The sequence below is a fragment of the Bos mutus genome, chromosome 3 (assembly GCF_027580195.1).
Source record: "Bos mutus isolate GX-2022 chromosome 3, NWIPB_WYAK_1.1, whole genome shotgun sequence".
Classification (NCBI taxonomy): Eukaryota; Metazoa; Chordata; class Mammalia; order Artiodactyla; family Bovidae; genus Bos; species Bos mutus.
Genome location: NC_091619.1, coordinates 100142903 through 100384801, shown reverse-complemented (window position 1 = coordinate 100384801; position 241899 = coordinate 100142903). Strand labels below are relative to the sequence as shown.

Sequence of the window (241899 nt, the reverse complement as noted above, 5' to 3'; positions counted from 1 at the left end):
TTCCATCTTGAGAGAGATTGTCTAGTCTAGTAGTTAAGCACACAGATTATGGGACCAGAATGACTGGGTTTGAATCCTGAGCTTTACCACTTACTATCTATATGACTTCTACCAGGTAACTTAACCTCTCTGTGCCTCAGTTATTTCATCTACAAAATGTGAACGATAGTGATATTAAACACCTCTTTCATAGGATTTTTGTGAAGCTTAACTGAGATAACGCCTGTAATATATTTAGAAGAGCTCTTGGCACACAGTGAGTGACAGACAATCAATGCTCTTCACCAAATATTGCTGGCCTTCTGCCTTCTGGGCGCAGGGTAGGATTTTATTTCCTGGCTCTCTTACCATTGGGTGTGGCCAATGAGTTTGAGCAGAAAGGTTATGTGTCCCTTCATGCCTTAAGCATTTAATCACTACTTTGAGACTCCTCAGATTCTCTTTCCCTCTGACATGGAAACCATCAATGTTCAAGATGGCGTTTGTCTTAGTACCATAACAGAATACCATAGACTGGGAGGCTTATAAACATAAATATATTTCTCATAGCTCTGGAGACTGGGAAGTAAAAAATCAAGGTGCTGAAAGTTTCTGTGAGACCCCACTTCCTGGTTCACAGCAGGGGATGTAACACTGAGTCCTCATAAGGCAGAAGGGGCAATAGAGCTCTCTGGGTTCTTTTTGTAAGGGCATTGATCTCATTCATGGGGCTTTCCAGGTGGCACTAGTGGTAAAGAACCTGTCTGCCAATGCAGGAGACGTAAGAGATGCTGGGTTGGGAAGATCCCCTGGAGGAGGGCATGGCAACCCACTCCAGTATTCTTCCCTGGAGAATTGCATGGACAAAGGAACCTAGAGGGCTACAGTCCATAGGTCGCAAAGAGTTGGACATGGCTGAAGTGACTTTGCATCCATGCACAATCTCATTCATGAGGACTCCACCCTCATGACCTGATCCCTTTTCAAAGGCTGAACTTCCTAATACAATCACATTAGGTGGCAGGATCTTAATATATGCATTTGGGGAATTATGGACTTAAACATTCAGTCCCTAACAGTGCTTGTTCTATTATCCTAAATTCCCCAGTAGCTATAAGTGAGAGCTCTATGCCAACCCATAAAGGATATGTAGCATGGGCAAGAAATTAGCCTTCTTTGTGTTAAGCCACTGAACTTTGTGTACCCTACCCCAATCGATACACCAAACATGTGCTATTGTTATTATTATTAGCACAGGAGGGAATTCCCTGGTGGTCCAGTGGTTAGGACTCTACTGGAGAGGGCATGGATTTGACCCCTGGTCAGGAAATTAAGATTCCAGGTGGTGCAGTCAAAAAAAAAAAAAAAATGCAGAGGAAAGTGAATGCATATTCCAGGGTCTCAGAATATGGCCAAAGCAAACTTCTTCTCTTCCCAAGTACACATATTTGTATTGAAGTCTTGAGTTTTTCTTTGACAATTCCTGCAAAAATGTTCCCTCCGTTCCATACGTGACTGTGTTATCTTGTCATTAAACTGTTTCACATTAGCTACCACCAGAGAGAAAAGTTTCTAATCTGTCTCAGTGGCTACTGGATACAATTTGATTGCATTATACCTATGGATTTCAGAAAACTGGGATAAATTGAAGAGACTTGACACCATATATACTCAACCTCCAGGTCATTTCTCTTCTTGGTCTTTATATCAGAACAGTTTGAAACCCCAACTCACATAAATAAAAGTACAAAATAGAAACTTGTTTTTAAACTGTTATATTAGAATAGTCACTGTGGTAAAATGCCCAGAATACTACCAAAGAAAAAAATGGTATGGTGAATATTTTGGGACTGTTGTTATTGGAAACTATCGTTAGTGTATCTTCTTGCTAAGAGATCAAATCTCCTGAGTCATATAGTGAAATAAAGCAGCTTCTAATCCCCTGGTCAGACACTTTACCTATTCAAGGTAATACTCAATAAAATGACTTTAGTCAAGAAAACTGAGATAACCAACCAGGACCCACTGTATAGCACAGGGAACTCTACTCAGTACTCTGTAATAACCTATATGGTAAAAGAATCTGAAAGAGGATAGAAATATGTATATGTAAAACTAAATCACTTTGCTATACACCTGAACTGACACAACAGTATAAATCAATTATACTCCATTTTAAAATGGTGGTTTAGTCTCTAAGTCGTGTCTGACACTTGCGGCCCCATGGACTGTAGTCTGCCAGGCTCCTCTGTCCATGGGATTCTCCAGGCAAGAATACTGGAGTCGGTTGCCATTTCCTTCAAACCCAGGTCTCTACATTGCAGGCAGATTCTTTACCAACTGAGCTACAAGGGAAGCCCTCCAATATAAAATAAAAATTGAAAATAAAGCTGGCTAATTAGGTTTTCCATTTTATTACCAGCTCTTACTCTTTGTCACATGTAAATGAACTTTTTTAGTATCTCAAGTGAACTCATAATCTAGTCAATATCTCTCTTCAGTCAACTCTCAATTTTTTTCTCAGTATAGAGAACTTGTGATTATTTAAAAGCTTCCACTGCCTTGCAAACATATGTCTGCTCTGGAGGCCAACTCTCTGAGCTCTGAGGCTGAGCTATGTGCCCCTCTTCTGTTGCTCCAGTTCCCATTTGTCTATTTCCACAGCCTGAGACTCTAGGAAGAGCCTCAATTTTCTGTTGTTGATGGAGTGCTCTGTGAGAAAGCCATGTCTCTGTCAGCAGCACTATTTCTTGCTGTTCACAGCAATTTTGGGGATTCCAGGTGATCAGTTGTAGTCCCCTCAAGGACAGAGAGATGGCTCCTCTCCAACTCCATCACACGCTGTCATCTGGGCCCAAATACCTGGTGCGTAGTCCTACAAGGTCTTGCTTAAAGGCCGCTTAGCTGGTGTTTGAACCTCTCTCTCTCACCTAGGGGCTCAGGCCCATTGTCCAGAGACTCAAGGAGTCTGAGGGGCACAGACTTCAATGCCGCATCAACCCACCATTTTTCTCAAGACAACTTGAGCTTCTGACCTCTACTAAACATCTCGACCTCTCTTTTCTCTCTTGGTGATGGTGGTGGTTTAGTTGCTAAGTCGTGTCCAACACTTGTGACCCCATGGACTATAGGGCTCCTCTATCCATGGGATTTCCCTGGCAAGAATACTGGAAAGGGTTGCCATTTCCTTCTCCAGGGGATATTCCCAACTCAGGGATCAAACTCGCATCTCTTGCGTCTCCTGTATTGACAGGCGGATTCTTTACTGAGCCACAAGGGAAGCCTCTTCTCTTTCTTAGTTTCAAAATAAAACTTCCCATGACTATCATCAACCACGACTAATCTGGGAGAGGAGGCAGAGCCCTCTGTACCAGCAGTATCTGAATCCCTGCCTAATTCACCATCACAGCCTTCTTGCTATGTTGCTCACAGGTGCATAATGGTGACCAGACATCACATGTGAGCAGTTGGATTGTAGCTATGGAATGATGCCGGAGAGTGGGCACCGATATTCCTATTTCTTGCATTTTCAGGGCCTAGGAGGAATTGAGCAAGTATGCCTAACCTTGCTTGGCCTACTCTGGGGACCCTGTTGTATAATAACAGAAATTTAACCCTCATCAAATAGCAGGACACTGGGGGAAAGAGAGGATCCTAAGTTTCCAAAAAGGAAAAACAAGTCACATAAAAAGAATGCAAGAATCAGAACGGCACAGAGTTCTCAAGAACAGCTCTGGAGGCCTGGGGACAATGGAAATTGCCTCCAAAACCCCGAAGGAAAAAGAATTGCCAGCTCAGAATTCTATACTAGCAAAACTATTGCTCTAGAGGCAGCACCGAGTAAAGACTTTCAGATACACTAAATTTAAAACTTTTGCTTCCTATGCTGGCTATGCTCCATTGCCTCCTCCTGCCCCCATCCACTCTCACCCTTCACCCTGCGTTGTGCCCCAAGAGGCTCTGTGCCTGGTATCAGCTCCTCCGCACACTGACTTCTGGTTGGATTCAGCCAACTGGAGGCATGAGTGGAACATCAGAGGGCAGGAGCAAGTAGAAGCTGAGTCATTCAGGGAATTCCCTGGTGGGCCAGTGGTTCAGACCCCACATTGTCAACGCCGGGTGCATGGGTTAGATCCCTGGTCAGCAAACTAAGATCCCACATGACATTGCAACACGACCAGAAAATTGGAAAAAGAAGAAGATGATGAGTTATTTATTTTCTCTGCTCCCTCCCTGCTGACAGAACTACCACATTTCTAAGTGACAGCCAGAGTCCCTCTGAGATAGCCCTCTCCTGTGGCTGTGGGTCTCACCATGTTCTAGGAACACCCACTTCTCTTGCCCCTTCCAGCTTTAAGGGTAAGAGCTTCCGGTTGTTGCTAACCCCAGGGTACATCATGCCTCTTGATTTTTTCTTTTAACCCTGCCCACATTTTGTAAAACGATTCCTTCTTTAAATTCTCTTCAATTGCCCTCTTTGTGTTGGCCATATGCTTCCTGTTGGAACCCTAACTAATTCATCTCCCAGAATGCTTACTGACGCATACTTTGTCCAAAATGACAGAGTTAATCAAGAAAAATGAAAACACCAAGTCCAAAAAAGAGAAAATTTAGGAGGATGAGGACAGAGGCTATTCCCAGGGTGATGGTGAAGGGAAATTCCAATGTGACAGTGATACAACAGAATGGCTACCCTAGATTGCAGCACTGAATGGCCAGGGCCAAGAAAAATGAAATTCATAGATTAGCTGAAGTGTTGGAACCAAGAGGAAATTCTCTCTGTCAGAGGATAAGGGTATGAATTTATTATAGATTCACAGAGAATTAAACAAATAAAAATGGAGCAATTATTGACTCCAGAGGGGAAAAATTAGCCAGAAAAGTGTAATCAATGAATACAAGACTCAACTGTCAATAATATTTAGTCATAATATGAGAAAGATTGAGTATTAATTGAACAAAATATTGTTATTTAACTACACTGGGAAAATGTTGGACAGGAAGTATGTGGCGTGGAGTAGGGAAGGATATAAAGAAAGAAATCTAAGTGCTCATCTTCCACAGCAGGACATGAATAAACAAAGCCCAGACAGTATATAATGGTAGTATAAGCATGTCATTTAGGTAAACTTGTAAATTCCAGAAGAAACAAGAAGAATTGAAAATGGTTGCCTCAGAGGAGTAGGGACAGGATGGGTAGGCGTGGAGCAGGGCATTCTCCTTTGTCATTATAAGCTTCATATAATCAGATTTTTAAAATTTTATACATGTTTTATTTTGATAAGAACATTTTTAGTTAACATAATATTTTTTAAAACCCACAGTCTTTCTACGATCAATACCCATGAACCCTGAGAGATGTTTCAAAACATTTCCTGTTGAAGCGGTTTTTACTCCATGCTAAATTAGCCTCAGATAAGCATCTGCCTGGATTTTTCTCTCCATCTGCCCTCCGCACAGAGTTCCGCTCTCTGTAAATTCAGAATACTTTTGAATGTGAGTCACAAGAAATCCAAATAACCATGGCTTAAACAAATAGTGGTTTATTTTCTCACAGAACAAGAAATCCAGAGGCAGAGCAATTATTTACATTGATTCAGCTGCCTGACAAGGCCATCAGCACCCACACTCTATCATTCTGCTTTGCCCTCATCAGGCTATTGAATTTTCACCTTCATGTTCAGTGGTTCTCAAGGGTGGTCCCCAGCTCAGTAGCATCAGCATCACGTGAAAACTTACTTACTAACAATGCAAATTCCCAGGCTCATTCCAGACCTAGAAATAGGTCTGGGAGAGGTTCCAGCAGTCTGTGTTTTAAGAAGTCCTCTGGGACTTCCCTGGTGGTCCAGTGGTTAAGAATCCGCCTGCCAATGCAAGGGACACAGGTTCAATCCCTGGTCCAGGAAGAGTCTACATGCCCCGGGGAAACTGAGCCTGTAAACCACAGCTACTAGACCTGTGCTATAGCACCTGTGAGCCACAACTACTCACGCCCATGGGCTCTAGAGCCTGTGCTCCACAACAAGAGGTCACTGCAGTGAGAAGCCGGTGCACCTCAGGTAAAGATTAGCCCCTGGCCACCACAACTAGAGAAAGCCCACGTGCAGCAACAGAGACGCAGCACAACCAAAAATTAATTAATTTAAAATTAAAACAAAAGAAGCCCTCTGGGTGATTCTGGTGCACACTCAAGTTTGAGAACTACTGCTCATGTTCATCACCTCATGGTCACAAAACGGTTGTCACAGCTTCAAACATCACATTATCTTTGAAGATGGAAAGAGGGGGAAAGAATGCTTTAAATTCCTTTTATCAGGAAAGCAAAAAATTTCCCAGAACTTTCCAGCATACTTTCCCTAAGACTCCTTAGCCAGAATCAGGCTACATGACTCAACCCCTAACTACAAAGATGACGTGGAAGGCATGTATAGCTTTCTAGGCCCTAGACTTGAAGGCAGCAGTAGAGAAGAGGGCTGGGAATGGCTGCGTTCAGTAAGCAGACAGCATCTGCCACAGGGTTTATGATGCTCAGGGCCATAGACAGCATCATTCCTGACCCCATCATGGAAAAGCAGCAGATCTTGTCACTCTTCTGCAAAAATAGCTTTGTGTGTGCGTGCTCACTCTTTCACGTCCCACTCTTTGCAGTCCCCTGGACTGTTGCCCACCAGGCTCCTCAGCCCATGGAATTTTCAAGGCAGGAATACTGGAGTGGGGTGCCTTTTCCTTCTCCAGGGGATCTTCCCCATCCAGAGATGGAACCCGCATCTCTTGCATCTCCTACATTGGCAGGAGAATTGTTTACCACTAGCGCCACCTAAGTCCTCAAAATAGCCTTAGAACTTGGCAAATTCTTCAGATAGGAAAATCTACAAGACATAGAAATTGAATTCTTATTAATATTATCTGTTTCTTATGGCATGGTGTTTCTTACCATACTTCATTATGCAGAAAGAATCCCTGCCCAGGGGAAAGAGGGGACAGAAAATCCTGTCCTGCCACACTGGCTGAAAGAAACACTGTTTTACATGTTAACATGGAGATTTGACATAGTGACTGCTTTGATACCGTTGATCAAACAGCCCATCAAGATGCCCTGTTTTGGTACACCTAACATACAAAAAGGAGTGCTTAACTCTATCTTAATAGAGTTAGTTTCTAGGCAATCAAGCAGGACAGTCGAGGCAGAAAAAAAACAACAACAACTGAGTATTCCTGAAAGAGCAGGGGTGGGAAAGGAGAACAGTGAATTGTTAGAAAGGGTCCAGGTGATGAGCATTACGAGAAGCTGGAGAAAGAGCAAAGGGCCATATTATAAAGGGCCTTGTGTGCTTTGCTGAGGAGGTTGAGTGCCGAGGTCCAGCCCCGGCTGATCCAGGGTATTTGAAGGGGAGACAGCGTCGGCGACCTATTCAAATGGTAATTAGAGATATAAAAAGTAGTAGAATGAGGATAGCTCAGTAGGAAAATTCAGTGGAGAAAAGAGGCTGAGTAGCTTGGTTTACGCGGAAAATCAATATAACCCGTGACACCAGGTTAGCTCTGACCATGGAGGCCGCAGGCGCCCTCTCGAATAGCGGAAGGTGCCCCACCTTAGACACCTTCTAGAGTGGGTCTTAGAAGCCCAGGCAAATAAATGGTCGCAGAGGATATCCGCGCTCCAGATGGAGACTTCAGCCAGAATGTGAAAAGAATGACATGGGGAGACCAAGCTCTGGTGAGCAAGGCCCGTAGCTTTATTTTCAACAGGGACTTTTATACCCTAAGTTACACATAGAGGATAATAGGGGATGCAAAGTCAGCAGTTTTTGATCCTTATCAAAAACCAGGGTTTCTTTCCTGCAAATTTATCGTATACAAATGGTTTAGGTGATTTACATCATCTTCTGACCAGAAGGCCTATTAACATTTTATGACTCTTGACAAGGACTTATCAACAAAGACTTATTTTCTCTAAGAGTAATTATTTTAAGGTTTGGCGCCATCTTCCGAAGATAAAATTGCATTCCTATAGGGTGGATGTGTAATGGGTTTACAACAAAGGAAAGAATTTATTACCTTAAGGGTCTAAAGTTACTAACACCAAGGCCACTACTTATTTTTTCTAGATACCAACTATATTAATTAATACACATTCAAGGATACAATTCAGGGGATGTGAAAACTTGGCAACAAGCTAGTTTATTCTGACAGTTTCTAACTCTCTGAGAGGTTCTAAGCTATTTGAATATCTTAAGCTTCCTGTGCCTCTCGAGGCTGGGAGACTGTAAACAATCGTATGCATAGCTGTAGGAGTCCGGGTAAACTTGTCAGGCGAATTAGAGAGCTATCTGAGGGGTTTGGATTTAAACACTCCTAATTGCCCAGGAACTTTATTAATTGGAGCTGTAAGTTAACTCTTTGACAGAGAGAGCGAGATGGTGGTGGGGGACAGCCCCCAGTAAAGTCAGAGGTGAGAGCACAAAGCAATAAAGTAGGCAGACTCTGATTTTTTGGGGGTAGATGCTCGAGAACATCTGGGGGGACTCCTGAGGATCGATCCCGCCTTTGCGTATGACGAGCCTCCTTCCTCATGACCTTTGTCACGAATGGAATGTCTCTCGCCGGCTCCCGGCAGCTGAGCTCTACACTGTTTCTGATATCATTAAAGCTTGGAGGATGTCTTAACCTGGGCCCGCAGATGGACTTTGCTGCTGCTGCTGCTAAGTCGCTTCAGTCGTGTCTGACTCTGTGCGACCCCACAGACGGCAGCCCACCAGGCTCCCCCGTCCCTGGGATTCTCCAGGCAAGAACACTGGAGTGGGTTGCCATTTCCTCCTCCAATGCATGAAGGTGAGAAGTGAAAGTGAAGTCGCTAAGTCGTGTCCGACTCTTAGCGACCCCATGAACTGCAGCCCACCAGGCTCCTCCGTCCATGGGATTTTTCAGGCAAGAGTAGACTTTAAACCTTGTCAATCCTCTGAAATTAGAACACGGACTTCATGGCTGTGCAGATGTGTTACCTTTTCTGAGGAGTGGGCCCTAAATTTTGCTAAGATATATACAACCCAAATGAGGTTAAGAATCACTTCTTTGAGGAGTCAAAGAATTAGTCATTAGACTTTGTATTTATCACCAGAATAAATTCAGACTCCAACCAGATTCTAGGTCCAGGTTAACTAGAGAAGGACAGAGCTCAGACTAGCACCAGAGTTCCATTTTCCTGTCCAGAGTCCTTTCCTGTGAAATCTCTGAAGTGGGCACTCTCCAACAGATGCCCAGAGAGGTGGGTATTCCTCCAGTGTGTGAGAAACACCTGCTAGGCCCTACAGTTCCTCTTCTTTCCACAAACCTCTCAGTCCTGGCCTCTATCGCCTCTTTCACATGATGAGAAAGGAGGAGATGGAACATCTACAATGTAAGAACCACTGCTATCCATCAAGGCTGGGACACTCCAGAATGGCACACTTTGCACCAAGAAGTCACCAGAAAAATGGAACAGGAGTGAATGTTTCCAAGGCAAGTGGAATAAGTGCAAAAGAACTTGTCACCTGTGACTTGTCTCTATGATTCCCCATAAAGAGTAGGATTAACTGGGGACTTCTGTGGTGGTGCAGTGTGCTGAGACTCCACACTCCTAATGCATGTGGTGCCGGGTTCCATCCCTGGTCAGGGAACTAAGATTCCCACATGCTACAATGAAGATTGAAGGTCCTGTGTGCGCAACTAAGACCTGGTGTGGCCAAATAAATATCTGAAGACACAAGGGAGGGAAGAGATTTCACTGATCCTACTCTTAAAAATATATATATATATATTACTATATAATATATATTATGTTTATATTAATTTATATTTATAAATATTTATATATATATATATATATATTTTTTTTTTTTTAAGAGTAGGATCAGTGAGATCTTCCCTCCCTTGTGTCTTCAGAAGTCTTTTAACTCTGGCAGCTTACAACCACTACTTATGATGAATGAACCAGCATCAGTTCAGTTCAGTCACTCAGTCATGTCCGACTCTTTGCAATCCCATGAACCACAGCACACGGTTCATCACCAACTGCTGGAGTCTACCCAAACCCATGTCCATTGAGTCGTTGATGCCATCCAACATCTCATCCTCTGTCATCCCCTCCTCCTCCTGCCCTCAATCTTTCCCAGCATCAAGGTCTTTTCAAATGAGTCAGCTCTTCGCATCAGGTGACCAAAGTATTGAAGCTTCAGCTTTAGCATCAGTCCTTCCAATGAATATTCAGGACTGATTCCTTTAGGTTGGACTGGTTGGATTTCCTTGCAGTCCAAGGGACTCTCAAGAGTCTTCTCCAACACCACAGTTCAAAAGCATCAATTCTTCAGCGCTCAGCTTTCTTTATAGTTCAACTCTCACATCCATACATGACCACTGGAAAAACCATAGCCTTGACTAGACGGACCTTTGTTGGCAAAGTAATGTCTCTGCTTTTCAGTATATTGAAAAGGTTGGTCATAGCTTTCCTTCCGAGGAGTAAGCATCTTTCAATTTCATGGCTGCAATCACCATCTGCAGTGATTTTAGAGCCCAGAAAAATAAAGTCAGCCACTGTTTCCCCATCTATTTGCCATGAAGTGATGGGACCAGATGCCATGATCTTAGTTTTCCGAATGTTGAGCTTCAAGCCAACTTTTTCACTTTCCTCTTTCATTTTCATCAAGAGGATCTTTAGTTCTTCTTCACTTTCTGCCGTAAGGGTGATGTCATCTGCATGTCTGACGTTATTGATATTTTTCCTGGCAATCTTGATTCCAGCTTGTGCTTCCTCCAGCCCACTGTTTCTCATGATGTACTCTTCATATAAGTTAAATAAGCGGGGTGACAATATACAGCCTTGACATACTCCTTTTCCTATTTGGAACCGGTCTGTTGTCCATGTCCAGTTCTAACTGTTGCTTCCTGACCTGCATACAGGTTTCTCAAGAGGCAGATCAGGTGGTCTGGTATTCCCATCTCTTTCAGAATTTTCCACAGTTTATTGTGATCCACACAGTCAAAGGCTTTGGCATAGTTAAGCAGAAATAGATGTTTTTCTGGAACTCTCTTGCTTTTTCCATGATCCAGCAGATGTTGGCAATTTGATCTCTGGTTCCTCTGCCTTTTCTAAAACCAGCTTGAACATCTGGAAGTTCACGGTTCATGTATTGCTGAAGCCTGGCTTGGAGAATTTTGAGCATTACTTTACTAGAGTGTGAGGTGAGTGCAATTGTGTGGTAGTTTGAGCATTCTTTGGCATTGCCTTTCTTTGGGATTGGAATCAAAACTGACCTTTTCCAGTCCTGTGGCCACTGCTGAGTTTTCCAAATTTGCTGGCATCTTGAGTGCAGCACTTTCACAGCATCATCTTTTAGGATTTGAAATAGCTCAACTGGAATTCCATCACCTCCACTAGCTTTGTTCATAGTGATGCTTCCTAAGGCCCATTTGACTTCACATTCCAGGATGTCTGACGCTAGGTGAGTGATCACACCATCGTGACTATCTGGGTCGTGAAGATCTTTTTTGTATGTATGAACCAGCATAGTAGGACAGAATATTATTACTTATTTTTCTTAACTCAGAGAAATTACTTTTTAAAAAATGTTTTAGAAGATTATACAGAAACGTTCTTCACAGAACTAAGCTGTTTGACAATGGTGTTCTTTTGGTTCTTTTCAATCAATTCCTGAGTTTAAGACAGCTTTTAGGTTCTCAGCCCTTCAAGTACCACATCCTTAAATTATTCATCCAGTAAACTCAACAGACCTCCAGGTAACTGTCAGCACCCTTGAGCTGGGTGGGAATTTCCCTTGATCTAGCAAGATGGGGCCCTATTACCAAGTATATTACACAGCCAGTGCCTAAACAGGAAGTAGCCCAGATTTGCAAATTGCCACACAAGTTCAGTTTTGCGCCAGTAAAACAATCTTCGCCTTGGTTTTGTCTCTTACCAGTAAACAGATGTATCACCCTTTGTTGAGCTTTGGTCTGCTCTTGAAGTACTCACTGACACCTGACTTCTTGAGACAGGAATCTCATGAACAGACACCTGCTCCCCCTTACTGGTGGGGAATTTACCCACACTTCCTCTGAGAAGACCTGTAGGAGTACTGTCCACCCCTCAAACCTGGACTCTCTGGAAAGGTTGGAGAAAATCCTTGCTGTCTATCTGACTCACCAGCCCTCTGCTATTTCCAACAAGTGCCTGTGAGATGCCATACTGGGAAAGGTGCTCCTGTGAGTGACCTTAGAAAGGATGGAAAATGGGTGTTTGAATTGCAGAGAAAATAACACTGTACGTGTTGTCATGAGGATGAGAAATAATGAAGAGCTTTCCACTTACTCTCTGCGTGACTGCAGGCAACCTACTTAACTTCTGTGTGCCTTGGCATCCTCATCTTTAATATGGGATTAAAGGATGATTCTGGGAGTTTCCAAATTAGAGATACCAAGGGAACATTTCATGCAAAGATGGGCTCAATAAAGGACAGAAATGGTATGGACCTAACAGAAGCAGAAGATATTAAGAAGAGGTGGCAAGAATACACAGAAGAACTGTACAAACAAGATCTTCACAACCCAGATAATCACGATGGTGTGATCACTCACCTAGCATCAGACATCCTGGAATGTGAAGTCAAGTGGGCCTTAGGAAGCATCACTATGAACAAAGCTAGTGGAGGTGATGGAATTCCAGTTGAGCTATTTCAAATCCTGAAAGATGATGCTGTGAAAGTGCTGCACTCAATATGTCAGCACATTTGGAAAACTCAGCAGTGGCCACAGGACTAGAAAAGGTCAGTTTTCATTCCAATCCCAAAGAAAGGCAATGCCAAAAAATGCTCAAACTACCACAAAATTGCACTCATCTCACACACTAGCAAAGTAATCCTCAAAATTTTCCAAGGCTTCAACAGTCTTCAGCAATATGTGAACCATGAAATTCCAGATGTTCAAGCTGGTTTTAGGAAAGGCAGAGGAACCAGAGATCAAATTGCCAACATCTGCTGGATCATGGAAAAAGCAAGAGAGTTCCAGAAAAACATCTATTTTTGCTTTATTAACTACGCCAAAGCCTTTGACTGTGTGGATCACAATAAACTGTGGAAAATTCTGAAAGAGATTGGAATACCAGACAACCTGACCTGCCTCTTGAGAAACCTGTATGCAGGTCAGGAAGCAACAGTTAGAACTGGACATGGAACAACAGACTGGTTCCAAATAGGAAAAGGAGTATGTCAAGGCTGTATATTGTCACCCTGCTTATTTAACTTATATGCAGAGGACATTATGAGAAATGCTGGGCTGGATGAAGCACAAGCTGGAATCAAGATTGCTGTGAGAAATATCAATAACCTCAGATATGCAGATGACACCACCCTTATGGCAGAAAGTGAAGAAGAACTAAATATCCTCCTGATGAAAATGAAAGAGGAAAGTGAAAAAGTTGGCTTAAAGCTCAACATTCAGAAAACTAAGATCATGGCATCTGGTCCCATCACTTCATGGGAATAGATGGGGAAACAAGGGGCTCCAAAATCACTGTGGACAGTGACTGTAGCTGTGGAATTAAAAAACACTTGCTCCTTGGAAGAGGAGCAATGACAAACTTAGACAGCATATTAAAAAGCAGAGACATTACTTTGTCTACAAAGATCCATATATTCAAAGTTATGGTTTTTCCAGTAATCATGTACAGATGTGAGAACTGGACTATAAAATAGTCTGACTACCAAAGAATTGATGCCTTCAAACTGTGGTGCTGGAGAAGATTCTTGAGAGTCACTTGGACAGCAAGGAGATCAAACTAGTCAATCCTAAAGGAAATCAGTCCTGACTATTCACTGGAAGGACTGATGCTGAAGCTGAAGCTCCAATACTTTGGCCGCCTGATGCCAAGGGCGAACTCATTGGAAAACACCCTGATGCTGGGAAAGACTGAAAGCAGGAGGAGAAGGGGATGGCAGAGGATGAGATGGTTGGATGGCATCAATGGGACATGAGTTTGAGCAAACTCCAGGATACTGTGAAGGAGAGGGGAGCCTGGCGTGCTGCCATCCATGGGGTTGCAAAGAGTTGGACATGTCTGAGTGACTGAACAACACGGTATTCCACTGTATATATGTACCACACCTACTTCATCCATTCATCTGTTAGCGGACATTTAGGTTGCTTCCATGTCTTGGTTATTGTAAACAGTGCTGCTATGAACGTTGAGGTGTATGTATCTTTTTTGAATTAAAGTTTACGAGAGCTGATTGCTAAGCCTAGTGTTGCCATTTATGGTACAATTCTGGATAACTCATTGGAACTCTGGAGGAATTGAAAGTATTAGGTCTGTAACTTCCTGGGTACAATTCTGAGTAAAACATTCATATTCATAAACATAGAGTGAAAATGTCAACTTCATCAAAACTGTGTCATTGAAATGTCTGGCACAACCTCCCTACTAATAAAAAGAAAAGCAATTACTTGGCTAGTGCGTGTTTTTCCTATCACAGTAGCAAACACATGAAAGATAGATAAGGTCTGGTGTTGGTGAGGGTGTAGAAAAATGTCCAGGTTCACAAACCATGGTGGGAGCATAAAAGGGGCTACAGGCTTTTTGGAAAGTGGTTCGATACCTTTTTTGGAGTGATATTTAAATGCACATACTACTAAACAAGGGAGTCCTCCTCTGGTGATGGATCCTACAGAAATAATAGCAAAAACACATTAAGAAGCACAGTCAGTGGGATCCACTGCAGTATTGTTTGGTAATCCTAACACCCAAGCAGCCCAGTCTTTACATGGAGTCACATTCAAAGATGCTCAGCAATCATGGGTGGACCTAAAGATCATCATACGTATGAAGTCAGACAAAGACAAATATTATATGATATCACTTATAGGCAGACTCTAAATATGATGCAAATGAATCTATATACAAAATAGAAACAGACTCACAGACAGAGAAAACAAATTTATGGTTACTAAAGGGAAAGGGGAGTGGGGGACAAATTAGGACTATGGGATTAACAGATGCACACTACTATATATAAAATAGATAAACAAGGATTTACTGTATAGCACTATATCCAATATCTTGTAACAAACTCTAATGGAAAAGAATCTAGGAAAAAGAATACAGATATATACCTATTAATACTCGTGTATAACAGAATCACTTTGCCGTGCACCTGAAGCTAACACAATATTGTAAATCAACTATATTTCAGAAAAAATGTTCAGCGGTCAAAATCAAGTGCCAGTTCATGAAAAGACGTTCAACATCACTAGTTATGCAAATCAAAACTACAATGAGATCTCATCCATTGTACCAGCCAAAATGGCTATTATCAAACAATCCATGAACAATAAATGCTGGAGAGGGTGTGGAGAGAAGGGAACCCTCCTACACTGTTGGTGGGAATGTAGATTGTGCAGCCACTATGCAGAACAGTATGGAAGTTCCTAAAAAAACTAAAAACAGAGCTACCATATGACCCTGCAATCCCACTCCTGGGCATATATCCAGAGAAAAACATGATCTGAAAAGATACATGCACCTCAGTGTTCATCGCAACACTGTTTACAACAGCCAAGATCTGGAAGTAACCTAACCTAAATGTCCATCAACAGAGGAATGGATAAAGAAGATTTGGTACTTAGATACAATGGAACATTACTCAGCTGTTGAAGAAAATGAAATAATGCCATTTGCAGCCATGGATAGACCTAGAGATTGTCATACTGAGTAAAGTAAATCATACAGAGAAGGAGGAATATCATATGACATTTCTTATATGTGGAATCTGAAAAGAAACGATACAAACGAACCTACTTTTAAAACAGAAACAGGCTCACAGACTTAGAAAACAAACTTATGGTTGCCAGGGAGAAGAATGGGGGTAAGGGATAATTAGGAGTTTGGGATGAACATGTACATGCTGCTATATTTAAAATGGATAACTGACTAGGTCCTACTCCATAGCACATGGAACTCTGCTCAATGTTACGTGGCAGCCTGAGTGGGAGGGGAGATTGGGGGACAATGCAGACATGCATATGCACACCAGGTACTTCGCTGTACACCAGAAACTACCACAACATTGTTAAACGACTATACCCCAATACAAAATAAAAAGGGTTTGTAATTAAAAAAATAAAAATAATCAAGTGCCAGTAGAAAGAAATTCCAATGCTTTATTTCCCAAAGGGCGTTGAAGGGAAGCCGCAGCCACACTTCACCCCCTATTCTCCAGGCCTCTCCCTGGCCAAACCTCCAGAGGCTCGAGGCTTCAATCTTTTCCTCTGGCCTCTTCCGCTTCCTCTCGCTACCTGTACCTGGTTTGGAATAAAGAACCTGGAAAGGACAGAAATTTGTGTAGAAGGCAAGATAGAGGCAGGGTAAGAGGAGAAGCTGAGCAAAAACAGATTTGAATTTGATTGGGGATGGATTGTTCCTAAGGTTCAGATTGGAGAACATTGGTAACTGCAAAAACCAATAATTGGAAGCCACAACAAAGTCCTTCGTTTGTGGGATATGGTTTTAACACTACGTGATTGTATACAATAGATGCAGGCATTAAAAAAAGAGTATGTACTGATCAATGAAATCCATGATATGTTGAAGAAAAGCAGATTACATGTGTGTGTGTGTGTGTCTGTGTGGGTAGAGAGACAGAGCTTGAGAAATAAAGCATTTTTAAGAGGTGGGAATCTGGATGTTACTTATTATTTTGTTTTTCACACACAAAAAATTAAAACAAATAAATGTGAACCTTTAGAGTTGAGAAGTCTCCTTTCCATCAGCAGAAAGGAAACTCCTTGAATATCCCAGGGTGTGACAGTTGGGGCTGGAAGCGTTGCCTTCTGAGCTGGGAATCAGCAGCACAATCATTAAAGAGGCAAGAGTCTGGCCACCCAACACTCCCACTTCTGCCTCTGTCATTCAAAGCTCGCATCACTCCCACAAGCACGATGACTGCCTTGGACACCTCTGCCAAAATCCTCCAGCATACCCTGCAGTGAGAGTTCACAGAACAGAATGTGTGAGCTGGAAGGAATCGTGTCCATTACTTCTCAAAGCAAACTCAGGAAGAGCCTACTTCATAGTGGACCCTGGCAGGACCACACATAGATAGGACACAGCAGCTGGGCAGGCACAGTCCCTGGCCTCACAGACTTACAATCTAGCGGGAGGGACTGAAAAGTCCACGGGTCACACCCTGCCTTGGGGAAAGTGGAGGGTGTTGCAGGGGGACAACTAACCCAGGGAAGGTCCAGAAGAGGATGATGCTCGACTAGACCTGCTACTGAACTCGATGAACAGTGACCTTGGTCATGGAACTCTACAGCTGCAGCAGTTCAGTGTAGCTGTATAGTAGGGTGCTTGAGGCTGGACAGACGGGGAAGGTGAGAGTGTCCAGTAGACAGGGATGAACAGATCACAAAAGTTGCTTTATAACAGCTACAGTAGGAATCTGATCGGTAACCCGAAGTCTGTGCTCAGTCACTCATTCGTGTCTGACTCCTTGTGACCCTCTGGACAATAGCCTGCCAGGCTCCTCTGTCCATGAGATTCTCCAGCCAAGAATACTGGAGTGAGTTGCCACTGCCTCCTCCAGAGCATCTTCCTGATCCACGGATCGAACCCACGTCTCCTGCCTTGCAGGCAGGTTCTTTACCACTAGCACCACTTGGGAAGTCCATCCCAAGGTCTACAGGGAGCCACTTAGGAGGTTTTTTTCTATTGTTGGTTTTGGGTTTTTTAACTGAGGTATAATTGACATATAACATATTAGTTTCAGGTGTACAGCATATTTTGATATTTATATATATCATGGAATGATCACCGAAATAAGTCTACTTAGCATCCATCACCACACATAGTTTCAATTTTGTGTGTGTGTGATAAACAACATGTAAGATTTAGTCTCTTAGCAACTTTCACTTGTGTAATACAGTATTATTAACTATCGCCATCATGCTGGGCACTACGTTTCCAAGGATTACTTATTTTACAACTGGAAGTTTATACCTTTGACCCCCTTCGCCTATTTCACCCACCCCACCATCACCAGTCCCTGCCTCTGGCCACCACCAATCTGTTGTCTGTATCCATGAAGTTTTTTGTTTTTCTTTTTTTGGTTCCACATATAAGTGAGATCATATGGTTGTTTTCTTTCTCAGTCTGGCTTCTTTCACTCAGCATCATGCCCCCAAGGCAAAACTCATTTTAAGAATTTTAAGCAGGAGACTAACATGATTGAATTTGTTTGGGGAGGCCATGCTGGCGAAAATTTGCATGGGTATGGTGGTAGACAGAATAATGACCTCCCAAAGATGTTTACATCCTAATCTCTGGAATTTATGAATATGTTACATTCTGTGACCAAAGGGATTTTGCAGGCATGATTAAATTAATGCTCCTGAGATGAGGAGACGATCCTAGATTAAGCAGATGAGTTCAGTTTAATCACAAACATTCTTAAAAGTGAAAGTGTGGGGTGAGGAACAGAAGAGAGAGGCAGAGGAGCTTTTGCTATGGAAGAATGGTAAGAAAGATGTTACACCACTGACTGTGAGAAATGGAAGGGAGAGACTGTGAGCCAAGGAATGTGGAAGCCCTTAGACGGTAGAAAAAGGAGACTTCTCTGGCAGTCCAGTGGTTAAGATTCTGCACCCAATGCAGGGAGCACAGGTTTGATCCCTGGTCAGGGAACTAGGATCTCACATGCCACATGGTGTGGCCAAAATTAAAAAAAGAGAGGGAGAGAAAAAGAAGGCAGAAAAGGAAAGGAAATAGACTCTCCACTAGGGTCTCCAGAAAGGAAAGCAGCTGTGCTCACCTCTTGATCTTAGCCCAGCGTTGGACTTCTGACCCAGAGAATTTTGACATAACAAACTTCTGCTGTTCTCGGTCACTAAGTTTGTGGTAATGTTTTACAACAGCCATAAGAACTAATAACATCTGCTCTAGCAGATGCCTAAACAAGTTGAAGTGACTTTGGAGTTGGACAGTGGGAAGAGGCAAGAAAAACTCAGGGATATGAACCAAAACACCCCGGATCACCTTGGACAGACCTTAAGAGAAATATGAGTGGACTGCCGGCGGGGACTCAGAAAAAAGCACGGCCAAGAAAACAACACAACTTGAAGAATACCTGAAGCACATGAATAAACCTGTAGCAGTATGGGTCCTAGAGACGCTGCCTGTGAGAGCTCCGCTCGGAGGAGACGAGGGACGTGTCATTGGAAACTGGAGGAAAGGGCGATACTCAGAAACTCCCCACCCCCGCCCAAATTAGAACTGTGTGCCCTGCAGTTCTGTGGAAAGCAGAACTTAATCAACAGTGAACTCAGATATTTAGCTGAGGAGATTTCCAAGCAAAGAGTTGAAGGGTGTGGCCTGGTTTCTTGTTACTTTTGGTAAAATGAGAGGGAAAACAGATAAACTGAGGGAAGAACCCACCAACAAATTAGAACCAGGACTTGATTTGGGGAGTTCTCAGCCTAAGGCAATGGCAACCCACTCTAGTACTGTTGCCTAGAAAATCCTGTGGACGGAGGAGCCTGGTAGGCTGCAGTCCATGGGGTCGCTAAGAGTCAGACACGACTGAGCGACTTCACTTTCGCTTTTCACTTCCCTGCATTGGAGAAGGAAATGGCAACCCACTCCAGTGTTCTTGCCTGGAGAATCCCAGGGACGGGGGAGCCTGGTGGGCTGCCATCTATGGGGTCGCACAGAGTCGGACACGACTGAAGCGACTTAGCAGCAGCAGCAGCAGCAGCAGCCTATCTAAATTGCATATGATATTAACATGAAAAGATTCACTGCCAGGAAAGCTCCTGGAGGGGAAAAGCTGAATATGTGTTCGACAATCTTTATTAATTTCTCTGAAAGATCAAAAGACTGGAGTATTCAGTCCCACAAGGTTTTTTGGAGAGATGAAGTATGTAACCCACAGATTCCCCTCAAGTATCTCAACAGAAGCCAAAAATAGAAATGAAATTATCTAGAGAAGATCTATGGATCTTCTTGTCTAATGGAGGGCATTCTTGGGACATACATGAGAGACCTACAAAGTTCTTGAGAACTTTACACCAGGAGAAACAGTGGAACTTGGGCTGAAAGGGACAGAGAGAATGAAATAAAAGACTACACAACTCCCAAAATTCTAGACAAGAAACAGGCTGATAAAACTAGCCTTGAGGGACTTCCCTGGTGGTCCACTGGATAAGAATCTATCTGCCAATACAAGGTACCTGGCTTCAATCTCTGGTCTGGGAAGATTTCGCATGCTGTGGAGCAGCTAAGGCCATGTGCCACAACCACTGAACCTTGGTGCTGCAACTACTGGAGCCCGTGCACCTCGAGGCTGTGCTCCGCAAGAGACACAACCGCAATCAGAAGCCTATGCACCCCAATGAAGAGTAGTCTCTGCTCACTGCAACTCGAGAAAGCCTACACACAGCAACCAAACATAATAAATAAATAAATATTCAGTTCAGTTCAGTTGCTCGGTCGTGTCCGACTCTGAGACCCCATTGGCTGCCGCACGCCAAGCTTCCCTGTCCATCACCAACTCCCAGAGCTTACTCAAACTCATGTCCATCGAGTTGGTGATGCCATCCAACCATCTCATACTCTGTTGTCCCCTTCTCCTCCCGCCTTCAGTCTTTCCCAGCATCAGGATCTTTTCAACCGAGTCAGCTCTTTGCATCAGGTGGCCAAAGTATTGGAGTTTCAGCTTCAGCATCAGTCATTCCAGTGAATATTCAGGACTGATTTTCTTTAGGATGGACTGGTTGGATCTCCTTGCAGTCCAAGGGACTCTCAAGAGTCTCCTCCAACACCACAGTTCAAAAGCATCAATTCTTCAGCGCTCAGCTTTGTTCATGATCCAACTCTCACATCCATACATGACTACTGGAAAAGCCATAGCTTTGACTAGACGGACCTTTGTTGGCAAAGTAATGTCTCTGCTTTTTAATATGCTGTCTAGCTTTTTAATATGCTGTCTAGCTTTAATATGCTGGTCATAGCTTTTCTTCCAAGGAGCAAGCGCCTTTTAATTTCATGGCTGCAGTCACCATCTGCAGAGATTTTGGAGCCAAAAAAAGATAAAATATCTCACTGTTTCCATTGTTTCCCCATCTATTTGCTGTGAAGTGATGGGACCGGATGCCATGATCTTAATTTTCTGAATGCTGAGTTTTAAGCCTATTTTTTCACTCTCCTCTTTCACTTTCATCAAGACGCTCTTTAGTTCTTCTTTGCTTTCTGTCATAATGGTGGTGTCATCTGTGTATCTGAGGTTATTGATATTTCTCCCAGCAATCTTGATTCCAGCTTGTGCTTCATCCAACCCAGCATTTTGCATGATGTACTCTGCATATAAGTTAAATAAGCAGGGTGACCATATACAGCCTTATCATACTCCTTTCTTGACAAAACGTGGTCCACTGGAGAAGGGAATGGCAAACCACTTCAGCATTCTTGCCTTGAGAACCCCATGAACAGAATGAAAATACAAAAATAAATATTAAAATGTATCTATGTATAATAAAATCTTTAAAAAAATCTAGCCTGAAAAGTGAAAGTGAAAGTGAAGTCGTGTCCAACTCTTTGCGACCCCATGGACTGTAGCCTACCAGGCTCCTCTGTCCATGGGATTTTCAAGGGAAGAGTACTGAAGTGGGTTGCCATTTCCTTCTCCAAGGGATCTTCCAACCCAGGGATCAAACCCGGGTCTCCTGAGTTGTAGGCAGATGCTTTTACTATCTGAGCCACCAGGGAAATCTGAAACAGGTGCTATCTTTAAAGAAAAGGAAAAATGGCTCAGAAGGCAAAGCTGTAGGCCCAGAGGGCTGAACCTTGAGCTTCAGAGTATTATTCCTAAGCCTTGAAATCTAATGGAGTTTGGGAGTTTGTTCAACTTAATTTTGAAATTGCTTGGGACTGGCGATTACTTTATCTTTTCTTTTTCTCTCTTTTTGCATGCAAATGTCTATAACTGTGCCTTATGCCAGCACCACCATTCTATTTTGGGAGCAGAAAACTTGTTTTCTAGTTTCACAAGTCCACAGATGGAGAGAAACTTCGCCTCAGGATAGATTATACTGAGTGTCATCCAATTTCTAACACAGATAATTTCAATGATGAGATTTGGGACTTTTGAGCTTGAGAGATTTGGATGAAATTTTTGGACTTTGAGTTGATAATGTGAAAGGCTGAGACTTTGAGGGAACTTTGAATAGGTGAATGTATTTTTCATGTAGGACAGACACAAATGTTTCGAGAGCAGAGAGAAGACTATGGTAGGTAGAATAATAGCCCTCCAGAGATGTCCATTGGAAGGACTGATGTTGAAGCTGAAACTCCAATACTTTGGCCACCTGATGCGAAGAGCTGACTCATTTGAAAAGACCCTGATGCTGGGAAAGGTTGAGGGCAGGAGGAGAAGGGGACGACAGAGGATGAGATGGTTGCATGGCATCAACGACTCAATGGACATGGGTTTGGGTAGACTCCGGGAGTTGGTGATGGACAGGGAGGCCTGGCGTGCTGCATTTCATGGGGTCGCAAAAAGTCAGACATGACTGAGCGACTGAACTGAACTGAAAGATGTCCACATCCTAATCCCCAGAGTCTGTGTATCTGTTAAACTACATGGCAAGAGAGTCTTTGTAGATAGCATGAAGTTAAGGATCTTGAGATGGAGAGATTACCCTAGATTACACCAGTGGGTCCAATGCAATCACAAGAAAATGTGATTTTTTTAAAGAAAAAAAAGTGGAAGAAGAAAACAGAAGAGAGAAATCTATGAAAGAATGGTCTGAGAGATGTAATTCTTCTGGTCTTGAAGATGGAGGAAAGGGGTTATGAACCAAAGAATCGGGAAAGCCTCAAGAAGGTGCCCTGGACCTCCCAGAAGAGAACACAGGAAACAAACAAGGGGCCAAACCTAGGCAAAGAGTCCAATTCAGACAAATTCAAACAAAAAACTCAAATTCAAGCAAAAGAGAATGGAGTCCAGGGTTGCAGCGGGGATGGACTGGTAAACATGTAGTCCATGGGGTCGCAAAGAGTCGGACACGACTGAGCGACTTTCACTTCACTTCATAGCTCAGGGAAATCCAGCACTGTGGTTTACCAGCGTCATACCAGAACTGAGAAGGACTCAGATGGAAAAAAATACGGGGAGAAATGGAACCAGAACCAGGATCTGGCAGGTCACAGGAATTTGGAGGAGCTTCGTTGACGCTTGAGAAGGAAGTATGACAGTTGGCATTTTCTGTCCAGGTTTATATGAGGACTGCCGGAGTTCAGGGGAGCAAACCTGCTTAAGACGGAGGCTCAGCTTAGAACACGCAGCTGATTCCAGGAAGGGCTTCCAGCTCCCCCCACTTTGCTATGGCTAAGAGACCTGTGCCTCCCACCCTCACCCCACTCCAGCGGGGAAGAGGGATCATGTCATCTACCTGGTGTTCTGAACGTTCATCCTGTTCCCTGCCTTTGCTTACAAAGTTCCTTCTACCTAAAATAACTATCCAAAGCTTGCTGGGCACTATGCTAAGCACTTTATGGCCATCAAGAGGCATGAGTGTTCGCTCCATTTACAAATGAGGAAACAGGCTCAAAGAGGTGACATGACTTGCCCGAGGTCACACAGTTTGTGGTAGAATCACGACCCAAGTCTAGCTGAATACAAATTCTAAGTCGCAGTTCCCCAGAAGTCGTGGTCTTTTCGCTCACTGAGTTCCCACCGTGTTTTATCTTCTCTCTCCTTTCCATCTCTCTAAGATTCTTCTGCCTGAGAAAAGGGGGCTTTCCATTCACCTTGATTTCAGCATGGTGTGATGCGGCCAATAACCACTAGGTGGCGGCAGAGTACCAGAAGCCTGATTCCGGCAGGCCAGGAGCGCTGAAGAAGTGATGCTTCTCTTGACAGTTCTTGGACTGCAAGGAGATCAAACCAGTCAACCCTAAAGGAAATCAATCCTGAATATTCATTGGAAGGACTGATGCTGAGGCTGAAGCTCCAATACTTTGGCCACCTGATGCGAAGAGCTGACTCAGGAAAATACCCTGATGCTGGGAAAGATTGAGGGCGAGAGGAGAAAGGGATGACAGAGGATGAGATGGTTGGATGGCATCACTGAGTGAATGGACATGAGTTTGAGCAAGCTTCGGGAGATGGTGAAGGACAGGGAAGCCTGGCCTGCTCCAGTCCATGGGGTCGCAAAGAGTCAGACAAGACTGAGCGACTGAACAACAGCAAAGGAGTTGGGCTCTCCCAGGGAGGGAGGAATGGGTGGGGAAGGGAGCCTGCCTTTTCTTCCTGACTTCCTTCCCATAAAAATGCAGAGAAAGGATCAGGAGATTGGAAGTTTAGAGATAAGAGGCCTGAGGATTGTAAACTTGAGTGCTCCAGGCCTTAAGTCAAAAAGAAGACTTAAGAATTTGCCTGTAAGGAGAGCTGTGCTCACACTCAGTTGCTCAGTCATGTCCGACTCTTTGGGACCCCCAAGGACTGTAGCCCGCCAGGCTCCTCTGTCCGTGGGATTCTCCAGACAAGAACACTGGAGTGGGTTGCCATTCCCTTCTCCCGGGGATCTCCCCAACCCAGGAATTGAACCCACGTCTCTTGCGTCTCCTGCGTTGGCAGGCGGGTTCTTTACCACCAGCGCCACAAGGACCAGGAGCATCAGTGGACGCAATGGCGGGCTTGTGGCAGGGACGGATTTCATTCCACACCTCGCTCTGTCGTCCACTTTTGTGCGGAGCTCAAATTGCACAGCCATACTCTGTGATCTCAGTGGAAAAGGGAGAAAATGCACATTCCTGGTACCTACCATAAGGCAGAAACTGTGGAAACCCGGCTGAGCATTCTTGGGCAAATCATTTCTCCAAGCCTCAGTCTTCTTTTCATGAAATGGGAGTAATCAAGGGACCTATCTCATTGAGGGGTTCTGAGACTTAATCAAATGCACATAACACAGGAGTGCAATGTCTGTCTGATAGCAAGTGCTTTGTATATTCTTATAAATACATAATTATATTATTACAATACAAATATATCATGATGAATGCTTTTCTTAGTAGTCATTTCTAGCTACCATTTTTATGATTTTTGTCATTTAATTAATTCTTCACGCTTCAGGCCCAACACATAGTAAGTAGGTCCTTGGGAAATATTAGTGAAATGAACATTTTTTAAAACAATGTTCATATTCTCTGGGCTAATCCAGGTTGTAGAGGCTTAGTTTCTGGGGGTGGAGTCTTTAAGGACCAGCTAAAGATAAGCACATCCTCTGTAGTGTACAGAACAGTGTCTGTGTACAGAGACAACATTTTGTTTCTCCTCCAAGTTTCCCTCACACAGTAGGCTTCCTTTTTATCTGAACTCCCAGCCCCAGGTGTGAGCTCTGTGAAGTGTCTACCTTGTTCAAAGTTATACCTGCTGCTGCTAAGTCGCTTCAGTCGTGTCCGACTCTGTGCGACCCCAGAGATGGCAGCCCATCAGGCTCCCCCAATCCCTGGGATTCTCCAGGCAAGAACACTGGAGCGGGTTGCCATTTCCTTCTCCAATGCAGCAAAGTGAAAAGTGAAAGTGAAGTCGCTCAGTCGTGCCCGACCCTCAGCAACCCCATGGACTACAGCCTTCCAGGCTCCTCTGTCCATGGGATTTTCCAGGCAAGAGTACTGGAGTAGGGTGCCATTGCCTTGTCTGAAAGTTATACCTACCCAGTATAAAGCAGGTGTTCACTAAATAGTTGTTAAATTCCTAAACTGGGCTGAGTTCCAGTTCTGGTAACAGTGGATGTCAAAATATTTAACATAAAAACTGAACTATGGAACAGGAAAGTGACCAGAAGCAGGCATAAACTGAAGGAAGAGTTCAGCATTTAAAACAAGGGAGGGACTTCCGGGTGGTACAGTGGATAAGAGTCTGCCTGCCAATGCAGGGGACGTGGGTTCGAGCCCTGGTTCAGGAAGATCCTACTTGCTGAGGAGTAACTAAGCCTGCAAATCTCAACTACTGAACCCACATGTCTCAACTACTGAAGCTCGCGCACCTGGAGCCTGCGCTTCACAGGAGAGACCACTGCAGTGAGAAGCCATGCGCCGCAGCTACAGAGTACTTCCTGCTCTTGGCGACTAGAGAAAGCCCAGGAGCAGCAATGAAGACCCAACACAAGCAAAAGTAAAACAAATAAATAAATTTTAAAATAAAGGAGCTACACTGAATGTGGATTTTCTGCTGAGGATATTCCCCAATCTTCACAGCACAGGGAAGCTAAAACTCAGGCAGAAATCCAGAACCCTATTGTTTGATAAATCAGAGGGCAAGGTTCAGGATTATCACAGTGTCTAAAATTGAGGGGAAAGCTCCAGAAACGAAAGAGCCAAAAGGAGAGACGGCCAAAACTCTATGCATAAGCTGCCCTCTAATCCTTTGCTGTTGCTCAGTCTGTCAGTCTTGTCCGACTCTTTCCAACCCCATGGACCGCAGCACACCAGGTCTCCATGTCTTTCACCATCTCCCAGAGCTCGCGCAAACTCATGTCCATTAAGTTGATGAGGCCATCCAACCATCTCATCCTCTGTCATCCCCTTCTCCTTCTGCCCTCAATCTTTCCCAGCATCAGGGTCTTTTCCAATGAGTTGGCTCATCACATCATGTGGCCAAAGTATTGGAGCTTCAGCTTCAGCATCAGTCCTTCCAATGAATATTCAGGGTTGATTTCCTTTAGGATTGACTGGTTTGATCTCCTTGCAGTCCAAGGAACTCTCAAGAGTCTTCTCCAACACCACAGTTCAAAAGCATCAATTCTTTGGCGTTCAGCATTAAGATCAAACTCTCATATCCGTACGTGACTACTAGAAAAACCATAGCTTTGACTATACAGACTTTTGTCAGCAAAGTGATGTCTCTGTTTTTTAATATACTGTGTAGGTTTATCATAGCTTTTCTTCCAAGGAGCAAGCATCTTTTAATTTCATGGCTGCAGTCACCATCTGCAGTGATTTTAGAGCCCAAGAAAATAAAAGTGTCACTGTTTTCATTGTTTCTCCATCTACTTTCCATGAAGTGATTAGAACCAGATGCCATGATCTTAGCCTTTTGAATGTTGAGTTCTAATCCTTGGCTAACCTTGAACAGCACATGCATGAACAAGACTACAAGTACCCCACAGGGAAGTCAGTAATGAAGGATGAGAGAACTGAGCAAAGATTTTAGCTACTTCCCACTGTAAGAAGACAGTTTGGAGTTAAATTATTCCAGGTTGGAAATTCTCAGTAAATAGCCAGGACATTCTATTAAGGTCTCAAAAGGACCACACCTTAGGAAAAAGCTATATATCCTATAACTAAGAGTTAGACCCTAGAACCAGGACCAAAAGCAAAAGTAGACTTATTTTAACAAAGAGTAAAACTAAAAATCCACAAATTAAAGATGATCCTCCAGTAATTTAATTGTTGGCTTAAGAATATTTGACATTCTTTGGAGGAATGTTATGAAATTCAGAGTCTCTATAACACATCACTCATGTTCACTATATGTACATATACAACAGAATCAAGAAATGTGACTCATAGTCAAATAGAAAAATAAATCAATAGGAACAGAGCCATAGGCAACTCATATACTGGAATTAGCAGCCAAGGACTTTAAAATAACCATGAAAAATATGTTTAAGAGTCCACAAGAAAGGATGATTACTTACATTAGGTTAAAAAATGAGGAAGCTCAGGGGAGACTTGGAAACAATAAAAAAGAATGACGTGGAAAGCCTAGAAATGAAAAATATAACATCTAAAATTTAAAAATGTATTGGCTATATTAATAGCAGATTTGACACAAAGAAATAATCCATAACTATAAGACACAATAACAGGAATCAAGCAACCTGAATCACAAAGGAAAATAAAAGATTGCGGAAAAGTAATCACAAACTTCGTGACCTATGGGACACTATTAAAAGCTCTAATATGTGTATAATTGGAGTTTCAGAAAGATTAGAGACAGATGTGGCTCAGACCATGAACTCCTTATTGCCAAATTCAGACTTAAATTGAAGAAAGTAGGGAAAACCACTAGACCCTTCAGGTATGACCTAAATCAAGTCCCTTATGATTATACAGTGGAAGTGAGAAATAGATTTAAGGGACTAGATCTGATAGATAGAGTGCCTGATGAACTACGGAATGAGGTTCGTGACATTGTACAGGAGACAGGGATCAAGACCATTCCCACAGAAAAGAAATGCAAAAAAGCAAAATAGCTGTCTGGGGAGGCTTTACAAATAGCTGTGAAAAGAAGAGAAGCGAAAAGCAAAGGAGAAAAGGAAAGGTATAAACATCTGAATGCAGAGTTCCAAAGAATAGCAAGAAGAGATAAGAAAGCCTTCTTCAGCGATCAATGCAAAGAAATAGAGGGAAACAACAGAATGGGAAAGACTAGAGATCTCTTCAAGAAAGTCAGAGATACCAAAGGAACATTTCATGCAAAGATGAGCTCGATAAAGGACAAAAATGGTATGGACCTAAAAGAAGCAGAAGATATTAAGAAGAGATGGCAAGAATACACAGAAGAACTGTACAAAAAAGATCTTCACGACTCAGATAATCACGATGGTGTGATCACTGACCTAGAGCCAGACATCCTGGAATGTGAAGTCAAGTGGGCCTTAGAAAGCATCACTATGAACAAAGCTAGTGGAGGTGATGGAATTCCAGTTAAGCTATTCCAAATCCTGAAAGATGATGCTGTGAAAGTGCTGCACTCAAGATGCCAGCAAATTTGGAAAACTCAGCAGTGGCCACAGGACTGGAAAAGGTCGGTTTTCATTCCAATCCCAAAGAAAGGCAATGCCAAAGAATGCTCAAACTACCACACAATTGCACTCATCTCACACGCTAGTAAAGTAATGCTCAAAATTCTCCAAGCCAGGCTTCAGCAATATGTGAACCGTGAACTTCCTGATGTTCAAGCTGGTTTTAGAAAAGGCAGAGGAACCAGAGATCAAATTGCCAACATCCGCTGGATCATCAAAAAAGCAAGAGAGTTCCAAAAAAACATCTATTTCTGCTTTATTGACTATGCCAAAGCCTTTGACTGTGTGGATCACAATAAACTGTGGAAAATTCTGAAAGAGATGGGAATACCAGACCACCTGATCTGCCTCTTGAGAAATCTGTATGCAGGTCAGGAAGCAACAGTTAGAACTGGACATGGAACAACAGACTGATTCCAAATAGGAAAAGGAGTTCGTCAAGGCTGTATATTGTCACCCTGTTTATTTAACTTCTATGCAGAGTACATCATGAGAAACGCTGGACTGGAAGAAACACAAGCTGGAATCAAGATTGCCAGGAGAAATATCAATAACCTCAGATATGCAGATGATACCACCATTATGGCAGAAAGTGAAGAGGAACTAAAAAGCCTCTTGATGAAAGTGAAAGTGGAGAGTGAAAAAGTTGGCTTAAAGCTCAATATTCAGAAAACGAAGATCATGGCATCCAGTCCCATCACTTCATGGGAAATAGATGGGGAAACAGTAGAAACAGTGTCAGACTTTATTTTTCTGGGCTCCAAAATCACTGCAGATGGTGACTGCAGCCATGAAATTAAAAGACGCTTACTCCTTGGAAGGAAAGTTATGACCAACCTAGATAGCATATTCAAAAGCAGAGATATTACTTTGCCAACAAAGGTCCGTCTAGTCAAGGCTATGGTTTTTCCAGTGGTCATGTATGGATGTGAGAGTTGAACTATAAAGAAAGCTGAGTGCTGAAGAATTGATGCTTTTGAACTGTGGTGCTGGAGAAGACTCTTGAGAGTCCCTTGGACTGCAAGGAGATCCAACTGGTCCATTCTGAAGGAGATCAGCCCTGGGATTTCTTTGGAAGGAATGATGCTAAAGCTGAAACTCCAGTACTTTGGCCACCTCATGTGAAGAGTTGACTCATTGGAAAAGACTCTGATGCTGGGAGGGATTGGGGGCAGGAGGAGAAGGGGACGCCAGAGGATGAGATGGCTGGATGGCATCACTGACTCGATGGACGTGAGTCTGAGTGAACTCCGGGAGTTGGTGATGGACAGGGAGGCCTGGCGTGCTGCGATTCATGGGGTCGCAAAGAGTCGGACACGACTGAGTGACTGATCTGATCTGATCTGAATGACTAATGATGTTGTGTCCAGGCTTTGTGAATCCATTGGGAGAGATGAGGGTGAAAGGGTGTGATGTCAACATTTCCTTCTGGTCTACTATCTGGCTTCTTGGGCCCCCATTTCCAGGTTATTCTTGAAGAGAATAAAGGTAATGTCTATGGCAGGTGGAAAGACAAGAGCAGACATTTGAGTTTCTTTTTTTGGCATTTTGAAATGATCTTAAGCTTCTTTAATAATGTGGTGAATCACATTAATAGGTTTTCTAATTTTAAACCCAGTATAAAATCAACTTGGTCATGATGTTTCCTTTAATAGATTGCTATACTCAATGTGCTAATATTTTAAATAGGATTTTCCCATCTGTGTTCATAGGACAGATCGGCCTCCAATATTCCTTTCTGTTATGCTCCATCACTGCTTTGGATATCAGGGTTTTATTAGCCACATAAAATGAGCTTGAGAGTGTTACTTATTTTTCCATTCTCTAAAAAGCTTGTAGAAGATTCGAATTAGATAATCCTTTGAAGTGTTTGTCAGAGCTTGTTTTATTGACTTGTAAGAATCTTTTGTATGTTATTCAGATTAAGTCTTTGATAATGTACATGATGAATATTTCCTTTTTTGTTTTTAATTTTATCTAAACATGTTTAATATAAAGACATTTTAAAAGTGTTACGAAGTCAAATTAAGACATCTTTTCATGGTTTTGTTTATTGCTCAGAAAAGTTTTCCTTACTATAAAACTGACTTTTTTTTCTGACTATCCAATTACTTCAAAAATTTTTGACTAATCTACCCTTTCCTCTGTGACCTTAAATTTAACATTTATCATAAACTAAATATATATGTCTTTATCATAGATTAAATGTGATTTCCCTGGTGATTCAGTGGTAAAGAATCCACCTGCCAATGCAGGAGGCACGGATTTGCACCCTGATCTGGGAAGACGCCACATGCCACAGAGCAACTAAGCCTGGAAACCACAGCTACTGAGGCCATGTGCTGCCGCTCCCGAGGCCTGCGCGCTGTAGAGCCTGTGCTCTGCAACAGGAGGAGCCACAGCAATGAGAAGCCCCTGCACCACAACGAAGAGAAGCTGCAGCTCGCTGCAACTGGAGAAGAGCCCACACAGCCAAAAATAAGTGAATAAAATTAGTGTTTAAAAACTGCATTCCAATTTTGATTGGGTTTGTGTGGAATTCATACACTAAGCTGACATCTTTGCAATGTTGAGTCTTCCTATTCAGGAATGTCAATATACGACTCTCCATTTATTCCCTGCTCCTTAATAGCTATATGAGACTGGCCGGAACCTCTGGTTCATGACTTGTGTCTAAGATTTCTCTTGATCAGCTCCTACTTGGAGCTTAGCCTTCCGCTGAATTGGTTCATTTTATAAGCCCAAGTATGGTAGATTGCATTTTCCAAAAATAGCTGCACCAATATATGTTCCATCTCCCATGCTGTTTTTTGTTTTGTTGGTTTTTTTGCTTAAACAACAGAAGTTTATTTTCTCACAGTTCTGGAGGTTGGTAATTCAAGGTCAAGGTGCTGGCAGGATTGGTTTCTCTTGAGACCTCTCCCTTCTCGTGTTGCAATGGCTGCCTCGTCACTGTGTCTTCACGTGGTCTTTTGCGCATGTGCATTCCTCATGTCTCTGCTTCTTCCTGCTGGTCTTGGAGGGTCTCCTGGGGAGGCTGCGGCTCTCTCTTGAGACATAAAAGCTGGTGGCAAGCATACCCAGGAGTACTCACCATAAGATCTTGCTTGGGCCCCCATGCTCTTGAAATGTGTCAGTGACACTCCATCAAGTGTGGGAATCCCTGTTCTTTCTCCTTGAAACTGGGCAAATCTTTGTAATTGCCTGGACCAAAAGAATTCAGTGAAGTTAACTCAGTGTGACTTCCAAAACTAGCTCCTGGGTGGCAGTTCTGCTATAGTCTGGTCCCACTATCTCTGAGCTGCTGTGTAAGAAGTTCAGATACACTGAAGCTGCCACGTGGGAGAGACCTTGTGGCAAGCCCACAAAGGGATCAAGGAGAGAGACACCCAAGAAATTCCACTTATTCCAGCCCGTTATTGAAGGATTCCCAGTACAGACACCAGACACGTGAGTGAAAAAGCCTTCTGGTGACTTCAGCTCCAGCCACCATCTGACTGCAACCTCATAACAGACCTCAAGTGAAAAACCAACCAACAGAGCCATTCCTGAATTTCCAAGCTGAGCAGTGGTTGTTTTAAGCCACTCAGTTTTCAGATGGTTTGCTATGCTGCAATAGACAATGAATACACTCATGTGTCCTGTTCAAAGATGAAGCTCATCCCCTTTCCATCTTTCCACATACAGGAAAAAAAACCATACTTACTCCCCAGAGACTTTCGTGTGTTCAGCCCACAAAGAGAGGAAGAAATGAACAACATGAAACCAACAACTTTGGACATCTTGTTACTTAGAAATCCTTTACATATAATTCCACGCACCCAGGCAGTGCCCACCAGCTCTCTCTCTCCTCCTCTCATCTTACTTCCTGCAAACTCCTAATTCTCCTTCACTCTGTAGGGTAGAGCAATTCAGTTCTCTCAAACCCTTTCTCCCAAACTCAGGGACAGTTTTCAAAGCGCAGGGCCCTTTGCCAACATGCCTAATGGAGTTGAACTTTCCCAGGTTCCAGAGAGTACTCTCCTTCACTATTTTAGCTGACCTGCTTGTGGTTGTCTTCCCCACACAACAGGACTGATACAGAGAGTCCTCAATAAATCATAATGAAAGCAGAAATGTAGCAAGCACCTACTATGTGCTGCTTGTTAGGTTAAATACTTCATATGCATCATCTCATTCAATCTTCACAAAACCCCATAAGATAGGGACTACTATTATCTCCTTTTAAAGAAGAGCAATCTGAGACTTACCAAGTGGCTCAGTGGTAAAGAATATGCCTGCTAATGCAGGAGACGCAAGTTTGATCCCTGGGTCAGAAAGATCCCCTGGAGAAGGAAATGGCAACCCACTCCAGTATTCTTGCCTAGAGAATCCCATGAACTGAGGGGTCTGGCAGGCTACAGTCTATGCGGCTGCGAAAGAGTCAGACACAACTTAGCAACTAAACAACAATGACAGCAAAGACTTCATATTTTAGGGCCTGTGGTCATACTTAGTGACAGAGTCAGACACCAAAGCGCTAAACCGACATTGCTTAAGTGAATGAAAGAGAAGGCAGAGACTGGAGAGAGGCTACTCTTGACAAGTAGGTTTTGGAAACTCTGGTAAATAAGGTGCGGGTTGTTTCTGTGAACATGAAGGAGATCACCTGGAGGTAGAGAAATGGTCAATCCTACAGACCCTGGTGCTTAAGGGAGCTGCAGAGAAGAAAAAGCAATAGAAGGAGAAGTGCTTGGGATTTGCCTGGTGTTCCAGTGGCTAAGACTCAGCACTCCCAATTCAGGGGACCTTGGTTCAATACCTGTTCAGGGAACTAGATTCCACATGATTCAATTAAAGATTCCACATGCTCCAGCAAAGATCAAAGATCTGGAGTATTGCAACTAAGACCCAGAGCAGCCAAACAAACAAAAAAAAAATTTTTTTTTTAAGAAGGATGAGTAAGTGGAAGGAGAAGGAGGAGGGTTGAATGGTGGACACCTGGGCAGTGAAGACTTCAAGGATAGAATGGCCAAGGCAGACCCAGGTGCCAACAGCTTCATGACTGGAGGAATAAAGAGCCTCACTGGTCTCCCAGCTGGGGTGGAAACACAGAGACGAGAGGGAGATGAGGAAGTTTAGAAATGGGGTGCAGACAGCTTGGCTAGTATTAGCAGTGAAGCCAGGGGGAGAAGGTGAAGGGGTGTTCATAGCATGGCTGACCCAGGAAGGGCCATTGTTGTTGCTGCTCAGTCGCTCAGTCTTGTCCAGCTCTTTGCTGACCGACCCCAGGGACTACAGCACACCCGGCTTCCCTGTCCTTCACTACTTCCCAGAGTTTGCCCAGACTCACGGCCATCAAGTGGATGATGCCATCCAAACATCTCATCCTCTGCGGTATGTTTTAACAGGGACGAGGCCTGATTGATCGTAGGTGGAGAGGAACGAGGTGGATGGAGAGCTGGGCAAAGCCTGCTACAAGGTCGGCAGAACCTGCGGTGTCCTCGGCCTGGGCCCTGGACCAGGGCACCCAGGCCCGGGCTCGCAGGCTGAAGTGGCTGAGGACAAGGCGCAAAGTGATGGGAGGCAGACTGCGGGTCGGGGAAACGGGCTGGGTCCCGGAGATCGGGCTGGACAGGCAACTCGGACGGCCCTCTTCCTCTTTATAGAGGAACGGAGCCATGGTCCCGGTCCCGCACCCTGGCCGCTCTTCGGATCACCCGGCCGAGGCCTCCGGGAAGCCGGGCGAGAGGATGGAGGGTGGGCGCTGGCGGCTGGACAGAGCGGGGCGGAGCTGGGCCGGGAACGCCAGCCTCCCTCCCCGGGTCCTCTCAGGTGACAGACCCCGCGGGCCCCCCGCCCCGCCCAGCCGCATATTCAGGAGGCCCGGCCCGCCGGGTCCGAGAGCAGCCGGAGCCGTCGCGCCAGGAGCTTCAGCCGTCGGTGCGTGCGTGGTGCCCGCATCAGTCCACCTCGAGCCCGACGCCCGCCATGGCCCCCGCGGCCGACCCCCGTAGCCTCCTGGTTCTCCTGCAGGTGCTGGGGCTCGCCCTGGCGCAGATCGTAAGTCCTGCAGCCACTCCCGCTCCGGGCTCCGGAATGCGGGATCTGGGTCCGGGGTTCCGGGTCCTGGGGTCTGGTGGAGTGTTCGGCTTGACCCCCACCCTCTATTGACACCCCCTCGCCTGAGGGGCAGCCGCTCACGTTCCTTCAGTAGGGGCACAAATGGGGTCGGGGGTGGAGATCTCGGCACCGTGAAAAGAGGTGGACGAGCCGGGGAGCCAGAGGGACCCTGTCCGGAGATGCTCGGCCCTGCCCGGGCCCGGCGGCGTGGAGCAGGAGCTGGCGCCGCGTCCTGGCAGCCTGGAGAGCCCAGGTGGCGGGGGAGACAATGGTGCCCATTCACGGAGCTCGGGATCCTCCGCCCCCGCCGCCTCCCAGGGGGCGCCGGCTCCAGCCAGACGCCGCTCCCGCTCGGCTGATGCTATCCGCCCGGCTAGCGCTCCCGCGCCTCACTTCCGAGGGCCGGCTCGGGGCAGGGGGGCCTCACGCGACGCGGGCGCGGAGGGGCCGGGCCGGGGCGCCGTCTGGGGCCTTGGGCGGTTCGCAGCTCGACCGTGGGGCGCCAACCTGGCACTTCTCGGTCTGGGGGTGGGGATGGGAGCGCGGGCACCTGGCAAACGCCGGACCCCTGCCTGGGTCTAGGATGGATCGCGTTAAGAGCGCCATCCAACTGAGGACGGAGGAGCGGTGCTGGGAGACGGATGCTCTCGGAAGGAGGAGAGAACAGGCTTGCCCTCCCTAGACACCCTCAACGGCCCCATCTTTCTGCACCTCCCCAACTTTCCTGTCGGGCTTTATCCTCACCAGGGGGAGAGGTAGAGGGGTACCTATCCATCTTCAATATCTGTCGTCCATCTAAAAATAATCCAAGCAACCGTTCATTGAGGATCAAGCATCTCTAGGTACCGTCTTCCTTAACCATCCGTTATTTGAGTCATCAGCAGCTCCTTCTATTTTCCACCCACGACGGCGCAGGGGCAGCGCGGTACAGTGGAAGGAGCTGGGCAAACCTAGGGCGGAATTCTAGCTCCACAGTTTACCTCCTGTGATCTTTCGGAGCCTGGTTCCTCACCTGCAAACTGGGGCTCGTTAGTCTCGGCTCAGAGTTCTGAACCAGTCAATAAGATAATATATGTAAAGGTCCACAGTGTGTTCTCAGTGAAGGGGAGTTCACGGCTCCTCAGGGGGGAGGTGCGCCCCTGGACGCCCAGTTCCCTGCAGTGTCTGAGGGCTGCCCGCTTTGTGTTTTCAGAGAGGTCTGCCAGGAGAGCCGGGGCCTCCGGGGCCCCCAGGGCCACCGGGAGTGCCTGGATCCGACGGAATCGACGTGAGTCTCTAACCCGGGACCGGGACCGGGAGAGGGGGGGCGGGGGGCGAGAGGCTGCGGACAAAGGGGAATTTTGTGTGCTCTGGGAGTGGAGGCAGGGGGTGGCGGCGGTGAGGTCGGTGCCTGGAGGTGCAGTGCCCCCAGTTGCCAGTAGGCAGCGCCGGCCTGCCCCACAAGGAGCCCGTTTGTTCTACAAAAACCTCAAACCAGCCTGGAGCGGCAGAGCCCGTTATAGCTGCTGGTGGACAAGGAGCTGCTGTTCGGTCTACCTGCCACAGCTCACAGCGATTCCTCATCCCCCGCCCCCTCCTCCCGTTTGGGGGTGGGAGACGCCTTAACTCCGCGCGCTGCCCCCTGGCACGTCTGGGTGCCTCTTCAGGGTAGCTTGGGAGGCTTGGCCAGACCGCTGTCCAGCGGGGGCCAGACTCCAGTCTCTTCCCTTTACATTTTTCTTCCCGATTTAGAAGCAGCTGGGCTCCTTCCCTGCTCTCCCCACCGTGGTGAGAGTTAAATACCTCATTCTGGATGCTCCCCCACGAGGTCAGCCCCATATTTACCCATCTCCACAGCTTTCTATTCAACTTGGTGCCCCCACCCTCCAAACACGGGCGCTGGGCCCCTGCCAGGCTCTCTGGCCGCCAGAGGCCCTGAAATGCCTGGAGGTCTCTCTGGGGCTGAATGTGATTCCACAGGCCACGTCTGTTCTCCATCGAGGATCCTTTGTCACAGGGGAAGGAGGTCCTTCCTGCCTTGGGGACAGATTGAAGCTGCCCCCTTGGTCCCTGCCCCTGCCGCATCTCATTCTCCTGACCCCAGTCTACCACTGCCCCCTTCGCTCACCTTCTCTTCGTGTTTTCCTAAAAGCCCCAAAGTTTCTTCTCACACTTGCTCAAATCCAAGAGGCACCGCTCTCCGAGGCAACCCATTCACAGATCTCATGACTGGCACCGTCCCAACACTGGCATGTCCAGAACTCACTTGCATATTGATGTCACTCTCTCCAGCCTGCATGGGGTTGGTCTCAATCCACCTATGGTTTTCTTGAAAGAAAGGGAGCTATTTTCCTAAAAAGCACGAGGTTTGAGAGGACCCAGGACAGAAAAGGAGAGGAGCATGTGGGCAGGTCAACCAGGGCTTGTGTGTGCCCATCTGGGGTTGCACAAGCCACGGTAAGCTTTCTCAACAACTTATATCTTGCAGGGTGACAAAGGGCCCCCTGGGAAAGCTGGCCCTCCGGTGAGTGCTTTTTCCCTTTGACCTTTGATGCTTCCAGGTCTTTCCTGCCTGTGGCTAATATTTGCTCCACCTCTGTTTTCAAGGGACCTAAGGGAGAGCCTGGCAAAGCAGGAACAGATGGGCCAGACGGGAAGCCCGGGATAGATGTGAGTACCTACCTGAGCGTCAGGTAGAGTAGGCTAGGGCTCCACCCCCTGACTTCCAAAACCCAGTTCTGGCATCTTCCCTGATCTGCTGTGCAGAGCATAATGGAGACTCTACAGCTGTGAGTTCCCCTTACCCTCATGTGGCTTCTGACCTCACACCCACACCAGGAGCACTGAATCAAGGGCAGATGGGCATCCAGAGGACTTAGCAGCAGTCAGAATTTAGCCTCACATTTCTGGCCTCCAAGTATTACACTTAATTCTCTGGGCAGAGCTGCCCTTTTGCATCCTCTCCTTTCCTCCCCTTTACCCTTCCCCACCCCACCCCCTTACAGCCCCAGGCACTACTCAAGAGAAGAACATCATTTGGTTGAGAGCATGCAGTTCCAGGGGTTCATGGGCTCAAGGTCACAGGCTCCTGGACACAGGCTCCAAGGTCACTGTCTCCTGGACACGGTTATTGGGAAGTCATCTGGTTGGGGAGACACTTGAGTCAGTCACTAAAAGATGGGAGGAAAAAGTGGCCCCCCATGAATGGCCTGCTGGCTCAAGAAGTGCCCATTAGGGCTGTGAGCAGCCACAGGGTCGCTCCAACTCATCCATACCCTGCAAAGATTACAAAGCATATTGCCTTACACATCGATTTTCATAACCACCCAGAGAAGCAAGCATTGATTATTAACCCATTTTGCAGATGAGAATACTGAGGCTCAGAATAAGCTGTCAAGGGCAGACATTAAGAAAATGGCTAATCCAGACCCATATCTATCTAGGTTTTCTAGATTCCTAGACTGGAGATGTGAGGTCTGGGCTAACAAATCTTTGGGCGTTGGGTTCTTACCTTTCAAAAGAGGATAATCATCAAGGGCTAGTGTGGGAACTGGAAGAAAGGAAAGTGAGGTGTTGATGCCCATAGGCCTTCATGCAGTGTGACGAAAGGCAGCCTGGGCCCAACCAGGAGAGACCTCTGGACCCACCCTGTCCTCCCATTGGTCAGGGAGCAGGTTTGCCCCTCACAGATGTATCTTCTTTTTCTTCTCCAGGGTCTAACTGGAGCCAAGGGGGAGCCCGGTCCTGCAGGGATCCCTGGAGTCAAGGCAAGTGGCCTGTTAGGGGTTCAGCATGGGCAATCTAGGTACCAGAGTTTAGGAGGGGCTGTGGCAGAGAGGAGCAGAAATGCAGGAGACCCCAGCCTCTGAGCCTCTCCTATTGCTTTTGCAGGGCCAGCCTGGGCTCCCAGGTCCCCCCGGCCTGCCGGTGAGTATAACCTGCAGTGGCTTTAAGGGACCCTTTGTAGGTCGGGGGATTTGTAAAAGGAGCCATGAACCTAATCTTTCCTTCTGTTTCAGGGCCCTGGCTTCGCCGGACCTCCTGTAAGTCCTCAGGGATGGGGCAGGGTCCCTGGGACTTTCAGAGGGGGAGAGTTGAGAAGGGCTTCCAGGGGACTGGCCAGCATGGGGAGGGGCCAGCATACTGTGATGGTGTCAGAAATGGGCCAACTTGTCAGAGAACCCTGGGCCTATCCACTGACTCTGAAATTCTCTGGTCCTTAAAGCCCTAATTTGTCCTAATTTGTCTGCTTCTTTGGGGCTGGTTACAAAGTGAAAGTGGGGAAAGGGGCTCTGGGCACCTGTTTCTATCTTTGTGGCAGGGCTGGGCTAACCCTCTGAGGCATTCTAGCCACTGATGTCTCTGTTCGTAGGGACCACCTGGACCTGTTGGCCTCCCTGGTGAGATTGGACTCACAGGCCCCAAGGTGAGCCCCAGCCACTCCTCTGCTCACTCTGTCTTGCCCTCTGCGTTCAAGCGCAAGCTGAGAACCTCTCCAGGAGTTCCTGGGCCTGCTTCTGGCCACCAGGAATCTCCTCCAGGTCTGGGGCAGCCAATGGCGGGGCGTCCTCTGCAGATCAGGCTTTGATCTCCCCAGATCTCAGGAGGGGACCTGGAGGGCAGGATGGACAGGGCAGTAGCGGGAACTGGAGCAGGGGGCAGAGGTGACCTAGCCAAGGCTGGACAAGGGTATGATTTGGGCCTTTCTTGCTTCCAGGGGGATCCTGGACCAGAGGGACCATCAGGGCCTCCGGGACCCCCTGGGAAACCGGTAAGTGTCCTCAGGCCTCCCACATGGCAGGGTGGGGCTGGGGAAGGACAAAGGTCTTCGGCACAAGACTGGGGAGAGGAGGGTTCGAGTCAGGTTCCATCTCCACACATCTTTTCTCAGGGCCGCCCTGGAACCATTCAGGGTCTGGAAGGCAGCGCGGATTTCCTGGTGAGAGGCAGGGCCTGGGGCGGGGCTAGTCCGGGGAAGGGGCGGGTCATCTTGAGAGGGGCGGGCAAGGAGACAGGTTCCTTCAGACGGTAGGGTCCCTGGAGACCCGGAGAGACTGCGCCGGAGAGGTGCAGCCAGGTGCGGGCGGAGGAGAGGTCTTGGGAAGCACTGCCCTGTTGGCCTGGGGCAGGCCAGTGACACAGAACCCTGCGGAATTTCTCTTCCAGTGTCCAACCAACTGTCCAGCGGGCGTGAAAGGGCCCCCAGGGCTGCAGGGCGTGAAGGTGAGCTTCTGGCCCAAGTCTCGGAGGGTGGAGCAGGGGAGGGGGGGACGGGACGTTACTCTAAGCTCTCTCCTTCCCCACAGGGGCATCCAGGCAGACGCGGGCTTCTGGGAGATTCCGGCCGCCAGGGGAAGCCGGTGAGTGCGAGGGCAGAGGGCCGTGGGAGAGTGTGTTTGGAGAGGGCCCTATTGGAGCCTCCTCGCGCATCCTTCTCCCTTCCCTTCAAATGTGGGGCTTCGGGGATGAAGCCTTGAACTGGGAGGCAGGAGGCCAAGGCGCTAAGTCAGTATGTCCCTGGGCAAGCTCCTTCCCTTGCTGTGCCCCCATTTCCCTATCTGTCATCCCTGGGACCCTATGCTTTCCAGGACGCCTTCCTGTCTGCTCTTGCTGAGAAGAGGATGTTGTCTTTGGTTGTCTGAATATTTGTCTGTCGATCTGCCTGCCTATCTGATCTCTCTTTCCTGGCCCTTAGGGTCCCAAGGGAGATGTGGGTGCCTCTGGAGAGCAAGGCATCCCTGGACCACCGGTAAGGAACACTTTCCCCGCCCCACCTCATCCCCCCAGGAGACCTTAGTGGAGTCATTCCCTTGTTCTGGCCTCTAACTGGCAGAAGAGATGCCTGTGTCCAGCTGGTGAGGCTCTGGATGAGGCTGGCTGTGAGACACTGGGGGACTGGAACCAAGGCTGCTGTCAGCCAAAAGGCTCAGCTGAGGCCCTGGTTCTGCCACTGTTCCTGGCGAGTCCCTAGCATCTCTGAGTCTCACTGACCATCTGTGACAGGGACTCTGTGCCTGCCTTAGGGAGACGTCTTGAAGACTGGGCTGGGGTTTAGGGAAGGTGTCACAACGTGGGCCTTCTAGTTGCCATCACTGTTATTCTTCTGTCTTGACAGGGTCCCCAGGGTGTCAGGGGCTACCCAGGCATGGCAGGACCCAAAGGAGAGACGGTGAGTGGGTCTGGGAGGGGGGGGTGTCCTGCAAGAAAGAGCTGCCGGGACTAGCCCTCTGGCCTCTGGGGTCCAGCCAAGACTGACCCACAATCTCCTCTCCCCAGGGCCCTCAGGGGTACAAAGGCATGGTGGGCTCCATCGGCGCAGCCGGGTCACCTGTGAGTCTGCTCCTACTCCCTGCCCCTACTTTCCTCCCCTGGACGCAGCTTCTGGGGCTGCAAAGGATGTGAGTTCCCTGAGCCCATGTAACTTGGATTTCTCTCTGTCCTTCCTACCAGGGTGAGGAAGGTCCACGGGGACCACCGGGCCGAGCTGGAGAGAAGGGTGATGTGGTGAGTCCTCAGTCATCCCTGTTGCAGTCAGGGCCCTGCGGGGGAGAACTGGGTGGACTCAGCTCCACCCAAGGCTCAAGTGGATACACTGAGGTGCACATGTGTGTCTGCGTGTGTGCACATGTAGACGCCCGTGCCCATGTGTTATTCTGTCTGTCTGTATATGTGGGTGGCTGATGTGAGGGGGGAACATCTGTGCCCGTAGCCCAGCTAGCCCAGCAGCTCCTTCCTCCAAGCCCCACCTACTGCTGGTCAACTTCAGGCTCAGGGAGAAGCTGTAGGATCCAGTCCCATAGTTACCAGGCCAGACAATGAAATTCCACCAAATCAGTCATGGGGCTAATGAGATTTGGCCCAGATCCCAGTTCTCTTAACGCTCTCCTTTTTAAAATTAATAAGAGTATTTCTTCTGAGCAATTTTGAGTTTACAGAAAAATTGAGCAGAACGTAAAGTTAGGGGTTTTTTTGTTATTGTTAGTTGTATTTTTTTTATTTATGCAAGTCTTTAAACATATGCAAAAGTAGGGAGAATAATATAGTGAGCCCTTATGTCCCTCTCTCCCCAAACTAATCTTTTGCCACACTCACTTTATCCATTCCCTTCTCTCTTTCTTTCCTTTGCTCTGATATTTTCAAGCAAATTCTTAACATTATGTCATATTACCCATTTCACTTCTCAATGTATCTCTTAAAAATAAGGTTCCGCACATAACCACAATATCGCTATCAATCACACAAGCAAAATTATCCAGTTATTCCTGAACAGCATCTAATCATCAGCTTGTGCTCAATTTTTCACAATGATTTCAACAATGTCTTTTCAGGGTTCTTGTTCAAATCAAGACCCAAACCAAGTCCACACATTGTCTTTGGTTGCTGGGTTTCTTCACATCAGTGTCACTCAGGGCCTTGGTGGGTCACCCTGGCTCCTCCCCTGTCCTGCTGCTACTCCTGCGCAGCCTGCTTGATGCCCACCTCTGCTCCCTCCATCTGGGTCCAGGGCAAAGTCACACAACTAGGACCCTCTCCACCAGCCCCTACCCAGCATGGCCTGTGCCATAGGGGCCCTGGGACTCGGAGGTCACTGTTCTCAGCAGTTCTCTGAATAGCCAGACTGGGATTCAGCCTCCTGAAGGCTGAATCTGAAGGTGGTCCTGAAGGTGGTCTGCTCTCTGTCTACTTTGCAGGGGAGCCAAGGAGTTCGAGGACCCCAGGGAATAACAGGCCCAAAGGGAGCAACCGTAAGTAGACAGAGGGCAGGGTCCAGGTGGGTCTCCAAGCCCCCAGAGGAGGAGGAGCCTGGGGTTCTAGACTGAACTCTGTTGCCAATGGGCTGGCTCTGTCACCTCGGGAAATGCCCTCTTTCTGCGCCTCAATTTTTTTCACCTGTAAATAGAGTGGTGATGTAGGAGGGGTCTTGAGACACTCATCACCCACACAAGCGAAGGACTGTCACCCATCCCCTGAAATCCCTTCCCACTTCCATTCCACTCCCCCAGTTAGCTGCTGGGGCTTCCCAAGCCAACCAGGCCCACTTCCCACCTGCACACTGCCCCCCACAGAGGGACATGGATGGGGGCCCTGACCCCAGGCATCCCCCCATTGTGACTCTCCCTTCAACTTTCCTGCTGAGCAGGGACCCCCAGGCATCGACGGCAAGGATGGGACCCCAGGCACGCCTGGAGTGAAGGTACGAGTGGGGACGGCCCCTGGGATGGGGGTGAGGGTCTGGGGTCCTCCCAGCTGAGGCTCTGAGCTCCACTGCACTGAGGCTGGAGGCCTCGGAGCCTGGGAGCCTCAGATGTGTCACCAACACATTCCTTCTCGCTTCGGGGCCTCAGCTTACCAGCCTGCACTTGGGTGGGGGCCATGGACCCCCCCAGGCTGGAGCTCTCATTTATGCCTCTGGTTCTGTCTCTTGCAGGGCAGTGCAGGACAGGCAGGGCGGCCGGGAAACCCAGGCCACCAGGGCCTAGCGGTGAGTACAGGGTGGAGCCGTGGGGGCCGCCACAGGGCAAGTCGCTTCTCCTCCACCAAGAGGCCAGGCACTCTGTGGCCCACTTCCCCAAAGTGGCGTGAGTGGCTGATGAGGTGGAAGTCACATACCCAGGACTTGTGCTCTGGACCTTGTCCCTGCTCAGCTCAGGCCTCCTCACCAACGCTGGCCTGGGTTAGGCCTCATCATTTGGACAGCTGCCCTAGCCTTCTCTTAGATTATACCAACCCTCCATGTTGGCTAAGTGGAATCTGACCGTTTCCCTGCTAAATACCTTCCATGGTGCTCCACCCTCCCTGTTCCCCAACTCCCCCAACCCGCCCCCACCACTGCCTCCAGGAAAATGTCATTCTGTCCAGTTATTCAGCAGAGTCACTGAGGTGCAGGAAGTGGCAGGGGAACATTTATGACCAGGATAGCTACACTCCTCATCCTCACAGCTCATCTTAGCATCCTAGGACCACCATAATCTGACCCGTCAGCCACTGCCCCTCTTCACCCTCTGCCTTCTCAACAGAGCTTTAGCTTTTCTACCGCCACACCTTCAGGCCTTTACCGGTCCCTCTTACTGGAATGCCCTTCCCATCTCTGAGTCTTCTCACAATTCAGGCCCACCTCCGCCCCCACCTTCTGGGAACCCCTATCCTTCCCTGCCAGGGATACTTAAGTTGAGGACTGCTAACACATCCACGTGCAGACTGTTCCTGTGTGCACTCGCGTGTGCTCCTCTTCTCCCCGTGGACCACAGGCCTTGGAAAGCAGGTCCTTCTGTCCCTATCTCCTGTCTCACCGGGGATTCGGGGCTAGCAGTCAAGTTCACGGCTGGGCCTTCTGCTCTTCAGCTCCCACAAGGCGAGAGAGGAATCTGGGAGACAAAATAGCAGATGCTCAGGGCTCCCTGCTGCCAGGGGAGAAACTGACATCAGCTTCCTTCTACAGGGTGTGCCTGGTATGCCTGGGACAAAAGGAGGCCCTGGAGACAAGGTAAGGAGACCCTAGCCTGGGGGCAGAGAGTAGGCTTCATCTGAGCAAGGGAGCCTGAGGGCAGGGGCCAGGGCCATGGCTTAAAGACTGCAAGGCCCAGGCCTTCTCAGGCTGAGACCGGGCCTAAACACAGGTTCACTGGGGCTAATCACCTCCCTCCTGTTGCCTCCCTCCCACCTCTCATCCTGGCTAGAGAACAGGATGGCATGGCTGCAAGTCAGTGGAGTCCAGAGGACCTAAGAACCCGCTCCGCTTCCAACTCATTTGGTTCCAGAGTCTGTTTAGGGTTCACCCGGCTTCTCCAAGGCCAAGGGCCTGACTAGGCTACACAGACTGACCTTAGAACTCTTTCCCTACAGGGTGAGCCGGGCCGGCAGGGCTTCCCTGGAGTCTCTGGTCCCCCCGGGAAGGAGGTAAGTGCCCCCTCCTCTGACTCAAGGGCTCTTCTTGCTTTGCTTCCTCCCCATCCCTCCCTCCAGGCCTGAGGACTCTGCTTTTAGCATGTGGGGCCAGAGTGAGACTCTGCGGTGGAGCCCTAGCTTCAGAGTGCCCTCGGGCCCAGTCAGGACTCTGCCGCTGACCCAGGAAAGCTCTCCTCTCTCTCCGCCCCTGTTTCCCTACAGTGCAGAGAGGATGGGGTGCTTCTGTCCTGGGGTATGACCTCTCCAGATGACTGGGGCTGACAATCCAGCAGGCAGAGTCATTTACTCATTGCATAAAGGAAAGAAAAGAAAGAAAGTGAAGTCACTCAGTCATGTCCAACTCTTTGCGACCCCATGGACTGTAGCCTACCACGCTCTCCGTCCATGGGATTTTCCAGGCAAGAGTACTGGAGTGGGTTGCCATTTCCTTCTCCATCACTCATTGCACAAACATTCACCAAATATCTGCAACCCACTAGACACTGAGATAGACAGTCTCCTATTTACATAGAGCTTACGGATTTGTGAGAAAGACATTGAATTAAATAAAGACTCCGAATGTATTGGGTCTTATGAAGGAAAAGGACAGGGACCCAAAGAAAGAAGGTGAAGGAAGTCTTCCCTGATGAAGCAAATTAGCTGAGCCCCAGGAGTGGGTAGGGGTTGGTCAGGTGTGGAAAGAAGGGATCCTCCAGGCTACTGCTCACCTCCGAATTTCTCTGTCCCCCAGGGAGAGCCAGGGCCTCGAGGAGAAATCGGTCCCCAGGGCATCATGGGGCAGAAGGTAAGTGCCTGGCACAGTGGTCCCTCCCTGGGGGCCTCTGCAGCAGCTGGCACTGCTGGACGCAGGATCTTGGTCCGCTCAAGGCTCCATCGTGAGGCCTCCCAGCCAGGACCTCAGTTTGCTGGTCTGTGAAGTGGAGCCAAGGACCTCCATGGTGGTGACAGCAGGAATAGAGGGCGCTCTGACCATGCAGGGTCTGGGATCTGGCAGGGAGAGGCTGCCCCGCTGATGGCTGGGATGTGACCTTCACTTTCCATTTCAGGGTGACCACGGTGAGAGGGGGCCAGTGGGGCAGCCAGGCCCTCAAGGTCGGCAGGTAAGTACAGAGCAGCTGAGATGGGCTCTGGGAGTATGTCTGGGCACCTTGTCTGACTTATTCCTCTGGTTTCTTTTCTCCTCAGGGCCCCAAAGGGGAACAGGGTCCTCCCGGAATTCCAGGGCCCCAAGGCTTGCCAGGCATCAAGGGAGACAAGGTACTAACTGGGACTGAAAAATACAAGGGAAAGAGGCCTTCAGATGCTGAGGGAGGGGTCAAATCCACCTGAAAAAATGACCCCCTGCCGGTCCCCAGGAGCCCTGGGGAGCGAGGTGGAGCTTCAGAGGGGGCTGTGGCTGGGAGCCTGGATTGGGGGGACCTGTGGGCCCAGCCTGCCCTAGATCGGAGCTCACCAGGCTCTGGACTCCCCAATTTCAACAGGGTTCCCCAGGGAAGACCGGGCCCCGCGGTGGAGTGGTGAGTGCCAGAAACCCACCTTCCCCCCCAAACCCCTTCACCCCCACCAATCAGGGCATCCCTCGCATCGCATCGGGATGGGGGAGCGGGAGTGTCACAGGCCAGTGCAGCCCCCGCACCTACGCCATGCGGGGCCACCGCGATCTGACCCTGTCTCAATCTGCAGGGCGACCCGGGCGTGGCTGGCCTCCCAGGAGAGAAAGGCGAGAAGGTGAGCGGGCTGCGCGGGGTGGAGGAGGGGAGCAGCGGGCGGGCCCGGGTACCCCACCGCCTCGGGACAGCACCTCCTTGTGCCTACAGGGCGAGTCAGGCGAGCCAGGCCCCAAGGGACAGGTGAGTCCTGTAGCTGTGACGCCACCTTTCCCCGCTTCTGCCGCCCCCCCACCCCCACCCCCATTGCCTCAGCGCCGCTGGGGACTAGGACCGTGACTCCCCCAGCTTCCCTGCCCCCAACCCCATCCTTCCCCTACTCCTGCATAACCCCCAACCCCCACCCCTGCGCGTTTGTCTCCTGATTCCCGCTGGGAACCCAACCCGCCCCGCAGCAAGGAGTCCGCGGAGAACCTGGCTACCCCGGCCCCAGCGGAGATGCGGGCGCCCCGGGGGTGCAGGGCTACCCGGGGCCTCCGGGCCCTCGAGGACTGGTTGGAGACCGAGGCTTGCCCGGACAGCCCGGGAGGCAGGGCGTGGCGGTGAGTTGGCCTCCAGGGGAGGAGGAGTCTCTTAGGGAACGAGCCTCTTTGGGTTGCTTGCTGCTTATCCCCTCAAAGGCTGGGAGTTCCTTCCCTGAGGCTGGTACCAAGCCCCGAGATCAGAGAGGATGGGAGTGGGTGCTGGAGGGATTTCAGTCAGATGCTGAAAATACCTCGGGTAAGAAAATGGGAACAGGAAGGGGTCATAGCACCAGAGCAGTCAGACCTGGCAGCCGGGGGCTTCTTCCTGAAAGACCTCCTCTGCTTTCAGGGCCGAGATGCTAGTGACCAGCACATCGAGGATGTGGTGCTGAAGATGCTGCAAGGTGAGGGGGCACCAACTCCTCCTTCTCACCTCCAGGGCATCGCCACCCTTCAGAAGACTCTCCATGTGGCCTTGTGGGAGAGTCACGAGCCGTGGGTGGCCATTTCAGCTCTGCCTCCAAGGGGTTGGGGACCCTACCTATGTCCTCACCCACTCAGGACCTTTGATGTCTGCAGAACAGCCTGAGGAAGGGGGAGGTTGACCCCTGGCTGTTCTGTCTGCACACCTCATGGCCAGAGGCCAGGATGCTCTGCCTTCCCAGTTTTTCTGAGCCACACCCATCTTACAGACTTCTCTGTCTCATCCCTCTCTCCAGAGCAATTGGCAGAAATGGCTGTGAGTGCCAAGCGGGAGGCCCTGGGTGCGACTGGGATGATGGGTCCCCCAGGACCCCCTGGGCCTCCTGGGTACCCAGGCAAACAGGGACCCCATGGGCACCCTGGCCCTCGGGGTGTTCCTGGCATCGTGGGAGCCGTGGGTCAGATTGGCAACACTGGGCCCAAGGGTAAGTGCTATTCTATGGTGGCCAAGAGATGGCGATTTGGCCAAGACCAGCCACCTGGGGTCTCAGTTATGCCGGCTGATGGCTCAGCCTCCTGTTTTCTATCTTTCATCATTCCCCTTTCTAGGATGAGGTATACAGTTCTCACCCATGGCTCTCCCATGTCACTCCTGGGCTTGCTTTCTCAGTAGCAAATTGATAGAAACAAATGTACTAATTTATAGCCTGGGTTTTTTTTTGGGGGGGGGGATGTTGTTTCGATTTTAAATTGACTTAGTGATACTCCATAAACATCCCTCCATGTCTCTAGAAATGGGGAGGCAGATGAACAAAACAGTAAAGAAGGCAAGCTCGAGTCAGAGCAGGTGTGAGTCCAGACTCTCTCACTTTCTCATTGTGGCTCTTGGACAAGTTACCCATTAATATTCCTGGGTCTTAGATTTATCATCTGTGAAATGGAGATATTTATAGCAACAATCCCATAGTTGCCAGGAGGATTACATTTAGAGGTAATTTACATGGAGTTGGTATATACTAAATGCCGACTGTTGACATTATCAGACACTTTCCTGTAATGAACTTTATCAGCTTTATAGTTTTCCATCCATTGGACTTGCCTTTGTTTAATCAGTTCTGCAGTCATTTCCAACTGTCTGAAATAATTGTTGTGTGTGAAATAGAAATTAAATAGCAAGCAAAGAAGAAAAAAAAATTTTCCTATTCTGAAAAATTAAGGCTCGGTTCTTTCTCTGCAGGAAAACGTGGAGAGAAGGGTGATCAGGGAGAAGTTGGCCGTGGGCACCCCGGGATGCCTGGGCCCCCGGGGATCCCAGGTAAGACCCTGGCCCTGCCCAGTAGCAGTCCTGTCCCTCAGTCCTGGGATTAATGACCTGAGACAACTGGATCTCTTCCATGGAGGCCTCCCTCATGCTCTCACAACATGAGGCCAACTCAGTTCCACGCATCCCATTTTTGCATCCCTTTGGAGCAGCCGGGAGCCTCTGGGTCAGGTCTGGCTGGGAACTGGACAGCTGGGATTCTGAGGACTTCCTGGGCTACACAAAAATCTGCTTCACGGAGGGAAGGGAAGGGGCCTTTATTCCCCCGACTCACTGACTGGGAGTAATGCACCATGAGACATGACTCTTTTAGAACCGTGTCTGAGGCAGAGTCCCTTCTTTCTATGGTGTCCTTGACTTCAGTTTCCCTGAGAGACTGAGGAATTCGAAGGCCAAGATAGGAGGAGGCCTTGATGTCTTGACCTTTTCCCTTCCATAGGACTGCCTGGCCGGCCTGGTCAGGCAATCAACGGCAAAGATGGAGATCGAGGGGCTCCAGGGGCCCCAGGAGAGGCAGGTCGACCTGGCCTGCCAGGCCCCATTGGGCTGCCAGGCTTCTGTGAACCTGCGGCCTGCCTTGGAGCCTCAGCCTATGCCTCTGGACGCCTCACGGAGCCTGGATCCATCAAGGGGCCATGAGCATCAGGCCAAGACAGAGCCCAGTGGGCATCCTGGGGGGGAAAGGACTCAGGCCCCTCTGGGTGGACATGCACCCCATGCCTCAGTCCAGGAAACTAGCTTTTCCAGGACCTTCCATCTGGGATCCAGGAGTCCTGAGGAAAAGGAAATTCTAAAACATGGGGGAAGGGAAGGGAGGGCATCAGATGAAAAGGTGAGGCCAACAGGGCACATGGCACTGGAGAGTCCACGGTCCAGAGAGGATGGGGTGGCCTTCGTTCCTGGAGCACTGCTCGGATGTCATCAAAACAAATGTGTCCTTAATCTGCATCATCCTCCACTGGCCATCTTGTCCTTGGGGCAAGTGGACCGAAGCCTTTGCTAGTTCCTGATCCCGTTTTTGCCCCCAGGCTTACTGGGTGACGGCCCGGAGGGGACCATCCCTAAGCCAGTCCTCTGCTTCCTACCTGCCTTCCTCCCATCTGAGTATTTAAACACCCATCTCCCTTCCCTTCCTGGCATCACCCTTTCCCACCAAACCCTAGATCCACCCAGGCCTTTCTGTAAATAAAAACCCTCAACTTGGGTACAAGCCAAGATGTGAGTGCTGAGCTTAATTTTTCGTAGGTTAGGGGTGGGCCCCCACGACCTGAGCAGGATGGTCAGGGGTTCTAGAAGGGGGAGGGTGGAAGGTGGGGTGCTTTCCTCTGGGCACATCCTGAACTGAGAGGGTGGCCTGGCCTATTTTAGGAACACCTGTGGGAAACACTGCAGGTAGAGTCAGGATGGTGACCTGCTATCTCGCTGTGGGCAGATCCCTTCCCAGCCTTTGTACAGCTGGGCAAGGACCCAGGTTGCCTCGTTTATCCTGTAGAGAGTACCCAGTGCCTCGCCAGAGCCTGGCCCACAGGAGGTCCTCTGTGAGTTCTGGCACTCAGCGTGTGCTGGTCTTGGGGCAGGAGCTGGCAGCCAAAGATGGGAGGACCTGGCTCTTCCAGGGGTTACCAGGTCCATGAGAAAAACAGACCTGAACCTGGATGATGAGAGCAGAAGTGACATTCGGTCTCGCCACTCTCACTGAGGACATCCAGGGGAGACTGGCTCGGATGTGACCGGCTGGGGGCTCCCAGCCTCATTAACTGTGTAGGCCAGCAAGGCTACTCCAAGCAGCAGGAGCAGAAAAGGGTGTGGCAGGCGCCTCTGACCATATGATGGTGGGAGCTGTTGAAATTCAGCGAGTGACCAACCCCTTGGCTCCATTATTGAAGAGTTCTGCTGGCTCCCTCCAGGAGACATAAGAACTCCAGCCTGAGGTCCCAGCATCTGATGAAGTCTGGGCCCTCCTACACCTCACCCCAAACTTGGCTGCATGTCCCCATTTGTACTGAAGCAGCCTTCTCTTCCCCTGACCAGCAGAGGCTGGGACTCCCCTCAACAGCCTCCCCTGCCTCCATACACACACACACCATGGGTGACTTCTCAGCTCCTTTACCCCTCCAGGGACAGAGGGCTACTCTTAGGTAGCCCTGGGGCCCACAGAGCTGACTTCACCCCCAGTGCTTTCGCAAACCCTGAATCACAGCATCCCAGGCCCCTCAGAAGGCCCTGCTGCTGCCGTAGGCCGCTGGGGGGACACTTGGAATGCAGAAAGAATCGAGCGTTCAGTGCAGGGGAAGTGGATGAGGGCTGCAGAGGGCAGTGAAGACCAGCCCGAGCCGGCTCCCAGGTCATCATACCTGATGGAAGCATTCTCCTTTCCAAAGCCATGGCTCTTTACTTGTCCTGGTGCCTGAGTCTTTGGGCTTAAAGAGCCAGTCTACTTAGTCCTTGAGGTTTCCTGGCCTCCTTTCTTGTCCCTTTCTGTGACTTTCTCTGAGTAGGTCTACTAGAGGATTTGAATTACATGATTCACAGATCTTAAGCAGGGTTACACTTCATTCCTTATGACTCAGAGGCATTTGAAGGAGCCAAAAGGGGGCTGACTCCCAGGGACTAGTGACAGGTAGCCTTTCTGATACTTTCTGGAGGTGATTCACTCAGGAAAAACCCACATCCTTACTGTGATCTACAAGCCTCTCTGATCTCATGTCCATGCTTGGACCCTGGTTTGTTTCCTTCCAGCTGCTCGAGCCCCTGTGCTGCTCCTCAAACATGCTGTGCCACATGCATGCTATTTATGCTCTGAACCTGGAAAGCTCTTTGCCAAAATATAGTCCATGATCTCAGGTCAGGTCTTTACTCAAAAGTGACCTTCTCATCCCTACCCCAGTATTGATACTCATCTTGGGTTTTACTATTTTTCCTTAGCACTTGTCCCTATTCAACATATACAACAAATAACACATAAGGGCAGAAACTCTGGTCTCATAGGCCACTCCATTCCCCACCACATAGAACAGTGCCTGGTAGGGAGCTTATGTAAAACATAAGTGACTATATAGTTGATAAGACTATATAATCAAAATGTGCTGAGTAGAATTTAAATGTTTCACCAAAGATACATATATGCATACATACTCTATACGTAGGGAAAAAATCATGTGTAAAGAGAAAAATAAAAGACTTTCAAAGACAAAAACAAAACAGTGCCTGGCACATAGCAGGTACTCAATAAAATAGTGATTCAGTGAATGTATAACTATGTTCAGGATGCTCAGAGAGGACCTCACCAATCATCAAACCAGGAAGGGATTTGGTCTCAGCTTGTGTGTGGCTGAGGCATTTCTTAAGATGGTCCAGAGCAGCAGTTCCCAGCCTTTCTGGCACCAGGGACTGGTTTCTTGGAAGACAATTTTTCCACAGATGGGGGATTAAAGGGGATGGTTTTGAGATGATTCTCATAAGGAGCGAGCAATCTAGATCCTTTGCATGTGCAGTTCACAGAAGGGTTCATGCTCCTGTGAGAATATAATACCACTGCGGATCTGATGGGAGACAGAGCTCAGGCAGTAATGTGAGAGATGAGGTTGTGTTTATAGTCGCTCAGTTGTGTCTGACTCTTTGCAACCCCATGAACCGCAGCACGCCAGGCCTCCCTGTCCATCACCAACTCCTGGAGTCTCCCTAAACCCATGTCCATTGAGTCAGTGATGCCATCCAACCATTTCATCCTCTGTCATCCCCTTCTCCTCCTGCCCTCAATCTTTCCCAGCATCAGGGTCTTTTCAAATGAGTCAGCTCTTCGCTTCAGGTGGCCAAAGTATTGGAGTTTCAGCTTCAATATCAGTCCTTCCAAGGAACACCCAGGACTGATCTTTAGGATGGACTGGTTGGATCTCCTTGCAGTCCTAGGAGACTTCTCCAGTACCACAGTTCCAAAGCATCAATTCTTCAACACTCAGCTTTCTTTATAGTCCAACTCTCACATCCATACACAACTACAGGAAAAACCATAGCCTTGACTAGACGGACTTTTGTTGGCAAAGTAATGTCTCTACTTTTTAATATGTTGTCTAGGTTGTCATAACTTTCCTTCCAAGGAGTAAGCGTCTTTTAATTTCATGGCTACAGTCACCATCTGCAGTGATTTTGGAGCCGCCACTCTCATGCTGTTCATGAGGTTACAACCAATTGTAGTGGATGAGGAGAAATGTGTCCTCTGCCCCTTTGAATACCTTTCTACTAAGCATCTCAAACTCAACTCATCCAAAACTGGTTGCCCCCTGCCCCTAACCTGCTCCTCAGGGTCCCTTATCTTAGTATCTAGTTCTACCATCCACCTAGTACCCAGGACTGTGAAACGTGCATCATCTGTAACTCTATCTGCCTTCACCTTGTCTTGCAAATTCATCTCCAACCTGTTGACCACCTTTTCACTCATTTGTTTAGCAAATATTTATTCATTCATTCTTTGAGTGCTGTTCTTTGTCTCTTCAACAAGAATATAAGCTCCATGAAGCAGGGGATCTTGTCCTATTCCCTGCTGTACCCTCAGAGCCTACAACAATGTATGGCATTTAGCAGGGATTTAATACATATCTGCTAAATGCCTGATTGTATTATTCAGGATAATATCCATTTGCTTTATTATGGCACACAGACCTTTACACGTGGCTTCTTCCTCTCCAGCCTCACTTCTCACACTAACGTCTCATAGTCCCCCAAGTACCCCATGTTCTCATAGTTTTGTACCCCCTTGCCCTTGTCTAACTGATTCCTTCTCTTTGAAAAGTTAATCGTGTCCTCTAGTAACCCTCTCCTCACCCCAACTGCCAGCTGCGTTAGGCACTTCTGTTTTTGTGCTTATTTACACCATAGCAATTATGATGAATTATTAATATCATTATCATTGTTATTAATCAGTTATCGAGCTCTTATTATCTGTTGTGTTAAACGCCCTGCAAACGTGATCTCGTTCAACCCTTAAGATAGCTCAAAAAACCAGGTATTATCCCCATTTGTCATGTTAAAAAATGAGTCTCTCTCAATCCCATGTCTCCTTACAGCTACCATCCCATATTTTTCCTCCTTTTTATGGGAATAAAAGTTGTTTTAAAAAAGTTAAAACAAACTTTGGCTTCTAGCTCACCACCGTGTCCTACTCAGATTCCTTTGCTGGGTCTCTCATCTCCCCAGCATGTGAAAGTCAGAGGACCACATGACTGGGACACATCTTTTTCTCTCACTCCTCTTGTGGTCTCATTCAGTTTAGTGGCTTTAAATTCTTCCTAAACTCCCTGGCTTGAATCTCTCCCCTTAATTCATTTATCAGACTGCTCACTCAACATCCCCCGTTAGATGTCTGTAGATATCTCAATTTTAACATGAGAAAAATGTTAAGATGCTCTGCCCCTCCAAATCCCCCTGCTCGCCATCTCGGTTACTGGCAATGCCATCCTCTCTGTGACTTAAGCTAAATATGCTGGAGACATTCTCTACTCCACTCTTTCTTGTACCTCGGTCTGATCCATCAGCAAATCCTGTTGGCTCAGCCTTCAAAATTCCAGAATCCAACCACTTCTCATCACTTCCCTACTACCCTAGTATCCATTTTTACTTTTTTGCTGGAAGTATTGCAAGAGCTTCCCAACTAGTCCCCAGCTTGTACCTTTGCTCCTCACCCTAGTAACCAGCGATCCTGTTAACACTTAGATCATGCCACTCCCTGGCCCGGAGCCCTCCAATGGCTTCCCCTCTGCAGTCTACCAAAGCCTGAGTCCCTCCAGTGGCCTACAAGGCCCTCTAAGTCTGCTGCATGTCTGCCCCTCAGACTATCTCCTGCCGTATCTCCTTAGAACACCCCATCCCAGCCTCTCTGGCCTCATGGTGTCTCTAAAACACCAGGCTTACTCCCAGATCAAGGCTTTTACACTTGCTGTTCATGTTCACTCTGCCTGGAATGCTCTTCCCCCAAACACCTGTAGGGATCACTCACTCCCTTCCTTCAGGGCCTTGTTCAAACATCACCTTCAGTGATACCTTTTTACAACCATCCTGTTTAAAATTACAACTTCCACAACTTCCCTCCTACCCCACAAACACCTCAGGCCTTCCTTTTTCTCTAAGACATGTATTACTATCTAATTTCTATTTTGATTGTCTGTTTCTCCACCCTAGAATGTAAAGTCCATGAGGTGGGGCTCTTTCTATGGTTTATTTGCTCACGCATCCTGCAGCACCTAGAGCAGAGCTTGGTACCGTGTGGGGCACCATATGTGCTGACTAAATAACAGATGAGAGACATAAAAGCTCAGTCAGCTTCTTACCCAAGGGCTCCCTAGTAAGTCGTGCGTTACATTCTAGAGCCCTGCCCTGCGTCCTCAGCCTAAGTGGAGCTTCCCTGTTTGTCATTCATCAGGCAGACAGCCAGAGGGGAGCTCTCTCCTGAAGGTGTAGGCTTCATCCTCCTCGCTGGGTGGGAACAGTCCTGGCTTCACAGGGTTTTAGGACACATGGAGGTATCTTCCTATCCGTTCAAATTGTTTGGGAAATCCTCCTCCCTGGAAACCATCCTGGATAATAAGAGAAGAGCAGAGGTCTCCCTATCCATATTATCTGAACAGGGCTGTGCCATCCCACTGTGGATTGTTCCTGCTCATCCACCAGACTGTACATAGCCTGTCACAGAAGTTACTTGCTCACATCATCATGATCCTGAATCAAGAGTTTTTGGAAAGGGGTTCAATGTACTTTTTCTTTGTATGGCATCTAAGACAGAACTTAAGGCCCTCAAGGTAAGCTTTCTCCTATGGGAAAACTTTTCTGCAAATGACGGTAGAACTCTCAAAACAATCAAAACTACATGAAGTACATATGCACAAAAGGAACCAAAAGATGGATGACAAAGACCGAGTGGAAGAAGGAGACCTCAGGGAGGGGAGTTACCACACAAAGGATTAGGGGTGACCATGAGGATATACAGGTTAAAGGGCAAGCTGGGACCATCATTGGTATTAAAATCACTGACTTGATCACAGCTCCTCTCCTAAACAGAGGTTATCACTTACTAGTAGCTCACAGACTTTAGCAGAGGACCAAGTCAGACAAAGGCAGTATATACACACAGCAAGGACTCTGCCTTAGATTCAGAAATCAACCCCGCTGAGGCCATGCCATTTTATCTGAGGCACTGATCTACTTCATTCTGTCCACCAACTATTAGGGTACAGAGTACAACCTCCTTCCCTCCTTGGCTGGCCTTTCTCCCTCCCTTGAATGGCCAATACCTCAGGAACCTACCAGTAGTAGCCTCTGGCCATCCGTAGGCCTCCCATAAACTGTAGCTGCTGCTGCTGCTAAGTCACTTCAGTTGTGTCCGACTCTGTGCGACCCCATAGACGGCAGCCCACCAGGCTCCGCCGTCCCTGGGGTTCTCCAGGCAGGAACACTGGAGTGGGTTGCCATTTCCTTCTCCAATGCATGAAAGTGAAAAGTGAAAATGAAGTTGCTCAGTCATGTCCGACTCTGTGCGACCCCATGGACTGCAGCCTACCAGGCTCCTCCATCCATGGGATTTTCCAGGCAAGAGTACTGGACTGGGATGCTATTGCCTTCTCCACCATAAACTCTAGGGGACCAGGTCAAAACAATCATGTATTAAAAAGCTAGTTATTGCTGCCACATGAAAGTGTTAGGTAGGTAGAATAGGGAAAAGGAGTCCAAAATGGCGGTGGCTAAGACAAGGAAGGTCAAAGGAATGTCCAAGGAACAGAGTGAAAACTTCAGGCAGAACAAACAGCACTCCTGGCTAAGCCCAATTTGCATAGGGCAGGCCCTGGGGGTTGGAAAAAAACATACAAAAGGAGGAGCCAAAGCGTTTTCTCACGGACTCTCTCTCCCGCGTGCATGCACTCTATCTCTCTCACTCTCTCTCCCTCCCTCCCCACGCACTCCTCCACTCTCTTCTCTTCAAGTCTTGGATTCTCCTGCTATCTTCTAAATAAAATAGAGCTGTAACACTGATTTGCTTAAGAGCTGTAGCACGGTTTGTCCAAGACCTAAGAGCTGTGACGCGCCGAGGGCTTTAATGTCCGTCGCTCCAAATCTTTGCTGTGATGAGACAAAGAACCGAGGAACATACACTCGCGTGACATCTATGGTGCCATGACTCGGCTATAACCTGGCTGAAACAACCTCTACGTGGAAGAGGCCAAGCACAGCAGGAGCCCAACTCAGCGACGCTCCCACGCTAGAAGCGGAAGGTGAAGAAACCCAGCGCAGGGGAAGGCCCATCGTGCTGGAAACCGGGACAACGAAAACCGAACTCAGCAGAAAGCTCACGTGGCCCAGTCTCAGATTCCAGAAGACTTCCAGTTAAGGTAAGAGGTCCTCGCTCCTATGGCTGGAGGGACCTTCACAGTCTCTCGTTTCTTGTTTCCTCGAACCTCCCGTGAACAGGCGGGCCGCAGGGGCACAATTGAGGGACTCTGGAGAGGCTACTCCTCAGCATGTCCCAAAGGCGCTATCTGCTGAGCCCCAGTAGCTGTTACACAAGCCGGTGGGGGTTCTTCTGTCCTCTGTGCCAAAGATCAGACCAATGAAACTGTGAGCACCGGTCAGATATTTAGCAAATTTTCCGGCGGGCTATGAAGGGTATTCCTTGGCATGTTTTTCCCACTGCTTTTTCCTCCTGTCCTTCAGCTCTCTCCCGGGACTCAAGCCCGGCCAAAACTAATGAAACTCAGACTCTGATGTCTCATTGCAAAAATTCACTGAAAGACAAAGCATAAGAGGTAGATTTGTTAGGATCCAGAAAGAATCCACCCTTTAGGGTGTGAACCATTGCCGAAGGCAAGGGCTGAGGCCATGGTATTAGGCCTGGCTAGGTTTTGTGAGGGGATGGAATTCATATGCTAATGAGTGAGAGGATCATCCCAGCCATTGGGGAACCACCCACTCCTCCCTCTTCTGACCTTGTATCTTGGAGCTGTCCTGCCACCTCTGGGTGTGTCTCTTGGTTTATAGATTGGGGATTAAGGTTTACTTGAATTTGACTTGTCATCTTGGACCCAATTGATTTTAATTGGCTTACATTATACCCTTGTGCTATGTCATTCTTTCAAAGTTTGTGCTCTGCCCCCTTCCCTTCTGTTTCATGCTCTTTTCCTGAGCCCCATCCAGACCCACAAGGTTGCCTCTACAATCTTCTGGAGAGACAACCAGAAAATAGCTGGCCTTGGGAGGGAAATACTCTGTAATATCCAACCCCCTAATCCTACCCAATACTGGTCACACTGGAGATCTTGGGGATGCCCAAACTCCAGTCCGGGGGGGGGGGTCCCAGGAGGTCATCACGCCTTGACCTGCCTAGGGATCGGTCTTCGAAAGGTTGTCAAGCCTCAATCTATTCGGGGATCCTCTAGTCCCAGGGGTCCCAGGAGGTCGTCACGCCTCGACCTGCCCGGGGATTCGATCTCTAGGAGGCTGTCACGCCTCAGCCTGCCTGGGGATCTGCACCCTGACCCGGGGACGCCTGGCTCTCAGGTTTCAACAGTTCTAGGTAGGATAAGCTTCAGAAAGACTCACCCCTAAGGAGGTGAAAGAAAGCTCCTAAGGAAGTCCACCCATGGAAACATAAAGAAGTCTATTACTTGTGGGACTGTGCCCAGTCTCAGCAATAACTCAGGAGCCCAATGAGAACCCCATTGCCTTTCTGGAAAGGCTAAAAGAGGCACTCCAGAAGTTTACCAACCTGGACTTAGACTCTTAAGAGGGATGGGTGATTTTAAAGGACAAATTCCTGTCCCAATGTGCATCAGATATCAGAATTAAGTTACAGCAGCTACAACAGCAGGACTCTGCTGCCTCTTTAGATGAGATGGTCCAGACAGCCACCAATACCTTTTATAACAGACAACAGGAGAAGGAGGCCAAGGCCCAGGAGAAGGAGAGAAAGAAAGAGACAAGGCATGCCCAGATGCTGGCCGCCCTCCAGAGAAGCCCTATGGCAAACCCCAAGTCCTTGAAGGACAAGGCACAAGACAGATGCCTGATCTGTAGACAGGCAGGGCATTGGGCCAAAGAGTGTCCAAACCATGACAAGTCTCCTAGAACGGCTTGCCACAAATGCCATCAACTGGGACATTGGGCGGCACTCTGCCCTCGGGACCCTCAAGGTCAAGTGCCAAGAGCCTCAAGGTCAAGCGCCAAGCCTACCCTCACGATGGTTCAAGAGGACTGAAGCAGCCCACTCCAGCCAGCCGCCTGTCACAGATAACCATCACGGGGCTGGAGCCAAGGGTGCAACTGGATGTGGCAGGTAGGTCCGAGAATTTCTTGGTTGACACAGGGGCTACCTACTCTTCTTGATCTCCTACTCCGGAGCCTTCTCTTCCCAAACCTGTACCATTTTGGGTGCTACAGGAAAAGCAACTACTAAAAGATTCACCTGAGCACTTCATTGTTGCTGGGATGGACAAATATTTTCCCACCAGTTTCTGGTGGTCCCTGAGTGTCCTACCCCCTTATTGGGAAGAGATATACTCACTAAACTGGGGACCACCCTTGTGATGGGAAGTTTTTCAGCCCCTAGAGCTCTACAGCTCCTGGTTACTACTGAAGAACCCATTACACCTTCAATAGAGAGGGACCAAAAACTATGGGAAGACAAAATTAACCCCCAGGTGTGGGACCAGGGGATTCCTGGACGAGCCCACCAAGCTGAACCGGTCATCATTGTCCTCCCAGATCCTACTCGGTTTCCTAACTGGAAACAATATCCTCGCAAAAGAGAGGCTTGGGAGGGACTACAGACTTTAATAAATAAATTCCTTGCTTGTGGGCTATTGGTCCCCACCAGTTCGCCATGTAACACCCCAATCCTCTCAGTAGAGAAAAAAGACGGAACCTGGTGAATGGTTCAAGGTCTCCAGATCATAAATGAAGCTGTAGCCCTCCTCCATCCCACAGTACCCAATCCCTATGTAATCTTGGGAGACATCCCACCCAGTGCCAAGTGGTTTACAGTCTTGGATCTCAAAAGATGCATTTTTTTGCATACCACTGGCTAAAGAATCCCAATACCTTTTTGCCTTTGAGTGGGAAGCTCCAGGAGAAAAACACCAACAGATGACTTGGACAGTATTACCTCAGGGGTTCAGAGATAGCCCCCACCTGTTTGGACAGGCCCTTAGCCAGGATCTCCTAGATCTAGACCTGGGACCTAATGGGAAAATATTACAATACGTAGATGACCTACTAATCTGCTCTCCAGATGAGAAAAGTGCCCAACAACATGCAATTCAGGTTCTAAACTTCTTGGCAGAAAGGGGATATAAAGTCTCCCATGCTAAGGCACAGATGGTCGAGACAAAGGTCACTTATCTGGGAGTTCAGATTACACACGGGTCCAGGAGGCTGTCCTCTGATCGGGTACAAGGAATCCTCCAGTTGCCCTCCCCCACGACTTGAAAACAATTGTGAGCTTTACTGGGGCTAACTGGTTATTGTAGAATCTGGATATCCAACTATGGTCTAATTGCCCAGCCCTTATATGAAAGCTTAAAGGGATGAGATGATTCAATCCCACTGATGTGGGGAACTCCTCAAAAGGAGGCAGAGGCTACAATAAAACAGGCCTTAACTCAGGCAGCTGCCTTGAGGTTGCCAGACCCAGAAAAAGCATTCCAACTTTATGTCCATGAAAGAGAGGGAATAGCCTTGGAAGTGTTAACTCAAAGGTTGGGATCTGAGCCCCAGCCTGTAGCTTACTTATCCAAGAGGCTCGATCCAACTACCCAAGGTTGGCCCCCCTGCCTTCGAAATCTTGTAGCTATTACAATCATGATAGAAGATGCTTTAAAAATCTCCTTTGGGGGCAAACTAACTATTTTTACCAGCCACCAAGTAAAACAACTCCTAAATGGGAGAGGCCATTTATGGATGTCTGATCAAAGAATCCTCAGATATCAAGTAATGCTGATGGAAAATCCAGGCCTCATTATATCCCCCTGTGAGGTTCTTAACCCAGCCACCCTCCTACCTACCCCCAAGGGCTCTCTCCCGTTTCACTCTTGTCTAGAAACCTTGGACCACTGGACAAAACCCCGAGAGGGATTGTCAGATCTTCTGACCAATCCTGAGGAAATCTGGCACACTGATGGAAGCAGCTTTGTCTTGGATGGAAAAAGAAGAGCCGGGTATGCAGCAGTCTCCAATTTTGAGACCATAGAGGCTAAGCCTCTGCCACCAGGTACTTCAGCCCAATGAGCTGAGCTCATAGCCCTGACTCGAGCTTTAGAGCTGGGAAAAGGAAAAAGAATAGCCATTTACACTGACTCCAAGTATGCCTTTCTGGTGCTACATGCACATGCGGCTATTTGGAAAGAAAGGGGCCACTTGACCACCCGAGGGTCCCCAATCAAATATGGTGATCCGATTCTTCGACTCTTGGAGGCAGTCCATCTGCCTACTGAGGTTTCAGTCTCCCACTGTAAAGGACACCAAAAAGGGAGCACAGAAGTGGCACGAGGGAACCAAGCAGCTGATCAGGCAGCTAGGAGAGCAGCATTACAGAACCATGACCTAATAGGGATTGCCACCTTAGTTCCACAGACTAATTTGCCAGAAACTCCTTCATATACTGAAGGTGAGACTCTTAAAGCTAAGAGTGAGGGCTTTCCAGAAGATCATATGGGGTGGTTCCAAAAGGAGGGACTCCTTTTTCTGCCTGGAAACCTCCAATGGAAGTTGGTTAACTCCTTACATGCCACTACTCATTTAGGAGAAAAGGCCCTCCAAAGATTACTAGAAAGGTCCTTCAGAGGAACAGGCCTCCAAACAACTATAAGACGGGTGGTCTCCTCTTGTCCCATTTGCCAATTAAACAACCCCCAAGGAGCTCGAAGACCCCAGCTGGCCCAGCCCGTCCAACGACATGGGGCCTACCCAGGAGAGGACTGGCAGATGGACTTCACCCAGATGCCAGTTTCTCAAGGTTATAAATACCTATTACTTATTATAGATACATTCACAGGATGGATTGAAGGCTTTCCCACCCGGACCAAGAAGGCTGAGGAGGTAGTTAAAAAACTGCTCCATGAAATCATTCCAAGATTTGGTCTGCCCAGGTCATTACAAAGTGACAACGGGACATCATTTACTTCTAAGGTCTCCCAAGGAGTCTCGAAAGAATTGGGCATTACTTATTATCTCCATTGTGCCTGGAGGCCTCAATCTTCAGGAAAAGTAGAAAGAGCCAATCAATTCTTAAAATCAGCGATAAAAGAGATAACCCAGGAGACCTCCCTGGGATGGAAGGAGGCTTTACCAATAGCTCTCCTCTGCACCTGCATTGCCCCTAAGGAACAGGTTGGTCTTAGTCCTTATGAGATGCTATATGGGAGACCTTTTGTTTACGTCAATGACTTCTTCCTAGATCCAGAGGTTCAGACCCTCCAGTCTTATACCATAGCCATTGGGCAATTCCAACAGGATATACGCTTGTGGGGTATGAACCAGGACCCAAAAGATTCTAAAGAGTCACCACTATATGCTCCAGGAACTCAAGTCCTAATTAAAGTCTGGAAAGATGGGTCCCCAAAGGCTCAACTCCAGCCCATATGTAAGGGCCCCTACCCTGTAATACTTTCTACCCCCACAGCAGTCAAGGTACCAGGACATGACTCCTGGATTCACTACTCACGAGTCAAGCCGTGGAAGAAAACAGAAGAGGACACTCAATACACCTGTCAACCAGCTACAACATGCAGTGCCAGTTCAACAAAGATATAAAACTACAGCTGACCACGGAAAATATCACACACCCTTGGACACTGCTATAAGGACTCTGAGGCTTGAGACTAGCAAGAGGGGGAGGCCCAATACCCCTCACCACCCCAGTTCAGCAGGAAGTAGCCAGAAAGACCTCGACGCCCCTATTCCCAAAGAATTGGGCGTCCCATCTCTTGAGGGGGGAATGTTAGGTAGGTAGAATAGGGAAAAGGAGTCCAAAATGGCGGTGGCTAAGACAAGGAAGGTCAAAGGAATGTCCAAGGAACAGAGTGAAAACTTCAGGCAGAACAAACAGCACTCCTGGCTAAGCCCAATTTGCATAGGGCAGGCCCAGGTGGAGAAAAAAAACATACAAAAGGAGGAGCCAAAGCGTTTTCTCACGGACTCTCTCTCCCGCGTGCATGCGTTCTCTCTCTCTCTCCCTCCCTCCCTCCCCACACACTCCTCCACTCTCTTCTCTTCAAGTCTTGGATTCTCCTGCTATCTTCTAAATAAAATAGAGCTGTAACACTGATTTGCTTAAGAGCTGTAGCACAGTTTGTCCAAGACCTAAGAGCTGTGACGCGCCGAGGGCTTTAATGTCCGTCGCTCCAAATCTTTGTTGTGACGAGACAAAGACCGAGGAACATAACACTCATGTGACAAAAGGAAGACTGAAGAGGCAGCTGGAGTAGACCAAACAGACCAAGACAATGAGAAGTTACGGGAATGGAGAAGGATGGTTCTGAATGACGCTTCCGAGGAGACATCAGCAAGAACTGGTAACGCTCTGGAGTGGAGCAGGAGGAAGGCAGTTAAGAGGGCTCTAAGTGAGGTACAGCAATGGTCCTGCCACCACGCAGCACTATGGCTGTTCCTTCTACTCTTCACTACTAGCACTCAGCTCATCTAGTGTAATAAGCATACATCCTAGGTAACAAATGACAGACAGATTTTGTCAAATCAAAGACAGAGTACATCAATCTGCATTGGCAATTTTTAATGTTTCACTGGAGTAGAACTGAAATTTGTATTTAAAGGCAAGAAAGGAAGGAAAGGCAGTTATCACAGCATGAATTCATAGGTAAAAGATGCTGGATAAAATCATAGGACTGTTCCTTAGGAAAATAAATAATGCGATACTAAACTAGAGGCTTATTTTTATTGTTTCCATGTAGAGACATCATCCAAATATCAGCTAAGCAAAAGACTTTCTGGCCAGAGGCCAAGTGCACACAGTTGATCCCACTTTGGAATAAATGCCCAGGAAGTATATACATCACCAGTGGGTGGGACTCTGGGCACAAAGTTGGGTCTCATTCAGAAAGTGAACAGAGATTTGAGTCAAACATGCAGCTTCAGAAACTGGAAATCTTTCATAACGTTTGTCTTGAAAATAAAAATTGCCTGCATATCAAGAACTATAATTTTCTAAAATGGAATTAGGCTTGATTAAATAAAATAGTACTCATGACTTACTGGTAAAAATTAGAAAAATAAAAACAGAAACTTTTCTGTCCAAAGAGATAGAAAATTATATTTTTTCCTGTAACATCATAAGAGAATCATCAGTATTTCACCCTTATGTCTCTTAAAATGTCATTTCTTCTTTCCACAATTCTCCCACTTTTAACAGCAAAACCTGTTTGATATGGCAATTTCTGCTAAGTAAAAGGATGCACAATTTATTGAATACTTAAGAGTATGAATGAAAAAAGCTGAATGTTTGGGATAATACTATATTATCCCTAATGGGATCATACCCACCAGGTGGAAAGAAAGATAAAGACTGAAATTTTCTAAAAAACAAAAAGAAAACCCAATGATCTAAAATACTCTGTACATAATTTCTAATTTTAAAATATCAGAAATTCCTGATCAGTGTATAACGAGAGAGGGAACAGAGAAATTTGGTAGAATAGTAGAGAGCATATTTCTAACTACTTTCAGTTGTATAACATCAGCCTTACGAATTATCTTTCTTCCTTATTTAAAACACTGATTGGCCAGCTTAAATCATAACAGCATAAAAGTAGAAATAAGTTTCAACTTAGGTATGAGCACAGTGATTCGGGACCACTGTTTCTGCCTTACAGAGAGAATTCAGAGGTGGTGTTCCCTTTTAAACATATGCCCCCAAATACCTTATATGCAGGTTCCATATAAACATGTAAATAAAACAAGTTCTGTATTTTCTCAAATAATTTCACAAGTTGATGGTAAACTAGATTTTAAAGATAAAACTATGCCTTTAAAAACATTAAGCCTCAAAATTTCATCCAGTGTTTTCTTTAAGAAATGGATTATTAAAATCATTTTTGAAATGAGATATTAAATGTATTTAAAGCTTGGCTTTTCTGTACTTAATCATTTTTCCTTTAAAAAAAAAAAAAAAAAAAGTTAAAAACATCAAGAGCCAGAACATGCTGCCAGGACAGAAAATAATCAGAAATGTCTTCAGTTGCAGACCCTGGGCAACTCAGTCTTGTTTTGAATTTTTCAGAGCTTGAAGTCTCTCTAGTAGTGGAGGATGAGAATAATGCCACATGGAAAACAACCAGTCAGAAACAGGGAATCCCAAGTTGTCTTTGTTTAGTTTGATTAAAGCAGAATATAAGTCTTTGGCCTTCCCAAGTTTCTTGGCAAATGCATCAGCTTGAAACTCAAATCTGCGGCTGAGGACTGTTAGGCAAAAAGAAAGAACCTGAAAAAGGAAATAAAAGCATTTTAACCACTTCCCCTCTTTGTTGTTACTAAAGCTTTCATGAGCCAATACTGAAGAGGAAGTTCAGCTCAGGACAAGAGAAACAGCAAGCCAAAAGAAACCTCACTTGTGTTCTGGAGACCCTAGGGTGGGGGAATTATTAGAAATTGAGCCTTTCCCTCTTTAAGCAGAGAGACCAGAAACAGACATATATCCAAAGACATGTCAATCTTAATGAAGAGATAATGACTTCTGAGAACCTGCCATGGGCCAAGCACTGAGTCGGCATTTTACATTCTCCAGCATCCTACAAGGTGATTACTCTTACTCCTGTTTACAGATGAAGAAGGGGTGTCTCAGCAGTGAGACAACTTATTTGTGGTCACACAACAGAAGGTGATAGTGCTGACATTCTCGATGACTCCAAAGCCCATGACACCATCTTTCTCAGAGGTAAGATGTGGTGATTTATATTCAGACTCTTTTTTCCATTAAAAAAAATATTCTTGCTCACTTATCCATCTTTAGATGTTAACAACAGTCTTCACTGAGAATATTCCAAGTATACATGTATAGATATATATACATGTATACACACACACTATAGCCTCTAATGATGGCCTCAAAATAGAATTTTCTAGAGTGTTCTGAGCTATGGTAGCTTCATTAGAATAAATATTCAGTCTCTGAGGGTGACTACTAGGAAGGGGACAAGTTTCATTTGAAAATAGAAATTTCTGAGGGAAAAATTATTTATTTGCATACTGAAGTATTAGTATTATAAGTTGGATGACATGATGTCTATTTCTTACCTTAAGATACATCAGGCAATAAAGCAAAAAGAAAGTTTAAAGTCTCTCAACTGTACCTCATATTGCCATCAGCAGATCCAGAGCTTCAGCATAAAGTCTGGGAGCTCCTGATATCTTCTTAGACATGTTCAAAGCTAATACCTGGCTCCTACCTGAAATTTCTTTCCAGATCTTGAATGTACTTTTTGGGTTATAATCATTAACTAATCTGTCTGTCTACGTGTCTCCTGATTTCAAGGGTCCCAGGGCAGCTGTCCCTTGAACCTCACTGTGACACAAATAAACCCTGAGCAGACACTAGCCCGCGCCCACCTGCTCCACTGTAGGTTTTCAAATCCTTTTGATAAGGCATGTTTCCCATTTCCCAAGAAAATATCACTTTCTTCTTATGACCTCTTAAATGTGGACATAAACGTATGTTTTTCTGTTTAAATACTTAGTCTTTTTGAAATGAATACCCTGGGCTCATTGAGGTTTTTAAAACAGTTGCTAATATCTCTAAATTAATTATATTTCAAATCACTCTAATATCCCACATTTACTTAGCTATTTTTTGATGTGAACTCAACTACTCAAAATAAAGGAGATAAAACCAAAAACTGAGAGGCCAAATTAGATGCCCAAAGCAGATTAACATTACTGGTGCCTTACTTACCAGAGGACACTTATACACTCAGTCAGAATCCAGTAACTTTTACCTAATGAGTTTGATTATCTGATTTCCCAGTCTATAGTTGGTTGAAGAAGAAAATTAGAAACAAATAATGACCATATCAGAAAGGTACACTGACATTAGCAAGGATTATCAGCTTGACAGTCAGCGAAGAGATTATAAGAAAATTAGTTATATAAACAGCATGACTGCATAAAGAGCAGAAGATTCTGGGACATTTCATACACATAGCTCAGTGTCTTTAAGGCATTCCTGAATTGTGACTGAAGACAGAAATGACAATATCATTATGGTGGTAGTTTAGTCGCTAAGTTATGTCCCATGGACTGTAGCCTGTCAGGTTCCTCTGTTCATGGGATTCTCCAAGCAAGAATACTGGAATGGGTTGCCATTTCCTTCTCCACAGTATCATTACAAGCGGTTCTATAACCTCTTTAAGAAGTAACAATCAGCATACAGCACTTTGTAAGTATTCTCAACAAAAGTTAAAAAATTAAAACATTTAGAGTTTAATGATAATAAATCTTACTTCTCTGGAAAATAAATGCACATTCTGTGGACAATGCTATACAAACATGATCTCTTCCTCCCTGTTTTTCTTTCCTGGTGCCTTATACCTCACCCTACCCCCCCTTTTAAGGAGAAAGTTAAAACCTTAACTCTACAACTTGTCCCAAAGAAAGAATTCTTCTGAATGGAGATATCTCAAGATCCCTGATCTCTTGGCTTACTCTGGAAGCTTAATCAATTAGTATGCTGCCATCACTGGATTTATTCATATACAGTCTCATTAATCCATGTCTTATCACATATATGGCGTTCTCCTACTGAGCAGTCATGGAGCAGTGGTTCTCAAACTTTGCTTACCATAAAACATCCAACTTTTCTTCAGAGGATCTGGAGTCAGATGCTAAGTCTATTATGAAGCAGGTGGTCAGGAAATGGAACCAGAGGAACACTGTCATACAATCTGTCTTATCCAGTCATACACACACTCAATTATCAGTTGTTTTGTCCCCTCACATACAGATTTTTGCCAGTACTTAACAAAATGTGGTCTAGGACATAGTGTTCCAATAGTTAATTTCCATCTACCAAGTCTCTGAGGTACATGCTACATCGAGGTTTTCACCACTAAAGTCTAATTCTCCACTTTTTTTCCCCTAACAATATAGAAGCACCTTTTATTTGGGTCTGGGTTTTTCTGCTACATTCTTATACTGGCCAATAAATCAAGGGACTGAACTTGCTTGGTAAAACTATAGTTTTGTTTGTTTCTTTTTTCACTACTCTCAAGGTTCTAGATTTGCAATAGACAAGAGCATATGTGTGATAATTTTAAAGATTATACATTACCTCATTATAAGGTGAAAAAATAAACTGGAAGATGATCAATAGTCCAATCAGAGTGGGCTGGCTGTCATTAAAACCAAATGCAACAAAAAGCTCCTTTCGACCAATTAATACAGCAAACAAGAAAAAACACAGGAAAGAATTCATCTAGAAAGAAGGATACAAAATTTCTAAGTTATTACTAACCTAATTTCATTGTGGGATCAGTAGAACAAGACATCATGCTGTGATTTTTAAGAACGATGTTAACGTGACCACAGGAAAAGTTACTTAGGTGGTTTATAGTTTTACTTTTATTCTAAAAGTAGAGAGGGCCTGAGTTGAGGGTATATATATACTAATTCGTTATCAGTGAGCAAATATTGGTTTAGCTGGGTGATTAGGGCCTTGGAGCAAACTAGAGGACGGCTAACAAGGAGATGTGGAAAAAAGGTATGTGGGAAAACTTCCAAAACTAGCCCCGAGTATGATAATACTTAGGTCTAATGAGAATCTTCACCGAAACGATTCCACAGCAGAGGAGGCTCTGTCAATGCTCAGGTGGAGAAGATAACTGCTCTGTGGATGTTAGCCAGCTTCTCTGCCCAGCCACTCTAGGATTTGGTCAACTGCTCATGAACAGAGTGGCCATGGTGACAGGGATGGAGTCAATGCATTAATCAACAATGCAGACATTGCCCACTGGCTCCAGCTGAAGTGCCCAATCTATTAGAAGAGGCAATCAACTCCAGCCCTGATGAGGCACCTCCGGGATCAGCCCACTACCCTCACAGTAGGCTATTGGACCCCTTCTTTCATGAATGGAGCAGTGATTTTCCTTATTAAACTGAGTACTTAAATAAACGTGCATTTGGACTTAATGTCTTACTCACTGCCATGTATCCATACAACATAGCTTCCAGCCAAGGCACTCATTTTTATACCTACAGATGTAAGGCAACAGAAAAGTGCCGATAGGAGCAGGTACACAAGCCTTCCCATGCGATCCATCACCCAGAACCAGCTGACCTTTTAGAAAGCTACAAAGACCATTAAAGACGCATCTGAGACCATACATGCTCAGAACCAGTCAAAAAAACAAGAGTGCTATTTCACTCAGAGCCTGAAAACTACGGTCACTCTGTTGGTTTAGTGGTATAAATACCCAAAAGAGGAATGTTACAGAAAGTATTTTCTTCTTTATATTTACTACTTTTTGCAATTTCTTTTCAATGTTTGTACAATGACTTTTTTAAAAGAGAAAAAATGTTTTTTAAAAAGCATTTTAATGTCCAACTTATCTAGGCTCACTCCTTTTGATCTTCACAGCTCCTACAGCTGAGCAACTGCTAACAACAATAAATATTTATGTAGTACTTACCACATTTCAGGTACTACTCCAAACTCTTTACATGTATTAACTCATTTAATTCTTTCAGTCTTATGAGGTATCATCACTCAACAAGGGAATGGAGGCAGAGCGAGGCTCAGGAGCTCGCCTGAGGTCACAAAGGCAGTAAGTCAGCAAGCTGTGACGTGAAGCCCGGCTACAGAGTCTGTCTTCACTTCTCTACTATGTGAACTCTCATGCCTGCTATGCTTATTGTTTGACTCTCCTGCCATAAAAAGACAATTGTCAGGACTTCCCTAGTTGTCCGGTGGTTAAGATTCTGTGCTTCTACTGCAGGGGGCATGGATTTGATCCCTGGTTGGAGAAGCTGGCAGTGTGGCCAAGAAAAAAGGGGTAGAGAGAGAATTACTCCAGACTTACCTGGCTAATAATGATATTTTTGACTGTGTGTCCCAATTTCCAGTGCCCCAGCTCATGGCCTAGTACAGCAAGCACCTCCTCGTTTTTACATCCTTGTTTCTTATTCTGAATCAAAGAACAAATTGAAAATAAACTATCAAGAAACTTCAAAAAGTTTATCCCTTTTAACCAAGTAAGAGTCCTTTTTAGAGTCTAACTTAAGGAAACAATCAGACTTTCGTGCAAAACTGTTCATTCACTGAACAAAACATTCCTCCAGCCACTCCACATTAGATACTGGGTTAAGCTCAAACATAGAATCATGAACCAGACACACATATTCTGACTGCATGAGTCTAATTTAGGTTAGAAAAAATATAAATCTTTATCAATAGGACAAGAGTTAAATAAATCATGACAAAGTCATGTAACAGTCATATTATAATCCCACTAGAAATTTTGCTTTCAAAGATTATGTTATAACATGGGAAACTGCTCATGATAGTGTCAAACAACATTCATATTATGCATCCATTAGAAACGTTTTGAAAGAGTATGTTCTGACATGGGAACATGGTTCATTAGGTGAAGAAAGCAGGAAACAAAACTAAAAATAAATAGTATGACTCCAATCATGAAAAAAGACAAATGTGTATGTAAAAATACCCAAATAAAGAAAACAGACTGAAAGCATATCAAAATGTTAACAGTTTTTTCTGTATGGTAGAAATACAGTGATGTTTAACTACCTCAGATGATTCCTATTTTCCAAATTATCTACAAATAAGTACATGTCACTTGTGACCTTCCAAAACACCATGTATTGCCATTTTAAAAACTGAGACCTCCAAGTTAAAATGGCAGAAGGAACATTCACATCTAATTTTATTCCCTCCAAAAACCCCAGTAAAACTACAATCAAGAGTTTTTGTTTTAAGACATAAACAGGATAGGGAAAACAGGAGAGCTGGCAATAGTAAAAAGATTTTGGAAGCAGGAAAGCAGACAGATAAATAAAAATGGACTAGGCAGGTCAAGAAAGTTGAATCATAAGCCAGCAGTGGAGAAAATATATAGAACCAGTCTGATTTACACTGCAGTGTCTTCAAAGGACCCAGGTACTTCTGAACTGGGAGGAACAGGAAGAGGTTGTGGCAAATATAAGAATTGGGTGAGAGCTGTTTGAGAAATGGTACAGATTCCTCTCCAACTCCACACTCAAGCAAAAGGCAATTGCTCGTCCCTCATCCTGGCAAAAGCCTGAAAGCTCGTTTTGGATAGGGCAAAGAAAAGGACACTTCAGCTGGAAGTTCAGCATAGTTGAAGGCCTGAGAACACCAGCAACAGACCGTGGATTTGCTTACCTAACGGTATGTATGGTACACTGACTACTGAGCACTCCCTCTCCCAAGCTAGCCCTCTCCTCACACCTGGCTTTCAAAACACTGCCCTCCAGACAAAAGCCTGGAAGAGTACTCCCTGGGAACTCTGATCCCTCTACCAGGAAAGACCAGGAGATCCTAACAGGAACTCCCCAACTGCAAGCACCCCTAGGATATACCACAGTGAAGGTCAAAGTTGATAAACCTTATGTACAGGCGCAGAGAACCCAACTAGGCTTTTAGTCCCATTCTCTTACTAAACTCAAAGAAGGTGAAAGTTGCACAGTCGTGTCTGATTCTTTGCGATCCATGGACCGCAGCCTGCCTGGCTCTCCTGTCCATGGAATTTTCCAGGCCAGAGTATTGGAGTGGGTTGCCACTTCCTTCTCCAGGGAATCTTCCCGACCCAGGGACTGAACCCAGGTCTCCTGCATTGTGGGCAGATTATTTCCCAACTGAGCCACTAGGGAAGCCCATTCTCTTACTAAGGAGTAGACAAGCAACTGTATATATTATAAGATACACAAGGTAAGAGTCAAGATGGAAGACCAGATACAGAAAAAATGCAATATGGAAGAAACAAATCACCTAAGGAGAAAATTTAGAGAGATACTGCTTTCATGGAAAAACTGAAGGTACTCTAAAAAATGGGAAATTCAGGACTTCCCTGGTGGTCCAGTGGTTAAGAATCCAACTGCCAACGCAGAGGACATAGGTTTGGTCCTAGGAAGATGCCACATATCTCAGGGCAACTAAGCCTGTGCACCACAACTACCGAGCCTGTGCTTTAAAGCTCGTGCTCTGCAATGAGAGAAGCCGCTGCAGTGAGAAGCCGGTGCACCACAACTAGAGAGCCGCCCTCGCTGGTCGCAACTAGAGAAAGCCTGTATGCAGCAACGATGACCTAGAGCAGCAAAAAAAAAAAGGGACAGAGAAAAATAATTCTTAGAAATTAAAGCTTAATAGAATGATTGGAAGATGATGTATCTCCCAGAAAATAGAAGAAAGAGATAAGCAAATGGAAAAGCAGGGAAGAAAAGATAAGAAAGTTCAGTATAAGGAAGCCAACACTCAAATAATAGAACTCTGAAAAGAAAGAATAGAAAAAATAGAGAGGAGAAAATCATCAACAAAACAATTCCAATAAGTCTCCTAGAACCAATGAACTTCAACTTCCAAATTAAAAGGGCCAAATACATACCCAATACAATGGGTAAAAACACTCACAAGGTTGTACACTGGAAACTAGTGTAATATTGTATATCAACTATACTTCAATTTTAAAAAACAAAAGACACACACCAAGGTATGTGAAATTTCAGAACACAGAGAAAGGATTCAACAATTTTCCAGAATAAAATAAGGTAACATACTGCTGCTGCTGCTAAGTTGCTTCAGTCGTGTCCGACTCTGTGCGACCCCAGAAATGGCAGCCCACCAGGCCCCCCCGTCCGTGGGATTCTCCAGGCAAGAACACTGGAGTGGGATGCCATTTCCTTCTCCAATGCATGAAAGTATTGAAAGTATCTCCAAGTGAAAGTAAAGTCGCTCCACATGTCTGACTCTTAGTGACCCCATGGACTATAGCCCACCAGGCTCCTCCATCCATGGGATTTTCCAGGCAAGAGTACTGGAGTGGGCTGCCATTGCCTTCTCCAAAGGTAACATACTAAGGATCAGTAATTTGAATGGTTTCAGACACCTCGCCAGCAATGTTGGAATCAAGATGGTGATGGAACAGTGCCTTCAAAATCCTGAGGAAAAAGTATTTTCAATCTAGAAATCTAAATCCCAGTCAAGTGACAGGAAAAAAATGTGACAGAAAAATGAAGGCATTTTGATGCAAGAACTCAAAAAGTTTCCTTTACTACACAACCTTTCTCAGGAAGGTGCTGGAGGATGTTCTTTACTAAAATGAAGGAGTAAATTAAGAACAAAAAGTCATGGAATACAGAACACAGGAGACCCAGTGAAGGACAGAAGTGAAGGGAATCTCTAACGGTAAAGGGCAACCCCAGAATGACAACTGTACACCAGATAAAAGAGGAAAACCCATTCGGATTTGAACAATGTGCAAAAGACAATCTGTTGAGGACTGCCATGATCGCACTCTTTCAGTCACCATAGCATCCTTTTAAGCTGAAGAAACGTGTAGAAGATGCACACTATTGAGAGAATACAGTAGATCAACACGGATTTCAACCTAAAGAAAAGGAAAAGGAATACAAGAATGGCCTGGTGGTCCTGTGGCTAAGACTCAGTGCTCCCAAAGCAGGCGGCCTGGGTTTGACCCCTGGTAAGGGAACTAGATCCCACATGCCACCCCACACGCCGCAACTAAGACCTGGCACAGCCAAATATAAAAGAATAACCACAGGGAGGTCTGCTATGAGAGCTGAGAGCAGGACTTCAGAGAAATACCCCAAAGAAAGAGAACAGAGCTCTCTCCCAGGGTGTAGGAGGGATGAGGGGGACTAAAACTAGTAAGGTTAATGATGCAATTAACCTTGTAGGAAATTATATTGGGACATGGCAGAAGTTGTGAGAAGAATTAGCAAAAAGAAAAAGGAACACTAAGCACTTTTTTTTTTTTTAAGCAATTATTAAGCAAGAGGGAAAAAAAGGTAACATATTCTCAGCAGTGAAAAGGTACAATATTGTTTAACAATAACGTTTTCAATAGTGTTTTGATATTGGCTGAGAGACGGACATAGAGAACAGACTTATGGATGGGGTGGGGGGTGGGGTGCATGTTGGGGGGTGGAAGGAAAGAGTGGGATGAATGGAGAGTAGCATGGAAATAGCACACTTATACAGAAGACAGACAGTGGGAACGTGCTGTATGGCTCAGGGAACTCAAACTGGGGCTCCGTGACAACCTAGAGGGACAGGATGGGGCGGGAGGTGGGAGGGAGGTTCAAAGAAGGGGACATATGTACACCTACAGCTGACTTACGTTGATGTATGGCAGAAACCAACACAATATTGTAAAGCAATTATCCTCAATTAAAACTAAATAAATTAAACACACACACACAAGAACTGTAACTGGACTATACTGGAAGAATTGGGGGAAGGTAGGAGCAGAGCACATGCTAGGCCAAGAGCTAAATCCTCGTCTACCATGACTAAAAGGCAAGACAGTGTCAGTAGATAATAGTATACATACATTGTATATATAAATGATGTGCATAAATGTCAGAAGAAGCTAACAGAGCTGAAATCCGTAGGGAGAGGAGCCTGACAGGGTGAGAGGCACAGAGAAGGGAGGAACAGGAAACTACTGTATTTCATCATATGCTTTTTTGTACTCTTAACTTTTAAACAATATGTTTGTATTACTTTAATAAAGTTAAATTTAACGTTAAAATTTATTGGACTTCTACTTCCTTAATTTTATCATAGCTCCTCAAACCAACATTAAAAATACATATATGTAAATACATATATATACACACACAAAAATATACATACACACATGCATATTTTTTTTTTTCTTTCAACACACATGAAGAATAGGTCAGGAAAGATTAAAAAAAAAAAAATAACAACAAATGTTGCTAACATGTACCAAATACTGACTATGTACCAGGCCCTCTGTGCTATATACTGTATTATTTATACATCATAATCATGATATGAATTAAGAATACTTATTACCACTTTACAGATGAGAAAATCTAGGTACAGAGAGGTTAGCTAATTTTCCTATGGCCACAAGCCAATAAACAGAAAACCTGGGATTTGAAGCCAAGTAGTCTGATGCCAGAGACCTGTGCTTTCAACTTTTACACAAGTATAGATAGAAAAATAAATTATTCAACATTTATCAAATAAATAATTTTTAGTTAACAAATATGTAATCATTTGTATATTGTTATAGTACTGCTTTTAAAATAAACATAAATGATAGGTAGTCATATGAATGACACAATATAATGTTTACAAAGCCAAATAAAACTCTCATTGTTTATAAACTTTCCAGGTTCAATTTAAATAGTGCCAAGACACAATGAACAATTTCTTATACACACACTCACATGTGCATACCTACATTCACTCACCAATACACACATACTCTGAAAAACATCTAAAAAATGCTTAATAAGGTAAAACAAATATCCTTTTAAACATACAGTTTACTTTAAAGTAAGGAAAAGCCAAAGCTGAGGAGTTGAAATTAACATTCCTTGTATAAAACTATGAACGGCTATACTCTGAGTCAAAGAGTGAGCTAGAGGGAAAAAATGCTGGCAAAATAACCCAATTGTGTCAAGCTCACCTAAAGTGGAGAAAAACAAAAGTCTCTTATTGAAATTAAAATCATGGGACTTCCCTGGTAGTCCAGTGGTTAAGACTCCACACTTCCAATGCAGGGGGTGTGGATTTGATTCCTGGTTGGGGAACTAAGATTCTGCATGCCCAATGGCATGCGTGGCAAAAAAGAAAGAAAAAAAAGTCAAAAACATTATCTGCACGGACCAGAAAAGGCCAAGCTGGCTTGCTAGCACTAGGGGCAACTGATAGAAGCAAATGCAAATGCTCTATTAAGGAATATACCCTAAACCCAGACCCTTCAAGATTCCTGAAGGTTAAGATTACTGAACTATTATGAATTTACAGTAAAAATTATCAAACACTTCAGAAAACAAGCCACAGTAAGTAAGAGTAAGCAGAAACAATACAGGGTTGCAGTAGTTCCTTAAGACTTCAGATAATGGAACCATCAGATACAGAATATGAAATAAACAAAGAAGGGTGGGCTTCCCAGGTGGCGCTAGTGGTAAAGAACTTGCCTGCTAATGCAGGAGATGTAAGAGATGCGGGTTCAATCCCTGGGTCGGGAAGATCCCCTGGAGAAGGGAATGACTACCCACTCCAGTATTCTTGCCTGGAGAACTCCATGGATAGAGAAGCCTGGAAGGCTATAGTCCCTGGGGTCGCAAAGAGTCAGACATGACTGAAGCGACTTAGCACAGCAAACATACAAACAAGGGAACTGAAAACATGAGAAAGGAAAAAGAGGCTACCAGAAATGACTGATTTCAAAAAGAACCAAACAGAACTTTAAAACACAATGGACTGGTCAAAGAACAGACTAAATATAGCTAAAGAAAGAATCTATGAACTGGAATGTGGAGCTCCAAGAGACAAATTTAAAAGTGTCAGCATCTGTGGGAGACAGAATGAGATGGTATAACATTCATCTAACTGGAATTCCAGAAAGATAAACTGGGGAGAATGGGAAAGAAGCAATACTCAAAGATAAAACCCGTGGCGGATTCATGTCAATGTATGGCAAAACCAATACAATACTGTAAAGTAAGCCTCCAATTAAAATAAATACATTTAAAAATAAATAAATAAATAAAACAAAACAAAAAAAGATATAATGGAAAAAATTTTTTTAAACTTCAGGAAAAGACATGAGTCCTTATAGGAGCTACAATACATCCCAAGCAGGACTGGGATAAAGTTCATACTTGCACAACACAAAAATCAAAGAGAAATCTTAAGAATAACCAGAAAGAACTAAAAAACAAATAAGTAAAAGACAACTAAGCTCAGAGCAGACTTTTTCAACAGGAACAAAGGAAACCAGAACAAAAGAGAACGGTATCTTTAAAGTGCTAGGAGAAACAGCTGTCAATCTTGGATTGACATCAAGAATGAGAGCAAAATAAAAACAAAACCAGAATTTTCCAAAGAAATTTCTACATATATACAATGGAGTATTACTCAGCCATTAAAAAGAATACATTTGAACCAGTTCTAATGAGGTGGATGAAACTGGAGCCTATTATACAGAGTGAAGTAAGCCAGAAAGAAAAACACTAATACAGTATACTAACGCATATATATGGAATTTAGAAAGATGGTAACAATAACCCTGTATACGAGACAGCAAAAGAGACACTGATGTATAGAACAGTCTTTTGGACTCTGTGGGAGAGAGAGAAGGTGAGATGATTTGGGAGAATGGCATTGAAACATGTATAATATCACATATGAAACGAGTCGCCAGTCCAGGTTCGATGCACGATACTGGATGCTTGGGGCTGGTGCACTGGGACGACCCAGAGGGATGGTACGGGGAGGGAGGAGGGAGGAGGGTTCAGGATGGGGAACACATGTATACCTGTGGCGGATTCATTTTGATATATGGCAAAACCAATACATTATTGTTAAGTTAAATAAATAAATAAATAAAATGAAAAAAAAAAAAAAGAAATTTCTAAAGCATATACTTCTGGAAGAAGCAAAGTAATTTCTAAAAGGAATGTGTGAGGGGCTTCCCTGGTGATCCAGTGGTTAAGACTCCATTCTTCCACTGCAAGGGACGTGGGTTTGATCCCTGGTCGGGGAGCTAAGATCACACATGCTGCATGCAGCCAAAAAGAAAAAAGAAAAATGAACAAGATAAAACTAAAATATAACATGAAAGGGGTCATTAGATCAAACTGTTTATTTAAGGTTCCTGGATTGTTTAGGAAGCAGTGAAGATATTGTATATTTTAAGATTTTAGGCTTTGTGGGCATGATTTATTTTTAACAGCAACCATAAAAGAACAGTCACATATGAACCTTCAAACCTAAATGAAAACTCAAATGTAATTTTTTAAAAACCTTCCATCATTTCTAAAAATAAAGCAGAAGGAGATGTATGTTTGGGGTGGAGGTGGGGTGGGGGGATATGAAAAGGATAAAGGGGAAAAAAGGGCATAAAATAATATGGCAGAAACAATTTAAAATATATCTGTAATCACAATATATGTGAACAAACAAAGCTAGTCAAAAAAAAGCTAGTGTCAGTTTGGATTTAAAAGCAACCATAACCACAAAGTATATCTATGTGTGAGACAAATATACATGGTAAGGTTAAAAGTAAAAGGATGAAAGTGATATGGTGATGGCTGCACATTAAGAATATACTTAAAAAACACTAAATTGTACACTTTAAAATGGTTACAATGGTAAATTCTATCTCGATACTATTTTTAAAAAGTTAAAGGATGACATCCAGCAAATATTAACCAATAGTTATATGGTGTCGCTGTATTAACACCAGACAAAATCAACTTAAAGGCAAAAAGGATTATTAAAGAAAGTAACAAAAGAATGATAAAAGATTCAATTTACCTGGAGGACACATAATTTTAAATGTATATGTTCCTAATACTAACGCCTCAGGATATATTCATTCAAAATTATCAGACTTACAAAGAAAATCTGACAAATGTATCATAATAGAGAATGTTAACACATCATATCAATTAAGACATCAAGCAAATAAAATGTCAACAAAGATATACAAATTTAAACAAAATAATAAAAAAGCTTAAAAAAAACAGCTTCATCTATGGGAGACTTATCAGTTCTGCAGCAAGCAATGAGAGAATATATATTCTAGAAAGTGAAGGCTAACAGTTTTGAAATAAACTCCAGCTACTTAAAAGAGTGAAGTACAAACAGATGAACATGGAACTGATTTTGTTTTCTACACCTTAGAAAAACACAACCTAATGGGAACACAGGCAGCAAAATACTGGAATCCAGCTATTCTACCAGTTTTCCATTTCTTCACCAATTCCTCATCTTTAAGGAAAATGACCACTTAAAAACAAGGCTGGGTAGATGCATGAAAAAGACGGATAGATTAAAAGTGATTGGCAAGACAGCTTTTACATTTACTATCTCTTTTCCTTTTAAAGATCAGAATCTAGGTCAGAATACACTTGGTAGAGAAAGTAAAGAAAGAGCTAACTAGCCTAGTTTCTTAAATGGCTAAGAAACACTTGTACCTGTGCCTTCAGGGAATGGCCATCAAGAGGGAAGAACAAAGCACTAATTAATAGACATCTATTCTAAGGGGGAAATTAAGAGATGTAACTGAAGATTTTCATACAAAAATATTCATTGCAAGAATATTTTTAACAGTAAAAAACTGGAAACCCATATACCCAATAAGAGGAAAAATGATTTTTAATAAAAAAAAAACACAGAAATAGATATAGTAAGATGTTTATGGTTAGTTGGATTACTCATGTTTTCTAATTTATCTATTACTTTAGTAATAAGCAAAATAGGCTGCTATGTTTAATAATAATGATAACAGTTTCCATTCATTAAATGACCTATGAACCAGACATTGTATTATTAGATATTTTACAAACAGTTTGTTAATCTCCACTACTACAAGGCAGCTATCATCAGCCTCATTGCTTCTTAATCTGAACTATGAATTAATCCTTTTATAAAACAAGCAGGTCTCTATTAGAAAACATAGGCTCTTGTATCTTGGTTTGATGTCTGCGTTTAGGAAGCTATTCAGAACTCCATGGAGTCATGTTCAAAGATATGGAATGACAAGAGCTTAAATAAGGGTCATTTTTGCAAAAATGAAACTTGTTTATTTGTAATAGATTCTTAAGATAAAATTGGATTTTCTTTTCTTCCCATGCTAATTTTACATATAAGAAAAAAAATAAGTATCTTTCTCTTTTCTATAGCACTTTCCTTTTCATAAAATAAAATTCACAAGCTGATTCATTGGATCCTCACAACAGCAAGCTGGGCAAGATGGGAAGTACTATCTTCATTTTAGAGACGGCAGAAAGTTAAAATGTCTTAAGATTATCATGCTAATAAGCAGTGGGTAAAACCCGAATTCACACCTATGGATCTTGTCCTCTTTCTATTATACTTATCAACTGGGAAGACATTCACATGACCCTAGCTCTTGCTGGGGAAATACTTGTTTTCTTCTATAAAGGGACAGTTTTTATATATTTAAATTTTTCCTTTCACTTAAAATGCTTTTGAGACAGGTTGTTCTAATTACTGAATTTGTCTTCTGAAGGATAAACTGCAGGGAGAAAGTCTCCTAGACTTCTTTTAAAATGTGAATAGCCAGTATAGAGATACTCATCGAAATGTTAATAATATTTATCTCTAAGAAGAGGGATTTAGTTTTCTTCTTTAAACATCTGCTCAAATTGAAACACTTCATCCTCTCTACACTCTCCAGACTTAAAATCATTTCTGCATTCCCCACTGTGTTGTATTAATATGTGTAGTAGGTATACAGTAGCAGGTGCTGAATAAACCACTATATCCTAAACTTCTGCCACACTTGTGTATCCGCTGTGTGATTATTTAATATCTTTTTAAAAATAAATTCACTTTTTAACTTAGCCTTATCCCAAATGACAATTTTCATGAAATCATGATACACTAGTTTGATCTTTTTCCTAATATTCATTAATACACATATAGCCATTCAAATTTCAAATATTGATATCCTACCAAAATCACCTCACCTGTATACATGCACTAAAAAGCAATACATGAGATTTGGGTCAATCTTTGACTTTCTCCTTCAGTCTCCACAATAGCAATCACCATAAGTCCTTTAAATCCATCTTTTATTATGACTCCACACTTATTCTGACCTCTCACTCTAGTGTAGGCCCTTATTTCATGCCTATCTTGGTGATCCTGATGCAGTAAGTCCCTAGTAGTCCCCTTTGCCTCTAATCTTCGCTCTATCATATATGTTGCCATCAAATCTTAAACTTCCTAAAACAAGCTTTGGCCTCTTTCTCCCAAGGGATCTTCCTGACCCAGGGATTGAACCTGGGTCTCCTGCATTGCAGGCAGATTCTTTATCATCTGAAACACCAGGGAAGCCCCTTGGCCTCTACCCAAATCAATCAAAACTTTTCAGGTCACTGAAAACAACCACTAGAATGTCTTCAGGAAGAAGTACTTTACAAACTGGTCCCGGCCTACCTTTCTATCCCCTTCTGCAAGAATCCATTTATTCATTAGTCTTAGAATAGCCATTGTGCAGTTGTTTTTATAGCTTTATTCATTACATATCTTCATCCTGAAAAGCTCCAGCCCCAAGTCAAAATTCTGCCTAGTTCAAATATTTCCTCTCTTTTAAGAAATCTGTCTAACCATTAGAATCTGCATTCATTTCTTAATTTCTAAAAGTCACACTATTTCAGCCACTTATTTACCACCCCCTGCCTTAAACTATGAGCCACATCTAGTCTCCTCTACTACAGGTTCTCTAGGGCAAGACTATGTAATTTATACATACATGCTAAAATATTTGCATCTGGACTTCCTCGTGGTACAGTGGATAAGAATCTGCCTGCCAAAGCAGGGGACACTGGTTCAATCCCTGGTCTGGGAAGATTCCACATACTGAGGAGCAATTAAGCCTGTATGCCATAACTACTGAACCCACGTGTCACATCTACTGAAGCCTGTGTTCCACAACAAGAGAAGCAATGGAAAGGCTGCACGCCACAACAAAGAGCAGCCTCCACTCACCACAACCAGAGAAAGCCTGCATGCAGCAATGAAGACCTGGCACAACCACAAACAAAATAATTTTTTTTAATTTTAAAAAATTAAATTTTTGCAGCTATCAATGAAATAAATCAGGCTCTTTAAGAAGCTAGCAAAATAACTCAAACTCCACTCAACATAGTTCAAAAGACTAACCTTTTCTAAGATCTAAACCAAACCTTTTCTAAGATTGCTAAACCAAAGAATACTGTTCTCATAGATACTGTGTTAGATGTGTTAAGTCACTTCAGTCATGTCCGACTCTTTGTGACCCCATGGACTGTAGCCCACCAGGCTCCTCTGCCCATGGGATTCTCCAGGCAAGAATACTAAGTGGGCTGTCATTTCCTCCTCCAGGGTCTCATAGATACTGCTGCTGCTAAGTCGCTTCAGTTGTGTCCGACTCTGTGCGACCCCATAGATGGCAGCCCACCAAGCTCCCCCGTCCCTGGGATTCTCCAGGCAAGAACACTGGAGTGGGTTGCCATTTCCTTCTCCAATGCATGAAAGTGAAAAGTGAAAGTGAAGTTGCTCAGTCCCGTCCGACTCCTAGCAACACCACGGACTGCAGCCCGCCAGGCCCCTCCATCCATGGGATTTTCCAGGCAAGAGTACTGGAGTGGGTTGCCATTGCCTTCTCCCTCATAGATACTAAAGGTCAGTAATTTCATTAGATTGCTTGAAACCAGCAGACCACTATCTAACACGCAGGTCTGGCTATCGTCATCTACCCTGTGTGTAGATACCACTTCAGCAAGTTGACCTGCTGAACGTGCATGATTCCCCAGTGTTCTTACCTGGTTACTCTTTCTGGACTTCAGTTTTCCTATCTATAAGATGACCTTAAGAGCTATTACTAGCTTAAAATCCTATGATCCTTGGTCAGACCAAAATGACTTTTATCCCAATAGCCTGATAAAATAAATCTATTTAAAAAAAAAATACAATCCAAAGAGTTAACCCTCATCCAATGCTATTTAACCCCTTCACATTTTGTTCCATCTAGATATTTATAACAGTCCAGGCACTCTATTAGACCATCTCTTTAAAATCAAAACAGATGCTCAATGATAACAGTTTTTTCTACTGGTACTCAGAGTACACAGGTTTTTCTCATGTACTATTTCATTTAATCTTCACAACCCTAAAAGGTAGGCATCTTTATCTCAGTGTTTTTCAACTAGCAGTGATCTTGCCTCCTTTCTCCCAACCCTGGGGACATCTGGGAATATCTAGTGACATTTTCCATTGTCACAATTGCTGGGAAAGGAGGGACTGATACTGGCACCTGGTAGGGAGAGGCCAAGGATGCTGCTAAACATCTCATGAGGCACAAGACAGCCTCCCACAGTGAAAAACTATCTGGTCCAAGATGTCAATAGTTTCAAGATGAGAGCCCCTGCTGGCATTGTCTATCAGTTAAGAAATCAAAGATTTAGACAGCTTAACTTATTTGCACAGTTACACAGATCTCAAATCATCTCTGAATGCCATCAAAGCTGATGACGTGTCCCATCACATATGCAACTACTAGAGACTGTTTCTGATTAAACATATATTGTTTTCTTATCACTGTCTCCCCTTCCCCATTTAGTCTCGGTATACTTTGCTAAGTCACTTCAGTCGTGTCCGACTCTGTGCGACCCCATAGACGGCAGCCCACCAGGCTCCCCCGTCCCTGGGATTCTCCAGGCAAGAACACTGGAGTGGGTTGCCATTTCCTTCTCCAATGCATGAAAATGAAAGTGAAGTCGCTCAGTCGTGTCCGACTCTTAGCGACCCCATGGATTGCAGCCTACCAGGCTCCTCCGTCCATAGGATTTTCCAAGCAAGAGTACTGGAGTGGGGTGCCATTAGATTTTGCTAATTACCATCAGTTGACCTCATCTAGAAGATTCAGAAGAAGCTTTCTCAGACTATAAGGTCAGATTAAAGAAATCTCTTCTCTTATGCTATCACTGCATCCAGTATATATAGCTTTGCTGCTGCTGCTACCATATGGAGCTGTGCTTGTATGACTTTCTCCCCTTTAGACTATAAGCTCCTTGACAGCAAGGTTTCCCTCTTCGTTTCTGAATTCCAAAGAAAGTATCTCAGCAGAGTTTACAATTCATAAATGTTTAAGCAAACAAAAGAAAACTGACCAAGTTACACAGTATACTCCAAAATGCACAGCTACTAAATGACAACAGGATTCAGATTTAAGTCTCTCCATCACCAAAGCCTATAATTACTACATTCTCAGTGAAGTTAAAAATGAGATGATTATTATCTCCTCTTTATCTTGTCTGTGGGAATTCTTCAATCATAAACATATCAGGAATTATATATAAAGTCCCTGTTTTAAAAACAGTTTATAATCATACAAATTTTCCTATCTTATACTTGTGAACATTCTGTGAAAGCTTGAAAGATAGTTAACATGTAACAACAGTGATATTCTTTCCCAAATACCACAATTATAAAGGGGCAGTTATATTTTTATTTGATAGTCTCCCTGAGTTCAACACTCACTACATAGAAATTAAGGTTATTTTGAGCTGTCACAGAAACTGTTTATAAAAACTAAGCCAGGGTCTCTTAGGAAAAGAAGAACTCACTTTAACTTTAGCTTTTATTTCTTCACTGTCCCCTTCTCCATCATTGCGGGGTTCCATGCCAGACTCCTCCTGGATGTCTTTGTTTAGTACAGAATACTCTTCTAGTAGAGTGTCAAACAAAACTATTCGCTTGTTCTTGAAGAAGCCATAAAAATAAGCATTGCTGTGGGAAGAGCGTTTAGATCCTAAGGAAAAGACAGTTCAAAGCATGGAAAATAATTAAAAAGTCTGGGGTCTTTTGGAGAGATGCCTAGAAACTGAATTACTGGAAAGGACGTTAACATTTTCAAATTGTTTAATACCTGAAGAATATTATATCAACATAAATCACTACCAGCAGTGGAGAGTGTCTGTTTCTCTTCAGTCATAATAACAAATATTTATGCTCATTGCAGCTTTCTAACAATAAATAAATAAAGCCTAAATATCCAATGGTCGTGGAATGATTCAATTATGATAAAGCTATGAGTTGGAATTTTAAGCAGCCAGAAAAAAACTATACTTTTAAAATATTTTAACAAGATAGGAAAAGCTCACCAACATACTGAAAAGGATATAAAACTTCGTGTATACAAAATTCCATTACTGTTGTGAAAAAATGTACATGTAAATAGAAAAGCCTAACACAAGCCTATTAAGAAATATATTAAAATACTGAAGTGTTTATCACTGGCTTATAGAAACATGGATTTTTGTTCCCTCCTTTACACTTTCTTCTCTTCCAAAGCTTTTAAAGTAAGTATACTTATTTAATCAGAAAAAATTAAAACTATCTTAAAATCAACTAGAAAAAAAGCCCTAAATTTTTAGCAGTGGCTAACAGTAGCTAAACTATGGTTGATATTTATTTTCTTCTTTATATTTTTCTTTATTTTCATTATATTTTATGTTCTGTCATGTGCAGTGAATTTATTGGTTAACAATAAACTTTAAGTTCCAATCTTGGCTCTGCCATGTATTATTTGTATAAATGCAAGAAACTTTCTTAATTTCTTTAAGCTTTATTTTCCTGTTTATGATATGAGGCTAGGACTTTTTGGTTTGATTGCCTGGAAGTTAAGAGCGAAACATGTGGTCCAATTTTATCAATGATATAGGATCTTAGCATCTGGAAAGTTGTGTATCTGCATCTTATATTTCTATCTCATTTCTATCTTTCCTAATTTTTTAATTAATTTAAAAATATTTCTTAGAAGTTACCTGAAGTTATCTATGGAAATAGGCAGATAAGCAAAACAAAATTAATGTCTTAGTATCTCCCACTGGCCCAAGGATCTCAAAGTATGGCCCAAAGAATGCCTACACCAAAATCACCTACAGGTACTTGTTAGACATAAACAGTAGAAATATCCAATAAGTCAAAATGTCTGGGAATGGGGCCAAGGAATCTTTTAACAGATTCTCCAGGGAATTCTTATACTCACTGAAGTTTAAGACCATAAGCTCTTGTATCACTGCGCCTTGCATGTAGCATTTATTCAATAATGCTTGTTTACTGAATAGATTTATCGTACCATTTGAGGTATGAAGTAACATATCTGAGAATTCTGAACACCAAAATGTCCTATGTGATTGTACGGCACTGCCAGCTGTCTCTTTATCTTTTGTTTATGATGTCTTATCTTAATCAACCTCTCAGCAGCATCTGATACAGTTGAGCATTCCCTCCTTGAAACACTTTCTTCTCTTATCCCAATAGAAACACCATCTTCTCCTCATTTTCTTCCTACCTCAGTGGTCTCTCCTCCTCAGCCTCCTTTGCCCACTCTTCCCCCTCAGCTGACCCTGACCTGAGCCCCCTTCTCTTCTCTGAATGCCCTCATCCATGGAAGTATCTACATGCCAGATACTTTCCAGACCATTATGTCCAGCCCTGGCCTCTCCCTAGAACTCTGGACTCATATCCAGCTGCCTATTTGACAAGCCTACATCTCCACAAGGATGTCTATAGTGCATCTTTGTTGTTTATATTCTCATGTGTCATTTTCTCCCTGACCAGTATTAGAATCCCCTTGCAGAATTTAGGGAATTTGGCATCATGCAAGCCTTGTGAGAGATTGCTTCTCATTTAAGAAATCCAAAAAAGCTGGATATCTGCTTCCCCAGCACTCCTGACAGCTAGCCCAGTGCCCTGGCTCAGTCCATCAGATGCACCCACTGGGGACTCTGAATAGTAGCTAATTACACGAGGAAGCAGGGCAGTGAGAAATTAATTCTGCAGGTGCTAGTGGGAGAGTGTTAGAGATGCAAACTGCTAAACTCCAACAGCAGTGTCCTCACCAGACTGGTTCTTCAGGGTGATTCTGAGTTCCTAGTCTCCCAGTGAAGAGCCCATTTCCCAAGTTTGGCAAATTAACTTTCCTGTGATCTTGTGACTTATCAAATATTGTTTCAATAAGGAATTTTTCACGTTAAATTAACCATAGTTGGTTTCTATGGCTGACTTGCAACTAATTATTGCTTGTAGAACTCTGGTACAATATTCAATAGGTATCTCAAATTATAACCCACCTAGCAGAACTTCAACTCCCATATACTTGTTCTTCTCCCAGTTTTTTCCCATCTCAGTAGCCTATCATTTATCCAATCATTTAGGCCAAAAATCTAAGTCATTATCTTTGAGATCTCTTGCTCCCTTATTCCTTTACATGTCATCTATTATCAAGTTCCATCAACCCTACCTCTAAAACACATCCCTGATACACCTACTTCTCTCCATCAATTACTACTGTTGTTGAGGTTCAGTCGCTAAATTGTGTCCAATTCCTTGCAACCCCATGGACTGTAGCCCACCAGGCTCCTCTGTCCATGGGATTTCCCAGGCAAGCATACTGGAGTGGGCTGCTATTTCTTCCTCCAGGGAATCTTTCTGATCCAGGAATCGAACCCAGGTCTCCTACACTGGCAGGTGGATTCTTTACCACTGAGCCATCAGGATAGACTACTCTAGTCTAATAACCATTCTCTCCTCCTGAACGGCACCAGCCTTCTGACTGCTCACACTGCTTCTACTCTAGCCTCCCTACCAACTTCTCTATATAGCAACCTAAGATAGGTTAAAAAGTAAAAACCAAGGCCATGTCACTTTCCTGCCTAAAACCTTCCATAGCTTTATCTGTGGACTGAAAATTCAAGATTCTTACCCTGATTTACAAAGGCCTATGTGGTCTGACTCTTGCCTATGTCTCAGATTTTATGTCAAAACACTTTCCTGCCATGCGGCAGCCACACTGGACTTTTTTCTTGAAAATATCAAGCTCTGGACAGTCTCCCCATGGATGGCTCCTTCCTTCAGATCTCAGTTTAAACTCATTTGCTTGGAGAAGTCTTGTCTAATGACCTAATCTAAAGCACCTACTCAGCCATTCTTCATCACTTCACACCAGTTTAATTCTCTGTGCAGTACCTGCTCTCTGATGTTTTCTGAGAGCAAGACTACTGGTTTTTCACTTGGTTTTTCCTTTCAGTTTACAAATCCATAATATGTGTTGCTACTGTTAGTGACAACATTCATTCACTCAAAATATTTTTGAGGATTGTTACCATTATTAACAACAACAAAAATATGCATTACAGATGAGTAACTTCTGTTTAGCAGAGGTAAGTGCCCTAAAGTCAAAAAGGGACTGTGTCATAGAACTAGAATTTAAACCCAAGCCTGTTGGCTCCACAACCTGACCTCTGAAATGCTACCCCCACTACTCAAATCTTGATTTTCCCGTAAAGTCCCATGTAACCCTCCATAAAGCCTTCTCTATTTCAGCTAAAATCATATAGTACTGATAGTATATTTCACATATCTTCTCAATTACCTCTATTGCCATAGCATTAGCATTCACATTTTCTGATTATAACTTAAGTGGTCGGCAACTTAGGTTGCTCCCTCAGTAAAAGTGCCTCAGAGATTGTTCTAATATACTCATCATTGTGCTACTAGTTTAATATTAATTAAAAGAATAATAATCTCAGAGGCTAAAGAAGTAGTATGCATTGGTTTATTTTTCTACCATTTCCCCATAGACACGTTCCAACTGTGCCTTCAGTTGGCCACCAAATGTCTAAGATTTCTTTACTCTTCTGGTTACTGTTAATTCATCTTTCCTTGATGAAAGACTCCTTGAGACTTTAGTAGTCTTACACAAGCTAACGTAGATGGCTTAACTCTCAAAAGCAGTCATCAGAAAAGCAGAATATAACTAATATAAAGTACTCAGTGGTACCAGCCTTGGGTAATTTGCAGGTGAACACTGGAAGTCTTGGGGGAGATAAAGCCAATAACACTGGTTTTGTTTCCAAGCCCCCAAACCAGTGCCAATGGGATCTGAGTCCAAAGCCAGAGTCCAATTCCATTACCTAAAGAAGCCAGGTAGGCAGCAGAAGTGAATAAATCAGTCTAGTATCATGACATAACAAGGAGTGAAAAAGGCCTTGGCCCCGAATGAGCAATACTGTAAAGCCAAACAAACACAGCTAGAGGCAAGAGCAGGATTTGGCATCAGGCCACCAGTTTCTATCCCTGGACTATGTTATCAATTCTTATAAATCTTCAAAAGCCAAAATGGAAAATCCTAATCTTTAAATAACAAAACCAAACAACCCCCGCCCAAAACCAACTGACATGATCTTTTATTAAAGTTTTAAGAATAAAGTATTCAACTAAAACAAATTACTCAAATAAAACCTTCTTACCCCAGGGAGCCTTACCTTCAACAACATACACCTTAGTCAAAGGGAAGTCAATACTCTTCGCCATGACTTCGATTTCTTGTTTCAGCTTTCCCTCGGGAAGAGGGGTGAATTTGTCAAATAAAGGGGCAATGTAATCAGCATAGATGGTGACAAGCACCTGAAAAGCAAATGTTAGAACAACCTGATTATGTCCTTAAAGAGAAACGACTCACTATACAAATTCAATACAAAAACAATTATGTAATTCCCAGCCCTGAAAACAGGGACCTTATCTTATTTGTTCTGGTATCCCCAGCCCCAAACGGTACCAGACAGTAAGCACTTAATATGCGTTTGATGAAATAAATCAAAATGAGTAGTCCCTAGATGATAATAATTAAGAAGCCAAATGGTCTGTTCAAAACTATCTTGGGTATTTCTGACACTTCATAAGCCCATCATAACCTGGAATTCTTTCAGGGTAATCATAATAGACTTGAAGTGTTTGCTAAAAAAAGAACTACTAGAGCTTAATCTGCCTGCTAACACTAATGACTTGCAGTTCACAATTGTACACACTGGCTGAAACAGCACTTCTTTAAGCATTTTGGGAGCATTTCTTGTGCTCTCTCCCCTCTCGTTTCAATTAGCCATACAACATATATTTGTAAGTCCAACTAGCACCCGTTTTGCAGTTATAACCCACTGGCTGGAAGTGAAATGGTGAGCATCACGGTAACCTCATCACGAGTGCAGCTGAAGAGCTGATAGGTGTATTTTCTGGGGGCTATTACTAGAGCATTTTGATTGGGTTGTACATAGTGTTTGCGCCATGAAGCAGTTTAGAATTTGGGAAAGAGAAGAGGAAAAGAACACGGGAGGCAGGGATAATGGGGGAGAGGAAAGGAAGAAGGAGAGGGAGGAGGCTGAGAAGGAAGAAGAGGGAGCTGGGGAAAGAAAAGGGAGGAGACAGGGAAAAGGGAGGGGCACAGGGGACGGAGAAGTAGAGGGAAAAGGGAAGAAGGAGGAAGGGAAATGCGGGGAAGGAGGGCAGAAGAAAGCAAATACGGTTATGCTTTCTTCTTCTTATCCCACTTACATCTATTCTCTCTTCAAAATATCCACGGTTTTTAGACACTGGAGCTCAGTCAAGGGTCATCAAAATTGTCAGTCATCACTCTGGTGGCAACTCACAAATGCACAGCCCCAAACTGCCTGACAACTGGATAATTAAAAGTAACTAACAACTAGCTTCTAGAATCTGTAAGAGTCAGTATAAGGAGGGGAAAATCTATGGTCAGAGTCAGCTCTCCTATTTCCATAGCTAAAAGCAGAAAACAAAAAGGGAATTTATATGAGCACCTATTTATATTTCTTCTGCTTCTTAAGAACCATATAGATGCTAACAAAGATTAAATCACAGTTATCTCACCAAGGTACACTTTGTAAAAGAAAATCGAAACAAAGATTTCACTCACCAGAGACACAACTAGTGTGAACAGCCAGGCATAAATAAAAAAATAGTCTCCCCCAATTTTAATAATGTAAAGTAGAAGTGAAGATACAGGTAATAAAATGCACTGAGTCACAACAAATTTCTTGATCGCATCTTTCATGAAGAACCCCAAAGTCTGAAAAAATAAAAAGTCATCACAAGAAACTGAGAAACTGCTTTTAAAATAATGAGTGAATAAAACGGATACATTATTAAAGCAATTTTAAAAATGAAAAGGCAGTCATATAAAGACTATATGACAACAGGTGGCCTAAGAGAATAAGTCAATGCCCTGCATTTTACAGTTTAAAATGAACTTATTTAAATGTTATTAGTCGGACATGACTGAGCGCCTTCACTTTCACTTTTCACTTTCATGCATTGGAGAAGGAAATGGCAACCCACTCCAGTGTTCTTGCCTGGAGAATTCCAGGGATGGCGGAGCCTGGTGGGCTGCCGTCTCTAGGGTCGCACAGAGTTGGACACGAATGAAGCGACTTAGCAGCAGCAGCAGCAGCAGCTGAAAAACACTAGATGTTAGTAGTAGAAGAGTTTATGGCAAGACCTTAAACTATGATCTTTACCATATCTGCAGTTCCCTTTTTCTAGATTAATTCATGCTGTAAAATAGCAAACTGTTGTTGTTGTTAGTCACTCAGTTGTGTCCTACTCTTTGTGACCCCATGGACTGGCAGGGTTCTTCTGTCCATGGGATTGTCCAGGCAAGAATACTGGAGTGGGTTGCCATTTCCTTCTCCAAAACAGAAAATTATGTTTTAATTACTACCAGCAGAGGACAGAAGTACAAATGAGCTTCACACTGAAAAGAGAACATTGTATTCTCTATTTTACCTGTTGATTGAAACCATGCTTTTCTTCTATCACAAAAGTATTATAAAGACTCCAAGGCAAACCAGTCAATGCACTGAAAAGTGTAGCCAACAGCAGAAACACCAAGGACTGAGTGATCTAAACACAAGAGGAAAAAAGGCAGTTTTTTAATATTAATTCATTCCTCAAACAAATTACTAGGGAACAAATCAATGAGTATACACTAAGTACTTACTATAACTCAATGTGCTTGATTCTATGGGTAACACAAGGTCTAAAACATCACCTCCACCCTCAGGGCTTATTTGTAAGATAGGAGGGCAATAAAATACTTCTTTAATTACACAGGCAGCATATGAAAGTTAACTTGAAGTCATATAGACAAAATGGTTAAAAGAACTTAAAAGTGAGAGACAGCCACATATGCTGATGAATTCAAGAGGCTACAAAGCTGATGAGACTGGGAGTGCTACTCTGAAGAAAGAGATAAATTAGTGGAACAGAAGAGACAAAGAGGAATTCCACAGAATTTGTAAAAGCAAGGAGAAAGAAAAGAGCATCCTGAAAGTGAAAGATGACAAGATGATGGGCCTGGAGAAACATAATGGAGCATCTGAAAAGCTGGGCCAGGGCAGGTGGGGCAGAATGTGTTGAAATTTTCACAGAGCCCTAATCCAAGAGAGACAATTGTTCTCAAGGATTCCTTTCATTGCCTTTACAACAGATCCTTAGGAAATCAAAAGCTAAGAACTGCCTCATTTCTCTTCACAAATGTTTTCCTATGATAGTGGCGGACAAGGACTAATTAGCATAAAGGGACTTGTGGGGAAGGGGAAAGGGCAATGAAGCAAACAGAACCCTCTCTTTCCCTCCTACCACATTAGCACTTTCCCTCTTACTCCCCAGTGGACAACTGAATTCTTTCTTTTAAAAAAAATTAATTAATTCTTTGCTGTGCTGGGTCTTCACTGACACGTGGGTTTTTCTCTAGTTGCCATGACCAGGGGCTACTCTCCAGTTGCAGTGTGTGGGCTTCTCAGTGCAGTGGCCTCTCTTATGGAGCACAGGCTATAGGGCTTGCAGGCTTCAGCAGCTGCAGGTAGCTCAGTAGTTGCAGCTCACTGGCTCGAGAGTACAGGCTCAATAGTTGCGGTACTTGGGCTTAGTTGCCCCAAGGCATGTGAGATCTTCCTGGACTAGGATCAAACCTGTGTCTCCTACACTGGCAGGCAGATTCTTATCCAATGTGCCACCAGGGTAGCCCTTAAAACGGAATTCTTTTAAATGGGAGTATACCACCAAAGCATATGTGATTTGTTAGTAAAGATGCAGCCACTGTGTTTCTAAACATAGAAAAAGGGAGAAGGGAAGAGGAAGAAAGGAGATTTGGCTACAACATGCAGGTGATTTATTTCAGCATTTGTCCCCAAATGGGAAATGAGATATTTTTTAAAAACAAACAAAACAGATTCCAGGACCTTCTTCAAAACTACTGAGTCAGAATTCCATCTTCAAAAAATATAACCATATTAAATAACAGAGCATAATGTAATCTTGGTACAGGATATGCTTGCTGCAACTTCAGAAGGCCACAAGCTCCAGAGCCCATGTGCCACAACTAGAGAGTCTGGGTGCTACAAAAAAGATCCTGCGTGTGATGTAGCCAAATAATTAATTAATATAGGTCTAATTCGCTAATCACTGGGCTTATTTCCCCCTTAAACACTAAGATTCTAAGGGTGTTTTAAATGATTTTGCCTTAAACACTAAAACAGCCGGCACCATTCCCTGCCTATTATCAATCCCTCCCCTTCCAATCCATCCTACACACACCTCAGATGAATCTAAAATGCCACTTCTCTACTTAAAAAATTTGTAAGGGCTCTAAAAGACTGCAAACTCATTATGCTTTTAACGATTTTCATAATCCAATCCCAAAATGCTACTTTTCACTACTCTTTTCTAAGACCCTTCTACTCCTAACAGATAACTGTAAGCTAGCATTTAGAAAAATGATTGAGTTGAGGAAGATATTAATACTTTAGTTGAAAAAAGGAGGTGTGACAGTCACACTGGGAAAACTGGAGTATACAGAAACACCCAGGACTTTTCTCAGAAGAACCCTAATTCTAACTCAGAAAGGAGAAAATATCTTAGAAACAAGATCTACTGGGCAGTGAGGGGAAAGGGTTTTGACTTATAGCTTCTCAAAGGCAACATGATCTGGGCTCTAGCGCCATAAGTGAATAACTTAAGGTTCCAGGACACAGAATATTATAAAGTCCTGTGCCATGAGGGTAGAGTGATCCAGAACAAAATGGCCTGATGGCACACTTCACCTCTTGTCTGAGATGAACCTACTCATTCCAGCTCATATTCATAACGTGGCAACAGAACTCTAGAGCGTTCTGAGTCTTTAAGTTGAGCACTTGCTGGAAAAGGTTGGGCCAAATCTCACTGTCAAAAAGTAAGGACACTAATTATGAGACCACTTGTCGGTATTCTTGAAAGCAGAAAAGTGAGTGCAAGTCACTCAGTCGTGTCTGACTCTTCGCAACCCCCTGGACCATACAGTCCATGGAATTCTCTAGGCCAGTTTACTAGAGCGGATAACCCTTCCCTTCTCCAGGGGATCTTCCCATCCCAGGGATCGAACCCAGGTCTCCCACAATGCAGGCAGATTCTTTACCAACTGAGCTATCAGGGAATCCCGGAAAGCAGAAAGTCCTGTCGAAAAACACACTACCTATGCCTAAGGATATGTTGAGGTCCACTTAGTCCTCTTCTTCTTTTTTTAGTGAAGAAATTGGTCTTCATTATATAAGAAGTACATGCTTACTACTGAATTTTAAGAGATAAGCAAAAATAAGGAAATAAAAATTGCCAAAATTCTCTCCAGAGGAAACTACTTTTCAAATTTTGGTATGCACTAGTTCAGGTTTCTTAGAGATGTGAAACCTGTCTGCAACAATGGACACCTCTATACGCAATCAAGAAAAACTGAACCAACTTAAATATTCATCACTAGGACACTAGTTATATGAAAAATCTGTATGGATATTCACATACTTTTATTTTCATATGCTGCTTCATTACTGACTTTTCCATTCAACAATAAGTTATATGAAATAATAGTACAATATTGTTTTCTCCCTGTCCAACTGGCAAAAATAAGAATATCATGTATATAATAAGGACTATTGGGATCCAAGAAAGAGGTATTTTAATACTTCATACACTGTGAAAAAACATAAACCAAGAAGAGCTGTTTTAGGTAAGAATTTGATCAGCTCTTTCTTCTATACCATGTACATTAGATGTGAATTTCAATACCAATCTTTCTTTACTTTCTTTTTTTTTTTTAAGTATTTATTCATTTGGCTGCATCAGGTCTTAGCTGTGGTACACAGGCTCTTTGTTGCAGCCTGCAGGCTTCTCTCCAGTTGCAGCACATGGGCTTCAGAGCAGATGGGCTCTCCAGTCGTGTCACACACAGGCTTAGTTGCTTCGTGACATGTGAGATCTTCCCAGAGCAGGAACCCAAGTCCCCTGCATTGGAAGGCAGACTCTTAACCACTGGGCCACCAGGGAAGTCCCTATACTTTCATCTTTGTTGGCCAAATTCCCTCTTTCAGTGATCCATCTTTGTGAAATGTCATGTGGGTTTATAGCTGGGAGACAGGAGACAACACAACTGCACACTCTGAATCACTGAACAGCAGTTGGGCAGTGACCAGCCACTGGCAGAATTTGAAGAGTGATGTGATCAGTCACTGTATGAGCATCTGTTATTTGCACAGTGATTTGTGAACTGAAGAGCTAGCAGGGAACTCGTACTTTATGCAGTTATACACATAACATATTGTGGTAAGTGAAATTCGAAACTGCTGAGGGGCTGGTGTTATTAACTAAACCAAGGAAACGGAAATGTGTGTATATCAGAATGGTGCTGAGTGAGGACTGCTGCCAGTACCAGGCACCCATCAAAGAAAATGAAGATTTATATACACAGAAAGAGAGCTCTAAAACATTGTTAAATGCAAAGATAATGTCTAAGAACATTATATAAAAAACTTCCTGTTAAGGTAAGGAATATTTTTATATGTATGTATATAGATTGGGTTCATTAATTCAACAAATATTTATGAAGTACCTACTCTGTGACTAGCATTGTTCTAGGCACAAGTCACAGCAGTGAAGAAAATATGTAAGGTCTCTGTCCCCTTATAACCTAAAAGTTTTGTCAGGGTGATAGATCAAAAGTAAACAAATAAACAATAAGATAAATGGAGGGCTTCCCTGGTGGCTCAGACAGTAATGATAAATGCAGACAGTGGTAAATGCATTTGTAAAGAAAATAAAATAAGGCGATGTGCTTCACTGAAGAGTGCCAGAAGGATGACATTGTAGCTGAAAGTGGTCAAAGAAGGCCTCTTAGGAACCAGCCATGTTTACAGAAAACCACCTTAAACTGTTTACAAAACAATGCAGAGAACAAGCAAGTAAACAGCAATAGTGCAATGGCAGGTCAGGACATGTCTACAAAAATACAGAGATATCACAGGAAGAGGAGGTCTTAAAAGAGTTCGGCTTCCTTAGAAAATGGTATACAAAAAGGGACACAGGATGAGCTGAATTAAAGCCCAAGGTACCTATACATGCCATGTTGAAGAAACGCATCATTTCATATAAACAGGAAGGAGAGAACAGACCAATTACCAAGAAAAAGTCAAAAACAGTGTCCCAGCATCCATTATAGGCAAAGTCTCAGGTCTAAGGCTTTGATTCCAACACTGTACCTAGAATTCCCAGAAGTGGGCCGCCAACTCAAGGAGCTCAGTGGAGATACTAGGAGATACATTCTGTCTCGGTTGAAAGTATCTGCTATACATGTGTAGCACAGGGATCTGCTTAGCATAAGTTCAACAAAATTCATGCTTTACTTTTCACTGATTGCAGAAAGAAGTTTCTAAGAATCAGCTGCCTACCCAGAGGCTACATTACCTAGCTCCCTTGCAACTGAGACTAAATGACTGGTTCACCAAAGAAATGTGAATGCCAAGGACAGGTATCACTTCGGAGACAAGGAGGTTAAGAAGGGGATGCACTTTCTCCACCCTCCATTCCTTCTGCCTGTTGGATGAAGAGAACATAGGGGCACTTAGGGAGTGGCAGAGCCATATAAGAAGAGACTGGGTCTCTGGCTTACCACATAAAAGGATGTCACCTGTCGACTCCCAAAATACTCACACTGGACTATTATGTCATTGAGAAATAAACTACTGTGATAAGCCATTGAAATTCTGGAGTTTACTACAGTAATGTATATTATCTTAACGTAAGTGGATGAGAACTACACAGAGAACCCTTCATTAGGTAGAAGCCAAAAAATTAACTTGAGTAGAAAGCTGGCCAAGGAAGAAGAAAAGACTGACAAATATATGCTAATGAATGACATACCTCATATTCTGGTCCAAAGCCAGCATAACCACAGAAGCGCCCAGAGACTCTCCAAAGGTACGGAATTCCTCCAAAGAGAAGAATAAGCTGTAAAACAAAGCATATGTTGGTCACATTTAAGCAGTACTAGAAACTACCATTGGAGAAGGCGATGGCACCCCACTCCAGTACTCTTGCCTGGAAAATCCCATGGACGGAGGAGCCTGGTAGAGGCTGCAGTCCATGAGGTCGCGAAGAGTCGGACACGACTGAGCGACTTCACTTTCACTTTTCACTTTCATGCATTGGAGAAGGAAATGGCAACCCACTCCAGTGTTCTTGCCTGGAGAATCCCAGGGACCGGGGATCCTGGTGGGCTGCCGTCTATGGGGTCGCACAGAGTCAGACACGACTGAAGCGACTTAGCAGCAGCAGCAGAAACTACCATATGAGAGTGTGTTAAAAAAAAAAAGAGAGAGAGAGACCTATCTTATTTAGGATAAAACACACATTTAGACAAATAGAAACCAACTGAGATACTAAGGTTAGACTGTTAAGCAAAAGTTTTTCGCCTATACATTTTATATGGATGAATTGTATATGTTATTTTATCTCAATAAAGCTGTTTAGAGAGAGAGAGAGAGAGAGAGAGAGAGAGAGAAAAAACTTTTGTCAAAAGACCACAAAAGACCTTAAGAATCAGGAACTAAGCTTAGAATGACTGAGTCAACTTATCAAAACTCCTACGAGTGACAGAAATGGGATTTAGGCCAGGCTCTATGGCTCCATAACTGGCTTCTCCTTGAAAGGAAACAGCTCTCTTAGTTAGAACAAAGTGTTAGTATTGGTGTAACTAAACATGTCCACCTACCAAACTGGGGGACAGAATAGGCTATCAGAGCCATCTCTGGATAAGGAAAAAGAGAATCCTGAGGTGGGAATCAGGGTTTCACAGGAGTAGGCCCCTTTCTCAGCACCACCCTTTGTCTTGAGCAGATAAAGTGAACAGAGACATTCACCAAACCAACAAGACATATGAATGAGGGAGCAGTTTTCAAAAATGTGAAAAGAATATATGCTTACAAAACATGACTTCTCACAACAGATACCAAGTTTGTGGAAGCATTTTGTCCAAGAGGAGTCAATATCTTGTTTTTTCACCATGAAACCTTGGAAACACAATGATCACACTCCTTGGTCAGAAGCACAATATTCCCATCCATTCAGACATGGTTCCTTGTGGCTTTGAGAATTTGGGGCATTATCATATATTGCACAGGTGTCCTTCCAATCCACTTTCCATTTTTATATATGTATCCATAAATAACATAGTGGTTTGGTGCTAGTGGTATTGTTTAATTGCTAAGTCATGTCTGACTCTGTCTGACCCCATAGACTGTAGTCTGCCAGGCTACTCTGTCCATGGGATTTCCTGGGCAAGAATACTGGGGTGGGTTGCCATTTCCTTTGCCAGGGGATCTTCTCAACCCAGAGATCAAACCTGCCTCTCCTGCCTGGCAGGAGGATTCTTTACCACTGGAGCCACCAGGGAAGCCTAATATAGTGGTTTACCTATGCTTTTTAAGAATATATATAAATGAGATCATATTGTATTTATCATTCTACAACTTGCTTTTTACACTCTACATCTTTTTAGATCCATATGTGGTGAGTTTTAACTTTATTTGGCATTATCAGCCTGTTCTCTAAAGTGTTTATACCAAATTATACTCCCATTAGAGCATTCCTGTTTTCCACTATCTCACTCATACTTGATCTATTCATCTTTCAGATTTTTAAAAATATTTATTTGGCTACCTCAGGTCTTAGTTGCAGCACGTGGGATCTTTTGTTGCGGCACGCAGGCTCAGTAGTTATGCTGTATGGGCTTAGCTGCCCAGCGGCATGTGAGATCTTAGTTCCCCAACCAGGGGTCGAACTCACATTCCCTGCACTGCAAGGCAGATTCTTAACCACTGGACCACGAGAGAAGTCCCCATCTTTTGGAGTTTTACCAGTATGCAGGGGATTGATATAATACCACAGGTTTCAAATATGGTCTCTGGAACAGCATCAGCATTGCCTGGGAATCTGCTAGAAATACGTCTCCGGCTCCACCTTAGAACCAGAATCAGAAACTGGGAGAGGGGCCCAAGAGTCAGTCTCCAGTTATATGCGGTGTACAACCAAGGTCTGAAAATCACTATTTTAATAAACTGCTTTTTAAAAGTAAGGCCCCCTTAACTCTATATCCATCGTTTCCATTTTAACTAACTCAATCTTGGATATAAACTATTTTCCCAGAGGACATGCTTTGGCACCACTCTGTGTGGTATATGCTCCACTTGTTGAACTAATTGACTTGGAATGGCATTTCCTTCATCCTATTCTCAATACTAATAAATAATGCAGAATTAAGGATTTATAATGCTTTGGGGAAAAGGCTGGAACACCTATGATTAAAAGTCCAGCTTTTAAGTGTCAAGGGTAGCTTTAATATGAACTCTGAATGCATCTGGAAACAGCTAATGCTAATGTTGTTTGGCATGCTTTGGGGAACAAAAAACAAAACACAGCCAACCGTAAAGTTTCTCTGTATAGACAGGTGTCCTTTAAAAAGAACTAATGATGCCAAGAAAAACAAGTCACCTGCTTTCACATATATTATTTCACTAAAGTCTTGAAAAGCAGCCAGGCTAGGGAGCACAGTAATCTCTATCTTATAGATAAGGCGACTGACACTCAGAAATGTTAAAGTAACTTGCCCAGAGAAACCCAATGACTAAGTCATTGCTTTGTGTTGAGTACCGTACTAATTGCTTCATTTATATTATCTTACTCAGTCCTTGTCACAAATCATATGAAATACAATACTAATCTATCTGCTTCTCATCTTAAAAGAGGAGAAAAAATGAGACTCAAAGAGGATGAACTGCTCACTCAGAACTGATCAGAAATTAGAGAAGCTAGTTTGAAATTTTCCCACTCTGCCCTACTCTACTCCCCAACCATTCCATTTCTTGAGAGGGCTCTTTAGTGACGACTATGAGATAGCAGGCCCTCCCTGGTGGCTCAGATGGTAAAGCGTCTGCCTACAATGTGGGAGACCCAGGTTCAATCCCTGGGTCGGCAAGATCCCCTGGAAAAGGAAATGGCAACCCACTCCAGTATTCTTGCCTGGAAAATCCCATGGACGGAGGAGCTTGGTTGGCTACTGTCCATGGGGTCGCAAAGAGTGGGACACGACTAAGCGACTTCACTATCACTATGAGATAGTGGGAAAGCTCGTCTCAGAGAGGGGGGACATTTTATATCCAGGTGCTTTGTCACATTTGTGTGAACAGTGGCATCTGTAATTGGTCACATGGGCCTCTTATGTTCCCTTGGGTAGAAAGTAGCACAGCAAGAAAGTCTAATTTAGTTTTTGTACTTTTTCTTTGTGACCAAAGCTTACAAACCAATTAATTTTAATCAACACAATGGGAACTAATGAACTTGCTTTCAAACAGAACAGGATTTCAAAGTAACACAAAACACTTCTTATCTAATGGCAAATATAGTTTACTAATTCCCCAAGGATAAATTTACTATATCCATGTTGCCAGTCCGAGAGTTTCAAGAATGGTTTCTTTTTTAGATTCAGAAGAACAGAGTCTGAAACTCCGTTCTCTCATTTGGCAGTGAGGGTCACCTGGCCATTATATGGCCAAGCTGTTTAATTTCTCTGAGCCTTTGCTTTCTCAGCCATAAAAAGAGAATAATAATGCCTATATACTTTCTACCTCAGTGTGTGTGTGGCTAAGTCGCTTCAGTTATGTCCAACTCTGTGTGACCCTATGGACTGTACTCCCAGGCTCCTCTGTCCATGGGATTCTCCAGGCAAGAATATTGGAGTATTCTTGCTCCATGCCCTCCTCCAGAGGATCTTCCTGACCAAGGGATTGAACCCGTGTCTCTTACATCTACTGCGATAACAGGCCAGTTCTTTACTAGTGCCACCTGGGAAGCCCTTCTAAAACCTCAGAGCATTGTTGTAAACATCAAACAAAACCATAAATATAAAAGCAATATATGAAGTGAAAATCACAACTCACACAATTATTATGAAGATGACTGTTACTGTTCCAGCTTTAGCCCATCAGTACAGCTTCTAGTTTGAGCCATAGCACATTACAAAGGTCTCTCATTCTATATATGGATTCTCCTAACCTCTGTCATCTCCTAGAACAAACTGAGCCATTCCCATGGACACTAAGCACAATAAACAAGCTACCACCCATCTTTCCTAGAATGGTTTATGTGACAGCCAAGGAGACTGAAAATATTTTCCCTGTCATTGTATAATGGCCTTGTAGGGGTTAAGTGAATGAATTTCAAAGAATCAGACATCAATGAGGGGAAAGGACAGTGTCTAATTCTACCCCTCTACTTGCATCTGAAGGCTGATTTCCTTCTTGGACCATGTCTCTAATAGAAGAAATGCTTCAGATAAATTAGCCAAAACCAGATACAATTCACATATATCACACATGTATATTTTTCCTGGTTTGGCTGGAAGGCACTGAGTTTTAATATTAATCTTCAATATCGCAGTAAATAAACTTGGCTTGGACTAGTAAAAATAATAAAAAGTCAATTCCGAAAAGACTAATTACTAGCAATCACTGTGTACCCCAAAAGGCAATATAATCTTATTTTTCAGACCATTTATTAATTTTTCTAAAATGCCTCTTCCAGAATCTTTGCCACTTTCCATAATCTTAAGGAAATTAGAGAGCTTCCTAACAACTTGGTTCTAACCACACTAGTCTTAATAATACATATTTGTCAATGCAAATTTTGTGACTTACTAGACAATTCTATAATCATTTAACAAAGCTACAAACAGCTGGTTTCTTTTACTGATGAAACAGTTATGGTAGCCAATCTCAATTACTTTCACGTGTCTGTATTTTTGCCATAAGCTTCTTTGCCTTAAATATGTTGCTGCAAACATTTTCACTGCATAACCAACTGGCTGTAAAGAAATTTCTTGTGAAAGATAAAACAACTGGTTGACAGTTTGGGGGTTGACAATTTGGTTTCAACTGCCTAAAATTAGTTAGCATAACCTTCAGTTAGTGATGTTATTGATGGCTTTACTGAATTGGCTTCTTACTTTGAAACACACTACTTCACAGGAGAAAGAGGCACTGAGGGTCTCAAAGGTGCACAGTTGAACCCATATTTCCCATAGAATTTTGGAACATCTATCAGTGGACATATTACAATACACCAGAAAAAAATACAGTAGAGAGGCTTTAACAAAGCAATACAGGGCTCAGTTACAAATACGCATCCTAGGATTTGTAAACCAGTACTTCTCTTAACAAAGGAATAAGTTTTAGTGAAAAAGTGCAATACTAAACAATGAGACAAATCAACAAGAAAAAAATGTATACAATACCATGAACAAAAGACTTGGAAGACAAAAATGCTTATGTACAATTTACAAAATAATATTAGTTATTACACAGTATTGACATGAATTCACACACATTTTAAATGCATTCAAAGTTCTACATTTTGCAATAATGTCTTAATTTTGGTATCAATTTTACATGCTTCATTATGTCTTTTTTAATGTCCCTCTTTTATTTTTCATTATTTTATCTTTTATGGCAAAAATGCCTTACAGTCAATTGGTTATGTGAAGAAAATGTTTGCAGCAAAGATGCTTACAGTCAAAGTACCTAAAACCTTATTTTCAATTTAGGAATCTTTCTCTTAGTGATATTGAGGGATCTAAGAGTTCTGGAGAAATTATGACAGAATATTCTCTTAAAAAGAGTATAAAATCAAGCCATGAAAAGACACAGGAGACTTGAGTGCCTATTACTAAGTGAAAGAAGCCAATCTAAAAAAGGTTATAAGCTATAAGATTCCAATTACATGACATTCTGGAAAAGGCAAAACTGTGGGAATAATAAAAAGATCAGCTGTTGCCAAGGATGAGCGGGCAGGCAGGGACGAACAGGCAGAGCACAGGCCAGTGAGACTGTTCTGTATGGTACAGTAATGGCGGATATTTGTCATTATACTTTTGTCCAAACCTACAGAATGGGAAACACCAAGGCAATGTAATTATGGACTCTGAGTGATAGCGATGTGTCAGTGTAGGTTAATCCATTGAAACGAATGTGTCACTGTGACTCAGGATGTTGACAGTGGGAGAGTTCTGCACATATGTGGGGGCTCAGGGTGTACGGGGATGTCTGCACTTTTTACTCAGTTTTGCTGTCAACCTAAAACTGCTCTAAAAAACAGTCTAGTCTTTTTTAAAAAAAGAATATATACCCATTTTTCATTAATATAAACTTATGGATTCTATTCATGTATATATCACTCTATATTGTACTATTTATCAATAGTAGCTCTTAAAAACTTCAACAAAATTTAACTTATATAACTTAATTTTGTGCCTAATGAAATAAGTAGAGTATGGTGTTTTGGCTCAGTTAGATATATGATAGATACATAGAATGAGTCACATTTCAGAATAACAGAATGGTGCTGAGTTTTAAACTAAGTTTTATAAATGGATAAAGAGTAGCAGATCTGTCTTTAAAAAATAAATAAATAAAAATAATAAAAACGTAAATAAATAAAAGACTTCTGGGGGTTAGTGACAACCATGACTATGATGATAAAAAACACAATAGACAACACTCACGGAGCATTTACAGTGGATCTGACCTTGTTCTCAGCATCCTATGTATATTAACTAATTTCAATCCTCTCAACAACACATCAATGAGAAACTATTATTACCACACAATTTTAATGGAAAATTTTAGGCACAGAAATGTTGAATGACTTGCTTGAGGTCACAAAGCTAGTATGATTGAGCTTAAATTCATACTCAAGCCACTGCAGTTCAGTCAGCTCTAAACCTCAACAGTACGCACTTTCCATTGTTCCTGCTGTTTACTTGCTCAGTCATGTCCAACTCTTTGTGATCCCATGGACATAGCTTGTCAGGCTCCTCTGTCCATGGGATTTTCCAGGCAAGAATACTGGAGTGGGCTGCCATTTCCTTCTCCAGGGTCCATGGTTCTCAGGGGTGGAAAACCAAGAATCAGTCTTATGGGTGCAGGTGTGAAGAAATCTTACTCATTTTATGTGTAAAGCACAGTTTTATATACACAGACAGTACAGAAACAGACACAGATATCTGTGGAGGGGCAGTTAGGAAAATTGGCTAAAAAAGTACCAGGGTCAGGGGCCAGGAAAAATCACAAGAAGAAAACAGAGAAACAGCTTGGTACTGTACAGCCTCTCTTCTTTTAGCATGGGGAAAGACCGGCCCTGTTTTACTAAGTAAAAACTATCTGTCACTCATTACTTCATTCAGTAAATATGAATTATATGCTTATTATATGCCAGATACTTGGTATAAAATGATAAACAAGACTTTAAAGTACCCTGTCTTTAAGGAACTACCAGTCTGTCATCCAAACAGGCAAATTCAATACAATGTGCTAAGTAAGTACTCTGATGGGAATAATGATGGGATGCTGCCTAACCCAGACTTGAGGGATGGGGAAATTTCAAAGAGTTTCTTAGAAGATATGATGTCTCAGATCCTAGTGGAAGAGTAGGAATCAGGCCCCAGTGTAAGAGTGGAGATGAAGGGGGACAGGAAGGCCAGCCCAGACAGAGATACCAGCATGTGAAAAGACTCAAGGTCATAAGAAACCAATCTGGGTGTGAGATGGACAATAAAGAAGTGGGAAGAATTTGGGGGAAGGAATAAAAAGATGAGGCTCAAGTAAGCAATGCCCCAGTCAAAAGGACCCCTTAAATCATGCCAGGAAATTTAGACTTTACTCTGAAGGAAACATATGAGTGAGTGGCCCCAGTGAGCCAGCAAAAGGTTTTACGTAGAATAACATGATCAGAATTGTGCTTCAGGATTCCTTGGGCTGCAATGTGGAAGATGGGTTAGAGTCATGAATGAGGCAAGAAGATAAGCTGAAACTGCTACAAAAATAACTTAACAATGTAAGGTTCCTTTTTCCTGTGTGGCCTCAGGGTAACAGTTACCATATTCCACAATTTTCAACTGTCTATAGACAGTTATGTTTCTGCCTCTTTTGCTCCCACTCATTACTATCAACAGTAAAGGTTAAGAAAGTATTCTGGGACTTGTAGGTGTGGTACCTACCCTCTTTTGTGTCACAGAACACAAAAATGAAAATAAACGTTACAAGGTATTAAATAATTTGAGAGATTGTCTCTCCAAGAAGTAAGGTACTCACAGTGCCTTCAACCTCTGAATAGAGTCCTGACCAGAAGCTGAAAGTACTTTTATCCAGCTGATACAGTCGAGATTTCTCAAATGTTTCTGAATCCATGATCTGTCCTAACTCCAGCGGTACATGAGTTGTAGTTTTATATACCCGTCTCTGAAATATTTTGAAGAAAACACCTTAAGGAAACAGTCAAGCCAACTTGTTACTTATTATAATAGTTGTTTACAATCAAACATTGACTGGCTTATAACATTAACTTGCCACTTAAGCCTGATGAATTTGCTCTATACGTGCACAAATACTGCATTGATCAAATACACTGACCGTTAAAAACAACTGGTGAAGAAAGTAAAAGGAGAAAACCTGAAACTAGGTGACCAGGTGAAAATAAAATCAAAGCTGTCATCACACTTAAGTTTGCACAGGTAAACCAAAATTGTAACATTACAAAGGCTACCAATCATTCCAGGAATAATATATATCCTATCACACAGAAAACAAATCCCTGGATAGAAGAAAGTAAATATGCTAACCATGGGTATTAACAGCTACAGGGACTAGTCATTAAATTTGATTCTAGAAGCCAAATTAAGGGAAATTTGAAAAATGACAGAAACAGATCAGGTCCTCAAGAGAGAAACTCTTATTATACCAAACTCTAAAAAGTAATTTCAGCCCATGGTACATAATAGAGGGAACAGATTCCACATAATATAATGGACAGCATTTTCTACAATGGTTTTATAACAAATGGCTTTTCTATTTATTATTGGATACCTTAACAAACCCTTGGTAGTTGGTGTTACATTAAAGCATAATTGAATAAAGAAGACTACCAAAAAGTAGTTACTATAACTAGGCTTATTATTAAAGATAGGTAGATGTTCAATAACCCATCTTCAATTTAGACACTACATTCTGTGTGCTTACTTTCTGCAAAGGTATTCCTCTAGGCCTAAAGATTTTGTACTAATGAAGGTATCCTAAGAGCTTAGTCAGAGAACCTACTGCTATACAGCTTAACACCTCTTTGGATCTCATGGACTAAAAAAAAGAAATCTAGATAGAATCCAAACATTGACAGACATAGAAAAATTAAAATTTTCGATTTAAAGATTCATACAGAATGCAATCTGAGAGGAAAAATTTGCAGAGGAGAAAAAAATGTAATGCTCAAGAAAAAGTTTCCAGCAATTAAAAAAGGAAAGGTTTTCCTAACCATCACAGTTGACAATTCAGTGCCAACATAGAAGAAAACCAGCAGTGAAAGACTGGTCAATTACACTTAAAAATCTATCTCATTTAAAAGTTCACATTTCAGGAATTCCCTGATGGTTAAGTGGTTGGGACTTCTGCCCTTCCACTGCCAGGGCGAGTGGAGAATCTAAGATCCCTCAAATAGTACCGTGCTGCCAGAAAAAAAAAAAAAGTTCTGATCTGTAATCCATCAAACTGTTAATTCTGATTATCTCCAGGGAACTGTTACTAGGTAACTTTCTACTTTACTGTTTGAACAAAAACAATAAATATGCTTTTAAGAAAATACTGTTCTTTGGGCAAAAACCAACATATGTGTTTCTTTTTTTAAGGGAAAAGAGTTCAGGGTCTTGGAAGGACTGAGAAATCTTTATTTTCAGAAAACGGCTTCCTCGTCCTATGGTTAAGCGAGACACAAATGTCATGGGGAAGCTGTGATTCTAAACTTTTAGCACCTTCCTTCTGAAGGCTTATGGGTTGCTGCCAAACATAAAGGAGGTAAGTCTGGGTCCGAGAATCTTCAGGAAGTTGTGGGGTAGGTACAAGAGCTCAGGCCTGACAAGGCGGAAGCCCTGATTCCCCTTTCACCAGGCCCTAATCAGCCTGGGGCCCATGACCACGTTGCGGAAAACATCCTGAAGCACCAGATTCCCTCAAGGCCTACCCTGCCATCGGGCCAAGATAGGAGGCTCACAGGGACCCATCACGTCAAGGTTGCTGCTGTGGCCGCAGCAATCATCCAGGGACTTGGAGTGGAGAACGAGGCTGGCCTAGGCAGGCCGGGTGTCGGGGTCAGGTGGGCCCTGTCTAGGCTCACCTGCCGCTGTGCTAGGAAGGTCTCCCAGAGATACACTGTCCAGGAGAAGAGCAGCACGGCCCCGAAGATACGCTTCTCGGCCGGCATCTCCCACATCGCGTCCAGCAATGCCCACATCCCCATGGCCACCCGGTTCCGCCGGCTCCTTCAGCGTGTACTGGTGCCACACCGACACCCGTCCCCTCAGAGAGTCCCCGCAGTGTCACAGCAATACGCGTCCCTCCCGAACGCCCCTATACCGACACCCCGCCCATCCAATTCCCTCCTCTCAGCCCGCAGTGTTACACAGACACTCTTCCCCATGCTGACGCCCCCTAGGGCCGCCTAGTGTCTGCAGGAGCAAGACAAGCCCCACCTTTCTCACTTCCGGCCTGAGGAAGATCCTGACGCTGATTTCCGGCCTCCGCCAGCCCCAGCGTCCCTGTTGCTGCGTTGCACCGACATTTCCCCCCTCCACTTCACGCCGGGTGCCTGCTAAGGGTTCCCGTTTCCTGTCTATCCGGGGCAATGTGGCGGGATCTCCGCTTTCTAGCCTCCAGAGGGGAAATTACTTCTTGTTCCGGGTCTTGTCCTGGTTGGGCTACAGTCTCTGCTGTACTTTTCGCGGCCAGGACCAGTCCATTGTATTTGGGGCTAAGTGGGAACGAACAGAGTGGACCGCTGTTCCAGCCCTGAGGAAAAACGGAAGACGAGCCGGCTTCCCAGGCTCTAGAAATCATTCCTCTAAACTGGTGCTTCGCAGACCATGGTGTGCATCCCGGGGAAACTTTAAGACTAAAGCAATAGTTAAGAGTGGGAGTAGACATTGTAAGTGTAATATTTTTACTTTATTGAGCTGTTCTGAATTTAGGCATGTTAGAGAGTGGGCCGTAGTAAGAAATTTGTTTTCTTTTGCCACTTTGTACCGGTTAGGTTCAAAAATTTTCTAGAACGTCCCACAGAACTAAGGAAAACACCTCACTTACATTACAGGTTTGTTATAAGAATACAACTGAGGAACAGCCAAATGGAAGCGGTAAGGCAAGGTATGGGCTACCGGGTGGCTTAGTGGTAAAGAATCCACCTGCCAATGTAGGAGACACAGGAGTTGCAGGCTCAATCGCTGGGTCTGGAAGACCCCTTTGGAGGAGAAAATGGCAACCCATTCCAGTATGCTTACCAGGGAAATTCCATGGACCGAGGAGTCTGGGGGAGGGGGAAGCGGGGAAGGGGGGACGGGTAGGGGCGGGCGCTACAGTCCATGGGGTCTCAAAAGAGTTGGACAACACTTAGCGACTAAACAACAACCTCTTAGAGGCTCTTAGTTCCTCACCAGGAATTGAACCCAGGCAACAGCAGTGAAAGTCTTAAGACCTAACTGGGGGTTTTGCTAGTTGCAGCAGGCTGGCTCAGTAGTTGCAGCATGCGGGAATTTTCATTTAAAAATCTCAGCGCTCCCATCCCAAGTGAAGTCAGAGGTGGCATTTTGCCAAAGAGAGTGTGACCTGGATTAAAGCAAAGAGCTAGGTTAGATATACCTGAAGTGAAGGAGCTCTCCTGCTGCTGCTGCTGCTGCTGCTGCTAAGTCGCTTCAGTTGTGTCCGACTCTGTGCGACCCCAGAGACGGCAGCACAGCAGGCTCCCCCGTTCCTGAGATTCTCCAGGCAAGAACACTGGAGTGGGTTGCCATTTCCTTCTCCAATGCATGAAAGTGAAAAGTGAAAGGGAAGTCGCTCAGTCGTGTCTGACTCCTAGCGACCCCATGGACTGCAGCCTACCAGGCTCCTCCGTCCATGGGATTTTCCAGGCAAGAGTACTGGAGTGGGGTGCCATTGCCTTCTCTGAGGAACTCTCCTACACTGTTTAAATTTAAATTGGGAATTTAAATTGATACAGCCACTATGGAGAACAGTGTGGCTGCTGCTGCTGCTAAGTCGCTTCAGTTGTGTCTGACTCTGTGCGACCCCAGAGACGGCAGTCTACCAGGCTCCCCCGTCCCTGGGATTCTCCAGGCAAGAACACTGGAGTGGGTTGCCACTTCCTTCTCCAATGCATGAAAGTGAAAAGTGAAAGTGAAGTTGCTCAGTCATGTCCAACTCTTAGCAACCCCATGGACTGCAGCCTATCAGACTCCTCCATCCATGGGATTTTCCAGGCAAGAGTACTGGAGTGGGGTGCCATTGCCTTCTCCGGAGAACAGTATGGAGTTTCCTTTAAAAACAGCTACCATATCCTGCAGTCCCATTCCTGGGCATATATCCAGAGAAAAACACGATCTGAAAGGATACATACAACCAAAGTTCACTGGAGTACTGTTTACAATAGCCAGTGCAGGGAAGCAACCTAAATATCAACCAACAGAGGAATGGATAAAGAAGACATGGTGTGTGTGTGTGTGTGTGTGTGTATTTATTTATATAATGGAATATTACACATCCATTAGGAATAATGTCATTTGCAGCAACATGCATGAACAAGAGATCATACTGAGTGAAGCCACAGAAAGAGCAGTATCCTAATACGATATTGCTTATATGCAAAACCTGAAAAGAAATGATACAAATGAACTTATTTGCAAAACAGACTCACAGAGAACAAACTGATGATTGGTTACAGGGGAGGGGGAGAATATATGCATATATACAGCTGAGTGGCTTTGCTGTGCACCTGGAAGTGTCAATAACATTGTATCAGTTATACTCCAATATAAAATGAAAAGTTAAAAAAATACCTCAAGTGAAAGAGCTTTACTCCTTATCTAAGAACAGATTTCTATCAAAACTCAGTGCCATGTGTGTCTTGAAATTTACAAATGACTTGTGGTCACAATAACACCTGTTAGCACATTGATTTGACTTGAAAATTTTTCTAAATGAAGTCTGATTTAGCTAGTTTGACAAAGAGACTGGCCTTGCTGATTTGCATGATTCTTATTTACAATAAATTGAGCTGCAGCTGCAGCTAAGATATATTTAAAGTGATATTTTAATGCTAAAGATGTGTTGCAATTAACAGTATCTTGAATTTCTCATCTCTTCCTAAATGCCTCTCAGTGAGAGTGATCAGTATAATTAAAGGTCCCTTGAGAAAGTTAAGGAATCTAATGACAGCATAACAATTTTTTTTGCAAGTCAGATGGTTATAAGTTCTTCGTTTCAACAAAATTAGTGGTGGAGCTAATTGAACTGTCAGCTGATGAAGGAACACTATTGGATTTTTGACATAAAGTCAGAAGGGAAACTGTCCGGTGAAAAAAAATGCAAAACCTAAAAGCTGAGAATTATGTTTTTTTTTTGAGGACTTTGCTGAAGACTATAACCTGGGAAGGCCTTTCAGAACTCTGAGGGACTGTTTCAAAGAAGTAAGGGATAACCAGGATAAGTGAGTTTTTGCTGGGGAAAAAACAACATGTAGTCAAACACGAAAAGATTACTGCTAAGGACAAAAAACAGGCATCTCAAGTTAATAGTTTCAGTGCTTCTCTGTGAATCAGTTCGGTTCAATCACTCAGTCATGTCCAGCTCTGCGATCCCATGGACTGTAGCACTACAGTTCTTTGCATCAAGTGGCCGAAGTATTGGAGTTTCAGCTTCGGCATCAGTCCTTCCAATGAATATTCAGGACTGATTTCCTTTAGGATGGACTGGTTGGATCTTCTTGCAGTCCAAGGGACTCTCAAGAGTCTTCTCCAACACAACAGTTCAAAAGCATCAATTCTCCATGAATGGGAATATGTAAGACTCTGGGCTCATTGTAATTATTCCTTTTGATATATGTTTTACTATCCAGGGCCAGTATGCTCATTTTCTCCATCCTAAATTCCTCTCAGGGCACAATGTTGGGGCAGCTGCAGTAGCTGATGATGTGATGACAGGCAACATTCTCTGTTTTTGCTGTTGATGTTTTCTTGTTTTTTGACCATGTGCAGCTTGCAGGATCTTAGTTCCCTGACCAGGATTTGAATCCAGCACCACTGTAGTGAAAGCACAAATTCCTAACCACTGGGGCAGCAGGGAATTCTTATAGGTAACATTCTTTGTTTACTGAAATAGCAGGCAGTATTTTTTTGTCCATAAAACCAAAGAACTGATTAATATTCTTCTAACAAAACTACCAGCATTATCATATATTTTTGTGAGTAATATTCCTCAGCACTGTATCAACTAAAAGAAGAAATAAAATTGAAAGGGAACCCTTTTATCTAACAGTAAGAAGTAGTCATTTAGATACATGAATTAATTGATAGAGAAACCCCATCTATCTCACCGAGAGTTGCATTTCCAGTAGAATTTTACCTTTTATGTTTATGTATTATCAAATTTGTAATCATGTCATTTTGAGCAGTTACATGTTAAGGATGACTATAATAATTAGTTCAGAAGAATTCTTTCTAATACAGTCAAACGATTACAGAAAATATTTTAAAATTTTACCTATATACATATTTTTATTGCAAAGACGTGATCAGTAAAATGTTTTTCAAACATAAAACGTATTACATTTGGATACCATTCTATGGGGAAGTAGAACATAAATATAAGTTGTAGAAAAACAGTAGAATTACAGAATGTTGAAGACCTCATTTATGTAATTTTAACTGGATGATGGTTATTCGGTTGTTATGTAGATCCTGTTGGATATATTATGACTAATGATTTAGATTTTATCTTAAATCGTCATTATTTACAATTTACAATTACATCGAAAAAGCAAGAGAGTTCCAGAAAAAACATCTACTTCTGCTTCATTGACTATGCCAAAACCTTTGACTGTGTGGATCACAGCAAACTGAAAAATTCTTAAAGCGATGGAAATACCAGACCACCTGAGCTGCCTCCTGAGAAATCTGTATGTAGGTCAAGAAGCAACAGTTAGGAACCGGACAGGGAACAACAGACTGGTTCTAAATCGGGGAAGGAGTACGTCAAGGCTGTATATTGTCACCCTGCTTATTTAAATTTTATGTAGAGTACATCATGAGAAATGCTGGGCTGGATGAAGCACAAGCCGGAATCAAGATTTCCAGGAGAAATATCAATAACCTCAGATATGCAGATGACAGCACCCTAATGGCAGAAAGTATAGAACTAAAGAGCCTCTTGATGAAAGTGAGAGAGGAGGGTGGAAAAAGTTGGCTTAAAACTCAATATTCAGAAAACTAAGATCATGACATCTGGTCCCATCAGTTCAGTTCAGTTGCTCAGTTGTGTCTGACTGTGACCCCATGGACTGCAGCATGCCAGGCCTCCCTGTCCATCACCAACTCCCAGAATTTACCCAAACTCATGTCCATCAAGTCAGTGATCCCATCACTTGAAGGCAAATAGATGGGTAAACAATGGAAACAGTGACAGACTTCATTTTGGGGGGCTCCAAAATCACTGCAGGTGGTGACTGCAGCCATTAAAAGACGCTTGTTCCTTGGAAGAAACATTATGACCAACCTAGATAGCATATTAAAAAGCAGAGACATTACTTTGCCAACAAAGGTCCATCTAGTCAAAGCTATGGTTTTTCCAGTAGTCACGTATGGATGTGAAAGTTGGACCATGAAGAAGACTGAGCGCCAAAGAATTGATGCTTTTGAACTGTGGTGTTGGAGAAGACTCTTGAGAGTCCCTTGGACTACAAGGAGATCCAACCAGTCCATCCTAAAGCAAATCAGTCCTGAATATTCATTGGAAGGACTGATGCTGAAGCTGAAACTCCAATTCTTTGGCCCCCTGATGCAAAGAAATGACTCACTGGAAAAGACCCTGATGTGGGAAAGATTGAAGGCAGGAGGAGAAGGGGACGACAGAGGATGAGATGGTAGGATGGCATCACCAACTCGATGGACATGAGTTTGAGTAAGCTCCGGTAGTTGGTGATGGACAGCAAAGCCTGTAGTGCTGCAGTCCATGGGGTTGCAGAGTTGGACACAACTGAGCAACTGAACTGACTGACAGTTTTCCAGGATTTACATACATTGCAACTATTTCAATTTATGATGAAAACTGTTAGATATTGTTCAGTCACTAAGTCGTGTCTGATTCTTTGCATCCCCATCGACCGCACCCCCTGGTGTGCTGTCCTTTCCTGTTCTTCACTATCTCCCATAGCTTGCTCAAATTCATGACCACTGAGTCAGTGATGCTATCTAACCATCTTATCCTCTGCCGCTCTCTTTTGCCTTCAATCTTTCCCAGCATCAGGGTCTTTTCTAACGAGTCTGCTCTTCAAGGTTAGGTAGCCAAAGTGTTAGAACTTCAGCTTCAGCATCAGTCCTTCCAATGAATATTCAGGGTTGATTTCCTTTAGGATTGACTGATTTTATCTCCTTTCAGTCCAAGGGACTTTCAAGAGTATTCTCCACCACCACAGTTGGAAAGCATCAATTGTTTGGTCGTCGGCCTTCTTTTAGAAGACAAATTAGATCTCAACTTAAAAATGAAAGGAGATAAACATTTTTCTCAAAATGCTCTCTTGGACTTTGATTGCTGTGTCCTCTTCAATCTTGTCTCCTCTCTGGGTCCATCCAGCCTGCTGCATTCAGTTCAGAGCCTCACAGAAGCCCCTGCCACCCAGACTGTGTGGCTAAGGGTACAGACGTAGGGTCACTGCTTGCATGCTAGGACTTCACAGCTATACCACATATTAATAACGTAAACCTCTGTGCATCATTTCCTTACCAGTAAAATGAGAATAATGGTATTTACCCCCTCATTTTGTGAGGATTAAATGAAGAAAATCATGTAAAGCTTTTAGTCAGGTGTCTGGCCCTGAGTTAGTGCCCAATAAAGACTAACTACTCGCTCACCATACTTGGGAGAATCACACCTTAGTTGAACTGTCACCATTAGTCTGAGGAGACAGAGGATCAGAAAGCTGGTATGAGGTTTCTAAAAGTCAAACTGGAATTTAATCATTTATTTAACAAATATATGTCTACTAAGTACTAGACAGTGTTCTAGGTGCTGAGGATACTACAGTGAACCAAACAAAGCCCCTTCCTCTCCTGAAACTTAACTTTCTTAGTGGGCTGAAGTGGATGACCAGTTGATAGCTAAGAAGCACGTATACAGCAGTAAAAGCTGAGGATGTGATAAGTTCTATGAATAAAAAGTAGGGAAAGAAGGATGCAGTGTTGGGATGGGCACTATTTCATATTAGATGGTCAAGGAAAACCTCTCAGGTTCTTATGTAAAAGACTGGGTCACCAGTCTTTATGGTGGGTATCGAGCCAAAGAACACAACCAATGGGAATCCCCTGGCAGTCCAGTTGAAACTGTTCATGTCAGATTGAGACTTGAACCCTGGCAAAACCCATGGTCTTCCAACTAAGATCACACACCTGATTTCAGGACTTAGTGAAGCTCAAGTTCTTGATGTCTCATCACAGAAAGAATTCCTTGAGAGACAAACTGATAGGCAAGAAGTAGATTTATTAATATAGGAAGCTTGAAAGAGATGAAAGTGGGCAGGCGAGGGAGCTCTGCCCCAAGGATTAAGTGGGCTACAATTTTATAATCAAAGGAAAGTTTTGGAGTAGGAAAGACCCCCTTGTTTGAGTAGACATCAGGTTTACATCATTAGCTCCTCCTTCATATTGGGAAGACAGCATCTGACCCTATGAGGTCAAACTAGGGTTGTCATAGTGCTTACTCAAATCAGTAGAAGGGTAGTGACATTTTTCTTTTACCTAATAACCTGGAGGCATATCTTGTGCTCTTATTCGCTTTATAGTTAAGCAAGACTACTTAGTTTCGTGACCTTGTTCTGATAGCTTTCTTGAGTGATCACTGACATACAGTGTTCTCCCAAAGTCCTAAAGGAAATCAACCCTGGATATTCACTGGACGTGGCTTCAATACTTTGACCCCTTGATGCAAAGAGCCAACTCATTGGAAAAGACCCTGATGTTGAAATGGAGCAGGACCATATGGTCCTTGACCCCACACCATGTCCTCTGCCTGCCTTTTGCCTGTGGAAAACTTTAGTCAAAAAATAAGTGTAATCAGAGAAGTGAGAAATGTGGAAACAGGAAAACAAAGGAGACTAACAATAATGTAGTCATTAAGCATAGTCAAGGACCTTTAGTTCTTTCTCAAGAGCTATAGATAATGTTCTGAGCCATATCCTGTGAGCTGTCTTACAGATACCAAAACACCAGGTGGAGAAGTTAACTACATGCTGACCAGACTGTACCCAGGACTTGAACTGCCACAGTTCTGAGAATTGACCTCAAAGAAATGGGAACAAATGCACCCTAAAATTGAAGATTTAACTATTCCTAAAACAACCAAGATGATGCTGGTCAGACCACTGGTGACCAATTGAACATGACTGTTAGAGATGACTGTGCTGTTTCTGCATGTAACCCACTGCCCCCCAACGCACTCTATTTATAAAAACTCTGACCACTTCCTTATTGGCAGGAAGCTGGGGGGAATTGGCCTTTGGACAGATGTCTGCCACCCTACCCCCACCCCCCACACACACAGTTGCCGGCATCTGAAATAAAGCAAACTTAACTTTCCACCAACCTGGTCTGCTTATTGGCTTTTGAGCACTGAGCAGCTGGACCCCCCCCCACACACCTTTGGGTAACAGTGCTGGGAAATATTGAAGGCAGAGGGAGAAGGCGGTTACAGAGGATGAGATGGCTAGATAGCATCACCAACTCACTGGACATGAATTTGGGCAAACTGTAGGAGAGAGTGAAGGACAAGGAAGCCTGGTGTGCTGCAATCCATGGGGTCACAAAGAGTTGGATGTGACTTAGAAACTGGAACTTTCACAGCTACCTGTATAAATATTCTATTCCTATTCCCAGGTGGCACTAGTGGTAAAGAATCCATCTGCCAGTGCAGGAGACATAAGAGACGCAGGTTCAATCCCTGGGTGAGAAAGATCCCCTAGTGGAGGACATGGCAACCCACTCCAGTATTCTTTTATTTGTTTGTTTTTACCAGACATCCTGGAATGTGAAGTCAAGTGGGCCTTAGAAAGCATCACTACAAACAAAGCTAGTGGAGGTGATGGAATTCCAGTTGAGCTATTCCAAATCCTGAAAGATGATGCTGTGAAAGTGCTGCACTCAAGATGCCAGCAAATTTGGAAAACTCAGCAGTCGCCACAGGACTGGAAAAGGTCAGTTTTCTTTCCAATCCCAAAGAAAGACAATGCCAAAGGCAATGCTCAAACTACCGCACAGTTGCACTCATCTCACACACTAGTAAAGTAATGCTCAAAATTCTCCAAGCCAGGCTTCAGCAGTACGTGAACCGTGAACTTCCAGATGTTCAAGCTGATTTTAGAAAAGGCAGAGGAACCAGAGATCAAATTGCCAACATCTGCTGTATCATGGAAAAAGCAAAAGAGTTTCAGAAAAACATCTATTTCTGCTTTATTGACTATGCCAAAGCCTTTGACTGTGTGGATCACAATAAACTGTGGAAAATTCTGAAAGAGATGGGAATACCAGACCTCCTGACCTGCCTCTTGATAAACCTATATGCAGGTCAGGAAGCAAAAGTTAGAACTGGACATGGAACAACAGACTGGTTCCAAATAGGAAAAGGAGTACGTCAAGGCTGTATATTGTCACCGTACTTATTTAACTTCTATGCAGAGTACATCATGAGAAACGCTGGGCTGGAAGAAGCACAAGCTGGAATCAAGATTGCCAGGAGAAATATCAATAACCTCAGATATGCAGATGACACCACCCTTATGGCAGAAAGTGAAGAGGAACTCAAAAGCCTCTTGATGAAAGTGAAAGTGGAGAGTTAAAAAGGTTGGCTTAAAGCTCAACGTTCAGAAAATGAAGATCATGGCATCTGGTCCCATCACTTCATGGGAAATAGATGAGTAAACAGTGGAAACAGTGTCAGACTTTATTTTTTGGGGCTCCAAAATCACTACAGATGGTGACTGCAGCCATGAAATTAAAAGACACTTACTCCTTGGAAGAAAAGTTATGACCAACCTAGATAGCATATTCAAAAGCAGAGACATTACTTTGCCAACAAAGGTTCGTCTAGTCAAGGTTATGGTTTTTCCTGTGGTCATGTATGGATGTGAGAGTTGGACTGTGAAGAAGGCTGAGTGCTGAAGAATTGATGCTTTTGTACTGTGGTGTTGGAGAAGACTCTTGAGAGTCCCTTGGACTGCAAGGAGATCCAACCAGTCCATTCTGAAGGAGATCAGCCCTGGGATTTCTTTGGAAGGAATGATGCTAAAGCTGAAACTCCAATACTTTGGCCACCTCATGTGAAGAGTTGACTCATTGGAAAAGACTCTGATGCTGGGAGGGATTGGGGGCAGGAGGAGAAGGGGATGACAGAGGATGAGATGGCTGGATGGCATCGCTGACTCGATGGACGTGAGTCTGAGTGAACTCTGGGAGTTGGTGATGGACAGGGAGGCCTGGCGTGCTGTGAATCATGGGGTCGCAAAGAGTCGGACATGACTGACTGACTGAACTGAACTGAAATGAGTCTTGCCTGGAAAATCCGATGGATAGAGGAGCCTAGCGGGCTTCACTGTATAAGTTTGAAAAGAGGCAGACACGACTGAAGTGACTTATCACACACATTCCTATCACAATGGTTAGGACTCTTTGCTTTCACTGCTGAGGACCCAGGTTCAGTCCCTAGTCAGAGAACTAAGATCTTGCAAGCCATATGGTGCAGCCAAAAACAAAAACAACAAAAAAGACACAAGCAAGCCAAAGAGTGGGAGAAAGTATGATTTATTTCTTACAGCAAGTAAGGAGGACACCATGGATTTTTCCCTACAGCAGTATCTCCCCAAACAGCAAAACTGGGGAAGTTCTGAACTGTGGGAACATGAATATTCATGAAGGGGCTCAAGCTAAAGAGAATTCAGCATAGAATTGGGGCAAAGCTTGCCAGAACCCAAGCTTTAGTTGATTGAGGGTCAAAACAGGTCAACATTATCATTCCTTAGTTTCCAACCAGTTTGGGATCTTTGCATGTATTGACAGTTACCATCCTCCACCTGGGTGGAAACCTTGTGTGTTAGTTGCTCAACTGTGTCCAACTCTTTGCCATCCCATAGACTATAGCCCACCAGGCTCCTCTATCCATGAACTTCTCCAGGCAAGAATACAGGAGTGGGTAGCCATTACCTTGTCCAGGGGATCTTATCAGCTCAGGGATCAAACCCAGCTCTCCTGCATTGCAGGCAGATTCTTTACCATCTGATCCACAAGAGAAGCCACTAAGGTGGAGACCTCAGTGCCTGAAGAACAGCTCAAAGATATAGATCAGATTGTTAAAAGGCTCTGTTTTAGCACTCAACAATTGTTTCTTGTGGAGAAGGCGATGGCACCCCACTCCAGTACTCTTGCCTGGAAAATCCCATGGGCGGAGGAGCCTGGTAGGCTGCAGTCCATGGGGTCGCTAGGGTCGGACACGAATGAGCAACTTCACTTTCACTTTTCACTTTCATGCACTGGAGAAGGAAATGGCAACCCACTCCAGTGTTCTTGCCTGGAGAATCCCAGGGACGGGGAAGCCGGGTGGGCTGCTGTTTATGGGATCGCACAGAGTCGGACACGACTGAAGCGACTTAGCAGCAGCACTGTTTCTTGGCTGCTTTTCCTTTGTTCCTGCCTTCTTTTGTTCCCTTGTTGTTGCTGTTCAGTCGCTAAGTCCTGTCCCACTCTTTGTGACCCCATGAACTGCAGCATGTCAGGCTTCCCTGTCCTTCACTATTTCCCAGAGTTTGCTCAAACTCATGTCCATTGAGTCAGTGATGCCATCCAACCATCTAATCCTCTGTCACCCCCTTCTCTTGCCCTCAATCTTTCCCATCATCAGGGTCTTTTCCACTGAGTTGACTCTTTGCATCAGGTGGCCAAAGTATTGGAGCTTCAGCTTCAGCATCAGTCCTTCCAGTGAATATTCAGGGTTGATTTGCTTTAGGATAGACTAGTTTCATCTCCTTGCTGTCCAAGGGACTCTCAAATTCAAGGGACTTTCCACAGTTCAAAAGCATTATTAATTGGCGTTTTGCCTTCTTTATGGTCCAGATCTGACATCGGAACATGATTTAAGCTCATTAATTACCAAGACCTGTTCAAGGGCAACCATTTTGGCCAGGCTTAGATCACAAAATGGCTTAGGCCAAAAATGGATTCTCTTATGTCAAGAAAGCCATGCCTGGTTCTTTTTCTCTGAGGGCCCCATATGTTATCTGTTTACAAGATTAGCTGACATTTGAGTACAGACAGACCCAAAGAAAATAAGAGAAAAACTGTGGGGCTGGGATAAGTGTGCCATGCACAGTGAACAGCAAGAGCAAAAAGGCCTTGAGGTCTGACAATGTTTAGCATATTTGAGAAGGAAGAGACTGGGGAAAGAATGGGAAAAGTAAGAAGGAGCGGGGAGTGTGCGGTCATGCCATAATGCATAGTCTTTTACTTAAGAATTTGACCTTTACGCAGAAGGAAATAATAAGCCATTAAAAAGTTTTGATAAAAGGAGTAATATGTTTTCAGCTACTCTGTAAAGAATAAATTGAAAGGGGACAAAGATGAAAGTAGGGAGTCCAGTTAGGAGCTCAATTCATAGAAGATCCAGGTAAGAAATGTTTGTGCCTGGGACTTGGTTGGTAGGGGTGTAGCTCTAGAGAAGTGAATCATGGAAAGTGAGTAATAACTTGTTCCTCTTTGCAGAAAAATAGTATTGATAGATGGGCTGGAGAGCTCCATGAGGCAGCCCCTATTCATCCTTTGTAACTTTAGCCCTGACCTGGCACAAGAAAGGGGCTCCATAAATGTCAATTCATCAGTGAAAAAAAATACATTTTTTTTTTGGCCGCTGCAGCTGCAGCCATGAGTATGCTTAGACTTCAGGAGAGGCTTGCCTCCAGAGTCCTCTTTTGTGGCAAAAAGAAGGTCTGGCTGGACCCCAGTGAGACTAATGAAATCGCCAATGCCAACTCCCATCAGCAGATGTGGAAGCTGATCAAAGACGGGCTGATCATGGGGAAGCCTGTGACTGTCCATTCCTGGGGTTGATGCCGGAAAAACACCTTGGCTTGCCAGAAGGGCAGGCATATAGGCATAGGTAAGCAAAAGGGTGCTGAAAGTGAAGTCGCTCAGTCGTATCCAACTCTGCAACCCCATGGACTGTAGCCCACCAGGCTCCTCCATCCATGGGATTTTCCAGGCAAGAGTACTGGAGTGGGTTGTCATTTCCTTCTCCGGGGATCTTCCTGACCCAGGGATCAAACCCCGGTCTCCCGCATTGTAAAGGCAGACACTTTACCCTCTGAGCCAGAATGGGAAGAATGCTCAAATGCCCAAGAAGCTAACCTGGATGAGGAGGATGATAATTCTGTGCCAGCTGCTCAGCTGATACCATGAATCCAAGAAGATTAACCACCACATATATCACAGCCTGTACCTGAAGGTGAAGGATAACGTGTTCATAAACAAGCAGATCCCCATGGAACATATCCACAAGCTGAAGGCAGACAAGACTCAAAAGAAACTTCTGGTGAACCAGGCTGAGGCCTGCAGGTCTAAGACCAAGGAAGCCCGCAAGCACCATGAAGAGCATCTCCAGACCAAAAAGGAGGAGGTCATCAAGACTCTGTCCAAGAAGGAAGAGACCAAGAAATAAAGTTCTCCCCTTCTTCTCTGTACAGTGGCCTCAGCAACTGCACAAATCAATAAAAAACAAGGCTTCATCTACCAAAAAAAAATAGATGGGCTGGCCTGTGTGGAGACTGATATGGAAGCCTCAAAACAGGCCGTTGTCTGGGTTTTGCCAAAGAAGAGAGACTGAATTTGGTGAGTAAGGATTCTCCTCCTTAGAGTGGTGGCCACCGGTATAAGGCAGTTCATGTACCCCATCTAACCTGAATGGTAAAGTAGCTCTCAAACCTTTTCTCTATTTTGCCTTGATTCTCTGCTTGCCAAGCATCCAAGATCTCTTAATTGATGTATTTTACGTAAGTGATTTGATCTCAAGAAAAGAATGACCCTCCCCCACTAGGAATGAGTATTTGGTATCAATCTCTTATGATTGTGGTGTGAATCACCTATCTTTTCGTGAACTGAGAGCCAGGAATAAGGTGATCTCCCTCAGTTTCTTTTGCATCTAGCTCATTGTATCCTCTGTCTCCCGCACAGACTACCAAATGTATGTTACTCCCCTGTTTAAAAATCTATACTGGGCCATTTCCAAGAGTAATGGTATGAAATTTAAGGCCCTTCATTACCTGACATTGAAATGGTACACCTCTGATTGGAACTTGAATCCATGGTCTTTTCATTAGAATCACTCACCTGGTGTCTGGACTTACTGAGGATCAGGTTCTTTGTGTCTCAGAGCAGAAAGAATTCAGTGAAAGACAAAGTGATAGGTAAGAAATGGATTTGTTTAGAGAGAAGCATGCCCTGCAGACAGTGATTGGGCCATCTCAGAAAGCAAGAGACCCTGAAATATGACATGGTTATTTTTTATGGGCTGGGTAATTTCATAGGCTCATGAGTGGGAGAATTATTCCAATTATTTGGGGAAAGGGGTGGGGAGTTCCAGGAATTGGGCCAATACCCACTTTGTGATCTTTGATGGTCAGTCTCAGACCTCTCATGATGCCTGTGGGTGTTCATTTAGCTTTCTGATGTGTTAAAATGAGTGTATACTGAGGCACCAGGTCTAGCGCAAGTCGACTTGTCTATCATCTTGGACCTATTTGGGTCTAATCAGTTTATATCATGTCCTCGGGACATTCTTTTAAAGTTTGTGCCCTGTTTCAACATCACTCTGCTCTTCTGGGTCCTTCTTTTGATCTAGCCCAGAGCTGTAACCAAGAAAACTGGGATTTTGCAGGAAGGTGCTGAAAATTAGCACAAAAATTGAGACACTGACTTTAAAAGATTGATTGGCACTCCTTCAGCAGCACAATTAAAAACCTTCCCACCTACACTGTCAGATAATGTACGTTATTGATAACCCCCATCTGTTCTGTTCACGAATTAAAGCTGATTTGAGGATGAGGTTAGTGTGTCCTTGCCTGAAGCCAAAATCCTTCATGGTACCTCTGGCAATAGCCAGTTCTCAGTCATCCTGAAATTCTCTTTGTCCTCCAGGTCAGCCACCCTCTTTTGTCTATGGCTGTGTGATAACCCCACCAGTAGGAATACTTTCCATGTCATTCTTTTGAATTATGGTTCTAGAGAAGACTCTTGAGAGTCCCTTGGACATCAAGGAGATCAAACTAGTTAATCCTAAAGGAAATCAAGCCTGAATATTCTTTGGAAGGACTGATGCAGAAGCACCAATACTCTGGTTGCCTGATGTGAAAAATCCTAATGCTGGGAAAGATTGAGGGCAGGATAAGAAGGAGGAGACAGAGGATGAGATGGTTGGATGGCATCATTGATTCAATGGACATGAGTTTGAACAAACTCCAGGAGATAGTGAAGGACAGGGAAGCCTGGCATGCTGGGATCCATGGGGTCTCAAAGATTAGTGTACATGGGGTCTCCAAGAGTTGGACACATCTAAGTGACTGAAAAAAAAACAAAGTTTGTGGAATCTGAGACTCACTGAGAGGACCACCTGCCACCATCTCTCCAGGAAGCTATCTGTCTAATCAGGGGGACACACTCATTGAGTGGAACAGCAGGTAGGTGCCTCCTTCCCTTCTTCCCTCCCTGCTAAGCCAAGATTCACATGTGGAAAATTCACATAAGTCGAGATGATATGACCCTTGTTCAGTATTATTATTATTTTTTTTTGACCACACGGCTTGCAGGATCTTAGTTCCTCAACCAGGGATCTGATGCCGAAACCTCAGCCTCTCTGTACACTGGTGCCTAATTGAATCTGGGAAACAGAGATTTGGGTGAAGCAGAAAAGGATAGCTTTATTGCTTTGCCAGACGAAGAGGGACACAGTAGGCTAATGCCCTCAAAATCATATGTCCCACTTGGGGAAGATAGCAAGAAGTTTTATAGTATTGTTCAAAGATGGCATGATCAATTCCTTGACATTCTTCTGATGGGTTGGTGGTGAGTAAGTTGGAGTCAGCAACAACAACCTTCAGGTCCGACTGGTGTGGGGTCTCCATGCTATGGGCAGCGCACCATCATTAATCAATAACTTGTCCCACTGAGAGGGGTTTCAGTATCTGCAAAACAGCTCAAAGATCTTGTGCTGTTGATGGGGAAACAGGACCTTGCACCAAGGCTGCTCTTGAGTGTTTCTCCCTAGTCTTCTATCTCCTCTATCCTTAATTATGGGCTTCCCTGGTGGCCCGGCTGATAAAAAACCTGCCTGCCAATGCAGGAGACATGGGTTCCATCTCTGGGTCAGGAAGATACCCTGGAGTAGGAAATGGCAACCCACTCTGGTAATATTGCCATGGAAGTCCCATGGGCAGAGGAGCCTGGCAGGCTACGGTTCTTGGAGTTGCAAAGAATCATTGGACAAGACCAAGCACTCATGAATGCAGGCACGCACCACCCTTCCCTAATTAACAGCAGCTTGAATCTACCCACTGGAACTCAGGGAAGGTCACGGAGGCTGAATGAAGGCCGTTTCCTATAATCAAAGAAATGGGGGATACAGAAAGAGTTTGTGCCTAGGAGCCCTATGGGACCCTGCACAATATCAAACTGAATCCATGCCCTTGGCAGTGAAAGTGTAGGCTCCTAACCACTGGGCCTCCAGGGAATTCCCTGTACTGTTTTTGTAATTCTTTGTTCTGAAATTACCCATCCAACCACCAAAACAGTGCCCCAGAAGTATTCAGGACAGATTCCCAAGAATTACCATAATGCTCTTACTCTTAGCACAGAGTAAGAATTAGTAAAAGTTGGATAAAATCAAACAATCTCCTTTATGTCCAGCCCCATCCTTGCCCACCGCTGAACAATTAATGCAAGGAGATTCCAGGCCACGTATTTTAGACCAAAAACAAACAAAAAGGTCAGCTTCCTCTCTATAGGACAGTCCACAGCATCGCCCGTAACAGTACTCCCCTGTTTTTATTGCATCTAATCCAACCTCTTCAGCATGGAGCTCAAGGTCACATCCCTAACCATTCTCCCTTCTATTCCCTCCCCATGGTTCCTTTTCTATATGGCTGCTTATGGTCTCCAGCCTGCCAAGCAGGCCCCACAAACTCAGACATTTTTAACCACCATGATTCCCCACATGACCCCACCAAACGTACACAAGTGGAAACGGCCCTGCTGAATAGAGAACCAGTCCTGGCCAGGTAATTTCAATATAGTTCTCTATCTTTATTGATACACCACCGCACACACAAGGAAAACAGTGCTTTTCTAGAAAAGGTTGGAGTCCATCACATTTCAGATGTGGATGTAAACCCTGATGTAGGCAAGGGACTCTGGCAGTCAGAGCAGCTGCAGTAGTGGTCAGAGGAGTACTCCCTCTTTGTGGTAGGTTTTTGGGAAATGATCATCCCTTCCAAGTCCTTCACTTTGTTTTCCACTGTCTGAAGCTTTTTCAGAATCTTCTCTTGCAGACCCAAAGACAGGAAAATATTATTGTCTTGAAGTGTGAGATCACTCCCTTCTGGGTTGACCAGCAAAGCCTGAAAAAAATCTGAGCCTTTCTTGTAAAGTTTGTAGAGTGTGATTGCAAACAACAGTATTTTCTAAAATAAAACAACAGAAGTTGAATGTTACTTGTTTATTCACATGAAATGCCACAGTCTACTGTAGATGCGAAAACAAAACTCTAATAGTAATAATAATCCCTCATTCCTAACAAAACATCCTCACACCTATTTTGTCTTTTGATCTTTACTTACCACAAAGTGGAGAGGTAGGCAGGGCAGGGATTATTATTTGCATCTAATTAATAAAGATTATAATAGTAAATAATGTTTGCTGAAAGTTTGCTTCATGCAAGGCTCTGTGCTAGAAGTTGCCTTGCCTGTGCAGGACATATTTATGTAGAAAAAAAAAAAGAACCAGATAATTATTTAGATACCTTCCAGTTGGGACCCTGTCATTGTCCAAGGTCACATACTTGGAAATGGTAAAGCCACGACTGGAATCCAGGAATTCTGATTTCCATGTATATTCTCTTAGGACATGGCAGTCTGAAACACTGGATTTCTTGGTCATGGAAATTTTTTTTAAAAGGTGCTAGGACAGAGTCTAACTAGGAAAAGAAAAAAAAAATCACGTTTTTCCCTTATAATAACTAGCATTGCTTATTGAGCACTGTTAATGTGCTAAGTTTTATACATACAATACCTCCTTTAATTCTCACAAAAAACCCCAAGGGGGCACTGTTATCAAACCCATTTCACAGATAAGGAAACGGGGGTTTAGAGCCTAAGGGATTGCTCTCAGCTCACTCAGAAACCCCTGCAGTCTGACTCCAGAGTTTATTACCACTCTGTTATACACCTCTTTTCCTTGGATGAAGTGCCTGGAGGGCTGCGAATCCATCTGATTGAATTAAGCAATAACCAAACAAGAGCAGAACCAAGTAACACAGATGAGAGTTTGGTGTTTTGCCTTCTCTTCTTCTATTAGTTAACTGAAATGCAGAATATGCATATGTAGATACACAAATCCCTGTTAGGGATTTCGATCAGTTGGACTATATTAAATGAGATTTTGGAGAATGTAATTTGGAATGCTAAAAATTGGGTTCGAATCTCAGCTTGGCCAGCATTTACAATCTATGTCACCTTGGGTAGGTGATAACCAAATTCCCTCACCTACAAAATGGAGTCAATAATCCCTGCCCTGCCTACCATGCAAAGTTTTCAAAGGTTGGGAGAAATGCAGGTGAGTGATTTCTCAAGAGGAGTGACATGAAAATAAGTGAATGCTACAAAATAATCCAATAATAACTTCTTTCAGCATTTACCAAGTAAACCAGTCACTCCGTAACAAAGCCCTCTTTAAACCCCATCTTCTTAAATTTAGGCTGAACGTCAATGCTCCTGTTTCCTTGTTTGTCACATGAAAAGAAACTCTATCCATTTCATGGAATTGTTGAAATTCTCAAAAGATTTTAACTATATTATAAATATAGCTGTTATTATTGGTAATTAAACAGAAGTATATAAAATCTGAAATGTTTCTTGTAATTTAAGGAGCCCCTGTACATTCATTGCAGTGACTAAATAAACATATATGTACATGCTTCCTCATCAGTTACAAAGCAAAGGCACAGTAGGAACAGAAAGGCAAAACCCAAGATGCCAGTTATACTTGTGGTGCTATTCTATAAGAAGTACTCTACATGGTGTCGGGCACATGGTTAGACACTCAAAGATGAATACGAATACATGATCAAAGAAATCTGGAGATAAGGCTGCCTTCTCATGTTATAAGCTTCTTTAATCTGTTTATTATAAGCAAGCCAAAGATCATTGTGAGAAAGCATTTTTATGTCAAAAAGCTAATTGAAGGAAAAATTTTAGGGATAACCTAATTTCAACCAACTACAGAGACAAAAGGTGCACTCTCGCTCATCTGCATGGTCTTAAAACTGGGTGGCAGCAATATGGGAGAGAACTGACCAAATTTCACAATGCGTAACTATTTAAATTTCTCCATAACAAAAGAGTATAACCTGAATTGACTGAACACTTCGTTTCCATAAGGCATACATTCCCACTCCCAACAAAATCAAAAAGGAAATTCCCAGGATAACTTGCACAGCCGGAGCAAGGTTATCTAGTGGCCCCAAATTTGTTTGCTGAGGCACACTAGTCTCTCCCAGAAGAGTTGCTTGTAGATAATTCCATATCGAGCTCAAAGAGAGATAATCTATGATGATGTCCCAGATAGAAGATGAAGATGACATCTTAATATACCAGCAGCTCCAGGAACTACATGTGCAGAGGCTTCAGGAACCTAGATATGAGTTGGGAAGAGTGGTCTGGGAGTCCAGGTGTTCTGGAGCCACTGTGAGCTGTTCTTTGTGATGTCACTGTTTTGGAGGCCAGCTTGCTTCCAACCCACCCACTGATCCTTTTCACTCAAAACCAGCCAGGCAATGGCCTGAGTTTTCAGTTCAATCATATCACTTTCTCTGATCTTTGACCAGTCCCAGCGCTGACACAGCACTGTTCAATAGAACTTTCGGCAATGATGTATCAGGTCTTTCCAATGTGGAAGCCACCGGTCACTTGAAATGTGGAGTGACTGAGGGAGTGAATTTTACATTTCATTTAATTTTAATTAAATTTAAGTAGACACATGTGGTTACCTTCTTCGTGTATAGTGCATTTCCAACAATCCACGGGATGGAGAGCAGTTATTTTCACATTTCAAATAAGAAAAGTGAGGTTAAGTGGAGATTTGAGGAGACAGGATTTGAAGAGGGACTTTCTAAAGAGCTGGGTTTCCCTGGTAGCTCAGCGGAAAAGAATCTGCCTGCCAATACAGGAGACACAGTTTGATCTCTGGGCTGGAAAGATCCCCTGGAGAAGGAAACGGCAACCCACTCCAGTATTCTTGCCTGGGAAGATCCCATGGGCAGAGGAGCCTGGCAGGTTATAGTCTACAGGGTTGCTAAGAGTCCAACACGACTACACACACACACACACACACACACACACACACACACACACACACACACACACACCCAAGCTAATAGTGTACTTGGTGAATGTGCAGGGAGGTTATTAGTGGATCATTTTGTAGCATTTCCTTTTTTGTATGTCACTACTGCTTAGAAATTGTATCTTTGGGAAAGCTTTTGACATATTTGAGCCTCATTGTGCTCATCTATTTACGCCTTCGTAAGATTTATATAGGAACAAATGGTATAATTGCCTAAGCACTTTGTAAAGAGTAGCATGCTGTCCCATAACCTACATGCCATGTTATCAAATCCATTATTTACTGACTAGTACCTATGTACTTGTCAAGGAGGTATGAAGATAAAATACAAGGTCTGTTCCCAAGAGTCTTACATAAAAAAGGTAGTTCACACACAAGTGTATCATATAAATTGTGAGATCAGTTATGAAGACACCAAGAATCCAACAGAGGGCTTGTACCGAGAGGAGGGGCATGGTAAGGAGGGAGAGAAAGGGGGAATTATGAAAACTTCTGGAAAAATATTGTCTGATGCTTTTCTGGTTTGTTCATCTGGTTGACTCAAAGAAAGAACATGGATAGGGATGCCTGGAAAATATAACTATTTTGTTCTTTTTAAAAAATTGTTTATTTTTGGCTGTGTTAGGTCTTTGTTGCTTCTTGGGCTTTCCTCTAGTTTTGGTGAGCGGGGACTGTTCTGTTGAGGGTGTGGGCTTCTCACTGGGTGGCTTCTCTCGTTGAGGAGCACAGGCTCTAGGTGTGCGGGCTGGGTAGCTGCGGCTCTGTGCTCAGCAGTTGTGATGCATGGGCTTAGTTGCCCTGTGGCATGTGGGATCTTCCTGGACCAGGGATCGAACCTGGGTCCCTTGCATTGGCAGGCAGATTCTTAACCACTAGGCCATCAGGGAAGTCCTAACTGTCTTGTTCTTGCAGGAAGGGGAGGTACAGCAAGTTGCTCAAGGTGTCAATGTGTGCTGTGTGCTTAGTTGCTCAGTCGTGTCCGACTCTTGCGAACCCACACACTGTAGCCTGCCAGGCTTCTCTGTCCATGGGATTCTCCAGGCAAGAATACTGGAGTGGGTTGCCATTTCCTTCTCCAGGGGATCTTCTCAACTCAGGAATCGAACCTGGGTCTCCTGCATTGCAGGCAGACTCTTTACTGACTGAGCTACCAGGGTGTCAGGGACACATCTAGAACATGGAGTCTAGAATGGTGTTGGATATATAGTATTAAAACCATGTCAGGTCAAAATGACATACTGATTTAGGCGTGACTGTTAATGATGTTAAACCTATAGTCTGCTTGTGACTGATCACAATTAGAATCTTTTCTAGAAAGGAATAAAAATTACTCAGGTAATTGTTTTACCATAACAAGTTAAACATAGGCCAGAAACCATTAAAGAATGTTAACCAGAAATTTTTTGGAGAAAAATATAGTTGTGACAACAGAATCATTACCCAAGATATCCTACACTAGATTCCCCTGTTACATGGCACCTTACATTTTACTTTCAAAACACTTGACACGATTAAGGTTATTTGTGCAATTTGGGGTTTGATATGTCTCCCATGACTACTGTGAACTGAAGGAAGACAGGGACCATGTTCATCTGATTCACTACCGTATGTTCATTGTATTCACTGCTTGGCACACAGCAGGCATTTGAGTATTTCTAAGTAAATACAAAGTCCCTAGAAGAATTCCAAATATCCTTATAGCCTAAACTGTTTAATCATCAAGTGCCTATTCCATTGGTGTGCTTGTTTCTATGGAAGTTTTACAGAGTAGCTGTTAAAAGAGGATAGGCGCTTGGGAGTCTACTGGATCTGGCTTCAAATTTTGGCTGTACTATTCACGAACGTTGTTACCTTGGGCAGGTTACTTGAGGCTCAGTATCTTCATTGGTAAAGCAAGAGTAATTCCCACCTTATAGGACTACTGTAATGAGAATTCGGTAATTTGTGTAGAAGGTAAAGGCAACTATCATTTATAGTGATGTTTATGATCAAATGATAGGTATTGTAGACTTCAATAGTATCAGTTCAGTTCAGTCACTCAGTCGTGTACAACTCTTTGCGACCCCATGAATTGCAGCACACCAGGCCTCCCTGTCCATCACCAACTCCCAGAGTTCACCCAAACTCATGTGCATCGAGTCGATGATGCCATCCAGCCATCTCATCCTCTGGCGTCCCCTTCTCCTCCTGCCCCCAATCCCTCCCAGCATCAGGGTCTTTTCCAATGAGTCAATTCTTCACATGAGGTGGCCAAAGTATTGGAGTTTCAGCTCAGAACTAGTCCTTCCAATGAACACCCAGGACTGGTCTCCTTTAGGATGGACTGGTTGGATCTCCTTGCAGTCCAAGGGACTCCCAAGAGTCTTCTCCAGCACCACAGTTCAAAAGCATCAATTCTTTGGCGCTCAGCTTTCTTCACAGTACAACTCTCACATCCATACATGACTACTGGAAAAACCATATAGAGCTCCTCAAAGAGAATCTAGTCTGAAAAACCCATTTATTGTTTGACTCCTCTTGGACGCCTAAACACTGAGGAAGAATTGATCACAATGGAAGGTGTATCTCAGCCCCGCTTTAGTATCATCCATCCAGCCATCTTTTAGTCATTTCCACAGTAGTGCCCTATTAAGACTCTGACTTAACATGCGGCAACTTGTGATTTACTTGGTACACACTTTCAAACCTTCACTAGACTCATTTCCTGTCAAACAATACCCAAAATCTAGAACATGGTTATAGACACTGAAATACCTGCTGACCTATCTCATCTTCTAACTCTTTCCCTTTCCCTTAACTCTGGCTCTACTAGACTTGTCAGTGTCACTAACACACCCAGCTGTTACACCACAAAGATTTGGCACAGAATTGGATAATCCCAACTTCTTGTTTCTTCAGGTTTAAACATTGCTTTCTTTACGGAAACTTTTTCTGTCCTTTTTTTGGTTCCCTCAATCTGGGCATCTTTCATAGCACTTTTCATTATTTGCAGTTTTGTTTAATGTTTGTTGAACAGGTCACCCTCCTCGAAGAGGTTCAGGCCTCCAAATGCAGGCTGTTAAGAGTATATTTCTGCAAGTGTAGACCAAGCGGGCCTGTTAGCACAGTGGGCCACTCTTGGTAGGCTCAGTTTTACATACTAGGAGGCTATGTCCCAAGTCAGGAGTATAAAGCCACTCGGTCTCACAGGCTACTCTGGGTATGAAGAAAGGACTGAACAACTTCTTTTAGAAGTTTCTTTCGGAAAGAAAAACTCAAGAGGATCCGCTGGTGGTCCCTCCAGTGGTTAGAACTCTGAGTGGAAGCACTGCTGTGCTTCCATCCCTAGTTGGGGAAACTGCAAGTAGCCTGTGGTGTGGCAAAAAAAAAAAAAGATCTTTTTCAAAAGTCACATGTTATTCGCAGAGACAGTAATTTCTGTTTTCCATCTCTTTCTCAAATGAGGAAGTGTCAGCACTGGACACATAACTGGAGTTGAACCTGCATGACTCAGAGCAGGATCTGCATGACCTGGCTTTTACCCATGCTTCCAACTTTATTTCCCATTACAAGCTTTCACAGAAAGTACAGCTCAATTACAAAACTGGTATTTCTGGTACTTTAAATGCCACCTGCGACTTTCCATCTTTCATCCTTCACATTAAGTTCCCCTTCCTGATATTTTCCCAGTCAGATGAGACTGGAAAGAAACTTAGCTCCACTTATTCCTAATTTTTATCAGCTAGACACTGCTGATCCCCATCTTTTTGATCTGTCAAGTAAGAATACTAACAGTACTGACTTCATGGAGTTATGAAAATTCAACAATATTGTTAAGTACTTAAAAAAAAAAAATCTAATTATCCTGCAATCTCACAGCACTTTCCACTTTGTATTCTAGGCCTCTGCTTCTAGAACTTTTCTGTGCCTATGAATCATCTGGAGATGTTACTGAAATGCTGATTTTGGTCAAGGAGGTCTGGACTTGACATTCTACATTTTGAACAAGTTCCTAGATGACATCCATGCTGCCGGCCCACAGTCATACTTTGATTCTTTGCAACCCCATGGGCTGCAGCTCATCAGGCTCCTCCATCCATAGGATTCTCCAAGCAAGAATACTAGAATGGGTTGCCATGTCTTTCTCCAGAACTTCCTGACCCAAGGATCGAACCAGTGTCGCTTAAGTCTCTTGCACTGGCAGGCGGGTTTTTTACCACTAGCGCCACCTGGAAAGCCTACCCCAGCCCTCACATTGAAGCTCCATAATGGCAGACTCCTTAACAAATTCGTTATTTTTATGTCCCCCAAATACCTGTAATTATCTGTAAGTATGTGTGTACTTAAGTGTTTGGCTAATGAGTAACTCCGTCCTTCAATGACTGTCCTTGCCCGTGCAGCTCAGAAGCAGGCAACCTGGGACAGAGGGGATAGGCTGGGGCTGAAATCCCTAGGAAGGCTCATCAAAACCTTTCTTCTCCACATTGCCCACTTGTTCTTTTTCACATATGTGCTCACAAACATGGAGAAACACAGAAGCAGGAGAATTCTGGGTAAAGGGCAAGAATCAAAGTGTCTGGCATTCTCGATTTCTACCTATTAATTTTAGGGGGCACAAACTCAGCGCTTCCAGGTCTGGAGGATTTGGAGGACAATCCCCAAAGAGGTATCAAGTAAAAATGATAGTACTAAAAGCTTCAAAAATAACCCTCTGACCTTCTGTATTATCATATAATCACACATGCTGGTTTTAACAGAACGTCATCTTCAGTAAACATCAAAGGCTTCCCTGGCGATCCAGTGGTCAAGATTCTGCCTTCTAGTGGAGGGAGTGCAGGTTCAGTTCCTAGCGCAGGAGCTAAGATCCCACCGGCTTCCAAGCCAAAAAACCAAAACGTAAAAAGAGAAGCAATATTGTAACAAATTCAATAAAGACTTTTAAAATGGTCCATATTGAAATATCTTAAAAAAAAAAAAAGATCAAAAGAAGCAAACCATTCCAACTAGAATAGAAAATGCTTCTAGGATCATATTAAAGCAAACTTTCAACTGGGTTCTAAAAACTAGGGTTTGGTACTACTGCCAGTGACTCACTTGGTCCTTCCAGGGTGTAGGAGTTAGGAGTGGTTGAATACAGTTGAGTCTTTTTCTTTTGGCCAAACCACACAGCATGTGGGACCTTGGTTCCCCAACCAGGGATCAAATCTGTGCCGCTTGCAGTGGGAATGCAGAGCCCTAACTAAACCACTGGACCACTGGGGACTTCCCCTTTTTGGATGGATACAGTTGAGTCTTAAAATTAGCAGCTTTCTCTTGGTCTGGTCTAAAAATCTCTAGAATGAGGAATTTTTAAGATGAGGCCACGGGTTATTTCTCATGCTCAGACCACAGGTAAAGGACCTTTTGAAACAATCACTTACACCTCAACACTTCGTAAGGCAGGAAACTGAAGCCCAGAGGGGAAATGAGCTCAAGATCCCAAAGAACTCAGTCAGTAGTGACCTCAGCCTCTAAGAAGTTCCACTGTTTCTGCCACTTTTGCTTTCAGTAGAATCTTGTTTGAGAATCTTGTATCCTACTAAGATCTGAGCCAAGAAATGACTTCAGCTTGGTGGTGGTGGTAGTGGTGGTAGGGTGCTTTAGACTCTTAGGCTGAGGAGATGGTAGAATAAAATTCTTTAAGAGCTGACAAAACAAGGTTTAAGGGTCAGAGAAAAGATCTTAAAATTCTAACCAGAGGCATAAGAAGGTGATTTTAGGACTATCTGTGTCATTTCATTGTTAAATAATGATAAAGTGACTTCACAAAGAACAGAGAATAAAGCTGCTATATAAGAAAACAGTGCTTTTCTTGTCATTATACATGGATGTCCCACTGTCCACTGAAACTTTAACACAGAGGCCAAACTCATCTTGTGTTTCTATTGTCTTCCCCCAAACTCCTTTTTAGTCTTGCCTCAGTTGGTTGCATCCATCACTACAGAACCTTAAGTTTTCCTCAAAACATTTTCTCTACCCTCCAGTGCATAATAATCCTCTTAAATTTCTCAATTTCATCTACTCGTCCCTCTGCTGCCGTTGTTTGCCTCTCACCAAGTTTGCCTCAATTACTTTAACGGACTTAGATCTGTTTCCATTCTCAGCCCCTCCAATCACACTCATTTCAAGCAATCTACAGATTAATATGAATGTTGTTTAAAATTCTGTAAAGGCTCTCGGCTGCCTATGGACTCAAGTCCAAAGTCCTCCGTGTTCGTGGTCTGGTTCCTATCTCTACAAGAAGCTCATATGCTCCAGTGCTCCCCTTTTACTGTCAGCCTATCACATTATTTGTAGTTGCCTGGAAACACGGCTTTATTATCTCTGAATGTGTTGAGCCGTATGCCTGGCATACCCTCTCCTTTCTACCTGAAAAACTCCTGAACATCCTCTTCCAGGAGCTACCTTGACTCCCAGAGTTAATTACTCTATTACTCTATCTTAGAATTTTCTTTCCACAAATTTTTTAAGACAACAGTCATTCAAAAGGAAGCTTGATCTGAATGGTTTGGTTAAGAACTGGGGTAAAATATAAGTGCACATTTCAGAAAATACATGTGCAATTCCAATTCATGTGTGGCATGAAAACTCATTATGAGTAAACAAAAAAAATGGGTGAAAAATTGTAATTTATTGAAACTCAACTCAAAAAATATAAGATGCTGTAGTGTACAATATATTACACAAAGCACCCTCAGGCGCACATTCAAGTCAAGTAAGAACTCCATACCCCTTTCCCTAGCCCTCCCACCCTGGGACCTTAGTATCTGTTCCATATACAATCATGCACACTTAATTTGAAAAAGGAAGCCCCAATATATTTTGATGTATTAATTAGCACCAAACAAGAATACAGTTCCATTTTTTAATAAACAAAACAAAAAACCCAATCAATAAACCAACTGGAGAGCTAATGGACTCAGCCAATACTGCTGACATAGATATTATACATTCATGTAAATACACAGCCTATTCTACCCTAATGATGGTGTGGCTGGTTCTCAGCCTTTGTTCAAGTTGGCAACTGTCCCCACGTTGCAGTGCTGGAGCCAGTCTGTTTCTAAAACAAAATTGCTATTTAGGAACTTCCTACACAAAGCTCATCTGTCTTTTTTGTTGGAAACAAGTCTAAAATTGGTGTGGAAAACTTAGATCTTTCAAGGACAACCACTGGCCGTAGATAATGAAGCTGTTTTAAGGCAAGTTCTCCACAGTCTGTTAATGCTTTGTCCAATACGACCCTCAGGTTTTCCAAGGAGGGAACTGTTGTCGTCTCAGCTACTATTAAAGGTGGGATTGCAGTCAGGTTCTCATGAATTGCAGAGTCACTGGAAGAATGAGGTATGTCAACTTCAGGGTCATTGTCATTCACCATATTGTTTGCCATAACACTCCCTGTTAAGTCATTACACGGTTGTGAAGAATTACTTAATGTTAAGTGCTCTGAAGGCTCCCAATCATCAAAATCATCTTCTTTCTCTTCACTTTCCTGAATAAATTTCAGAAATGAAGATTCAAATCCCATTGGTTTATAAGTCTTCAAATCAAATGACCTGGGCTGTGGATGCTTCCTGAAATTCTCTTTTGGAACATGGGTTGAATTTTTTACAGTGTTTTCTTGCCCTGAACTTTGCTGCCCAGTTTCTGAGTCTTTGATCCTTGGTAAAGGCAGCTGGAAACTTGTGAAATAAGTCCCACTTTCAGTCCCATCAGGATTAGGTATGGAATTTTCTATTTTACAAGGAGGAGGCTGAACTATATTACATTGTTCCAAAGAAGTGGTTTCTGAACTATGGTTACATTTCAGAGTTCCTCTGTAGAGCAGAGAATCTGCATCAAAAACTGGGTTGCTCTCTGTACATCCTTTCTGGCCTCCATCCCTTTCGCCTGGATGAAGGGGGTCAGCGGTCTGCACAGGCATGCTAGTGTCTGCTGGGGGATGGCTATGCTGTATGAGCTCTGATTCACAGCTTCCATCTTCTTCTTTCTTTATATAGGGCTCTGCTTCAGAAATGGGCTCCTCCTTAATTTTGGTACCGTACTTAACACACATGACAAGGTTTTCCATCTGTTGCTCTAGGTAGGCACTACTCATCTGATGGGTGCGTTTGTAATGCCTCACTATGCTGCTCTCCAACTTCACCACAGACAAGCATCCTTGAACCATGCAGGGGTACTGTGTGTGCTCAGAATGCTCCACACACATATGGAGGGCTTCAGCTCTCGTTTTAAAACTAATTGGAGCTTTTTTGTCTTTGATTAAGCCACACTTTTTAGCCTTGGCATTAAACGATTTCCTGGTCGTCTGATGTTCGTGCCCCTGAGGGTGAGCTGTTTGACACACCTTTTCACTCCGTAGTAACCTTTCATTTGCTACTTTCTGGCTTCTAAACAGATCATCATAATAGTCCTTATGTCGGTAATATACATGTTGAGAATAATTGCTGCGATGGGTGAAAATCTGGCCACAGCCATTAAGATCACAATGAATTTCATAGTCTGAATGTATTTCTCCTTCAATGTTATGCTGTTCCATCAAGTGGTGCTTCAACTTACTGAATGTATAAAAAACAGCAGGGCACTGAGGCTGGTTACAGGAAAATCTGGCCACTGACTCAGCTTCAGAAAGCACTTTCGGCTCTTCAATGTGATCTAGGTTATGAGAGTCACTACAGTGCTTCGCAAGAGCTTTGGAACACAGGAAGCGTTTGTTACATTCCTTATATTTGCAGGCAAATATCTTTTTACATTTGACAAGTTCCCTTTTGGTTCTCGCTTTGTCTTTCTCTAAACATAACTGCTCTTTGTTGTATTGATGTACAGTCCTGTAATGGCGAATCAAGCCTTTGAGATTGGTGAAGGAGGAGTTGCAAGTTTTATGAATACAATGGAATGGTTTGTGGTATTTATTCAAAATGTAGCAGAGATTTCCTTTAGCAACAGTTCTCCTGCTACCTCTGCCCTCTCTTCCTTCTCCTTCTTCTCTATGGCTGCCTATTGGTGATGAGAGATCAGATATTTTGCTTTCCGTTTCTTCACAGGATGACTCCAAATCTGTTTCCGAACTGCACTCATCCTTTTTAGAATGACAGTGTGGCTTCTCAGAGTTACCACTGGGATCACCTCCAAGTTCTGAAGGACAATCAACTTTCAACCTGTCTACTGAGCATGGGCCTTCATGATCACATTTTTCATTATCTAATAGTTTTTGAGTTACTCTGTCGCTGCCAATTTGATGTTTATTTTTATAATGAATCCTAAGGTGTGTTTTTCGCGTAAATGACCTTTGGCAAATATGACACTGGAACGGGGAATATCGATGTTGAAACATGGTTAACTGAAGGACTTTTTCTTTTGAATAATTATGCTTTTTAAGATAATGCATTAACAAAGCCTCTCTAGTCACAAATTCATATTTGCATCCTTGAAGCTCGCAGAAAAAAGGCTTGGCTGCCAACTGCGCCAGGTACTGACTTGGCATATTTTCATCTTGATTCTGAAAATTAAGATCTGAGATTGTAGCTGAAACTGCTTGAAGAGACTTAGCACCACTGGATGGGTACCCCTGCAATGACCCTGAGAAAGATCCATGGGTTATTGAGTTTTTCAAGCTTAAATGTTTCAAGCGTAACAGAAGTTCCAACATGGTATCCTCTGTACAGGGCCTTTTAGAGGCACAGATGGAGGCTTCTGAGGAATAGCCTTGATGTTCTCGTTTACATTTAGTATGGATATTGTGATCCAGACCTTCATCTGGGGAGTCACTGTTTGTATCTGAGCTGGGTTTAGGTTCTGCATCAAACTTTTCAGTCGTTGGATTGTGTTCATTACCCAAACAGGGAAAGAGATCCTTTGTCTTTACCTTTTTGGGTTTGAAATGGTATGGATGAACCTTCCGTAGGTGCTTCTGCATGCCTCTTGCGTTTTTGTATGTGGAACCACAGCCATCAAAACCACAGGTAAACTTAGTCCCATCAAAACAAACTGCTACATTGGAACATTTCTCCTTTAAACTGGAGGGCACAAAAACTTTTTCATGAGATAATAATATATCCTGCATGGTTTCAGAGTGATCCAGTGTGTCAATTAACTCTTCATTCATGGAAGCTGAAGAGCTATGACTTAACTGATCACTAGAATTACTGTCACTGTTTTCTTTCAGATTTTCTGTAGTTTCTATCTGAGAACTAGCTGATCCTGCACAGAAGAGAAGATCCTCTGGTAAACGTGACTTATCAGTTTGGTCAAGCAGATGGGGCTGATCAATACAATCCTGCTTTTCACCTGCTGCCGGCTCAAGTTTCACTGTTTTCTTCACATCTCCATTTGAACTTTCAACATTATGCATTGAGAGGTGATTCTGATATTCAATTTTGGAATAATAGAACTTTTTGCAGCCAACGGTTGCACGTGTAAGATGCATCCCTAAAGTGTTGTGCTTCATGGTGGTAAAGCTGTCCCAAGTCACTGAAAACAATATTACAGCCATTTAATTCACATTTATAACGCAGATCATCATGTTTTTGTTTATGGTTAAGCAGTTCGTTCACTGATCCAAACCTAGCATAGCAATCTATAGATACACACATATAAGGCTGAGGACCACAATGCACTTGTTCGTGCTCTCGCAGGTGAAAAGCAGACATGAAATGTCGTCGACAATAAGTACACTTCTCTCTTCTATTTTTCATATCTAAGTAGTGCTTGGCATTTTCATCATTATTTTGGTGTTCAGCTTTAAGATGCACACTTAAGTATTTGAACTGCTTAAACACACGGGAACAGTCTGTGCCAGGACATGGGTACAAATCTCTGTCTTGCAGGTGGCAATCTTCTAATTTGCTGAATGTGACATATTCATGTGACTCTCCTTTGGCTTGTTCATTCAGTGACTGACCTTGCTCCAGGGCTGCAGAGGGGCTCTTGGGACAGATTCCCTTTTGAGAGCCTTTCAAGAGTAATTTCTTTCTAGAGCGGTCCCTTCTGCTTGGTGGCATTTTAACATGTTCCATCACATGAGGAACAAATATTTCTTTTCTCTTGAATTTTTTAATACAAACCGGACAGGTGTAAATTCCATCTTCCATATGCATCTTAGAATGATGAAGAATCCTGGCCTCTATACATTCTCGCTTACATAACAAACAGAAAAATTTATACTGAAGCCACCTCTGGTATCTTTCAGAAGAACCAATGGGTTTCTTGTCTCTTTTCTCCTTATGTTGATCTGTCACATCTCTTCTTCTATATTGTTTATCTTCTTTACCTTCCTCATAGTCACTGAGAAATGACTCTAAAACATCTGTGTCATTAATAGACATTTCATAGCCACTTAGATCATCATCAGAATCTGAGGCTTCTTGTCCTAGAAGTTGGTGGCAGTGTCGTTTTAAAGTTTTCCAGTCCCAAAATTCAGGATCAAAAGGCCAGTGGGCTTTTAAAGCTAGTAAAAGCTCACATCGGAGAGAATTTGGAACTGGTGCATTTTCTTCATCAAATTTTTGATCTGGTTGGGAATACAGTTCTTCCAACATGTTAAATCCATCCAAACTGGGTTCAATTAAAAATTCTGTAAGTTGACAAGCTCGTCTAACTTCTAAATCTTCTGGCAAAAGACAAGCAATTGTTTTACAAACTGATGCCTTCATTTCTTCATCCTCACTTGTTCTGAGTTGAAGAGCTCTGACACACAGTAAAATCGACACCCCAAGACCAGCATCTTGTGCCTGTTAAGAAAAACAGGGAAGAAAAGGTTTTTTTTCCATATGGAAAACTACATAAATTTGGAAATACTACATAAATTTCACTGATAGTATACACACATACACTCTTCTTAAAACTTATAAACAACAACAATGTACATTTATAGAGTATCCAACTTTATAAAGCACTGCATATTATTATTATTATTTGGCCACACTGTGCAGCATGCAGGATCTTAGTTCCCCAACAGTAACAAAACCCATGTTCCCTGCACTTGAAATGTGGAGTCTTAACGAATGGACCGCCAGGCAAGTCCCAAAGCACTGCATATTAAAGCAGTCCTTAACCCTCAGCAATCTACCTATGTGCCAAATGTGTAAATTAAAAAGGCACATAAATTCAGAGGAGCTCAGAATAAATAAGGTCACTGAAAGAGTCAAAAAAGAACTGTCTCAGCTGGGTAGGAAGGATAGGGCTTAAATAAATGGGTTTAAGAGGAAATACATGTGTAAAAGGGAGTTTAAGACTGAATTCAATTTAAAAAATTCATGTATCATGAACAACTGGGTGTTTTCAAAACCTCAAGGGTAAAATAAATGATTTTTCCGTTTCCTCCAAAAAAAAAAAAAAAATCAGTACTTTATAGTTACAGGTGTACTGAATCTGTTTCCCATAGAAAAACAAAAGAAAATTTCTCTAAAGCAGCAGGTTCTCAGAAATTAGTCAAAAATCATGAAAAAGACCTGGTTGTATATGATAAAAGGCAAGTGCATTTAAAATGATCCTTTCATGTGAGAGGCTGAAAGGATATGTGAAAATAATATGAACGAAGAAAAGCAGGATCTTATGGCAGAGTAGCTTAAAATACAGTACTGAAAAGCACAGAATTTTGAGCCAGACTGACTGCCTTTGAACCCCAGCTTCACAACAGTGACAAGTTCTTAACGCCTCTAAGCCTCAGTCCCCTTATCTGTAAAATGACAACTGTAGCGGCAATATTAGATTTTCTCCTAATGTTGTTATAAAAATGAAGTAAGGTAACAGAAAGTGATTAATACAATGTTGGCACACAGTACATATTCAACAGAATCCCATATAAAATACTTGATGATAAATCCCACTGTTCAATTTGCTAAGCAATTATTCTGTGTTGGGTACCATTCTAAATTCTGAGAACACAATGAAATAACTGCCATCAATATACAGAACCCTTATTAATCTTGGACATTATTCTGAATAAACTTTTTGCATAGATTATCCTCATTTGGCTTCACTATATCCCACGTGCCCTTGATACAATATGCCAAGGCACTTCTTCAGTTTCCTGTTTAAAAACCTATCAAATTATTCATATCCATCAGTTTCTTCAAAATTCAGTTCCACATTCCACACCCTAATTCTAATTTATTCACCACTCCTTTAACAAGTAACTACCCATTCAGAATGTATAATGGTAGTTCTGTGGGGTTGTTTTTGGAAAAGTATTCTTAGTGATTTCACAAACTTTACCATTTCAACTAGATTGGGCTGTTTAAGAAAGAACAGATCTGGATTCTTTGCTGTTTACTCACACAGTCTTGTGAAAGGGGTTTAGTAACCTGTTAAGAACCTATGAAAAATTTTAAAACTTAATGGACTTTCTCCAAGTCCTCTGTGCTCTGACTTACAAATGATAACCATTGTATCTGACTTACAAATGATAACCATGATGCCATTTGTCAAGATACCCAGGGTCTAGATCCTTACAAGTCACACATTTCTAATTTTCAGCTTCTTTATTACTGAAGAGAAGGGAATAAAACTAGACAAAATTTTGCAAAATGATTCTAACTTGTATGTTCCACCAAAAAGAGCTCAATGGTCAAATAAACTGGCTTCAAGATTATCCCTCTTCTTATACCTTCCATTTCAAATATAACCAACATCTATATCCATTCTTCTGTCATACTATTTTTAAAGCCTTGAGAGACACCCTACATTCTCTAAAGTCATCCCTTCCAATATGAGTTTCTCAAGTCACAGAATCAAAGTTTAAGAAGTCTTGAGCACCTTTAATTGATTATCTGCTTTAAGCTCTTTATTTAGAGAAAACTAAAACCCAGAAAATAAGGAGGTACTATTACAAGGCCTGCCTTCCACAAAAGACCCAATGCCCACAAAAGTTTTTCAGCATCATTAATCTTTTCCTTCCCAAGGGCTATGTAACCGGTTGCTATGCACTAAGATCATTTCACCTCTTTCACAAAAATCAAATACCTGATTTTATCTGGTTAGAAAGTCACCCAGAATCATCAGTGTATCTCCAAGCTCCCCTTGCAGCTAGGTGACCGTGTTTGTGAATGCGTTAGAAGGAACAGGGGAAAAGGTGTGTCATAGTGTGGTCTGCTCCCCACTCTACTCGCTATCTGGAATGAAGACATTATAGCTGGGACTGGAACAGTTAGATCTTGGAACATGAGATGGAAGCTATATGTTAACAGCAGATAAAAGGAACCTGGGTTTCTGATATGTGGAGCCATGAGAGGATCCTTGGCCTATCTAGCTGGGTTATTGATTTGTAAAAGAGAGGGAAAAACTTTTCTTCTTCACATCACTATCATCTGGGATATCTCCAGTCACAGTAGAACTAGATCCCAAATGATAGAGGTTAGATCACCTCTCGCTTTTGAAAACCTAGAGGTGTCTTGCTCAATTTGAAAGGAATTCCATTTCACTCCCCTTCCACCCACCAGTCCATAGCTTTTCTACCCTTTAGGACAAATATCATAAGTAAAGATTACAGGGGGAAAATATCCTAGGACTAGGATGAAAAATAAATGGGTTCTGTTTATACAAATGGACAGCAAATTCCTTGGTATGTGTCAGAAACCCATCTTCTCTAATCCTCTAACATTTTCCCATTTTTGTGATTCCCTGAGGTAAAGAGAAATCTAAAATAACCCCCTGACCTTCACTTTTGTATAATCTCCTCATTTTGAGTATAAGCAGAACCTATAAATATGGAATTATTCTTATGATTATGTTATGTTATATGGCAAAAGAGACCCTGCAGGTGTAATTAAAGCCCCAAACCCATTGATCTTAAGACAAGTGGATTACCTGACCCAATCACTCAAGCTCTTTAAATCTAGGTCTGGAAGTCAGAGGTGAAGGAGGTCATATTTGAAGAATTCTTTGTGCCTTTGCTGGCTTCAAAATGAAAATGAGAGTGGCTTCCAGGAGCTGAAAACAGGCTGTGGCTGACAGCCAGCAAGAAAATGAGGATTTTAGCCCTACAACTGAAAGGAACTGAATTCTATCAACAATACGAATGAGCTCAGATGTGGACTGTCTACAGAGCCTCCAGATAAAAACTCAGCTTGGCCAACACCTCAATTTTGGCCTTGTGATACTGAGCCGTGAACCATGCCACACTGTGCTGGACTTCTGCCCCACAAAACTGTGAGCTAATAAATGGGTGCTGACTTCAGGGCTAAGCTGTGGTGTTCTCTTATGCAGCAAGGAAAAACTCAGCCTTTCCTTCAAGATTAAAAAAAACAAACAAACCCTAAAACCAAAACTTCTAAAAGGCCAGTTGTACCACTGATTATTTTAAACAGGCAAGTTCTGTAATTACTTGAACATGCTCCTATGATAGGGATACAACTTCATTTGTAGTGATGAGAAATAATAATCACCTAGCTTGTCTAAGTATGAATTTGCTTCTGATAACTGTTTTACATTTTCCTATCTTTACTGGAGAAGACTAGACACACAGTATTAAAATAGGATATGGATAGTACTAAAATAGGATACATTAAAGGCTACAGAACATATCAATGATACAACTGTGCCTTGACTTTAGTATAAACAATCCTTGGATATTGTCAAAGAAGTAACCCATAAAACATACCCATAAACCATCATAGATACAGGTATACAGGGATCTCTGTCATTGAGTAGACACTAAAAACAGAAACCAAGCATAGCATAAGGCTCGTCTAAATCTCCAGTCTTAGCATTAATTTATGGGGCCAAATTCAAAACACTAGGTTTTATACATAGCACTTCATTTTAGGAAATATTTATTTCTTAAAAAACAAGACAAAACTAACTTGCTTCCTAATTTGCACAGAAGCTTGCAATCTGTGTACAGTCCTTTCCTCTAAAACCTAGATAATCTATCACTCCATCATCAAGGAGTTAGTCATTCCATTATCAAGGAGCTGGAAAATACAATTATACTTTCTTCACTAATAATTACTATCCTAATTTACCAACAAACATGTCTGTATATAATACAGAACACTATTCTAGGAAAACCAGACCTAGGTTGGGGTGACTGAGGGGACAATCAAGAAACAATCTTTCCTTCCTCCAGTGGTCTGTAATGTCGATCACTATTTTCCACAAAGAAATATTGTTGATTCCTAGGAAATCTGCAGAAACAGCTAGCTATGTCTAGTTCCATAATCTTATTAAATCCCATTATTTCTCATTTTCCCTTATTTAAAAAGAGTTGCCTGAGAAGTTGTCTCCCCACTTATTTCTTCCCTCCAGTAACAATCAGCACAAAAAACATAAATTACTCACTTCAGTTTGTATAACTCTAATCAGGCAAAATAAATGCTGCTGTGTTTTAGCTATGACACCAAACTGACGACAGCGCTCCAAAAAAGTGTCCACAGAAGGGTCGATTCTTCTTTGCAGTTTACTCCAAAAGAGAGTCAATTCCCTATTTTAAAAAACAGAGAGAGATTATGATAAAACATTTAAAGGAACTGGTATCGCTACCCCAGTTTTTCAGTTTGTGAAAGTAAGCTGACAGTAGTGTAACAAAATCTAGAAGAACAAACCATCTATATTCCCTATTTTTGCTGTTTAGTGGCCAAGTCATGTCCGACTCCCTTGCGACCCCATGAACTGTAGATCGCCAGGCGCCCCTGTCCATGGGACCTTCCAGGCAAGAACACTGAAATGGGTTGCCACCTCCCTTTCCATATTCCCTATTGCTTCCTCTCAAACTGGTTAAATTGTTAAAAAGAATCCTCCTTGAAAATTTCCCCACTTTCTTCTTTGTGCCTGGGGGAAAAAAAACAACAGAAGACTACTTCCTTTATGCTGACATTTTCAAAGACTTCTTTAGATCCCACCTTATCCTAAAAGGTTTTACTCCTTACACTGATAATTATAATGACTGAATCAAGCCCTGTTCTAGTGGGCAAGGATCATCAGGCACCACTATGCTGCTAACAAAGTGCATACAACTATGAAGTAGTCTAATGGTATATATACTTCTCCACATTCATCTCATGAGAAATCCTTTTCCATCTCTAAAATGTCATAATGCTACTTAGGCCTGTATCTTGGAATGCTTAAATATTACTAATAAAATTAGTAAAATGACACTCTTGGAAATGGCTACAATAGAAGAATCCCACAAATATACAAAGAAAAGCTTGAAAAGAATAAGTTACATAAAAGCACTGAATGGGTTCAGAGAAACTCTCAAGAAAAAGCACTAGAAACTCAAAATCATCCAGGACAGAAATGAGTTATAACGTGAATATGAAATGTGAATGCAAAGAAAGTTACTTAGCAAAATAGAAGAGAAATGTTATCATTTTCTCATATTTTTAAGGAAGTAACTGACATTTGGATATGGTAAAATTCTTACATAGATATAAGATAGGCCAGCTATGAAAATAGCTACCAGGCAAGTAATTGGGATGACTGTTCATTTTTAAACTTACAAGACTTACACATATGTTTATCTTACTAACAAAACTTTAGAAAATGGAGAATTACATATGCTCAGAGATAAAAAAGAGTACCTACTGAAATATATGTACATGAAATCTATGCTATTTGAAAAGAAAAAATCATTAAAGCTAGTGAAACCTGATTATAAAGATAAAAGGGTAAAGAATATCTACTATCTAAAATTCATCAACTAGCTAGAAGTTTAAAGTTAGGCAAATTTGATAAAGTGATAAAAGGCACGTTGAGAATTAAAATGTCTCAAAATGTTTTTTTTAATAAGTAAGAATGTGTGGGGTCTGATTTATTCCAAATTAGGTGTTTCAAACTCTGGTTATCTTAACTCCAAATAACCGTGACCAAAAAAGAGAATTTCTATCATGTATTTTATATCTGTATACATATTTCCACAGTTTCAATTCAACAATTTAAAACTACTATTGCCATCCCAAACATAAAACCATGCCTGAAACCATGACAACTAGTGGATTACTTACTAGTGAGAAAGTCAAGATGTCACTTTAACCATCCATTCAAATCTACATACCAGAATAATGAACTACCACCAGCAAATTATAGTCTCCCGGATCATACATGTACTTTAATCACTATAATGATGTGATCTTTTTAAATAGACAATCATTGAAAAATATACTGAAAATGATTCTACTGTATGGATACTTCCAATGTTCAGATGATTTACTTCACCTTCAAATTAGGTCACTGCCTACCTCAAGATAACAAATTACATACAAATTTATAAAAATTGGAAAGGAAATTTAAAGGAAAAACTGGCAGACATCTACCTACCAAGTAAGAACTTTACACTATGTTTCTGCAAAGTAGGAGGCCCACGATGTCACATTGTGATCCAGAATTTAGACATTTTAGAAGCAAGGCAAAGACAACTTTGTGGAATTAAGGAATGACCACCCCCTTAAAAGGGCTCCTGGAAAGGCTGATTCTCATGATCTTTTTTCATAAAAAATGTCAGTTAAATATTAATAAAACATATGGATATCCTGGATCTGATCTTTGCCAGGTGCTAGGGACTGACCTATAAATTGGACAACATATATGGATGTTGTATGTGATGGATGGTATATCCATCACAGTCTAGTTGAGAGAGAACAGACATGAAATTACACCTGAAGAAACATAAATAACAACACACAAGATTTAAGCTCAGAGATGCTACAGAAACCAAAGGTCAACGTATCAAACACTGACTGAAAGTTTACAGTGGAGATTAAAGTTCAACTGTATGATTTTATTTTCAAAGTAGCAGCGGTAACTACACATGTGTATGTACACTGTCCCATTCAAAATGGTTACCTTTCTCACCTGCATGGCTACTCTAATTACATTACCACTGCCAAACATCTACAGGGAACTCACTCCTTCAGCCCTTCCTTGACTTTTATAGACAGCCAAAAATCTTTTGTGGCCAAGCTTAATGAATAAGCTAAGTGATATACCTTTTGAGATCAATAATATGGTAACCGCTATGAAGTAGTAAGATTTACTGCAATTTGTTAAGCATCTCTGAAGGAAATTTCTAAAAGAATAAAAAAGTTTGGGCGACAAGTTACATAGTTTACCTTTCAACTATCTTCAATGGTAACCAAGCTCAAGAATGACACTTTATAAATTCTAGTATATATATGTATTTAAAAATAAATGACTGTTTTTATTATCATATTCCAACTTTACTGTTGCCAATAAAATGCCAATTAATATTTTTTTTTCTTTTCTAGACAAATACTCCCATATAGTCCACTATCTTCAACACAGGAACATCTCTATCACAACAAAAGAATCTAATCTATTTGAACAGAATTCCTGGGATTTATTTTCCTTAGTAAAATTCAGTTTTTATGTCATGACTATTCTAACTCTAATATCTACTACCTTACCACCCACTCCCCTCTCTCCAAATAGAAGGGTGAAAGAATACTTCAAAATTCTAAATGTTATATTCTATTGCCCTCTGAAATGCTTGGAAGAAGCTTACTTTTAACAAAGTGTGAAGTGATTTAAGATTTTCTTTCCTTTCCTTTACTCATTACAGCGCCTCAGGAGGCCAACAAGTGGGAAATCCCTGTTAATCCCTTCCTGCTGCAGGAGAAGAGCATTAATCCAAGACCCATTAGGGAAACAAGGGAAGCTGTATGAAGAATATTACAAGAACCATGTGACTACAGTTTAAAAAACTCTTTATAATCTGTAACACATCTCCTATGTGATTTCATGTGATTTCTTTGCACTAAAAACCTAGCTGCAGCTAGCTGATATTACTCCTTATAGGCAAAGAAAGTAACTATAAAAGAAAAGATGCCTATATTTATTATAGGCAAAGAAAATAACTATAACAAGAAAAAATGGGGGTTGCTCCCCCAGCAGTAAATAAATACATCTGCTTTACTGAGGTTAAATCTCTAATTTCTTATGCATGAAAAGCAAACAAATCCTTCTACTTGACAGTGATCAAAAATCTCACTGCTCTGCTAAAATTTCTTTTTACCTACATCATTTCTTTTGGTTGGCTAATAAAATGCCCGCAATGATTATTACAAAGTATAGTCAGTCCTGTCCCACTATCTCCTCCCTCATAGGAGATGTAACTCTAGCATAGAGGAAGTGGCAGCAGAAGACTGCCACTGAGTTCTGGCCCTTGTCAAGGAAACAGCCGTATGAGCAGCCAAAACCCTGCGCTTCACTCTACGACTCTGGCCCTGAGACGGTGGGCAGCGGAAGACTTCTAGAATTCCTTCGATCCTCCACTCCCTTATCTGTACAATGATTATTATGAGGACTGGGTGAGATAATCTATGGAACACAAATAATATTTCTATACAAATTAGTAAATAAAAAGAAATACAGTAACATAAAAAATGCTAACAGTTATAAAACTTTACAAATATATACAGATGCTCCACAGGGAGATCAATAAGGGCTGAAGTATATATAAAAGGCTTTACTAGGTTTTCCTATAAACAAAATGCTTATTTCCAACTTCAAGCCATCCTTAAAAGCTCTTCTAATCAAGATGATGCAAATCAAAAAAAAAAAAAGCTGATGCAAATCCAACCAGTCCATTCTTTGCATACTACCTCCTCTCTAACACCCTGCTTAAACTCTGGTATACAGTGAGCACCTTTCTCTAATACCTTATAGTGTTATCCATACCACTAATCTGATACTTACTGACAGAGTGTTACATTTTAGAGGTTTGTCCTGCTGTCCTAAATAGCTTCAATACAGTTAGGATGAAAGAACCATGGGTTACATTTATTGTTTCCTTTTTAGCAACTAAATACTCTGTATGCAAACAAGACATAAACTGAATTAAAACCAAATAATGCAATTTTGCTGAACAGTACTAAAGTTGCAAAAAAGATTACTATTCAAAAGGGTTTCCCTCTGTAGTGCAAGTTTGACCTAGAAACCTAGATAATTAGTGCGTTTCCAAATATGAGGGTGAAAGTGACTACCAGAAGATGTGAAATAAATGTAAAGGATAACAAACTCACACCTATTTGGTTCATACTGCCATAATTTCATCTTCAAAGAAGAAGATTTATATTGAAGTTAACAGATAACCCTCCATGAAATAATCAAGAGGAGCTCAGACTTTTCACTCTTTCTTTATTTTTGGACTCAATATTTTTAATTAAATGGTTTAGCTTGTAAGTGAGATTTAATTGTCATGTCATCATTTAATCCACTTAAGACTTTAAGTTTGAAACAAACCAATGTTTTACATAAACCCTAAATGCTATACTATGTACTAACAAATAAAGGGAATAAAAACTAAATATACTTACCAAGAACAATATACACTTGCAGTTTGGAGCTGCTGGGTAAGGTAAGTCGTACAAAGAACAAATGCTGTGTTATCCTGACCCTCAGATTCCAGATTACATATGATGTCTAGTATTTCCTTGCAGTCGACCTTTGCAATCTATCAAAAATGAGATGACTAAGTCAAAAAGAAAATGGTGACTTTTCTATAAACTTTGTTATATAACATGAAGCTTCTTTATGTAACGTTTTCTATCTTTGATAATTCATGAGGCAAGAATTAGAAGCGTATAATTTTCTTCTACTAATGGCTGAGTCTGCTGGAATATTTCACACAAGAAATTATTAAACAGAAGAAAACAGACACTATGAGGAAGTTCCACTGCAGTCCCAACACAGATAAAAACATTTTTGTAGAGTTAAAAAAAAAAATTACTCGTGAACACTGTTACTATATAGAAGAATCAAATTATGCATAACTTCAGGTTATTTTCACCTGAAGTACCATCTTTTTTTTCCCTTGTTTTTTGTTTCTTTCTTGTTCAATTTTATTCAAGTCACTCAAGTTACAGAAAGAAAAATACCATGCTTACCCTTCCTCCCAGTAGGGCTAAAGGAGGCCTGCTGAGAAACTGTTTTAAATATAAATGCTACGGTAATATATAGTTTTCTCATATAATTAAGGAAAAAATATTTTGTATAAATGAGTTTTTCACACAACTAAAACACTTTCAGAAACACATCTTTTATATTTATACTATTTATAGGAATCTTAAAACAAAAAACCAATCTCGGAGCAAATAAGAGTTTTCTGGGGATCTTTTTGTATAGTGGTAAAACAGGAGATTAAGACTTCTAAAGAACCTTTCTCAGTCTATTTTATCCTTTTCCTGTCTTAATAAACAGGATATGAAGAACATAATTATTTCATGATTGTGTCAGCACTATAAATGTCAATTATACTAGGCACCAACCGCACAAAACAATGATACTTTCAGGACAAATGAGATGTATTTTCAAGGCAAATGAAGCATATAGTTTAGCTCATCTCTGGTGTTTCTAAGTCTCTTATTTCATAGGTTCAGGATTATGTACATCTTGTTCAAAACTCAGCATTTATCAGTGTCCGAAACATAAATACACCTAGTAAATATGTGCTAAATGAAATAAATGAAATCCGGTCTAACCAGGGTAAACAGTTTATGTTTACAAAGTGAATCTTATTTCTGTGTTTTTTAATCTTTTCAAGGACAATCCAATGACATAATAAGCAATGTTTTAACAGTGGTTAAAAGCAATTATTGTAGAGCCAGACTGTATACATTCTCTTCCCAGCTCATAGCTACTAGCTGTGTGATCCTAGATAAGTTATATAACCTTTCAGTAACTTACTGCCTCTTTCCTCATCTATCAAATGGGAATAACAGAACCTCCCTATAGTTATTGCAAGAATTGTATGTTTCAGCACAGCATAGTGACTACAGTTAATAATTCCATACTGCTTATCTGAAATTTGCTAAGAGTATATGTCAATTATATCTCAAGTTTTAAAGATGTGGTTCATGTGCCTATTAAAGTCAGAGTTAAAGCTTTTCATTAAAAGTAAATAATAAAAAATTGTTTTCATAAAACACATAAATTTTAAAAAGAAAAAAAGTGAACCTTGGGATACTAGAAAGTAATTGAAAAGATCATTCTCAGATGCAAAAATCACTTGGTGCAAATTTATATCTAATGAGTGTTGGGAGGGAAAGTTAAGTTGTTAAAGCCTAAACATAATTAAATTCAGGTTTCAAGGAAAAAAATAAAATCATACATTATAAAAATGGAATTCCATGTCCTCTACCATAGCTGAATCAATCACAAGGGTCATCTAGAGACGAAATGCCCAGAACAGAGCCACTTAAAATTGCGCTGGCTGAAGGATCAAAATAAGGATTCCACAGCAAGTAACAAGAGTTGCTCCAGAGCCACCACCACCACCACCACCTACACTCCACGCCATGTTAAAGCTCATGTTGAAAACCAAGAACTCTAAGGTTCAATTTTTGCAGCAGTATGACATCTCCAAGCTGAGAAATAGCTCAAGAAGCTCTCTATTGCCAGGCATATACATTAGAATGGAAATAAATACAAGCTGCATTTCTAGAATATTTTTATTCATTTCAAATAATTTTACTGTAATATCTCACTTTATCAACATGTTAAGATCTGTAAGATTGGCAAGGCAGGTGGTATTCTTACTTCACACAAAAAATGAGCCTAAGACAGACTGTTTCTTGTCTCAAGTCAACTGTGGTAAACAAAGGGAAAAACTAATCTCATGCCATTTTACTCCTAAAGGGAAATCCTTAAATTTTGAAAAGGTACATTTCAGAAATGTACAGGCTTTCATCCTTTGGAACCAAAGTGTTTAGAACAGTAACAGTGTCTATTAGGCCAGAACAGTCGCTCCTCCTCTCGCCTAACCAATCCTTCTCCTCCTCCAACATCTAATTGAAACTCTTTTTCCATTATCAAGTCTCCATTCATAGATTACTCTAGCATCCAGTGATCTGTTGCCCTGCCCTGAATTCATAGCATGTTGTCAACACTTTTAATTGGGCTGTTTTTAATTCTACTTTGAGTCAACCATTAAACTAGTGATTCACGCTGGCCTTTATCCTTTGTTATTTTACCTCTTCGCATGGTTTTACTTTGGCTCTCCAATCAGATGATGAATGGAGAAGAGCAGTCTTATAAATGATATCCAAAATCCTCTGTGCACTAAATCTGGTCAGAAGGAAAATGTACGTATTCTTCAGTCAAAGTAGTGCTATTTACTAAATACTTATGTACTGTGCTAGACATTGGGGATACAAGTCATTTTTGCCCTCATGTAACTCACAGTCAGGGATAATAAATAAGCAAGATTATAATGTATGTTAAAGACTACACTGGAGGTATACAGAGTATTTTTCAAATACCTTTTGTCAGAAAAATCTAACTGAAATTTGGGGGGAGGGATTTGAAAATAACTTCTTGGATGAAGTCACAACTGATATGTGAATTAAAAGAATGAGTAGGAATAAGCCATGAGAAAGAGGAGAGAGAAATAAGAAAATTGTTCCAGACAGGAAGAAAAAGACATGCAAGGGCCTAAAAGTGAGCATGGTACTGAAGGAACAGAAATATCTCAACATAACAGAGGAACAGAGCAGCACTGCTGGAACATCAGATCGAGCGATTCCCAGGAAGAGAAGCACTTCTGCTCTTCCAGCATCCCAGTGCCTTCTGAGTCCACCACAGGGTAGTGTGGCAGCCAGCCCCTGCATTGCACTAGCCTCTAGCAATTTCTCAAACTGACTTCAACTTTTCTCCAAAAGCTATACATTTCTAGTAAATTTTAAATACTAACATTCTTTTAGTTTGTGTTCAATACTGCCATTTACCTTACATTTTAGAATATGCCTGATAATGATGTTTCTAACACAAGGTCTGTAACACCCAAGCACATGCAAGCCTGTTAAGCCGCTTCAGTCGTGTCCGAGTCTTTGTGACCCTATGGACTGTAGCCTACCAGGCTTCTCTGTCCATGGGATTCTCCAGGCAAGAGTACTGGAGTGGGTTGCCATGTCCTCCTCTAGTGGGCCTTCCCAACCAGGGATCGAGCCTGCATCTCTTATGTTTCCTGCATTGGCAGGTTAATTCTTTACCACTAGCGTCACCTGGGAACCCAAGTACATAATTTTAACACATTTTTTTTTATTATTCATTAACGTGATAATTTTACTTCCATTAAGGTTTTTTATTGAGAAAGTAGCACATTTTATGGTGGGCCTATTTAATAGTAGAATTATTTTAACCTTCTGATTAAGAACTCTGCCTCACACACACCTATCTAGGCTATTAACACTGGAACATTCTTCTAGTCTTACTTTCCACTTTCATTTTACTAAGTAATAAACAAATCTGATTGTGTCTGTTATCTGTCCCTCCTTACAGGCTCTAAATCCCCCAAAAGCCAATACCATACCCTCATTTTGTACTTTTACCCACCACCCCCCTAAATGCCTGCTTCAGGATCACTGTTTAACAAATAAACACCAGTTAACTTTTTTTCTTGGGGTGGGGGTAAAAAGAATCTTAGTATTTTGCCCCAAATACCTGCATTTTCTTGAATGTCGAGGAAATGTGGAAATATGACAAAAAAATTAAGATGACATACTTTTTAACACCTTATTAGTAATACAGTTATATTACTTGTCCCCAGCTACTGCAATTGAAAGCACACTAAAAACAAATACATGGACAAAATATTTATCAGCTAAAGTAAATTAAAACAAAGGTCACTGACAAGATTTTGAGCATTTCAATCAGTATCTAGAAATACTTTGTACCTGGACAGGAAATAACCTTCTTATTCTTAAATATGAATCTTATTTCTGGGTTTACATTTTATAGCTATTAAGACAAGTATAACACGCATCAAATAATTAAATCTTTGTTTACTATTTATCTTATCCACTAGAATACATATTTCAGGAGGGCAAAAGTTTATTCCATTCACTACTGTATCTTCAGTGTACAACAGTTCCAAGCACATGAAGGAATATCAATAAATATTTGTTGGAATGAAAGATAACTACAAGATAAGTAAGTGACCACAAAATGGCAGGATAAGTGGGAAAGACTGAAAACAAGAAGCATAATGTGGACTAGAGTAAGCAAAGAAGGGTTTAAGAAAAATAGCTCTTCAGGGGATACCAGTGTCTAGATGGACAAAGGTGTAAATGACCCCTCAAAAGCTGCCAGAATGAGCAAACAAACAAATGTGAGAGTAGTCATGGCATATGAGGGGAGGAGGATTATCTGATAAAACTGTAAAGAGTGATATTTACACTTAGCTGGCACTCAGTGAAACTAAGGTTGAATTAGTAAGTAAGATTAGAGACTTAGGATGGGCTTCCCTGGTAGCTCAGCTGGTAAAGAATCCGCCTGCAAAGAGGACACCCTGGTTTGATTCCTGGGTTGGGAATAGAACCCAGTACTACCCACTCCAGTATTCTTGCCTGGAGAATCCCCAGACAATCCCCTGGCAGGCTACAGTCCACAGGGTTGCAGAGAGTCAGACACAACGCACAGCACACAGAGACTTAGCACAGAGCTCAACTGCGTCATCAGAAGGTGTCATGAATGAGGCCACGCCATAGAGTTGTGCAGTTTCACATTACACGAAGGTAACCAGCTAAGGAGGTTAATAGGGGCTAAAATTTAGTCAGCTTGCCAAGCCCTAAGTTCCAACATGTGGCACTTCTTCTTTGAAGTGAGACCTCTGAAAGGCAATCACGTGAGATGGGGGGACAGTGGAGCACAGTATTTCTTGCTGATTTCCATAAAAGTACCTATAGGCTAATGCTAGTGGAGACTCTAGGACATGGAATTTATCCTTTGTGTTTTATGGGGAATCACAGGTTTTGCTGTTACTGTTTCTTCTGGATATATACCTGAAAGGGATGACTGTAATTCAGCATAGTTCTTAGTTTGATTAACTTATATTTATTATATTTCTCCTGATTATAAAAATTTATATTAGAAAATCTGAAAACATAAAAATTAGCCTTAGACCTTACAACTCAATAATAACTAATGTTAAAAATACAGTGAATTTTAATCGAGTATTCTGTCTATATACACTAACTACATAGCATGGGTTCAATACATGGCTACTGCAAATAGGTACCTATTCTAGACAAAGGCTGGATTATGCTGATTGTATATTTGTTCTTTTATCCTAATGTTCTGTTGTGACTTAAGAGTTTTTTTTAATCAGTCCATAAGACAGAAAGGAGAATGTAAACAGATTGTCGAGGCAGAGACAGAAGTAAGATGTGAAGAAAAAAAAGCATTGTAAAAGTAATAATAATGATGATAATATTTCTAAACCTTATACAGCATTACGTATGTCATGTACTGTTCTACAATTTATATAAACTAAATTATTACATCTACACAACAGTCCTACAATGTAGATAAACTACTGTTATCCCTATTTATAGATTACAAAACTTGAAGCATAGAGAGATTAAGTAACTTGACAAAAGTTTTACAGGTAGTACACATCCCTAGATCTACCCCAGATGGTCTGGCTCTAGAGTCCACACTCTTGGCCACTTATGCTCTATTGAGATGCTTTAAGGGTAGAACTCACAATACACTATTACTAAATAGAAAGGAAACTATATCCCCAACTGTTTGCTCTTTGAAGGCAAGGAATATGGTGACTGTTTTATGTCTAGACATTTACTGAATTGAAATGAACGGACAGTGAGCAAAACTAGCTAAGAACTTAGAAGCATCTGAAAGACTACTCAGGCTCATTCATTATACACCATGTTTTCAACCTTAAGCTTCTTCCAAACCCTAAACAGTCTCCTCAGATTTTTCCTTACCAAGATTTACCTCATAAAGTCTGATAAACTTAATGATATAAAAATATAAACCGTGCAGAAACATTATTAATGACATTTAAATATACCAGAATCAAAACTGTGTATAAAGGCTAATGTTGGAAACTCAGGTGTCAAAGACAAAAAACATAAGACTTTACTGTATGAATTTTATATATAATGGTTATATGCTTCCCTGACAGCCCTGGTGCTGAATAAGGAATAAAAACAACGAGTTGGACTTGACAAGAATAATGTCTGAAAATTCTCCTATGGCAAAGCACTTAGAAATCCTGGATAAAACACAACTAATGTGTTTCTTAAATACACAGTTGAAAACTCAAGAAAGAAGTGTGAATGGACAACTGCCTTAACTTTCTGGGTTGTTGATAATTTCACTAAGAGGCTTGGGTTTTACAAGTTGTGTTTAGATGATAAAGCTTGAACCTGAGGACAAGAAGTTGGCATTGAGCCCTTCAACATATGGTTGGAACCTCTGAAGAGCTCAAAACTCAAGAGAAAGTACAGACTAAAAAAGGGGGAAAAACAGGGATATAACAGGAAAATATGTTTGTCCATCTCACCCTGGTTCTTGTAGGACCAAAAAGTTTTGGGGAATTTTAATCTGTCCTGATTCAAACTAGAAGTCTCATACAATACTATTCTGTTTGTCTAAAAAATCCAAACTAAGAAAAACAAAATAAGAAGATTCTGGCTGGTAATATCCTTGAATCACCTGGTAGAAGCAAATGCAAAAATGATTTACAGAGATACATGCTAACCAAGGCCTATGAAAATTTTCAGACATAAAGCATTCCCTACCCCCATCCATCCCACCAAAACTGATGCTCACAATCCCAAACTATAAAAAGCACAAATAAACAAGCCACTCCAGAAATGTCACCACACACAATAAATATCAGATTTAGACTCCTGAGAATTTCAGATAACAGAATACACAGCACAAAGACTGAAACCTAATATGGACTTTGCTTGGTTTAAAAAATGAAATAAGGAACTAGGAATAAAACCACCATATGACCCAGCAATCCCACTCCTAGGCATATACCCTGAGGAAATCAAAATTGGAAGACACACACGTATCCCATTGTTTATTGCAGCACTATTTACAATAGCTAGAACATGGAAGCCACCTAGATGTCCATTGACAGATGAATGGATAAAGAAGTTGTATATATACACAATGGAATATTACTCAGCCATAAAAAGGAACACATCTGAGTCAGTTCTAATGAGGTGGATGAACCTAGAACCTATTATACAGAGTGAAGTGAATCAGAAAGAGAAAGATAAATACCGTATTCTAACATATATACAGCATCTAGAAAAATGGTACTGAAGAATTTATTTACAGGACAGGGGGACAGGGGAGGAGTAGGGTGAGATGTATGGAAAGAGTAACATGGAAACTTACATTACCATATGTAAAATAGATCGCCAAAAGGAATTTGTTATATATCTCAGGAAACTCAAACACGGGCTCTGTATCAATCTAGAGGAGTGGGATGGGGAGGGAGATGGGAGGGGGTTTCAAAAGAGAGGGGATACATGTATACCTATGGTATACATGGATACATGTATACCTATGGCCGATTCATGTTGAGGTTTGACAGAAAACAGCAAAATTCTGTAAAGCAATTATCCTTCAATAAAAAATAATTTTAAAAAATTAAATAAGGGCAATATAAGTTTGATAATAATTTGGGGAAAAGAGACAGAGACAAAAACATGTAGGAACCTTAAATGCATAGTTAAGTGAAGGAAGTCAATCTGAAAAGGCTACATAATGTATGATTCCAACTACATGATATTCCAGAAAAGGTAAAACTATGGAGGCAGTAAAAAGATCAGCGATTGTCAGGGGCATGAGAGGAAAGTGAGGGATGAACAGGCAGAGTACTTTAGGGCAGTGACACTACGCTGTGTGACTCTGCAATGGTAGATACAAGTCATTACAGGTTTGTCAAAACCCACAGAATGTACACCACCAAGAGTGGGACCTAAGATAAACTATGGACTTTAGTAAATAATAACGTATTGGCTCACCTATTGTTAACAAATTTAAGACATCAATGACAAGATGTCAACGGGCGACTCTAGGGCTGAGGGAGTACAAATGGGAACTCTGTACTTTCTGCTCAATTTTTCTGTAAATCTAAAACTCCTCAAAAAAAAAAAAACAACAATCTAATGATTAAAAACAATTTGATCATTTCAATAATTAAATTATTTATCTTTTTAGTACTGATCTTCAAGAGTTCTATATATATTCAGGATTCAAGAATTCAGTTCAATTCTACATATATTTAATCCTATATCTATTCTTGAATATATATATAGTTAGCAAATATTTTCTCCCATTCTGCAGATCAACTTTTCATGTTGTTGACTTTGACATACAAAGTTGGATACAGTCCTACTTGTTTTTCCTTTTGTCACCTGTGTTATTGGTGTCGGATATAAGAAACAACAGCATAATCAAGGGTCTTAAAGATTAATTCCTGTATTTTCTTTGAAGATGATACAGTTTCAGCTAGTACATTTAAGTCTGTGATTCATTCAGAGTTAAATTCTGCACATGGTATTAAGGGTCAAACTTCATTCTGCTGCAAGTAGATATCCATTTGTTAAAGAACCAACTATTGAAGACTATTCTTTCCACCACTGAATTCTCTTGGCAGCCATGTAGAAAATCAACTGGCCATTAAGTGTGAAGGCTTACTTCTGGACTTTCAATTTCAGTCTATTGATTTTTTTTTTCCTACACTTTTGCCAGGAAAACACTGTCTTGATTACTGACATTTTTAGTGACCTTTGAAATAAAGACAAATGAGCCCTCCAAGTTTGTTCTTTTACAAGACTGTTTGGGCTACCCAGGGCCCCTTGAATTTCCACATGAATTTTAGGATCATCTTGTCAATTTCTGCAAGAGAGAAAACAGAATTTTGACACAGGTAGCACTGAATCTGAGGATCAATTTGGGGAGTACTGCCATCTTCAAGGTATTGTTTTCTGGTCCACGAACATGGGATGTTGCTCCATTTACTTCTTTCAACAAATTTTTGAAGTCTTTAGTATACAAATGAGTCTTGTACTTCTTTTAAAAGATTTATTCCCATATTTTTTATTCTTTTTGATGCTATTGTACATGAAATTGTTTTCCTAATTATATTTTTGTGTTGTTCATTGTTAGATGTATATACATAAAAATCATTTTTGTATATTGTTCTCATTAGAATCATTTATATATAAGATCATGATACATGCAATCAGAAATACTTATACACCTTACTTTTCAATCGAGATGCCTTTTAGCTATTTCCCTGCCTAACTGCTCCAGCTAAAACTTCCCATACAATATTTAATAGAAGCAGCAAAAGCAGACATTCTTGTTTTGTCCCTGATCTTATGGAAAACCATTCAATCTTTCATCATTAAGTATAAAGTTGGCCGTGGGTTTCCACAAATGCTCCTTATTGGGGCGAGGAAGTTTTCAGCTTATTCCTAGATTGCTGAATGTTTTTAACACAAAAGTGTACAGGATCTTGTTAAATGCTTTTTCTGTCTCTGACGACAGAGGCAGACATACTTTTTGTCCTTTTTTCTATGGCACAGTATTCACATATAACCTACGGACATATAACCTTCTGTATACTTTAAATCACCCCTAGATTGTTCATAATACCATCATGTCTGTCTCTCTGTGACCCTATGGATTGTAGCCCACCAGGCTCCTCTGTCCAGGGGATTCTCCAGGCAAGAATACTGGAGTGGGTTGCCATTTCCTCCTCCAGAGGATCTTCCCTACCCAGGGATCAAACCAGTGTCTCCTGTACTGCAGGTGAATTCTTTACCCTTGAGCCATCGCAGAAGCCCAATACAATGTAAAGGTTATGTAAACAGTTGTTGGAGTGCACAGATTCAAGTTTTGCTTTTTGGAACTTTCTGGAAAATATTTCCCTGAATATTTTTAATCCATAGGTGGAGGCAGAACCTAAGGATACAGAGGGCAGACAGCACTCCTTTATTTTATATTGCTGGGTTTTGTTGAGGATTTTTGCATCCATACTCATTACAGATATTGATCTGTATCTTTCTTTTGATGTCGTTGTCTGGTTTTAGTTGTCAGGATAATAATGGCCTCAGTGCATGAGTTTGGAAGCACCCCCTCCTCTTTTTTTTTCTAGAAGACTTTGTAAAGGACTGGTGTAAACTTTTCTAATGTGCTTTGCACAACTGATCAGTGAAGGTGTGGGTTTTTCTTTACGGGAAGTTTTACAATTACCTACTCAATCTCTTTACTAGTCATAGGTATGTATATTCAGTTTTTCTTCTTTTTTTTGGTTAGTTTTAGTAGCTTGTTTCATTCTGAGATCTGTCCATTTCATCTTAGCAAATCCAACATTTTGGCATATAGTCATTCAAGGAATACTCTCATAATCTTTATCCCTGCTATGTCAGTTGTCATGTCCTCTCATTTGTTCCTGATTTTCATAATTTGAGTATTCTTTCTTCATGTTCAGTCTAACTAAAACTTTATCAATTCTGTTGATCTTTAAAAACAAAAGCAACTTTTACTGCTTTTTCTATTGATTTTATTTCATTTATTTACATTCTAATCATGATCATCCTCCTTCCTTCTGCTTGCTTTGGGTTTAGTCTGCTCTTCTTTCCTGTCTTTTAGGGCAGATGGTTAAGTTATTAATTTGAGGTCTCTTTTTTTTTTGGCCACACTATGTGGCTTGCAGGATCTCAGTTCCCCAACCAGGGAGTGAACCAGGGCCACAGCAGCGAAAGCCCGGAATCTCAACCACTAGGCCACCAGGGAACTCCCAGGATCTTTCTTAAGACTGATATTTTACAATCATAAATTTCCCCTAAGTGCTGTTCAAGCTGCATCCCATAAATTTCAGTGTGTTGTGTTTTTATCATTCAATCCAATGTGTTTTCTAATTTACCATTTTTTTCCCTTCGATCAACTGCTTATTTTGAGGTGTTGTTTAATTTTCACATTATTTGTGAATTTCCCAAATTTCCTTCTGTTACTGATTTCTAATTTCATTCTATTGTGGCCAAAGAACATACTGTCTGACTTCAATCCTTTTAAATTTACCAAAGTTTGTTTTTACGGCCTAACATATTTCTATCCTAGAGAATGTTCCATGTGCAATTGAGAAAAATGTATATTCTGCTGTTCTTGGATACAGTATTCCACAGATGTCTGCCTGGTCTAGTTGGTTTACAGTAGTGCTCAAGCCTTCCATATCCGTGTTTAGTTGGTTTATCCACTACTCAAAGTGGGGTATTAAAGTCTCCAACCTTTGTATTTGAATTGTCTATTTCATCCTTCGACTCTGCCAGTTCATGTATTTTGGGGCTCTTTTGTTGCTCATGGGCTTCCCCGGTGGCTCAGACAGTAAAGAATCCGCCTGTAATGTGGGAGACCTGGGTTCGATCCCTGGGTTGGGAAAAGGACATCTTTTTTGGATGTTAGTTCTACAAGGTCTTGTAGGTCTTCACAGAACTGTTCAACTCGAGCTTCTTCAGTATTATTTGGTTGGGGCATAGCCTTGGATTACTGTGATACTGAATGGTTTGCCTTGGAAACGAACAGAGATCATTCTGTCGTTTTTAAGATTGCACCCAAGAACTGCATTTCAGACTCTTTTGTTGACCATGATGGCTACTCCATTTCTTCTAAAGGATTCCTGCCCACTGTAGTAGATATAATGGTTATATGAGTTAAATTCACCCATTCCAGTCCATTTTAGTTCACTGATTCCTAAAATGTCTATGTTCACTCTTGCCATCTCCTATTTGACCACTTCCAATTTACCTTGATTCATGGAGCTAACATTCCAGGCTCCTATGCAATACTGTTCTTTACAGCATCAGACTTTACTTCCATCACCAGTCACATCAACAACTGGGAGTTGTTTTTGCTTTGGCTCTGTCTCTTCATTCTTTGGAGTGATTTCTTGGAGTGATTTCTCCACTCTTCTCCAGTAGCATACTGGGTACCCTCACAGAACTTCCCTCATAGCTCAGTCGGTAAAGAATCTGCCTGCAATGCAGGAGACCCGAGTTCGATTCCTGGATCAGGAAGATCCTCTGGAGAAGGAAATGGCAACTCACTCCAGTATTCTTGCCTGGAGAATCCCATGGACAAAGGAGCCTGGCAGGCTACAGTCCATGGGATCATAAGAGTCAGACACGACTTAGCAACTAAACCACCACCATCACCGACCTGGGGAGTTCATCTTTCAGTTTCATATCTTTTTGCCTTTTCATACTGTTTCCCTGTGTATGGGCTACCTTTTTTTTTTTTTTAATAAGTGAATATTTTAAAAAATATATTGTGGCAACTCCAGAAATCAGAATCTTCCATCTCTTTGGGGTTTACTATTGTTAATATTTGTTTAGTAGTTTTCTTGGAATAATTCTGTAAAGCCTATATTCTGTCATATGTGGTCTCTGCTTCATTAGCTTAATTCAACAAGCTAAATATGTTGCCTAAATGCTGTGAAAAAGTAAGTCTACTTTTCTTAAAAAAATTATTTTTTGTTGCACTGGGTCTCTGCTACATGCAGGCTTTCTCCAACTGTGGCAAGCTATTTTCTCTAGTTGCAGTGCATGGGCTTCGCACTGTAGTGGCTTCTCTTGTTGCGGAACATGGTCTCTAGAGCATGAAGGCTTCAGTTGTTGTGGTGCATGGGCTTAGTTGCCCCAAGGTATGCGGAATTTTCCCAGACCAAGGACTGAACCAGTGTCCCCTACACTGGCAGGTGGATTCTTTACTACTGGACCACCAGTAGTCTTTCTGTTTTTGCCGAACAGCTCTGTGTGTGTGTCGGGGCATCCTTTCAATATTACAGTAGGAAGTTAATGGCTCTTCCTTGCCCTTCATCTCCTACTTGTATGCAGCCTCTCGGTAAACAAGAGTGAGAGATTATAGCCTTCTCAAGTCATTCCTTGGCAGACACACAGCACTATACATTTGTGTTACCTTCCAGAGCACTAGGAATACATCAGAGGTTTTCAAAGTCCTCTATGGATATCCTTTATCTCAGTTTTTCTTTTTAAATTTGTCAGCCTTTTGTTACCTGAACTGGTAATTCCTCCTCAGACAAATGTCATGTGAAACAATTCCCAATGATTATTTCTGATAAGTGCCCTGGAACAGATCTTTTGGCAGAGTGGGCTCTGAATCAAATAAAAACAAATGCTGAGAGCAGAGGTTTTCGGAATGTTGCCAAACAGGTCAAAGAGTGACAATTCTGTGGAGTCAGGCTTTTGCTGAGTTCCACAACCATTCTGCTTCCTCGGGTGGCTGCTAGGAAGCTTACGGGTTCAAGGTTCAAACGCCACCAAGCTCACTGTTCTGACATTCATCTGTTTTTCTTGAATAAAACTTTCTAGGATTATGGTAAGCCTTTAATTTCCGGAGGTCTAAAAAAGTGAATGCCCTCCACACTCTGGTTTCAAATGCTGATAACTTGGAACTCAATTTCCAGCACCGACCTTTCCCCAAATCTCACACTGTGTGAACACTGCTGCTGGTTCTCCCTTGTGTCTTGTTCATCTCTGTATTCCCAGTGCCTAGCACAGTCCCCAGTGAATATACATTAAATGACTGGAAGGCATGCCTGTATTATTTCTTATAGTAACAATGAGAATGTACTATTATCTCAAAATAAAATGTTTTAATTTGAAAAAGAAAAAAAAAGATCACCTCAGTTGTTGTAGAAAATAAATTCTGGGGCAAGAACAGATGTTATTAGAAGGCTTTCATGATAATCAGTGAATTAAACACCAATGGTACAAGAGGTAGTCACTGGCATGAAAGAATGTGCGTTTAGACGACTTATTTGTCTTCTTTAGTTATCATCACGCTTAGGCTACCAGGTAAACTAGTATTCTGGCCAGTGGCATTACTGTAATATTTTAACATTTACCTTTCTCTAGAATGATGGTTTTCAATCTAGTATTCTCCTGATCAGTTCTGGAGTATAAGGCAAGTAATTTGTTCCTAATGAAGTGAAACGAAGTGAAGTCACTCAGTCGTGTCCGATTTTTTGAGACCCCTACCAGGCTCCTCAGTCCATGGGATTTTTCAGGCAAGAGTATTGGAGTGGGTTGCCATTTCCTTCTCCATTGTTCCTAATAGGAGATCTTAAAAAAACAAGCTGGTAAATGTTTCTTTCAAAACAGAGACAAAGTGGATTTAAGGTTATCCATATAATGAGATCTCTCTCACTTGCATCCCTGAGTAGGAAAAAGGGAGGAGTTATTCTTAGCAAGTCTTCATGTCTAATAACCCTGAGTCTACTTTGGGAGAATTATTCATCAGGTTCATAGACATTACCTGAAAAAAAGGCTGTGCTTCTAAAAACCAGGTTTCTTTTAAACTGCAGCAATACCACAGACCAACACTATGCTATCAAGTTGGTCATTTGTATGTTTCTTGAAGAAATAAATGGTCACTGATGCTTCTGATTAAATCCTATGGCTTAATCCTATGAGTATCTGAGAGACACCTGAACTGTCCTACTGAATTCTTGAAAATGACTGTGTCTGACTAACTCTCCATAATGATCCCTACAGTGTAATCATGTATCAACCAAAATACCTACATGTAACCCATGAAAGTGGCTTCCCAAGTAGCTCAGTTGGTAAAGAATCTGCCTGCAATGCAGGAGATGTGGGTTCGATTCCTGGGTCGGGAAGATCCCTTGGAGAAAGAAATGGCAACCCACTCCAATAGTTTTGCCTGGAGAAAATCCCATGGACAGAGGAGCCTGGCAGGCTACCGTCCATAGAGTCACAAAGAGTCAGACACTACTGAAGCGACTGAGCACAACCCATCAAAGTAACAGTAAAAGTGAGATCCAAATATATACTGAGGTCTAGGAAGAAGTTTCTTCAAAGTTAGTTAAAAGAACTCTGGGGGACTTCCCTGGCGATCAATGGTTAAGAATCCACCCTGAAATGTAAGGGACATGGGCTCGATCTCTGATTGGGAAGCTAAGATTCCACACACTGCAGAACAACTAAGTCCACAAGCCACAACTACAGAGTCTGTGTGCAGCAGCGAAAGATCCTGCATGACACCACTAAGACCCAATGCAGCCAAGTAAATAAAATATTAAAAAATAAATAAATAAAAGAACTCTGCTCTAGGGGATAAATATTTAAATTGGCAAACCTTCCACTTCTTCATACAATCTACCTTTAGTGTATTTTCTGAGTGTACATCTTATTCACCATATGACCATAAGGTTACATGAAGTAAATTATCCAGATTTTAATTACACACTTTATTATTCCTCATTCAGGATCCATCTTAATCTTATTTAAACTACACCCGGAATTTCTATGCTCTTGTTTACTGTTTCTTCTATTCCCAAACTGAATTCCCAGTGGGTCCCGTTTAAATGTATTTGCTCTGTTTATCATTTATATACCTAGTGACTATGTTAATTCCCAACAGTGTTAGACCAGTGAGTAAATCAGGTCCTGTCTGTCTTTGTCTTTTCCTTTTCCCATCAAGAGAAGAAACAAGCCTCGTAACCACATCAGACACTGAAGATGTAGTTCACTCAAGGATCAAAACTGAACCCCTACCTTATCTGTGCCAACAACTCTGCAGACAAATTTCTTGCTCTTCATAGTAACAGAAGTGCTTCATGTTTAAAACAGCTTTATCCTTTATACTATATGTGGAAAACTTGATCTTTGCAAAGATTCTCTTTCTCAGTAATAAAAATATACAAATTCTGGCTTTGAAGCTGACTCCATCAACTAATCTTAATTGTGCCTGGCTAAATCTTCCCCAGCAGAGGTTTCCCATTACATACACCCATTACTGTGATACCCACAGGTGCCAACACATAAGTACTTTTATTCCCAGCTGTTGCCGAAGTTAATTTGACTCTTCTCCTGAACTCAGAAGAAGATGGCAAATGTATATGTAACTTTGCTGCCTTAGAACATATGCTGATTTTAAACTCCAATTAATGAACATCAAGTGATTCACTGGTCTTTTTCCACAGTAAATTTTTAAGATTTCTTTAATTGTGCTCTCACTTGCAAAAAATAGCATCACTGGATAAAAGACTAATTATGATGGTACCAGTGTTCCTTTAAAAATAATTTTACAAAGTGTGCCAAATGTTTTCACATCAACATACTTAACAAATTAACCCCAATCATTATAAAAATATTTTAAGTTGCACCTATACATAAATGTATAAACATGAATGGAATGAAATACCACCAAAATGTTTCCCATGAGAACATGACTCACCAATGTTTACCAACTAGTAATAAGTTGTACAGAGCTCTAAAAAGAGCTGGCCAGAGAGTCAGGAGATCTGAGTTCTGGCCTGGGCTTGGACTTAATAATTAGCTTAATGAAGGTAGGGCCTTGGAAACACTACCTCTTGGCCTCAGTCTCACCATTGATAAAACATGGAAGGTTAAACTAAATGATAATTAATGGTTGTAACACACTAGGAAATCTGAATCTTGCATAACAAAAGTCAGCAAACATTTTTTGTAAAGGGTCAGAGAGAAAATATTTTCAGTGCTGCTGGTCAAATGGTCTTGGTAACAGCTATTCAGCTCTGCTACTGTGGAGCAAAGCCAGTCATAGATAATAAACCAATGGGCGTGACTGTGTTCCAGTAAAACTTTATTTACAAAAACAAACAGCAGGGTGGATCTGGTCCACAGGCCATAGTTTGCCAGTCCCTGTTGTAGAAAAACCAAATCATACTTCCAATAACCCAGTTCCTCATATTCTCAACAAATTTGTTGATATTTATATAACCTCAGGAAGAAATCCTATTTTCTTGCCTTGTTATTAATAAACCATGAGAGATTCGGCACAAAGTGTCCCATATTCTCCCTTCTTTGCCATTTTTGTCAGCAGCAGAACACTCCCTTTCTTCCAGTCTCTCAAGGTCTCATGAGTCTCTTGAAGGGATCTCTGTACATTATCCTCTATTTTGGTCCTGTCAGCAAGTCCCATTCTTTTTCCTCTTGCTAACTCCAATCTCTTCTCCTAAATCTATTTCTGTCTATGCTTCCTAAAACACTGTTTCAGTCATTTTACTTCCTATGTTCAAAACCGTTCTAATTTCTACTGCATCAAAAGTTCAAATGCACTGCCGTTTCCGAGGCCTTTCTTTTCCCTATCCAACAGGTCTTATTACTTCTCGCAAGACCTCAACATCCACGCTTTTCCCCAGACAAGGTGTTCTCTAGTGGTTCCCTACAAAGTGCACGTTCATTTCTGTACCTTTACTATCAGTTATCCCTAAACCATTCTTTTTACCTACATAAACCCCACCATTATTTCAAGGTCCAACTCAAGGATCAGTTTTTATAAAGCCTTATAAAAGGCTCTACACCACTCTACAAAGATATGCTCTCCATTTCTACATAATCTCAGGGAACTATCATATAGCTAAGTATCTACTACTGTTTCTGGCAACCAAACAAGGCCATACACACACTTTTGTATTTGCCATTGCCTAGTGCAATGCTAAAAACAAAACAGGTTTCAAATAAACAAAGTCTGAGAGATTAAAGGAAAAGTAGTTATTACAGAAGAAGAATCAAATCCAAGGTCTCGCAATTTTGGTTCTTCTGAATTCTTTTGGCATGTATCAGGTGCTGAGACTAACCATTACTCCATCTTACTCTGATTAAGCTTCCCAACACACAATATTGCAGCTGTTATTAGAGGCAAGCAATCTTCCATCTCCTTACCCTTCCCAACATTTCAGTGGCTTTGTAGTACAGTCTGAAGTCAGGGAACATGATACCTACAGCTTTGTTGTTCTTTCTCAAGACTTTTGGCTACTTGAGATTTTTCATGTTTCCATACAAATTTTAGAATTCTTTGTTCTAGTTCTATAAAAAATGCCACTGGCACTTGATAGGGTTTGCACTGAAATCTGTAGACTGCCTTGAGTATGGTCTTTTTAACAGGAGTAATTCTTCCAATCCAGGAACACAGCGTACCTCTCCATCTGTGTCACTTTCCGTTTCTTTCATGAGTGTCTTACAGTTTTCCTTTTTTTTAGAATAAAACACTTTATTTCTTTAGGTCCATTTTAGATTCACAGCAAAATTGAGAGAAAGGTACACAGATTTCCCTCTTAGCCCCTGTCACTGCCTCCCCCATTATCAGCATTCCCCCACTGGAGCATGACATTTGTTACACTGATGAGCCTACTTGACAAATCACAATCACCCAGAGTCCACAGTTTACATTACGGTTCACTCTTGGTGTCGCACATTCTATGGGTTTGGACAAAGACACAGTGACATGTTTTATACATTATGTTATAGTATTATGGTATTATACATATAATATAATTATGATACATTATATTATCACACAGAGCAGTTTCAGTTCAGTTCAGTTCAGTCGCTCAGTCGTGTCCAAATCTTTGCGACCCCATGAATCGCAGCACGCCAGGCCTCCCTGTCCATCACCAACTCCCGGAGTTCACTCAAACTCATGTCCATCAAGTAGGTGATGCCATCCAGCCATCTCATCCTCTGTCGTCCCCTTTTCCTCCTGTCCCCAATCTAATGCCCTAAAATTCCCACTTGCTCCACCTAATCTTCCCTCCCTTCCTTTTCAGACTGGCTTCTTCAATTGGTAATATGCATTTAAATTTCCTCCATGTGTTTTTATGGCTCAACAGCTCATGTTATTTTTAACACTGAATAATATTCTATCGTCTGGATGTACCACAGTTTAATTATCCATTCACCTGTGTGCTTAGTTGCTCAGTTGTGTCCGACTCTTTGCAACCCCATGAACTGTAGCCCACCAGGCTCCTCTGTCCCTGGGATTCTCCAGGAAAGAATATTGGAGTGGGTTGCCACTGCCTACTCCAGGGGGGTCTTAAAGTTTTCTGAATTACAGGTATTTTCCTCCATACTTAAACTCATCCAAGGTACTTTACTCTTTTTCATGTGACTATAAATGAGCTTGTTTTCTCAATTCTCTTGACAGTTCACTGTTACTATATAGAAAGTGCAAAAGATTTCTGTATATTTATTTTGTATCCTAAACTCCTGATGAACTTTACTGAACTCACTGATGAGCTCTAGTAGTTTTCTGGTGATGTCTTTGGAACTTTCTATGTAAAACATCATGTCATCTCCAGACGGTGACAATTTTACTTCTTCCTTTTCAATGTGGATTCTTCTTTTTTTTCATCTGACTACTCTGCAATGTGGGAGACCTGAGTTCGATCCCTGGGTTGGGAAGATCCCCTGGAGAAGGGAAAGGCTACCTACTCCAGTATTCTGGCCTGGAGAATTCCAGGGACTCTACAGTCCATGGGGCCACAAAGAGTCGGACACAACTGAGTGACTTTCACTTCCACTCTGGCTAGAACTTCCAATACTATGTTCAATCAAAGTGGTAAAAGTGAACATCCTCATTCTGTTCCTGATCTTAGAAGAAATGTTTTCAGTTTTTCACCATTGAGTATGATGTTAGCTGTGGGCTTGTCAGATATGGCCTTTGTTATGTTGAGGCATGTACCCTCTATTCACACTTTTTGAGTTTTTTATTTTTTTTTAATCACAGATTTTTAATTTTGTCAATGCCTTTTTTGCATCTATTGAGATTAACATAATTTTTATTCTTCAATTTAATGTGCTGAGTTACACTGACCAATTTGCAGATGTGTGTGTGCTTAGTCACTCAGTTATGCCTGACTCTCTGCGACCCCATGGACTGTAGCCCGCCAGGCTCCTCTGTCCATGGAATTCTCCAGGCAAGAATACTGGAGTGGGTTGCCATGCCCTCCTCCAGGAGATCTTCTCAATCCAGGGATTGAACCAGGTCTCCTGCACTGCAGGTGGATTCTCTACCATCTGAGCCACCAGGGAAGCCCAAGAATACTGGAGTGGGTAGCCTATCCTTTCTCCAGGAGAAATTTCTGACCCAGGAATCAACCCTAGGGTCTCCTGCACTGCAGGTGGATTCTTTACCAGCCGAGCTACCAGGGAAGACCAGATATCAAACCATAATCATATCCCTGGGATAAATCCCACTTGATCATAGTACATGATCCTTTATTGCTGAATTCACTTTGCTAATATTTCATTGGGAAGTTTTACATCTATGTTCATCAGTAATATTAATCCATAATTTTCTTTTTTCGTGCTGTCTTTTTTTGTCTGGTTTTAATATTAGGGTGATGCTGGCCTTGTGTAATGAGTTTGAAGTATTTTTTCTTCTTAATTGTATTTATTTATTATTTTTGGCTAGGCCTGGGTTTTGTTGCTACACATGGGCTTTCTCTAGTTGCAGTGCATGGGCTCCTCATTGTGATGGCTTCTCTTGTTGCAGACCACAGGCTAAAGGCGCCTGGGCTTCAGCAGTTGATGTATACAGGCTTAGCTGCCGCAAGGTATGTGAAATCTTCCCAGACCAGGGATCAAATCAGTGTCCTCTGCATTGCCAGGTGGATTCTTAACCACTGGACCACCAGGTAAGTCCTGAAGTATCCCTTCCTCTACAAGATTTTAGAATAGTTTGAGGACAGTTATTAAGTCTTCTCTAATGTTTGGAACATTCACCTGTAAAGCCATCTTGACCTAGAGTTTTGTTTTTTAGGAGTTTTAAAAACTACTGACAATTTCATTCCTGGTAATTGGTCTGTTCCTATTTTCTATTTCTTCCTGGTTCAGTGTTGGGAGAGGTAAACTTCTAGAAATTTGCCCATTTCTTCCAGGTTATCCGTTTATTGGCATATAGCTGTCTGCAGTAACTTCTTACGATCTTTTGTACTTCCCTGGTGCCAGCTGTGAGCCCTCTCCATTTCTGAAATGATTTGGGCCCTCATTTTTTCTTGATTGAGTCTAGCTAAAAGACATCAAATTGTTTATCTTTTCAAAGAACCAGCTTGTTGAAAGTTTCAATGATCTTTTCTATTTCTTTTTAATTTCTCTTTCATTTATTCCTGCTCTGATTCCTTATGATTTCTTACCTTCTACACTTTGGGTTTTGTTTGTAAGTTCCTTTAGGTGTAAAGTTAGGTTGTTTATTTGATATTTTTCTTGTTTCCTGAGGTAGGCTTGTATTGCTATAAAACTCCCTCTTTTGCTTTTGTAGTTGGCTTTAGTGATGTGGTAGGCCGGCACAAGGCACCAACCATAGCAGAATATGTTCAAGGAGAAAAACATTAAACAGCAAATTCAGAAAATTCATTCGAGAAATTATATTGAAAGGGGAGGAGAGAAACAAGGTGATAGCTGAAAGAAGCATTTCTTTTTAAAAAATGGAAGAAATAACAGCATAAGTGCTGCTACGATGGTTACAAGCAGAGGGGGAATTGATAATGCAGTAGAGAAAAGGAGAACTGCTGCAGCATTAACCTTGAGGGGATAAGAGCAGATGGGATCTGATACAGAAGTCTAGGAAGCTGTTGGCCTTTGTAGGGGGAAAGCACATATAGTTTATCCTCAGAACAGAAAAGAAGGTGTAAATACATAAATGCAGGTAGGTCAATAGATGCCATGGAAATTTTCTTCCAACATTTCCAATTTCCTCAGAGAAAGGGGAAGAAAGCTCATCCGTGGGGAAAGGGATGGGACAGAAAGTACTGTAGTATAGGTTAAAAGAAAAAGTTAAGAGTATGAAATAGTAACCTCAGAGAGTGGGAGAGTGAATAGACTACAGAAACATAGTGTGACTCAATTAAAGTAAATCAGTTAGCAGGTTTTTCCCCACCCAAACCACTAATGCAGGTAAAGATATAAAGGAGGTGGAGATGTAGGGATAATGAGGATACAGGTTAGTCAAATAAGTATAATTAAGGAAGAGACCAGCAGAGGAGTTGAGGGTATATGCAAAGGAGTGATAATAGTGATTGACTATGGAAAAGCAGGCTAAGGAGGGAAGTGAGTACATGAGAAGAGTGAAGGAAAGTGAAAAGCGGATAGGACCGATAGATTGGTTGGTCCTGGTGGAGTCTGTATATTAAAGTCTAAAGATAGGGGCTTCCCTTATAGCTCAATGGTAAAGAACTCGCCTGCCAATGCAAGAGACATGGGTTCCATCCCTGATCTGGGAGGATCTCACATGCCAAGGAACAACTAAGCCACACTCTTGAGCCTGTGTTCTAGGGGCTGGGAGCCACAACTACTGGAACCTGCGCGTCCTTCAGCCCCGGCTCTGCAACGAGAGAGGCCACTACAATGAGAAACCCAAGGACCACAACTGGAGTAGCTCCCGCTCTCAGCAACTAGAGAAAAGCCCACATAGCAACGAAGACCCAGCACAGCCAAAAATAAACAAATAAAATTATTAAAACGGAAAGACAGTTTCACTTGGAGAAAAGATATTTACAGCTGAAAACTGTCATAAAAGTTTAAGAATCACTACAGCATAGAACCAGATCCTCGTGATTCCTTCATTTAACAAGAAAGTTCGGTGTAGAGGTAAAACGAGAATCTATATTAAGACCTGAATGGCAGGTAAGAGAATTAAAGGCAGATGATGAAATATCTATTATTTTTCTCTCTATAATTTATCAAAAGACTAATTACAACTTTTCTAAGGAAAACGATGATTTAGGCCCCCCCCCCAAAAAAAAAAACCACACCAAAAAAAAAAAAAACTTGTCTGCTTAATTATTGTTCAAAGTGTACCCACAGGTTCTAAAGTCCTATACTTCTCTGCTTACAGAGTTAACTGTATAAAGTAACTTAAGCTAACTGCCATTATCTTTAGTTTATCTCTTGACACCACTATTAATAATGTCTACATTTCCCAGAGAAATTGTTAGTTTAAGAAGAAAAAGTGACTTTCACATTTAAACATTTCAAAACAAACCATCAGCCAAATTCATAAGCATTTATCTGCATATTTTTAATTATCTACTTTTCAAATACACCTAAAAGACACAATTTTATATTCAATGTGCTGAACAGTTAAATATACAGTTAAAATGGTACTTATCAGTAGCCTGACCAAAAAAAAGTCTTGGTTTTCATCCTGTCATGCAACAATTATTAAAATCTAATAAATTCATTGTATGAATGACAACAGCAGTTACTTGCTTTACCTACCTCCTTAATAGCATCTTCATTAGGAAGAATGGAACATAAGCATGTGATATAGGCTTGCTGAAAAGATGACACATTTGAAATTTCTTTAGATTCTGCACACAGTTTTGATAAAGCAGTAGCCTGGGGGATGCAGTTAGATTTCAACAAATGTTTTATTCGCATTTGCAGAAAGAAAGGTCCTTCTTGTGCAATCAATTTATTGACTAGAAAAAAGGAAAAATAAAACAGTTTGATAACATACCACATAACATATCAAGGTTGTGAAGATGAAAGTTTGATATCTTTTGTTGTTGTTTGTTTTTAGCAGATAAAAGGTCAGCTGACATTACTGGAAGTTTATTCTGATCTCTGTACTCATTTAACAGAGCAAAGAGCAAAATAACGTTGCTAATTATTCCCATATTAGCAGTTTTATTCTGAACATCAAACCATTAAAAAAAATTTTTTTTAACTCTATTTTTTAGCCATACCAAACGGCAGGTGGGATCCTAGTTCCCTGACCAAGGATTGAACCCGTGTCCCCCTGCACTGGAAGCATAGAGCCCCAAACACTGGACCACCAGGGAAGTCCCACAAACACCAAACCTTTTAATAAAGCTACTACTAACATTTCACCAAAATTCATTCTTTCACTTTCTCCTCCCTCACATCCTGATAAGGATAGTAAGGAACAGTGAAATGAACTATAAACATAAGAACACGGAAAATGAAGTATCCTGTGTCATATTAACAACTACCACTTAAACACTCATGAAGTACCAAGCTTTGAGTGTTTTTACACACCTCTCATTTACTCTTCACACCACCACCAAGGCAAGTATTGTTATCCCCGGTTTAAGGTTAGGAAAATCAATACTCAGAGAAATTAGGTAACTTGCCAAGGATTCCAAAGCCAGTGGTGGTCTTTCCTCTAAACCAGGCATTTCTCAAAGTGTGTTCCACCGAGCAAAAGACCTGAGAGATAGTCCTAGAAAAAAAAAGGATTCCTTGGTCAAATCTCTGAACAGTCCTGCAATGAAGAAAACTGTTCACTCTTATTTAAACCCAATGTTACCCAAACTGATTTGACCAGAGAACCCTTTTACACGTATCATTAACATGACATAAAGTCCGTGTTCCTGGTTCAGTACACACTTTGGAAAATGCTGCTCGGAGCAGTACTCACATTGATTTGTACAGTGTTCTGAGCAAGCCCTTGGTTTATAAGTAGTAAATATTCAACAAGTGTGTGGCACTGTTACCCAGTATCACTGAAAGAACAGAGGTGGGAACGTACATGCGAAGCTGAGTGGCAAGCGAGCACTCTAGGTGTTTTAGATGGTTCACCTAACACAGTGTTTCTCAAACTTGAAAGTGCTTTCTGAATCACCAGGGAAATCCTATTAAAATGCAGATTCTAATTCAGTAGGTCTGGAGTGCGATCTGAGATTGTGCTTTTCTAATAAGCCTCACAGATGATACCCATGCTACTAGGTCTACAGGCCACATGTGGAACAGAAATCGTTAAAATTAATGATAAACCACCAGGGTTGGGGGAACCAATGGCCCAATCTTAACTACATATGAGAATCAACTATAGAGATTTTAAAATTTTCTCTTTAAAAAAAAAATAGGTAACATTATACATGCAAATGACACAAAAGTCAAAAGGCACACAAAAAGATGTACAGTTAGAAGCTGTCTCCCTTCTACTTTGACTCCAGTCTCTTAGTCTCTTCCCTCAAGAAACAATAATCATTTTTGTTTATCCTTCCAGTACAGTTCGGAGAAGGCAACAGCACCCCACTCCAGTACTCTTGCCTGGAAAGTCCCATGGACAGAGGAGCCTGGTAGGCTGCAGTCCATGGGGTCGCTAAGAGTTGGACAGGACTGAGGGACTTCACTTTCACTTTTCACTTTCATGCATTAGAGAAGGAAATGGCAACCCACTCCAGTACTCTTGCCTGGAGAATCCCAGGGATGGGGGAGCCTGTGGGCTGCTGTCTATGGGGTCGCACAGAGTCGGACACGACTGAAACGACTTAGCAGCAGCAGCCAGTACAGTTTGTTTATCCTTCTGAGTACAGAAGACCTATTTCTTTTCCTATTTAATATATCATACAGGTCATTCTATCACATCACTGTACACTGGGAGCTCAATACTTTTAACAAGTGTGTTATTCCACTGTACAGATCAAATATAACTAATTTAACCAATCCCCTCCCGATAAACTTGCAAGTTGTTTCCCATCTTTGGCAACTGTCAATAATGCTACAATTTACATCCCTGTACAGAGACCATTTCACAATGCATGGCTGTATCTATAGAATAAATTCCTAGAAGTGAAACTGTTGCCAGGTGGATGTCCAGAGATTGTACCAATTTATACTCCCAGCAGGCATACGTGGAAGGGGCTCGTTTCCTGTGGCACTTCAGAAAGGTCAGTATTCAGAGCTTCAACTCTGGAGATTCTGATTTAGCAGATGGAGCCTGGACCTGGGATATGTGTCTGTGCGTTCTGGCTTTAAATTCCACAGATTCTCTAATACACAGTCAAGGTCAAAAGGCATGGACAGAAAATAGATTACTTGCATGTGGACTTCTTTATTTTAGTCCTACAAGCACTAAATTCCACAAAAGGAACTCACAATCATATCTCAAAGAGCTCCTCATTCCTTACTTCTATTTTCAGTAATGGTATTCTCTCAATTTTTTAAAAACAATGAAATTCTGGCATTACCCTTTCCTTGCCAACTCCTTTCCTAAGAAAATCAACTTAGTTACCGTGTCCTAGCAATTCTTTTAAAAATTCTCTTCAACCTAATTACTTCATGTTATTTCCTGCCACATCTGTCCCCTCCATCCTAAACTGCCTAACATCAGATTATGCTCCATTTATCTACTCTATCAAGTATATGCATTTTCACAAATCTCACACCTGAAAACAGGTATGTTAGCTGTACAACCCAACCCCTTCTAAATTCCTGTAACATTTTACTTCTTTTACCACACATATTTTTCTCTTTACATATAGTAATAAGTGATCAGAGTATATAAAGGTTAAGATCTTAGATTTTGGAATCAATTAATTGATGCCAAATCATGACTCTCACACATACTAAGTTATGAGGCCCTTGGACAAATTAGACCTTCCTGAGTCTCAAGTTTCTTTAACTATGAAAAGACTGCCTCACAAAGATGAAAGAATCATAAATGAAATACCAGAATGCAAGTAAGACACAGAGCACAGGGCCCAGGCAGAGTGAATGCTCAATACTACTTGCTATTTTTTGACTCTGATATCTACATTATGCTATCAGCAATTTGAGGACAAATACCGTGTCTTGTTAACTTTTGGATAAAACCATGTATTTAGAAACCAAATGGTTATCACTTTTAATCAATCAAAAACTTTTAAATATTTCCTCATCTGGGCTCAAATTCTGTCTCCACAATTTTAACTACATGGCCTTGCCCATGTGTAATATCTCGCCTGTTGAATGGATTAAATGAGACGGAAAACACAGTGCCCATCACATAACAGGCATGCTATAAATCACAGCTATTACTTCTATGAGGTAAAACTACTTTACTCAATATATTACAGTCACAGTTAAACCACTCTATCAATTTTTAACACAGAGATCAAAGCTGAGTTTTAAAAACACTTTGTTATGTTAAAATCAATCCTTACTTATTTTATAAATCCTTAACTGTATTTTTAAAAAGGAATCCATCCATACACGTCAATATTTAAAACGACACAACAAAGTGTACACTAAGAAGTCTCACTCCCAATTGTGTTCCCTTCTGTGTTCATTTTTCAAACGTTTTAATAAAAAAAATGTTTAACCATATAGCCTCTCCTCCAGCTAGATTCAACAACTGAACCATTTTGCCATATTTCTTTGTCTAGTTTTGCTTTTTCTGAGCCACTTAAAAGTAAGTTGCAAACATCATGACAGTTTACCTCCTATATATTTCAACATGTAATAAATTGTAACATTCAAGGTCCAGTGAAAAATTATCTTTGTCTTTTTTAACAGAAGAGTGTTGTTTGTTTGCTTATTTTACTGAAGGCTCAGGTGACACATGACAAGTCATACAATAGCTTTAGAGGTATGTGGTAGAAGGGAAACAAAAAACAGACTGCGGTGGGAAGAAAAACAACCAGGAAGAAGTAAGAGCTGGCTGGTTCCTTCTCTACTAGATTGAGGGGAGGAAGTTACTGCCTCTGAACAATTAGGATGGCTCTCTTCCCTCAACCCGTAGTAGGGAGAGAAATAAAAGAGCAAAAGCCTATTGATTTGGCCCTCCTGAGTCTCAAGAAAAATAAGGAAAAGCCAGTGTTTTGATGTCATGAATTAAGAGGGGAGGAGGATGCTGGGGAAGGCACAAGTCAGTTGGAAAAACTGACAGATACCAGATGGCAGCTCTGGGTTTTCTCTAGCACAGTGAAAGAGGGTCTCCAAGGTGGACGGGCCTGAGAACTTTGAAGCTATGGGTTGCTGCCACCACCACTGGAAGTACGGGTGGTTTGTGGGCCCTGGGGCTCAGGCCAGGAACCACCAGGAGGACCTTGGCTGGGCTTGGTCTTGCCATCTCTACATTTTGTGGTAGGCTGCTAGGGTGGCCTGGGGTAAAAGCCTTTGATACCTGGGTGGGAGGACTTGTTCATTTCCCTGCTGATCAGGCCGGCAAAAGTGTCCACAACTGGTACATATTACATGCTTCAGTAAGAAATGTCTTTTTTTGGGGGGGGCGGGGGGGTAGGTGTGAAAGTGAAAGCCACTCAGTTGTGTCAGATTCTTTGTGACCCCATGGACTGTATAGTCCATGGAATTCTCCAGGACAGAATACTGGAGTGGGTAGCCTTCCCCTTCTCCGGGGATCTTCCCAACCCAGGAATCAAACCCAAGTCTCACACACTGCAGGCAGATTCTTTACCAGCTGAGCCACAAGGGGAAACCCATTTTTTTGAGGGGCGGGAAGGGGGGCAGTGGTAAATTTGAGACTTCATGGCAGGAAAAATAAAAATCTTATGCACCTTTTTAATTCAAAAACTAAACCAAAAGGCATTTACTCAGTTACTTGGAAGTTAAAAAATTTATTTTTAATGTTTCTGATTAGTACACTACTGAAAAACTGCAATTAATGAAATGATAGTCACTGCTCTCAAGTATCAAATGTGTTAATATCTCGGCTGCAAGGGCAATGAAGCTACACAGGAGGCTTTCTAAATCTGTTGATCTGAAATTAGTAAGGGCCAGTTGCAAAAGCAAGCAGGTCACAGGCTGCTCACCACTTACATTGTGGTTCTCAGAAAAATTCCTTACATATGTAGGTATCCTATACCCATTCAGAATTCTACAGATGTTAGGTACTTAATCTTTATTGAATATACAGGATACCATGGGATATTAGGTAAACAGTGCTTCTTCCCATTTCTTTTTTTTTTCTATGTAAAAAAAAAAACCTGAATACTATTAATTCCAGAGGTAGGAGGGTGAAATATTTGATTAGTTACATCAGGAAAAAAAACGAGGGACATTTAATGCAATTCCATCTCTTCCCTCTGGGGCTTGAGCCTGTCTACAAAGGTCATGCACTCTTCACTCCTGGAACCTTATCTGGGAATCTGCTAATTCTAGGATCCTTTTGCAACTATTTGGCTTGTCCTCTAACATTGTTTTTTTTTAAAACTTCCCAGGTGGCGCTAGTGGTAAACATCCCTCCTGCCAATGCAATTTTTAATAATGATAAAAGGTAATCATTGAGCGTCTACCTGCCTATATTTACAAAAGGATGCCATTTATCAAGAACCTCAACATAAAACATATATACAAATCTATTTTCTATTTAACAGGTCTTTTTTTTTCCTTATCAGTATAACTGATAAGCAGTAGAATTATCAGAGGTAAGGAACCAAGAGAAAATCTAAGCACTCTTATTATCAATCATCTCACTATAAAGAAAAACCCAAGTAACATGTATACAGTAGGTTATCAAACTTGGGAAATGAATAAGTTAACTGAAATATTTTAAGACCTGTCTCCATGCTACGTAGCTTCAGTTGTGCCCATTTCTTTGCGACCTTATGGACTGTAGCCCACCAGGCTCCTGTGACCATGGGATTCTCTAGCCAAGAATACTGGAGTTGGTTGCCATGGGGGATCTTCCTGACCCAGGGTCAAACCCTTGTCTCTTATGTCTCCTGCGTTGGCAGGTTCTATCGTTAGTGCCACCTGGGATGCCCATATTTTAAGACATCAACATACAAAAGGCCCGAGGCTTGAACTAAAGATATATCAAAAGTATAAATAAAAACTGTTTTGAAACTCATTCTTATTCCAGAAACACACTTAACAAAGATGTGATCCTTGTTAATTTTCTACTAACTTAAAGCAAACAAAATCATAAATGTTGGACATGTAAAATGAGATATTTTGTGCGTCTAAATGGAAACATCAATCCAAATCCATAAATCTGTTGGTCTTCAACTGACAATTTTTAAATAAAAATTTTCTTCTTTGTGTATCTCTATAAAATGCTAAATTCCAATGTTTCATAAATCTAAAATAAAGAGTAATTTTCTGTCAATAGTCCTCAGCTCTAGTAACCAGTAAACAAAATATAAGCAAAGCTCTACTATATACCAAGGACTAGAAGCAGTAATAATAATAAGAAGATAGCTCCTTCTATCACAGGAGCTCTGTATAAACACTGTTATTCAAAGCAATATTTAAAAACAAGTACAAAGGGATACTTTTAAAACTCTATGTTAAAATTCAAGAATCTTTAAATAAAACATTAAGTGCTAATGGCTAGTTTTTATTATTCAAAGGAGACCAGAATGACTGTTTATTTCACACAGGTGACATTCACAAAATTTTAACCCATAAAAATTTTTAATTCTCTTAGAACTAAATCCTCCTTCAGTAGTCAGTATAGTTTTAAGCTTACCTTCTTCTGTTTCTACTGGCTGTTGAGATAAAATTTTAAGAAGAACAGGATTTTTCCACACCCCTTCCTTGGTAACATGAACCAGTATTTGTAGGTTATTATTCCCAAATTCCAATAACGCATCATGTGACTCCTAAAAAAAAAAAAGTATATCCAGAAAACAGGCAATATAAAGTCTTTTTGCCTTTTCAATATATCTGAAAGTCTATGAAAAGCCCTGTATCTTGGATTTCTTAAAAATAAATAAGCAGGGGGAAAAAAAATAGCTATCCTCAAAGTTTTATGAAATTCTGTTGCTGCTTTTAAATAATGAAACTAGGGCATTTTCACTAAGTTAAAGAGTACCTTTAAAATGTTTTCCTGAATTCCCCTATGTAAAATTATCACCATAATTCAGTTTACATCCTTGAATTACTAAATTATTTTAAGGTCACTGGCATAGCTTTCTTTTAAAAGATTCTGCAGTATTCACATAGGCAACCTATTCCTTCTAACATAAGCATGACAATGATATCTACTGTTATGTATCTTTTTAATTGTTTAAATTCTTCTATCAAAGGACTTTAAACGATAGATGGCTCCAGGGACTTTAAATGCAGGGGCCACAGGTTCAATCCCTAGTTGGGAAACTAAGATTCCACAAGCTGAGCAGCATGACCAAATAAACAAATAGAGAAAAAAAAAATTTTTTTAATAACCTCAAACAGAGTCTTCAAAAACTATGGTGGAATTTTAAAAATAATTTCTTGTTTAAGGTAAAACTATCCGAAGTGCACATCTTGAAATCTACAATATAGAAATACAAGTGCAAGATGTTCACTCTAGCATTATTTACAATAAACAGCAAAGAGATCTGGCCAAACAATTTATGGTGCAGCCACATAAGAGAATCCCAGGCAGTCATCAAGGAAGATGCAATCCTAGACATACGCAATCCTAGACACATGTCCATGATAAAATCATTAAGTTAAAAAGGTTGCAAAACATAGGATCTCGTTTTTATTTAAAACCCCATTTCAGAATGTATTTTTATATCCATAAAGAAAAGGTCTGGAAGGGTTACACAAGCTGTAAATAGTGGTTGAGAATGCTCTCTGCGGCCTGCCTGGTAAAACTATTCTCTTACCAAAGGTATCCTCAAAACATATTCTGATGCCTTATCCATTTTTACCTAAAATAAGAAAACTTCCATTTTTCATGCTTTATATTTCTACAGGGATTGTGTCATATTTTATCTGTACCTCTACTGTATTTATTTTATTGAACACATATTCAGAAATGTGAATATATATATCCTAAATTGTCTGATAAATATTTTAACAAAGTTGTACAAGCAGGGAGGAAGGCAAATATTTTATTTAGGCATAAAATCTAAAAAAAGAATGAAGAAATCTAAGGAGAGATACTAAGAAAGTATCACTCTGCAAAGGGATACTAATAAAAAACAACAGTAACAGCCCTAATAAAAGAATAAGTTCATTTGCCCTTCTAGAATTAAAATGTCTTTTATGCCAGGGCAAAACTGCTGGCAGACCCCAAAACAAAGAATGACAAAATCAATATGCTCTGTATGAAAGATGATTTTAACAACTGTATGAATATGTGAAGAGTTAGGACATTATAGGGATTAGAACATAACAAAGAATTCATCTTAAACAGAAAATCTAAAGAGTAACAATTATGCAGGAACTGGCGATGAACAGGGAGGCCTGGTGTGCTGCAGTCCACGGGGTCGCAAAGAGTCAGACACGACTGAACAACTGAACTGAACTGAACATTATATCATTTCAATTTGGATTATAGTCAAGAAGAAAGAAATTTTCAAATAATGAGGTGTGTCTGTTAACACACAAACCTTGGCTTATGCCTGCATGAAACAGGTCCAGGCTACTATGGAGTTTGTGTCCTTGAGGAAACAGTTAAACAAAGCAAGTTCTAGGTATAAATCTAGGTGTTAACTTTAGGCAAGTTAATTCACCTCTCTATGCCTGCCTCCCTATTTATAAATTGTGGTTCAAATGATCTCTATGTTATATAAGGTTTGCAATTTGATTAAAACATACAAAATGTGAAAACAATGTAGAGCACTGTTTGCCACATAATTAATGATAATAACTGAATGATAGCTTTTTTACTTATTAAGTCTGTTTTCTTTAAACAGTTTTTCTATCTCCACTGCTAACAGGTAAATTTGCTTTCTATTGCTGGCAGTACACTTGCTTTTTTTCTCCTACCTTACTCTCCTCTCCCCAACTTGCTATTTTCTGATCTGCTCATCTGAGAATGCTTATTATCAAGCCAATAGATGAACTAACATAGCTCTCCTGTAAGTAAAATGCATGAACAGAATCCCTGATGACTACTTTTAATTGTTAGCATTGTAAGTCCCGGAAATTTTAGGGGAAATTACTAGATAAATGTATCATGAATGAACCAAATAGTATTGCATAATAAACATATACAATTTTATATTTTAATAGATTTATTCTGTCTAAAATTTTGTTTCTGAAGAATGAAAAATTTTTTGTTGACTTCTAAGCTATGTAAAGACTAACAAAACCAAATGAAAGGGAAAAAAAACCCAATAATTTTTAGGATACTCTCTTCATCTGGAAGGCCTCTTTCTCATTCCATGAACTTAATACAATATATAATGAACTTGTTTTTGTTCTAAGTTTCCAATTTCAGTTTGCTGGGAGAAATTAACTAGGTGTCTTAGATATCCAAACAGAGACCTTTTTTGAGGCCAAATCAACCCACCTGTAAAGACTGAAGGAAGAGTACCCAGGCTTCACATGGCAGTTCACTTTCAGACACTGAAAGCAGTAATTCAAAACAACTCCTAGAATATGAAAAACTAAGTCAGTATATAACACTGGTTATAGTCATAATCAAGTACAGTATGACAGTGACACAATACACATTTTAGATATATTTAGACTATTTCAAATTTGTTTTTTACTCTTCAAAATTTTATTCAACATTGTTATATTAACTTTTCAACTTTAAAAAAGAGAAAAAAGAAAAACTATGAAGCTTTAGAGAAGGAATAATAGGATTATAAGACAAGGAATGTTTGTGTTCCAAAAATAGTATGATGTTAGAGGTCTGGGATTTTGGAAAATAGGAAAGAAAACAGTTAAGACCACAGAAAAGTAAAATCGATCATCCAGACTAAAATTTATCCTACCAACAATCTGTAAACTGAATCAAGGTGATTCCAGAACTAAAAACTAACAGCTGTTATATTTTTTCACTCTGCAAATAAAATACATTAAAGGTGTAATTCTGTCTGCTATTAGGCAGTGAAGTATTAAAATATCAACTAAATCGTTATGGGCTCTTAGGGTGGTAATTTTACACTGTGCCCTGATACTTTCTGCTAGTAAAACTCAAATAATACAACTGAGTTGCAGAATTTCACAGTAATTCCCTCAAAGACCACTACACCTTCCAGATACTCTGTCACTTCAGTTGATCTATACCTAAGGACAGAAAGAAAATGTTATCAATCTAAGCCTGAGGAGAAAAAGAGACTGTAGGGGCAATTAAATATCAGGCTGCTTGGCTGCAGTTTCACTTATACTTGTCTCCTGAAAATGGGAATATAAAGGGGTCAGAGCAAAGGAAATTTCATTCAAAGGTATGACCCTTTAAACAATGTGATGCCATAGTAAAGAGAAGTCCGGCAAACATTACAACCAAAAATACTCAATTTTAACAGTGATTTAAGTTCTTAAACTTACAGTACTAATCTGCCAAGCACTAACAGGACATCTTCACACTCAGTAGTTAAATACGGGCGAGCACTGGCGAAGCTTCGGATGGCAAGCCGATACACCTCCAGGAGATACACAATATGTTCTGATGCGTTCTTGTTGCTTGCATACTGCAACAAGGTCTAAAAAATAAAGTTTTAATTATTTTAAAAATAAAGACAATGAAACAAACAAGACTATCTTTGTTCTCAAATGCACTACCCCTTCCCTTTTTTCTAACAGATGCACACTCCTTTTATTTGGCACTAGTTTCTTGAGAGAATTCTATTTTCATCACTTAATGAACTGTTTCTGTTGAATTAAAGAAAAGCCAGAACTGCTCTTTTGACATGAGAATAAATCTACGAATAGAGCCATAAAATGCTGATAGTTGTTCTCAATAGAGGTCTGGAGTTATCATCTCTGAAATTTAGTAATTAGTTTCATTAATACAACACTAAATTGAGCACCAACCATGTACCAATACAATGGCTATACAAGATTATGATTCCTGCCTTATACAAAAGACATTGCTGTGTGTGGCCCTTAGCTCTTTTTTCCCACATAGGACTGATTAGGCTTAATTTACACTTACTAATTTATAAAAGGTTATGGTTATATTTAATGAAGTTATTTCGAAAACTAACATACATGCCAGATGCTCCAAAATCACTGTGGACAGTGACAGTAGCCATGAATCAAAAGAAGTGCTCCTCAAAAGAAGAGCTATGACAAACCTAGACAGCATATTAAAAAGCAGAGACATCACTTTACTTACAAAGGTCCTATAGTCAAAGCTATGGTTTTTCCAAGAGTCATGTAGGGATGAGAGACGGACCACAAAGAAGCCTGAGCACCAAAGAAATGATGCTTTCAAACTGTGGTGCTGGAGAAGACCCTTGAGAGTCCTCTGGACAGTAAGGAAGTTAAACCAGTCAATCCTAAAGGAAATCAACCCTGAATATTCATTGGAAGGACTGATGCTGAAGCTGAAGGTCCAGTACTTTGGCCCCCCGATGCAGAGCTGACTCATTAAAAAAGACCCTGATGCTGGGAAAGACTGAGGGCAGGAGGAGCTGGGGGTGACAGAGGATGAGATGGTTGGTTGGCATCACTGACTCAAAGGACAGGAGTTTGAGCAAACTCTGGGAGATAGTGAAAGACAGGGAAGCCTGGCGTGCTGCAGGTCTTGGGGTTGCAAAAAGTCAGACACGACTTAGCGACCAAACAACAATCCCAGATGCCAGTTTATTTGTTTACAAAGGGGACAGTCATATTAACACCTAGAGTACCTCATTCCCCATATTTTGATATAATAGGTTTTCTGGTGAGTTAAAAATCTAAAACAAAGGAAAACCAGAAGGCCTGAAAAATTACATGTTCAAATCACAATGGAAAGCTGGCTTCTCTTCTCTTTGGACATTGTGGAAAATATGCTAAGTTCTTGTTTGGAGTCTCTCTAGGTTCCACAAAGTTGCTCTCCCTTCTAGTAATATACTTCTTTCCTCTAACAACTGAATAGGTTTTGCTTATGCTTAATTGATACATGCTTAATTAACAGGTTAAGACTTGAATTATCCAAGTTTCCCGCCCCCTAGAAAACACATTCTGACTGGGTAGGTAGGCAGTTAAGGCTACTTCAGTAACAATCTCTTCAAGGATTCCTAACTTCCTATATTCTGATCTTTCTGCCTAGCAAAGTACAAATAGCTTGGTGGTATTGCAGGATTCCACTGATTTTCTGTAGTTTTTTCCTGTAGGTTTTACAAGAACAGTCCCTGTATCAGTTCTGATAATTAAGTACTGTCTTGATTATGAAAAAAAAAAAACAAACAGGGAAACTAATGATAAACCATTATATCATATACTTTATTAAAAGCTCACTTAACTTACACACTGAATTATCTGATCATTGCATACTTGAATGATCAAGATACTTAAGCTATTAAGTTGGTAAGAAAAGTAATTGCGGTTTCGCACTGTGAATTTTAAATCATTATAACTAGGCTCAAACACATTTTCATTAATCAAAATAGGAACCATTACAATCAATGCATTTTTGCCAACAAGAAGTTGGTTTGTTTATTCCTGTAGCATAAAAATCCGTGCCTGGGGATTTGACAGACTCTTGGAAAGTATTTTCTGCCTCCTGCTGATTGTGGATGCATTTTCCCTGCAAAAAGTTGTTGAGATGCTTGAACAGGTGGTAGTCGGTTGGTGAGAGGTCAGGTGGAAAAGGCAAAACTTCATAGACCAATTCATTCAACTTTTGAAGCATTTGTTGTGTGACGTGTGGTCGAGCATTGTCGTGGAGAAGAATTGGGCCCATTCTGTTGACCAATGCCGCCTGCAGGCATTGCAATTTTGGGTGAATCTCCTCAATTTGCTGAGCACACATTTGCCGGGATTCAGAAAGCTGTAGTGGATCAGGCCATCAGAGACCATGACCCTTTTTGGTGCAAGTTTGGCTTTGGGAAGTGCTTTGGAGCTTCTTCTCAGTCCAACCACTGAGCTGGTCATCACCAGCTGTAATATAAAATTTATCTTTTGTTGCACATCACAGTCCAATCAAGAAATGGTTCATTGGGGACTTCCCTGGTGGCCCAGCGGCTAAGACCCCGTGCTCTCAAAGCAGAAGGTCTGGGTTCAAGCCCTGGTCAGGGAGCTAGAACCCACAGGCCGCATCAAAGATCCCACGTTCTGCAACTAAGACCAGGCACAGCCAAATAAACAAATGAAATAAATTTTTTTAAAAAAAAAGAAACGTTCATTGTTGTTGCACAGAAAAATAGAAGACAACACTTCAAAAAGACGATTTTTTTTTTTTCGCAGTCAAACACCCACTAGCTGAGCTTCTTCCAATTTGCTTCAAATGCCAAACAACTGTAGAATGGTAGGAGTTGAGTTCTTTGTCAACTTCGCATGTAGCTGTAAAAGGATCGGCTTCGATGAGCCTCTCAATTGGGCACTGTCAACTTCAAGAGATAGTGAAGGACAGGGAAGCCAGGCATGGTGCAGTCCACGGGGCTGCAAAAGAGTCAGACACGACTGAGCGACTGAACAACAACTTCTGACGGCCGGCCACTATGCTCCTCGTCTCCAAGGCTCTCGTCTCCTCTGCAAGACTTCTGGAACCACCACCGCACTGTGTGCACAGGAGGGGTCCTGGGCCAAATGCGCTGTTGATGTTGAGTTGTCACTGCTGCTTTACGACCCATTTTGAACTCGAACAAGAAAATCGCTCTAATTTGCTTTTTGTCTAACATCATTTCCACAGTCTAAAACAAATATAAAATATACAGAAAGCAACAAGTCATTAGCAAAAACCATAAAGTGAGAAATGTGCATGAAAATGATGTGTAACATAACCACATTAATTTAAGAATATATTCCAATTTCAAACAGCAAAGTTCAACAACGCAAAATCACAATTACTTTTGCACCAACCTACTATTTCAGTACATCCATTCAATTAAGTATCTTGCTGCTTTACCAGTCACTTTAGAGAAGTGGACTCCTTCTATATTTTCAGAAGAGCATTATGTCCCCATCTAATCAAATCCCAAATTTTAATAAAATAAGAAAAAACTGAATGATAACAGAGGATCATAAAACTGATCCCATAATAATCCTTTCTAGCTAAATGAGTGAAGAGAAAGCATGCAGAATTGTGTGCTTATTAGTTACATAAATAAGACTTCATACTTGCTGTTCAGTCCCTAAGTCATGTCTGACTCTTTGCAAATCCATGAACTGCAGGCTTCCCTGTCCTTCACTATCTCCTGGAGTTTGCTCAAGCTCATGTCCACTGAATTGGTGATGACATCCAACTATCTCATCCTCTATCGCCTCCTTCTCTTCCTGCCCTCAATCTTTCCCAGCATCAGGGTCTTTTCCAATGAATCAGCTCTTTACATCAGGGGGCCAAAGTACTGGAGCTTCAACTTCAGCATCAGTCCTTCCAGTGAATATTCAGGGTTGATTTCCTTTAGGACTGACAGGTTTATCTCCTTGCTGTCCAAGAGACTCTCAAGAGAGTCTTCTCCAGCACCACAGTTCGAAAGCATCTCTGGCACTCAGCCTTCTTTATGGTTCAACTCTCACATCCATACATGACTACTGGGAAAAAATCAAAGCTTTGACTATATGGACCTTTGTAAGCAAACTGATGTCTCTGCTTTTTAAAGTGATGTCTCTGTTTTTTAATACTCTGTCTAGGTTTGTCATTGCTTTTCTTCCAAGGAACAAGCATCTTTTAGTTTCATGACTGCAGTCACCATCCATAGTGATTTTGGATTATTTCACATATCTCTTAAAAAATCTCTTAAAATCTATGTCAGAAAGAAACTGTTTTAGGTCAGCAAATTACTTATTTTCTGCATTGGTTAATCTGAAAACCAGAAGGCTTTACAAATTTATATTCAATATCAGAATTTATGTTCCATAAGATCAGGTAACATCTTATCAACCTTAGTAGGCCAAACACTCCTCCACTCACTTCCATCTCCATAAGACATTCAAGTCTCATTAAATGTTTACTGAATAAATTTACCATTTTACTGAATAAATTCATCATTCTATTCATTTGCCAAATATTTTTTCATAGCCTACTCCAGTAAGGAGCTAGGTACTAGGGGGAAAGACACAGGGGCCTATCCTGGAGCTTTCAGAATGAGTCAACACAACCTGACGGTTGAAACCACATGTGCAAATTAACCAGCTGCTGGCCACCATGTGCAGAGAGAAGCGCGGAGGGAACAGAGACGAGGCTGTTCTTCTCAGAAGCTCCTGCCACCAATCTAGTGTCTTCTGACACAGACGTCCAATTAAGCCTCCCAAGTCACACAAGATTCAATACCCTGTGAGTACTTATGTTTACATTTTCCCCTATACTTATTTATATACTTTTTATATTCCCAAATCTTTTCCCCCTTATATGTTAATCACATTAAAGAAGTGTCCTTTTCTGCTATATTTAAAATGGAAACCAGTAAGGTCCTACCGTATATAGCACAGGGAACTCTGATCATCGTTACGTGGCAGCCTGGGTGAAAGGACAGTTTGGGGGAGAATGGCTGAGTCCCTTTGCTCTTCACTTGAAACTGTTACAACATTGTTAATCGGCTATATTTCAATATAAAACAAAAAGTTAAAATGGCTAAAAAAAATTTTTTTTTACAAGGGAGGTGTCCTTAACATATCCACTATGTGCATACTCTGGACACTGAAAGAACCACTGGAACAATCTTCTTTACTATCATAGGTTTTAAGAACGCAAGATTAAACTGAATGAATTATAGCCATCCAAATAACATTACTTTGCCAACAAATGTCCGTCTAGTCAAGGCTATGGTTTTTCCAGTGGTCATGTATGGATGTGAGAGTTGGACTCTGAAGAAAGCTGAGCGCCAAAGAATTGATGCTTTTGAACTGTGGTGTTGGAGAAGACTCTTCAGAGTCCCTTGGACTGCAAGGAGGTCCAACCAGTCCACCCTAAAGAGATCAGTCCTGGGTTTTCTTTGGAAGGACTGGTGCTAAAGCTGAAACTCCAATACTTTGGCCACCCCATGCAAAGAGCTGATTCATTGGAAAAGTCCCTGATGCTGAGAGGGATTAGGGGCAGGAGGAGAAGGGGACGACAGAGGATGAGATGGCTGGATGGCATCACCGACTCAACGGATGTGAGTCTGAATGAACTTAGGGAATTGGTGATGGACAGGGAGGCCTGGCGTGCTGCAATTCATGGGGTTGCAAAGAGTCAGACACGACTGAGCCACTGAACTGAACTGAAATAACATTTTAAAGTAACTCATGTAAACAAAATTCCATCAAAAGCAGAAAAGAAAAATGGGAGTCTTTTATTTCTTTTTAGAAATTTAAATTTTAGACACCAACAAAACTAAGAAAAGGGCAGTAAATGATAATTATGACTCCCTCAAGTTCATTGGCATTCTTCAGAAACCAAATTAATGGCCAAATTAATGGCCTCTTCTCTTTGTTTCAGTAAACTTATTTATTCTACTAAAGTTTACTATGTAGCAATAATGTGGAGGGTAAAAGAGATGAAGACTCCATTCCTGCCCTTAAAGAACTAAGTACACTTAGCCCAATCAGATACCATCTTTATTTTAAACATTCTCACAGGATGTTCTCATTCATATCTCAGGCAGATTCTCTCTCAAGTCCTTGCTATATACCTCAAATGCCTGTTAGACATTTCCATCTGGATGTCCTATTCAAATCTAAAATTCAACATGGTGAAAACAAACATCTTCCCCAGCAAATATGCTCTTCCTCCTATGTTCCATCTGTCTCTTTTCAGGAGCCAGAGCTAAAAAAAACTCTCTCTGAAATCACCACACCAAAGCTTATTGACTCAATGGCAAAAACATTAATACCTTTGTCTCTGATCTTATGCTTTATTTCCATAGCCAGTGGCCTAGACCAAGCTCTGAACATCCGTCATCTGGAATGCCACAACAGTTTACTTCTCTAGGTTAAATACTCTTCGGTTCTGTTATGTGTTATAATCATAAGTTCTTTGTACATAAAAAATTAATGCACGGGGGAAAAATTAGAAGGAATACAGCCGTATTAACGTTAGGAAGAACCACTGGAAGGACTGATGCTGAAGCTTCAGTATTTTGGTCATTTGATGCGAACAGACGACTCATTGGAAAGTCCCTGGTGCTGGGAAACACTGAGGGCAGAAGGAGAAGCAGGCGTCAGAGGTGGCTGGATGGCATCCCCGATGCAATGAAGATGAACTTGGGCAAACTGGGAGATTGTGAGGGAAAGGGAGGCCTGGCGTGCTGCAGTTCATGGGGTCGCAAAGAGTCAGACACAACTGGGCACCTGAACAACAGTAGTAGGATTATAAACAATTTTGTACCATTTTTATGTTTTTCTGAAATTCTTCCCAAATTTTCTTTATTAAGCATTATTATATTTACAGGAAGAAGGAAAGATTATCTCCCCTTATCCCAATTCTATCTACATTCCTCACTATATGGTTTCAAACAGGCTGGTTAGCATCTGGACTATTCTCTGAAAACTACCAGGGAAGGAGAAATTTTTTTCATAATGGTCATTGTTTATGCAGGGATGCATTCCGATTTAAGACTCAAATGGTTTGAGACTAACTTTTCCAGTGGAATAATCATAGATAGTATTTTTGAGCACACACTATGCACTAGGTATTTTCCTAAGAGCTTTACATGGTACTAACATTTAATACAATAACCCAAAGAGCTAAGTGATTTATCACCAGCCGATTTTTAAAATGAGGTAACAAAAGCACAGAGAGATTATTTTCTGAAAGTCACCATTGTAGTAAATGCTGGATTTAGGATTTGAACTGTGGTCATCTGACTCCAGAGCCCACACTTAACCACTCTGCTACAAGACTTTCAAGAATGCACAATTCTACAACTATTTTACTTGTATTTTAAATTCTGCCCCTCCTGCCCCCAAGCATTAGCTTTAATCTTCTACAACAAGTAGTATCATAGGTATCATTTGATCTTCTTCCCAAGAGTTTACAACATTTAATTCCCATTTAAAATGACTGCTTCTGGGGAAAGTTTTTCAGCCATAGTGAGACTGACACTCCACACTAGAATGTTGGTGGTTCACAAAGAAGTGACAAATGGTATCTGGTACTTGGTCCTTACTGTTAAATCTGTATGTGACTTTTAATAGAAGAGGATTTGCATTATTTTAAATTTTGGCCAGTAAGCGAGAAATCTTATTGATTTTAATTTCTCAACACATGAAATTCCCAGAATTAAATAAATTTGAGTAAAATGTGACTCTACTATGACAGACTTCCAGCAGGGTAGCACTTGAGTTGGATTTCTGAGGTATGGGTCAAGTCTGCAAATGCGAAAGTGAGGGGAAAAGAAATACAGGTAGACAGCAACTTGAACAAAATCATAAAAAATCAATAGAACAGATGGGGCAAAACAGTGACAAGACTTAACATCACTTGGTGAGGAAGCATAGGAGATTTCTCTCGAAGAGACTAAGCTGGGTGTGAGATGAAATGGAATGGGAAGTGAACAGCTGGCTGCTTACATTCAGAAAGTGGCTAGAGTAAATTACAACTTTTAAGTCTTAAAACATACATGGCTATTAGACTGCACCTCACACTTTTTATATTGGTTATAGTTGGCTTTTTAAACCCAGAAATATGACTTGTTACTTTATCTACCTACCTATTTATCTATTCTGATTAACTTTCACTGGATGCAATCCATCATCCTAGCCGACCAAGATTATTTTTAGATACTGATTCTGTCATGGGATTTAACTATGCTTTCTAATTTCATTTTCAATTTAAAAAAATATCTTTTGCTGGGCTTTTTCCTGGTGGCTGAGTAGTAAAGAATCTGCCTGCCAATGCAGGAGACACAGGTTCAATCCCTGCTCCGGGCAGATGCCACATACTACACAGCAGCTAAGCCTGTGCGCCGCAACTACTGAGCCTCTACTCTAGAGGCAGGAGCCGCAACCACGAAAGCTGCAATGAGAGAAACCACAATGAAAAGCCCGTGCACTGCAACTGGAGAGCAGCGTCAGCTCTCTGCAACTAGAGAAAAGCCCTTGCAGCAACAAAGACCCAATAAGGCCAAAAATAAATACATAAAAATTTTACAAATATATCTTTTGCTTTAATAAAATAATAAATTTTTGTAATAAAATACCCTTTATTGTTTAAAAAAATATAGATAAGTGGAGAAGTAAAAATAAAAATGTCATTAATAAACACTACCACTACTCCCCAAACAGACCACTGTTAACAGATAAAATTAAGTTTGAGGGGTTTTTATGCCTAAATAGTAGCATATTAATGGACTCAAGCTATATTATTTTGTAAAACTTTCTTCAACACCAATATTTTTATACCTCATGTGTATACTACAATTTATTACACAAGTCCCTGTTTCTGGACATGATGGTTTCTAACTTTTCATTACTATGCAAAGTTAGAAATTTCTATATGCAATATTTATATAATTATTATAATATTTAGCACAATGTTCTATAAATAGAATTGCTGGGTCAAAGGATGCATAATTTTTAAGAATTTACACAGTGCTAAATTCTGCACCAGAAAATTTGTTCCAATTTATATTCCTATTATTTATGTAAGATATCGACAGATTGAGAAATTATCACAATTATTGTACATTACAACCTAAATACAATCTTTTCAAGGTCACATGGATAGGGCAAATACAGTATTTTGTTTATTCAACTTACAATCCTTTCATTACTACTGTGATTGAATAAAAATTTTCATGATATTTTATGATATCTTTAATTACTACAGCATCTATATGGTATCTTCATCTCAGTTATCAATAATAGTAAGGAAGAGAGCTTGAATGAGAACAGTATCAACAGTTAAACTTCCCCCCAAAATTGAAGAGGAACAAATTCTAACTCATTCTATGAGGCCAGCATGACTCTGATATCAAAGCCAAAGACTACAAGTAAAGAAAACTACAGACCAATATCCCTTATGATACAAAAATCATCAACAAAATATTAGCAAGCTGAATTCAATGGCATATTAAAATAAACTATACACTATGATCAAGTGGTATTTATTCCTGGAATGCAAGGATGGTTCAGCATATGAAATCACATTAAGAGCATGAAGCGAAAAAACCTCACGCCACCTCAACTGATGTAGAAAGAATATTTGAAAAATTCAGTAACCTTTCATGATAAACACTCAACACACTAGGAGCAGAAGAAAAGTACTTCAAAATAATATAGACCATGAATGAAAAATCCTAACATTATGCTCAATGGTGAAAGACTTAAAGCTTTTCCTTTAAGGTCAGGAAGAAAGATGTCCACATTCCCCATTTCTATTCAATACAGTACTTGAAGTCCTAGTGAGAGCAATTAGGCAAGAAAAAGAAATAAACAGCATCCAAATTGAAAAGAAAAGTAGTATCACTGTTTGCAGATGACATGATTTTATATGTAGAAAATATTGAAAATTCCACATCAAAAAAACTAACCAAATAAACAAGTTCAGAAAAGTTGCACAATATGAAATCAACACACAAAAATCAGCTGTGTTGTTTTTTTGTTTTTGGCTGCAACACACAGCTTGCAGGATCTTAGTTCCCCAGCCAGGTATGAAAGCACAGAGTCCTAACTACTGGACCGCCAGGGAATTCCCTCAGTTGTGTTTTTATACAACAACAATGAACAATCTGAAAAAGAAGTCAATCATTCCATTTATAATTGCATAAAAAATACAGGAATAGTGACTTTCCTGTTGATCCAGTGGTTAGGAATATGCCTGCCAATGCAAGTGACCTGGGTTTAACCCCAGGTCTGCCCACATGCCATTGGACAACTAAGCCCTTGTGTTCCAATTACTGAAGCCCACCCGCCCTACAGTCCGTGGTCCTCAACAAGAGAAGCCACCAAATTGAGAACCCATGTATTGCAATGAAGAGTAGCTCCTTGTGCCACAACTAGAGAAAGCCCACATGCAACAATGAAAAGCCCATGGGTTACAACAAAGACCCAGTGCAGCCAAAAATTAACAAATTTTAAAAACAGAGGAATAAACTTAACCAAGCTTCAAAGTGAAAGACTTACACACTGAAAACTATAATATTAAAGCTTAATCAAAGATGCTAAAGAAGACACAAATAAATGGCAAGACATGACACAAAAATGTTCATGGAATGGAAGACAACAGTGTAAGATGTCAATTCTACACAAAGCAATGCACAGATTCATGAAATCCCTATCAAAATCTCAGTTTTGCGAGAGGGGGGGTGGGCATCTCAAGGGACCCTGAATTGCCAAAACAAACTTGAAAAGAAGGATAAAGTTGTAGATCTCACACTTTTTTTTCCCCCTATGTCACACTTTCTGATTTCAAAATTTACTACAAAGCTACAGTAATCAAAGCAGTGTGTACTGGCATAAACACACACAGACCAACGAAACAGACTAGAGAGTCCAGAAATAAACCGTCGTGTGCATGCATTTGTGTGTGCTAAATTGGTTCAGTCACGTCTGACTGTTACCCTATGGACTGTATGTAGCCCACTAGGCTCCTCTGCCCATGGGATTCTCCAGGCAAGTGGGTTGCCATGCCCTCCTTCACAAGACCTTCCAGACCCAGGGATCAAATTGGCGTCTCTTATGTCTCCTGCACTGGCAGGCGAATTCTTTACCACTAGGGCCATAAACCCTCATATATATGGTCAAATGATTTTCCAAGGTGCCAAGACCATTCAGCAGAGGAACAGTCTTTTCAACAAGTGCTACTGGAAAAACTGAATATTCATATGGAAAAGAATTTGTCTCTTACCGTATACCATATACATAAATTAACTCAAAATAGATCTAAGATCAGACTCCCAAGGAAAAGAAATAAAAGCAAAAATAAACCCTAAACAAGACCTAATCAAACTTAAAACCTGTTACACAGCAAAGGAAACTATCAACAAAATGAAATGTCTTTTTTTGAAACAGGGAATGGGAGAAAACATTTGCAAATGATATGACTGACAAGGGATTAATATCTAAAATATACCAATAACTTGTACAACTCGATATCAAAAAACCAAACAACACAATCAAAAAATGGGCAGAAGACCTAAACAGGGATCTCTCCAAAAACAAAACATACAGATGACCAACAGGTACATGAAAGGATACTCAACATCACCATTAGAGAAACATAAAACCACAATGAGGTATCACTTCACATCAGTCAGAATGGCTATCATCAGAAAGTATGAAGATAACAAATGCCGGAGAGGCTGTGGAGAAAAGGGAGCCCTCCTACACTCTTGCTGGGAATGTGAACTGGTGCAGACGCTACAGGAAACAGCATGAAGGTTACTTCAAAAACGAAAAAGAAAGCTACACATGATCTAGCAATTCTACTCATGGGTACCAATACCAAAAAGACAAAGACTCTAATTTAAAAAGATACATGTACCCCAATGTTCACAGCAGCACTATTTACAATATCCAAGATGGAAAAAATTCAAGTGCCCATCAAAAGACAACTGACTTAAGATGTCGTACAAGTATGTGTGCACGTGTACACACACAAACACACAAAATGAAATATTACTCAGTCACAGAAAAGAATGAAATATTGCCATTTGCAGCAACACGGATGGGACCTACAGAATATCATACTAAATGAAGTCAATCAGATAGAAAAACACAAATACCTTATGATATCACTTATACATGGAATCTAAAAAATGCTACAAATGAATCTATATACAAAAAACAGACTCACAGACACAGAAAATAAATTTATGGTTACTAAAGGGGGAGGTGGGCGATAAGTTAGGAGCACTATGGGATTAATAGATACAAACTGCTTCACATAAAACAGATAAGCAAGAAGGATTTACTGTATTACACAGAGACCTATATGCAATATCTTGCAATAACTTATAATGGAAAACAATCTGAAAAAAAAAAGTAACTGAATAGTTTTGCTGTACACCTGAAACTAACACATACTGTAAATCAACTATACTTCAAATAAAGAAAAAAGGAAAAAATAGATCTAAGAGCTAAAATCATAAAACTCTTGGAAGAAAACAATGGGAAAAAGCTTCATGATATTGGATTTGGAAATTATTTCTTAGATATGATACCAACAGCATTACATAACGAAAGTAAAAATATATAAACTGAACTATATCAAAATAAAAACTTGTCTACCCTGAAATCTGGACACTATCCTTGTGGTAAAAAGAAAACCTGCAGAACAGGTGAAAATATTTGCCAAATCATATACCTGTTAAAGGATTAGTATCCAGTATATATAAAGAAGTTTTAAAACACAACATCAGAAAAAACAACCCAACAATAATAGGCAAAGGACTTAGATTTCTCCAAAGATACATAAGTGGCCAATAAGCATCTGAAAAGATCAAACAGAATAACAATTGTTTGTAAAGATGTGGAAAATGTGGAACCCCTGTGCATTGTCGATGGGAATGTAAAATGGTACAGCCACTGTGCAAAATGTATGGTGGTTTCTCCAAAAATTAAACTGAATTACCATATGATCTAGTAATTTTGCTTCTGAATATATACCCAAAAGAACTGAAAGTACAGATTTGGAGAGTTATTTGTACCCATGTTCATAGCAGCATTATTTACAATAGGTAGAAGCAATCCAAGAATACATCAAGGGATAGATGAACAAATTGTGGCATATAAACACAATGGAATATTATTCAGCCTTAAAAGGGAGACTTGACATGTGCTGTTGCTGCTGCTGCTAAGTCGCTTCAGTCGTGTCCGACTCTGTGCGACCCCAAAGACGGCAGCCCACCAGGCTCCCCCATCCCTGGGATTCTCCAGGCAAGAACACTGGAGTGGGTTGCCATTTCCTTCTTCAATGCATGAAAGTAAAAAGTGAAAGTGAAGTTGCTCAGTCGTGTCCGAGTCCGACTCTTCGCAACCCCATGGACTGCAGCCTTCCAGGCTCCTCCGTCCATGGGATTTTCCAGGCAAGAGTACTGGAGTGAGGTGCCACTGCCTTCTCCATGTGCTACAAAGTCAATAATCTTAAAGTCCTCATGCTCAGCAAAATAAGCAAGCCACAAAGTGACATATGTTTCCACTTATGTCAAATTCATAGACAAAAAGTATAGAATGGTGGTTACCAGAGGCAAGAAACAGGGAGGAATGGGAAATTAGTGTCTGATGAGTTCAGAGGTTCAGTTTGAGAAGATGAAAATGTTTTGGAGATGAATGGCGGTGATGGTTGCATAACAACATAATATACTTAATACCACAGAAATGTATGCTTAAAAATAGCTAAAATGGCAAATTTTATATTATGCATACTTTACCACAATGTAAAAAAATACCCAAAAAAGTTAACTTTATGTCTTGAGATTTAAGAAGAGCAATTTTCAAGAAACAGAAGTGGGTGAGCATGAACAGGAAGAGTGGGGAAAGAGAGGACGATAAATTCAAATATTTCCCATTTCTGTTTTAGTAAGTCACTACTACTAAAGAGATCTAGGATACTTCTTGAATACGAAATTTTAAAATCTGAGCTTTATCACTGGGGAAGATTACAATTCTGAGGCAGCTATGTAAAACAGTGAAATAAAAATGCCTTTCAGTTGGGGAGTCAAACTTCTACCTCCATTATTTGCCAGCTAACAGTGGGTCTTGATTTTTTTTAAAACATTCAACTGAAATAACTGAGTACTCATTTTGCACTAGACAATGTGCAATATAGCGTAAAAACATAACAAACAAACAAAAAACCTATGGCAAAACACACGTAACAAAATTTACCATCTTAATCATTTTTAAGCGAACAGTTCTATGATATTAAGTATATTTACACTGCTGTGCTACCACCATCAACATCCATCCACACAACTTGTTCCATCTTACAAAACTGAAACTGATCCGATTAAACAGTAACTCCCCATCCCCCCTTCCCTCCACCCCCTGGCAACCACCATTCTACTTCCTATCTGTGTGCAATATACTTTCACAATATTGTATTTTCTGTTTGAAAAAAGCAACACAAGAGTGTGGTAATGGCATCAAGGTATACAAATAGAACAATGGAACAGAATAAAGTCCTGAAATAGACCTACATACATATGGCTAATTGATTTTCAGCCAAGTGCAAAGGAGATTTCTCAATTCAGTGGGAAAGCAGTCTTTTCAACAAACGCTGCTGGGACATTTAGATGCTCCTATCTTTTTAAAAAAGAACTTCCATCCATCACTCACACAACATACAAAAAGTAACTCCAAATGGATCATAGATCTAAATGTAAAACCTAAAACAATAACACAGAAGAGAACACAGAACATCTTTGTGCTCTTAGGCAGATTCTCAGATATAACATGAAAACTATCAATAAAAGAACAAGTTGATAAACTGAACTTTGTCAAAATTAAGAACATGTGTTCTTCAAAAGACACTGTTGCTGCTGCTGCTAAGTCACTTAAGTCACGTCCGACTCTGCGACCCCATAGACAGCAGCCCACCAGGCTCCGCCGTCTCTGGGATTCTTCAGGCAAGAACACTGGAGTGGGTTGCCATTTCCTTCTCTAATGCATGAAAATGAAAGGTGAAACTGAAGTCATTCAGTCGTGTCTGACTCTTCACGACCCCATGGACTGCAGCCTACCAGGCTCCTCTGTCCATGGGATTTTCCAGGCAAGAGTACTGGAGTGGGGTGCCATTGCCTTCTCCAAAAGACACTGTTAAGAGAGTAAAAAGACAAGCCACAGCCTAGGAAAATACATGCCAACAAGCCATGGCTTGGCTGCTCCTGGGGCCATCTAGTAATGTAGGCCTTCTCTTTCCTGTTAATGTCTCACCCAGTTTTCCCTTGAAGTTCTTGATAGTGTCTTGTGTGAGTTTACCAACAGTTCTGTCCACAGCGTGTGGCTGACACTATGTCATTTTGCCTCAGTTCATCCTTGTCATGATCTGCTCTCCCTGAGCTGGTAGTGAGCACCTCAGGCTCTCTTCATGCCCACCCTCAGCACAGTGGAATCTGTATCACAGTCAAGGGTGTTCCCTCCAGAGATACCAAGTGAACCAGTGACAGAATGTGTGTAACTTAAAGGTGATACAAATCACCACCTCCAATCTGTCTACCCTTTGCCATCTAAGCCACAACATTTAAAAAAGCAAAAAACAAGAATATATTAAATAAAGGGCTTGGGTCCAGAAACACACACACACTCCTCTCGAAACTCAACAACACGAAAACAATCCAATTTTTTCAAGTCGGCAAATGAGTTGAAAAGATACATTTCCAAAGAAGATATATGGTTGGTAAATAAGCAGGTGAAAAGACACCCAACAAAAGTCACTAGGGAAATACAAATAAGAACCACAATGAGCTGCCACTAATTTTAGGATGGCTAAAACTATAAGAAAAAGACTGGCTACGCCATGTGCTGATCAGGAAGTGGAAAACTAGAACTCTCATACATTGTTGTTAGGAATGTAAAACGATACTACTCTGAAAAACCTGACACGTGACCCAGCCATTCATTTACCCAAGAGAAAGAGAAAGCATTTGTTCACACAAAGACTTATACATGAATGTTCATAACAGCTTTGTTTGTATTAGCCAGAAACTGGAAACAAGCTGAATGGCCAACAGGTGAATGGACAAACAAATCATAATAAAGCCATACAAAGAATACTCAGCAATAAAAGGAATTAATTATTAATATATACAACATAAAAGAATTTCAAAATAATTATACTGGCTGAAAAAACACAAAAAGAGACTGTATAGGGTTTTTATGCAAAATTCTAAAAATGGAATATAATCTATAATCTAATCTATAGAGAAAGCAGCGTAACTGAGTGAGGATGGAAAGTTATTATGGAAGGAAAGTAAGAAAGAGGAAATACAATGGGAGTAGAAAGCAAGTTCTAGGAGTGATGGGTATATTCATTATTTTGACTGTGGTTTCATGGGTATAAAAATATGCCAAAGCTTATCAAGTTTTAAATATGAGAGGTTTACTGTATATCAATTATACCTCAGTAAAGCTATTTTTAAGAAAAGACAATGGTCCACAAAATGTACAAAACCATTAAAAAAATTTTAATAAGTTTTACATTTTAATTGTCAGATTTACTATTTTCACTGCAATAAAATGTAAAAATTCTGCACATAAAGGTAATACAAAAAGTGAAAAGATAAACCGAAGACAATATAATTCTGACATAATGACCAACATACAATTCACGTCTAGAATATACTTTCATAAAACCTGTTAAGAAAAAGACAATCCAAATGAAAAATAAGCAGAAAATGGGAAAAGATAACTCGCAAAAGAGGAAATCTGAATAGCAATAAATGTAACCAAAAAGATAAGCAACTCTTCACATGAGAAAAACAAAAACCCACAATAATATAGCACAGTCCACCCACCAGAATGGCTAAAATTAAACTGTCTGACTACACCAAGTATCAGCAAGAATACAGGCCTATAGTAACTTTCAAACACTGATAACTGCATAAACTGCTACAAGTACTGTGGAGAATAACTTGGAAGTATTTATTATAGTTGAAGATAGGCCTATGTATGAACCCAGGAATTCCACTCAAAAGCATATACCCTGAAAGAAATTCTTGCATCCATATATAAATATACAAAGAAAAGATGTCTACCCCAGCAGTTAATGTAAATGCCTCCAAATCCATTAATAAAAGAATGAACTGTGACATGTTTACATAATGAAATACTACATCATGAATGTATCAAAAAATGAATGTTATCAAAACTATATATACCAAAAAGTATACATATAACTATATAACTCTTAGTATTCAAAGAGCTTCAGAAGAATGCATGTCCATGCCTTCGTGCTAAGTCACTTCAGTATGACTCTTTGTGACCCTGTGGACTGTAGCCTGCTAGGTTCCTCTGTCCATGGGATTCTCCAGGCCAAGAATACTAGTTGGTTGCCATGCCCTCCTCCAGGGGATCTTCCCAATCCAGGGACCAAACCCACATCTCTTACACCTCCTGCATTGGCAGGTGAGTTCTTTACCACTAGTGTTATATAGTGCATCATTTAAGCAAAGCTGGAAAACATAAGAAATAATACTATACATTATATTAAAATTCACAAAGTAAAGAGATGCCAGAGAAACATTAAATAGCAAAACCAGGATGACAAAACCAGGATGGGAGGTAGACAATCTCTGACACGGCATACACAGGTAGCTTCAATTATTTCTGAGGTTGTGTTTATTTTAGCATTATGCACTTTACTACTTGTACGCTGGAAATACTTGTTTTGGAAAGTAGCATATCCTTCAAAATTTTGCGCAAAACTGATTTTCAACCTAGATTCCTATACCCAGCTTAACTAACCCAAAAGAGAGGGGAAACCTCCTCAGGAACTACTGGAGAGTAACTCACCCCCCAAATAGGGGAGTATAGCAAGTCAAAGGCATGAGGGCCAGAAAACAGGATCTAACAAGGGAAAAAAGCAAAGACAAGTACTGAAACAACATATGATAAAATGAAAATTAATTTAAAAGGGTGGCATAAGTACAAACCATACAAAAACACAAGAAATACAAAGGGAATGTTCCACTTATTCTTCACTGAAATGCAACAAATGATAACACTTTAGTAACTGTGTTTCAAACTTTTTCCATTTATCACTGCTTTATAAAATAGTATATTATAGTTTTCTAACATTTTTTATAAAAAACAACAGATCCTGGATAACCTTTCAAATCAATACATACAGCACTATCTTTTTGCCTGTATTTTTTTTTTTTTTAAGTTTTATTAAGTACAAAGGAGATAGAGAAAGCTTCTGACATAGATATCAGAAGGGGATAGAAAGAGTATCCCTTTTTGCCTGTTTAAATTTGAAAAAAAAAACCCTGAAATACACCAAAAAGGAAAATTCACACATAGTCCTACTACTTTAAAGTTCTCTATGCCATAAAGAAGTAAAAGATCACTCCTGTGTTCCACCTAACTCTATTCCTACTCTCTATGGCCAAATAACCCTGATAAATACAATTTGGTATGTCTTGGTACATACGCCTTATATACATAAACAAAAGCTTTCTGATTCTTTGTAATAATCTCCTGAGCTCAAATATTTTATAGCTCTGGGATGTTCAAGGGGTACTTGTTTTTTTGGCATTTTCAAACCTAAAATAAAAAAGCCCTCATCCATTTCAAGATGGATTTCTGACATTCCTGCTTTCCCTTAAATTAGTGGGTTTTTTTCTCTTCTCATACACTTGCTTCAAATTTTGTTTGGCAATGAAGATGATTATAGAAAAGTGGCATGGAAATTCATTTCTATGGTCTACACCAACTGGAAGGCGAGATAATGCTGTTTACTCAAAACATTTATGTTTTAAATTATTGCATAATAGTTAGGCAAGGAAATTGTTTTACTTACTTTCCTGTTACCTAAGGACAAACTAGTTGGAAGGTGGATAAATACATATGACCATCAAACACTGACTACTGGTCTACTGTAACAATAAGCAAATGCAATAGGAAAAAATGTTTAATATTTATCTTCTCCACTAGACAATAAGCTCACTGTAGACCAGAACCCTGAATAGAACGTAGCAGGTATTTTACAATGATTTGCTTTTTGATTCTTTGCCAAGTTATTAAAGATCTAACTTATTTTTTTTTTACAATTTTTAAAAAAATATTTTACTTTATATTGGAGTGGAGAAGGCAATGGCACCCCACTCCAGTACTCTTGCCTGGAAAATCCCATGGACAGAGGAGCCTGGTAGGCTGCAGTCCATGAGGTCACTAAGAGTTGGACACGACTGAGCGACTTCACTTTCACTTTTCACTTTCATGCATTGGAGAAGGAAATGGCAACCCACTCCAGTGTTCTTGCCTGGAGAATCCCAGGGACGGGGTAGCCTGGTGGGCTGCCGTCTTTGGGGCTGCACAGACTTGGACACGACTGAAGCGACTTAGCAGCAGCAGCAGCAGCAGCAGCATATTGGAGTATCACAGATTAGCAATGTTGTGATAGTTTCAGGTGGACACCAAAGAGACTCAGCCATACATATAGATGTACCCATTCTCCCTCCAACTCCCCTCCTATCCAGGCTGCCACATAACACTGAGCAGAATTCCCTGTGCTATACAGCGGGTCCTTGTTGGCTATTCATTTTAAATATAACTGACAACTTATTTTTGAAGTTTGATTAAGACAGTTTTTCAGATACATATCTTTGATTAATATGCCTATATACCAAAACAAATTCAAACTAAGGAGATTTAATTTCAAATTCTCACTGCATCACTTCATGGCAAACAGATGAGGAAAAAGTGGAAACAGTGTCAGATTTTATTTTCTTGGCCCCAAAATCACTGTGGATGGTGACTTCAGCCATGAAATTAAAAGACGCCTGCTCCTTGGAAGAAAAGCTATGACAAACCTAGACAGTATATTCAAAAGCAGAGGCATCACTTTGCAGACAAAGGTCTGTATAGTCAAAGCTATAGTTTTTCCAGTAATTATGTAGGGATATGACGGCCCTCAATCTTTCCCAGCATCAGGGACTTTTTAATTACTCCCTATTTTATAGACAGGAATACAGAGGCACAGCAAAGTTTAAGGTCACAAAAGGATCGGAATGAGGATTTAAAATGAAACCTCTTAACTTCAAATGTACGTTCCTGTGTATGTTCTCCATTTCATTAGACGATAAAACATGACTGACCAAACATGATGTTTTACCCATACTTACTTTTAGAACTTCATGGGATAATCTGTCTTAGGTTTAACATTCTCATTAACCAAGTCCTTTAAACATCAGAATCAAGATTTCACTATGAAGGAAGAGCCAAATAAGGATAGTGAGCATAACAACGAATGTAAACAATTTCAGCTCAAATTAGTCGAGTAGCTTCCACTGGGACGGCCATCTACCCTAGAGGGATAAATGATAACCCATCAAGGGGCAGAAATATAATATGGAACCTTTTGTTTAGTTGCACTATGCCTTCGTTGCTGCATGTGAGCTTTCTCTAGTTGCAGCGAGCAAGGGGCTGGTCTCTGTTGTGGTATGTGGACTTCTCACTGGGGTGGCTTCTCCTGCTTCAGAGTACAGGCTCTAGGTGTGTGGCCTTTGGCAGTTGTGGCACACAGCATCAGCAGTTGTGGCTCGAAAGCTCTAGAATCTAGGTTCAACAGTTGTGGTCCATGGGCTTACTTGCTCCTCGGCATGTGAAATCTTCCCAGATCAGGGATCAAACCTGTGTCCCGTGCCCTGGCAGGTGCATTCTTACATAAGCACCACCACGGAAGTTCAATATTGAAACTTTTATTCAAATTAGTTTTTAAAACCTCACCCTTTTTATACTTCTGTGTTTGCTTGTACTTTATATATTGGTATTGCTTTAAAAATTTTAATATTCATTTATTTCAATAAGGATGCACAAGGCAAATGTTTGGAGATGACTTAGAAAAATAATCTTTAGCAAATGTTTCCCAATAGAATTATTTACTTTTGAAGGAGAATCACATCTAAAAGGTCATCTCATTTAAGTAGCAATTTGAAGCCCCATAACAAACTGATTTGGCTCAAGGTAATACATTCATTCAGTGGAACTTTATTTGAAAATGTATAAAGATAACAACACAGAAAAAAAGTTAGCTAATGAAAAGCATGAGGGTCTTTCCATTGATTCAGCTATGAATTAGTCTTTCTAAAGATTCCCAAATCTCCCCCAAATAGAAATGATCAATAAATGTTTGTTGGAAATGAGTACACTGACAAATCTCTCACAAAAATCACTAAATTGTATCATACATTGCAACGGCCTCAGGTTAGGCCACAACTAACTCTACAGTATGTTCTGCTTCTTGAGAATCTCAAACAGCATGGAATCCTAAGGTTACAAGGTCACACTGAATAATTAGACACAATCAAATTTTAATGACTTTTAACTAATAACATTTTCAAATAGAGGCATGTTTAAAAAGTAAAGACAAATCTCACAGGGGGAAAAAGTAAATACCTAATACACATGAAAAAATACACAAATGTTGTTAACTTAATAGTGTAATAGCAATTATCTGCCACAACCAGATGGGCAAGTATTAATAAGTTCAGTAGTATCAGAAATGGCAAGGCCAGTATCTATCAAAATTTTAAAAAACATTCTCTTTAGTCCAGTATTGTAATTTCAATTCCAGAAATTCCTGATATGGATTTAAATAACTGGTGCTTAATGTTTAAGGTTATTCACTTCAATATTATTTGTGATAACAACAAAAAAGAACACAAATGACTTAATTGTGGGGTACTGATAGAGAAAATTGTCCTGATACAGAAAATTGTCCTCAATATAGTAAATTAAAATGCAAATTTCGGAAGAGTGTATATTTTCATTTTTGAAAATACACGAGACACTGTTAACTTCTCTGCCAAGTGACTGGAGGAACTGAAGGCAGAAGAGGGCTTTTACTTTTCCCTTAAACTTTTCTGTAACTTTATATACTCTGCCATGAGCATTGCTTTTATAGTTAAAAAATTTTTTTCAATTAAGAGTATTAGGACTTCCCTGATGGTCCTGTGGCTAAGACTCCACGTTCCAATGCAGGGGGTCTGGGTCCGATCCCTGGTCAGAGAACTAGATCCCACATGCTACAACTAAAGATATCAAGATGTCACAACTACGACTCAGCACAGTCAAACGAATAATTTTTTTTTAAGTGTTGACGGTTTTGCTACCTGCACAATTTAAAATTGATGCAGTTTTCAATGGAATACCAAGAAGTTATTTTTTTAATATAGTCAATATGCATGTCTTCCACATGAAAAGATATCTACATTAAATGAAATAAGCAAGTTTTAGTATATAAACTTGACACTATTTTTTTTTTTGGACACTATTTTTTAAAGACAGTACATATCATACAAAAAAATTCTGTAAGTATATGAATGAATGATGAAAATGAAAAATATTTTAGTGTATTGTAACTTTTAATTCCCAAACTGTTATCTAAAGAAAATGTAGCACTGAGATATAGAGGTTTGTGATAGCTTTCATCTTTACTTTCTTTTCTTTTACATTATTCTACTTTTTTACAATTAGAATGTGTTTATGAGTTAAACAGTGAGACTGCATGGTACTTTCACTTTCTGCTTTATGCATTTATATGTCTTGTCTTAAACTTCTAGAAAGAGCATGCATCAGTCTGGAGTCACAAAAAACAAAAAATAAGTATTCAGTTTTATTACCTTAAAATATCTTATATACCTTAAACATATAAATATACATATACATGAAAAAAGAAAATGAAATCACAAATTAAAATACACCTATTTTATACAATCATTCATCATAAAAATACAATTCCCAAGCTAAGTCATTTATTCTATCATACCTGGCAGTAATTCTTACAAGTGTCCATATTAAAAGGCATTACTGTTCTGGCTAATGTGGCACACTCAGGTTATCTCTTTGGGAGTAAAAATACTTTAAAACCAAATAAATGTCAGCACAATCAGCTACTAGATCCCCCCCAAAAAAGGACAAGAAAAGGCCTCGAAAAAACACATTGAGAAATCAGTATAGCACAAAAGTGAGGAGAAACAGATAAATACATCAGTATTAATAGTTTCCAAGCTAGCTGTGCTGCAGAAATACAGGAAAACCTAGATGAATAAACTGCAATTCATTCTCAATTTCCAAAAAAGTTATAATACATTAAAATATTGTTCATTTGGGGACAATAAGTATAATCTAAAAACTACAAAAACTTTGGAGGGAAATTTTTTTTATACAAAGCTCACAGTCGTTTAGGCTGAAACCAAGAAATCAAAACTCAGTGGTGTGCAGAAACATAAGGCAATCAACTATTCACCATAGTGATTTGCTTTACTATAATGAAAGAGGCCTGGCATGCTGTGATTCATGGGGTCGCAAAGTCGGACACAACTGAGCGACTGAACTGAACTGAATGAAAGCAAGACATGTGATTTGGGGGCTGATACAAGGTTTAGAACATGGCAAAATGTTTTATAGACAGCCTTATCTTAGCAAATGTTATACTAAACTTAAATGTCTTTCTAGGCATCACAGTGTGTCTTCTATTTTTTAAAAAAGCATTTCTCCAAACATCATCCCAACTTACATAAACACAGAATCCTTATTTCATGAAGTACTTATGAATACATGTATTTCATGGAGCAAGCATAATTTAGGAAATGCTGATTAAAAAAGAACAGCACAGGCTCTGGAGTCAGACTTCACCACAGCTGTGTGATCTTGGGAAAGTTACATAATTTCCCTGAGTCTCAGTTTTCTATCTGTAAAAGGAAAATACCACCACTTACCCAAGTGCCTGGCACACAAAAAGATGCTCAACAAATTAAATATCTATTTTTTCACATGGTTTCCATGTTGGCCTATGTCAGCAATGAAAGTTTCAGGAATCTATTTTTTTATATCAACTTGCAATCTATGTTTGGGTTTTCTAATATGGTGTCAATCATATCCAAAATAAATACTTCAATCTAAATAAACCTTGCTGAAAAATTCATTACTTTAAATGTTTGTGGAATATAAGAAACCAGGGGAAGTTCTTAGAAAATGTAAACAAAATTAAAACGAGATTCTACTTTTAGTTAATCAAAATACAAGAACAGTAAGACCTGATCCCTACTGGAAGCAGCATGACCTTCTTGACCAAAAAAAGTTCTTATTTCTTGATTAAGATAGGTTAAAACTCACTTGTTACTCTCAAGAAGTCTAGTCAAGGATTTATGGAAGGAAGGAGACAAAGGATCAACAAATACTGACTGAGTAGCTACTAAAGGCCAGGGACTAATATAGGTAGGGGTAAACAAAACAATCAACACCCTCATGCTGCTTACAGTCCAAGTGGGCATACAGACAAAGAGACGTATCAGACAGTAGTCAGTGATTCAAAGAACTATAAAGAAGTGTTAAGGAGTCAAAAGAGGATGGGGATGAGCTACTTCAGATAAGACAGTCAATGGAGACCTCTGGGACAGGCGACAGGCGTCTAGAACAGAATGAAAACAAATATTTTTTGGTCTGCGAATGCCTTTGCAGTCTTGAAATAAGTGATGTTTTCTATTTAGATTTTTTACTAACGTGGTTCAGGAGAGCATGATCCACTGGTAGGCACAGAAGTCACTAGAGGCCACAGTATAAGAGACTAGGTGGTACCGCAGTAAACGACGGCACCTAAAGCTCCCACTGCTTCACAGATCACATTTACAATAATGTTTTGGTTACATGCACTGAAAAACTAGCTTTTCTGATTATAACTAATTGTTCTCTAGTTCCTATATAGATATCCCCCAAGAGAAGCCAGCACAAGAAGAAAAGCTAATGCATTTAATAAAAATCCTTTAAATAATTGAAAGAAGCAAAAATAAAAAGATATTGCTCAAGAGTCTTCATGGCCACCAACCTCAAGGAGTTTGGAAGACTGATCCTTGCTATCTCAGCATCTCCAAGTCATGTGTGCTCAGTCCTGTCTGACTCTTTGCGACCCCATGGACCGCAGCCCGCCAAGCTCCTCTGTCCATGGGATTTTCCAGGCAAGAATACTGGGATGGGCTGCCGTTTCATACTCCAGGGGATCTTCCTAACCCAGGGATCAAACCCGAGTCTCCTGAGTCTCCTGCATTGGCAGGCATATACTTTACCACTGAGCCATCTGGGAAGCCCTAGCATCTTACTCAATACTACATCATGTCTCCTATTTGCCCCCTCCATCAACTCTAGCCCTCATTTCACACATGTAAATCTGTACCTTAATATGAATGTAAGCCAAATTGACAAGTAATGTCTCTAAAATCGCCTATCCTGTTTCTTCACAGTAATTTCCTGTGGTAAATCTGCCTTTTAACATACCAGATTTTACATTAGGTGTTCCTACAAAATTTATTCAACAAATTAGTTCTGTGGGCCAGGCATTGTATTAATTTCTAGGTACCAAGAATAAAACAAAGACTTATTGGCTTACTAGTCAATACAAGAAATAAACATGGAAAAAAAAATTCAGGTACCATGCTGATGTACAAGATGCTACTGGAGTACATATTCTAAGGGGAAGAGTCACCTCATTCTATCTAATGAAATCAGAAAATGTTTGAAAAAGCTTATTACTTGAGCTAGGTATTCAAGGACAGATAAGCAGATGAGTTAAGGGAGGACCCTAGGATTAATCAAGCAGACTTAGAAATGAACACTGAGGTGAAGATAGACAAAAAAAGAGAGAGAGAGAGTTGGGTGTAAGGGGTGGAACAGTCCAGATCCTAAAAAGCTTTCCTTGCCAGGTTAATAAGTGCGAATTTTATTTTGGCTTTGGGGCAAAAAAAAAAAAAAAAAAGAATTTTAGTGAATACAGTGACCAACAAGATCATGTTTATAATTTAGAAGGAACACCAAAATGGACTGTAGGTAAGGTCACTTGGAAGGCAAGGAAGATTAGTGAAGAGATGTAAAAGGACATTATGAAGCCTGAACTAAGACCATGACAGCAAGAAAAAGAGTTAAAACCAAACAGGTATATGCAAGCCAGAATCAAGATTGCCGGGAGAAATATCAATAACCTCAGATATGCTGATGACACCACCCTTACGGCAGAAAGTAAAGAGGAATTAAAGAGCTTATTGATGAAGGTAAAAGAAGAGAGTGGAAAAGCTGGCTTAAAACTCAACATTCAAAGAACTAAGAATATGGCATCTGGTCCAATCACTTCATGGCAAATAGATGGGGAAACAAAGGAAACAGTGACAGACTTTATTTTCTTGGGCTCCAAAAATCACTGCAGATGGTGACTGCAGCCACGAAATAAAAAGACACTTGCTCCTTGGAAGGAAAGCTATGACGAACCTAGATAGCATATTAAAAAGCAGAGACATTACTTTGCCGACAAAAGTCTGTCTAGTCAAAGCTATGGTTTTTTCAGTGGTCATGTATGGATGTGAGAGCTGGACCATAAAGAAGGCTCAGCGCACAACTGATGCTTTCAAACTGTGGTGTTGGGGAAGACTCGAGAGTCCCTTGGACAGCAAGGAGGTCAAACCAGTCCATCCTAAAGGAAATCAACCCTGAATATTCATTGGAAGGACTGATGCTGAAGCTGCAGCTCCAATACTTTGGCCACCTGATGCAAAGGGCCCACTCATTAGAAAAGACCTGGATGCTGGGAAAGATAGAAGGGAGGAGGAGAAGGGGACGACAGAGGACTAGATGGTTGGATGGCATCACTGACTCAATGGACCTGAGTTTGAGCAAGCTCTGGAAGATGGTGAAGGACAGGGAAGCCTGGTGTGCTGCAGTCCGCAGGGTTGCAAAAAGTTGGACACAACTGAGCGACTGAACAACAGGTATATGCAAAGTGTCAAAAGAAAGCAAACAACTAAAAGGAAATCTATTAAAATCAAAGAAAGCGTCACAGATAAGGTGACATTTGCACAGGGCCCTAGAGAAGGAAAGTCAGCCATGCAGAAAATGTGAGAAAGGATAGAACAGCACGATGAGGGGGCTTCCCTGATAGCTTGGTTGGTAAAGAACCGCCTGCAATGCAGGAGACCCTGGTTCGATTCCTGGGTCGGGAAGATCCAACGGGAAGGGATAGGCTACCCATTCCAGTATTTTTAGGCTTCCCCTGTGGTTCAGCTGATAAAGGGAAAGGCTAAGCACTCCAGTATTCTGGCCTGGAGAATTCCATGGACTGTACAGTCCATGGGGTCACAAAGAGTTGGAAAGGACCAAGGGACTGTCACTTTCACTTTTCACAGCACAAAGAAAGGGAAAGACCTAAAAATGCTTGATGAGCTGAGTTCTTGTTAAAGTAGTAATGCCATCCTTTGTAGATCAGTCACCTGGGAAATACTTACTGAAGGCCTAAGGTGTGTTTTGGATCTGATGAATCCAATGACAATTAAGATCATCTTTCCAAAATAATGCACCTAAAAACTTGTAGGCACAATTTTAGTCACAGAGTAACTGAGCTCCCATACTTGGTCCATGGCATCCAAGTACAGCAATTCTGAGTAAGAGTAGAACTGGGGTGGTGGGACTGGCTGAAAAGTAAGCTGGGGGCAAGGCTGTTAAGACTTCTCATCCCAAGAAATCCGGATAACTCAGTTTTAGAGCCATTGGCTTTTTATAGAGATTGTTTTATCTAGTCCACACAACAATGTATTTACATAGAGAACAGTAAGTACTATTATTACATTTGCAAATGAGAAACTTCGGTTTAAAGAAAATTAACATGACCCAAGGTCACACAGCTAGTTTAAACGGTAAAGATGTTATAGAATGGCAATCTGACTTAGGCCTTTGGACCCAATCACTAATCTAGGGAAAACTGAAATATATTCAATACTCACCGAGTTAACATTTAAAAATCTACAAAGTCACTGTTAGTCCAAAACTGGAAGTGTCTCATAAACAAGGATTACTCATAAAGCTACTCTCAAAGTATAATCAATATACTTTGATTGATATATATTGGGCAGTATACTGCCCAATACTCTCAAAGTATAATCATTCACTCAATAATGTCAATTTTGTAAATGAAGTCTACTGTAAAAGTCTTCAAAATCTGTGTTACAAATACACCAACCAGTTGGAAAACTTCAGGAATCTGGGTTCCCAAAACATAGTAAGAACCTGAGAGGATATCATCAATTTTTCAGCAGAACAAAGAAAGACTGTTTTCTAGAGTTAATTTTATCCACAATGTCTGGCAGACAATGTTTTTAGAAAAGGAACTGAAGGAAAGGGGAAAGAAAAATCCACATCCAACTGTCACTGAATACAAATTTTCACTGACTACGACTTCATCTAAAAATCATTTTCTTAGTAACTATTACTTATGAAGTTTCATTTTGATCATCTTTACAAACTTCTGAAAATTGAAAACATGCCCAGAATGAAACAAGCTTCTCTATCCTTTCATATGCTAGTTTATTTCTTGATTTGGTGCAATTCCAAAGACAGAGCCATTTCTTTTAAGTGCTGCAAAAGCTAGAGGGAATATGGTCCCAGCCTGTTGCAGGTTCTACTTTGGGCACTCTAAGTCCCTAAGACAATATCTCTAACTTAAACACATGATAAAAATACCTTTTGTGGCAGTTAAGCATCCCCGAGAGCACAGATGAGGCCTTTATGATAATCTAACATCACTACTTCTCTTTACACATTCATTAGGTACTCCCTGCAGGACAGGTCCCTATTCCCAGCACTAAGTGCAATGTCAGGCACACACACAGTCAGTAGGTGAAAAAAATCTGACTCTGCCTTTCCAATGTGAAACCAAAAGCTATTCAACCAAATTTGGATGGTGAAATTATCCTACTTCATCACAAAATTAAAAAAACATTCTGTATCTGATAAGAAAGGACACCCTAAGTTGACTGGGCTATGGGAAAAAATGTGCCAAAATAATGTGACAAATATTGTGAAGAATTGAAAATAAACTTTCTGCTCTATTTGTATAAAGCATTACAAGCAGATAAAGGTCAGAAAACAAAACATAATCTCACAGTCACATTTTGCCCAAGGTTATTAGCTAAAGCAAGTAAGCAGTAGAGTCACAATTAAGATCCAAATAACTCCCAATCCAATGTGCTTTCTATTACTACATATTGTCACTGATACTTTTACTTTATTAGTGTAAAAAACTGTTTCAAGAAAATTTCAGACCAAAAAAAAAAAAAAAATTCACTAAAAAAAAATTACAAAAATATTTTCTTTTAAAAATTCTTCTGTGTCCTCGCATCTTAAGTGTTGCAAAGACAATACATTAAAAAATCAGTCAAAATCAAATCCGCCAGTACTAGACTTAAAGCAATGTGTGTGTGTGTGTGTGTGTGTGTGTTATTCTCTGACAAGCTTCAATTTGGTTATATCCATTCCTGCTATCCTTCCAAGAAGACTACGAAAGCTTAGAAGGCTTATCCCAAACCAACAGTTCTTCTGCTCTCCTCCTCACTAATCCTGGTCCAATTAGTTCCCTCTTCTCCCAAAGCACTGTTTTCCTTCTCTTCACCATTAACACTACAATGCCACCTCCTTTTCCGATACTTAACAAGACTCATTTTCAACCCTTCAGGCACAGGGCCTTCTCAGGCCACTCCATCTAAATTGGCCTCTCCCAGTTACTTCTACGTATTGATATGTATTACAGTCTGCAGTTAACCTTTACGTTTATTTTTACTAGTGGACTGTCTTCCCAAAAGATGTCCCATGAGCCCCGCCCCCCCTTTGTACAAGGTATCCTCTTCCATCATCACCAAAACTACATCAGCAATACTGTTATTTCTACTACCTCCTCCAAATGGTAAACTCATCAAGGGTAAATGCTGTCTGATTCATGTTTCCTCAGCACTTGGCAAAGTGTTTGGCACCATTCTATGGAGTCAGTAAAAGTTTGTAAATCTGTATAGTAAGAATGTTCATTGAGAGTGAAAATGCCGAGGACACCTTAGTACTTCACAGTTCAGGGTAAAGGCTGCAGGTTGTAGACAAACGAGTGATACAATGCATGGAAAAGATTCATTGGCAAGGACAAAATATATTCAAGAGGAGAAGCGCTTCTGGCTCAGCAGAGAGGAGGGAGAAAAGCAATCAATCAAGTCAATTTTTGATTCTCCTCCGGACCAACAGAGCAAATTGTCCCTCAAAATAATAACTTTGGCACACCGCAATTTATTCTGCACGCCCAACTACTCATTAAGAGCCCAAGTGCCAACACACTACGATTATTTTGCATTCTTTAAGGTGCACCAGGTGAGAAGCAGAGGGGTGCTTCCAAAACCTGATTAGAACAAGCAGAGGAAGAAATAATCATGGTGCATCTTCAAATTTACAAAGAAAAATCGCGACGTGATCATGGAAAGAAAACTCAGCATACCAAGAAATATATAATCATAGGTTAGGACCCACTATGGCACAGAAATGGTCATAGAACTGCCAAAACAGACCACACTCCACATCTTTCCCAATCCTCTTCTACTCAAAGACCCGAATAACCATTGCAAGGATTAAGAGCCTCATTTCTGGCAGCACAATTCTCCAAAGAACATAGAAAAGGCGAAAGAACAGCTTTAATACCCTCCCCCCAAGGCAGCCAAAACCAAACAACCAACCAGCTCCACCATCCCTAAACAGAAAGCCCTAGACGCCTTTCAAAGCCAACTGTCATACCTTTGAGGGGCCCAAAAGACATTGACTCCAAAGATAAGTCTCTGGCCCCAACATATATCTCCGAATTATTTAGGAAAATCCAGGCATTCCAATTTGGACATCTGCACTCAAAAAAGGATCTCCTGGCAGAAAGGAGCAATCAATCTTTCAAGAGGCAATGGCGCTCCAACCACCCGGCTGGGGGACAGGCAACGACGACAGGGCACGGCCCTTCTAGGGAGCCGCCGGCGCCCTCCCAGCTCTCAGTCTGACCCAGCGCTACCCTCCCTGGCGGTGGCCAAAGTCGGGCACTTGGCGGAGGGGGGCCAGCGGTTGGGCTTTCGAACTGGGCCTTCCCGGCCCCGGGGGCGCGGCAAGACACGGAGGTGGCGCCTTTCAGTCCAGCCCCGGCAGCAGCAACGGATCCGGGGCCTCTTCCCCTGGTCTCCCCGCCCCGCCGCCCTCAGCCAGCCAGTCCGCCCCTCACCTGGCAGAAGCTCCGACAGTAGTTCAAAGATGAGACCTCCGACACCTCCTGCTCCCTCAGTTCTGTCTCCAGCTGCCACAGACAGGGTCGCAATCCGGAGGCTACCGGCGCCGGAGATGCGGGACTATGGCCCCGAGCCATGGACTCAGTCTCGGTTCCGTCTCCGGCTCCGGCTCCCACCGGAGCCTCAGCCCCAGCCCCGGCGGTGGCGGCGGCGTCTCCCTTTCCGTCCGCCATCTTCCCACGGCCCAGCAGCGCGTAGGCAACCAAGCCACGTGACTCAGACCTGGCCCCGCCCCCGGCCGACCGCGCGTGCTGACGCACTCAGGGGCGACTCAGGCGCCCGCTGGATTCCGTCATTGGAACTCTGGACGCTCCTCCCCTCCGCGGCCTCCTCTACAGGCTCCCTGGCAACCGCCTGGCAACAACTAACCAGAAGTTCCTGTCCACTGCCGTCCTTCCATTACTTTTGGAGTTACGGGGTCACTGAAATGGGACATACATGTAGACATAATCTATCTATGAAAGAATGACGTTTGAGCTGCGATCTGAAGAACGAGAGAGATGTAGCCAGAAGAGCCTTTTTAAAGGAAAGCATCCCAAGTAGAAAATAATAATAATAAGCAAGGTTGTGGAGGTTGTGAGGTTGAAATGAAGACTACCCCATGGGAACGTGGTTTATAATACAGAGGGCATTACACGTCAGTAGCTAAAGGATGCGGAGAAGGCAATGGCAACCCACTCCAGTACTCTTGCCTGGAAAATCCCATGGACGGAGGAGCCTGGTAGGCTGCAGTCCATGGGGTCGCTAAAAGTCAGACACGACTGAGCGACTTCACTTTCACTTTTCACTTTCATGCATTGAAGAAGGAAATGGCAACCCACTCCAGCGTTCTTGCCTGGAGAATCCCAGGGACGGGGGAGCCTGGTGGGCTGCAGTCTATGGGGTTGCACAGAGTTGGACACAACTGATGCGACTTAGCAGCAGCAGCTAAAGGATGAACTTTTCAATAAATGGCGCTGGAACATTTTTTTCCAAAAGAAAAAAAAAATGGATTTTTACCTCAAACCATATCTAAAAATAAACACTGGATGGAGTAAAGGAAATATAAATATGATATCAAAATAGAGAAGAATTTCTTAAGATCCAAAAAGCACAAACCATAAGGGAAGATATTATTAGATTAAAACTGTTGATTCTGCAGTAACAAGTTTAAAAAGTTGGTGCATGATGACAACCCAAAGACTAGACAATATTCGTTACATTTATAAACATTAAAGAATTAATATCCGTCATGTGAGTGTATGTTCCTCGGTTCTTTGTCTCGTCACAACAAAAATTTGGAGCAACGGACATTAGAGCCCTTGGCGTGTCACAGCTCTTGGGTCTTGGACAAACCGTGCCACAGCTCTTGGGCAAATCAGTGTTACAGCCTGAAGAGAAGAGAGTGGAGGAGTGCGTGGGAAGAGAGAGAGACTGAGAGAGAGAGCGCGAGCGCACGAACGCGGGAGAGAGAGTCCGAGAGAAAGCGCTTTGGCTCCTCCTTTTATATGTTTTTTCCTCCACCTGGGCATGCCCTATGCAAATTGGGCTTAGCCAGGAGTGCTGTTTGTTCTGTTTGTTCTGCCTGAAGTCTTCACTCTGGTCCTCGGACCTTCCTTGTCTTTTAGCCACCGCCATTTTGGACTCCTTTTCCCTATTCTACCTACCTAACAATTCCATACTCATCAGATTGGCAGTTTTAAATTAGAACCATGTGTTAGGAATTAGGAAAAGGGAACTTACATGCTGCTGATAGTATAAATTGATACATCATTTAGAAGAATGTGTAATAATTAAAGATGCACATGTCCTGTAAGCCAGCAATTCCTAATAATAATAGTAATCATCATCATTGATATTCATTGAGATTTAATATGTGCTAGGTAATTTTCTGTTCTTTTCTAAGGCAAACCATTCAATATCATGGTAATCCAAGTCTATGCCCCAACCAGTAATTGTGAAGAAGCTGAAGTTGAATGCTTCTATGAAGACTTACAAGACCTTCTTGAACTAACACTCAAAAAAGATGTCCTTTTCATGATAGGGGACTGGAATGCAAAAGTAAGAAGTCAAGAAACACCTGGAGTAACAGGCAAATTTGGTCTTGGAGTACAGAATGAAGCAGGACAAAGGCTAATAGAGTTTTGCCAAGAGAACACACTGGTCATAGCAAACACCCTCTTCCAACAACACAAGAGAAGACTCTACATATGGATATCACCAAATGGTCAACACAGAAATCAGATTGATTATATTCTTTGCAGTCAAAGATGGAGAAGCTCTATACAGTCAGCAAAAAAAAAAAAAAAAGAAAAGACCAGGAGCTGACTGTGGCTCAGATCATGAATTCCTTATTGCCAAATTCAGACTTAAATTGAAGAAAGTAGGGAAAACCACTAGACCATTCAGGTATGACCTAAATCAAATCCCTAACAATTACACAGTAGAAGTGAAAAATAGATTTAAGGGACTAGATCTGATAGACAGAGTGCCTGATGAAAGCAAAATGGCTGTCTGGGGAGGCCTTACAAATAGCTGTGAAAAGAAGAGAAGCAAAAAGCAATGGAAAATAGGAAAGTTATACCCATCTGAATGCAGAATTCCAAAGTATAACAAGGAGAGATAAGAAAGCCTTCCTCAGTGATCAGTGCAAAGAAATGGAGGAAAACAATAGAATGGGAAAGACTAGAGATCTCTTCAAGAAAATTAGAGATACCAAGGCAACATTTCATGCAAAAATGGGCTCAATAAAGGACAGAAATGGTATGGACCTAACAGAAGCAGAAGATATTAAGAAGAGGTGGCAAGAATACACAGAAGAACTGTACAAAAAAGATCTTCACGACCCAGATAATTACGATGGTGTGATCACTGACCTAGAGCCAGACATCCTGGAATGTGAAGTCAAGTGGGCCTTAGGAAGCATCCCTATGAACAAAGCTGGTGGAGGTGATGGAATTCCAGTGGAGCTATTTCGAACCCTAAAAGATGATGCTGTGAAAGTGCTGCACTCAATATGCCAGCAAATTTGGAAAACTCAGCAGTGGCCACAGGACTGGAAAAGGTCAGTTTTCATTCCAATCCCAAAGAAAGGCAATGCCAAAGAATGCTCAAAGTACTGCACAATTGCACACATCTCACACACTAGTAATGTAATGCTCAGAATTCTCCAAGCCAGGCTTCAGCAGTACATGAACCAGGGACTTCCAGATGTTCAAGCTGGTTTTAGAAAAGGCAGAGGAACAAGAGATCAAATTTCCAACATTTGTTGGATCATCAAAAAAGCAAGAGAGTTCCAGAGAAACATTTATTTCTGCTTTATTGACAATGCCAAAGCATTTGTGTAGATCACAACAATACCAGACCACCTGACCTGCCTCCTGAGAAATCTGTATTCAGGTCAGGAAGCAACAGTCAGAACTGGACATGGAACAACAGACTGGTTCCAAATAGGAAAAGGAGTACATCAAGGCTGTATATTGTCACCCTGCTTATTTAACTTATATGCAGAGTACATCATGAGAAACGCTGGGATGGATGAATCACAAACTGGAATCAAGATTGCTGGGAGAAATAACAACAACCTCAGATATGCTGATGACATCACCCTTATGGCAGAAAGTGAAGAGGAACTAAAGAGCCTCTTGATGAAAGTGACGGAGGAGAGTGAAAAAGCTGGCTTAAACTCAACATTTGAAAAACTAAGAATATGGCATCTGGTCCCATAACTTCATGGCAAATAGATGGGGAAACAATGCAAACAGTGACAGACTTTATTTTCTTGGGCTCCAAAATCACTGCAGATGGTGACTGCAGCCATGAAATTAAAAGATGCTTGCTCCTTGGAAGGAAAGCTATGACAAACCTAGACAGCATATTAAAAAGCAGAGACATTACTTGGCCAACAAAAGTCCATCTAATCAAAGCTGTGGTTTTTCCAGTAGTCATGTATGGACCATAAAGAAGGCTGACTGTTGAAGAATTGATGCTTTTGAACTGCGGTGTTGGGGAAGACTCTTGAGAGTCCCTTTGCAAGGAAATCAAACCAGTCAATTCTAAAGGAAATGAATCCTGAATATTCATTGGAAGGACTGATGCTGAAGCCGAAACTCCAATACTTTGGCCACCTGATGCAAAGACCCTGATGCTGGGAAAGACTGAAGGCAGGAGGAAAAGAGGACAATAGAGGATGAGATGGTTGGATGGCATCACCAACTCAGTGGACCTGAGTTTGAGCAAGCTCCGGGAGATGGTGAAGGTCAGAGAAGGCTAGCCTGCTGCAGTCCATAGGGTCACAAAGAGTCAGACAGGGCGGAGCGGCTGAGCAACAATAGCAACAATTTATTTGCAACTTTTTAAATTTATATTCCAGTTTCATGGGTACTCGCAGTTCCTGTTGATTGAAGCTGGGTATGTTTCAGTACACCATCAGCCACACATTTACAAGTGATGAAGTAGGGTTGTTTCTTTTTGCAGATTCATCTATTCCAATTCAAAAAGCATTGTGGATGCCTACTATTGTAGTGATAATTTCATATAAATATATGTAAACATCCAAATTGCTGGCTTTGAACCCCAGTTCCATTGCTTGTTAGTAGTATGCCTTTAGATCATTTAATTTCTTTGAACCTCACGTTCTTAAGATGGGCATAACTGTAGCCTATATCTCATAGGAATGCCATAAGGTCTAATAAAATGTAGCCAAAGTTTATCTTTAGGACAGACACAGAGAAATCTCTAAGTAAATATTACCATTACTTCTCTGAGGTTCAGTCTCAGAGAATAGCTTTAGCTTCTCTTATTGTAGACCTTCCGGACCCACACACATATACTGACTGTAGAAATGGTTTATTTTCATGATTACCCTGTGGGTAATAAAATGATCAGAGAACAGACCTATACTGTGGATTATTAAAGGAACTGATCAGGCTAGAATTTCTGACTTGCAGATTCAAGAACTTGGTTCTATGATATCATTCAGATGGTAATTAAATCACAAGAGCCCAATTTACTAATTTATTGTAAGAAATATAATGGAATCCCTATAGAAAAGATGGATTGGGAAACAAAATTAGCACCAGAAGTTTGCTTAGGGAGGTAAGAATCAGTGGAAAGGCAGCTAGAAGGTCTTAAGTCACCCTGGTACCAACACCCAGGCTTCTCAGAATTATTCTCCATTCTCTCTCTTTCCTTTCCTCAAACTCTAATCAGGTGAGATGCCAAATCCTATCAATTTGTCCTTAGGAAATTTTCTTCCACCCACCTCTTCTCTAACCTAATTCCACTTAGCCTTGCCCAGGGGCATGACAACATCTCCTCTAAAGGTCCAAGAAGAGCTTGGTGGGTGGGAGCAGTGTTTATACCCTAGAATCTCTTTTTGAGTGATTATCCATCATGACTGTCACCACTCCCTCCTAAACCCTCACCTTTGGACTTGGGATGGTCAGCTCACTGAAACCCTGGGAGCTCAGGTGTTCCTTGCTTGGAGGCTTTTTTGTTGTGTCTTGATGAAGAGTCAGGGACCTCAAAGGTAGAGAACCCCCAAAGGAGGTGGAAACTCTGAAAACCTCACAGACTCTGTTTCAGCCTTTTCCCTCTTGCCAGAGATTCCCCCCAGACAACTCTGATTTGCTCTTCGTTTTGGGGAATTTTATCTGTTGGGGTTAAGGAAGGATACGTTCCTTCATTGCACAACCACTCATAGACAAGTCTTACTTTTCTTTTGCTTAGGCTATTGCAGGAGCCCTGCAAGGGATATTGCTATTTCCAGATCCTACCACTTACTCACTGATTCATCTTCTAAATCTACCTCCATTGCTTAAACATGATAGCCCTTTCTTGCTTCAAATAGAATAAAAATACTCAAGCTGGCTTTTAAGTTCAACTGCTTGCTACTTCTAAAAGCACAGAGTTGTTTGGTAGTTCCCCAATCATGTCCCCACTCCATCGCACATTACAGTTTTTCTGCCTATGCCTTGGTCAATCTGTAACCTCTTCCTGAAACTTCATCCCACTTGGACTAAATAGAATTGAGATATAGTATCATCTAGATTTTACTTCCTTGGGTACCCAAATCACTGCAGACAGTGACTTCAGGCATGAAATTAAAAGATGCTTGCTCCTTGGAAAGAAAGCTACGACAAACCTAGACAGTGTATTAAAAAACAGAGACATCACTTTGCCAAGAAAGGTTCATATAGTCAAAGCTATGGTTTTTCCAGTAGTCACATGTGAATGTGAGAATTGGACTATAAAGAAGGCTGAGTGCCAAAGAATTGACACTTTTGATTTGTGGTGCTAGAAAAGACTCTTGAGAGTCCCTTGGACTGCAAGGAGATCAAACCAGTCAATCATAAAGGAAGGGCTGAATATTCATTGGAAGGACTGATGCTGAAGCCGCTGCTCCAATACTTTGGCCACCTGATGCAAAGAGCCACACCGATCATTGGAAAAGACCCGGATGCTGGGAAAGATTGAAAGCAAAAGGAGTAGGAGGCAGCAGGGATGAACTGGTTAGATAGCATCACCGACTCAATGGACATGAATCTGAGCAAACTCTGGGAGCTAGTAAAGGACAGGGAAGCCTGGAGTGCTTTGACTATACAGACCTCTCTCAGCAAAGTGATACCTCTGCTTTTAAATGTTGAGGTTTGTCATAGCTTTCCTTCCAACAAGCAAGCATCCTTCAATTTCATGGCTGCAGTCACTGTCCGAAGTGATTTTGGAGTCCAAGAAAAGAAAATCTGTCACTGCTTCCACATTTTCCCCTTCTCTTGGCCAGGAAGTGATGGGACCAGCTGACATGATCTTAGTTTTTTTAAAGTTGCATTTCAAGTAAGCTTTTCCACGCTCCTCTTTCACTCCCATCAAGAGGCTCTTTAGTTCCTCTTCACTTTTTGCCATTAGAGTAGTATCATCTGCATATCTGATCTTGATTCCGGTTTGTGATTCATCAAACCTGGTGTTTTGCATGATGTACTCTGCATAGTAGTTAAGCAGGGTAACGATATACAGCCTTGTATATTTGGCACTCCTTTCCCAATTTGGAACCAGTTAGTTGTTTCATGTCAGATTCTAACTGTTGCTTCGTGAGCTGCATACAGGTTTCTCAGGAGACAGGTAAGGTGGTCTAGTGTGTGTGTGCTAAGTTGCTTCAGTCATGTCTGGCTCTTTGTGACCCAGTGGACTGTAGCCTGCAGGCTTCTCTGTCCATGGAACTCTCCAGGCAAGAATACTGGAGTGGGTAGCCATGCCCTCCATTTTCCTGACTCACAGATCAAACCCTGGTCTCCTACATCTCCTGCATTGTCAGGCAGTTCTTTACCACTGGTGCCACTTGGGAAGTCCAAGGTGGTCTGCTACTCCCATCTCTAAGAATTCTCCATAGCTCGTTGTGATCCACACAAAGGTTTTCCCGTAGTTAATGAAGCAGAAGTAATTGTTTTTCTGAAATTCCCTTGCTTTCTCCATGATCCAACAAATGTTGGCAATTCGATCTCTGGTTCCTCTGCCTTTTCTAAATCCAGCTTGAACATCTGGAAGTTCATGGTTCACGTATTGTTGAAGCCTGGCTTGGAGAATTTTGAGCATTACTTTGCTAGCATGCAAGATGAGTACAGTTGTAGTTTGAGCATTCTTTGGCATTGCCTTTCTTTGGGATTGAAATGAAAACTGACCTTTTCCAGTCCTGTGGCCACTGCTGAGTTTTCCAAATTTGCTGGCATATTGAGTGCAGCACTTCCACAGCATCATCTTTCAGGATTTGAAATAGCTCGACTGGAATTCCATCACCTCCACTAGCTTTGTTCATAGGGATGCTTCCTGAGGCCCACTTGACTTCACATTCCAGGATGTCTGGCTCTAGGTCAGTGATCACACCATCGTGATTATCTGGGTCGTGAAGATCTTTTTTGTACAGTTCTTCTATGTATTCTTGTCACCTCTTCTTAATATCTTCTGCTTCTGTTAGGTCCATACCATTTCTGTCCTTTATTGAGCCCATCTTTGCATGAAATATTCCCTTGGTATCTCTAATTTTCTTGAAGAGATCGCTAGTCTTTCCCATTCTATTGTTTTCCTGTATTTCTTTGCATTGATCAGTGAGGACAGCTTTCTTATCTCTTCTTGCTATTCTTTGGAACTCTGCATTCAAATGGATATATCTTTCCTTTTCTCCTTTGCCTTTTGCTTCTATCCAAGCACAGACTTGGATAAGATCAGCAATCCTGAGCCACAGAGTTTTTGAGAACTAGAGAGGGGACCTGGTTGAGTGACTGGGTTTACTATTCAACCAGTCCATCCTATAGGAAATCAGTCCTGAATATTCATTGGAAGGACTGATGCTGAAGCTAAAACTCCAGTACTTTGGCCACCTGATCCAAAGAACTGACTCACTGGAAAAGACCCTGATGCTGGGAAAGATTGAAGGCAGGAGGAAAAGGGGACAACAGAGGATGAGATGGCTGGATGGCATCACCGACTCAATAGACTGAGTTTGAGTAAACTCCAGGAGTTGGTGATGGACAGGGAGGCCTGGCGTGCTGCAGTCCATGGGGTCGCAAAGAGTCGGACATGACTGAACAACTGAACTGAAACTGAAGGTATGCCATGGGTTGCTTAGAGCTTGGCATTTGGGGTATTTTAAAATGCGTGATCCATTTGTGTTAACCATAGTTGAGGTCAGGGGTACTTCTAAGCCATATGCAAAAGGAAGATAATAATGACTATTTCAGCTGTCAGTGTAGATGTGAGAATCTAATGAGAAAAGGGATTCATGTAAAGTGCAAATATGGTGCTGGTAGATATTAGATGTTCAATAAATGGCAACTGCTATTACTGCTCTTGAAAAGAAGGCAGGCTTTCTACTTTTCCTTCTTATGCTACTTGACAAATTTACTCTAATAAAGATTTTTTTTTTTAATGACTTGAAATAAGAACATGATCAAAGTATGTATTTTTGTGGGTGGGGGCAGTCTTTGCTTTTTGATTTAATTGCAAAATATAAACTTTCTGTTAATAAATGTGTGTAGTTAAATTTATTTAAAATTCATTAATAGGTGGCAATGTGATTATTCAGTGGTTGCCAGTGGCCAGGGGTGAGAGGTAGAGGTAGAAATTGATTGAGAAGGGACATTCAGAACTTTTTAGGGTAACAGAAATTTTTTGTCTTTTGATTGTGGTCGTTGCATGTGTATATACATGCGTCAAAATTCGTCAAACCAATCTAAATGGGTGTTTTATTATTTGTATACTGTACCTCAGTAGAGCTAATTTTTTAAAAATTCCAATGTTTTTATAGGCCTTATTATTTTAATAGTTATCCCCTTTAAATTAATTTAATAACTGAATTTGGCATTTATTATTTTTATTATTCATTAATTTTTATGTTGGATAGTAAATAATTTAATACAGTTTAGTTTAACTTAGATAATATCAGTAATAGCAATGGAAATGAAATGGTAGGGGGGGACATGCTATTTTTATACACATATAAAGAGCCAAAATTATGACTCTGACTTAGACACAGTGCTGGGCTCTTGGGGTATAAATTGAGATAGACATGGTCCCTGATCTCAAGCAGTAGCTTACTGTCTAAGGAGGGGCACATCCACAGAGAAAGATAATTTCACCTTTAAAAAATTAAATATTTTTGAATAATTAAAATATGCATTTAGTTTTTAAACATTTTTACTGATCAAATATCTATTGATAGACAGTAAGTGTCCCTCCCTTCCCTGTCTCTCAGTCTCATAATTCTCCTCCTTGAAAGCAACTATCATGAAACAGATTATTCTATTCATATACACACATGTTTGTATATAGTATAGATATGATAGCATTATATTATAGTAGCTTTATTTTCTCTTTATTCTAGTTCTTCTCCTTGTTGTTGGTCTTTTAACTGAACAGTCTACTCTGGAGATAATTCCACAACAAACAAATCAAATAGGTAGTTTTCAATACAAGAAGTGATGACAAATTGAAATTATAATGGGAGTAATCACAGTTCAGGCATACCAAAATAGAGTGAGATGGCCATGGAGGATCTGGTCCCAGACACCTCTCTGCACCACTGAGAACTGGAACTTTCTTTGACCTGTAGCAGGCCCAAGGACGCTACCAGCTGTATTCAGAACACCGCCTGCCACCTTATGATCACAAGTTCTGTCCTTGTAACTGTACAATCATTTCAACCCCAAGAAATCCTTACTTAGCATGCACCCTTACTTTTCGCCAGCTCCAGTTACAATCTTGATAAACAATTCATGTAACTAACTGTAACCTTGCAGCTTTTGCCTTTATAAGCCCCCCTCATTTTGTAGTCCGTTGGAACACACTTCAAGTGCTTCTTGAATTTGTGTTTCCTGGGCTGCAATCCTAACAAACCACAAATAAACACCCTTTCATTTCAATCAGTTCTTTGTTTCTCAAATTCTGGTTAACAGAAGATAAAAATAATGGTAGAGGAATGAGAAGAATTCCATGGGTGTACAGATTATTGGCTAACTAGGTAAAGGTTTCTGGAGGATTGATGAGGCTGCTTCGTCTTCTTTATGCATATTCCAAGATAAAAACATTTGAACTAATTAGTAAAATAAACTCTCTAGTGGTAGGCTGTGTGCAGCTGTGTGACACTGTCCCGAACTCTGATAGCTGTTTGGAGGGAGCAAAAACAGTATGTGAAGGTCAAAGGTAAAGAAAAGGTGTGGTATAGAAAGTAAGCCTAGAAAGAGGCACACCTAACCGCTAGAAGCCCAGAGGCGCAGGGAGGTCTAGAGTTATAGATGGTGTTTAGGATTAAAAGAAGCTTGTCTGTAGTTCTCTCTAACTAGGATCGCCAGATTTAGCAAAGAAAAATGCAGAGCATCCAGTTAGATTTCCAGTTGAGATAAACAATGTTTTAGTATAAGTATGTCCCAGATCCAAACTTAACAGTATTTTATCTGACATAAATGAGTCAAGCTGACCACTTGTCACCATGCACTTAAAAGAGAAAATAGGGAAATAAGCATTTTTAATGCAAAGAGTATAAAAAGAAGGAAATATGAGGAGCTAAGGCAAGATCCTTAAGGAGCTTATGATCCTTAAGGAGCTTATGGCATAAAGTAAAGAAGAACTAAAGAGCCTCTTGATGAAAATGAAAGAGGAGAGTGAAAAAGTTGGTTTAAAACTCAACATTCAGAAAACTAAGATCATGGCATCTGGTCCCATCACTTCATGGCAATAGATGGGGAAACAGTGGAAACAGTGTCAGACTTTATTTTTGGGGGCTCCAAAATCACTGCAGATGGTGATTGCAGCCATGAAATTAAAAGATGCTTATTCCTTGGAAGGAAAGTTATGACCAACCTAGATAGCATATTCCAAAGCAGAGACATTACTTTGCCAACAAAGGTCCGTCTAGTCAAGGCTATGGTTTTTCCTGTGGTCATGTATGGATGTGAGAGTTGGACTGTGGAGAAAACTGAGCACCGAAGAATTGATGCTTTTGAACTGTGGTGTTGGAGAAGACTCTTGAGAATCCCTTGGACTGCAAGGAGATCCAACCAGTCCATTCTGAAGGAGATCAGCCCTGGGATTTCTTTGGAAGGAATGATGCTAAAGCTGAAACTCCAGTACTTTGGCCACCTCATGCAAAGAGTTGACTTATTGGAAAAGACTCTGATGCTGGGAGGGACTGGGGGCAGGAGGAGAAGGGGACGACAGAGGATGAGATGGCTGAATGGCATCACTGACTCGATGGACGTGAGTCTGAGTGAACTCTGGGAGTTGGTGATGGACAGGGAGGCCTGGCGTGCTGCGATTCATGGGGTCGCAAAGAGTCGGACACGACTGAGTGACTGAACTGAACTGAACTGAAGGCAAGATTTGGTTGTTGAGTTTAGGGCTGGGGGTCCCAGGCCAAGGAGACAATTCTGATGGTCTGGGCTGCCAGGGCTGGGGCTTAGGTCTAACTCAAAAGGTCAGGACAGAAAAAGGCCTTCATGTTCAGGGCTAGGGAGGCAGTTCTTTTGGTCGGGATCACTAAGGACAGGGCCAATGAGATGGTTCCTATAGCCAGGAAAATGAGTAAATAAGTCAATATATTCAGAATAATGTGAGCCAGATTTCTGAGTATTGAAGAAGATAGAAATATAGGAAGCAGGAAAGTCTCTTTCAAACCCTGTGCTGCTGGACTAGAATTAGAAGTAGAGGTGTGAGCCTACTTGGTGTACGTGTGTGTATAATATTAACCATTATAAGGAGAGAGAGAGAGAAGGTATATGTGTGTTAGATGTAATTATGTGCTAGTAAAAGGGCTTTCTTATTTAAAACAAAAACTGCTTTATAATGTTTGCTGATTTCCATGGTGAAAGTATTCCCACCATAGCTGATTTCAAAATGCCGTTAGTTTAACAGTATTCCAGTATATTTAATTGTAGACTTTTGCAAACCCTTGGAAGTTGATTCCAGATCAACTGTTTAGAGTGCACATAATATGTATCTTTGTGTGTGTGTGTGTGTGTGTGTGTGTGTGTGTAATCATACATTATTTCCCTATGGGTGTCCTACTTCGTAGTCCTAGAGAAAGGATGTACAAGAATGACATTCTAATAGCCATAAGCCCACCTAGCATCTACATTTTGACTTCTAAATACCATTCTTCATTAAAAAAAGAACAAACATATATGGAGAAATAGCTGATCCCATGACTAGGGTAGTAAAATATGTTATTTGTTCCTTACTAAAAGAATTGGTCAAAGAATGAGGAGGTAGTAAACTAAATATTGACCCTCATCAGTATCAGGTTCTAATCCTGGGACCCATAAATGTTACTCTACATGGAAAAGGGTCTTTGCAGATGTGATGAAGTTAATAAAGGATCTTGAGGCAGGGAAATTATCTTGGGTTATCCAGGTCAACTCTAAATGCAGTCATAATTGTCCTTTTAAGAAAGGTCTGAAGAAGAACATGGAGGAAGATGACAAGGCAGGAGGGAGAGATTGGAGTGGTATAACAACAAGGCAAGAATATCAGCAGCCACCAGAAGCTGGAAGAGATAAATAAAAGATTCTCCCTTGAGCCTCCAGCCTGATCTCTGCCTGTCCAGTGGACTTGACATTCTTGTCGAAAATCATTTCACTGTGTATATATATATATATATATATGCAAGGTTATTTTTTCTGGGCTTTCTATTCTTTTCTGTTGAACTATATGTCTGTCTTTATGCCAATACCACACTTTTTTGATTATTGTAGCTTTGGATTAAGCTTTGAAACCAGGAGGAGCTTCCCAGATGGCGGTAGCTGTAAATAATCTGCCTGCCAATGCAGGAGACTTAAGAGACTCAGGTTCACACCGTGAGTCAGGAAGATCCCTGGGAGGAGAGCAACCTAATCCAGTATTCTTGCCTGGAGAATCCTATGGACAGAGGAGCCTGGCAAGCCACAGTCCATAGGGTTGCAAAGAGTCCGACACAACTGAGCTACTGAGCACACACACAAGGGCAGTTAGTGAAATAGTTCACAATTTGTACTCTGTGGTAGCTAATCCATTATTGTTATGTAGTTGCTAAGCTGACTTGAAATCAGGAACTGTGAGAACTACAGCTTTGTCCTTTTTCAATATTGTTTTTTGCTGTTAGAGATCCCTTGAGATACTATATGAACTTTAGGCTGATTTTTTTTCTATAAAAATACAAACTTTTAGAAATATTTTTCTATGGAAAGAAATGGTATACTTTTTTTTCCCTCCTCCAAACCACACAGTTTGCGGGATCTTAGTTCCCTAGCCAGAAATAGTATCCAGGCCACAGCAGTAAACACACTGAATCCTAACCACCAAACTTCCAGGGAAATCCTTGGTACACATTTTTAAAATTCAAGATTCTCCTTAGAAAGCTTGTGACTAGCCATGGAGATGAAATTAGGGAACCTCTGGAGACATGCCTTAATGTCTGTACAGAGGAATGTCTGTACAGAGGAAATTGAAAATTCTAAGACAGTATTTTATGAGATCTCCAGTCCCTGTTTCTACCCATAAGAGATCAGGCTCGATAACCCTCCTGGTCCTCTTTTCCTGAAGTTATTGCATCAGAAAAGAGAGCTTATCTGACATTGGTTTATTTGTTCCAAAGACTTTTTAAGAGTTAGGTGGAGTTTAACATTTTTGATAGAATTGCTTTACCTTATTCATGGAGAAAAACATTCAACAAATACCATACAAACTGAGGAAAATTCTTAAAGTGATGGGAATACCAGACCACCTTACCTGTCCCTGAGAAACTCATATGAACGACAAGCAACAGTTAGAACCAGACGAGGAACAACGGACCGGTTCAAAATTGGAAAATGAGTACTTCAAAACTATATTGTCACCCTGCTTATTTAACCTATATGCAGAGTGGTTGTTGTTCAGTTGCTCAATCTTCACTGACTCTTTGTCACCCCATGGACTGCAGCACGCCAGGCTTCCCCATCCTTCACAATCTCCTGGAGCTTGCTCAAACTCATGTCTATTGAGTTGGTGATGGTATCCAACCATCTTGTCCTCTGTCGTCCCCTTCTACTCCTGTGCTCAATCTTTCCCAGCATCAGGGTCTTTTCAAATGAGTCAGCTCTTCCCATCAGGTGGCCAAAGTTTTGGAATTCAGCTTCAACATCAGTCCTTCCAATGAACACGCAGGACTAATCTCATTTAGGATGGACTAGTTGGATCTCCTTGCAGTCCAAGGGACTCTCAAGAGTCTTCTCCAACACCACAGTTCAAAAGCATCAAATCTTCAGTGCTCAGCCCTCTTTATAGTCCAACTCTCACATCCATACGTGACCACTGGAAAAACCATAGCCTTGACTAGACAGACCTTTGTTGGCAAAGTAATGTCTCTGCTTTTTCATATACTGTCTAAGTTGGTCATAACTTCCCTTCCAATAAGTAAGTGTCTTTTAATTTCATGGCTGCAATCACCATCTGCAGTGATTTTGGAGCCCCAAAAAATAAATTCAGCCACTGTTTCCACTGTTTCCCCATCTATTTGCCATGAAGTGATGGGACCAGATGCCATGATCTTAGTTTTCTGAATGTTGAGCTTTAAGCCAACTTTTTCACTCTCCTCTTTCGTTTTCATCAAGAGGCTCTTTAGTTCTTCACTTTCTGCCATAAGGGTGGTGTCATCTACACATCTGAGGTTATCGATATTTCTCCCAGCAATCTTGATTCCAGCTTGTGCTTCATCCAGCCCAGCATTTCTCATGATGTACTCTGCATATAAGTTAAACAAGCAGGGTGACAGTATACAGCCTTGACATACTCCTTTTCCTATTTGGAACCAGTCTGTTGTTCCATGTCCAGTTCTAACTGTTGCTTCCTGACCTGCATACAGGTTTCTCAAGAGGCAGGTCAGGTGGTCTGTTACGCCCATTTCTTTCAGAATTCTCCACAGTTTACTGTGATCCACACAGTCAAAGGCTTTGGCGTAGTCAATAAAGCAGAAATGGATGTTTTTCTGGAACTCTCTTGCTTTTTCAATGATCCAGCAGATGTTGGCAATTTGATCTCTGGTTCCTCTTCCTTTTCTAAAACCAGCTTGAACATCTGGAAGTTTGCGGTTCACGTATTGCTGAAGCCTGGCTTGGAGAATTTTGAGCATTACTTTAATAGCGTGTGAGATGAGTGCAATTGTGCAGTAGTTTGAGTATTCTTTGGTATTGCCTTTCTTTGGGATTGACTGGACATTTTCCAGTCTTGTGGCCACTGCTGAGTTTTCCAAATTTGCTGACATATTGAGTGCAGCACTTTCACAGCATCATCTTTCAGGATTTGAAATAGCTCAACTGGAATTCCATCACCTCCACTAGCTTTGTTCATAGTGATGCTTCCTAAGGACACTTGACTTCACATTCCAGGATGTCTGGCTCTAGGTCAGTGGTCACACCATCGTGATTATCTGGGTCGTGAAGATCTTTTTTGTACAGTTCTTCTGTGTATTCTTGCCACCTCTTCTTAATATCTTCTGCTTCTGTTAGGTTCATACCATTTCTGTCCTTTATCGAGCCCATCTTTGCATGAAATGTTCCCTTGGTATCTCTAATTTTCTTGAAGAGATCCCTAGTCTTTCCCATTCTATTGCTTTCCTCTATTTCTTTGCATTGGTCGCTGAGGAAGGCTTTTTTATCTCTCCTTGCTGTTCTTTGGAACTCTGCATTCACATGGGTATATCTTTCCTTTTCTCCTTTGCTTTTCTCTTCTCTTCTTCTCACACCTATTTGTAATGCCTCCTCAGACAGCCATTTTGATTTTTTGCATTTCTTTTTCTTTGGTCTGTTAAGGTGTTTTCTAGTAGTCATGTTAAAAAAAGATACAATTAAAATTAACTTTAATGATATATTTGTTTAATCCAATACATTGAAAATATAATGATTTGAACATGTGATCAATAGAAAATTATTAATGAAATTTTCCTTCTTTTTATACTAAGACTTAGAAAATTTGTGTGTATTTTACAATTATACCTCATTTTATTTTGTACAAGCCACATTTCAAGTGCTCAATAACCTTAAGTGACAATAGGCTACCATGTTGGAAATGCAGACATAAGGCCTGAAAAATGAGTTGCTTGGTTGGAGGGTAAATGTCAAAAAAAATCAATGCTTATTATGATAACTTATTCTTCATATGTCCAAGTAAACGGGTGAGCTTCATAGGAAATCACAAAAATCTCTATTTATAATGCTAGTCAACACTTATTTAGCACTTTCTATGTGTCAGGCACTGTACCATGAGCCTCACAAGGGTTATTACCAAAAATTTGGCTTCTCTGTACACCAGTGCCAAATCAAATCCCAGAGACAGAGTTATGCGTGAAGTAGGAAAGGACAGCGTTGTTGCTTTGCCAAAGGGAGGAGGCACACCAGATTTCTGCCTTGAAAAACTGTGTCTCAGCCCCAGAGAACTAGATGAGAATACTTATGACACTGGGTCAAAGATTCAGTCTCTGATAATATTAGGGTGTGAGCAGGGCTTGTTTCTGCTATTATCTATCTCTGCTTTATTGACTATGCCAAAGCCTTTGACTGTGTGGATCACAATAAACTGTGGAAAATTCTGAAAGAGATGGGAATACCAGACCACCTGACCTGCCTCTTGAGAAACCTGTATGCAGGTCAGGAAGCAACAGTTAGTACTGGGCATGGAACAACAGACTGGTTCCAAATAGGAAAAGGAGTACGTCAAGGCTGTATATTGTCACCCTGCTTATTTAACTTATATGCAGAGTACATCATGAGAAACGCTGGGCTGGATGAAGCACAAGCTTGGAATCAAGATTGCTGGGAGAAATATCGATAACCTCAGATATGCAGATGACACCACCCTTATGGCAGAAAGTGAAGAGGAACTAAAAAGCCTCTTGTTGAAAGTGAAAGAGGAGAGTGAAAAAGTTGGCTTAAAGCTCAACATTCAGAAAACTAAGATCATGGCATCTGGTCCCATCACTTCATGGCAAATAGATGGGGAAACAGTGGCTGAATTTATTTTGGGGGGCTCCAAAATCACTGCAGATGGTGACTGCAGCCATGAAATTAAAAGACACTTACTCCTTGGAAGGAAACTTATGACCAACCTAGACAGCATATTAAAAAGCAGAGACATTACTTTGCCAACAAAAGTCCGGCTAGTCAAGGCTATGGTTTTTCCAGTGGTCACGTATGGATGTGAGAGTTGGACTGTGGAGAAAACTGAGCACCGAAGATTTGATGCTTTTGAACTGTGGTGTTGGAGAAGACTCTTGAGAGTCCCTTGGACTGCAAGGAGATCCAACCAGTCCATTCTAAGGGAGATTAGTCCTGGGTGTTCATTGGAAGGAATGATGCTAAAGCTGAAACTCCGGTACTTTGGCCACCTCATGGGAAGTGTTGACTCATTGGAAATGACCCTGATTCTGGGAGGGATTGGGGGCAGGAGGAGAAGGGGGAGACAGAGGATGAGATGGATGGCATCACCGACTCGATGGACATGAGTTTGAGTAAACTCCGGGAGTTGGTGATGGACAGGGAGGCCTGGAGTGCTGCAGTCCATGGGGTCGCAAAGAGTTGGACACAACTGAGCGACTGAACTGAACTGACCTGAACTGAGGGCTTGTTTGGCCTTAACCTTGTCTCAGGTGATCAGTCTCCTAGTCTTGACCAGTCTGCTAGTCTCTGATCCCTTTAACCTTGCCTCAGGTGATTCCTTGCCTGTTTCTCCTTTGATTATTCTAATCTGCCTTTGGCAACTATTCTGATCTGCCCTGTGGAACTCAAGGAAGGTCATGGAGGTTGGAGTCTTGCCTACAAAAATGGGTACAGAAAGGCCTCCATGCCTGGGAGCCCCATAGAGCCCTGCTCAGTTTCAGGGTTATTTCATTTGTTTTACTCTGTCAATACCCAGTAATGTAATAATAATTATTGTCATTTATATAAGTGTTCTTCAAAGTTTATATATATTAATGCATTTAATCCTCAGGCAACTATATGATGCTATTTCTTTCATTATTCCTTTTTTAAAAATCTGAGACACAAAGAAATTAAGTAAGTGCAGATCCACAATTTGTATGCTTATTTTAAAAATATGCATTACTTATTATTTTTTCCGGTCTTACAGGAGGGTCATGTTGAAGATTTGCTTTCAGATGTATTGTTTGAAGAAATAAATCACAGATCATTGTATACTGCTGGGTGATACTGGGTCATTAAAGATGTTGTGACTGTATGTTACTGTTGTTGTTCAGGCACTAAGTCCTATCTGACTCTTTGCGACTCCGTGGACTGCAGCACACCAGGCTTCCCTGTCGTTCACTATCTCCCTGAGTTTGCTCAAACTCATGTCCATTGAGTCAGTGATGCCGTCTAACCATTTCATCCTCTGTTGCCTGCTTCTCCTCTTGCCCACAATCTTTCCCAGCATCGGTCTTCTCCAGTGAGTCAGCTCTTAGCATCAGGTGGCCAAAATATTGGAGCTTCAGCTTTAGCATCAGTCCTTCCAATGAATATTCAGGACTGATTTCCTTTAGGTTGGACTGGTTTGATCTCCTTGGTGTCCAAAGGACTCACAAGAGTCTTCTGCAGCACCACAGATCAAAAGCATCAGTTCTTCAATACTCAGATTTCTTTATGTTCCAACTCTCACATCCGTACATGATTACTGGAAAAACCATACCTTTGACTATACGAACCTTTTGTCAGCAAAGTAATGTCTCTGCTTTTCAATACACTTTCTAGGTTTGTCAGCTGTTCTTCCAAGAAGCAAGCATCTTTTAATTTCATGCCTGCAGTCACCGTCTGCAGTGATTTTGGAGCCCAAGAAAATAAAATCTGTCACTGTTTCCACTTTCCCTCCATCTATTTGCCATGAAGTGACTCCTTATTGCCAAATTTAGACTCAAATTGAAGAAAGCAGGGAAAACCGCTAGACCAAGCAGGTATGAGCTAAATCAAATCCCTTATGATTATACAGTGGAAGTGAGAAATAGATTCAAGGAACTAGAGCTGATAGACAGAGTGCCTGAAGAATTATGGATGGAGGTTCATGACATTGTACAGGAGGTAATGATCAAGATCATCCACAAGAAAAAGAAACGCAAAAAGGCAAAATGGTTGTCTGAGGAAGCCTTACAAATAGCTGTGAAAAGAAGAGAAGTGAAAAGCAAAGGAGAAAAGGAAAGATATACCCATGTGAATGCAGAGTTCCAAAGAACAGCAAGGAGAGATAAAAAAGCCGTCCTCATTGATCAATGCAAAGAAATAGAGGAAAACAATAGAATGGGAAAGACTAGGGATCTCTTCAAGAAAATTAGAGATACCAAGGGAACATTTCATGCAAAGATGGGCACAATAAAGGACAGAAATGGTATGGACCTAACAGAAGCAGAAGATATTAAGAAGAGGTGGCAAGAATACACAGAAGAACTGTACAAAAAAGATCTTCACGACCCAGATAATCACGATGGTGTGACCACTGACCTAGAGCCAGACATCCTGGAATGTGAAGTCAAGTGTCCTTAGGAAGCATCACTATGAACAAAGCTAGTGGAGGTGATGGAATTCCAGTTGAGCTATTTCAAATCCTGAAAGATGATGCTGTGAAAGTGCTGCACTCAATATGTCAGCAAATTTGGAAAACTCAGCAGTGGCCACAGGACTGGAAAAGGTCAGTTTTTATTTCAATCCCAAAGAAAAGCAATGCCAAAGAATGTTCAAACCACCACACAATTGCACTCATCTCACACACTAGTAAAGTAATGCTCAAAATTCTCCAAACCAGGCTTAAAAAGTACGTGAAAAGTGAACTTCCAGATGTTCAAGCTGGTTTTAGAAAAGGAAGAGGAACCAGAGATCAAGTTGTAAACATCTGTTGGACCATCAAAAAAGTGAGAGAGTTCCTGAAAAACATCTATTTCTGCTTTATTGACTATGCCAAAGCCTTTGATTGTGTGGGTCACAACAAACTGTGGACAATTCTTCAAGAGATGGGAGTACCAGACCATCTGACCTGCCTCCTGAGAAATCTGTATGCAGGTCAAGAAGCAACAGTTAGAACTGAACATGGAACCACAGACTGGTTCCAAATCGAGAAAGGAGTATGTCAACGCTGTATATTGTCAACCTGCTTATTTAACTTATATGCAGAGTACATCATGAGAAATGCTGGGCTGGATGAAGCACAAGCTGGAATCAAGATTGCCATGAGAAATATCGATAACCTCAGATATGCAGATGACACCACCCTTATGGCAGAAAGTGAAGAAGAACTAAAGAGCCTCTTGATGAAAGTGAAAGAAGAGAGGGGAAAAGTTGGTTTAAACTCAACATTCAGAAAATGAAGATCATGGCATCTGGTCCCATCACTTCACGGCAAATAGGTGGGGACACAATGGAAACAGTGACAGACTTACTTTTTGGGGGCTTCAAAATCACTGCAGATGGTGACTGCAGCCATGACATTGAAAGACACTTACTCCTTGGAAGAAAAGTTGTGACCAACCTAGACAGCATATTAAAAAGCAGAGACATTACTTTGTCAACAAAGTCCATCTAGTCAAAGCTATGGTTTTTCCAGTGGTCATGTATGGATGTGAGAGTTGGAGTATAAAGAAAGCTGAGTGCCGAAGAATTGATGCTTTTGAATGTGGTGTTGGAGAAGACTCTTGAGAGTCCCTTGGACTGCAAGGGGATCCAGCCAGTCCATCTTAAAGGAAATCAGTCCTGAATATCCATTGCAAGGACTGATGTTGAAGCTGAAACTCCAATACTTTGGCCACCTCATTCGACGAACTGACTCATTAGAAAAGACCCTGATGCTGGGAGAGATTGAAGGCAGGAGGAGAAGGGTTTGACAGAGGATGAGATGGTTAGATGGCATCACCGATTCAATGGACATGGGTTTGGGTGGAACCCGGGAGTTGATGATGGACGGGGGGCCTGGCATGCTGTGGTTCATAGGGTCGCAAAGAGTCGGACATGACTGAGAGACTGAACTGAACTGATAATGGTGGATATATGTCAGTACCCACTTGCCAAAACCATGAGACTGAACAACACCTAGAGTGAAACTTAACATGAACTATGGATTTGGGTGATAATAAAGTGTCTGTGTAGATTCATCCATTGTAATAAATGTTTCCCTCTGGTGGGGATGTTGATAATGGAGGAAGCTGCGCATGTATGGGGGCCAGATGTACATGGGCAATCACTGCAACTTCCCTCAAATTTGCTGTAACCTTAAAACTGCTCTAAAAAATAAAGTTCACTAAAATTTTTCTTCATAAAAATAGTTACATATGTGGTTCACACCTTATTTCAACTGGACAGTGCTACCTCATAGGATAACAATTGGATGATTGTTTAAAGTCATGACCACAGCTTTAAGCTGGAATTCTCATAATTTTGCTTAATCAGTAACATTTCCAAATGTTTATAAAGGTATGTTAATAATTTACCTCTACATGCCATTATATTTTAACTGTACTTCATGTTAATATCTCTTTTTCCCCCATATTATCCTGGATTCAAGACAGTTTCTAGATTCAACTTGTTTCAGTTAGTTACAGTCACTGATTTTCAATATTTAGTTTGTCCCTGGGTGTGAAAACTTTCTTCTCAAACTGTCCTGTTTGCCTCCTCCAACACTATACATGAACTCCCCAAAGAACCGGTGCTTCCCATCAGTAACAATATGTACCAGGCATTTCTCTGCCTGGAGAATTGGCACTGGCTCTCTTCCAAGAAGCCTGGGTTCCTTTTAGTGAGGGATAAACCTGAAGGATTTAGGTATTAGAGCTACATTTGTATCATTCTCAGTGACTGTTGGGTGTCAACTGGCCAAAAATAAACATTAATCATTTCACTGGCTGAATGGAAGCCTTTCAGAGTCATGAGCTCAATTCAACACTAATCTCCTTACTTTTATTTTACTCTAATGTGAATAATAATTCTAAATAGAAATTTTAATTCTAATTATTTACTAGTGCAATTCTCCCTCTCCAATATTCCTGATTTCTCTTTTTAATTTTTTAATTTTATTTTTTATTTTTGGCTGTGCTGGGTCTTTGCTGTTTGCACGGACTTTCTCTAGTTGCGGCAGGCTGAGACTGTTCTTCGTTGTGTTGCTCAGGCGTCTCACTGTGGAGACTTCTCTCATTACGAAGTGCGGGCTCTAGGGCATTTGGGTTTCAGTAGCTGCAGCAAATGGGCTCAGTAGTTGTGACGCACAGGCTTAGCTGTCTCGTGGCATGTGGAATCTTCCCAGACCAGGGATCGAACCAGTGTCCCCTACATTGACAGGTGAATTCTTATCCAATGTGCCACCAGGAAAGTCCCCACATTCTTAATATCGTTAAAAATTGAAAGCAGTCCTTGACTGTTTTCTGGAACTGTCCTGGCACTGACATCTGGGCCTGAGCTAGCCCGGGGCTCACCACTCAGCCATGGAGTTCCCCTGTTCAACATAAACAATTTTACAGGACACAAACATCAGATAAGAGCATTCTGATTATGACAGAGGCAGACAAAACAGGACTACTCCATAATCATGTCTGAGCAGACAAAAACAAGGAGCTTGTCTAAACCACAATAACATATTCCCTTTCCCTGGATAATATGAGTGACTACTGCTGAAAGAGGAGCATTGAAAGAGTTGGCTTAAAACTCAACATTAAGTTCATATCCCAGCGGGACATCCAAAAAAAAAAAAAAATCAACATTAAAAAACTAAGGTAATGGCATCTAGTCTCATCACTTTATGGCAAATAGAAGCGGAAAAAGTGGAAGCAGTGACAGATTTTCTTTTCTTGGGCTCCAAAATCACAATGGATGGTGACTGCAGCCATGAAATTAAGACATTTGCTCCTTGGGAGAAAAGCTATGACAAGTGTTTTAAAAAGCAGAGACATCACTTTGCTGACAAAGGTCTGTATAGTCAAAGCTATGGGTTTTCCAATAGTCGTGTATAGACGTGAGTGTTGGACCATAAAGAGGGTTGAGCGCCAAAGAACTGATGCTTTCGAATTGTGGTACAAGAGAAAACTCTTGAGAGTCCCTTGGACTGCAAGATCAAACCAGTCAATCCTAAAGGAAATCAACCCTGAATATTCATTGGAAGGACTGATGCTGACTGATGCTGAAGCTGAAGCCCTAGAACTTTAGCCAAATGATGTGAAGAGCCAACTCACTGGAAAAGACCCTGAAGCTAGCAAGATTGAAGGCAAAAGGAGGAAGTGGCAGAGAATGAGATGGTTAGATAGCATCACCGACTCAATCACCTAAATTGGATCAAGCTCCGGGAGACAGTGAAGGACAGAGGAGACTGGTGTGCTGCAGTCCATGCGGTCACAAAGAGTCAGACACAACTTAATGACTGAATAACAGCAACAGCAGCTGCTTCTTTACCAAGCACAGCTTTAACTCTGCTTTATTCCTCCTGCCTTCTGGATAAAAACCACAAGAAATTGATATAAATTAGCATTTATTATTTGTCTTTGCTTTGAATAATAATTACATAGTCAGAACAACAGAAGTTCTATGCTGTTGATTTCCACTTCTAGAATCAACCTATAGACAAAGCACAGCACAGAAGATTGGATGTAAATATTTCCCATCTTGATCATGTAAAAATAAAGAAGACAGTAGTTTTGGAAGTAAAAGTGGGGAAGATGCTGAAAGGTAGGATTTCCTGACCAGGGTCAGAAGGGAAGAGGATTTGTTTCAAGGGACATTTGACATTGGCTGGGGACATTTTGACTTGTCTCACTGGCAGGATGCTAGTGGCACCTAGTGGGGAGAAGCCAAGGATGCTGCATAGCATCCTAAAATACCCTGGGCAGTCCTCCACATGAGAGAAATATTCAGCCCCAAATCTCTGCAGTGCCATGGCTGAGCCATCTTGATCTAGAGTAAAAAGCAAGGTCCTTACCATGGCTGATACAGCTCTACCTGATCTGGTGCAGTCTGCCTCTATTGTCAGCTCCACCCACTCTCCGTCAGTCACACTGATCTATTCTTTCTCAGACTTCCCCGGCACATTTCTGCCTTGGGGGCTTTGCATATGTTGGTTCCTTTAGTTGGGAGCCTCTTTCCCCAGTAACCACACAGCTCAGTCCCCCCTCTTTCTACAAGTTTTGGAATAAATGTCCCTTCTCAATAAGATCTACGTTGACCACATTACATAAAATTACAATACCTGCGCAGGCGCTAGCAATCCTTGCTCGGTTCTATTTTTGTTTTCTTAATTCTGTTTTACTTATCATCTACTAACATTGTTTTCCTTTGCTTGTTTATCGTGTTTATTGCTGTTGTCTGTTATCCCTGTGATAAGCACCACAGGAAATGTTGTGCAGTTTGCTCACTGACCTACCCCAAGTGCCTGGAATACTTCCTGAAGTGAAGTGAAAGCTGCTCAGCCATGTCTGACTCTTTGCAACCCCATGAACTATACATTCCATGGAATTCTCCAGGCCAGAATACTGGAGTGGGTAGCCTTTCCCATCTCCAGGGGATCTTCTCAACCCAAGGATCGAACCCAGGTCTCCTGCACAGCAGGCTGATTCTTTACCAGCTGAGCCACAAGGGAGGTCCAAGAAACACTGCCTGGCGTATCTCTACGATCCCAAGGACTGTAGCCCACCACACCCCAATGTTCACGGGATTTCCCAGGCGTGAATACTGGTGGGTTGCCCTTTCCTTCTCCAGGGGATCTTCCCAACCCAGCGACTGAACTCACGTCTCCTGTTTCCGGCATTGCAGGTGGATTCTTTACCTGCTGAGTCATTAGGGAAGCCCACTAGTAACTGTCAATATATATTAATTGCATGAATTAAATGGATGAACTTGATAATTTCCAAAGCTTTTTAAAGTATTTAGACATTTTCAGTATCATTTGCAGCAAGATGGATGGACCTAGAGATTATCATACTAAGTCACAAGTAAGTCACTGCTGCTGAGTCACTTCAGTCGTGTCCGATTCTGTGCGACCCCATAGACTGCAGCCCACCAGGCTGCCCCATCCTTGGGATTCTCCAGGCAAGAACACTGGAGTGGGTTGCCATTTCCTTCTCCAATGCATGAAAGTGAAAAGTGAAAGTGAAGTTGCTCAGTCGTGTCCAACTCAGTGACTCCATGGGTTGCAGCCCACCAGGCTCCTCTATCCATGGGATTTTCCAGGCAAGAGTACTGGAGTGGGTCGCCATTGCCTTCTCCAAAGAGAGACAAATACCGTATGATATCACTTATGTGTGGAATCTAAAATATGACATAAATGAATTTATCTATGAAAGAGAAACAAATTTTAGACATGGAGAACAAATTTGTTGTTGACGAGGGGGAGGGGGCAGGGAGGGATGGATTGGAAGTTTGAGATTAGTAAATGCAAACTATATATAGAATGGATAAACAACAAGGTCCTACTGTGTATAGCACAGGGAATTCAACATCCTGTGATAAACCATAATGAAAAAGAACATGAAAAAGTATGTTGTGTATATATATATATGTATATGTGTGTATAACTAAATCATTTTGCTGTACAATAGAAATTAACACATTGTAAATCAATTATACTTCAATAGATTTTTTAAAAAAGCATATATATCTTCTCTGTTCACTACCAATTTCAAAATTCCAAAAGACTTTTAAAAATCAAGAATTTTCTAAAAATCCACACTACATATTATAAATTATACCTAACAATACATTCTCACCTGCAAACAAGATTTTCTTTTTGACAGTCTATGGATTGAATTAGGAAACTATCAAACTCTCTGTGCTGGTCTCCAGGAAATAAATTGCATAGCCAGTTAAACACCAAGTGGGTTCCCAGAATCTCATTGCTTCCATATTGAATATTCAAGATAAAATTGCATTCTCATAAAGCACTGGCCTGCTTACCCTAGCTCTGTTCATTGTATTTTGAAAATACACTGCATTTAGATATTAACAAAATTAAGTCCATCACTGTTTATTTGTTTTGCCCATAGATTTTCCAAATAACTGCAAATAGAGAAAACACTTTCCCTGTATAAACATACGGGCTTTGGGAAGATCCCCTGGAAAAGGGAACAGTTACCCACTCTAGTATTCTGGCCTGGAGAATTCCATGGATGTATAGTATAAACATACACACATGTGCACACAAATTACAGGAAAAATTATCCTTAAAAGCAATAGTTTACTTTTGTTCATAAAGATTTGGAAAACTCCCAAATTATTTCCCTGAATCAGGCAGCTTTTATTTGGCAGTCAACAACCCTACCACATAGAGTCAAATAATTCTTCATTTTTAACCCACAGTACCTTAAAAATTAGTCAGGAAGACAACTTTTGCTTGTTTTTCACTTTGTAATATATCTGGTCAACAAATATATAATTTTTAAATTGATATGTTGGTAAATTATGAATCTTCTTAATTAAGATGAAATAAGCAGTGTGTGTCAATTGTTAAATTGGAAAAAGTTTAAATTTATCTCTGTGTATCATAAATGTAATTTAAACAAAGTTAACAATGAACTTCGGAGAAGGCAATGGCACCCCACTCCAGTACTCTTGCCTGGAAAATCCCATGGATGGAGGAGCCTGGTGAGCTGCAGTCCATGGGGTCGCTAGGAGTCAGACATGACTGAGCAACTTCACTTTCACTTTTCACTTTCATGCATTGGAGAAGGAAATGGTAACCCATTCCAGTGTTCTTACCTGGAGAATCCCAGGGACAGGGGAGCCTGGTGGGCTGACGTCTCTGGGGTCACATTGGGTCGGACATGACTGAAGCGACTTAGCAGCAGCAGCAGCAGCAACAATGAACTTTATAGTAATAATATGTTTAGAAACATGCTAAACTAAAATAAGTTTTGTTATAGTATAACAGGTGATGTCATGGAATCACTTGATATGTGGAAAACCCACACATCTGGTGTCAGAAGCAGTGTTAAGGTAGTGTGAGAGTAAAAGAGAAAGACACAGGAGGAGTGCAGATGTTTCTTTATGACCTCTAACAAAATTCACGGCTCTTGGGACTTCCCTACTAGTCCAGCGGTTGAGAATCCACCTGCCAATGCAAGGAACATGGGTTTGATCCCTGGTCTGAAAAGATTCCACGTGCCGTGGAGCCACAGCCAACTAAGCCTGTGTGCCACAGCTACTGAAGCCCAAACCCTAGAACCTAGGTTCTGCAACAAAAGAAGCCACTAAAATGAGAA

The 241899-nt window shown here is 41.5% G+C and overlaps 4 protein-coding genes and 1 pseudogene across 4 annotated transcripts; 2 read left to right on the top strand and 3 right to left on the bottom strand.

Moving 5' to 3' along the window:
* The first annotated feature begins 34704 nt into the window (after window positions 1–34704).
* On the top strand, window positions 34705–49823 carry COL9A2 (collagen type IX alpha 2 chain). Its single transcript, XM_070368205.1, has 32 exons — window positions 34705–34851; window positions 36104–36178; window positions 37379–37414; window positions 37498–37560; window positions 38604–38657; window positions 38782–38817; window positions 38910–38933; window positions 39263–39316; window positions 39608–39661; window positions 39782–39829; window positions 40057–40113; window positions 40197–40250; window positions 40586–40639; window positions 41006–41059; window positions 41167–41220; window positions 41341–41394; window positions 42582–42635; window positions 43031–43084; window positions 43319–43372; window positions 44330–44374; window positions 44734–44787; window positions 45527–45580; window positions 45843–45896; window positions 45982–46053; window positions 46278–46313; window positions 46480–46524; window positions 46614–46646; window positions 46859–47005; window positions 47277–47331; window positions 47647–47835; window positions 48588–48665; window positions 49111–49823. Exons 1-32 carry the CDS (start codon window positions 34780–34782, stop codon window positions 49308–49310), a joined length of 2067 nt encoding a protein of 688 aa, XP_070224306.1. The 5' UTR covers window positions 34705–34779; the 3' UTR covers window positions 49311–49823.
* A 13598-nt stretch (window positions 49824–63421) lies between these two features.
* Window positions 63422–107068, bottom strand: ZMPSTE24 (zinc metallopeptidase STE24). Its single transcript, XM_070368203.1, has 10 exons — window positions 106855–107068; window positions 104787–104933; window positions 96508–96594; window positions 91069–91185; window positions 90200–90352; window positions 88758–88899; window positions 84054–84238; window positions 69731–69835; window positions 67984–68127; window positions 63422–65142 (listed from the first exon to the last, which is right to left on the bottom strand). Exons 1-10 carry the CDS (start codon window positions 106975–106977, stop codon window positions 64918–64920), a joined length of 1428 nt encoding a protein of 475 aa, XP_070224304.1. The 5' UTR covers window positions 106978–107068; the 3' UTR covers window positions 63422–64917.
* An 8734-nt stretch (window positions 107069–115802) lies between these two features.
* Window positions 115803–122618, top strand: LOC102280216 (large ribosomal subunit protein eL19-like; annotated as a pseudogene).
* A 1043-nt stretch (window positions 122619–123661) lies between these two features.
* On the bottom strand, window positions 123662–127412 carry TMCO2 (transmembrane and coiled-coil domains 2). Its single transcript, XM_005898632.3, has 2 exons — window positions 126426–127412; window positions 123662–124482 (listed from the first exon to the last, which is right to left on the bottom strand). Exons 1-2 carry the CDS (start codon window positions 126657–126659, stop codon window positions 124168–124170), a joined length of 549 nt encoding a protein of 182 aa, XP_005898694.1. The 5' UTR covers window positions 126660–127412; the 3' UTR covers window positions 123662–124167.
* A 6877-nt stretch (window positions 127413–134289) lies between these two features.
* On the bottom strand, window positions 134290–214412 carry RLF (RLF zinc finger). Its single transcript, XM_070368202.1, is given in 9 exon segments — window positions 134290–137841; window positions 137843–139164; window positions 143714–143855; window positions 148708–148844; window positions 172243–172445; window positions 179186–179318; window positions 181946–182027; window positions 182932–183086; window positions 214160–214412. Coding segments are annotated over 9 exon segments (5736 nt in total). The 5' UTR covers window positions 214397–214412; the 3' UTR covers window positions 134290–134516.
* Between the last annotated feature and the right edge of the window lie 27487 nt (window positions 214413–241899).

Bases quoted from the DNA above. Each gene is read 5' to 3' on its own strand.
- ZMPSTE24 (XM_070368203.1), bottom strand. From the start codon at position 106,977: ATGGGGATGTGGGCATTGCTGGACGCGATGTGGGAGATGCCGGCCGAG. The intron at 91,186-96,507 runs GTATGTCATTCA...TCTTGTGTTTAG, and splicing joins GCTTTGGACCAGAATATGAG to ATCACTCAGTCCTTGGTGTT. The intron at 84,239-88,757 runs GTAAGGCTCCCT...TCTTTTCCTTAG, and splicing joins TAAGGTGTATGTTGTTGAAG to GATCTAAACGCTCTTCCCAC.
- COL9A2 (XM_070368205.1), top strand. From the start codon at position 34,780: ATGGCCCCCGCGGCCGACCCCCGTAGCCTCCTGGTTCTCCTGCAGGTG. The intron at 39,662-39,781 runs GTAAGTGTCCTC...ATCTTTTCTCAG, and splicing joins CGGGACCCCCTGGGAAACCG to GGCCGCCCTGGAACCATTCA. The intron at 46,314-46,479 runs GTGAGTGCCAGA...CTCAATCTGCAG, and splicing joins CCGGGCCCCGCGGTGGAGTG to GGCGACCCGGGCGTGGCTGG.
- TMCO2 (XM_005898632.3), bottom strand. From the start codon at position 126,659: ATGTCATCTTCATCTTCTATCTGGGACATCATCATAGATTATCTCTCT. The intron at 124,483-126,425 runs GTTATACTCTTT...GTTTTATTTTAG, and splicing joins GAAGTGTTCAGTCAATTCAG to AAAATACTGTTGTTTGCAAT.